We start from the raw sequence: 288,358 nt of genomic DNA, 5'->3' as shown, positions 1-288,358 counted from the left end.
GGAAATAGCAACTGACTCCAGTACTCTTGCCTGGAGAATTTCATGGACAGAGGAGCTGGGCAGGCTACAGTCCCTGGGATCACAAAGAGTAGGACACAACTAAGTGACTAACTTTCATTTTAAGGAGGGAACAGTAACTACCTCAGGTCAATTGTATAGTTTTAGTGTAAAAGCTTGATTTTCTAGGAAGTTTTTATGAGCACCAAAACCAGTATCTTACATTTCAGAGGCACTTGTTTTGGGTAACTTTTTGGAAACTAACTCAGACAAAAATATGTAGCCATGAAGAATCCTATCACTGTTTAATTTGCTAATGATTTCAATGGGAAAGGTAGTTTTTCTGTTAGTTGTCTTGGTCCTTAATTTGCCTGGTTGAGTTACTCCTTCTCAGTGAGAAAACCCACATTTCTCAAAGTGGTTTCACTCCCCTAAAAATGACCTCAGAGAAAAGCAGAGTGTGTGTGAGCTATTTCCCCTGACTGGGGGTTACAGAATATATTGGTTTATTAAAGTCTTGCAAATTCTAGTGGTGCCTAAATGTGATTTGCTTTTTGTAACAGTACCTCCCAAACTTATGAAGCCATGAAACTCTGAAAAACCGGTTTCTGGTTGGCATCTGGCCAGACTGATACTTCTCAGAACACGTTTTGGAAAGTGCTGGGTTAAATATCTTGCCTTACCAAAATAAAAGAGACAGTTTTATTTTGTTTTTTTCTACATGAAGTATAACTGAAATAAACAGTCATATTTTCATCCTAGAGTCATGTGCCATTGTCTAACCACAGGTTTCTCACTCAAATTTCTAAAGCTCTGGTCTTAGACACTCTAACTATGCATCATTCCTTTTAATCCATTTTGGAGGATGCATGTTAAAAAATGTGACTGCGGATTCTAGGCACCATCTGGAACTGAGAAAGGAGATATACAACTTGGATCTCCACATACACACATTGTGCCCTGTTCCAACTTTTCCTCTTCCTCTTTATTTTAGGTTTTCTATTGAATCTGTGATTATACTGGACCTTTTGCAGAAGTAGTTGATGTCCTGATTGTAGGTCAACAAGATATAAGCTGGACTAACTCTTCCCCAACAAGCAGTAGAATTTCTGATGAGATGATTGAAGCTACACTGTATTCAACATTTAAGGTACAAAACAGATGATTAAAAACACACACACACACACAAACTCTTCTACACAGAAACTGCACAGGAGGAATTTTGAATTGAGACACACACACACAAAATCCATCAATAGCAAAAACTGCAGACCTAGAGGTACTCTCTTCATTAATGTATTCTGACACAGTAGTAACTTCTGATTACATAAAGCACAAGACCAAAAACGGAAAAGACTTTGGTTTGAGTGTCTTAAAAATACAAAAGAAACAATACAAACTCTTTCCCTTCTGAAGGAAACCTGGAGCTGACTAAGGCTTTCAGGGTAGAGTCCTAGCAGCCGTGTGACACGTCATTGTGCTGTATCACCAGCATCAAACCACGGTCAGAAAACAGCGGGTCCTTCCCTTGCAATGTGGAGGCCTATTGCCCTCTGGTTTCCTTGAATTCTTAATACTCTCCATTAATTATGACCCGAATGTTCCTCTGGCTCACTGTATCATGGATGCAGCTGGTGTCAGGTTAGGAGATAAAAGTAATAAGCCAAACCTGACCCATTTCCACACACAGGGTGATGATGTCCCTGCAAATGTTTCCTCCGAACATTTCTGGGAGTCCGAGAAGCCATCTCAGATATGCCACTCAAGTGGACTATAGGCCCCAGGGCATTCCTTCCTAATGCGCCTCTATCCCTCACCAACATGCCAGGCCTCCATCATTGCTGACAGCATCTTCAATGCTCCTGGAAAGAGGCCCTGATGCCCCTGGCACTGCCAGCTGCATCTGCCAGAGCGTGCTACACTCCCCACAGACATGGGAGACCATTCTACCCCCACACCAGGCCACACGGAGTCACTGCAAACCCTGTTACCCCTCCCTCTCACGAGCTCACGGAGACCTTCCAGCTTCTTCAGTTTTACTGCAGCCCCTCAGTCTGTGCACCCTGGACAACAGGTAAATTCAGGGAAATTTCCATCACGTAAAGGCTCTAGCACTAACACCTTCACCCACCCCTGAAGCCAAACAAACCCACAGGGAAATCAAATTGGGCACATTGATTCCCCAAACTCATCAGATAAATTCAGTTTAAATCCAGTTAAGTCTCAGTTTCCTTGAGCTTCCTCAGGCCAGACGCCCTGACTCCATATACAGTTACAAACACAATGGCTAAAGCCAAATTGCCCACTTTCCTTGGGCCTCAGGTGCCCAATAAGGGCATTCATTCCCTTGCTGCTCCACTTTAAGCCTGACCTTGGCATTTATATTAACTCTGCTTCACTGAAAATGTTTGGAGAACTATGTTATAGTGTTCTCTGCCCCAGGTAGGACCTTCTTTCAGAGATGAATTTTTCCTTTATTAGAGGGCTCTGACAGACCTGGGTCTCATCCTTAATGGGACTTAGAAAATTTGGGGGTGCATTCAGAAAAATGTTAAAGGACAATTAAATATTTAGAGCACAAAGAATAATGGAAGAAGGCAAAATGCCTTGGGTTCACTGACAGCATCCCACAAAAGAAAGACTCTGGATTTTATAATGAGAGACCTACATGTAAATTCCAGCTTTTTCTTAATAACTGTGGCCATGAGCATTTGCTTATCTTCTTTGAATGCCAGTTTCTGCACCTCAGAAATAGAAATTATGTGTACCTTATAGATTGTCTACATTGTCTAACAGTTAACAAAAACATTAGAAACATAATGGGAATGAATAAGTGTGCAAAATAGAAGTCCCATTTCTTTTCACTCACAAAGGATAGGGAAATTTGGGAACTAAAACACTTTTCATTATAGAAATAATAGAAAGAGTGCCACCCTCCCTCAAACATAAGCCTGCCACCATGCAGGAACCCTGGAACCAAAGATCTCCTAGGATTTTGAAATATAGAAATATTAAGACTGGTCACATCAGCTGTCCTCTGTCATACAGTTCCTTCTCTTTACTTTCAGTTGTTTCTGATGTGAACTCACGTTTTTCATGGATTGGAGTTATATAATGATCCTGCACTTTAACAATTATATATACAAATTTAAAACTAGCAAGCAAAGTCAATTTAAGATGAGCAAGTAAAGATTTAAATTACCAAGGATTTCTTTCTGTGTTCTGAAGTCTACCTTATTTTTACTACTATAGGATAGAGGAAGAAAGAAAAAACTTATACACATACATCTGTAGTCACACTCAGTTCAGTTCAGTCACTCAGTCGTGTCTGACTCTTTGCAAACCCGTGGACTGCAGCACGTTAGGCTTCCCTGTCCATCACCAACTCCCGGAGCCTGCTCAAACTCATGTCCATCAAGTCAGTCATGCCATCCAACCATCTCATCCTCTGTCATCCCCTTCTCCTCCTGCCTTCAATCTTTCCCAGCATCGGGGTCTTTTCCAATGAGTCAGTTCTTCATATCAGGTGCCAAAGTATTGGGGTTTCAGCTTCAGCATCAGTCCTTCCAATGAACACCCAGGACTGATCTCCTTTAGGATTGACTGGTTTGATCTCCTTGCAGTCCAAGGGACTCTCGAGAGTCTTCTCCAACACCACAGTTCAAAAGAATCAATTCTTTGGAGCTCAGTTTTCTTCATGGTCCAACTCTCACATCTATACATGACTACTGGAAAAACCACAGTCATGTTTTGACTAGACGGACCTTTGCTGGTAAAGTAATGTCTCTATTTTGTAATATGACGTCTAGGATGGTCATAACTTTTCTTCCAAGGACCAAGAGTCTTTTAATTTCATGGCTGCAGTCATCATCTGCCATGATCTTGGAGCCCCAAAAGATAAAATCTGTCACTGTTTCCATTGTTTCTCCATCTATTTGCCATGAAGTGATGGGACCAGATGCCATGATCTTAGTTTTCTGAATGTTAAGTTTTAAGCCAACTTTTTCACTCTTCTCTTTCACCAAGAGGCTCTTTAGTTCTTCTTCACTTTCTGCCATAAGGGTGGTGTCATCTGCATATCTGAGGTTACTGCTATTTCTCCCGGAAATCTTGATTCCAGCTTGTGCTTCATCCAGCCCGGCATTTCACATGATGTACTCTGCATATAAGTTAAATAAGCAGGGTGACAATATACAGCCTTGACGACTCCTTTCCTGATTTGGAACCAGTCTGTTGTTCCATGTCCAGTTCTAACTGTTGCTTCTTTACCTGCATACAGATTTCTCAAGAGGTAGATAAGGTGGCATGGTATTCCCAGTTTGTTGTGATCCACACAGTCAAAGGCTTTGGCGTAGTCAATAAAAACAGAAGTAGATGTTTTTCTGGAACTCTCTATTAACATTAACAGTCACATTAGTAGTGTTAGTAGTCATGCTAAAATAGGAAGAAAGTCCCACTGTAGTTAATCAGTATTTTTCTTGAGCTTCTGTTTAAAGTAAATAAATAGCAATGGCTTCGCTGTACCAAGAGTTTTTTAATCTGCAAGCACACTATGTATATGAAGGACCTCACAAAGGGAAAGAAAGTCACATAAAGATGAAACAGTGTACTTGTTATGCAAATTAAGCTTTTGCTTGGAATAGCTCCAGGAAGCAGTAAAAGTAGGAATATCATTGCATTATATATAAATAAAATTAATTATATCAGATGAATAATACTGGAAACTAACAAACAGTACTGAGCTGTGGTAAGAGTTGACAGGATACATCTCAGCAGTTGCCTTAAAAGGCGCCCTTCTGCTCTGGGAACAGGTTAGCTATACATCCAGTAAAGGCCTCCGGTACTTCTCCCCACTTACCCTGGGAGAATCCACTGAAGTGACATGCCAGGACAAACATAAACAGTGAATGCTCTCCTATACACGCAGCTCTGTACACTAACCACCTAAAACCAAGGATCATACAAGAGATGTCTAAGCCAGGGTGAATATGCCAGGTATAAACAAACATGACTTAAGATATAAATGGTCTTGACTCAATGGTAAGTCCTAGGTTTTCTAAAGTTTTCTCCAACATAAAGGGCCATTTCATGAGACTAATCAGTTTCAGACATAAGTTTTAAGGAAGAAGTGAGCTTTTTATTTTTTTCCCTAAAGGTCTTCAAAACTTTTACAGTTATGTTATAAATTTGAAAATTGAAAGAGTTCACAATCCATAAAATGTTCATGGCATTTCCAGAAACACTTTTTAAATTGCCACAGTATAAGCTGAATATGTATTTATGCATTTTTCAATGGATTATTCTCCCTTGTTAATTAGAATGGGGAAAGGCAATAAAATATGCAGCTGCCTATGAAGTCTTTCTGATAAAGAAGTCAGTTATAAAAGCTACTCAACCCACAAATGTCTTATGCAGGGATGACCCTAGAAATTCTTGACCTAGTAGTCTTTGATAAAAAAATTACCTATTGAAGAAGTGTAAATGAATGAAGGCTGAAATATGTCAAATTTGCCTAAATAATCAAAGGGCAGGTTTTCATTATCTTTTTCAGAGAAGAGCTTATATTAACCAAGTTACTTTGTCCTGCATTTACTTTGTGTTTTCTCAAGTCACAGGGATTTTCCTTGTAAAAATTAGATCATTTTAGAGCAATAGAGTCCTGAAGAGCTTGAAGACAAAGTCTGTACAAGACTAACAATGTTCTGTAATGATTTGAAAGAGCCTGTGCAACTTGGAAAGGAAGCTCTTAAGGAGGGCCAGCCAGCTTACAGAAGAGCTGTGGAGAACAGTGCATAGCACGTTGCAAAAGCTTGTTTGATAAACCGGAGCAAGTCAGGATCTCACCCACAGTTGTGTACCCACAGTTGTGTACCCACAGTTGTGTACATTTATGTGCAAAGTGATCTTGGGTGATACCAAGGGCACAGAGTTAACAGTGTGCATGCCTGGTCTGATTCTTTGCAACCCCACGGACTGTAGCTCATCAGGCTCCTCTCTCCACAGAATTTTCTTGGCAAGAATACCAGAGTGGGTTGACATTTCCTCCTCTAGGAGATCTTCCTGACCCAGGGATCAAAACTGTGTCTTACGTGTCTCCTGCATTGGCAGGTGGATTCTTTACCACTGAGCCACCTGGAGAGCCCTGAAAGTTACCAGATAAACCCACAATTACCATGAAACAATTGGTTTCAAATTTCCCTCTTTCCAAGATTTTCATTAGAGCCGCTGAGCTTAAAAGAAAATAAATGTTGAGTATGTTGATTTTTCTTTCTTTCTGAGTTGCTAAAAGGTAAAGAAGGGCAAGGTAAGTGAGAAAAATAATAAAGGACTTACATAATCTCTATTTGGAAAATAGGTTCTAAAAATTGAAGAGATAAATATGTCTGCAGAAAGACAAATACTCACTTTTTCCTCTAAAAATCTCAGTATTTAAGAATGTAAAAACACTCCATCCATTAGTTCATTATTTTAAAATTTAATTGACATATTGGTTATGTTAACTGTTACTAACTGAATGTGATTCAACTTCAGATCTTGCAACAAAAAAACCTGGTGAATATTTAATTCCAGTGTATTGCGAAAACTATTTTCTGCAGCTTCACTGAATCCCCTATGGTTTTACATAGCTTAGGAAAATTTGGATGAAGACCTAATAATTTTTACTCATAGTTATTTCTCTGTGCTTTTTGAGTCATCACTATTCACATACATAATAACAATTTGTAGTATTTAAGTCTTTTCCTTAAATAAGTATCTCATATTCCTTATGCATATGTCACCTTCCCAAATATATTTCAAGCTTTTAGATATCAGAGATATGTCCCAAATTACATAGATATAAGTGCCCTCTGAAGGTCAACGCCTCATACTGTGTGTGTGTGTGTGTGTACGCACGTGCGTATGCATGTGCATGTGTGTGTAGATCAGAGAAACTCATCTAAATGCACCAAAGCCATTTCCCTTTATCCAGAGGCCCAGGAACAAGATCAGCCTTCCAAGACACCCTCAGTTTTGTCTAAACCAATAGAAATGGTGAGCCCAGTAAAATAACTCCTGAGAAGCTCAGGATATGAACTTTAAACTTCCTTTTCTACTCCTAATGTGTCACTTCTGATTTCATTGATCAAACTATGATACTAACAAAAGTGCGATGAGAAGGGGCTGCTCAGACCTCCCAACAACATCATGTAGCTCACCTCCCACACTGATGTCTTGAGGAAGGGTGAGACAGGTAAGGGAAACAAGGCCACATTTTATGCCTTTCTTGTCTTCTCTCACCACCCTCACTGATTTCCATACCAAAAGGGTCATCACACACTTCTCACTAAAAGCAGAGTTCATGAATGGAGCTGGAAATATGGATTCATTTATTCAGTCATCATTTATTTATGGAGCACTACTATGTCCTAAGATCTTCATAGGTGGCTCCAGTGATAAAGAATCTGCCTGCCAATGCAGGAAACAGAAGAGGGGCTGATTCGATCCCTGGGTCAGGAAGTTCCCCTGGAGGAGGGCATGGCACCCCACTCCAGTGGATAGCATCACTGACTCAGTGGACATGAATTTGAGCAAATCCTGGGAGATAGTAAAAGACAGGGAAGCCTGGGGTGCCACAGTCTTTGGAGTCACAAAGAGTTGGATGCAACTTGGCAACTGAACAACAACTATGACCTAGGTGCTGTTCTAGGACTGACTTCAATGAAGAACAAAGCAGGCAAGCTTCCTGCTCATATAGGCCTTCCATGTGAGGGACACAGCTGAAAATAATAGGTAAGCACATAAAAAATGAACAAATAATAATGTTTACTAGTGATAAACACTCCAAGTAAAACAAAACAGGATGATGTAATAGAGATAAGGGGTATCGGGGGTGGATGCTAATTAAGGCAGGATGGTCAGTGAAGAACTCGATAAAAAATAGACATTTGGACTGACAGCAGACTATATGAAGGAGCCAGCCCCCTGAGGTTCATGAAGCAGAGAATCTGCTGCTAAAGAAAACAGGTGAATGATTGAGTCCTATGTTCACAACCAGAGATGGTCTGTGTGACTAAAGGACAGTGAGTGATGGGTAGACTAGTTCAAGAGGAAGTCAAAGAACTGACATGCCAAGGCACACAGCAAGACATGCCAGAGCATACCTCTGGAATAAATTTCATATTTTATTCTAAATGCAACAGGGATCCAGTGAAGGGTATACTACCAACGTGACCTACTCAGGTCCAGCTTTTCAAAAGATCACTCAGGCTGCTACATGGAGAATGGTTTGGACTGAGCATAGAAACTGAAACATGCTATCATAGCAGTCTTTAATTTGGCTTGAATTAAAGTGGCCATAAGAATGGAAGGGGAGTGGGTGGTTTCAGAAGTTTTGCTGATGGTGCTGAAGAATCAGAGGACAGGCTTTAAATGGCAAAAAGAATCAAGGATAGTTTGGGGGGGTTGGGTTGAACGACTAGGTGGAGAGTTGAGCCAACTACTGAAATGGAGACACAGCCAACTTGGAAGAAGTTGAGGTGAAAAGCAAGAGTTCTGTTTGCAATGTCAAGTCAGAGATGATAATTATACTTCTGAGTGAAAATTTCAGGTAGTTGGGCAAGCGAGTTCAGAGACTAACAGGCATGAGTGGTTTCAGGGGTCTGTGTTTTAGTCTTTGAAACAGTAGTTCTGGAGGGGAGAGAAATAAATGACCATGTTCCTTCCTTGAGGAGTCATCAGAGGATAGGAAAAACAGTCATGGTCACAGCTGAATGCATTACAGGTGAGGTCTTTGGTAACAGCTGTAACAGGCTGCAAGAAAACACTTTAGGAGCATTAAAAGGGAATGACTAATTCTGCCGTATGTCACCTTTGATAGCCTACTGCTAAGTGATTCTGCTCTTCCAGAAAATTTCTCTACCTTCCCACTCAGTCCCTGTGGGTCAGAATCTATAACTCTTCTAGGCCCATCATTTTTTAAAGCTTCTAAGGGAAAGTGCAATGATTTTTCCATGACTAATTCCTTAATGTTATCAACATTTTACCAAGTTAAATATTGTCTGTGAAGGTGTTGTTAGAGTGAGCTGCTTCTGTGGACTTTCAGGTTTCATATTTTAGGGGTTTCAAATGTTTTTACAGGTCATATACTAGAGCATGGCCTTAAATCAATTTTAGCATATTTCTGCATGACATTTATACTATTCTGTCTGAACTGTAAGTGTCAAGTACCATATGATTGTCGGTGCTTAAATTCTCAAAGCACCCTGTAACTTCTGATGTAACATTTTCATGTATAATTTCTTTATTGAATGGATGGTTTATAAGTATTCAGAAAAGTGAGTGGGTGGTAAAGCCAGTTACCAAATAAGTTTTATTTTAGCCCCCAAAATTTTCAAGTTCTTTTGCTTTCCTTAATGTAAACTTTTAATGTGCCTAAATATGTATTTAACTATAGCCATTATAACCTCTGAAGTCAAGAAACTAGTAAAGACTTACATTTTGAGTAGGCTAGGCTTTAGAGGAGATAATGACCAAATAACACCACACACACACACACACACACACACACACATACACACACACACACACCCACCCCCCATCCAGGACTGTGGATGGTATTTCTTTGTAAAGAGTAAGCCCAAAAGAACGTGGCTCAAAAACAAAGGAGTATGGATTCCAGTCAAATCTTTTTAGAGAAATGTGATCTTTATCAATAGAAAACCACTTACCTGAAACACTCTGCACCACTTCAAATCTCCTTGCCAGCCCCCACGTCCTGGGCTTCTCAAGCCCCGCGCCTCCTTCTCAAGAATCATTTCCCCATAGAGTATCAGACCCAGACCCAGAAAGAACCTTGGAAATCATCCAAGTTGGCCACCATGTCCACACTTCTTTTACACAGACAATACATCTGAGCCCCAAGAAGCTTGGTGATGTGTGTGTGGTCACATCAGTGGGACAAGAATTCTTCGAGATCCTAGTCATAGACCACTGAAATAAATCTGCAATCCTTCCATCAATCAATAGCTTACTTTCCTTTGTAGAGCAGATCTACAGGTAAAGAAAATAATTTCATTAAACAACAATCTATAGCTAACCTGAGATATAGATTCCTTCCCTCCAACCCTCATCAGATTTATTGAATTATTGCTTGATTATTATTTGAGATAGAGATCAAGATGGTAAAAAGAATGGTATTTGAGTCTGTATAACTCCCAGTCAAAAGCAAGTACATATAGTAATGGGTTAACATACTCAAAAATCAGGGAAACCACAAATCAAAACACAATAGATTCACAAAAACCAAAATCAAGAGAACTCAAGTATAATACTTAATTATTATTAATATTATGAAAGCATTATTTATGATTGCAAATATATCACTAAGTGGTGGCATTTGACATTGGAACAGTTTAGGGGCAGGGGACCTTTTCCAGATGGTTTCAAGCACATATTTACCTTCACTGTGTATGCTCAAGATCACAGCAGTTGAAGGAAAGCAAGGAGTATTCCTTAGCTCCCTTCACTCGCCCTGCAGAAGGAAGGACTAGCGTTAAGGTTTGTCTCTGGTCCTATTCTGCATCCCCCCATGATTGTTGTTGGCTGTTCAGGACAGTTTCCTAGTCTAGTCTGTGCTCCTCAGTGATGATGAGAGCTAGGGGGTGGGGCTGAACTTACCAGGAGCTGGCCCTATTTCCCATCCCTACGTGACTCATCACACAAAACACCAAGGATGCAGAGAATCCTGGCTGCCCCTGCCCCAGGACCAGACCTAGGCATATCCAGGAGATTCCCAGACTGTTCACCACTACACTCAGCCTCCCTCTCCCCATTTCTCTAGCACCCCTTCAGCTTTCAGTTCAGTTCAGTTGCTCAGTCGTGTCCAACTCTTTGCAACCCCATGGACTGCAGCACACCAGGCTTCCCTGTCCATCACCAACTCCCCGAGCCTACTCAACCTCATGTCCACCATGTCGGTGATACCATCCAACCATCTCATCCTCTGTCGTCTCCTTCTCCTCCTACCTTCAATCTTTCCCAGCATCAGGGTCTTTTCCAATTACTCAGTTCTTTGCATCAGGTGGCCAAAATATTGGAGTTTCAGCTTCAGCATCAGTCCTTCCAATGAATATTCAAAACTGATTTTCTTTAGGACGGACTGGTTGGATCTCCTTGCAGTCCAAGGCACTCTCAAGAGTCTTCTCCAACACCACAGTTCAAAAGCATCAATTCTTCAGTGATCAGCTTTCTTTATAGTCCAACTCTCACACCCATACATGACTACTAAAAAAGCCATAGCTTTGGCTAGATAGACCTTTGTTGGCAAAGTAATGTCTCTGCTTTTTAATATGCCTTCAGCTTAGGAAAAAGAAAATAACAATAGTAATTTTGACAATCTTGTACTCCCCCACTAAAGGTGACCCTGACCTTCTTTCTATCATCTCTTGGGGACAGCAATGCTGTCGCTCACTGGTGAGCTTGGTCCCAATACCATGCTTCTTCAGAGACTTCTCCAAGAAAATCCAATCCAAGGGAAGCCATCCCCTGGCCAGCCTTATCCTGTGGAGGGATAAGCCTCCCTGTTGCTTGGGAGTGCAGGGGTAACGTGCAGTTCTAAAAGACAAATATGGAGGACTGTTTCCTTAACCTCTACCAGAACAGGCCTCCACTCGCCACTTATTTCTGAGAGTCTGGTAGCCAGCTCACAGAACAGAGGCATCTGCTCCCATTTAAAAAAAGTTAGAGCATATTAGATTCAGCTTTGAAACAAAAAAAGAAAACTTTACATTTGGAGAAAAGCCCTTGTTTAATCACATCAAGTCTGTGTCACAAGCTGAAAAATGCCAGGAAATTCCAAGCTAAAGGCAGATACTTCATCTATAACTCATGCCGTGGGGCTTATTTTTATTCTTTCACATGCCTGCAAATAGAAGATGAAACATCTGAAAAGCTCTGAGTTGTGTGTGTGTTGTTTTTTGAGTTTCTTTTTTTTTTTTTTTTTTGGTCTTGTCAGTTCATGTCATAACCTTGGCATTACTCTTTTTTTTTTAATTTAATAAGAATATGAGATTATACTGATCCTGTTCTCCTATTTCTTGTTAGTGCTGAACAAGCACTTTTGGCACTCGCAACTCAAATTACTGCCATGTCGCTTGTGCCTAAGCATGTTTGGCTATGAACTCAAGTGTCTTGACCTGCCATCTATCTTTAAGGCCTGAGAAAGAAATTATTTTAGCATTCTTGCTCTTAGCTCATATATAAAAACCTGTGATCTATGACATGTCTGCAGCTCCAAAGTTAGCATGAAACTATGAAGAACAAAAGGAATGGAGTGGATGGGATGGGGTGGGGGTGGGAAGAAAAATCAACAAAGACCCAAAGCAGAATAGTATTAAAACTCCTGCTTTGTGTCCAGTTATGGGTTCTGGTTCTTATAAATGGGAAGAAAAATGTATGTAACTCCAAAAATATGTAAAACTCATTCACTTTTAAACGTAGAAAGTGTTCATTTTTCAATCTGAGTACTCTGAATTTCTGTGTTGCTTTCAGAGTTGTGTGGTACATTATAAAAATATGCAGCTTGCCATGGACAGTGACGTTCACCTTTTCAAGGATTTGAAAGCTTGATCACTTCAAATGTCTTAAAATAAAGGAGAAAAAAGGAAACATTAACACCACGCACAGCCTGGTGACACAATCATGATTATGATCATCAGTTATTAAAGCAGAAGAACAGAGAATGCCAAGGAACAGTGGTAGGAAAACACCGTTAACGGAAGAGAGAATGCTCTGTGATAGAGTACACTTTAAGATCAGCTCTTGATATTTAGTATTTACTGAAGACCAACCAAGTGTATGCTTTACTTACAATAAATGTAAACGATGGGGCATGCGCCCAATGAGCTTCCAATCTAGTCTCAATACGACAATTCAGGATACAGCATACAGGGTAGGGCATGTGTAGCCACCAGGCCTCAAAAATCCACATGCAAGAATTGACCATGGGAGCGCTGCAGCAACTCCTTAATGGGTGAATCCATGACTCTGGAGCAGTACAGACTTGGGTTTGAATCTCACCTTAACTCATGCTTTCAAGACTATTTACTGAGCGCCCTCTCTGCATCTGTTTCTGTGGTGGGTACTGGAAATACAGTTCCTTCCCTCGTGGATCATAGGAGAGTTGGTGACACATACATTGGCAGTCACACAAAGGTAAAACTCCCAATTATTATAACTGCTGAGGAGAACGTATAAGGTGAAGAAGAGAGCATAGAGGTCCCAGTTTAGACTGGAGAGTCAGGCAAGGCATCATGCAGACAGAAGTCACAAAATGACATCGTTCCTGCTGGATGAGCCTGCAGCAAAGAACGAGCTGAGCAAAGAACACGGTTAACAGCCAGTCCCCCAACACAAGTGCATCACTGGGAACTGAGATGACCATGTCCACAAATCAACCTGCCTGAAGCTCTGTTTCCTCACTAGCAGAGTTGAATATACTAATATAGATTTATATTAGAAAATAAGTAACAGCAAACATCTTTATAGAATTGGCAGAATATCCTAGAAAATTTACTGAGACCATATCCACTGAGGAGCACCACAGATCTAATAGGGGGAAAAAATACATGAAATATTTACAGCACCATAAGGAGGAAAAAAATCCTATAGAATAAAGGGAGGTCATGATGTCTGCAGTGAGAGATAGTTAACGGTGGGCCCCTTGAGTGTCAACACTTTTTTTTCTTAAGTTCAGCAATATAGTAGATTTATGAGGTAGTATATTCAAAAATTCATATAACTAAAAATACAAACTGACTTGTTTGTTTTGGAACATCCCATGCCTGAGAGTAAATTATGCATTCAAGCGTTAATAAATTAGATTTTTGTTTGTTTGTTTCACAGTTGACAAAATTGACTTAAGGAAATAAAAGAGATATCGACCAAGTTTGGACTGGCTTATGCGTTTTTTTAAGCTAGTTCGCTTCTTAAATCTCCAGGAGGGAAAGAAAGTTCAAGTTATTTATTAATGTGTGCCTTTTACTCTACTGATTGATAGTACATGTGGAAATAAATCCTGAGACTGATTGGAATTCAAGGATGAAAACAACAAGAATTTACCTGCATACTATCCAACCCAATAATACCACAGACTAGGGGAGGAAAGAGAATCTGCTATGAGAATCAAAGCCAGTGGAATTTTCCTCTATCATTGAAATAACTTTAAATGACACCCCATTCCCTTTCTAAATGTCACTTCTATATTATTTCCCACGGTTTAAACATAATTTTTCTTTTACATTCTCTATTGAAATATGTTTTTGGTGACTTCAAACTTCTGAAAACAATTACAGTGCTGGCCTATTCTTATCTAGATTCAATAGGAAAATGTCATTCTATCAACCACTCCATACAAAAACTAATAGCTCCTCAAAGGTGATATGTAGTTTAAGATTCATTAGAATTCACTTTTCTCTTAGAGGAAAAACAAAAGAATATTTATTTGACTTTCCCCTCCTAGGGAAAAAAAAAATCATGGCTATTAACTTCCCTTTCATTTTGTTATCTCATATATTGTTCAAACATCTCTCCTCAAAAATATGTCTTTGCAATTCATTGTGTTCTGCTTTCTTTGATGAGCTTGATAGAAAGTCAAAGAACCCAGCATGATCTCTCTGTTTGCTTATGAATTGCAGAGATCATGCACATGCCTTGCAAATCTTACAATAATATAGAAAATATTTCCTGGTATCTGTCACTAGCTATTCTTTTCATCACTCTTGGGCTTTCTTTTAATAAGCATTGGCAGATATTTTGTCCTGCATTATAACTCCTAATATTGAAGGAGGAAAAACACCACAAAACTTAAATCCCAGAAATGCACCATCTTCCTTAATCCAAATATCATCCCTAGAGTTGCTTTCACCCTTGCATTGTCTATAGCTTAACAGAAAACCACATCCTTTCTCTTAAACTGGAGTTTATATAAAGCATTTTTCCAGATGCTGACACAAATTATGCACGTGAAATAATGGTTCCCTTCTCTTCATTCTTTTCACATATCTTACTGCATCTTTGATACTTGATTGTTGGACAACTGATTTAAATTGTAGTTTAATAAAAGTATATGTTCTTTCCTGGTTTTAAAAAAATCTCCTGTTACAGATCTTTGAATTTGACCTGTGGGTTTGAATTAATCCTTCATTTCAATTCTCTCATATTCATCATGTCTAAACCTAGTTTTTCTTTTTCTCTCTCTCTCTTTTTTTAAATTGACATATACCTGATTTACAATGCTGTGTTAGTTTTAGGTATGCAGCAAAGTGATTCAATTATACATACATATATTTTTTCAGATTATTTTCCCTTATAGGGTATTACAAAATATTAACTATAGTTCCCTGTCCTTGTTTAAACTGGTTAAACCCATTTTTTTCAATTTACCTTTTGCTTATCTCCTATCTTCTAATTGCCCCAATATTCCCTTGCTTCTCTGTCTCCTATCAAAAGTTGTATGCTGGATGAGATTTCAAATCCTGTAACATATCTTCACCAATAAAGAAATGTCTGCTCATCACTGCCTACTTGGGGCCAAGCACTCTGCTAGACTCTGTTGGGTGTAAAATCATACATCGAATACACTCTTTACCCTTAAGGATCCAAAGTTTGCTTGGATACCAAGCAAAGGATAAACAATTTAGTCCTCAAGTTGCACTAACACCTGTGAAAAGAACAGAGAAAAATGAGGTAATTTCAGTTGGAACTCAGGCTTCATAGGCTGGGCCAGATTTTGATATGTAAAGAGGAAGATAATAGTGTGTGGACAAAATCATGCTCTTCTCAGTGAGGTGCAAAGCAAGAGGGTCTCAATATGCATTGTGTTTCATGTCATGTTTGTTAGGTTTGGGGAAGTCAGTTCCTGAAAATTAGGTAACCATGACGCTGCCTAGTTAGGTTTTATTGCAACAGTAGTTGGCATAGCAGGAGCTGAACAAGAGCATAGTAACACCCATGTAAACTACCCTTTTTATCAGACACCTTTTTCAGAGCGTTCCACATCTATGATCTTATTTAATTCTGCAAAGTACAAAGGAACCAGATTTCATTTTAAACATAAGAATACCAAGTCTCAGAGTAAGAAACTTACCTGGTATTGAAGCCCAGGTTAATCATCAGTTAAATCCATTACACCTGTAACCTGCCTTCACTCACTCACACTTCAGTTGTTTCTATTAAAAAAAAACTTGCTCTCCAAGCATACTATCCAAGCGCCAAGCCATTTGCCCAACTTGTTTTTCAGGAACTTGGAGGTGGCAGCGTCCTCCTGGAGCTCCATCTGTTTAAGACTGGGTAAACTTGCGAGCCCTCCATCTGCTCGTGTGTAATTGTCCACGTGGTGGAATCTTGACCTCAGAGGGCCAAAACCCCACCCTCAGCACACACCAACGCTGCCATTTTCCAAGCAAACGAACCTTGAAGGAGCCGGAGCTCAGAAGTCTCCTTGCCCATCTTTTTTTTTCTTGTCTCCAGTTACCTTTAGCCAGTCTTGCTCCCCACACCTCAGCTTTACGTCACAAGCATCCTGAGTCCCTGGCCTTTGGAGAGGTAGATGTGAGATGCTTTTTGGTTTCCTAGCTTAGCTGCCTTGAGAATGACTTCTTTATCTGCTATAAACCTCCACGTTTGCCTTGCTGTGCTTGGGGCAAAGGAACCAGGCTCGGTAAGAGTATTAGATGCAGAATGATCATGACAATGCAGGCCTTGTGATGCTGACCTCAGAGCACTTCTCACTATAGCAAATGCAGTACAAAAATTTTCCAGCTTCCAAAATCACACAGCAATGATTTTCCGTGTACATGTTCATAGTAAAGACTAAGTGTATTTAAGTTTTTATTTCAAATGTCTAGTTTATATATTATCATTTATATATCACAAGTTCTAAAGATAAATAGAAAATGTTTTGAGGAACTTCAGGTTCAGCTAATGACCAGTGACTTTAAAGGAATCCTTGTACACTGTTGGGAGGAATGTAAACTGATGTTGCCACTATAGAACATTGTATGAAGTTTCCTTAAAAAAATTAAAAATAGAGCTACCTTATGATCCTACAATCCCACTCCTAGGCATTTATCTGGAGGAAAACATAATCCATAAATATACATGCACCTCAGTGTCCACAGCAGCAAAAGCTATTTACAAAAGCCAAGGTATGGAAGCAACCTGAATGTCCATCAACAGATGGATAAAGAAGATGTGGTACTATATACAATACTACTCAGCCATAGAAAAGAATGAAATAATGCCATTTTCAGCAACATGGATGGACCTTAGAGATTATCATACTAAGTGAAGCCAGACAAAGATAAACATATGATACTGACTGTAAGTGGAATCTAAGAAAAATGATACAAATAAACTTATTTGCAAAATAGAAATTGATACACAGACACAGAAAACAAACTTATAGTTACCAAAGATGGGGGGGGGGGGGGAGGGATAGACTAAGAATTTGAAATTAAAACATACAGACTACTAAAAATAAAATAGATAACCAAGATAACCAATAAGTATCTACTGTATAGAACAGGGAACTATACTCAATATCTTCTAATAATTTATAATGGAGGAGAATGTAAAAAAAGATGATATATATATTTATATAAAACAATCACTTTGCTGTATACCTGAAATTAACACAACATTGCAAATCAACTATATTTCAATAATTTTTTTAAATTCCAAAGTGTAAAAAAAAAAAAATGATGTAATTCCACCTTAAAGTCATTTTGAATTCTTTTTCTTAAAAAAGTATTGTGGTATAGTTGACATACAATACTATTAGTTTCAAGTGTACAACATAGTGGTTTAATGCTTATGTAGATTAAGAATTGATTGCTGTAGTAAGTCCAGTAACCATGCAAGTTTGTTACAATATTCTGGTTTATATTTCCTATGCTGCACATTACATTCCTATGACTTATTTGTAACTGGAGTACCTCTGAAACCCGGTCACCGATTTGCCAGAACCACCAACTCTCACCCATCTAGTGACCACTAGTTTGTTCTCTGTACTTGAGTCTCTTTCTGCCTTATTTGTTCATTACTTTGTTTTTTAGATTCCACATATAAGTGAAATCATACTGTATTTGACTTTCTGACTTATTTAGCATAATATCCTCTAGGTCTACCCACTGTCACAAATGACAAGATTTCCTTCTTTTTCATTGTGAGTAATATTCATACATATTATAAATTTATATATATATTTATTCATGTATATAAATGCAACAGATTTCTATTTATTGATTTTATATCCTGCAACTTACTGAACTCATTTATTAGTTCTAACAGTTCTTTTGTGGAGTCTTTAAGGCTTTAGATAAAAATATATATAGTATAATGTCATCTATAAATGACAATGGTTTTACTTCTTTTCCTATTTGGATGTCTGTTAACACTTTTTGTTGTCTGATTTCTGTGGCTAGGACTCCAAATAATATGTTGAATGAAAACAGCAAGGATGGGTATACTTGCCTTGTTCCTGATCTTAGAGGAAAAGCTTTCAGCTTTTCATGGTTGAATATGTTAGCTGTGAGTTTGTCAAATATGGCCTTTATTAAGTGAGGTATACTCCCCCACTGCCATGGACTTCCTAGTGGCACAGTCATAAATAATCCACTTGCCATTGCAGGAGATACGGGTTTGATCCCTGGGTCACAAAGGTCCCCTGGAGGAGGAAATGGCAAGCCACTCTAGTATTTTTGCCTGAAAAAATTCCTTGGACAGAGGTGCCTGGCAAGCTATAGTCCACGGGGTTGCAAAGAGTTGGACATGATTGAGCAACTGGACACACACACACATGTCCCCCCATACCCACTTTGTTATCATAAATAGACACTGAATTTTATCAACTTCTCTTTCTGCATTTATCAAGATGATCATATGATTAGGCTATTTGAATTCATTATCTAGTCTTCAACTTTCTTGGTATGGCTCTCAATTAGATAACACTTTATTAAAATAGACAATACTTGTTCATTCTATTCTTTGTTTGGTTCAAATACAAACATTTCAATTACCCACATATTTGACAATCCTAAGAATTTTGATCATATAGAGAATCCTAAGTATGTTTCCTTCATTGTCTAAAGAACTCAATAAAGCATCATGGGAATGTGGGCACCCACTATTGCTTTTGCTATTGTTTATTCTTAACAAGACATATATATTGCAACCATAATGAATCATTAATTAATCCCAAACTTTGAGCCAGGAACTATGCTAATATTAGATACTGTCTTGTTTAATTCCCTCAAGACCCTATGAGACAACATCATTGCTCATATTTCACATACAAATAATTAATTTTTGTTGGTAACCAAGTATAGAAAGATCACTTACTGAGATCTGATCATTTCATCATTGAAGTACTTTTTAAAAAAGGAAAATGTAAACATAGCTGCTCTTGTCACCCCTCTCTGTTACCTTACAAAAAATACTGGTAAGTTAATACCAATCTCTAGCTGCTAATCTAGGGATGTGGTGTTATAAATAAATTACAGCAGAAAATATTTAAATGAATCTCAAAGTTGTTTTCATTAATACCAAACCTCCCCATTAACTACATTCACCTAAGGCTCCTACTAAAAGCCATGGAAGTACCATGCAGATGCCTGCCAGGTGTGTGACATTTTGCTACAGATAATATATATAACATGAGCCCAAGTTGACTTCATCCCGTTATCTATATCCTTAGCTGGGTAAATGCCTGCAGGAAAAAGTGCTGGAGCAGCACACCCACTCTTCTATGCTACCTCAGCCCTACTCTTCTCTCCCATCTTGAGACATTTACTCCCTAAGGCTATTGGCATGGTATCAAAAGAATTTACCAGTCCGTTGAATTTAATCTCAACTTCTATGCATTGGATAAATTCAATTGCCCTCAAAAAACATTTATTCATGGCTTCCCAAGATGGCAAAGTAGAAGGGCATGCACTCATCTTCTCCTGTGAGAATCCAAAATTGCAACTAACCACTAAACCACCATCGACAGGAGAATGGTGGATCCCAACAAAAAAAGATACCTCACATCCAAGGGAAAAGGAGAAGCCCCAAAAAGATGGTTGGAGGGGCAAAATCACATTTAGAATCAAACCCTATACCTGCCAGAGATGCTTAGAGGGCTCAAACAAAACCACGTGTGCACCAGAAACCAGGGACTCCACAAGAGACTGAGCCAGACCTGCCTCTGAGCAGCTGAGTGTCTCCTGCAGAGGCACGGGTCCACAGTGCCATGCCACAGGAGCAGGGATGCTGGTTGCAGCCAAACTGGGAGCCGCGGCGTGTAAGCCCCACCACAGAGTCACTGAACAGACAACCCACAAGCTGGAGAGCGATTGTACCAAGAAGTTCTCACACTGCTGCACAAGTTCTAGGGCCCACAACAGATTTCCCAACCTGGGGATCCCACAAAGGGACTGAGGACCCCCAGGGAATTTGACTTTAAAGGCCAGTGGGATGTGGTTACAGAACTTCCACACTACTGGGTAAACAGACCCTTGGAGGGCACAAACAAAACCTTGTGTTCACCAGAACTCAGGAAAAAGGAGCAGTGACATGACAAGGGACTGAGCCAGACGTGTCTGTGAGGGCCCAGGAGTCTCCAGCAGAGGCGTGGCTCAACAGTACCCGACCTTGGGGTCAGGTGCACTGAATACAACAGTCCTGGCATAAGTCCTTTTGAAGGACTGCCATCACCTACCTGAGGCCAAAATATAGGCAGGGAACACAGCTCCACCCACTAGAAAATTGGATTAAAGATTTACTGAGCATGGTCCTGCCCATCAGAGCAAGACCTAGATTCCCCCACAGCCAGTCCCTGCCATCAAGAGGCTTTTCAGAGGACAGACAGAATGGAAACCACAATCACAGAAAAACTAACCAAAATGATCACTTGGATCACAGCCTTGTCTAACTCAATGAAGCTATGAGCCAGGCCGTGCAGGGCCACCCAAGACGGACAGGTCTTAGTGGAGAGTTCTGACAAAACATAGTCCACTGGAGAGGGGAATGGCAAACCACTTCAGTATTCTTGGCTTGAGAACCTCATGAATAGTATGAAAAGACAAAAACACATGCCACTGAAAGGTGAACTCCCCAGGTCAGTGCCCAATATGCTACTGGAGAAAAGTGGAGAAATAGCTCCAGAAAGAATGAAGAGGCTGAGCCAAAGTGAAAACAATGCCCAGTTGTATATCTGACTGGTGATGGAAGTAAAATTCAATATTGTAAAGAATAATGTTGCATAGAAACCTGGAATATTAGGTCCATGAATCAAGGTAAATTGTAAGTGGTCAAACAGGAGATGGCAAGCATGAAAATCAACATTTTAGGAATCAGTGAACTAAGATGGATGGGAATGGGCAAATTTAACTCAGATGACCATTATGTCTACAACTGTGGGCAAGAATCCCTTAGAAAAAATAGAGTAACCCTTAGAGTCCAAAAGAGTCTGAAATGCAGTAGTTGGATGTACTCTCAAAAATGACAGAATGATCTCTGTTCATTTCCAAAGCAAATTATTCAATATCACAGTAACCCAAGTCTATTTCCCAACCAATAATGCCAAAGAAATTGAAGCTGAACAGTTCTATGAGGACCTACAAGACCTATAGAACTAACACCAAGAAAAGATGTCCTTTTCATCATAGGGGACTGGAATGCAAAAGTAGGAAGTCAAGAGATACCTGGAGTAACAAGCAAGTTTGGCCTTGGAGTACAAAATGAAGCAGGGCAGAGGCTAACAAAGTTTTGCCAAGAGAATGCACTGGTCATAGCAAACATCCTCTTCTGACAATACAAGAGAAGACTCTACACATGGAAATCACCAGATGGTCAACACCAAAATCAGACTGATTATATTCTTTGCAGCCAAAGATAGAGAAGCTCTATACAGTCAGCAAAAACAAGACTGGGAGCTGACTGTGGCTCAGATCATGAACTCCTTATTTCCAAATTCAGACTTAAATTGAAAAAAGTAGGGGAAACCACTAGACCATTCAGGTATGACCTGAATCAAATCCCTTACGATTATACAGTGGAAGTGAAAAATAGATTCCAGGGACTAAATCTGATAGATAGAGTGCCTGAAGAACTATGGACAGAGATTCATGACATTGTATAGGAGGTAGTGATCAAAATCATCCCCAAGAAAAAGAAATGCAAAAAGGCAAAATGGTTGTCTGAGGAGGCCTTACAAATAGCTGAGAAAAGACTCTTCTTTTGAAGAGTGAAAGGCAAAGGAGAAAAGGAAAGATACACCCATCTGATTGCAGAGTTCCAAAGAATAACAAGGAGAGATAAGAAAGCCTACCTAAGTGATCATTGATTGCAAAGGAATACAGGAAACATTAGAATGGGAAAGACTATAATCTCTTCAAGAAAATTAGAGATACCAAGGGAACATTTCATACAAAGATGGGCCCCATAAAGGACATGAATGGTATGGACCTAAGAGAAGCAGAAGATATGAAAAAAGAGGTGGCAAGAATACACTTAAGAACTATACAAAAAAGATCTTCATGGCCCAGAAAACCATGATGGTGGGATCACTCACCAAGAACCAGACATCCTGGAATGCAAAGTCAAGTGGGCCTTAGGAAGTATCAATACAAAAAAGCTAGTGGAGGTGATGGAATTCCAACTGAGCTATTTCAAAACCTAAAAGATGATGCTTGAAAGTGCTGCATTCAATATGCCAGCAAATTTGGAAAACTTAGCAGTAGCCACAAGACTGAAAGAGGATAGTTTTCATTCCAACCCCAAAGAAAGGCAATGCCAAAAATTGTTTAAACCACCACACAATTGCATTAATCTCACATGCTAGCAAAGTAATGCTCAAAATTCTCCAAGCAAGGCTTTAATAGTACATGAACTGAGAACTTCCAGATGTTCAAGCTGGACTTAGAAAAGGGAGAGGAACCAGAGATCAAATGCCACCATCCACTGGATCATTGAAAAAGCAAGATAATTCCAGAAAAACATCTACTTCTCTTTTATTGATTACACCAAAGCCTTTGATTGTGTAGATCACCACAAATTGTGGGAGATTCTGAAAGAAATGGGGCTACCAGACTGCCTCCTGAGAAATCTGTATGTAGGTCAGGAAGCAACAGTTAGAACCAGACATGGAACAACAGACTGGTTCCAAATTGAGAAAAGAGTACCTCAAGGTTGTATATTTTCACCTAGCTTATTTAACTTATATTCAGACTACATCACGTGGAATGCCAGGCTGGATGAAGCACAAGTTGGAATCAGGATTGCCGGGAGAAATTTCAATAGCTTCAGATATGTAGATGACACCACCCTTATGGCAGAAAATGAAGAGGAACTGAACAGCCTCTGGATGAAAGTGAAAGAGGAGAGTGAAAAAGCCAGCTTAAAGCTCAACATTCAGAAAACTAAGATCATGGCTTCTGGTCCCATCACTTCATGTCAAATAGACAGGGAAACAATGGAAACAGTGATGGACTTTATTTTCTTGGGATCCAGAGTCACTGCAGATGGTGACTGAAGCCATGAAATTAAAATATGCTTGCTCCTTGGAAGAAAGGCTATGACAAACCTAGACAACATCTTAAAAAGCAGAGACATTACTTTACTGACAAAAGTCTGTCTAGTCAAAGCTACAGTTTTTCCACTAGTCATGTATGGATGGGAGAGTTGGACCATAAAGAAAGCTGAGCACAGAAGAATTGATGCTTTTGAACTGTGGTGTTGGAAAAGACTTTTGAGAGTCCCTTGGACTGCAAGGAGATCCAGCCAGTCAATCCTGAAGGAAATTAGTCCTGAATATCCATTGGAAGGACTAATGCTGAAGCTGAAACTCCAATTCTTTGGCCACCTGATACAAAGAACTGACTCACTGGAAAAGACCCTGGTTCTGGGAAAGATTGAGGAGGAGAAGGGGATGACAGAGGATGAGATGGTTGGATGGCATAACTGTCTCAATGGACGAGAATTTAAGCAAGCTCCAGGAGCTGGTGATTGAATTCAATCACCTCCACTAGCTTTGTTCTTAGGGATACTTTCTAAGGCTCATTTAACTTTGTGTTCCAGGATATTTGGCTCTAGTCCAGTGATCACACCATCATGGTTATCTGGGTTATGAAGATTTTTTTGGTATGGTTCTTCTGTGTATTCTTGCCACTTCTTCTTAATATCTTCTGCTTCTGTTAGGACCATACCAATTCTGTCCTTTATTGTGCCCATCTTTGCATGAAATGTTCCCTTGGTATCTCTAATTTTCTTGAAGAGATTTCTAGTCTTTCCCATTCTACTGTTTTCCTCTATTTCTTTGCATTGATCACTGAGGAAGGCTTTCTTATCTCTCTTTGCTATTCTTTGGAACTCTGCTTTCAAATGGGTATATCTTTCCTTTTCTCCTTTGATGCTTTGAACTGTGGTGTTGGAGGAGACTCTTGAGAGTCCCTTGGACAACAAGGAGATCAAACCAGTCATCCAAAAGGAAATCAGTCCTGAATATTTTATTGAAAGGACTGATGCTGAAGCTGAAGCTCAAATACTTGGCCACTTATGCTGAAGCTGAAGCTCCAATACTTTGGTCATCTGACTTGAAGAGCCAGCTCATTGGAAAAGACTCTGATGCTGGGAAAGATTGAGGGCAGAAGGAGAAAGGGGAAACAGAGTATGAAATGGTTGGATAGCATTACTATCTCAGTGAACATGAGTTTTAACAAACTTTGGGAGATAGTGAAGGACAGGGATGCCTGGCATACTGCAGTCCATGGGATCTCAAAGAGTCGGACACAACTTAGTGACTGAACAACAACGAGGTAACTTTCACCATAAATATGCCTTGATTCTAAGTTAAACTTTTCTATTGTCCTATGTATTTTTCTTTAATTTTTAATTGGAAGATCATTTGTTTACAATGCTGTGTTAGTTTCTGCTGCATAACAACATGAATCAAGTATACATATATCACCTCCCTCTTAAGCCTCCCTCCCACTCCCATCCTATGTATTTCTCTTGGATATTTTATATGATTTCTCTTGTTTCTTTTCTCCAAATGCCCAATTCTATAAGGCTTTTATTCCCCTCACTTAGGGACTCTCTTAACCGATGGATATGAAAAACAAAAAGAGTGATGTGTTTTACTAAACACATTTAAATATACCTACATGTAAGTGATCTAAGAACTGGGAGCACTAGACTCTGATGGAAGCATTACTTACGAGAAATTCACTTTGTTTAAACCCCAAATCATAAATCATGGAACAGAGGAGGAATTTATGCTTATGCTCCACTTATTATTAACTCAACCCTCAAATAACTTGTATTTTATTTGCCCTTTTTCTAAAATATGAATCCTAAGCATGTAATTAATAGATAAATGCCCTTAAAATAGGAATATAAAAATATCTAAACAGATTTAGCTTTGTTCTTGTCAAGCTATAAGCCTGCACATTCTACTGGACAGGATATTCAATTTAAACCATTAAGATTTTCTGAACAAGTGCCTATTAATTGAACCATAGCATTATAGTTGAGTCCCTTTCCACTTCCTCTTGTTAAACCTATTGAGGATGCACTGCAGAGCTATTTGGCAGATAAGCCACGTTGGTAAAGCAGCAGGACATATTTGGCAGGTTCATACTGTAAGTTACCAGTTGTCAGACTTTTGCCATTTGGATAGATAGCATCTCTGTCTCTTTTTACTTGTTTCAAATATAAAAATATGTTTTCCTTTGACAGAATTATAATTCATAGAGGTAATTAATATCATGTTAAGTATAAATAATTAATTTAAGACATGAGTCTACAACATAGTTTGCAAAGCACATGGAATTCTTGCAGGAGAATTTTTTCAAGGTCACATCAGGTCATCTCTAACAGGAAGGTGACTTGTATGGATCTACAAATATTAGTTGTAAATGGCCATGTTCTACGCACAAGCCCATTTAACTCCCAAACATGCAAATTTTACTTTACATAAATGCAAATCATATAATATGTACCCTACAAGTATCTTTTCTTCCTTTAAATGTTAATAAATCCAAGTTGAAGTGAGTTTGAACTTCTCCATTATTAAAATGTCTTGATTGGGTATGACTGTATGCTGAGTTCCCAAGCTGATTTCTTAGGCCCTCTGCAACATACTTGGGGGAAAAAATGAAATTCTGCTCTGGGAACCTGGGCAGGAAGGGCCCTGTCTTGGGAGCTACACTTTAAAAAATTCTGCATATCACAGACAGGAAAAAACTTATATTAAAGGGAACATAAGAGACTACGTCATTCAGAAGGCAGAGCTCAGTTCAAACCCCTGAGCTACACCTGGAACCCTAAACAACTGTCTTCCTGACCGGCACCATTTAAGCGCCAGTGAAACACTTTAACCCATCATTTGGCCGATACCGTCAAAACAGAAGTCCACAGTGCTCAAATATCTGTGAGATGTGTCCTTGCCAACACTGGAGATGGATGCTGCCTCAAAGTGATTTGGGAGGCCAACACATGAAGAAAGAAGAAAAATGAATTAACCAAATCCTTACTCTCACAGAGTATGAATACAGTAAGTTTTGCATAATGATTTTCCAGTAGCACTGAAACATCCATTTTTAGGATTCTCTTTGTGTCTCAATTTGTGGTTCTGAAGGCACTCAGGGATTACCTTGGATACACAAAAGTTGCATATGGTGACTAATGAACTTTTTGCAGTATTAAACAATTCCTATCACCCTTAAATTTGTATATCTGTGGTCAAGTAACGTACCTAAGGCATGATCCTCACTATTTACAGGACTATTTAAGGACAACTAGATGAATACTGTGGAGAAGGCAATGGCACCCCACTCCAGTGTTCTTGCCTGGAGAATCCCATGGATGGAGGAGCCTGGTGGGCTGCAGTCCATGGGGTCGCTAAGAGTTGGACACAACAGAGCAACTTCACTTTCACTTTTCACTTTCACGCATTGGAGAAGGAAATGGCAACCCACTCCAGTGTTCTTGCCTGGAGAATCCCAGGGACGGGGGAGCCTGGTGGGCTGCCAACTATGGGATCCCACAGAGTCGGACACAACTGAAGTGACTTAGCAGCAGCAGCAGCAGCAGCAGATGAATACTGAATGTTAGAATATTTTAGCAAAAATATTTAACAAATTTCAATTTTTAAAGATCAGTTTTTTAAAATGTATTTTAAAAAATAAACTTTTAAATATTTTAATAATTATTACATTTGATATACAAAAATGAAAATTTGCACCTGCCTTTATGTTAGTAGATAAATTTAATATTTTGGAAAAATATACTTTCTCAAAAACATAAAAACTACTTTTAATATTTTACATTTAATTTGCATCTTGATAAAAATGTTTTCAATGGGTATAGTTTTAATGCTTTAGATCGTGACTGCCAATACACAAAAATAATGTAAAAATGTTGATAATAGCAACATAATTAGAGCAGAAATGTATTAAAATAAATAACATGTATTTATATTTTTAGCCATCAAACATACTTGGTTCATAAACAGAATACTCAAATATGTGCAATAATAATTAAATTCAATTTTCTTTGATATCTCAACTTTCAATATATAAAAAAATTATAGCTTCGCAGAAATTCTTTTGATATGAAAGTATATCTGACAGAGTATGAAGTCTGAACAAATTAAAAAGTTGAAACCTCAGTTTATACCTTTTAAATATTTAGACACATGGTATGTCTAGTATACAATTTTATTCTTGTCCTTGCCCCTCAAATGTTGGGAGAGGCCTGTTTAACAATGTAAATTTTTACCATGGATGGATATCACATTTGAATTAAGGCAGCCTGTGTAAATGAAATGCCTATCCATGTTTATTATTTCATTCAAAATATGTGTACATAGCACAGTAGCTTTAAAAAATGAATCATGAAAAAAAATCACAATACATAATGTTTGGACCAACTTAATATTTGCTTTACGGCAAACACTCATAAATGGTAGACTTAAATTGTCCCCAGTTTGGCACAAATACTATTCAGAATTAACATGAAATTAGCAGAGAATTGGAGCTTAAGAATCATTTTCACAAAATCTGTATCTAAAAGCCCATTTTCAATTAACATCAGTTCCTCTTTTAGAATCTTGTTCTTCAAGGGATCAGTTAATTGGTGAGCGAAATGTTTGCTGGCACATTCAAAGTTCATAGGAGATATTTATTTCTACATTATTATCTACCTTAATTATGCATGGCAGTCTTTTCCTCTACTGTCTTTTTCACAATTACATCTAAAGCATTACGTTAATAAGGCTGGAGACTTTAAGGTCAGATTGGAAATAAAGGGAAACATCAACAAGTTTTGTCACCACAGAGAAGCATTCTTACAAAGATATCCCAACATTTCCTTTAAGAATGATTGCATTTGCAACAACATAAGAATCCAACAGAGAATCCCAACAGATATTGGGTTGACCAAAAAAATTATTCTGCATGAACATTTCGGTCAACCCAAGAGAAATTCATATAAGTACAACAACCTGCATTGGATAACTGGGAAAAAAAAAAAAGAAAAAAAAAGCAATTCTTTTCAGAAGTTAAGGATCAATTTTGATAAAACAGAGATCTCTAAAAGCCATATTTTAATATTAAATCATGAAAATAACTACTGCTACTGCTAAGTCACTTCAGTCGTGTCCGGCTCTGTGCGACCCCACCCCTGGGATTCTCCAGGCAAGAACACTGGAGTGGGTTGCCATTTCCTTCTCCAATGCATAAAAGTGAAAAGTGAAAGTGAAGTCACTCAGTCATGTCTGACTCTTCGCGACCCCATGGACTGCAGCCTACCAGGCTCCTCCATCCATGGGATTTTCCAGGCAAGAGTACTGGAGTGGGGTTTAAAAACAAAGGGTAGATTATTTAACAATGTGGAAAAATATACACATGCAAAGGAAGTGGATAGTCAGTTATTTGAAAGTAACATTCTATGATTATTCACTCAATCAAACAAATGATTCCTTTCTTCAGAGATTTTTCAATCCTAGATCAATGTTCATGTAATATTTCTAGATTTAGCTTTGTATATCACTTAAGGTCATTAAGAAAGTAAATGTTTTTAAAGATATTCTCTTCACCTGTTACTATCCAATTTTGTTGTGGCCTCTGCTATTTCAAAACTTTCTCTGAGTATATCTGACATGGGTTACAGACTGGTTGTTTTGTTTTCTTATAACTCTTCCTTTATTCTAGTGCCCAGCGTGACTCTGTGACAGCTGGTTGCCAGAAAGCACTCTATCGTTTTACTAATAATCAGATTTTACTCTCGTTGGAAAAAATAGGAAATGATGTGGACTAAAAAGGGATTTCATCTTAAACATTTTGGGAAAAAAATAGAAAACTTCAAATGCCATTTGAGAGAGCTGGAAAAATAAAGCCATGTGTCCATCTTGGACATTTTATTAAGTGTTGCATTGTTGAATGGGGATTTCTTGGTGTGCTAGCCAACAAAGAAAGGCCTAGAAGTTCTTTATTATTATCATTATTATTTTAGAATTTTTCTTCAAATGAGACCATATAATTTCTATAAATCAAATATATTTGTTAACATTTATGCATACTTTTTGAATTTTCATGCTATAATTTAATTTTAAATTTGCTTTGAGAGTTGATAATTATTATAAAGTGGCACAATTCATTTTTATAACCATTTAAGTTTAACTCTGTGATGTATACCACATTTGCATACAAAGAAAGCTCATTAGGAATGATAAGTAAAAAGAAAAGCTTTTTTACTTCATAGTGTCAAACGTTCTTCAAATTTTCTAAATGAGATTTTTTAAATGTTAATGATCTTTTTTCTGCACATATAATATTTATCTGGGGTCTGCCATCAGAGTGTCCTTTCTATAATATGAAAGTCGCTCAGTCGTGTCCAACTTTGCAACCCCATGGACGATATACGGAATTCTCCAGGCCAGAATACTGGCGTGGGCAGCCATTCCCTTCTCCAGGGGATCTTCCCAACCCAGGGATCAAACCCAGGTCTCCTGTATTGCAGGCGGATTCTTTACCAGCTGAGCCACCAGGGAAGCCCCTTTTCTATAATAAACACTACCAAATAGCAGTATAAGAGTGGAATGATAAGAATGTGTTTTCTAGAACAAGGTAACTTACATAAATTGGCATAACACTGAGAAATTGTACTTCTTTGGAAGAATCATAATGATACTATGCTAGGATACTTTTTTATATCTGCATTCATTTATTTATATTCAAAGTCATGAGCTTTCCACATAGTTTTCTGCATAAGTGCATTGTGCTGTGTTTACAAATCAACAAAGACTATTTTTTAAATTATCGATTTGCAGACTATGTAGATTTACACTTTCATTTCTTTTCATGTCAAAGGTTCTTGGTTGTATTTTTATATTTAACATATTTAATATTGACATCATTAGCCTGCAAACTACCTAGAACTAAAGGGACATATTTACGTCGGTCGAACACCAGAGTCTCATTCATTCGAAGATACAACTATTCATGAAGAAATCATTATATTTCTGGCTTTTATCATATATTAATCTCTAAAAGTGAGTAGCACATGAGAGCCTTAAATGTCTACATTTTGCACCAATACTTATACTGATAAACTGATAGGGAAAAAACCCATGTCCAGTTTGCCTTCAGTGAAATTGCAGGGTGGAGGGACTGCTCTCCCATGCATGACTTGAAGCAGATCAAAACACTAGGGGAAATATGCTATTAAAGTGCTTGAAATATCTTCACTTAAAACAGTGTGGCTAAGTTCCCAGGGGACTGCTATTGATAAATTGCAAAGCTCGCCTGGCCTCCTTTTTCTCTTGAGCAAGCTTTGAGCTTATGCACCATCAGACCAGAAGACTGCCCACCAGGTACCTGCAGAGAACTGCCTGGTCCCTAGGAGCTCCCTACGTACTCCTGTTATGCTCTAAATGCCTAATCAAAAATTAAATACCATTCTCCCATAAAACAAGAGTGTGCAGTGACTTTAATAGCTAAAAATGTTCTCCGAATAATGACAAGAGCTATTATCTGGAAAGTTGCATTTTGAAATGCAGTCCCCAGACCAAGGAAGGGCATCAGTATCACTGAGAGCTGTTGGAAACGCAGATTCCCTGGCCCCACCTGAGATCTGTGAATCGGAAGCTGGATTTTAACAAGGTTCTGAGGTTATTCAAATGCACATTCAACTTTGAGGATCACAGATCTAGAGCAGTTCTCATAGGATTCATGCTGAATGCACTGTTTCTATTAGTAATTTATTTATAACTATAACTCAAACAATACAATAAAAATAAATTACTAGGATAATGAAAGAAATATAGACAGATAAACTATAATTCTGGCTTTTCTATTATTAGAATCAGTTGGAACCAACATGGAACAGTTAGAAGCAGACATGGGACAACAGACTAGTTCCAAATTGGGAAAGGAGTACGTAAAGACTGTATATCGTCACCTAGCTTATTTAACTTATATTCAGACTACATTATGTGAAATGCCAGGCTGGATGAAGCATAAGCTAGAATCAAGATTTCCGGGAGAAATATCAATAACCTCAGACATGCAGATGACACAAGACTTATGGCAGAAAGTGAAGAACTAAAGAGCCTCTTGATGAAAGTGAAAGAAGAGAGTGAAAAAGTTGGCTTAATGCTCAACATTCAGAAAACTAAGATCATGGCATCCGGTCCCATCACTTCATGGCTCATAGAGGGGGAAACAATGGAAACAGTGTCAGACTTTATTTTCTTGGGCTCCAAAATCACTGCAGATGGTGATTGAAGCCATGAAATTAAAAGACACTTGCTCCTTGGAAGAAAAGCTATGACCAACCCAGACAGCATATTAAAAAGCAGAGACATTACTTTGCCAACAAAGGTCCGTCTAGTCAAAGCTATGGTTTTTCCAGTAGTCACGTATGGATGTGAGAGTTGGACCATAGAGAAAGCTGAGCGCCAAAGAATTGATGCTTTTGAACTGTGGTGTTGGAGAACACTCTTGAGAGTCCCTTGGACTGCAAGGAGATCCAACCAGTCAATCCTGAATGAAATCAGTCCTGAATATTCATTGGAAGGACTGATGCCGAAGCTGAAATTTCAATATTGTGGCCACCTGATGCAAACAACTGACTCATTGGAAAAGACCCTGATGCTGGGAAACATTGAAGGCAGGAGGAGAAAGTGACAACAGAGGATAAGATGGTTCGATGATGTCACTGACTTGACGGACATGAGTTTCAGTAAGCTCCGGGAGTTGGTGATGGACAGGGAGGCATGGGTTGCAAAGAGTCACACATGACTGAGCGACTGAACTGAACTGATTATTGGAATGACAGACAATGCAACATTCTATTAAATTTCTAAGGTGTTTGGTGATAACTTTTCACAGATGTGCAATATCAAGATCATTGCCTGCTTTATTAATAATTGTTGTTTCATAAAATCTATTATAATCTATAGAAGTGCTATTCTTTTCAAGTTTCTAACTTTTATTTTTGCTTTTCAATTTAATCAGCCACTGAAAATCATGTTGCATACCTTTCTCACATGTATGCAAGTGTTAAGATCATTTGAAAAAACAATAACAGAGAGACAAGAAATTCCAGTGGTCCAATTCCCATCTTTAAACATTTGGGACCAAACTGTTTCTTATCTTTGTGCAGATGCACAAAGAATGTATTTCATAGTTTAAGCTCTCTTGGCAGAATTTCCTCCCTTTCATCCTCTCAACTCAGGGTACACTAACAGCGCTTCACAATCAGTTTCTATATTATCTCATAATAATGAGAGTGGTCTCTACTTTAATACATTAAACTTACCTAACTCGCAATTTTTACTCCATTGCTAGGGTACTCTTACACTAAAAGTCTACACTAGACTTTTTATTTTAATGGCAAGACTTCCTGTGTATTACCTACATCCTAACCCAAGCTCTTAATCTAGATAGCGACTCGGGAAGATTTTTCTGCCACAACTGACACATCATCATATCGATGTTCCTATGCAAAACCAACCCTAAACCAGATTTGTTTAAAATTTAATCTATTGTAGTTTTCTTACTTTTATACAGTTCAGAGCTAGCATTTACGGTCAATAATGAAGATTAAAAAACTCTTCCTTCAAGTTACCAACATGTTCAGATTGCACAGATACTACAGGAATTGCTCTTTTAATAATATGTCCATTTGTCAAGGGCAAATTAAAAAAAAAAATACCCTGAGAGATTTGTTTATTCTATGCTTAGGCCTTCCATAGAATTAAGCAATTCCTGAAAACATCAAACTTAGAGGTCAGTAAAAACAGATGCATAATCTTACTTTGCAGATTTTCCCAGTGTTTCTATGAAAGCATTTTTGAGTCAGCCTTCACTACTACTTCAGCAGTTGTATATGATTTCTTATTTTTATCAAAGTGCTACTTTACAAAAAGACTGAAAATCAGTAATACACAGATGTGAAATATTATACATCTGCTTCTCTAAGCTTTTGAATTTAATAGTCTGTTTTCTAGAATCCTTTTGGTTTTAAACCTATAGTTTATGATTCATATGTTATTGACTTGACTTTGAATGATTTCTTTACCTTAGCCAAACATGTTAGCTAATAAACAACTGTGATTTCAGCATTCCATAATCATCTATGGCTATAAAATGGAACTCAGCATATGACAAATCATAATTTCAAATAAAGGAAGCAGAAACTCTTTCAATCTTTATTTCTGTGGAATCTCTGCCATCATCAGTTCATGTATTTCCATAGCCATATTTAGAGAAAGGCTTCTTTTTTAACCAAAAATTATTCAATGAAGCTTATTTTTACTGTACATGAACTAGAAAAGCATATAAATAATATATTTTGTCTAGTATAATATATTATACTAGAAATGCATATAATATGCATAAATGCATATAATGCAAATAATATATTTTGTCTAGTATTTTACACTAGAAATTTAACTTGGTTAAAATATAATGATTCAAAATGACAAGTTACAAGAATAAACTCATGCTTATGTTCTCTCATATTTCTCTACCTTTTGGGGTTACAGTTGACTAACCTGAATGTTGTCATGCATTCTTATAGCACATGATTATTATGCACATCATGCCATACATTACACACCATAGAAGTTTGAGAGTAGTCAAACTGGACTGTACTCTGTTCAGCGAGACAAGTCATGACTTCAAATATTGCAAAAATATTAAATTGTAGTTGAAGCTTCTAAATGCCTACTCAATTTCTGTACATATTTCACTGCAGAGTATCAGAAATACTATTTACAGGAGAAGGGACTGGCAACCCATTCCAGTACTCTTGCCTGGGAAACCCCATGGACAGAGGAGCCTGGCAGGCTATAGTCCATGGGGTTGCAAAGAATACTGGAGTGGGTTGCCACTTCCTTCTCCAGGAGATCTTCCCAACCCAGGGTTCAAACCCAGGTCCCCTGCATTGCAGGTGGATTGTTTTTTTACCACCTGAGCCACCAGGGAAGCCAAAAAGTGTCAGACTCGACGGATCAATTAACACTTACTTACACTGGGGTGGTAGGAGTTTCCCAGGTGGTGCTAGTGGTAAAGAATCCACCTGCCAAGGCAGGAGACATGAGAGACACGGTTCAATCCCTGGGTTGGGAAGATTCCCTGGAAGAGGGCATGGCAATCCACTCTAATATTCTTGCCTAGAGAATCCCATGGACAGAGGACCCTGGTGGGCTACCGTCCATAGGGTTGCAAAGAGTTGGACACAACTGAAGTGGGTGCACACACCCACCCACCAGGTAGTGGACAACATTTTGACAAACTCTAATACAGTGTAACTTTCAATTCTGTTTAGTTTATTTCACCATGTGGATGCTGAGCACTGCTTTGTACTATATGCTATACCTATATGAGACATGCTAAAAGTTTACTTAAGAAGACAGACAAGGAAATGGATGATATTTTCATATATGCAGTTGCACAGGATTTACTTCAGAGTTCCCAAAGATGCAACTAAGTTCAAAGAGGAGATCAGGGAAATTTTGCTATACAATATAATGACTGAACTGCATACATTAAAAATGAATGGTGGCAATAAAACACAGGAAAGATTTCCACAGAGAGAGAAGTTCCTAAGGATTAGCAGGGCATAAATGTGTACTGGAGGAAACAGGTGACGAGAGTAAGGACACAATGAACACTTGAGTGCTTCTGAAGGGTGAAGAGCAAGGAGGACATGAGAGGAGGCAGAACTGGAGAAAAAGAAAATACTTTATGGAACCCAGGCCTTGGACCCATGATATCCACTAGGAGGGAAAGCAATTTGTTTCTTTTGTGTGATTTGCTTCATTTATGAACATATGGGAGTCAGGCATAAAACCATCCCATTTCATTGATGTCCAGTCTATTCTGGAACACTCAGCTATAATGCATCAACCTTTTCTTAATGGTCTTTAAACTCTTCTGATATTCCTGTCATTCCAAATTTCCCTTTATAACTATGCATAATTAGCCTTTAGTTTCTCAAGGACTGATCATCCATACTAGATGTTATTCCAGAATGTTGCTTCTCTCCCACAAACGAGGTCTTTCTCTTTGATATACTGCTATATTCATCAGATCAAGAGGATTAAAAGAACAGGCTACACTGACTTTGGACAATTTCGTTGCCTATAGGCAGAAAGGAATTTTGAAAAAATATGGTGGGAAGATGTATGTTGAAAGTGACTAGAAAAAGAAATGTTGGTTGGGGGGGTGGTTCTTTTCTATAATTTTCTTTTATACAGGCTCTTCCTCACTCCATCCCTCATTATTACAAATAATTAAAATCACCGTGTTGTTAGGTTGGATTCCTATTCTAACTTCCTTTCATGTGCACCTTAAGTAGCTGCCTTTCTGTTTTAAAACTGACTTTGCCCATGAATCCATTTACTCACTGTGAAAACAATTTGATCGCTCTGAAGTGCTATTGATTTTTTACTTTATGTCCTATTTCATTCTATCTGGGTGGGGAAACTGGATGTTACCCTTTCCAATTAATTAAGGTGTTTATCCATGAAGTTACATTATTTAAAGGTAAGAACGTAACTTTCACCACAATATATTTTTGGAAACTGTGTCACAAGACAGATGATTTCTAAATAAAATCTACTTTTACATAGAAATAAATTAAAATCATACTGTTTTTTTATTTCTTCCATTTGTTTAAATATCTCTGTTTTTACTAGCCCTAGCTACTCAGAATAAGAGAAATCAAAAATAAATTTATCTTCCACTTTGTGAATTACCTTTGGACATATAAAATTTTAGAAGCAGCCTTTACAATCATTTAACCTCCTAGGGCAATGCTCTTTACTGAATAATATTGGTGTGAATGCCTACCATAAAAAAGAAACTAGCACAGAAAAGTATAATTGAATGCTACAATAGATTCACTGTAATTTGTTGCAAATTGAAGAATAATTAATTTGTTTTCTAATTTAGAACTTGAAACAGTTGTTTGACTTGGTTTGGGATTCCTGCCATTTGAGATCACTGTTCAGGAAAGTTTTAACTACAGACTTCTTTTTCCTTATGTCAATGACAAATTGGCACTTGCCAAGAGCATTTGCCAGTGACTGAACAACAATGGTGTTTGCCATCTGCCTCTGTGGAGACTGAACTCTGTGCTGCTGCAGTTGACCTTCAACACCCCTTGAGGGAGTTCAGGGTGGAGTGAGGCACTCTGTGCTCCAGGGACTCTGGTCAAACAGGTCTTTAGATAGTTAGATATCTTTAGGAACTGATTTCATGATTCCAATCCTTCTATCTCTTCATATCTAGAAAATCACTAAGTTCCCTCATGGTGACATCAGCTTCTCCTGACTAGCTGAAAACCTTTTGTATAGTAAGCGCTTGCATTGAACTCCCCCCTCACCAAAATCTTATGTATTGACCTTCTCTGACTGCCTCGTTGGAGCCGTTTCTCAGAGCTATCTGAGGTCCATCTCCTGGGCTGCAGTCCTCATTTTGCCCCAAATAAAACTTAACTAACACCTCTCAAGTTGGGCATCTTATGTGAATATCCTTATCAAAAAAAGAGACTTCCAAAATTATTCCATAGACTTTAGAGCATTTTCAAGGTCCTAAAATAAGCAGTCAGTGTATTTAAACTTGATGCTTCTTAAAATGAAAACAAATTTCTAAAGAAAGGACAAGCCCAATACTTTCTCCCATTTTCTTCTACTAACTCAGGTAGTTTCTCCCCTCAAGTTTTTTGATATCTGCTTAATGACCATTTGAAGTAAGCACCATCATCCTTTTCATTCATCACTGCTATAGGGCTATTTTAAGATAATTACAGTTGTCACCAGCCTTAACATTTTATTATAAAAATGAAAGCTATATGAACAAGTACCCAGTAACTTTTCAAAAGAAACCTCTAAATTGCATCCAAAGACTTCTGAAGTCTGGACTAAGCGGTACTAATTTGTGAGTTTTTACTTGGGGTTGGGAATGCCAAATAGCAAATAAAAGGCATTGTCACTTGTGGTGTGAATGTTAATTGGTCAGGAAGTAATGAGAGATGCGGTGAAGTTTGAAGTTATAGGAAATGACTAAGTGTAAGTAGCAATCTGGTAAGGTGCTGAAAGTCACTGGCTTTGAATTCACTATCCTTTGCCTCCACTGTTTCTTCTACAGAACTGCTTCAGACTCTCCAGCACATGAGTAAGTCATAAAAGCCAACAATTACTTGAGTTGTTTCCAAATTGTTTCAATTCTTATGCAAGGGCTTACCATTGCTCAGGTCATTATTTAATTACGAAAACAATTCAGAATTCTTGAAAAGGATACCAAAGTTTTATATCAACATATATAATGAATAATTTGAGTTTGCATCCTCTGGGATTCTTGCATTTCTCTTACATTACAGCTATTTTGTAATTTTGACTTCTCCACTGGACTCCAGATTTTCCAAAGCAGAGCTCATGTCAAGTTATATGCGTCTCTACTCTCAGCATCCCGCCAGTGCCTACGTAAACGAGGTGCTCAGAAAACGCTTTCTTTTAAATTTCATTCTTTTCCACAGACATGATTCTTTCTATTCTATGGTTGCTTATTTCCTTCATTATTATTATCATTTTTTGTGTGTGTTATTTCCTCCTCCACCCAGAAGTTCGCATTGATAAAAGTTAAAAATAACAAAAAACCTACATACTTTGTGTTTGCAAATAATCTCATGGATGGAGTTCACATCTTTGATCTATTTCTTTCCTTTGTTCACATCTGTTGTCCATTTTAATAGAAATTCTCTCTCCGGGCTTGAATTGCAACTTTTGATTCACCACCAGGCTTTTGTCTACTGGTCCCCAGCATGGGGTAGCAGACACCAGAGATTTTCATGGGAGGAAAAGATAGAGAATAAACCTCAAGTAACCCTCCAAAGAATAAATTTAATATCTTGACCACCCTTTCCTTTGGAGTAGGGAGATATTCCTAGGGTAGGTCAAACACTCAGAACTGTGTTAAAAGACTACATGGCGCTTCATTCCTACTCAAGAATATGTAATGTTTAAAGCAGAAATTAAATGCTTGTGTTTTAAAAAAAAAAAAAGGAAAAGAAAAAATTTAAAAAAGAAAACAAACCCTCTGGATTAAAACATTATTCATGATGGATTTGCTAAATGATTCCCAAAATTAGCTATTCACACTCAAACCTGATACCAGTATCATACCAAATCTTATGTGTGGCATGTGTGTTTAAAAACATGGGTTGTGAAAGGAGAGGAATAAATAAAATCAATTAGACATTCAAGCAAAACACTTGATTTGTGATTTTATAAAGAAAATAGCCACCTAACAGCTAAAACTGTATAAAGCTGTCTTACGAAGAGAGTCTCACTGTGTACTCGCAAAAGCTATTTAGACTTGGTCTTCCCAGTTCCCAGGGTTACTATTTATTTGGAAGATTCTTGGTCAGCTGGATTTCTATCAGGTCCCTTGTGTTTTAAAAGAATACATGCTTATATAATTTTCTTTGATAATGTGTCCTTGTTATTTTATTTCCAAAACAAGAAGAAATAACCCCAGAAGCCATCATTAACCTCTGAGATTCTGTTTCTCATTCATCAGAGAATTAACTCATTTGAATTACATTCCAATCCCTTCCTTCAGTACTAAGAGGCTGTTCTAGCCATGAGTGATGGAATAGAGGAGGGAAGAAGAGATTTGTAAGTAAATAAGAGGCAGTTTCAGAGGATTATTTTTCTTTGAAAGTTTCATGTTTGGAGTTTATGTCTAGAGAAATCTAAGGGAAAAAGGACCATCAGTTGCTCTGCTCTCCCAGAATAGCCCCTTGTCTTTGGAAGATTCCCTAGTGAGATAAACAGTCCTGTGTCTCTAACACAAAGTGAGATGGAAAGGGACCTCATTACCACTCAGTGGAAGAGAAGAGACAAATCAAGTCTCCTTAGTTTCTTCTCCACTAGCTCCCTTGACCCCTTTATCCTCCTGGACAAGGACAAGTTGATCCCCTAATAGAACACACTTTGTTGACTCTAGCAGTTACTATTGCAAAACAGAATATTCTGTGTGTAAAGGTAAATTTTTCTTTCAAAAGACAATTGTGAAAAATGTGAGTAAATATAAATATTCCAGCTTCAGGTTTATGTATACAGTTGGGTAAAACATGGCATGAGTATGAACATTTTTAAGGTTCATTGTTATATGAACATATTAGTGTGATAGAACTGAAATTTTGCATAAATGAAAGTTCCTCTCACCTTGGCCACCTGTCTCACAAATGAGTGTCATCATTCATGGAACCATGAGGCACATGGATTGAGAAAAACTTATCTTCATCATCAGGAAATCAACTCAAAACAATTTTTAAAATATTCAGAATAAATCATATTAATTTAGAAGATCCACTACAAAAAGATTAAAGCATCAATTTAGATATCACTTGTCTCTTTTTTTTAACTTTCTATCAGCCTAGAAATTGCCTAAACACTCATAGTTGCACCCAGGAATTTGTGAACCTTAATATACTCAATTTAGTAATAATATCATACAGTGCATGTGTTTAGGTTTAAGTATAGCAATGATATGTTTCTTCCAGCTGGTATGCATGAATACTTCAAAGTACTAGGCTTTTGACTGATGAAGATTCCACATCTTATTGATTTGGTTCCTAGAAAACTAGGGGATTTGCTATTTTCTACAAGCCAGTGGCATTTGAAAAACACATGTGTGGAAGACTTGCAAAATTTATATACACATGCATGTGGGGGCACTTTTATTGATCTCATATGAGGAAGTAGAATCTCCAGGTTGTTTTTTTTTTCCTGTGGAATAAGTCATATTATAAGTCTTTCATTTGCTGCCTCTAATATGGTAGTTCTCTAAAATAAGTTCTGTTAGTTTTTAAAATCAGATGGAACATTTTGCTGGCTAGATAAGACAGTGTCTTCTAGGGATATATACACACAAAATTACAGCAAGATACTTCAATTTTTTTTGAAATTTTTAGAAAAACAAAGGAAACCATTTTTGAGAGATTAGAATTATTGTGTTTCTTTTCTTTTTGCAAAGGAAAAAATAAAAGCTTGCCTAAGACAGGACTGCATGGTTCTAAACGCTGGCTGCTGAAGGCCCATGGTGAGGTTTAAGCAGAGTTCAAGACCGAAATAAATGTTTAAACATAGGACAAACACAATTTCTTTCACCACTGCAAAGCTCCGTGTAGTAATCTGAATGTTGGAGTTCTTTTCTACATTTTTGGTTTCTGTTTTTATAAAAATAAAAACCCTCGCTATAACGACAGGAATAATTCCTAAAGCTACTAATGTGTATTTCAGAGTCAGCACAGATTAGTCTTATTGACACTGTTTCCTTCATTGTGTGTGTTTCCACACTCTACTCTAAATTGGCAAATTTTTTTTTAATCTCTCAACATACGGAATAGAAGTTTTATCATCAAACAATTTACTACTTGTTTTTAGAAGGCATAATTTTACGACACAAGACAGATTCTCAACTAAGAAGGTAAAGATTGCCTTTCTAGAGGTCAGGTCATTGAGTTAACCATGTCTTTTGACCTTAACTTTCCAGTCTGTGTTTTGATTCACAGTAGCTCCATAGACACACCCATTCATGTTTCCAGAGGATTAGTATCCACTTTTGTTGCAAATCATTTTGGTATCTATAGCATTAATAACAATAATAGCCAACAGTCACTGAGAGCTTATAGTGTATCAGATGTTTTTCTGTATTTTATATGCATTTCTTTATGTGTTATTTGAGTTGGGTACTCTCATCACATACATGAAGAAACTGAGGCACAAATGCTTTAGTGAAGTCACTTAAGTCGCCAAGTGAGCAGGTGGCTGAGCCAGAATTCTAATCTAGAAAGTCTAACTTCAGAGCTATAATGTTTAACTAAGACCTATGAACACGGACAGATCTACTGATCTTATCACTATCTGATCACTAGGTGCACCTGGCCTTGTTAAATGCTGGAAGAGCCCATTAATGCCACCCCTGTGCAATGGCTAATGCACAATGCTTATGGGAGGATGCTATTTATTTTTCCCATAGGTCAAATACAGAGATGGTCAAATATAGAGATCTAGGTGTCAAGGATTAGAAACATGGGTGGCTCTTTTTACACCTGGAAATGCGGCTTCAGGAAAAAAATCGACTGATAATCCCAAAACAACAGGCTCTGATAGATTAGGACTGAGCTAATACAGTAAACTAACAGCCACATGTGGTTATTTAAATTCATTTTAGTTAATGTCAAGTAAAATTAAAAATTTAGATCTCCAGACACCCTAGCCAAATCTCAAATGCTCAATAACTACACCTGACACACTGTCACTCCGATGGGGACTTCTGTTCAATAGCACTAGCTTAGCATCTAAAAGTAAGAGAAGACGGAATCTGATGCTGATGGTTAAAACAAGTGTCCAGAGATGGCTGTGCTGGGGGCAACTTTCTAAGCAAACCCCAACTGTAGCTGGCCCTGAGCTGCTTCCTCCAGTCTAACCTCACAGGTCACTGTTATCTAAGCCTGATTCTGAGAGCCACCTGATTTCACTCTGATAAATTTCCTTCCTGTTTAAGTCACCCACAGTTGTATTCTGTTAATTCCAACAAGAACCTTTCCTGATAGGAGGTCCTTTACTTAGCATTTCATAAAACTGAAAAACTCACACTTTAGGAAATGACTGATGTTGGATTGTTACATATTAATGTAATTGTCCTTGAATCTCACAGGATAATTACCTAGGGAAAAAAGCAGGTGTGAGGACAGAATAATGTAGATCTGAGAGTGGTGTGAAAGGTGAATTTTTTTCTCTCTTGGCCTAGTGATTGGGGGACCCGAGGACACTCCATCTGGTGGAGATGAACTGATCTTGCCAGGAGGAAGAAAGCCAGGGGCTACATGGGGTGTGTTTTGTGAGACTTTCACGGCCTACAGGCTCAAGGGTAACTATATCTAATGGCAAATAATTCCAAATCATTTGGAATTTCAAGAAGATAAGTCTTCTTGAAAATGACAGCCTGTGCTGTAGAGAACTACATGAAGATTTTGTTCTGTACTCAGGTTGGATGGCCAAAGGAAAAAGGGGGTTCCAAAGCAGTGATCATCAGTAACAGACAGCTGGGCCTGAACAAGTGGATACTTTATAAGGACCATCTGGGTTTGAGCCAGTAACACGGCACATTGATTAAAGGGGCAGAGTCAAGAACTGGACTGGATCTGTATGAGAGCATATGTGAAACAACACCATTGTGGGTGGGGGGCAATGAAAAATATACCCAAATTTTCTAAAAAGACTAGGACTCTTACAAAGTCCCATAGATACTCAAAGTCATCATAATTTGGGTTTTAATAGAAACATAACCTTACAAATATTCAGAGACTGAAGAGGCAAATGACATTTGGATTGTACATAGAAGACTTGATACCAGATATTCAACAGTAGAATGGACTCGTATAGAAATAAGGTACTTGTTACGGGAAAGACTCAGCTAGAGATTAGATGAGCAACTGTCAGCCAGGCTGTGAACAGATTTCTGTGCAGGTGGAATTTCAAAAGCTTCCTCTCACCCAAGACTTTTTGAACTTCCAGTTCTAACAGAATAGCCTTTACAAACTAACATGATTTCAGATTTCAAGATAGCAAGTTTTTCCTAAAAACACAGAGAAAAACAAGAATATCCATTAAAATGCTTGGAATTTAGGGGCTGGACTCTCCAGTTTAACTCACTTCATGCCTGCCTCTTTCCATCTATTTTTCTGTTTCCTTTTGCAAAAGCACAGTAAACTGTGATTTTGAGTAGTGTGAAAGCTATTAAAATGCCTTAGAAGAAAGTTAAATGATTCTTAACACTATTAGAACTTTAATCAGAATTGAGTGAATAAATCTTGAGGAATACTAACCCTATTTGCTACAAAGATTAAAACACGACTCTACAGAAAAATAATCATATAAATCATTCTGATTTCTACAGTGTTCGGCATATTTACGTTTCCAAGAACATTTCAGTCAGAGACTGAACAACTCAGGGAAATAGAATTATGGCTGAGCTTCCCAGGACACTCACATGTGCAACCAACTCTGTGGACATGCTTGGAATCTGTTCCTGGCCTGGGATCAGATATATACATAAACTTCTCATAAACTCAGACCATATTTCCAGCCTATCTGTTTCCAAGAGTAATTCTTCACAAATGCTGGAAGGCTGCTTGATGTTTTACTTATTTATTAATGACCCACATAATCTGTAATTTTTCATACTTTAGGAGATGTTAGGTCTAACTTAATCTCTGTCTATTTTACCTTTCACATTTGGTTTTTCTTTTAAGTCATCTCCCAGCATCAATTATAATGAGATATCAAATGAGCACTTAAATTTTACCAATGTTTTTTCACAAATGAATTCAACAAACATGAAAAGCCCACACACCAATAATTTGCCTTACAATGTTACCACCATGTGACATTGCTTGCACTGTTGTACATGTTACTGTTTCTAATTGTATGTGTTCTTATTTCTTGTGACTTTTGTACTTCATCTCCACAAGTAGACTATGAGCTCTTGGTGGGCAAGGTTAATATTCTGTATATGGTCGAATAATGTCTGAAACATACTAGATATGAAATAATATTTTCCAATTTTATTTTAAACTATGAATTATTTTATATAAAACATAGAAAAAGTCAATGAAAGAAAAGCATCAGTGAGTTAATGTTATTTTTAGTACTTTGCATGAATTAACTTATTTAATCTTCACAACAGCCCTTTTATATAAATAGGCATACTTGCTGTTGTTATTATTATTTCTCCTTTACTTATGAGAAGACTCAGATACACAATGTTAAATAATTGGCCCAGGGTCACAAAATAAGTAAGTGAAGTCAAATTTGAACTCAGATCACCTAGTTCCTGAGCCGAGACTCAACCACAAATATGTGCTATTTCCAAAAATGGAAAACAAGTTGAAAGATCTGGAAAACGTCAGGTTTTTTCTCTATGTTTTCTAAAACTTTTTTATCTGGAAGATCAGATAGTCAAAGGTGGCAAAGAATTTGAATAAGTTTCTTCCTCTTTAGCGTGGCCGCCAAACAAGCACCCTCCATCCGTGTATGCGTTGCAATCCGTGGGGTCACAAAGAGTTGGGCACAACTTAGCAACTGAACAACAATCTTTGCACACAAGCAGACAGCATTAAATGGAGGCGGCATTGGTGGCTCAGTGATAAAGAATCTGCCTGCAATGTAGGAGATGGAGAGACACGGGTTTGGTCCCTGTGTTGGAAAGATCTCCTAGAGAAGGAAATGGCAACCCACTCCAATATTCTTGCCTGGGAAATCCCATGGACCGAGGAGACTGGTGGGATACAGTCCATGGAGTCACAAAAGAGTCAGACATGACTGGGCCACTAAGCAACAAAAAGGCAGTGATAAAATACAGGCTATAAGCTCCCTTCACTATACCCGAGAGAACATAGTTCCACATCCCACAAAATTAAGGATAAACTCACCTCTAAACGTTTCTCCCTGGCGGTTATTCAGTTATAAACACCCTACCTCAAAATTTTAGGGTCTCCTTATGTTTCTGCCTTACCCTGAGATAAAAATGACACCATGATTATAGATCAGTCTAATTCCTCTTCCATACATATGTCTTTGAATATTTGAGACATGCTCACCCTGTCATTCATTCTTTCTGCCACACTTAAAATGACTCCTACAGAGACAATTTCTACCCTCCCAGACTCTTGTGTTCAGGGGACTGGTCCTCCCCCTCATCCTATTAAATGTGTGTTCTGAATAGCAGCTGTCAATTTCTTGCTTGACCTTACTCCATGGCCAAAGTATTTGACTAAATGTACTATAACACTTAAAAGGTAATTGGTTGCAAGTAATTAAAACTGTTTAACAGTAGCTTAAACAAACAAGGATTTGTTTTTCTGACCTAATAATAATACTGGAGGTAGGAAGTTGCTCACATTAGTTTTAATGGCTCAAAAAACTTGGGTCTATGCCTTTGTAATTCTCTTGGCATTTCCCACATGCATGTTAACTCATGGCCATCAGTTGGCTCCTGCAACTCAAATTATATACGTGTTCTAAAGTCAAGAAAAAAAAAAAAAGCAGGAGGAGGGAAGAGGACCCCAGTTAATTTCAATCATTTTTATCAAGAAAGTAAATGGATTTTCAGAAACTTATGCAGCATACTTTCCTTGAAATCTCATTGGAATGAAGTAGGTTTCAAGGATATCTTCAGTTGTAAAATACACACATGCAAACATAAAAGTTGAAGAAAAAGTAGAATAAAATTGTAATGTTTGGCTTAAACTAATCATGATAAATTGCACAGTGCTAGAGACACTACATCCCAAAACAAACTCAGGGTTCTGTTTTCAATAAGAAGTAGGCATTAGAAAGGCAGGTAAGCTCCAAGCCTGTCAAAATATCCCATCACATGCCTTAGTGATTTGTCCATAGATGAGCATATGACCCACCTAGCCAACTTTGCCTTTATACAAGATTATTGAAACTCCCTGAAGAGAGAGCTGCTTGTAGTCATAAATCAAGCCTAATAAAGAATTTCACATGAAAGAAGGAAGCTGACATAGGAAGAACTAAAGACAAGAGATAGAAAAAGAAAATCCAAATGACGCTCGTCAGTGATTCTTACAGTCATTTTTAAAGCCTATTTTATATCTACACTTGGTTATAGGATCCAATCAACTTTCTATTTTTCTCAAACTAGATCAATTTAGATTTCTATCCTTTGCAACCAAAAGCCCCTAATTAACTTATTGCTTAAAATATTTCCCTGCTTCCAGCTTCTTCTGACTTGTCCATGCAGCACTGAGTCCTTAAAGCTATTTTCTTAAACACAAATCCAGTGATGCCACCAAGTGATCACCAATCAGTGAGGCTTTCCCCATCACCTGTAAGATTAAGTTCAAATAATTTAGTATATTAAAATGTAAATTGGTACATCCACTCTGAAAAACAGTGTGGAGGTTCCTTAAAAAACTAAAAATAGAGTTGCCATATGATCCAACAATCCCACTCCTGGGCATATATCTAGAGAAAATCATAATTTGAAAAGACACATGCACACCAATGCTCATTACAGCACTATTTACAACAGCCAAACCATGGAAACAACCTAAATGTCCATGATGAATGAATGGAAAAAGAAGATGTGGTACATGTACACAATGGAATATTACTCAGCCATAAAAAAGAATAAAATAATGCCATTTACAGCAACATGGATGAACCTAGAGATTATCATACTAAGTAAAGTCAGACAGAAAAAGACAAATGCCATAGGATAACATATATATATGGGATCTAAAATATGATGCAAATGAACTTATTTACAAACAGAAACAGACTCACAGGCACAGAAAATAAATTTACAGTTAACAAAGGGAAGAGAGGATGGAGAAGGGATAAATTAGGAGTTTGGGATTAACAGATACAACTTCTATATATAAAGTAAACAACAAGGTCCTATTGTCTAGCATAGGGAATTATACTCAATATCCTATAATAAATCACACCAAAAAAGAATGTGAAAAAGCATATATATATGACTGAAAAAAAGCCATTCATAACTTGGCTCATACACAAATCCAAGCTTTGGTCATATAAAACTTTCAATACTCCTAAACCATGCCATGCAATTCCATGCCATGATCTCCTTAATACAGGATGCTCTTCCCCATGTTGTCCAACTAGATAACTCTAATTCCTCAGAACCCAACTCAGCACAACCTGCTGAGCTTCCCCTGACCCAATCACGTACACTCACACCTAAACATATATACGCACACATGTAAAATGTCACCTATGTCACTTTCTCAGCTCCAACAGTCCCTTTAACATACCTTTATCACAACATGGATCAAACATAGTATCAAATCCTAGCTCAGTATGAGTTTCACAAAGGCAGGGACTGGGAAAATTCAGTGAATATTTGTTTAATTGATATAAGGTGAAATTTTTGCACAAGTGGAGGAAATCATCTGAATTTTTCTGCTGTTTGTCTTATTTTCAATTTAATTCCTTAGTGCTTTTTTTCTTGATTTCCTATGTAGTCAATTCTCATCTTATAATAATGTTACTGACATTTTATAATTTAAAAATATACCTATGTATAACATGTCTATGTGTAATAAACCTGGCATTGTGTTTTAGCTCATTTTGGCAGGTATAAAATACTTTGATAATTTGTTTCAATAATTGGAAGCTATCCTCCCATATTTATGTATACTTTAATAATCAATTCTATATTTCTACAAAATGTTTCAATAATACATTGAACAAGACAAAAGTTAGAGTTGTGTGGGAACCTCAGTAAGATCCTTATATAAAGCCAGTATTGATCCACTGACCCATAGCCTTTGAACCTAGTTCTCTTTCCTAATGATTTTTAAAAAAAATTTTTTTAATTGAGGTATAACTGATGAGTCTAGTTCTTTATCTCACTGTGGGTTCATCGTCTAAGTAGAGTTTCATCCAAGCCACAGTTATTAACCTTGCTCTCAAGCATTCAGTAATTTTGGAATGAGATTGAAAATACATAAGTAAATACACCAATTTAAGAGATGAAAAAAGCTAGCTTCAGAACAGCCACATACTTGTGAAAGTTCATGGAACTGATAAGTGGGGGTCAGGTCAGTTTTCTGACTCTAAATCCAATGATTGTTTCATTACAAAGCAATCTCCTCAACTGAGACTCTATCAAATGTCCTACTAAAATGAAACAGTGTACCTATAATATTTTTCTTATTTACCGCTCAACAAAGCTGATTTAAATAGGAAATGGTGTTTCTTTCGTACGATTTGTTTTCAGTGAACCTGTGGAATTTCTGAGCTATCACGGCTTCTTTTTCTAGATGTTTCCCAACTGTCTGTTAATAATCTAGTTTAATCCTAAGTGTCTCTTCTGGTTATCCAAGATGCTCTAGTCAGTGTTTTCTCAACTCCTTATAATCCCAGAAACTTTTGTAAACTTTTTGCTCAAGAGCTATATAATCCAAGGAGGCTCAACATTGCTACAGAAATATCAGTGAGTGAGCTTAACACCAACCATAACTCACTTTTTAAAATCTGGGAATAGTCCCTCCTAAGTTATTGACATGGACAGTTTTAGCATTCCTACATCAAAGGGGGCTTGCAGACAAAATCTATTTGGAATAGAAGTACTACCGTTCTTGTCTTGAATTTGCATGCACAGCAAGCTCTCTGTTGTTTTGATTCAGAGTCTTATGTATTTGGTATATTTGGAGGGCTTATGGAGATTGGGGTAGGACCGGTCCTTTGCCACTGGATCCTGGCCAGTTCCTTCACATGCCCAAATTCCTCTCTCATCTAAGCGACATGCTTACTCTGTAGTCAATAAGACCAACAAATGAACAGAAGCCTGCTAATTGTCCAGACCACTCATGCCTGACTGCCAATTGGCATTTTCCCATGGAACAGTGGCACACTGCTTACTGAGCAAAGTCACTGTAGACCAACCTGAGACACTTCCATCCCCCAAGGGGAGCACAGCAGAGGGACTCAAAGACTTCGCCAACCAGAAGTCTGAAGACTTAATTTCTCCAGGGAGAAGCAGCCTGTTAGGCAAGCCAATAAATTCACAAACCAAGAAATCCAGACTATAAAATAGTTCTTTGTAAAATTCACACTCTGATGGAGGTAAACGACTATTCTTAAATCTTCTCATTTTGATTGCGGTCGGGCAAAGAGGAGGAGGAGGAAATGGAGGGGAAGATGGGGAAGAAGAGGAGGAAGAAGCTTTACAAGGCAGACTGAGAAACTTAAGTTTCCAATTGGGAAATTCCTTGGAAAATAAGTGGTATGTCCAACTCTGGTACATATTATACCTGTTGTCTGAGTTTGCCTATACGTCTATATGCCACGTAATTGATTATGCATTTTATAGACACACACACCCACACACACACACAGTTTTGGTTTAGCAAGGAAAACAACACAAATGCAGGAACTCTGTACCTCAGCTGTCACAGACAGGGCAAAAAACAATTACTGCTCAGTCTAAACCACTCTTCTATGTTTATAAGCTTAAGGGCATTTCCTTCATCTGATACTATCACGGCCAGCTCTGGGGGCAATACTTCCCTAGTATGGCTCTGTATGCCCATTCATAATGAGATCAATTCCAATTTTTTTTTAAATTTTGGATTTTTTTCCTCTTAAAAAGGAATATAGACACAAACGATGACTCTAATATGTGACAGTAAAGAACTCAGAGGGACTTCCCTTGTGGCTCAGAGGGTAAAGCTCCTGCCTTCAATGCAGGAGACCTGGGTTCAATCCCTGGGTGGGGAAGATCCCCTGGAGAAGGAAAGGGCAACCCACTCCAGTATTCTTGCCTGGAAAACCCCATGGATGGAGAAGCCTGGTGGGCTTGGAGTCACAAAGAGTCGGACACGACTAAGAACTAGGAAGGAGGAAAACTCAATTTCATGGTTTTGTCTGCTTTTGATGAAGTTAAGATGAAGTGGGGAGACTATGGTTTCATCTTCTCTATGCAGGTCTTTGGCACTTTAAATGTCTCTTGGAAGCCAGTCTCCTTCTGCCTTAAAAACAGTCTCTCAAACACCAATGTAGAAGTGCCCCTCAAAATTTTTTTTCATAATCTAAGAGTAATCCTAGATATGACTTTTAGAACCCAATTTTAAAACTCAATAATCAGCCATTTTCAAACTTTTTCAGGACTTAGAAATGATGTAATATAATTAAATTGATTGGTCCCATAAAAGTAACAGTGTATCAATCAGTATTTATGTGTTTGTAACAGGTTTATAATAATTATTTTAACTTTCTATTAGTTTTTCTTCAAATTCCAAAGTTGATATAGTAAAAGATTATTGAACTCAAGAGACATATATGTTAGGTTAAAATTTCCTGGATAGTTGCCATCAAGTATGTTATTTGCCTGTATTGAAGTAAAACTATATCCCTAATGTTAAGTCCTGTCTTCTTTCAGAGGCAGGGAGAGGGGGGTTTCTTTAATGTGGAAACTAAAGGATTAGCATCAGGACTTTCAATTCTCAAAATATCCTTTTTTGTCTACCCTGTAGGTTTACCCACAGAGTTAAACACTTGGAAAAACATTTTGCAAAGAAAAATGTGACATGATTGTTCATAGGAAATCTTAACTCCACCCAGGAAAAGATAAATGGTACTCAAGAACTACTCTTTAAGAGTGAGGTGTTTATTGAAATAAGGGAGGCTAATTGTCAAAAATGATGAGAAACAAATGTGAAAAGCCCCATGTTTGGAACTCTGGCTACATGGAGCGTTTAAACAAGCATATGCTGTATTTCAAAAGAAGAGGCATAGTTGCAGACATTGCCATTTTTTGGAAAAAATGTTCAGCATAAGAATGAAAAAAGATTTAAAAACATGGCTGCCAAAGAACAAGAAACAAGGAACATGGCTGCCAAAGTTATCTTCTCTGAAACACTGGAGCTCCATTTTATATCAGTTTGGCTTTTTTATAATATTCAGTGACATCACAGACCAGTCTTGCTGGAGACGTGCTAAAGGGGCTGATGTGTGAAAACTGCTAGAGATAGAATTCTCCATGGATATGAGCTGTTTAGCTCTACTTATCCAAGTTCTTGATCTTTCCAAGAATCTATTAATTTCCAGAGCACCCTAAAACCTGGCACTATTAACATTTTGGAAGGTTAATTCTTTGTTGAGAGAAGGACTATCTTGTACACTGTGGGATTTTAGCAGCAATCACGGCCTCTGTATTGATGCCAATAGCAGCTCCCACCCAGTTGTGAGGACCAAAAATGTCTCCAGGCATTTCCATATATTCGTGGGTAAGGGGATGGGGACTCAAAATAATTTCCCCTGACTGAGATCCACTATTTTGGAGGATAAAACATTAATTTAGGGTTCTCAGAGAAATTGTGCATTATATATTTGCAAATGTATTCAACAATGGTACAAATTCCATTAGTCCAAGAAAACAAAAACCTGGCCCCCACTAAAAAAGTCAGTAAATTCATGATTCTTCAGTTTCCTTCAGGTATTTAGTGCTATGTGTGGTACTTGCACAGATTTTGGTCCTGACTCCATCATTTGTTGCTGGTTTGACCAAGGGCTTGTTATTTGACCTCTCTAAGCCTCAGTTTTTCTCATCATAAAATGGGGATAATACCTGCCTGAGAGTTTGTTATAGTGATCAAAGAAAACCACCTATCTTAGTATTCATACTTTGAAATTCCCTCATAAATCATCATTTGTTATTATATGGCACAATTCGTATTCAGCTTCAATGAGGCAGATATATAATCCCTTTTTTATAAAACCACAAATTCAATCAGGACTGACAGATCTCATTAATGAGAACAAGTTTAATAATCATACAGTAGGACTTACAAATAATTAGAGCTCTTTCCTGCTTTCATTTTGACTTGCCTTTAGTTTCCTTCATGTTGGATGCACATGAGTCACTGTTTTCTGAGCCATCAGCCCAGTTTGTGTTTTTAGTGGGAGTGCCCAGGAAGAGAGTCAACATCAACTTCACTGCAGTTTAACAAACCACAGGGCTGTTTCAGTAAACAGGCACAATGCTGAGCTGTGTGCCTTTAGGAATCGGTGAATGCTGACCAAGAAGATCCTCTTTGGGGGCCCACCCTGTCACCATAACACAGTCCAAACAATCTCCCGAAATCATGGAGGGATTCAGATCATTCAAAGCTTCACGTTAACCAGAAAATCCACCAGCCACGAGAACATGAGGAGGGCTCTCACAGTGGGTGCGAGTGGACAATGTTTCAAGTGACAAGAAGAAACAGGCCCATCTGGGTGTCTCCTGCTCATTTCTGCAAAAGTTTCCCCAAAGACCATGCTGCTCAGGATTGTGAAAGTGGACCAATGACTACTTTGAGAAACAAAACATTTTTACAAAAGCTTCCTGGAGGGATTAGGATGTTTACAACACTTGGAGAACGGCCAAGTGGGAGTAAATTCCAGCACAGCGTGGAGAAGTGATCAAGTTTACAACCTGTGGGCTGGATCGAGGGCGAGCGTGCCAAATATCTCCCCCAGAGTGGCATTAGTGGGAAGAGACCCCACTTCGGGGGGATTTTATAAGGAGGGGAAGATGACTGCTCATCGACAATCATGTCCATTTGGGAGAATCTCAGCTTCCCCCAGCTGTGCAAGCTCAGGAAGGCCTCAGCTGAGGAAGACATGGGGTCTTCAGCTTGGGGCACCAGTGAAGCCAAAGGGGTGGCAGCTGCCCCTCTTCCCTGCTAGCCTCATTTTTCAGCGGGGCGGTGACTACTCATTTGTACTGGCAAGACCCTCCCAGGACCGAGACACAGAAGGACGACTCACGTTAGCATGGGCCAATGACAAATGTATCCATTCAATGAAAGGAAGAGTTGCATCAGTCAAAGACGACCCTCAGTCAAAGGGGAACGTGCAAGCACAAACTCTGACATCATCGCAGTGGGAATGTGGGGTGAGCATTTCTCCGAAGAAGGGGACTGCTCTTCCTGTTCTGGGCTTGCAAAGCTAGAGATGGCTACTCAGAGATTCAGTCACTTTCCACAGATAACCTTGATGTGCAGCAGTGGCAATGCTTCAAATCAAGCCCACTGGCTACTTTTGTAAATACTGTTTCATTGGACACAGGCCCATTCATTTATGTGTAATCCGTGGCTGTTTTATCCCCCTGCAATGGCAGAGTTAAATAGTTGTTGTAAAGACTGTGGGAGCCTGCAAAAACCTTTATCTACTATCTGGCTCTTTGTAGAAAAAAATGGGCTGACTCCAGCCTTAAATAATTTTCCCAGGGAATATCTAGAGTTAAAATATGGCTGAAGTAAAACCAAAATGGTTACAGGTTTGACAAACCTTTCCCCTTCCTATATTTCTATGTATTTATTCCTGTACTTACTATGAGACACTTAGTTGTTTATACCTCCTCTTTCTAAAGACTAAAACATACGAGGCAATGTATTTATGTTTTAAACTTGCCATGTAGATTTGATAATTTATAAATAAATAACTAGGCTTCCATTATGCTGATTGTTCAAGAATCACATATATTACATTTATGATTCCCAACTTCAACTGTTTTTTAAATAACCAACTAATTTCAGATTATAAACAGATAAGAAAGATCCTTTCATATATTTAAATCTCTTGCAAAGTCTCTAAAGTCTAAACAAGATTTGACAAAAGTAAATCCCTACACTCTTGCTAATTTAATTATTACTAATTAAAATAATTGTATTTTCCCCAGGCTTGCCTTAGATGCCCCTGGGACTTATCTATAACTCAAGATTTCAAAAAAGACTGGTGCTAAAGGCTCTATGAGGGACTTCCTCCTAGTCTTTATGTTCTCTCCATAATTGCTAAAGTTGCCTCATAATCGAACCAGATTGTTATTAATAGTTCATGAGAAGGCTCTTGTGGGTTTCCTAATGAGCAACATAGTCCATGCCGTATTTCCTCTGGTGTTTCCTCATAGTCTATGAGTTAATGACAAAATGATGGGAAGTAAAAAATAAAACAGGAAGAACACTCTACAATTTTTTGTCTCTAAGAATTTTCTTGATGCTACAGTTCATGTTGCTAATAATTTTTAAACAATGGTAAAATTTAACTTAAAAAAAAGGATTTATTTTATTTCAAAAACAGCCAAGCAACCAAGCAAAACCATTTACTCTGGGTCTGCTATATTCAAGCAAAGCACTGCTTTGGGCATTGGTGGCTCTAAGAATATCTGAGATAATATCACTCTTCAAAATACTGCCAATCTAGGGAAAGATAATCAGACACATCTCAATTCACACTTTGAAGACTAAGTTTTGGTGGAGGAAAAGCAAAATGCAATGGGAACACAGTATAAAGAACAATTAATTCCAAAGGAAGAAGGCGGCAGGGCACCTAGAAAATACTTCATAGAGAACATGCATTCCAATTCAGTCTTACAATTCCTCATGGGTGTGAAAGGGTCAGGTTGAGGGCTCAGGCTCACTGTACCTTGTGGAGAGAAAATATTGTGAACAAAGGCAAAGAGGTGTATGAATCTGTTTTGATCACTTACTATACTGCATTGATATTATTTATTCATGGGTCTGCTTTTCCCACCAGACTTTAAGTTCTTAGGAAGGAGCTCTATCTTCATCACCATACCACCAGAGCTTCACATGGTAGTGTTTCTTGAGTTCAGCAATGAATCAATCATGTGATGCAATTCATGACTCAACTTATTTCAGTTGCAAGTCAAAATTTCCAAATTCAAGCTTTTAAAAAACTATGAATTTTAATCCCAGCCTAAATCTTACTGGTTTACCAGGTAAACCTCTTAGATCCTCAGTTTCCTAAGCTGCAATTGGAAACTGGGGGATGGTCGGGGGCATGGCAGGGGAAAAGTAACAATATATCACAGGGATTGGGATAAAATGAGATAACACATCTCAAGCACCTACCTAACTTCATGTTGGACCCAAGAGATAATTAAATTGGCTTCATTTCTTTTCTTTTAAAATTAAAAAAAAAATAGTGCTTTCCACATGCTCTACACTAGTATAGGCATTTCTAAAACTATGTTCCAAGGACTCACTTCCCCTGTGAGTTCTTCTAGAAGTGTTTCATAGTTGAATGCACTTAGGGAATTCTCTCTAAAATTTTCCCCTCCTGGAGAGTTACAGAGCACATCAGCAAGGTTCGAAAATGTCCTACAATAAACAAGTCTGTTTAGCTTTATTTATCCCAATGCTCCTCAAGCTTATTTGACCACAGACTTTCTCCATGATACTACCACCCACCAAGACATAACTGATGAACTCAGATATAAAGAGGACATTCTGGGCTCATCTCTTTCATTCTACCACCCACCCTGTAAATATTCTTGCCCTTATTCACATCTGATTACATAAGTAATGATAGCATGATAGTTGTTTTTTGTTGTTGCTGTGGTTTTGTTTTCTGGTTCTGAATAGCTGTTTTACTAAGTTATGTGTCCTGCTCTAAGTGTAGATTAAATACTCCACCTTCCATTAATACTGAGCACTTTTTTAAATGAAAGCAAAATAATCAAGAGCCATGCTATTTAAGGTTTAACTTTTAGTTTTATCTTAAATCTGTACTGTTTGGGCTTATGTTTTTATTTTTAACACAGAGATTGTTCCAGGAACATCTCCTTAATGGCTCATACCACCCATGGCTACCTGAGCTCCTCGTTCCTGACACCAGGACTGAAAAGAACCAAACGCTGCTATCATTTGTCATTCAACACTAGCTAATATGTCCATGTGGGACTCAGCCTTCTTTCAACACAGGTTCACTTTTTACTTATCTTACTTTCACTATTAGCCATGAATCCCAGCCTGAGGGCATTTTCATATTGCAAAGAATATCATATGTAATAATGATGCCTCATCTCACATTGTGAAACCAGTAAAGTAGAAGTAACTCTTTCATAAGTTCAGGAATCTAGTTCAAAAAAAAAAAAAAAAAAATGCCAGAAAGTTTTTATAAAAAGTATTAAGAAGCACAATAGGTTAACATAAAATATACAATTTTTTAAAAATTAATGTTTACCTTTCCATTCTCCATATTAACATCCCACACCAGATTCTAAGTTCCCTGGGAGCTGAAATAATTTCCAACTTATCTTTTTACCTCCAGGGCTTAGTGTAGTGTTTTGTATATAGTACATTCTCAAATATTACTTATTTAACTGAGCTGAATTAATCTTTTTAAAGATTTAAGTTTTTTAACTTTCTTTTTAAAGAATTAAGAATTCAGTGGAAGTTGTTTCCAGGGACACCTGGGTCTCTGAAGAGTAATGAGCTCTAATTTCATTTTTGTTGTTCAGTTGCTAAGTCATGTCCGATTCTTGGTGACCCCACGAACTGCGACATGCCAGGCTTCCCTGTCCTTCGCTCTCTCCCAGACTTTGCTCAAATTCATGTCCATTGAGCCAGTGATGCCATCCAACCATCTCATCCTATGTTGCTCCCTTCTCCTCCTGCCTTCAGTCTTTCCCAGCATTAGGGTCTAATTTCATACCAACTTGCTAAGTCTCCACATGAGTATGATCTGAATAAATCAGTAGGGGAAAAAATATGGCCCAAATGTCCTGAAACTCAAACCATTCTTGATACTTAAAGACTCAAGGAAAAAGAAAATGTACATGACATTTGTTTTAGAAATTCTTTTAGTTTGATAAATAATATCTCAGTTATCCAGAATTAATAGCTGGGTGTTATCTTGCTTTTCTCACTTTCAGAAGAAAGGGGTAAGGAAAGAAGGAAAGAGAAAAGAGAGGGTGAGATAGATCAAAAGAGAAGAAGGAAGGGAGGGTGGGAAGAAGGATGGGTGGAAGGGAGGGAGGGAGGAGGGAAGATGCTGTTATCAAGCTTTGCTATTTATTTCAAAAATAATTTTGACAGTTTGTTCAACAGTGAGTCTAAATTAAATTGAATTCCTCTATATCAGTTTTTTCAACCTTCAGTATTGTACAATCAAAAGGGAGACTTTTGATCATTAACTTATCTTGACCATCAATCCATTATTGGTAAAATGCAATAGTAAATCCCAAAATATAATAATGCAAAAAAAAAAAACAAATTTCACTGAATTTTAAAAATATTTTATTTTTCTTATATTTTATTCTGCATTTACTAATATTGAACGTTTACAAGTTGCCTCAAGAAGATCAAACCAGTCAATCCTAAAGGTAATCAATCCTGAATATTCATTGGAAGGACTGATGATAAAGCTGAAGCTCCAGCACTTTGGCCACCTGCTGCGAAGAGCCGACTCAATGGAAAAGATCCTGATGCTGGGAAAGACTGACGGCAAAAGGAGAAGAAGGCAACAGAGGATGAGATGGTTGGATGGCATCACCGATTCAGTGGATATGAACTTGGGAAAACTCTGGGAGATGGTGAGGGACAGTCGGACACAACTTAGCAAATGAACAATAGCAAGTACCTCACCATACAAAGACAAGACAGATCCACCCCTGACGTTTACTCCTGGCCTGAATATGGTGAGTATTCTGACTGCGTCCTCTCAGGCACTATTCATTTGCACGTGTCTGCTCTTCTGTGTGAAAAGGGAAACTGCCACCGCTTGTCTCCAACCAATTATGGTTAAATCACCTTTGACATAGCACTCTACATAGCAAAAAACACAAAGTTCATTTATGTAGTAAGTTCACTCTTGTTAGTTTCTTCATGACTCCAATTTTATAATATCAGATAAACAATCACGAATTGTTAAAAAGCTTAGTCTTAGTCCATAAAAAGGTTTTCCTATTGTAATTCATTATTGTAAAAGAAAAGTTCTGTTGTTACAACTGGCAAAAACAATCTCAATGGCTATCTTGGGACAATTCCTGTTTTGACATGAGACTGGTCACAGGACATGAAGAATTAGATATTAACTACTTAGGTGATCTTGCAACATTGAAACAATTGTAACACAAATAGAAATCCTGAGTCTGTACAGAAATCTTTAGGTGATCCGGTGTACACTGCATATACATTTTTAATTTAGTGAAATGAAAACAGAAAATCATTTTTAAAAGTTCTCATAGAACTTACACACACTGAAAAATACATTAGAACATTCCAATTTGAAAAACACTGCTGCAACAGATTTACCGTCTTGAACATAAAATTTATTTTTTAAATAATGATCCTTAGATACTTCTGGACATTTCAATGATCAAAGAAACTCTTGACTACACAGACTTTATTTTCTAAAGTAGGAAAATGCTTTGGCTTATGTTTGAAAGTCTTTTTAAAACAATTTTTTAAATTGAAGGTGGAGTTTTTCCTTTAAGCATTGTTTAATTTGAAATTTTATTTTATCAATATGCTCCACTTACCTTTTTCTTTTTTCTACTGGAGTTTAGTTGTCAAGACTTGTAATGCAGCTTTTGAGTAGTAAAATCATCCATCCAAGACCTGATAACAAGGAAGCTCATGAAAGATGGCTTGCAACATTTTTTTCAGTTTTTTTATGCTTCTTCTAACATAGTTTTTAAAAATCACTTTGTAACTAATAGGAATTATCTGGTTCTTTTTTAGTGACTCAAAACTTTCCTTTAAAAGCCATATTGGCTTCTTTATATTGCTGACTATTTCTTTTTTCCAAGTCTGATTTTTTAGTTGGAGGTATAATCATTCTTTCAGGAAAACTACTATTTTATCTGAACACGTCATCATTCGAAATGGCTATGTCTACAAAAAAATTGAAAGTAGAGCAAAATATCAATGTTCAGTAAAAGAATTATGAAAATATTTGAAATCTGGTTTTTCTTTGCATAAAAAAGCAAGTTTGCTTTCCAGAACACCACCCAGATAGCATCAAAACACATTAACTAACCATAAGGACCTATTTCCAAGAACCAATTTCAGAGTCACTGGGTTTTCTGACTTTAGACAAGATAATGTCATTTCTTTCTACATGATTTGCTAAAATTCAAATTTAATGCAACCTGAACTATCATATTATCCATAAATACTGGAGTTATCTTGTATTATGAGATCTAGCATAATTTCTGTTTTTCTCTGATATAACCAACCTTCCATTCTGGGATGTTAATTTATATGAAAGGGTAGCTTTAGAAGTAAAAATATGAAAGTACTCTTAAGGCATGGAAAATTTGCTCATCTTAAAGAGTTTCTTGGTTTGGTGATGCTTGCTTAATTTGCTTTCTTCTTATTCCCAGAGTTAACCCAAATCATTAGTTTCTAATGTCTTAATTGCAATCATGTCCAAAATGTTAATGCATAGAAAACCAACAAAGCAACTTCAAGAAAATCATTAGAGTACTAGACTGGCTATTAATGATGATGATGATAATAATGGTATTTTATACCTCTACAATGTCTTTCATCTAAGTATCTCAGAGAACTTTACTAATAAATACTTTGATTTTACCCAAACCTGCTTTTCCAATTATATGCACTTCTGTAAAATGGCTTCAAATATTAGCACTAATCATAAACCCAGAATCCCTCAATTTTAGCATTTCAATCACCATTTCAATACACTTAGCTTATTTAAAGAATGAAAGTGAAAGTCACTCAGCCATGTCCAACTCTTTGCGACCCCATGAACTATACAGTCTATGGAATTCTCCAGGCCAGAATACTGGAGTGGGTAGCTGTTCCCTTCTCCAGGGGATCTTCCCAACCCAGGGATTGGACCAAGGTCTCCCACACTGCAGGCAGATTCTTTACCAACTGAGCCATCAGGAAAGCCCAAGAATACTGGAGTGGGTAGCCTATGCCTTCTCCAGGGGACGTCCAGACCCAGGAATCAAACCAGGGTCTCCTGCATTGCAGGTAGATTCTTTACCAGCTGAGATACGAGGGAAGCCTATTTAAAGAATATTTGTGCAATTTTTGATGTTCTAGAAACAGCTTGCTTCCTGGGAATTGATTACCAGTGTTATCAGAGTTAAATATCTATTACTGTAAGAGATACCAGAATAAATATAGATCTACGCATCTCTTTTCTAGATCAGGAATTGAAATTCTAATGACCTGGAAAATCAAATCTTTGAGAAATTGTTCTGATCTCAAAAAAACTTTGGCTTTTTTTTTTTTTTGGTCATTCTTTCAACTTGAATAGCAAAACTCTTTGTATTTTTTAAAAAATACATGCACACCCACACACCTTGGGCTTAATAGTGGTCTGACACATTGTAAGGTACCCTGAATGTGGACTCTAAGAGTGATCTTTCTTCCTCTGTACTGCGCAGTCGTTCCCGCCCAGGTAGTACTAAGGGGTGTACCTTAGAGCAAAGGGCAGCCTTGACCAGGGGGTGCATTATAATCTGTTGTGAAAGGCATCAAGCAGCTGATGGTCTCCTGTTAGAACCTATAATCAGGCTCCCCAGACTCATCTAGGAACAATTCAAAACACTTGACTTGGTTATTAGTCAATGTTTCATAAAAAGCACCACAAACCTTACTGTGTGTGTATGCTCAGTTGTGTCCAACTTGGCAACTCCATGGACTGTGGCCCACCAGGCTCTCTGTCCATGGGACCTTTCTGGCAAGAACACTGGAGTGGGTTGCCACTTCCTACTACAGGGGATCCCCAGGGATCAAACCCGCATCTCTTTTGTCTCCTGCATTGGGAGGTGGGCTTTTCATCAACTGCACCACCTGGGAAGCCCAACAGCCTGCAGGATTGCTGTTAACAGTTAAGGAAGTTCCTAGAACAATGCCAGGCCCCTCATGATTGCTTATGGCCCAGGGAAACAATCCCACTGAAAATTAAATGAAAACAAAACAAAATAGAAAACAGGGTGATATAGAAAGAAAGTTCAATTTCTGCCTTATGGCCAGATCTCTCACCCTGGTATCCATGGATCACCACCTCTCTAAAAAGATTTCAGATGATCTGTAGACAAAAATGGGGTTGAATATATACACGGTAGGGGGTTGCCAGGTGGTGCTAGTGGTAAAGAACCTGCCTGCCAGTGCAGGAGATGCAAGAGATGCTGGTTCAATCCTAAATTGGGAAGATCACCTGGAGGAGGGCATGGCAACCCACCTCAGTATTCCTGCCTGTGAACCCCATGGACAGAGGATACTCGCAGGCTACAGTCTACAGGGTCACACAGGGTCAGACACAACTGAAGCAACTTAGCACGCACACATATACACGAAATTTTTCTAGGATCTGTTCCTCTTATCAGAGACTCCAAAAAGTCCCTGACGCAGGAAAAGTTCAGAAACCATTGCCTCATAGCAATAGAATTGTTGTCAATAACAGTAACGTAACAGGAAGATTCTCTCCTTCCTTCCCTAATTATTATAGCTTCACAAAATTGCCCCCATCCACCAATTTTTTTTTTTTTTTTTTTTTTTTTTTACAAATTACAATATTTGATCATTTACTATTTGGTGCTAACAATTTCCTGATGATATTAATTGCAAAGGCAATTATACAGCTCACAAACCCAATACTACTAGTCTACCATTCCCTGGTCATTTTTTCCTAGTTGATATTTTTTCCTATTTCTTATCTTCTTCCTCTCCATCCTTCATATCTATAAATCCCCTTCCACTAACTTCTGGAAAACAGAAGTTAGAATGCTGACATGTAGATTTGTGTGGTAAGATGGAGTTGCAGAGTATCTGTGATTCCTGGTCATGAGAGTTTATTAAGTAGCTCCAAGCTTAAAAGTATTCACTGTAAGTTAGTGTATGATCCATTTCCATTTTATAGATCAGAAAATAGGGTTCTGAGTGGTCAAATGACTTTCCCAAATTTATCCAATTATTATAGGAAAGAGCCACAACTCAATCCTAGGAGAACACAACTCAAAATCCTATATCCCACCAGGAACATCTTTCCCAAAGAAACACAGCCTAGCCTTCCTTCCCTACAGCATTCCATAAAAAAAAGGTTCCAAAATCAAATATCAGTACATTTCAGTTAATATGACTTTGTATTTGGAGACATTAGAGGATCTTTTTTAAAAATTAAATAACTGTTCAAGGTTTTTATCCCAGGTGTGACCAGAAGATCTTCCATGGAACAAAAGTACTGAAATGATGCTGAACTACATTAAGTCATATCTTTGAAAGTAATTCCTCATGATGGAGAATTGAAACAAGGAATATTTTTTTTCCTTCTATTTTCCCTAACATCCTTCCCAAAACTTATATTCTGAATAAAATACCCATCAAAAGAAGTTATTTTTTTTCCTTCTTGCCTACCTGCTTCAATAAATCAAAGCTTTTAATCAACACTGCTCCTTGTCTAAAGCACTTTTTTTAGTTTCAGTCTCTTCCATCTTTTACTGGTCTTCCTGAGGCTATTTTTCTACTAAAATCAAGCTGGCTGTACTTTTGCCAGATCAATCTTTCTAAAATACACAGTAGGTGAAATTAGCCTCCTGACCTGCTATAGAATACTACTGAAGGAACTTCCCTGGTGGTCCAGCGGCTAAGACTCTGTGCTCCCAATGCAGGGAGTCTGGGTTCAATCCCTGGTCAGGGAACTAGATTCCCCATGCCACAACTAAAGATCAATGATCCTCAAGTTGCAACTCAAGTTGCAGCACAGCCAAATTAAAAAAAAAAAAGAATACTACTGAAGGTTATTATCATCTGGACTCAACTCAACTGTTTAATTTTTGCCTCTTTATGTTCTTCCACACCCAGGATACAAATATGTGATACATTTATCATCACATCCTACCCAACCTCATGTATTCATTCAACAAATAGTTGTTGAATATCTACCATGTTTCATGTACTTTGCTAAGCCCTAGGAATATCCCAAGCATGTGGCCCCTGACCTCATAGATCCCATGGCTAAGCAGAGAAGACAGACAATAAACATGATAAATGAACTCTTATAAGTATTCTTAAGGAAACAAAGTTGTTGCTGAAATACAGAAAACGGGGATGGAGCCCCTGGAAGAGAGGAAGAAATCTAGTTAAATAGGATGGTTGGGGAAGATGTAGCTGAAAATGTGACCTTTAAATAAGAGGAAGTCATCCTTGCAAAGGAGCATTCCAGATTGAGGGACCAAAAGGTATGAAGACCCTAAGGAGGGATAGAGCTTGGAAAAACAGAAAGAGGCCTCTTTGACTGAAGAACGAGAGACCAGGATGTTGGCCTCCAATGAGGCAGAGTCCACATCATACAGGTCTTTAGACCCATGGCAATAATTTGGGTTTTTACCCAATGTAATGGGAAACCAATAAAGAATTTTAAACAAAGAAGTGCTACAATGTGATCAATATTTTTAAAAATACATCAAGGAGACATCCATAACCAAAGTAAGCCTCTGTCTTCACAGGGGGATTATGATAGTAACTATACTGAAAAGCAAAAGTATTGAGATTTAGAAAAAAAATAGTTAAAACATGTGGTACAAATATATGTTTATATGAGATTTTCTGCTAACATAAGACTGGAAAATTTTAGAAGGTCCATCTTAGGACTGCAACAATCTAGAGTCTATCTAGCTTGGGTCTACGGTCTGACATGTCACGTATGGAGGCAAGGTGAGAGGAAGGGCATTCAGTCATGACTTAAACTCTTTTGGCCCAAATCAATCTACTGGAAGAGTCTTGGCCGGGGGCAGCTGGGGGGGTAGGGGAGGAGGTGAGGAGGGTAGGGGCAGAAATACAATATTGATTTCAGAATATTTAATACATTATAAAGAAAGCTTAGCCTGAATTTCAGAGTATGAAAACATGATATTCCTAAGTAAATTCCATATAGTATCAAAGTAACTAACATCTATGAAAATCTAATATGTAAGACAAGTCAGAAGAATGACCGAAATGTCAAAAAAAAGCAAGCCTACAGCATTCCTACTCATTCTGAGTGAGATTTTCAAGAGCTACTGTCAAGTCCTTTGTATGTTTACATCCTGTCTAACATTGTTGTTCAGTCACTAAGTCATGTCCAACACTTTGCCACCCCATGGACAGCAGCATGTCTGGCTTCCCTGTCCTTTACTATCTCTTAGAGTTTGCCCAAACTCATGTCCATTGAGTCAGAGATGCCATCCAACCATCTCATCCTCTGTCACCCCCTTCTTCTCTTGCCCTCAAACTTTCCCAGTATTGGGGTCTTTTCCAATGAGTCAGCTCTTTGCATCAGGTGGCAAAAGTATTATAGCTTCAGCTCAGCGTCATCCCTTCCAATGAATATTGATTTCCTTTAGAACTGACTGGTTTCATCTTCTTGCTGTCCAGGGGACTCTTGAGACTTTAACAAGAGAGTACTTTTTTTTTTTTGACAAAAATGGGGAGTAGACCCTTAGAAAAAAAGTGTGGAAATAGATTTTGAACAAACATATTTTAACTGGGCTTCACCGATAGCTCAGTGGGTAAAGAATCCCTCAATGCAGGAGATCCTGGTTCAGTTCCTGGGTTGGGAAGATCCCCTTGTAACATATGTAAATATGTTAAAATACAAGCATATTTTAAGAGCAAGCAAAAATTGAAGTAGGAAGCAGCACTGCCATGGGAAAAGCCAGGCTATGTTTCCACATCACTGAGGTCCTTTGAGATTACCATTGACTTTCCTTCAGTTAGACCTGAATTGTCCTATCACTGTGGAGAAAGCAATGGCAACCCATTCCAGTACTCTTGCCTGGAAAATCCCATGGACGGAGGAGCCTGGTGGGCTGCAGTCCATGGGGTCGTGAAGAGTCAGACACGACTGAGTGACTTCACTTTCACTTTTCACTTTCATGCATTGGAGAAGGAAATGGCAACCCACTCCAGTGTTCTTGCCTGGAGAATCCCAGGGACGGGGAGCCTGGTGGGCTGCTGACTATGGGGTCGCACAGAGTCGGACATGACTGAAGCGACTTAGCAGCAGCGGCAGCAGTCCTATCACTGAAGACAGAGAGGGTGCCTAACCCTCTCTGAGACCACTGTGTGGGCTGATGTCCACGTCACTTGCCTTCCTGCCTGAGTTCCACATGACTCTGGCTATTTATCCTCTAGACCTGTGGCTCTGAATCAATAACTTCTTTTTTTCTGTTGAAGCTGCTCTTAAAAACACATGAATAAGGTTAGAGAATGTGTATTTTTTGAGTCTCAAAACACCATTGTTCACCCTGGAGAACATTGACCCGGGATTGTGTCTATGTATGAGAGACTATGTGGAAATGGAAAAGAAAATCTGACAATACCTTACATGAGTTACAGACCCCACGAATCCAGAGCACTGGATAATAACCTGTTAACTCTGTGACAGCCAGTTCCATATAAGCCTTGTGTCACTGTCTCATAGTCCCTAGCACTGTCCCCCAGGGAGGTAAATACAATGTGGTAATTAAGCTGTGATCCTGCTGCTTTCTTCAAGATGCTAACAGAGGATGTCACCTGACTTAACTTCTTTAACCTTTCTTTTGATCAAATTCCCAGGTAGCTCCAGTAATTCCAAGACACAGCCAATTGAGTTTGAAGATACTACAAATAAGCCTCTAGAACTGCAGCAGTAATGAAAGCACTGATATCCTACCAAGCACTGCGGGCTCTTTGGAACAGCCTTTTAAGACTTTGAGTAACAGTCTGGAATCCTATGTTGCTGCTCACAGCTAGCTCTTAGTGTGAAATATCACCTACCCTATACAATTTGCTTGCAATTTAGCCCAAAGACTACTGCAGGCAGAGTCGTTAAAATGACACTCTGAGGAAACCCATTCAAAGTTTGATTCTCATTTTTATGAAACAGTGAAGAATTTTCTCTAGCCTTTAAAGAGTTATACAGATGGTCCCCAACTTTATGATGGTTCAACTTATAATTCCTTGACCTCAAAATGGTACAGAAGCAATATACCTTCAGTAGAAACTGAACTTGGAATTGTGAATTTTGATCTTTTCTTGGGCCCAGCAATATGCAGTAGATATTGTCTCCTGATGCTGATCTATGGCCATGAGCTATGTCTCCCAGTCAGTCAGTGGTCATGAGTGTAATAAAACCCATATATTCCTAAACTTTCCTAACCATACAACCACTCTGACTTTCACTTTCAGAACTGTATTCAATAAATTACATGAAAAATTCAATACTTTATTTTAATAGGCTTTTTTTGCTAGATGATTTTACCCAGCTATAGGCTAATGTAAGTGTTCTGAGCATATTTAGGGTAGGTGAGGCAAAGATTTTTAGTTAGTTAGCTGTACTAAATGCTTTTCAACTTACAATAGGTTTATTGGGATGTAACCCCATGGTAAGTCAAAAAAGATCTGGATTCCTTTCCATTTCATCATCTTTGCCTGATACTCATCGGCTCAGGGTCAGCCAACAAGTTTGAGGCATTAGCTGCCAATGCTGCTCATTAGAGGAAAAGCATCCTTCCCAGATCAACTATGCTGCTGCTCACAGAAACAAATACCAAACAACTTCAGACATTTATCTTCCTTAAGAAGCTACAGGAAGATGGGAGGTGCTGTTTTCTAAGTGGGAAAACAAACAAAACTATGGAAACACCATGGAGTCAAGAGTCAATGGGATCTGCAAAACAGATGCCTTAGTAATAAAAATAAATAAACTTGAAACATATCCTCTGTTGAAATTTGTTTACACCAGGTTTTAAGAATGTAAGACTTAATTTATCTTGTAATAATACATGGCAAAATAGAAGGCTATTTTCAAAATTCTTTATCTGAAGTCAGGTTACCTAGGTTGAATTCTGGCCTTGTCACTTATTGGTTGTTAACTTTAGGCAACTAAATCACTATATCTGAGTTTCTTCTGTAAACTGGATGTAAATATAGAAATCCCATAGGGTTGATGGGAGGTTAAATGAGATAATGTAGGTAGAAACTATAAATATGTCTGTCCCATCATAGAAAGAGACAAATAATTTTTATATGCTGTTGCTATAACTAATATTGTTTTTTATCACCAGCATCATTGGTGTCATCTTCTTGTCATCTATCTATCTATATATGAAATTATAACAAATCATAAGGAGCCATAGCCAATATGTTCCATTATATAGGTAAAAGAAACTGATGTCCTTATGATTGAAAAAAAAAGGGAGGGAAATTAAGACCTCCCAACTAAATAGAGCAGAGCCATGGCTAGAACTCTGAACTCTTTCTTTGGGAAGTTCCCTTTGGAACTTGTGCTGGGAAATGAACTCCAGCATCACTTCAGTGCTGCTTTCACTAATACTCTTGCACCATTTTCCTGAGTCACTGGTTGGAAATTACAAAACCTATTTTCTCCTCACTTTCTCCTGAAGGCATTAGGTGTTGCAGGAAAAAGTCATAGCCTGCAATTTCCTTTGTCCTGTAGATAACTACTTACTCATCTTTGAACTTACATCTTTTGGACTACAAAGCAGTTTACATACAGATTACCTCCATACTCACTCTTATTTTTCTTCCTTCTCTTACCCTCATCCCTCTATCTCATTTTCTTCCTCCTCCTCCTTCCTCTTTTCTCTCTCCTTAACTCTTTCTCTAGACACCTTCAGCTATTTTTTAAGCTATCTTCAACTTATTTTCTTTTCTTTCTACTGTAAACAAGAAAAGATGTCCCCCTTCTTGTTAAATCTTTTCTTACCATTGAGACCTTTTGTTAATAGTCCATAATTCCTCCTCCACTAACTCATATATCTTATAATCTAGCATATATGTTTGCCAAACTTATTGGGATCTCTTGTCTGAAAGCCACAAAAAAAAAAAAAAAAAGCCACTTCTTGTTGTACCTTTTTCTCAGCCCCTAACACTCTTAATCTCTCAAGCAGCATCATTATGGAACCTCATCTCTTGCTACATACTTTTCCCTTGGAATTCACTATATCTGGACCATCCTAATTGTCCTCCAAGTCATTTTTCATACTTCTCTGTCTTTAGTACTTACCTATTCTTTCTCCCTCCATATTTCATTGTCAATTAAAAAAGCCATCATTCTAAAAATATCTCTATTTAAGCCCTATTCCCTATCTGTATTAAGCATCTATAGTTTGAACTTTGTCTCTCACTAAAACTTTTTCATTTCCTCCTGATTTTTCTATTTCTTGTCCTGGTCATGAGTGGCTCTCAAGATATTTGAAGTAAAAATGGCCTGGGACTAAATTTTGGCTTTGTCATTGACTATGTCGCTTAGGAGAAGCTCCTTAACTTCTCAGAATTTTGGCACATTGTACATAAAATAAGATTTCAGATGAGGAGTTATAACCAAATAGAGTGCCAAACTCACAAAGAGGATCTTGGAAAGTCATTTCCCCTGCCCACTCCCTATTCTTACCACACTAGACCTCCCTATCCCTTCCCCACTCCAGACTTCCAGCGCTGAAATCATATGGCGAGATTTGACTCCTTCCTCAGCCACATCTCCCATATGCAGTCTATCACCAGGTCCAGCTTCTTAGAAGTTCCTTTATCCTTCCCTTCCTATGTATTTCCTTCACCATCTCCAGAGTATAGCTCTCATTCTTCATTACTGGACCATCACACCAGTCTTCTGACCAGACTCACTAACACCAATTTTCTTCCAACTTTCAGTCCACCCTGGACAATGACGCCACATTAAGCTTCTAACATTGCTGCTTAAAGTAATCATTTTCCCAAGGTAATTCAGTTAACAAGTAGAAAACAAAGATTGAGCCTACACAGACCACTCTAAATCCATATTCACAGCTATAAGCCTATACTGAGTCAGTACCAATGTTTGGGCCTGGAAGTCAAAATCCATCATGATCTGATGCAGAGTGCCTTTCTGGACTTTATTTCCACCAGACCTTTACATGAGTGTTTGATTTACTTTTACTTCCTAAAATAACCTGTCTTTATCTCTCAGGGTTATTTATGCTGTAACAAGAAACTAACTCAGGTGGCTTAAAAGGTAAAAGGATGTATTGAGTTGGACAAAAATTTCATTCAAGTTTGTCTGCAAGACGTTATGGAAAGCTCAAACAAATTTTTTGGCCAACCCAACATTATTTCATATAACAAACCTAGAAGTAGGATAGTTCTAGAAATGTTTAATATCATGGCTTAAGACCAAACCTAGGACCCATATTCCTTCCTCTTCTCACTCTGTTATGTTCAACATGACCTCAAGTGAGATTCTTTTGTGTTTGCCAGCTGGTGCCTCGGTTTCAGGAAGCATGTACAGATATAACAACATCCATTGAAACAAAGGACAGTAGCTTGACTTTGCATTGTGCTTTTGAGAGAAGAATCTCCTCTTGTATCCCTAACCATGTCCAACCTTCCCCATCAGAATTCCTTTGACATCTCACTGGCCAGAGTTATGTCACCATCCCAGGGAAATTTGTAAATAAAGCACCATGATGCCAAACAGATACAACAGCTTCCAAAGTTTCTGAGATATGATCACAGTGAAAAATACATTGTACACCCCAACTCAGCACATGGGTAAATATGTTTCATAATACATATATAACACACAAATGAAAGTTTCATAAAACGCAAATGATCCTTATTGTGTAGTACAGTTACATATTTTCTATTTTACTCTTAATATTACTCTATTCTACTAATTTAAAGAAATCTTGATTTTATAACTCATTTATAGACAGGCTACCTGCACTTTGAAAAATGCCAGCTCACACTAATGAGAATTTACCCAAGTTACATTGAAATGGGATGAACTCAGAAACATTATCAGGCCAACAGGGGAAATGACTGTATTGAAGGCAACAAATATTGGACTGGTGCCACAAAAGTACAGTTTTTGCATTGTTGAAATCTGCCATTTGACATTGGACTCTATCCTTAAATAAATGTGGTTATGTTATACATCATTTTAATGCACACTTCTCGCTTTATGTTTATTTTGCTAATGACTTATTGCTTGCTATTTTATATTTATTTTAACCTATGGAAATGATGTTAGACAAAAAGCAAATTCAAGCAATTTTCTTATTTGAGTTCAAAATGGGTCATAAAGCAGGAAAGACAACTCACAACATCAACAACACATTTGGCCCAAGAACTGCTAAGAGACATACAGTGCAGTGATGGTTCAAGAAATTTTGCAAAGGAGATGAGAGCCTTGAGAATGATGGGTGCAGTGGCTGGCCGGAAGTTAACAACAACCCATTGAGTGTATCATCGAAATTGATTATCTTATAACTACATGAGAAGTTGCCAAAGAACTCAACGGGGTCATTGGCATTTGAAGCAAATTGGAAAAGTGAAAAAGCTCTTAAGTGGGTCCCAGGTGGCCCTAGCAGTAAAGAACCCACCTGCCAATGCAGGAGACATAAGAGATGCAGATTCAACCCCGGGTCAGAAATATCCCCTGGAGGATAGCATGGCAACCCACTCCAGTATTCTTGCCTGGAGAATCCCATTGACAGAGGAGCCTGGTGGGCTACAGTCCATAGGGTCGCAGAGTTGGACACGACTGACATGACTTGGCACGCATGCACACATGAGCTGACTGCAAATCAAAAAAATCATGGATTTAAAGTGTCATCTTCTCTTATTCTGCATGACAACAAACCATTTCTCGATTGGATTGTGATGTGTGATAAAAAGTGGAGAGTATATGAATACCAGAGATGACCAGCTCAGTGGTTGGACCAAGAAGAAGCTTCAAAGCACTTTCCAAAGCCAAACTTGAACCCAAAAAAAGGTCATGGTCACTGTTTGGTGGTCTGCTGCCCATCTGATCCACTACAGCCTCCTGAATCCCCAGGGAAACCATTACATCTGAGAAGTACGCTCAGTAAACTGATGAGATACACTGGAAACTGCAATGCTTGCAGCTGGCATTGATCAACAGAAGGGGCCTAATTCTCCACAATGATGTCCGACTGCAGTTTGCGTAACCAGCACTTCAAAAGTTGAACAAAACCTAGCCCCTAGTGTTCATTAGAAGGACTGATGCTGAGCTGAAACTCCAATACTTTGGCCACCTCATGCGAAGAGCTGACTCCTTGGAAAAGACCCTGATGCTGGGAGGGATTGGGGGCAGGAGGAGAAGGGGACAACAGAGGATGAGATGGCTGGATGGCATCACCGACTCAATGGACATGAGTTTGAGTAAACTCCAGGAGTTGGTGATGGACAGGGAGGCCTGGTGTGCTGCCATTCACGGGGTCGCAAAGAGCCGGACCTGACTGAACGACTGAACTGAACTGAACTCTTTCCCATTTTGTGTGTCTTAGATTACATATTTATCATTTATTCATCCCTATGACGCCCTTCATGCAGAGTTCCAAAGAATAGCCAGGAGAGATAAGAAAGCCTTCCTCAGCGATCAATGCAAAGAAATAGAGGAAAACAATAGAATGGGAAAGACTAGAGATCTTTTCAAGAAAATTAGAGATACCAAGGGAACATTTCATGCAAAAAATGGGCTCAATAAAGGACAGAAATTGTATGAACCTAACAGAAGCAGAAGATATTCAGAAGAGGTGGCAAGAATACACAGAAGGACTATACAAAAAAGATCTTCACGACCCAGATAATCACGATGGTGTGATCACTCACCTAGAACCAGACATCCTGGCATGTGAAGTCAAGTGGGCCTTAAAAAGTATCACTATGAACAAAGCTAGTGGATGTGATGGAATTCCAGGTGAGCTATTTCAAATCCTGAAAGATGATGCTGTGAAAGTGCTGCACTCAATATGCCAGCAAATTTGGAAAACTCAGCAGTGGCCACAGGACTGGAAAAGGTCCATTTTCATTCCAATCCCAAAGAAAGGCAATCCCAAAGAATGCTCAAACTACCGCACAATTGCAGTCATCTCACATGCTAGTAGGGTAATGCTGAAAATTCTCCAAGCCAGGCTTCAGCAATCCGTGAACCGAGAACTTCCAGATGTTCAAGCTGGTTTTAGAAAAGACAGAGGAACCAGAGATCAAATTGCCAACATCCGCTGGATCATTGAAAAAGAAAGAGTTCCAGAAGAACATCTAGTTCTGCTTTATTGATGACACCAAAGCCTTCGAGTGTGTGGATCACAACGAACTGTGGAAAATTCTGAAGGAGATGGGAATACTAGACCACCTGACCTGCCTCTTGAGAAACCTGTATGCAGGTCAAGAAGCAACAGTTAGAAATGGACATGGAACAACAGACTGGTTCCAAATAGGAAAAGGAATACATCAAGGCTGTATATTGTCACCCTGCTTATTTAACTTATATGCAGAGTACATCATGAGAAACGCTGGGCTGGAAGAAGCACAAGCTGGAATCAAGATTGCCAGGAGAAATATCAATAACCTCACATATGCAGATGACACCACCCTTATGGCAGAAAGTGAAGAGGAACTAAAAAGCCTCTTAATGAAAGTGAAAGAGGAGAGTGAAAAAGTTGGCTTAAAGCTTAACATTCAGAAAACTAAGATCATGGCATCTGGTCGCATCACCTCATGGGAAATAGATGGGGAGACAGTGGAAACAGTGTTAGACTTTATATTTTTGGGCTCCAAAATCACTGCAGATGGTGACTGCAGCCAAGAAATTAAAAGACACTTACTCCTTGGAAGGAAAGTTATGACCAACCTAGTTAGCATATTAAAAAGCAGAGACATTACTCTTTCAACAAAGGTCTGTCTGCTCAAGACTATGGTTTTTCCAGTGGTCATGTATGGATGTGAGAGTTGGACTGTGAAGAAAGCTGAGCACCAAAGAATTGATGCTTTTGAACTGTGGTATTGGAGAAGACTCTTGAGAGTCCCTTGGACTGCAAGGAGATCCAACCAGTCCGTCCTAAAGGAGATCAGTCCTGGGTGTTCTTTGGAAGGACTGATGCTGAAGCTGAAACTCTAGTACTTTGGTCACCTCATGCAAAGAGTTGACTCATTGGAAAAGACCTTGATGCTGGGAGGGATTGGGGGCAGGAGGAGAAGGGGATAACAGAGGATGAGATGGTTGGATGGCATCACCGACTCGATGGACATGGGTTTGAGTTGGTAATGGACAGGGAGGCCTGACGTGCTGTGATTCATGGGGTCGCAAAGAGTCAGACACGACTGAGCGACTGAACTGAACTGAACTGAGGTATTGGAAAAATCTGAAGTGCACAAGATTTCCAACCTGTGGATTTAGGGATCCTTGGGAGATTGCAGAATTGCAAAATCAGGCATCTGAAAGCGCATCCATCCATTTATCTCTTCTTAATCAACGGATTCTAAAAGTGAAGTCATAGCATGTGGATTATAACAGTTTTTGACAGTTCTAAGAGAAGGAATGAGTAAGCATTCAATACATGTTATTGAACTGCTAATACGTAACTTGACAAGGTTAAGTGCCCTATGTGAAGCACTTAACATATTTTATTGCATAATATCTGGACTTCACATCAATCTTACAAGGTTGGCGTTATTATCCTTGTTGTTTTGAAATTAAAAAATAAAATTATATATATAATTTTCTTTATTCACTATTCATCTAAAATTCTTTTAAAAATTATGTTCTCAATGAATTTAGCATTTAGTGGAGAAAACAGGCTTCTGGGCATATGGCTGTTATGATTATATAAAGAAATAAGAAATACCCCTGGAGAGGAGAGAGGAGCAAGAACACTTAAGAGCAGAGGTTGGGAGTGGGCATGAGGCATAGAGGTGATCAGCGAAACTCCCTGGCAGCATGATGCCTGATGCCTGACACACTAGTTTTTCTGCTGTATCGTAAATTTCTCTCCCTTTCCCGAGAGAGTTCTGTTATTTTGCAATGACAAATTTATTTTTCTGCATCATAGTGACATAAGTGACAGAACTCTGAATTATGAAGCAAAAGAGTTGGGTTCTCCACTAGGTTCTCTGAATTTGCTACTTATGAGGTCCTTATGTGAAGTCTCCTAAGTATTTGGGACTAGAGTTTCTTCACTTGTGAGGTAAAGGCATGTCAGCCGGTTCATCCACAACTCTCTCCATTCCAAACTTAAGACACGACGAGACCTTCAGATAGTGTCTTCCTTTTCCACTTTTGCTGTTCTTCTATTAAGAATCATTAGCTGGAAACCACAGTTCAGAGGCATGAAATTGCAGCTGAGTGTAAAGGGAACTCAGCTTACAAGGAAAATGTTTCATTTTGTTTTATTTTTGCCAAGGTCCTTCCATCATAACTGCAGGATTTCTTCACTTAAGTGTAGCCTAGGATGGACTAGTGAAGATTTGGCAAATCAGAGTAATTATGGCAGAGGGACAAAACTTCACCAAATCCCTCAACCTAGCATTACCAGATTCACAGTTGAAGAATAATGAATTTAATCCACCATTTATTAATACCTGAAAGCTTCCTATACAGAAGCCAAGACAAACAAACCTCACATTTTCACATGAGTGTGCTTTGGTGGCAGACCAAAATCTTGATCGTAGAACCTGAATTTTCTAAGAAATCAGCTTTCTTCTTGGGTTTAGCTTTGTTGTGCTTGGGAATGCATTTAGGTGTATAGCTATGAAACCAAGAAAGAGGGAGAGGGAGGGAGAGAGAAAGAGAAGCTGTTGTGTTTTGTTCCCGAGTTTAGCATAAGTTTCCAGCTTGAAGATAGAAATCATTTCTAAGATTATATTAGAAAATAAGAGGATGGAAAGGGAAAAACTATTGAACATGATCTTATTTGTACACTTAGCTTTTCACACTGAATTGTTTTTTGGGGGGATTTCAAAAAACATAATACTAGTTTTATATTTTGATTTAAATGAAATGAAAGCATCCCATGTTTTATGAACAAACATGGTAATTAGCTCCCATTGTGTATTAACATACAAAGTAATATACTTTCGTTGTAGAAGACTCTGCTTTCATAAAATGGATGTTTTTCCTCACTGAATGTTGAAGTTGATAGCTTTTTTCTCTGCAGCTAACCATGTGATAGATTTGGCCCCATGTAACTCAGCAGAAAGGTCCATTTACTGACCATATCATGATGCTCTTCCAGATCCAGCTGTTTCTTAATAGGATACTACTACAGGTTTAAACCCTAAATATTCAATATGGCACACTTGGAAAGTCATCCAACTCCCCATGTCAAAGTTACAGACATGGTGTACACTTATCCAGAGTCAGTATATTCTGCATCTATTTTTACCAGTTACGGGAAAACACTGTCATGAAAGTCTCTGGCATTTTCCACCTGAACTTTGCTACTTTAAATGTGGCCAGCCCACCTCCACACGGCATTGTGATTGGCATATAGGAGCCCGTGGAAGATATCATCAAGCCTTAGCAACAATTGTCACCAACAACTTCCTGTTTAGTATGAGTACCACTCATGACTACCACATTTATAAAGAACTCCACGCTTTCACCATACCGGAAACAGGTGTATCTCTAAGATTTGACTTCCTCTCTACATCTTGCCTTCCCAGCTTCTGTCCTTTCTCATCACCCTGCACCCCCACAGCTTAGGGTTGCTTCTCTTTGCACAGGCTGCAAGCGGGCTCACTTTTATCTGCTTATAAAGCCAAGCATTAATTTTGTAAAACTGTTCTGCCACATATTTTAGCCTCTTCCTGTTTGAAATTAATCTGCATGTTAACAGCTTGCAAAGCCCTTGAAGCCAAGCTTTTGCACAAACTTACATCTACTGTGTTGTTAAGTCACCATATTAGTGTTATCTGCCTTGTCACCTAACCCACAAAGCAATAAGCAACTTAAACTTAGAAATTTAGGGTTCTTTCTTCCTCCACATAAAGTACCAGATTTGTATGCAAGAAAGGTGGCTTGGAGGCCTGGTAGTATGAACCATGGGATTATTAACTCCTGAGAGTTGCAAGAGTTATGTGCAAGTTTAGGATTACAATTTGCAATTGCATGCAAACTCCTCTTGCAAATCCTTTAAAATATTTGCCTTTTATACCTTCTGTCTGTTCTCTCCTGAAACTTTCAGCCCTCCAGCGTATCATTTTTACATACAGAAAGGATAGTATTTGACCTGTTGAAAGGCTAGCCATGATGTTTAGTTCACTCATCCAGAGGCTGGTACAAAGGAAAGGTCAAGCTTGCCCTTAGCTCTGCTGGGCCAGTCCCTGTCCCTGCTGCCCACTGTTCAACAACCTACCCTGACACATTCCTTAAGGAACTTGGCAGAAAAGTCTCCCTTCTTTGTCTTGCAGTCATTCATTGGAGGTAAACTGCAAATCTACTAGCTACACAGCCCTGAGCTTCACCATGAGAGTCACAGATAAATATGACGTCTGGTTCCTGTTCTTAGATGGTCACCTCTGTTCATGCCCTTCCTGCCCTCTGGGCTCACAGTCTAATTGGCAATCTGCAGAAAGAACTTTCTCTTTCTGGAACCCTCTACTGAATTAGAAAAGTAGTTGGACTTTACCATCTTATCTAGATTTGCTTTCTTTCATTCCCCTAAGCTCGCCTATGTGGAGCCAAATAGTACTGTTTAACATCCCCTGAACCCACCCTGCCTACAAAATTCATGGAAGAGCATGTCACTCTGTCACCCATCACTAGGGATATAGCCCTTCTACTTAAAAGTCTATTTTAAATATATTTTCCTTTTGCCTGGATTAAATTTTATTTTTTTGCCTTTTTTGACTCAGAGTGAGTAACAGGGAAAAAAAAAAAAAAACACAATAAACTTTAGAGTCTAAAGGATCTCATTCTGCACTTGGGGTCTACTGCTTACTAACCATACCCCATTGGAAAAGTTAAGGGTCGTCTCTGAGCCTCAGTTTCATCATCTGCAAAATGGAGAGAATAATACTGCAAAAGAGTTAAGGCTTTTTGATGAGGTAGTTTGCATAAACGGCTTAGCACAGTATCTGGCTCTTAGTGGGTACTTCTTAAATGCTAGTCAGCATCCCTTCTTGGAAACCTCCACCACTGAGCTTTGTTTTGGATCTAAGTTTGCAGGATTATTTCCTGTCTTAGACTCCAAGCTGCTTAATAACCGGCACTACAATTTATCCACATGGGATTCCCTGTAACTTTGTACAGCAGCTTTGTACCCCGCAGATGCTTAGGCACGTTAGATACATCACTGTTACTGTAAAAATACCAATAACCCTGGGTCTGTAAAGAGCAAACCTGCGCACAAAACTCAAGTTCTTTAAAGCCTCTGCTGTGCTCAGCAAGGTTCCTGAGTGTAGGAAAGTTACAGGGAGAAAGTGACAGCTATATGTGCAGGCTCATGTAATTTAGGGCCCTGTGGTGACCTCTCCCTGGGGTCACACACAAAATGAATCAGGAGAAGAGAGAACAGAGGCACAACCAGCTGCTCTCAGATCCCTAGACATTCCAACAAGGGGGAGAGACTAAGTCTTTCCTGATTAATCTTTGATGATTTATTCTTTGGACATCATTTAAAAGGAACATTTTAAAGTAAATTAATTGAACTCCCATGACCTTTTACCCTAGTTGTATCATCAAAAGAAACTAGATCTTGAATTTTTAAAAATACCATGTTTTCTGTGACTTACAAGCTACTGAGGAATCTCAGTTGGGTTTTCTTTTTCTTTTCTTTTTTTTTTTTTAATTTATAAATACAAATCCAGCTTTCTTGGCTGTAAATTGAAACATCCCAAGTTTGAAAATCCTAATTTTTGTCAATGAGTGTTGAGTGAAGGGTGTCATCAGTTCAGTTCAGTTCAGTCGCTCAGTCGTGTCTGACTCTTTGCGACCCCATGAATCGCAGCACACCAGGCCTCCCTGTCCATTACCAACTCCTGGAGTTTACTCAAACCCATGTCCATCGAGTCAGTGATGCCATCCAACCATCTCATCCTCTGTCATCCCCTTCTCCTCCTGCCCCCAATCCCTCCCAGCATCAAGGTCTTTTCCAATGAGTCAACTCTTCGCATGAGGTGGCCAAAGTACTGGAGTTTCAGCTTCAGCATCAGTCCTTCCAAAGAACACCCAGGACTGATCTCCTTTAGGATGGACTGGTTGGATCTCCTTGCAGCCCAAGGGACTCTCAAAAGTCTTCTCCAGCACCACAGTTCAAAAGCATCAATTCTTCAGCACTTGGCTTTCTTCACAGTCCAACTCTCACATCCATACATGACCACTGGAAAAACCATAGCCTTGACCAGATGGACCTTTGTTGGCAAAGTAATGTCTCTGCTTTTTAATATGCTATCTAGGTTGGTCATAACTTTACTTCCAAGGAGTAAGAGTTTTTTTAATTTCTTGGCTGCAGTCACTATCTGCAGTAATTTTGGAGCCCAAGAAAATAAAGTCTGACACTGTTTCCACTGTCTCCCCATCTATTTCCCATGAGGCGATGGGACCAGATGCCATGATCTTAGTTTTCTGAATGTTAAGCTTTAAGCCAACTTTTTCACTCTCCTCTTTCACTTTCATTAAGAGGCTTTTTAGTTCCTCTTCACTTTCTGCCATAAGGGTGGTGTCATCTGCATATGTGAGGTTATTGATATTTCTCCTGGCAATCTTGATTCCAGCTTGTGCTTCTTCCAGCCCAGCGTTTCTCATGATGTACTCTGCATATGAGTCAAATAAGCAAGTGACAATATACAGCCTTGATGTACTCCTTTTCCTATTTGGAACCACTCTGTTGTTCCATGTCCAGTTCTAACTGTTGCTTCTTGACCTGCATACAGGTTTCTCAAGAGGCAGGTCAGGTGGTCTGGTATTCCCATCTCTTGAAGAATTTTCCACAGTTTATTGTGATCCACACAGTCAAAGGCTTTGGCATAGTCAATAAAGCAGAAATAGATGTTTTTCTGGAACTCTCTTTCTTTTTCAATGATCCAGCAGATGTTGGCAATTTGATCTCTGGTTCCTCTGCCTTTTCTCAAGCCAGCTTGAACATCTGGAAGTTCACAGTTCATGTACTGCTAATGAGTCATAATCCACCAGGAGAGTCATTTAGAATGGAGTACAATAACCACAACACAAGCCAAGCACAAAGGTCTGAGAGTAAGAGAAGAAGAAAAAATAGTAGGTCTTCTTTGCTTTCTATTTTAAAAAATCCCCACTAATTCATAGGTTGTTGTCAAGAGGCAGCAACTTCACTGCCTTCAAGCCTTAATGCCTCAAAGGTGGCCACTAGTCTAAGCAGCACAGTGGCCAGGATAATAACATATGTCGATTGGACAAGCATGGGTTAAATATGGGATGATCAGCCTTTCTGGTTTACTCAGGTCTGTCCTGGTTATTGCATTGCAAGACCTATGTCCCAGGAAACCCTGGTCAGATTGGGATGGTTGGCCAATCCAAGTTTTCATAGAGACCACTGAGGATGGTGTTGTTTCCAAACCACAGTTGCTTGCTAAGCAGGGAGAAACATACGCTACATTTACACATGGCTACAGAGCTCTTCTTACCACAATGGCCTTGTGTATCCATTGATCACTAGGAATGTGATCATCAGCATTATAGCCTGAAAGTAGGTCTGAATTGAGATGCCTAATAAGTTAAAATATATACCCAATTCCAAAAAATTGGTATGCAAAAGGAATGGAAAGCATCTTAATAATTTTATATTTACATATTGAAAAGGTAATGTTCTAGATATGTTGAATTAAATAAGATATACTGTTCTTTTTTACTTTTTAATGTGGCTATTAGAAAATTTTACATAATATACATGACCCACATTGCACTTCTGCTGGACAGAAACAGACTGCTTTAAGATTTTTAACAAGGTAATGATGCATTAATGTCATGCATAGATGGGGACATAAAAAGATGCTTTGACTGTACGGGAGCTTAAACAAAAGATAAATAAATTAGAGAATATCAGGACATAAACAATGGGAGATCAAAATGTCAAATCAAGACCAGATTCATTCCCTTTAATCATTTCTGCCTTCATTTGTGCCAGGATGACCATTCCATCTTGAGACTTCAGGCCCAAGTGAGAAACGAGGTCTATCTTTCGAAAGCCTACAGACCAAAGAGGGAAAGAGAAAGGTATTTGACAAATGTTTTGAATATTATAAAAATACAAAATCATATTCTAAGTAATATGACAGACTCCAGCAAATGTTGTCTGCATTGATTTAGTTGATTTTATCATCCAAGTAATTTTAAGTTTATTCAATCTTTCCTCTAAGTTTTCACTATTGCTGGCCAGGCTCCTTGAGACTGGGAATTTGCATGAATAAACTGCCTGCAACCAAGGGTGTTTGTTTCAGTGCTCTCTTTCCACTTAATGATCAAATGTTTTTTCTCTTATTTGCTTTCACTAGAAGCAGGTTAATCCAGTGAAACCTAACGGGCTTAGGTTCAAACATTGCCAATGTTCCTTACCTAGTGAAAGCTTTTAATTTCCCTCTGCCTCATTTTCCACCAACAGCATTGAGTAAAAAGACCCTGGACGACTCTTTGAACTCTCTCTCTCACACACACACATCTTTTCCTGCAATTCAACTTATTATTGTTAATCATCTGAAAACACCGAATGCTTACAAACACTCCAGCTTACTGTAATTGTACTCCCTCGATGTAACTATTTTCAATCACTGGGAGGGTTCTGCATACTAGCAATTGGGTTCCCTCTAAACATCCTTGAGAATGTTTATTTGAAAAGATTACCTTGTTTTCCTTCAGGATTAAGTCATGGTCACTGCAGAGAGAGAGGATTTGGAAAAACGGCAAGCAGTTTCTGATGGTTCCTCAGAGACTGCCCTTGTTCAATGAATAGACTCACAGAAAAACAAAATGTATTCTAGCCCACACACGTTAGAGACATTTTTCAAACACCTAGATTACAGAAGATAGGTATTACAAATAACATATTTGTTGGAGAGAGTGAAGAAATCACAAACTTGCTTGGATAAACACTATTAAATGCATACTTAACCAGTGGATTGCGACAGTTCCCCTCTGGCACTCACTGAGAAGCTTGACTACAACGGTAAATTAGGTTGCAAAACTTCCTTGTCAGAGAATTCACCCTGTTAGGAGGACTCAACCCTGGCTTGGAATCTGCAAGGACAGAAAAATCAATGTGACAGAAAAGCAGTTGCTTGTGTCAGGCCTAACCAAGGAGAGAAAGGGCTTTAAATTAATCATGATTTAGGGTTGCTGGTAAAATGGTGCAAAGGCCCATATTCCCCTGGAGTCTCTGAAAAAGGAAAAAGAAGAGGAGCCTGGAGCACTGTGCGCATGCTTCCCACAGACACTGCCCTTCCTCTGTAAACAGGATTTAGTGTTTACCGTTGAGAGTAGCCAAGCATTGTTGATCTGTGTAAACAGACAAAATGCATCAAAATCTACAAGATTTTGGCTGAGGCAATTGTACACAGTATCTAAGTGTAGAGTGAAGATAAATGAAAATTTCATCTTCCCTTCTGGAACCTGTGATCTGACTTTAATAAACTGGGGCGATTTCAGGTTATATATTGAATTTTGATTCCTCACAAAAGCAAAAGGCTGACATGCGCCTCTTATTTGCAGGGAGGTCAAACACCACCCTCTGGAGGTGCCTGTTTTCATCCCCTGCCTACCTTAGACTGAGAGCATCTACAGGAGGGAAAGTAATTGTTGCATTGTTTATAATCTGTTGCTTTAAAGTTGTCACAAAAGACCTACTAAGGTTACTGGTAAACAGCCACCATTAGATGGCACCTGGGAGACAGTAAACCCTGCTAAGGTAGAGATGAACTCTGCCTCAGCTATCTATCTCTGTTGACCAAACGAGGTCACTTCAATTAGGAGCTTGTCTGCTTCCATTACTGATTTAGGAGTCGGGGTTTTGCATCTAGAGAGAATGACTACCTGGTCTGCTAACTTCAGACTGCCTTTCATCTTGTACCAGGTAGTGCATCTTTCTAGCTCAACAGGTACTAACCAACGCAGGTCAAATTAGGAAAAAGGCACTCCCTCCTCTAACGTACTGCTAACATAGTAGTAGTAGGCAAACCTGGGATTCAGCGACTGAGGACTAATGTCCAGGATTGAGGCATGTTCAGAGATAGAAGAGAAGTTGAACTTTAGCCCTTTTGGTGAACATCAGTCAGGCACTAGAAGCCCAGTCAGTGAGCCCAATTCATTTATTTTTACAGTTATCTCCAACTAAAAGGACCAGGACTTTATGGAACTTTAGAAAATCACTGACCTCAACTATGTCAGTTGTTTGTCATGATGATACAATTTATTCCTCAGTTCGTTGCTCTGTAAATGGAGGGATAGCTAATGAAAGTCTAACCGGATCACACCCTATTTTAAAAATGTTCCTTTTGCTTCATTTTATAGCATCATCTTTATCATGAGGCACAAGAAGTTCTACCAAGAGAATGATGTAGATTTTATTCCAGTCCACCAGGGCTCAGAGAGAAACAGAAAGCATTTGATCTATGCAAATGTGATCAGTACCTTGAAACAAACGAATACAAAGGCTAAATCAGTAGAAATCTGAAACACAAGCACCTCCAGAAAACTGAGTTGTAGGGATGAATAATATAAGTAAATATGATGACTACACATTTTTTTAACACTGAAATTTTGAAATTTATTCCAGAATAAGGAGAGGAAAGGCTCATACATCTAGGCTGCTCTACACTTTCAGTGGTCCTGAAGCTGCACAAGACACATGACCAGCTAACTAATGCATGGCTGCTTTAATAGTAGACTCTTTAAGGCATCATTATATATCAAGCAGCTTTCAAAAACAAAATCAATCTTTATGTTTTATTTTTGTAGAGAAGTACAGCCATCAGTGCAGCCATTGAAAATCAAGAGCAGTCTTCATATGTACCAAGGGAAATTACTAAGAAAACTTGCAGACTCTCCCTCTCTGGAGATCTTTATAAATAGGATAACTTTTCACCTGTTCTGTGTGCTGTTCTCTGAAAACAGGTAATAAACAGAGAAACCTTTCCAAAACCCTTGTTAGATCTTTCATTCATGATTTATTTTCCACTCATTCCATCTATGTGCTTTTTCCTCATCTTGCAGTCAACACCCTTGAGAAAGAACAATTGGAGAGGGTGAAGTAAACAGACTTTAGAGTTCCTGATAGAATAGTAACAATAGAATGAAAGTGAAAGTTAGTCTGTCAACTGTGTCAACTCTTTGTGATCCCTTGGACTGTAGCCTGCCAGGCAACTCTGTCCATGAAATTCTCCAGGCAAGAACACTGGAGTGGGTTGCCATTTCCTTCTCCAGGGGATCTTCCCACCAAGGGATTGAACCCAGATCTCCTGTATTGCAGGCAGATTGTTTACCATTTGAGTCACCAGGGAAGCCAGTAACAATAGTTAATAAATATTCAACCCTTTCTATATTCCAAGACTATTTAATATGCTTCTTGAATTTTCAAAAGGAGACAAAAAATGTTGCAGCTTTTACAATTTGAAAAGCAACAAAACTACCATGTGATTTGGCAATTTCACTCCTGGAATGTATGTGGAGAAAACCAAAAAGATAACGCACTCCAATGTTCACTGCAGCACTATTTACAATAGCCAGGACATGAAAGCAACCTAAATGTCCATTAACAGACGAATGGATAAAGAAAATGTGACATACAATGGAGTATTACTCGACCATAAAAAAGAATGAAACAATGCTATTTGCAGCAATATGGATGGACCTAGAGATTAACATACTAAGTGAAGTAAGTCAGAAAGATAAATAGCATAAAATATCACTTATATGTGGAACCAAAATGACACAAATGAACTTATCTATGAAACAGAAACAGACTCACAGATACAGAGACCAGACTTGCAGTTGCCAAGTGAGGTGAGGAAGGGAGGGAAGGATTGGAAGTTTGGGATTAGTAGAGGCAAACTATTATATATAGGATAGATAAACAACAAGGTCCCACTGTATGGCACAAGGAACTATATTCACTATCCTGTGACAAATCATAATAGGAAAGAATATGAAAAAGAATATATATATCTTAAGTCACTTTGCTATACAGCAGAAATTAATAACATTGCAAATGAACTATACTTCAATAATTTTTTTTAATGTTGCAATTTTCTTGTCTAGACCAAATTAAACCAATAGCCAGGTTTATAAAGAACTCTCCAGGTGCCAAGCGCAATGCTGAGCATTTTGTATGAATGATCTCATTCAATCTAACAACAAACCTTTGAAATAGCATTTTATTGTTCCCATTTTATAGATGAGAAGACAGAGTCTTAGAAAGATTGTCTTACATAAACTGACAGAAACAGGACATGATGAAGCTAAGATTAATGTATTAGTTTCCTATGGCAGTTGCAACAAATTATAACAAACTTGGTGGGTTAAAACAGCGCAAGTTTATTCTTTCAGAGTTCTGGAGGTCAGAATCATAAAATCAGCCTCAGTGGGTTAATGTCAAAGGGTCAGCAATGCTGGTTCCTTCTGGAGGTTCAGGGGGAAAATCCTCATCTATTTTAGGATTGATGCTGTCCTCATTCCGTTAGCTCATGGCCCTGAATCACATTATCTTTTTTCTCCGTCTTTCACATCACATTGCCTTCTCCTCTTCTTTATCAAATCAATTTCTGACTCCCTCTTAAGAGAACACTTGGGCACACATTTAGATCCTACCTAGATAATCCAGGATAATCTCCCTAGTTTAAGATCCCTAATTTAATTCCTAATTTCATGGAAAGATGAGCTCAATAAAGGATAGAAGTGGTAAGGACCTTATAGAAGCAGAAGACATTAAGAAGAGGTGGCAAGAATACACGGAAGAACTATACAAAAAAGATCTGCATTATCCAGACACTCACAATGGTGTGATCACTCACCTAGAGCCAGACATCCTGGAATGTGAAGTCAAGAGGGCCTTAGGAAGCATCACTATGAAAAAAGCTAATGGAGTTGATAGAATTCCAGTTGAGCTATTTTAAATCCTAAAAGATGACTCTGTGAAAATGCTGCACTCAACACATCAGCAAATTTGGAAAACTCAGCAGCGGCCACAGGACTGGAAAAGGTCAGTTTTCATTCCAATCCCAAAGAAAGGCAATGCCAAAGAATGCACAAACTACCACACAATTGCACTCATCTCACACGCTAGCAAAGTAATGCTCAAAATTCTCCAAGCCAGGCTTCAACAGTACACGAACTGTGAACTTCTAGATGTTCAAGTTGGTTTGAGAAAAGGCAGAGGAACCAGAGATCAAATTGCCAACATCCGCTGGATCATCGAAAAAGAAAGAGAGTTCCAGAAAAACATATATTTCTGCTTTATTGACTATGCCAAAGCCTTTGACTGTGTGGATCACCACAAATTGTGAAAAATTCTGAAAGAGATGGGAATACCAGACCACCTGACCTGCTTCTTTAGAAACCTGTATGCAGCTCAGGAAGCAACAGTTAGAACTGGACATGGAACAACAGACTGGTTCCAAAGAGGAAAAGGAGTACCTCAAGGCTGTATATTGTCACCCTGCTTATTTAGCTTTTATGCAGAGCACATCATGAGAAACGCTGGGCTGGATGAAGCACAAGCTGGAATCAAGATTGCCGGGAGAAATATCAATAACCTCAGATATGCAGATGACACCACCCTTATAGCAGAAAGCGAAGAACTAAAGAGCCTCTTGATGAAAGTGAAAGAGGAGAGTGAAAAAGTTGGCTTAAAGCTCAACATTCAGAAAATTAAGATCATGGCATCTGGTCCTGTTATTTCATAGCAAATACATGGGGAAACAGTGGAAACAGTGGCTGACTTTATTTTGGGGGGGCTAAAATTACTGCAGATGGTGATTGCAGCCATGAAATTAAAATACACTTACTCCTTGGAAGGAAAGTTATGACCAACCTAGGCAGCATATTAAAAAGCAGAGACATTACTTTGCCAACAAAGGTCCGTCTAGTCAAAGCTTTGGTTTTTCCAGTAGTTATGTATGGATGTGAGAGTTGGACTATAAAGAAAGCTGAACGCAGAAGAATTGATGGTTTTGAACTGTGGTGTTGGAGAAGACTCTTGAAAGTCCCTTGGACTGCAAGGAGATCCAACCAGTCCATCCTAAAGGAAATCAGTCCTGAATATTCATTGGAAGGACTGATGCTGAAGCTGAAACTCCACTACTCTGGCTACCTGATGTGACGATCTGACTCATTTGAAAAGACCCTGATGCTGGGAAAGACTGAAGGCAGGAAGAGAAACGGACAACAGAGGATGAGATGGTTGGATGGCATCACCAACTCAATGGACATGAGTTTGAGTAGGCTCTGGGAGCTGGTGATGGACAGGGAGGCCTGGCGTGCTGCAGTCCATGGGGTCACAAAGAGTTGGACATGACTGAGTGACTGAACTGAATTTAATTCCATCTGCAAAATCTTTTGCCACATAAGGCAACTTTCCTAGATTCCAGGGATTACAACCTACATATCTTTGGGGTCCATTATTCAGCTACCACAATTGGCATTCAAACTGCCTCCCACTTCCTTTAGCCATATAATATTTTCTTCCTAGATGAATAATTCTTAACAAACTCAATGACTAATCTTCAGCAAATGGGTGGGTATCCCTTATAAATGAAAGAGGCTAACTAAATCAAATCATTTTCATGGATATTAGCACAATATAGTGGTAAAAGTCTGACTTGTGGTTGGGAAATAGAGTTCTTATCATTAATTAGACAGGCAAGGTTGGACCAAGCACCGAATCTCCTGAAATCAGGGATAGTAGGGTGGTTTCAATGGCACCCCACTCCAGTACTCTTGCCTGGAGAGTCCCATGACGGAGGGGCCTGATGGGCTACAGTCCATGGGGTCGCAAAGAGTCGGACATGACTGAGTGACTTTACTTTCACTTTTCACTTTCATGCAGTGGAGAAGGAAAGGGCAACCCACTCCAGTGTTCTTGCCTGGAGAATCCCAGGGATGGGAGCCTGGTGGGCTGCTGTCTATGGGGTCGCAGAGTCGGACACGACTGACGTGACTCGACTGACGTGACTTAGCAGCAGCAGCAAGGAGGTTTCAGTGTGTTCAGTGCAGGTGGTGGAGGACTTCACAAATCTCTTCAAACTTCAATGGAAATGTTGAACCCAATTATCAGCGCCTGCCTTAATCTCTAGTATTTCTTCTAACTCTGACTTAACATGATTGATGACTGTATTATTATCAACTGCTCTAAAAACTATCATAAAATGTAATGACTTAAACATTTACTATCTCAAAATTTCTGTGGGTCTAGAAATCGGTGGCTCTGACTCAGAATCTCTCATAAGGTTGCACTCAAGAGGCCAGCTGGGGCCACAACCATCTGAAGACATGACTGGGGTTGGACAGTCTGGCTGCAGGCTGAATCACTCATATGATTGCTGGCAACTAAGATTCCTTACTACCTGGGGAAATCCATAGGCCACTTAAGTATCCTACAACATGGTGACTGGCTCTCCCAGAGCAAATCATCCAAGACAGAACCACAATGTGTTTTATGATGTACCCTTAGAAATGACATATTATCACTCTCTCTGTGTTCCACTGGTCACACAGATCAATAATATGGTATAGGAGGGGATTACACCAGGGCATGGAAAGCAGGAGGTGGGGCTTAGGCCACCATAGAAGTTCAATGACCTATGTGAACAGATGCTTCCACAATAGGACTTTCATGCTGGTGTCTACATATGGAAGCTCATATTTCATAATACCATGTGATGGTTGGTGGCTTTATGGCTTACAAAGGGTATTAACATCATAAATCTTACATTTTAAAGAAAATTGCTCTAATAGCAAGGTAGAGGGTAAACTTACAGGGACCCCTATTGCTTTTCATGTGCCCCAGGCTATATATAATACAAACCTCTAGCCTGACCTGATGGAGAAGGCAATGGCACCCCACTCCAGTACTCTTGCCTGGAAAATCCCATGGATGGAGGAGCCTGGTAGGCTCTGGTCCATGGGGTCGCTAAGAGTTGGACACGACTCTTAAGAGTCGTAGTGACTTCACTTTCACTTTTCACTTTTATGCATTGGAGAAGGAAACGGCAACCCACTCCAGTGTTCTTGCCTGGAGAATCCCAGGGACGGGGGAGCCTGGTGGGCTGCTGTCTGTGGGGTCGCACAGAGTCGGACATGACTGAAGTGACTTAGCAGCAGTAGCAGCCTGACCTGAAAGTCCCACATGTGTGCCCAATGTTTTCTGTCCATGTGTTATATCTCTAGCTACTATGCCATTCTCATCCTTTCTCAAATGACTCTTCACACCATGCTTTCAGTAACCTTCCCAACTCAAGTGCCATGCTCTCTATGAACTCTTCACCAAGCCCTGAAACAACACAAGTAGCTTCTTCTACTGTTTCATAGGATTTTGCTCATCTATTACAGAACTTAACATGCTTTCCTTTTAATAATTTGATTATGTTTCTCCTCCGAAATATTCTATGTATCTCTTGAAGGCAGAGGCCAAGACCTCACACCATGGCTAGGATATCACATCAATCAAAGATATTTTTTGAATTAGTGGATAGCCTTCTTTCAGTAAACCATATTTCTAAAACACAAGGAACGCCAGGGCTTCCCTGGGGGCTCAGACAGTAAGAAATCTGTCTTCAATGCAGGAAACCTGGGTTGGATCCCTGGGTTGAGAAGATCCCCTGGAGGAGAAAATGGCAACCCACTCCAGTATTCTTGCCTAAAGAATTCCATGGACAGAGGAGACTGGCGGGCTACAGTCCACAGGGCTGCAAAGAGTCAGACACAACTAAGTGACTGATACACACACTAGGGAATGCCAAGTAAATGATAAGCATTCTGTTAGGTCCTAAGCCTTACAGTAGTGAACAGTACAGAGGAAGGCTCCTCATACTGTGCTTCTGCCAATGATTATCTTTGTTCTCTCTTCTCCATAGCAGTTTCTATTTTCCTACCCTCTTCTTGCCTCTTCTCAATTTTCCTTCCCCTCAACTATTTCCTAAGCATGTCATATCACATATAGACATTCCTTAGACAGCCTGACAAATATCATGGCTAAAGAGTTGATCACTCCAGGTCCAGGTCATGGTCTCTAAGTTGTCTGCAAAGCCCCATGTACATGACTATCTGTTCCTGTTTGCTAGCTACCATTTAGGGGGAAAAATGAAGGGTAAAAGCAGCATTTCCATGCCTGGATGGTTCAGAATTTGTATCTTTTCTTGTCTTCACTGTCTCAAGTGAGTTTGAAAATAAAAAGGCAAGCCACAGACCAGAATAAAACTGGTCTGATAAAGGACCTGTATCCTACATATATAAAGAACACTTACATCTTAATAATAAAAAGACAGGTACTCTAATTTACAAATGGACAAAAATGTTAAGTCATGTCACCAAAGAAGATATATAAATGGTTGATTAAGCACATGAAAGATGTTAAACATTGTTTGTTGGAAAATGCAAATTAAAACCACAGTGACAAGCCACTCTACATCTATTAGAATCTATAATCAAAATACAGAAAATATCAAGTGGGGATATATTGTTGGTGGGGATGTAACATGTCACATGCTGGGAAAATGTTAGATAGTTTCTTAAAAAATTAAATACAAACTTACTATAGAGCAAAGTGAGTCAGTTCTTTGGAATTCATGGAAGAGAAATGAAAACATATGTCCATTCAAATACATATAAGTGAATGTTCATAGCAGCACTATTCAGAATGGCCAAAAACTGGACAAAAATGTAAGTGTCCATCAACTAGTAAATGGATTTTTTTTAATGTGGGGTGTTATTCAACAATCAAAGGATGGTACAACTGATACATGCTATAACATATATGAGTCCCCCAAAAAGAAGTCAGACACAAGAGGCATAATCACTATATAATTTACCTATGTGAAATGTCTAGAAAAAACAAATCTATGGAGAGAACGCAAGTGAGTGGTTGTCTGGAATTGGAAGTAGAAACATGTGAGCTGTCAATGGACACAGGGAACTTTTAGGAGTAATGAAATCTTCTAAAACTGAAATATGGTAATATTTATACTGTTGTATAAATTTACTAAAAATATTTAGATTATATACTTACAATAGGTGAGTGTTACAGTATGTAAATTATATTTCCTCAAAGCTGATTTTTTTTAAATTACATTACATTAGAAGGTATCTGGTCATAAGGCTTCCCTTGTGGCTCAGACGGTAAAGCGTCTGCCTACAATGCGGGAGACCTGGGTTTGATCCCTAGGTTGGGAAGATCCTCTGGAGAAGGAAATGGCAACCCACTCCAGTACTCTTGCCTGGAAAATCCCATGGACAGAGGAGCCCGGTAGGCTACATTCCATGGGGATGCAAAGAGTCGGACACGACTAAGCGACTTCTCTTCACTTCATCTGGTCATAAACTACATGGGGTCTACTTATTATAAAGATGTCCTCAGGATGTAAAAACCCTGACCTGTTTTTCGGTCTCTTTTCATTTGGTCCCAATTAAGGTAATAGAAAGCTAGTTTAGTTAGGTTCCTCTAAACGTGAACATGGCTTAAATGTGGAGACAAAAAGAAAAAGTGAGTCAGCTCTCAAATGACCCGAACTTGTTAGCCCATCTCTAAAAATGAGTTGTGAAGGCAATTTTTTCCTTGCTTATGAAAATGTTTGAGGAAAAACTATGTGCTTGGTTTAGCATAATTGACCACAATAATTATAGTGCATGTGGATTTATGTTGTATTTATAAGACTGCTGGATTTTGCAGTGGAGGTTGGGGAGAGTCAGTGTTGAAATCTAAGTCTTTAATCCACAAAAAGCCATACATTTTTTATGGTCCAAACTGGCAATTATGGGTTGTAGAAGTATTTGTGCTTGTTCAGATGTTCCATAACCAAAAATTTGAAGATGTCCATTTTTGTTATAAATCCAGTACTGAGGAAAATTGTGGCAGAATCTCAGATCTGTATCTATTTTTATAATTTGTCACATTTCTCGTAATGAAGTAGGACAAGTTCATCTTTTTAAGAAAGACCAAGTCTGCATGGAAATTATCTTGGAGGAAGGTATAATTCAGATTCTTGGAGAAAATAAGAAGTTGTGCTTCTGATTTGAACTCCATTACTAAATCATTAATGATGGTCCCAGAGCAGTTGTTAGACTAATATGAGTCACAAATTCGATTTCAAATCAATAAGAATGGGCATAAAGACTCCATGTGTTCCCACAGAGCAACAAGGTGATCTCATCTCTTAAACAGCTACTGCTTAAACTGTTGATTTTGCCATTTAGTCAAAGTCAGTAAGGCACCAAAGGTACAAACTTCCATTTATAAGATAAACAAGTATTTGGGATACAGTGTGTGTGTGCGTGTATGTGTGTGTTAAGTCGCTTCAGTAGTGTCCGACTCTTTGTGACCCTATGGACTGTAGCCTGCCAGATTCCTCTGTCCAAGGGATTCTCCAGGGAAGAATACTGGAGTGGGCTACCATGCCCTCCTCCAGGGAATCTTCCTGACCCAGATAAAACCTGCATCTCCTGCGACTGCTGCATTGCAGGCAGATTCTTTACCACTGGGCTACTGGAAAAGTTCAGGGATACAATGTACAACATGATAAATATAATTAACATAACATATATTATATATGAAACTTATTAAGAGTATATCCTAAGAATTCTCATTATAATTTTTTTTATTTCTTTAATGTTATTTCTATATGAGATGATGGATGTTTACTAAACTTATTGTGATAATCATGATGTATGTAAATCATCATGATTATACCATACATATATTTAAAGTAGGGAAAACCACTAGGTTATTCAAGTATGACCTAAATCAAATATCTTATGATTATACAGTGGAAGTGATGAATAGACTAAAGGGATTAGATCTGATAGACAGAGTTCTTCAGATAGCCTGAAGAACTTTGGACAGAGGTTCGTAAATTATACAGGAGGTGGTGAACAAAACGATCCCCAAAAGAGAAACGCAAAAAAAGGCAAAATAGTTGTCTTAAGGATGCCTAACAAATAGCTGAGAAAAGAAGAGAAACAAAAGGCAAAAGATACACCCATCGGAATGCAGAGTTCCAAAGAATAGCAAGGAGAGATAAGAAAGCTTTTCTAAGTGAACAATGCAAGCAAATAGAGGGGAAAAAATAGAATGGGAAAGACTAGAGATCTCCTCAAGAAAACTAGAGATATCAAGGGAAAATTTCATGCAAAGATGACCACAACAAAGGACAAAAATGGTATGGACCTAACAGAAGCAGAAGAGTTTAAGAAGTGGCAATAATACACAGAAGAACTATACAAAAAAGATCTTAATGACCCAGAAAACCATGATGGTGTGACCACTTACCTAGAACTAGACATCTTGGAGTGAGAAGTCAAGTGGGCCTTAGGAGGCATTACTACGAACACAGCTGGTGGAGGTGATGGAATTTCAGCTGAGCTATTTCAAATCCTAAAAGATGATGCTGTTGAAGTGCTGCACTCAATATATCAGCAAATTTGGAAAACTCGACAGTGGCCACAGGACAGGAAGATGTCAGTTTTCATTCTAATCCCAAAGAAGGTCAATGCCAAAGAATGCTCAAACTACTACACAATTGTACTCATCTCACATGCTAGCAAAGTAGTGCTCAAAATTCTCCAAGCAAGGCTTTAGGAGTACATGAACTGAGAAATTCCAGATGCTCAAACTCTATTTAGAAAAGGCAGAGGAACCAGAGATCAAATTGCCAACATCCGCTGGATCATAGAAAAAGTAAGAGAATTCCAGAAAAACATCTGCTTCTGCTTCATTGACTATGCCAGAAGGCTTTGTGTGGATCACAACAAACTGAGGGAAATTTTTAAAGAGATGGGAATCCCAGACCACCTTACATCCCTCCTGCAAAACCTATATGCAGATCAAGAATCAACAATTAGAACTGGACATGGAACAAAGGACAGGTTCCAAATTGGGAAAGGAGTACATCAAGGCTGTATATTGTCACCCTGCTTATTTAACTTCTATGCAGAGTACATCATGTGAAATTCCAGGCCGGATGAAGCACAAGTTGGAATTAAGATTGCAGGGAGACATATCAATAACCTAAAATAAGCAGATGACACCACCCTTATGGCAGAAAGTGAAGAGGAACTAAAAAGCCTCTTGATGACAGTGAAAGAGAAGAGTGAAAAAACTGGCTTTAAACTCAACACTCAAAAAGCTAAGATCATGGCATCTGGTTCCATCACCTCATGGGAAATAGATGGGGAGACAGTGGAAACAGTGTCAGACTTCATGTTTTTGGGCTCCAAAATCACTGTGGACAGTGACTGCAGCCATGAAATTAAAAAATGTTTGCTCCTTGGAGGAAAAGCTATGACAAAACTAGATAGTATATTAAAAAAGAGACATTACTTTGTGGACAAAGGTCCATATAGTCAAACCTATGGTTTTTCCAGTAGCCATGTATGGACGTGAGAGTTGGACCACAGAGAATGCTGAGCACCAAAGAATTGATGTTTCTGAACTGTGGTGTTGGAGAAAACTCTTGAGAGTCTCTTGGACTGCAAGGAGATCAAACGAGGTCAACCTAAAGGAAATCAATCCTGAATATTCATTGGAGGGACTGATGCTGAGGCTGAAGTTCCAATACTTTGACCACCTGATGTGAAGAGCCTACTCATCAGAAAAGACTCTGATGCTGGGAAAGATTGAAGGCAGGAGAAGGGAATGATAGAGGACGAGATGGTTGCACAGCATCACTGACTCAATGTAGATGAGTTTGAGCAAGCTCCAGGAGATGGTGAAGGACAGGGAAACCTGGTGGTTGTAGTCCAGTCCATGGGATTGTAACGTATTGGACATAACTGAGCGACTGAACAACAGCATACCTTAAACTTATATAGTGCTGTTTATCAACTGTATCTCAATAAAACTGGAAGAAAAAATCAATAGGACATCAAAGTCATTATTTCAATCCAGTTTAGGTTCACAGGATGATATCCATAAAAACACTTGTCTGTTGGATATTATCTAGATGTTACAGTATCAAAGTTAAATAAAATAGCTTTCAAGTTTATTATCCTACAGTTATTTTGAGGCAAGATCATTTCAATTAAGCTTATTTGATAATTGTTTATAGTAAAAGCAGACAGTCCTTGCATATGATAAACAAGTCAAATATCTTCTTTTGTTTCTGTTCCTCCAAGTAGCCAAGAACAAAAAGAAAAAAAGGAGTATTTAACCACACATCTAGAGCTTCCCAGATGGCTCACTGGTAAAGAACCTGCCTGCCAATGAAGGAGACAAAGGTTCAGTCCCTGAGTTGGGAAGATCCCCTGAAAGAGGAAATGGCAACCCACTCCAGTATTCTTTTTTTTTTTTTTTTTTTTTTTATTAGTTGGAGGCTAATTACTTCACAACATTTCAGTGGGTTTTGTCATACATTGATATGAATCAGCCATAGATTTACACGTATTCCCCATCCCGATCCCCCCTCCCACCTCCCTCTCCACCCGATTCCTCTGGGTCCTCCCAGTGCACCAGGCCCGAGCACTTGTCTCATGCATCCCACCTGGGCTGGTGATCTGTTTCACCATAGATAGCATACATGCTGTTCTTTTGAAATCCAATGGACAGAGGAGCCTGTCAGGCTACAGTCCATGGGGTCTCAGAAGAGCTGGACATGACTGAGCGACTGACAATACTTGCCATGCAACCACGCATTTGGATCACCTAGTAGCCTGTGCTGAGTATCTAATAATATGGAAGAAGGAGAGTTTTGCCTCTTAATCAGCAGTGAGAAGAGTCATGAGAGTATCAAAGCCCCTCACTTCTGGTCACTCCCTCTAATCCAGAACCACAGCTGAGCAACTAAAGCAGTCTGGCTTACATCTTGGATGGTAAAACTCTGAACCAGTAGAGAGTTTGTCAGAACCTAAGTTCAGCTTCTCTATCATCCTATCTGCCATCGAGTGATGTCAGCTCCTATTGGCACTGGGACATTCAAACCTGCACATGACCCAGAACCAGTAACTGCTCAGGCAAGAAGTGGACCAGAGGACCCTGGCTGAGCCAGGTTTTGCCTCCCAGAGTTCAGCTTATGGCACCTACTCTTCCGTCAGGTTCAAGATGTCCCACCTACATTGACCTCTGCAAGTGGCTCTTCCATTAACCTGCAGCTCATCTGCTTGAAGCCTCACTTCCCAGCCTTTTTGAATCCTTGTCACAGAATGCATTTTGGATGCTTTCTTGATGTCATCCAATCTCTGATCACTCATCTCTTCTAGTCTCTCAGAACTCCACACCCCAGTACTATTTCCTGGACTCCTCATGTTTGACGTTTGCCCAGTGAACCCATCCTCTGTGGCTGCCATTGGACCTAGCCTAGCCATGGCATAGTAAAATGGGGACCACTGTTACTACAAGGAGATGTTGAATTGTCATATTGTGCCATGGCCCTCAGGACAGCCAGTTGTAATTTGGCAACAGGAGGCTTTTAATCTAAGTTCACAAGCCCTTTTTACTTGATTGAGTAAACATTTGTTAAGGACCTACTGTCCGTTAGGTATTTTGTAAAAATTATTACCTATGCATACCTTCCCAAGTCCACAGCACTCTTCATCCTTCCCCTAAGACTTTTGTTTTCAAAATGGACACAAAGAAGAGTTAGTAATACATGAAACAGCTGACCCTGAATGTTTTACTCTCTGGAGCGTGAACTCAAACTTTTTCTGATTTATGAATCATAGTCATGATGACAACATTCTTTGAACTTATATTTTTTTTGAAACGTTAGTAAAAGGTACTTCCTACTGTCTTCACAGGGGTTTTGTGTATGTTAATACTGCTTCTTGAATACTTCAAAGGAAGTATAAGTGTACAAAGTATATGAGTGTCTCTCTCCACTATGTTTACTTCCAAAACATCAAGAATGGCACTGTCCAATAGAACTAGAATATGGGCCACAAATATTAAGTTAACAGGTATTATAAATTAGGATAGATTTTTATTTAACTGTTAAAAATCAAAATATCAACTAAGTCTATAAAATCTCCTGTGTATTTTCTTCTTATTGTATATCTCAGTTCTGATGAGCCACGTTTCAGGTGCTCTGTAGCCCACGCATGGCTAGTGCTGCCACACTGAACAACAAAGTTAGTGAAAGCTTTCAGTTAGTGAAAGCCACCAAGAATTAAGCTATAGACTCAGAATAGCTCTTTTGAATCATCACACTTTTGTAATTGATTAAACCCATCCAATTGTCATGATATTAGATATTACCTAAAGGTAAGCTATAAATCAGAAATAACACTTTTGATTTGTCAAAGCTTATAAGACTACAAAACTGATGAACCTGGTCCAATGCTTTGCTTAGATCTTGTCTAAACGTGAAAGGCTAAATGTTTACAGGTCCCAATGAAAGAATTTAAGGTGTGGCCATTAATTAGGTAATATTTTTGATACTAGATGATTTCACCTTTCGAACTGAGCTCTCTCAAATGCATCAAAATGATTTATGATGAGACTCTTCATACCAGCACCAGCAAACAAGTTAACAAGGCTATTCAAGTTAGACTCCATCCTTTGCATATCTTGTGGTATGTCTGGTGGCACTGTGCCCTTGGCAAAGGTCAAAGACACAGACATGGAGCCTGAAGGCCTGGTTTACAGTCTCGTGATAATTAACTTTGCAGACATAAAGTTCCTGACCCCGAAAAGAGAATGCTCCCTCCACTGAGAAACAGTGTCTAGTGTCTTCCTGTGTGAGAATGTTTTGTCTCAATATAAACAAACTAGAGTTGAAAAATGAGGTGCAAAAATGCCCTCTTTGGCGTAAACAACCAAACTAGCTAGGATATGATTTTCCTGGAATGTGTTGTGAATTCCAAAGGCAGGCACACACTCGTCACAGAACAGGCCGTTCCTCTGATGGTCAGAGCCTGAAGACTTAGTTGGACACACTCATGCATTAAATTCCGCAAATCCAAATCTGTGTTTACATTTTTCATAATGTTTGGATACACACTCAAATATTTTCTGAATCTTAATTAAGGAAAAAGCAAGGCATATCAAGTATTTGTTTCAAAGAGCAACTTGGTTCTTAAGCCCATTAGAACCAATGTTATTTGGTAGCTTTATTGAACATTATAATCACCTAGTATCTCTGACACCTGTCTTACTTTGCTTCTCCTTTTATAACAACAGAGATCCAACATATTGACTAACGAAAAAAGAGTTTCTCTGACTACATGAGTATCTTTGCACAATTACAGTAGAGTTGATAGTAGAGTTGATCAAGCTCCTAAACATCCGACCAGGTAGGAATACAGTCCCTACTCCTGATATTTCTATCTGGAAGGGTCTCCATCCATTTACCTTTTTATCTTCTTGCAAGGCTCGGACTCAGACGAGGCTACTGAGGTACTCACCTCAATTAAGAAATTTAAGGATGCACTCAAAAACTCAATAATTGAGAAAAATAATATTTAATGCAATATTTTTAAAAATCAAAATAAATGCAAAAAATCCAAGAGGAACAAAATATAAAAATCTTCCATAAAAACAAACTCTGCCCTCCCTTTCTTCACCCTAGCTGTGGCCCCATTCAGCTTCCCGCCTTGGGAAGAGGAGTGAGTGTTCTGTTGGTGGGATTGAGAGAAGGATCTGAGTGTGCTCTTCCTTCAAAATCTGTCAGCCTGCCCTGCTCTGCTGTGTAAGTGTTCCTCAGGTGGGCCCCAGCAAGGAGGGGCCGCAGTCAAGCAGAGTGGACAGAGGCTCTGAGGTTATTAGCAAGCCGGCCTCACTGGCAGACTAGGCATGAGGTACCCCAGCAGCAGCCTTGGTGATAAGGGTGACATTTTGCTCTCCGGCTCCAACTGCCTGACTTCTATGGGTGAGTGTCTTTCTCAATAGATTCTGAATGCAGGTGAAAAAGAGTGGTTGGTGTTGATTCCATTGACATGCACACAGAACATCAGAACTCCTATGTGTGCATTCTTCCGACCATGATAACAGTGGCCTCCTGGCAGCCAGATGGCATGCCTCAGTCTCTCCTGCTTATTTGTCTTTAAAATGATTGGGGTTGGGCCATTCAAATGTTAATTAGCTTAAGTTCACAAACTAAAAATAATCTCCAACAGTTTACGTCCTTTTGGGTTTACTTCTGCTTCATTCTGTAATTGGTACTTGAAAGAAGAATTGGGCATATTTTAGTTAGACCCTAAATGATGGTAAGTCGAGTGACCAAGAGCTTCAGAGAAAGTCTATCACCACCATTATCACAATTCATTGACTTCCAGCATACAACATGACATGAATTGCATCAGACTTTCTCTCTTCAATTAGTTTGTAGTCTGAGATAGGTCAGATCAATATATAAAGGGCAATAAAGCACATAAAAATGAAACAAGTAGCAAATGATTAGTTAAGGGCACAGAAATATCTTAACAAAGAGAGTGCATTCCATTGTTACACTACTGGTTTGAGTCATTATCACCAAAAGAAGAAATAAGTTAGAGACCTCTATAGTGGTGTTTTCAGATAAGAGGTTCATAGTACAACAACACTGTTATGTAGTAAAGAACATAAAATCTACGTGAAATCAGGATATGTTTCTGAGAATTTTGAAGCCAAAAGAGAGGTGAAAGAGTCCAGGTTTGAGTACCTTTAGACAAGAAAGAGAATGTCCTTTGGCCAGGTAAGTGGAGAATAAGAAAGAGCTATCAGAAAACACATGGAAGGCTCCAGAAATTACTAACAACAAGTCGTTCAAGGTCAGTCATCTGCTTGCACATATCTCCTCCAACCCCACACCAAGAAAAACTTCATCACCTGCCCACTAATATCTGGAATTTTTGTATCTGAGAGTAAAGGCATTATGACAATTTAGATTAAGAATCATTCATTCATAAATATATTGAGATTGCAAATGGAACTCAATCACACTAAAATGTAATCAGCCTATCAGTCATTAAACTCTTCTCATTCTAATGAGGCAAGGGCTGAAATGTTAAAATGGAAGCCTGTATGTCTTCCTTATGTTTGCATCCTCAGGACCTAGCACAGTACCAGAAATTAGCATGTGCTCAGTAAATACTTGCTGCAGGAATGAGTGAATGAATGGAGATAGAGCAAGGATGAGAGAGAGGACTAAAAGAGGGTAAAAGTACAGAGGAGCAGGAGAACAAACACACACATGCATATGTGTATGAGGGAAAATGGCCAGCTCTGGCAGGCACTATTATAGATGTTTTGTCTGTGTTTTTTGTTTTTTTTTTAATCATATAGTATATCAACCATTAAAGAATGTGTTTATACAACCGTAACAGAAATCCCAACAAACTGTAGCTTAGACATACTAATACATGAAATTCTTTTTCTCAAATAATGAGATGTATGGGAGTAGGCGGGAGCTAGTGTTGATTAAATGGTTCAACAAGGTCAAGGCTGTCACCTCTATGTATCTCTTGGCCCCAATATGACTGCCACAGCTCCCTACATAGGATATATATTCAAAGGGGAAAACCGAGGAGACACCAGGGTATTTTTCCCTTTCATCAGAAAAGCAAGCCTTCAAGAATCCTTATCAGATTTCCACTTGGAACTCCTAGGTTAGATATATTCCCTTTGTTCCCTTTTCAGCAAAGAGATTCAGGAGTGTAAAGTATTTTTCTGGATAGCTTGACATTTTGAAGGAAATTTAGGCTTTGTTATTAATGAAAAAACAGGGGGGATGGGTTTTGGTAGGCAACTATAGTAGTTTTCTATTGCTACTCTAATTACAGAATTTCTGAATTTAGCAGCTCAAAATGACATATATTTATTAGATCTCAGTTTCCATGGGTCAGGAGTTTGGGTATGGTGTAACTGGGTCCTCTGCTTAGGGTCTCACAGTGTAGGTGTCAGATGGGCTGTTTCTTTCTGAAGCTCAACATCCTCTTCCAAGCTCATGTGGTTGTTGGCCGAATTTGCTTCCTAGCTGCTCTATCACTGAGGTCCTTGGGTCCTCTAAGCTGCTCACAGTGCCCTGCCACATCATAGCAACCACTTCTTTAAAGTCAGCGGGAGAGTCTCTTTCTCTGTCTCCAATCTGCTAAAATGAAGTCTCATAACGAAACATAACCCCAGGAGTGACAATCCATCACCTTTGCCATATTCTATTGGTCATACTCATGAGGAGGGGCTCATAAAAGTGCATGGATGATAGAGGGTTGCCCTGAACTATGTCTGCCATAGGAACTGACAGTGTCATGAAGAAACCAAAAAGGGGATCACTGAAGCTTAAAAGCCCATTCAGGTCATTTCGAAAGTAAAGAGGCAGTTCTCCACAGATGTCTCACCAGGTTGTCATTTTCTAAAATATCTTCTGTATAACCCCACTTCTACAAGATAACATTTGGTGTGTTTGAGGGGGAAAGTTTGGTGTTCAAATAGGTTTAGAGAATGTTGGAATAACTAAAGTTGAACTGGGATTTTTTTAATGAAAAAAACTCTTTAGCACTTTTATTATAAATCTCATGGGAAAGACAGAGGGAGGTTGCAGCCTCTCCAAATTAATCTAATGCTGGAACATTTTTGTGCATAAAATAAGAAAAATAATAGCTAACAACAACTGAGCACATTCTGTGCTGCAAGCATTATTCTAAACACCTTCATAAGCAAATGATGCTGGAGGGGCTGCCAGAAATACTCTGTGTGTGTGTGTGTGTGTGTGTGTGCACGTGCGCACACACGCGTGCACACATTCATTTGTGTGGTTGGGGAACAAATGAGGCGATGCAATTTCTCCCTTTCCCCCACTCTTCCAAATTTCCAGTTTCCCATCAATGCCTTCAAGGTGAGTTTGAAACTTAGAGATGATAGAATATCCTGCACATATATCCTTCAGACATATGTACTATTATTTGAACAACTATTCAAAGACTCAGATCCAGATCTCTTGATTCCAAGTCTAGTACATTGCCAGTTGCAACGTAGCATTGCGTGTTAAAGAAAATAAGTGGTTGATCTTGCTAATCATACATTCCCTAACACTACCCATCTCTGAACATTTATCTGGCAGTAAATGGAACATCAGAATCTGCAGCTGTACAGTATTCTTCCCAAAGTAACCAAATTTACTTTTTCCTTTTGTTACAATCTCTGCCTTTCCTCTTGACTTCCTTTGGCTGATTATTCACTCCCTGAGATTTGCTTCTTTCAAAGAAGAATCAAGGATGTTGTTAGCTGGCAGCCAGGAAGTAGGTGTCACCATCCATCAAAGGTCAGCACAGAGCAGCAGCCGGCACCATGGGAAGGGGCCCCTTAGCAAGGAAACAAGACCAAGCATTTCTCCAAGGCCATGTGACAACCAAGAATTCCCCGGAGCTGGACAAGAGTAAATATTCCAGGAATGGCTTTGTGGTTGGTTGTACTATTCCCACAGTCTAAGGGAATTTTTAAGGAACCTGACCAAACTTTGCCCGTCTATGTAAAAACTATTAGTCTGACCCATTGCTTCTTCATTTCCACATATAATCAATGTCAAAATGAGAACATCACTAGGCAGTTAGGAGAACTGCAAATGGAATGATCTGGAACTTAACCAATTCCTGAATAAAATGTATTACCTAATAGTAGACACACATAAAACTATTCTAAGTTGTTTTTAAAAAACAAACAAGGGCAGGGGGTGGGGTGGAGAAAGTGTGTGATAATCGTTTATAATACTATTCTGCCTTTTTAAAGTATTATTATTTGTTTCAGTATCACCTTACTTGAGATCTATTTTCTGAAGTTTACTGCTTTTCCTTGGCACTGGACCGTTTGCCTTTCTTCCATTAACAAAGAAATTATGCATGAAATGGTACAAATCAAAGTCAGATATCTGGGAACCAGAATGTCTACAGGAGTCCATGTTCTGGACTCTAAGGGGTAAATAGCCACTAGTTACAGGAAAACAGAGATAGAGGGGAAGAGAAATTGAGAACTGGTTTTCTGTTTACACACAGAAAGAGGATTGTGTTTTTCACCTGTCCATTTCTACTTAAGAAAAACGCGATACAATTTCCCAAACCACTGGATTGCCCTTGTTTCCCTCCTTTCTCAAAGCAAAAAGGCTTTTTATTTAACTGGTTAATTCCTGAGCTTCTCTCATGCCTTCTTCCTCACTATAAAAGATTTTCTTTTCATCATACATGTATATATTTTGAGGACTAACCAGTATTCCAAACTTTAGTGTTACTGCTTTTTTTTACCACTCACTAATGAGAATGGTTGCTTAATAACATTCTGGATTAATGATGGCCAGAAGACAAGACTGTACTCAAGATCAGTGTAGACTCATTGCAGTTAGCATAAAGGTTAGAGATTGGGTTTGAAATGTTACTGTAAGAAGCCATGAAAGGAGCAGAAGTCACAGATTTTCTGTGAGCAATGACGCATTGTGTTTATTAACTCAAAACATACTCCACGAACATTTTGGACAACCAAACAGCAGTGAGTCCCAGAAAGGATGAACATTAATAGGAACAGAGAACATTAAAAGGAATTAAAAGAAAATATATTGTGTAATCTATTAGACCAGTGGTTAGCAAACTTTTCCTTGTAAAGAGCCAAATAATAAATACTTTAAGCTTTGTGGACCACATACAGTCTCTATAGAATATTGTCCTTTGTTTGGTTGTTCTTCTTACAACACTTTAAAATGTAAAAGCCATTTTTAATTTTTGGGCTGTACATAAACAAGACATATATCTGCTTTGGCTCACAGGCTGAAGTTCACCAACCCATGCTTTAAATAATTTATATCCAGCAATTAAAATCAATCCTTTCTTTTTAAATACAAATTTAAATCAAGAACCCTATTTGTTTTAAAATAACTCAATGACATAATGGTTCAAATGTGCTAAAACCTCTACATGGTTAAAATATAATCGAAGGTGTCAAGTCAAAGGGGCTTACTTATTTGTTGGTTTTTATTTTCCTCCTCCATCTCAAAAATATTTAAACTGGAGAAAATGAATGTAAGGTCAAATTAAAATTGTGTAGCTTCAAAAGTAGGAAATTTTTCTTCCTTAATTTATCTACTTATCTAAAATCCTTGCATATATGATAAAAGTAACGGTTGCCTAATATAGCACTAGATGGCTAATTACATATTTCCTATAAGTGCCAGGAGAGTGTTAATTCTTAGTTTGGTTATAAAAAGCGAAAAGGAAGAGGATGAGAAAAAATAAGCAATATTATAAAGCACTAAACTAGCAAGCATAAAGAATAGCAATAACAATTCAGCTAGACATGTTAGATTTTAAAAAGCACAATTGGAAGCAAAAATCTCATCTCTTTTTCATCAGAAAAAGTAATCAAAGACCATTTACTTCCTTAAGATGAGTTTTAGAAAAGCCCAACAAAACTAAGGGTAGTCCTGCATGGCAGGTGAGGCAGCAGCTGATTTTAGGAGGAGAGAGCTAACTGACTTGCTCTACAGTTTCCTCACATTACCTTAATGTCAAGGTAGAATACTTCTATATTTTGCATTATGAATTTTACATTATCCCAACCTCAAATGCCAATTTTCTTTAAAGCCTTTATGTGAATTTTGAATTCTGCCCTATAATATATCCACATCATTTTCATACTAGAGAATGGGCAATTGGTTAAATTTCTGCAATGCTACTAAAATTCCCCAGGGTCTACCTTAGCACTTCATCTGCTCCTCCTGACTCCACACATACCCTTGGAGTCATACCTTTCCCATGTTGCAGGAATCCAACAGAAAGAGGCTAGACTTCCCTGATAGTCCAGTGATTAAGAATCTGTCTGCCAATTCAGGGGACATAGGTTCCATCCTTGATCTGGAAAGATCCCACATGCCGGGAAGCAACTAAACTCATGTACCACAATTGCTGAGCCCACATGCCACAACTAATGAAGCCCGCGCCTGGAGCCTGTGCTCTGCAACGAGAGAAGCCACCGCAACGGGAAGCCAGTGCATCGCAACTAGTGAACGCCTGTGCGCAGTAATGAAGATCCAGCACAGCCATAAATAAATAAAAGCAATACACTAAAACAAAAGAAGCAGGGGCCTGAAGAATGTCCCCTGCCACAGCCTTCCTCTCTGCCAGGGACTGAGTCTCCCTAAAGGGATGCAGGGACTCCTAGTTCTGGCCTGAGGCTTCTTGATAGAAAAAAAGAGAGGGAAAAAAAACACAGATTATGGGAATAGGGCAAATACTTCATATGATTACTCATAGACTTCTAGAGTGTGCCTATGTCAAGATTTGTATATTTCAAATATGTCAAAAAAGTGTTGTTTAAAAGACATAAATTAGAAATCTCTGGGAGAAGATTATTTTTTAACACAGATTTCTATCTATTCACTTTTGCTTACAACACTAAATTACCTATGTAAGATTATACTGTAACAAATGAGGGGAAAACTACATTACCTCCATTTATAACTGAGAAAACTGAGCCTCAGAAAGGGCGTGAGTCGCTTCCCACAGTCCCAGGGCTCAGAGAGGCTGACTTGAACCAATGCTGTTTGTTTCCGCACTGACTTTACCCTGCACGGTTGATGATATTCTGACACTGAACCTTATTGAAATCTAAATATTCCTTAGCAACTTCTTACTCTTAGAGTGCCTAACGTTGAAATTAATGCTATTTCTATTTAATAATTCAGCATTGATTACTTTATAATGCCAGCTAAAATATTATACTATAAAGAAGGAAGGAAATGAATACTTCTAGCCCCTAGGTTCCTATGGATCCCTGGTGCCTGTTAGAATCTTAGAGGATCGCTCCATTAGCTTGTATTTAATAGCAAATCATCTGGGCTTCATAGCCCCTGAGCCATCTCACCAGCCACCCTCTGTGCTTCCATTTGTTAGTGCTCACCTGCTCCCTCTCATGAATATGCAAACACACAGTGGTTTCAGCTCATTCCCAAAGCCTTGTCTTGACATGAAGCCATCTTTTCTCTCAGCGTGCTTCTTCGAGTGTCCATTATCTAAACTCTGAAATGTCCCGTAGCAACCTTGACACCTCTGAGAAATAGAAATGTTTCAAAGCCCTGACAATAGAAACAGAAAGAATAATTCCCCAGTAAAAAGACAATGCAAGCTTGAATCCCCACAACCTGCTATTTCAATCCTCATCTCACCGTGAGATCTTGCTCTGGTATTGTCCATCACACTCACAAATACTGAGGAGGAGCAAGACTCTGTTGGACTCGGTGGTAGAAAATGTTTGGTTCACATGTTTTATGCTGTCCTAATCATTTTATTATATTTAATTCAGGTTGTCTTTGTTAGAGAGGCCCTCAACCAGTGCAGCAGTCATTTTTCTCTTGCTGCGTAAGCATTATGAAATTAAAGTGTTATCCCATTGTGATCTTCCAGCTTTCCTAACAAAAGATTCACACTGCAACTACCAGGATGTGGCAAAAAAGCAATCTGAGCTTACTGCTTCTTCATGGTATGGATATGGGACTTTTCCTGTCAAAAGTTCTGGGTGCTGGGGAGAGGGACTTGGGTCAGGGGTAAACTTCTGACTATAGCATGCACCAGTTCTGGTGTCTATATACAAGGCACGCAGGCAAACTTTGAACAAGAGGTTGTGTGATTTTTAAGTTTTGAGAAAGATATACCTACTGATCCTTTTTAGAACTATGAAAAACTCTGGCATTGGGTGAGCTTTTTCAATCTTGGGAGTGCCTATTCTTGTCTAATTATGAAAAAACAATATTAAAGTATGTAATTCTTCAGTTTCAAAGCACAGTACACACACAGCTTGCAATTTGTTTATTACTGAAAAGTGATAGCTTAAAATTAAGGGAATTATCTACATAATAGAAACAGAAAATCCATAATCAAAATTTTCTATATTTATCAAAAGACAGGCATTGGGTGAGCTGCCTCCAGTTCTACATTCACATTGTATCAGATGAGGAGAAATTTCCATTCCAACTCGATACATAACCACCATCCTAATGCTATCCCTTTAATACAACCCTTTAGCTTCACACCTTTAATTTTTTTTTTTTTTTTTTTTACCTTGAGCCTTATAAAGTCTTACTTTTGAAAGCCACACTAGATAAATGGCAAAACTGTCAATACAGAGAGGCAGCCCAGACATGTGTATAACAGCCAGGGGATCCAAAAAGAAGAGTTTTTAAAATCAAGATTCAAGTAATTTACTTTCTACTAGAAAATTACACTTGTTATAAAACAGAGACATCAAGGTAGTGTTGTGACGATTAACAAGATCACATTGGTTAAGTGCTCGAAACCCCCTGGAGATGGAGCCCATCATTTTATCTCCTGGGTGGATGATTAAAACAAACCAAAAAAAAAAAGAAAAATCCAGTTTTCTTTAATGCACAATGCATAGAGTAACTGCCAGCAGACCTTATTAAACTTCTTTCTTTAATCCCTTTAGTAACTAATGTTATTAGAGGAGAGAGTGTTGTGAACCCAGGTTAAAAGTGAAGTAAAGGCAGACAACTAAGAAGGCAAATAAGAAATTAATTCTTATAATTTTTACCCAACACATTAATTAAAGCCAATTACACTACATTCATCTGTTAGTCTATATGATATAACAGGATAAGCAAAAAGTTTAGGATGAGACCAAACTGGACTCAAGTTCTGGTTCTTTCTACTGGATACATATCTCTTCTTAAACTTCAATTTCTACATCTAAAAATATGCAATGACAAGTTTTCCTCTAATAATTAGTGTAAGTAATTCAGACTTACACTCCTATTAAGAACAAGCAAAATAGTTAAAATATTTATAATCATAATAAAAAAGATAACAAGATACTGAGGAATTACTAGACCAAAATCTGAAAGACAAAATTCCAGAGAGGTAAGACCAAAGCACAAAGCTACTATTGCTCTGAAGTCATTTGCTGATCTAGAAAAAATAAAACAGCAGCAAAACTGAGCTGAGCTTTTGGCAGCCTTAAAGATTAGAGAGTGAAAAGGTAAAGCCCAGAGGGTACTGAAGCTGGAGACTCAGATAAATCACTCCCAGTTTAACCTGGAACTCCAAACCGTCAGGCTGACTTCCCCAAACTCCGAAGTCACCCAGTCTGCCCACAGATCTGCAGTTCTCTGGTTATCCCAGGCTATCCCAGGCCTTGGACTGGGATTGGGAGTTTTTCTAAGGCTCCTGGGAGCACCACGTGTCTGAGTCAGTATTGACTCAATACACGTTCATCCATAATGCAAACTTTTGTACCACCTTTCATATATGTGTGCTAGTTCACCTATAGCAGATCTGCTAATACAAGGATAACACCAGTTTTTCAGGTTTATGAATGGAATTTGATGAAACTGTTGATATCCAGGATTCAGCATGATGCTGAGATAGCCTTATATATTCATCTTACTGCCCTTTCCATGACCTTCATTCCTTTCTCTCAGTTTCACATCTTTTCTTCTTACCTTTGCCCCCTTTTCCCTTGAACACTTAGGTTTCACCTTTTCTCTCTGGCCCATATCACCAAATAGCCTTCCCATTTACTGCCTCAAGTCAAGTCACATGGGAGACAGGGCAAAGAAACAGGTATGTGAGGCCATAACAACATCAAGGCTACTTGAGCACAAGTGTTCCAAAATTTTTTGTAAACGAGTACATCAAATGAGTTTGTTATTTTTGTGATATTTGTGAATCTATCTATTGTAATATCTCCACTGCTAAGTGTTGAGCGAATGATAGGTGATCAACATTAGCCAGATGCTGGAGACAGTAGCAAAGTATAAGAATGATTCCTGCCTTTCAAGGGGTGCACTTGAACTGTAGCTGAAGAAAGTATACATGACAGATGTCAGTTAATTACAGAAGCAGTGAGAGCTCAGACAAGAATCTGTGAGGAAAGTAGGACTTCAACTGGGGTTTAAGGGTAAAGGGCACTGAAAATGCCAAGGAAGGAATAGAGATGATGTGGTCTAGGAGAGGAGGAATCTAATGCAGACGACAAAGGGGAGGCAGTGCTGGCTGGGAGGTAACAGCAAGTACATGAACTGAGCGCCCACTGTGTGCTGTGTACTATTCCACACACCTTACAGGTATCACTCCACTGTAGGGGTCTCAAGAAGCCCTATCAAGGGGGCATTATCATAGCTTTTCAGATAATAAATTGAGGCTTAAGTGGCCATACCACAGAGCCTGTAATTAAGTGGTGACACTGGAATTTGAAACTGGGTCAGGAGGACAGCGCAACCTGTGCTTACTGACTGCCCTAGAACACATTTCATTAGCACGGTTTATGGAAGGCCTGGCAAGAAGGCAAATATGGCTTATAGGCAATAGACAAATGGGAGCCAACTGTAATGGGTTGTTGAGGAAGGAAGTAAAGGCTAAGAGCAGCTTCTAGAGCAATTTCTCCAATCTTAATATGTGAGAACAAACAAAATCTGGTTATGACCAAACAGAAGGTTGTGGGGTTTGATGTGCTCTGGTCTTGGACCAAGTAGGTGGCTCTGAGAACAGAAAGCAATGGATAAATCTAAAACCAGTTTAAAGAAAGAAGAGGAGGGTGTGTTGACACTGGCTGGACAGATGAAAGAGAAAGAAAAGTTAAAAAAAAAAAAAAAAGATCTCAGGAGTTTCCTGGTGGTGCAGAGGATAAGAATCTGCCTGCCAATTCAGGAGACATGGGTTCAATCCCTGGTCTGGGATTGAACAACTAAGCCCCAGAGCAACTAAGCCTGTGTTCCCTGCAACAAGAGATAGTCCAAACAACGGAGACCCAGTGCAGTCAAAAAAACTTCAGAGAAAAATGGCAAAACAAAAAAAAAGTAACATTGACAAACAGAATAGATAAGGGAAGCAACCTCTATGAAGAGAAAGGGAATTTTGGTTTCAAAGTGTTCCATGTAGGGCCATGGCAGGACTTCTGAGGGTGAGTTTAATATGACCCCTAAGGAGCCCTTGGATAAGAGACCACAGGAAGATGCCTGTGCAGCAGGACAGCATATGAAGCACCAGGGTGTCAGTAAGATAACTGTTATTACTGTGTAAAGACTCAGAAGTTTCTTATAGGAAAGATGCAGCAAAAGTACAAAATGATACATAATGAGAGAGTTCCCCCAGATGCCATTTGTGTACCTTTCTCTTCATTCCAGGCTTTCCTCTCAGTTCCCACTAACTGCTAGGCATGTGTGTCGTAATACTGCCTCCACTGAATTCCTGCCCATGTTTGTTTGTTTAGATGTGTCTGTGCCTTTCATCCTGCCCTACTCTTGTGCTGTGTCAAATAATAAGGACAGTAATGACCGGAATCTGTCCATTTTGGCCTGCACAGCACTGATTGCTGTGATATTCCTCTGTACCATGTTATTTCATGAGATAAAACCCAATTACACTGAAGATTAAATTCTTAAAGTCAGCCTTTCTAATGAAACTGACCTCACGAATCTTGCATGACCTTTGTTACTTTACTTTGGGTAAGGGCTGGACTACTAGCTTAGCAAAATCTTCAAACTAAAGGAACTTGATGGTCTTCAAAATAGATGGGTTTCCCTGGTGGCTCAGACAGTAAAGAATCCACTTGCAATGTGGGAGACCTTGGTTTGATCCCTGCATTGGGAAGATCCCCTGGAGGAGGGCATGGCAACCCACTCCAGTATTCTTGCCTGGAAAATCCCCACGGACAGAGGAGCCTGGCAGGCTACAGTCCCTGGGGGTCTCAGAGAGTCGGACACAACTGAGCAACTGAGCTCGCACACACACACACACACACACACACACACACACGACAATATGTAATTTTATTTTTCACTCATGTTATAGTTCAAAAGAAGCAGTTAAGATCTGCTGGGGTGGCACTGACATCATCAACTTATAGCTTCCATTCTAGAGACTAAGGTGGCTATGACAGTCCCCTTGGAAAGGGAAGAGAATAGATGGCAATGGACTTCCTTTTTTAAAGAACTGACACATTTTAAAGAATGTGCACACATCATTTCTGCTCACACCTCACTCCTCTGGACTTAGTCGTATGACACAGGGCTGGTTCAAAGGAGGCTGGAAAATACAGCTTTCTAGTTGGGTGTACCAGCCAACTAGTTGGTACCTTGTACCAGCCTTTTAAAATGGGAGGAGATGAGTGAGTTCAGGGCCCTAACACTGGAAAGAAAAAAGGGAGAATGGATCTGTGGGAAGCATCATCAGACTCTAGCACATCTGGGTTCAGATCCCCACTCCTATGATGCTCATTGCTAAGTTTTAAAGTAGCAAATCCATTTTGTAGGGCAGTTTGAAAATTTAACACATTGCTATTAAAAGAGCAGAATGTGACAAACCATTAGCAAGACTCATTAAGAAACAAAGAGAGAAAAACCAAATTAACAAAATTAGAAATGAAAATGGAGAGATCACAACAGACAACACTGAAATACAAAGGATCATAAGAGACTACTACCAGCAGCTCTATGCCAATAAAATGGACAACTTGGATGAAATGGACAAATTCTTAGAAAAGTATAACTTTCCAAAACTGAACCAGGAAGAAATAGAAGATCTTAACAGACCCATCACAAGCAAGGAAATCGAAACTGTCATCAAAAATCTTCCAGCAAACAAAAGCCCAGGACCAGATGGCTTCACAGCTGAATTCTACCAAAAATTTAGAGAAGAGCTAACACCTATCTTACTCAAACTCTTCCAGAAAATTGCAGAAGAAGGTAAGCTTCCAAACTCATTCTATGAGGCCACCATCACCCTAATTCCAAAACCAGACAAAGATGCCACAAAAAAAGAAAACTACAGGCCAATATCACTGATGAACATAGATGCAAAAATCCTTAACAAAATTCTAGCAAACAGAATCCAACAACATATTAAAAAAATCATACACCATGACCAAGTGGGCTTTATCCCAGGAATGCAAGGATTCTTTAATATCCACAAATCAATCAATGTAATACACCACATTAACAAATTGAAAGATAAAAACCATATGATTATCTCAATAGATGCAGAGAAAGCCTTTGACAAAATTCAACATGCATTTATGATTAAAACTCTCCAAAAAGCAGGAATAGAAGGAACATACCTCAACATAATAAAAGCTATATATGACAAACCCACAGCAAGCATCACCCTCAATGGTGAAAAATTGAAGGCATTTCCCCTGAAATCAGGAACAAGACAAGGGTGCCCACTCTCACCACTACTATTCAACATAGTGTTGGAAGTGCTGGCCACAGCAATCAGAGCAGAAAAAGAAGTAAAAGGAATCCAGATAGGAAAAGAAGAAGTAAAACTCTCACTGTTTGCAGATGACATGATCCTCTACATAGAAAACCCTAAAGATTCTACCAGAAAATTACTAGAGCTAATCAATGAATATAGTAAAGTTGCAGGATATAAAATTAACACACAGAAATCCCTTGCATTCCTATATACTAACAATGAAAAAACAGACAGAGAAATTAAGGAAACAATACCATTCACCATTGCAACAAAAAGAATAAAATACTTAGGAGTATATCTACCTAAAGAAACAAAGGACCTATACATAGAAAACTATAAAACACTGATGAAAGAAATCAAAGAGGACACAAACAGATGGAGAAACATACCGTGTTCATGGATTGGAAGAATTAATATTGTCAAAATGGCTATTCTACCCAAAGCAGTCTATAGATTCAATGCAATCCCTATCAAGCTACCAACGGTATTTTTCACAGAACTAGACCAAAGAATTTCACAATTTGTATGGAAATACAAAAAACCTCGAATAGCCAAAGTAATCTTGAGAAAGAAGAATGGAACTGGAGGAATCAACCTGCCTGACTTCAGACTCTACTACAAAGCCACATCATACTGGCACCATACTGGTGCCACATCAAGACAGTATGGTACTGGCACAAAGACAGAAATATAGATCAATGGAACAGAATAGAAAGCCCAGAGATAAATCCACGAACCTATGGACACCTTATCTTTGACAAAGGAGGCAAGGATATACAATGGAAAAAAGACAACCTCTTTAACAAGTGGTGCTGGGAAAACTGGTCAACCACTTGTAAAAGAATGAAACTAGAACACTTTCTAACACCATACACAAAAATAAACTCAAAATGGATTAAAGATCTAAATGTAAGACCAGAAACTATAAAACTCCTAGAGGAGAACATAGGCAAAACACTCTCCGACATAAATCAAAGCAAGATCCTCTATGACCCACCTCCCAGAATATTGGAAATAAAAGCAAAACTAAACAAATGGGACCTAATGAAACTTAAAAGCTTTTGCACTACAAAGGAAACTATAAGTAAGGTGAAAAGACAGCCCTCAGATTGGGAGAAAATAATAGCAAATGAAGAAACAGACAAAGGATTAATCTCAAAAATATACAAGCAACTCCTGCAGCTCAATTCCAGAAAAATAAATGACCCAATCAAAAAATGGGCCAAAGAACTAAACAGACACTTCTCCAAAGAAGACATACAGATGGCTAACAAACACATGAAAAGATGCTCAACATCACTCATTATTAGAGAAATGCAAATCAAAACCACAATGAGGTACCATTACACGCCAGCCAGGATGGCTGCTATCCAAAAGTCTACAAGCAATAAATGCTGGAGAGGGTGTGGAGAAAAGGGAACCCTCTTACACTGTTGGTGGGAATGCAAACTAGTACAGCCGCTATGGAAAACAGTGTGGAGATTCCTTAAAAAACTGGACATAGAACTGCCATATGACCCAGCAATCCCACTTCTGGGCATACACACTGAGGAAACCAGATCTGAAAGAGACACGTGCACCCCAATGTTCATCGCAGCACTGTTTATAATAGCCAGGACATGGAAGCAACCTAGATGCCCATCAGCAGATGAATGGATAAGGAAGCTGTGGTACATATACACCATGGAATATTACTCAGCCATTAAAAAGAATTCATTTGAACCAGTCCTAATGAGATGGATGAAGCTGGAGCCCATTATACAGAGTGAAGTAAGCCAGAAAGATAAAGAACATTACAGCATACTGACACATGTATATGGAATTTAGAAAGGTGATAACGATAACCCTATATGCAGAACAGAAAAAGAGACACAGAAATACAGAACAGACTTTTGAACTTTGTGGGAGAATGTGAGGGTGGGATATTTCAAAAGAACAGCATGTATACTATCTATGGTGAAACAGATCACCAGCCCAGGAGGGATGCACGAGACAAGTGCTCCGGCCTGGTGCACTGGGAAGACCCGGAGGAATCGGGTGGAGAGGGAGGTGGGAGGGGGGATCGGGATTGGGAGTACATGTAAATCCATGGCTGATTCATATCAATGTATGACAAAACCCACTGGAAAAAAATAATAATAATAATTAAAAAAAAAAAAAAAAAGAGCAGAATGGAGAGTTCCTTTGGTTGTAATTAGGAAGCAAAGGGCTAGAATGAGCCTCTGGGTTTTCTCTGACTCCTCCTCTGCTCTGTGGGAGACCTTTTATTCTAGGAAATAAAATTTGGAAACTTCTCTCACAGTGTGTGTGTGCGCTTAGTCACTCAGTCATATCAGACTTTCTGTGACCCCATGGACTGTAGCCCGCCAGGCTCCTCTGTCCACAGGGATTCTCCAGGCACAAATCCTGGAGTGGGTTGCCATGCCCTCCTCCAGGGGGTCTTCCAAACCCAGGGATCAAACCCAGGTCTCCCATATTCTCTACCATCTGAGCCAAGCCTCTTCAGCAGTTAAGTACAACCAATGAACATCAATCTCTCCAATTTAAATAATGAAAAGTCCTCTTCTGATCCTGATTTACATCAATTTTGTCAGCTGAGTGAACACCCATGGAAGTGAACGCTCAGCCATTTCCCAGGATGTCCTGAGAGCACTTCTAAACTTGCAGAAGACACTGCCAAACATGAATTAACTATCACATTGATGCAAAGAGTAAAAGGGGAGGATATTTCTGTAATTCTTCCCCACAAATCTAATCTTGACAAATGAGGCAATATTATGTCTCATCGACTAATAAACTGTCCAGATTGGAGTTGCATGTAAGGGTAGAAATAAGCTAAAATTATGCCTAATACTCCTGGAAACAATTTTTCATCTTCATTTCAAGAGTCGAGGACAGAGAGAAGCAATGGAAAAGTCAACACAACTAAAGCAAAACAAAAAAATAAGTTTTCTCACTACAGATGACCTAGAGAAAAACGTCTTCATTTTTTTCTTCAGTTCTGTTGACTTTTCTATTAGGAATTGTTTGATGTCTCCATTTTCTACCTCAGCAACAAGGATGGACCTAGAGATTTTCATACTGAGTCAGCCAGACAGAGAAAGACAAATATTATATAATATTGCTTACATGTGGAGTCTAAAAAAAAAAGATACAAAAAGTGAACTTATTCACAAAACAGAAATAGACTCACAGACATAGGAAAAACCTTATGGTTACCAAATGAGAAAGGGTGATGAGTGAAGGGATAAATTGGTGGGGGAGGGTGGTGCGGAGCATGGGTAGGGAACTAAGAAGTTTTCATTCTAGCCACTAATTCCAGGGGCTCTATTACTGAAATCCAAGAAAACATGGCAAACACTCTGGCCATATAAGGCTGTGTTTGGCTATTTCAAGTTCTTTGAGCCAAAACCAGGCCATGAACTTTCTGATTTTTAATGTGTGTGCTCTTATCACTTGGAGCTTATAGTGTACTTTAGATATGTTATAAAATAGAATAAATCATTTGATTATAGACAGTTTTTAAAAATATGTAACTGATTTTTTTAGAACAGTGCCATAGTTTCTCATCTATTCACCCACTTCCTAATAAAAATTCCCAGTGAAAGAATCCCTTTCTTGAAATAAATATGTTTAAGGTACAAATCATTTGTGTTTCAGGTTTCTGAATGTAGGAATATGTTGTATTCAGCTGCTTGTTAGGACTCCAGGAACGAGTTTAAAATGGGTCATACTGATGCTTGTTAAGGCAAGTTCTTTAGAGATCAATCTCATTGTGTGAATGAACAAAATATATACACTTTATCACAGTTTGATATTGTCATGGCCCAAGAGCATTTGTTTATAGGTTATTAGCAGTGTTTACAGAATTCAAACAGAAAGCCCAAAATACTGATGTGCTTTATATTTGCAAGAATATTTCTCTGTATTTTACAGAGGTCTCCTATCTACAGGCAAATAATTTTCAAGCTATACTAACATTTTTATTATATCCTAGTGATTACTTTGCTATTAAATTTATAGGAGACTAAAAAATATTATAGAATACTAATATTTAAGAGCCCTATTATAATGAAACACATATTAGGATATATCTACCATTTAAGTTTTGTTTCAGTTTCAATTATTTTATTGCATAGGACCTCATGCCAAAACTTACCTAAGAAAATATTAGGATTGCAGATATTGCTTTACAGGATTTCTATTAAACAATATTTAGATGAACAACATACTATTTTGCAGGTTTTAGTCCCTGGAGAGTCATGAATAACTGCTTGTATTCAGGAGAGAGAATCCATGGAAACAGTCCTGACTACAAGAATGCAGCGTGTTATTTTTCCGACAATTCACATTCTAGGTGCCTGATCAAACCAGCAATTAAACTATCTGAGCAGTACAGAGATAAAATCAGATTAAAATCAAATTATGGCACCCGGTCAAATACTTCCCAAAATAAAAACAAAAAGAGAGTCGATAATCCCCTTTTAAAGATGCCAGATGCAGCCACTCACAAGATAAACAGTATTTAACAAGTCCTAGCCCATAGAGGCAGGGAGTGTTCTCATACACCCTATGGGCTTACAGTAAACTTCCCTTAAACTGTGTCTTTCTTGCTGTCTTCAGTCTTCAAGGGTGTGTATGCCTCTGAGCACGCACACATGTAGTAAAGGTCTGTTTTGAAATTGACCCCTGCCCGATAGCATAGCCTGTAATTACAGTAGAATCCTCTTAACTTGGAGAGGTCAGGGCAATGTCTTTCATGTTCACCTCAAATTCTCAGTGACAGGCTCAAAGAAGATGCTCAATAAGTACTTTTGAATGAATTAGTGAATGAATAAACCAGTGCCAAGATTTTCACCCCCACACTCTTTAAAAACTACTTTTATCAGGGTCACCAATCACCCCACATGGCTAAATCCAGCTTCCATTCTTGGTCCTCATCTTTTTGACTCATCAGCTGATGTGACAAGGTCTGAGGCTTTCATCATCATTACTCACTCTTTTTCCTATCTCTTTTTCTGCTTTCTCTTTTTCTCCTTGAGCTCTGAATGTTAGAGAGCCTCAGGACCCCAGTGGTGATCTTCCTTTTCTGTCGTCTTCATCTCTCGGCTTTAAATAACATCACTAACTTCCAAATTAACATCTGCAGCTTAGATCTCGTTCCTGAATTCCATACTATCCAGTCACTTACTGACAACTCCATTAGGACAGCATCTCAAACTTCACAGACCCAAACCTGAACTCCTATCCACCCACCACGTCTGCCCCAAACACGCTCCACTTGTATTCCTCGCCTTATCAGCTGATGGCCTTTCCCTCCTCTTTGTGCTGTCACCCACGTTTCCTACTGCCACCTCAACTGGAGGTGCAACCAGAAGCAGAGCAATAAATGGTGCTCTCTGCCTCCTACATTCATTTTACCACCGTGCTTTCCATTGGCAGTTCCTCTGTGGAAACCAGCTGGCAAGGGAGTCGAGGAAAATAGTTTGTGAGCTTCCAGACACATGGCACTGAGGAATGTTTAGAAGACTGAGTGTGGAGCTGAGCATCTGTGGATGTTTTCTGCCACAGCCTCCCAGCTAGTCTCCCTGCTTCCACACTTACCCCCAGCCTATTCTCCACTCTATACCTACAGGCTTTTTTTTTTTTTTTTTTTTTAATGCAAAGTACACCATGTCACTACTCCAAAAGAATCAAACAGAATAGGGTATGATAGGATAATAAAAACTTAAAAATAAAGTAAAATAAACTTCACTTGCTCTCCATTTCAGAGAGTAAAAGACAAAGTGTTCGTAGATAACTGCAAATGAAATGTAACTCACCTCTGTGATCTTTCTGACTTTAGTTTTCCATTGTTAGCTCTGGCAGCTACCCTGGCTTCCTTTCCATTCCTGGACCACAGGTACACTCCATTTTTGTCTTGGCACTGATTATCCTGAAAACCTGAAACACCCTTTGTCCCCAGGTGGCCACCTGCCCAACTCCCTTACCACTAAGTCTTTACTAGGCTGTAACTTCTGTCATGAGTTTTATTTTAAATTGCAATCCTCACACCCTCGGGGTTTCTGGTGCCCTCTACCCTGTTTTTTTCTTGTTGATGGTGCTTTTAACGTAACTCTTATCATCTTCTAACCCACAGGACAATTCACATGTTTAGTTTTTTATGCTTTCTTCATTAATTATCGCTCCCAGCACAAAAAGTTAAATTCCACAAAAGCAAGAATCTTTGTTTGATGACATTTCACTGGCCTAGACCAGTATTTAAACAGTTATGAAAAGCACTTTCCCTCACACTTAATGTAATGCATGTCAGGGCAGGGCTATTGATAACCAGGCAATTGGTCTGTGTGAATGATAAGCAGGACAACCATGGCTAACTAATCCTTTATATCTTTTCTAATAAAAAGCTCTTAAAAATGAAAAATAAAGAATGAGTATTACAGTGAAATGGTAGAAGAGCTGCAAAGCGACAGAACTCTCTCATGTGCAGGTTAACAGAAACCCAACCAAATCAGCTTAAGCCATAAGTCGATTTATCAACACCTAAGTGAAAACTCCAGGAGTAGAGTACGGGACCCAAGTGCTCTGGCTGAGCCACCGGGGATTGGTCTCACTTTCTCCACGTGATTTTTTCTTCCCTGTTGGCTTCATTCTCAGGCAGGGTGTCCCCAACTGCTGCCAATCTGACCACCAGCAGCATAGCTCAACTCTTGCCCACAAGGAGCACAGAGGAGACAGTAGCTCTTTCTCAGTGGTACCAACAAGTTCCCTGACTGATGCTCACAGGCCTGGATAAGTCCCACCCTCCTAGAACTAAACACTCAATCTCCAAGTGTTCTGGTTTGGGTCGTATGCCCTCCCCGACCCCATCCCTCAGGCCAGGGGCGGGGGTGAACCCACTCAAACCAGAAGAGAGTGAAGAAAGCGTTTTCACAATGACTAGTCAAGGGCTCTTACCAAAAGAAGGAAGAAGAGGCATTAGGCTGGCATTAAAACTGGTGTCTACTGTATTAGGAAATACCTGAGGTCTGAGGGAAGGTAACAGCATGTCTAGAGTAAAGTGATAGGGAAAAAGGCTGGAAAATCAGGTTGAAGTCTCAGTATAAAGAATTTTTTTTTTTTCCTAATGAGAAAAGCACTGAAGTCTCAGGAGACTTGAGTTCTACTCCCAAATCTTTCCAGAACTATCTATGTGACCTTGCCAAGTAACTCACTATCTATATAAGGGTGCCCTCAACTGTGAAATGACAAATTGCACTAAAATAATCTCCATATTTCTCAACAACTCTGTCAGCTGACAGTTCCAACAGGGAAAACTAGATGTTGCAGCCAGTCAATGTCCACATACCATAGACGTCCCTATCATTATATGAGGGAAGTAAGAAGTATCTGCTCCCTTCTCTCTTGCTGTGGGCTAAGGACCCCATTTAGCACCATTACCTAGTACAGAGGAGGTCTGACAGATGTTCAATCTAATTCCAGGAAGCGAGAACTAGGTTTTGTCAGTGACTCCCAAACCTGACTATGCTCCAGCATTACCTGGGGAGCTCATCAAAAATATTAATTCCTGGGCACACCCCTAAGGTATTCAATTGGATTCTTTAAATTGTATTTTTAGAATTTCCTTTGTTTTTACCTCTTCCTACTTTCCAGTCATGGATGTGGCAATTTTCTTCTGATCAATATTATTTAATGTTAAAAAAATAATTTTGTATATTTGCACACCAAGAGAGATCTTAGTTTGGGAATGTGTACCCAAAAAAATAGAGTCTACATTGCTTAACACTAAAATATAGGAGAAAAAGAAACACCCCATTCACTTGCATATTTGAGTGTTTTATGCATTTGACAAGAATTGTGGTTTTCATAATATATACAAGACACATCCTCTTTATTCTGCCAGTTTCAGAGAACTAGTCATAACTTTGCAATTTTCACATAACATCCAAGTCACAATAAGAATAAAAGCATCCTTCACATTTCTTCAGTCACTGACTTTTTTCAATTCATCTCCAGAACTTTTAAAAATGTGATGATGGTAAGTAAGCAATATCAATCATATCTATTACATCTGCTCTTTTGTGATGAATTTTTGAATAGATCATAATGTATAACAATACATTATATTTGATCGAGTTCTTACATTTATGAATCAATCAGCTTTAATCTTAATATTTCTCAAAATATTTTTCTTTGGTTTGTTTAGCCAGTGTTTTAATTTTTAAAAGTCTATCCACTCAGATATGAGCACATCAACCACACAAAAAGCCTGCGTCTTGAGGAAATGACATCTCAGTGCTGATACATTTACCTTAAATAGTTCGTTCACACAAACAAGAAGGTCAGCATGACAGTATGTTCTCTGGGTTTGTCGGGAAATAGTTCATTCCAGCATGATGCAGGTTCCTGGGACTCTAGGAAGGGAGTTCTGAGAAAGCTTAAGTGACATGTAAATACAATATTTCCTGTTCACAAACATAAGAAAATAAACAGGCACACAAATACAAACACATACACAATACATTTAGGATCCATATGTGAAGTGCCCTGAGAAGTGTTCAAGCAAATGCCTCAGGTTCAATGGGAAAAATCCAAATATCAAAATAAATTCTGATGTTGCTACAAGAAAAAACCTTGAAGAAATATACTTCTCCTTTTCATGGGAGGATCAAGGTTGTATTCCTTGCCAAGGTTATTTGGAGATGGAAAGAATTTCTCTTTGAAGTCATTAACTTGCTCATTCATTAATCTATGAAATATTTATTTAGCCTCTATTATGAGGAAGATCCCCTGGAGGAGGACATGGCAACCCACTCCAGCATTCTTGCCTGGAGAATTCCATGGACAAAGGAGCCTGGCGGGCTACAGTCCATGGGGTCGCAAAGAGTCAGACATGACTGAAGCGACTGAGCATGCACGCATGTCTAGACAGAGCACTAGGGAGATTTTTAGTATCTTCCTCATAAACCAAGACTGACATTATCATCATTTTTTGAGTAGATTTCCTGAGACCATGAAGTTGCCACAGCCCTCCACATTAGAGGAAGGCGCAAGGGTCCCTCAAAGCCCCTCCTGACCAAATACTTCTCCTATCGGGACCCACAGTAGATGAGGACCTCTTACTTATGTTCATAGAGCACCTCCTCTGTGCCTGGCACTGCCCTCATTCTAATTGTGGGAACAGAAAAGCAAATAAGACTCAGACCCTACCTGCAAGAACTCGCACCCTAGTGGCGGAGATGTAAGACGTCCTATGTGTGTAGCAGAAACATCAACAGTTGCTAAGGCACCCAGAAGGGCAGCTGGCTCCATCCCTCATGGCATCAGGGGCACTGAAGGGACATGAAGAGGAGGGAAAAAAGACCACGTGTGCATAGCTGAGGGGGATGCTGGTACCACTGCAAAAACAAGCATGATCTGTTTGTGGGGAGAAGCTCTGCACAGCTTGAGACAAAGTGAACATGAGAAGGGGGACTAGAGAGGGAAGAAATGTGAAGACAGGAGAAGAGGGTAAGAAACAAGGCTGGACCAGATAAGGAGAGGTTTTGCTTGCTCTGGGAAGGCTTTCTTGCATGTCACTTGAAGTCTATCGTAGTACAGTCAGATTGCATTTAGAAACATCCCTCCTGTGTTAACCTGGGAGTGAACTAAGGTGAGGAAATCTGACGTTAGCAGGAAGGATTCAGACTACCCTAGAGAGACTTGATATAAGCCAGCAAAAGGGGAGAGCTCTAAGGAATAAAGAGGGGGCTAATTTGAGGTAACCAATCGGAGGTGGAGGATACCTGCAGGGAGCGGGGAAGCCTGGGTGACAGGCAGGTTTCCAGACCCCACAGGTCTGGCCCAGGTCAGACTGTCTTTTCCTTTACTCCCCCTCACTCACTACCTTATAGGCACATGGACTTTTTTTGCTATTTCTTGAACATGCCAAGCCTGTTCCTGATCTGGAGCCTCTGCAGCTGGCATCCCTCCTGTTTAGAATGCTCTTCCCCAGTCTTCACAAGGTAACTCCTTCTTGCCATCCTGGTCTTACCGAAAAGGCATCGCCTCAAACAGTCCTTCCTGTCCATGGACCTAGATAAGGTTCAAGCTTCACCTCTATCATATTATCTGGTTTACTTTATTTTCTTCCTTTAATCTACATTTACAATTTTTTATTGAAGTATAGTTGTTTCCCAGTGTTGCATTATTTTTTTTGCTCTACAGCATAGTGAGTCAGCCATATGTACATATTTATCCCCTCTTTTTTGGATTTCCTTCCCATTGAGGTCTCCGCCAAGCATTAAGTAAGGTTCCCTGTGCTGTACAGGAGGTTTGCATTAGCTATCTGCTTTATACACATTATCAACAGCGTGTGTATGTCAGTCCTAATCTCCCAACTCACCCCACCTTTCCATCCCCTTTGTTGTCACTCTCTGTAAAACATTTTTACTATCTGAAGTTACTGTGTCTATTAAATTGCTCCATTTTTGTCTGTCTCCCTTTATTAGAGTTCACCCTCTGAGGAGCAGACATGCCTTTCTTGTTTACAACTCTGCCTCCTGGAGCTGGTGCAGAGTAAGGCTCAGTTTTTAAAACTGACTCATAAATGCTGAGCCTCCCACAATACTTGAGGAGGCACATGCAAATGACTTGCTGGAGAGCAAGGGGGAAGAGAACATCAAGAGAAACAGCAGTTTTGAGGATGCAACAGCCTGTTAGAATCTTCTCATGGATGACCTGGGTCAGAGGTGGGGTTAGCGGGAAACAATGAGCCAATCTGCCGAAGGTCATGGGAACAAAGCAGAAGCACATTTTCGGTAACTGTTTTGAAATTTACCTGACCCAGCTCACAGTCCCTGGATGGAGAACCACCAACTCAGGAAGCATGAACCTACGTCACGCATTTCGTCACTCAGTTACACCATGTCTGGTGTGGTAATTTGACTCTTCAATGCACACGTGAGTACCTTGTCATGAGAGTCACCGTGTTGTGGTGAAAAGTACAGTGACCACAGGATCAGAAGGCCCAGATCCTGCTTCCTTAACAAACTCTGTGACCTTGGAGAAGACCCACACAAGACCAGGCCCACTGATTAGTCTGTTCTCTGGCTTCCAAACCTGTTAGGACACAAAACCTTCCACCATTCCTTTGGGCTAGGATTTTAAAACGCTACTGTTTTGATTTAGTAACTTGACCTTGGCTGCTCTCAGTCTTAACCCACACTTGGTTATTTCCACAATGCCCCACTTTTATTTATAACCTTATTTTCTTTCCTAGGCCAGATTTGCTTTGAGGTCTTGTTCATGTCTGGATCCCATCTTCCAATTCAACTCCTCATCACTACCTACTACCAACTTCGTCCCACTAGTATTATGCATATGGAAAAAAGTCAACAGTGTTTGTCAAAAATTTTTGGAAAACAAAGTAGTGATACATATGAAGTACTTCAAACTCTCTCTGACCTAATTATTTTTGTAGAACCTTAGACTTAATAAATAATTCCAAATGCAAACAAAAACATATTTGCAAAGATGTTCAATCCAGTGCTGCACTGACTGCAAAACAAAACAGAACAAAAAACAATGATAAATAATCAAGAGAAGAAAGCTGAATAATTTATGAAATATCCAATGGTGGAAGCATCATATGTATGATGTATGTAACAGAAGAATATTAAACATCCTTGAAAATGATGTTTTAATGGACAGAAAAGTGAAACATATTAAAACATCAAGTATTAAAAAAAAGAAACCTATGCTTTATGATTCTGGTTGCGCAATGTTATAGCCATAATACACATGGAGAGACAGAGATAACAATGATCTAAGTATAACAAAATGTTACTCAGGATACTCTTGGAATATTATGCATGATTACTTTCTTTCCAAATCCTTTTTTTGTGTGTTTTCAGTTTTCTATAATGTATACATATTACTGTTTAATAATCAGAAGAAAAAACTTAAAATGTTGCTAATGAATTAACGAATTTTTTAAAATTATTGTACTAATTCATTTAACTATAAAGTGAGACTAATAATGCTAATCTCCTTTCCATATTCTCATATATGCAGCATAATGGAAACACACTTTCCCATATTCTCATACACAAAGCATAATGGAAACACTATCATACTTTGTATTCAAATTGTTAATATTGGTACCTCAGATGGTAAAGAATCTGCCAGCAATCCAGGAGACTCAGGTTTGATCCCTGAGCAGGAAGATCCTCTGAAGAAGGGGATGGCAACCCACCCCAATATTCTTGCCTGGGAAATCCCGCGGGCTCATTTTGGTTTTCCCTGGTGGCTCAGATGGTAATGAATCTGCCTGCAATATGGGAGACCCAGGTTGGATCCCTGGGTCAGGAAGATCCCCTGGAGAAGAAAATGGCAGCCCACTAAAGCATTCTTGCCTGGAGAATCCTATGCACAGAGGAGTCTGGTGGACTACAGTCCTTGGGGTCGCAAAGAGTCAGACAGGACTGAGCAACTAATGCCATGTTAGTAAACTTTTAAAGAAAAATGGCAAGGTCTATATTTCTTTCAAATTAATGATTTTCAGGGCACATAGTTAGATGTGGCCAAAAAATAGTTGTTAAATTACAGCTTGTGAAGATTAATTAATTTCTAAACTCTGAAATTCACAGTAATGCAAATCAGTGCTCATCCACAAACATCACAAAAGAAAAAAAAAAAAAAAAGAGCTAGATTTGTTCAGAGCATTCAATTTCCAACTGTTTACTGAGAACTACAGCAGAGACAGGGATCATTAGCCTTTTTTGACAGTCTGAGGAGACTGAGATTTAGAGAAGTAACTTCACTAAGATCGCTGTAGTAGATTAGATTCAGACTATTTTCTGCTACTTCCAATGAGTCTATTATACAATCCTACCCCCAGTGAGTCAGGCTCGGCCCTGTGCCTTGTTTAAGCCAGTGAGTAGAAATCTCACATTGTCTATCATGGGCTCTCTTTTTTCACCTCTCCCATGAGGCCAACAATGCTCTCAAGATATGGGCTTCTTCTTCATTTGGGGTTTGAAATAAAGAAACTATAGAGCAGAGGCATGGCCACCCAATAAAACATGCAACACACGTGAGTAATAATGTTTGCTGCCATGAGCTGCTGGGGGATCTGGACACAGCACACAGTATTGTAACCTGCACTGATGCTGACTGAGGGTCACTAGCAACTGGTGAGGACAAAATTCAGATCCAGATCTGCTGACTCCAAAGTCCATGTTCTTTTCACTACTTCATACTGTCTTCTCTTAAGTTTTTAATTATTTTGATGAAATTTATTTTTATGCTGAGAAAAAATTTTATAGTAAAACAATAGTCTTGGTGGTGGATCAGAAGTGAAAGTTGCTCATTCATGTCTAACTCTTCTGTGACCACATGGACTGTAGCCCACCAGGCTCCTCTGGTCCATGGAATTCTCCAGGCAAGACCACTTGAGTGGGTAGCCATTCTCTTCTCCAGGGAGGTCTTCCTGACCCAGGGATAGAACCCAGGTCTCCTGTATTGCAGGCAGGTTCTTTACCATCTGAGCCACCAGGGAAGTCCCTAGTGTTTACAGCTGTTTTTCAGGTATAAAATCGCAATAGTCCTTTGTGTTCCCATAACTTCCATATCTTCTATTATGCAACAAATAATTTTACACATTTAATCTTAACACCCTGGAAATTGTTACTCACGCCTGCAGATTGATGCTGAACAAAGAATTTATGTATTGGGTTAGCTTTTATCACCTGGCTGTCCAAAGAGAAAACCCACATTTGGGTAAAATCCCTGCCCCTTTGCTTTGGGAAGATTGATTGAGTTAATGGGTACTTGTCACTTCTTATTTGGAACTTCGACTTCCCTGGTTGCTCAGACAGTAAAACATCTGTCTACAATGCGGGAGACCCGGGTTCAATCCCTGGTTCAGGAAGACCTCCTGGAGAAGGAAATGGCAACCCAGTCCAGTATTCTTGCCTGGAAAATCCCATGGACGGAGGAACCTGGTTATAGTCCATGGGGTCGCAAAAAGTCGGATGCGACTGAGGGACTTCACTTTCACTTTGTCACTTCTTATTTGGAAACAAACCATTCTTACAGATGAGGAAACAGGCTTTTTTAAGGTTTCTGCTTTTAACTTGGCCAGGTGCTATAGGCCACTCTGTGGGTGGAAATCTCTCAGTCCTAGTGTTGAAGGTGACTCAGAGACCATCAGGAAGCCTTTCCAAAAGAAATGGCCTGTTCTACTCAGTAGGATCAGCTCCTATTGAGCACAGTCATTTGCTGTCATGGAGATTCAATCATTCAACAGGTACTGCTGGACTGGCTATAGGATTTTACAAAATTTATGGCAAGCTTACCTGTACTGTTTTGAAAGTCTGGAATTTGAAAGTCAGGTTCTAACTTATTACAGACTTTAGCAATAAAATTGATGCTCAAACCCATCAAACTCATGAAGCACTGATTTTGGGGCCCAAGAGCACTCACATGAAAACAAATACACACATACCATCTTCTTTGGAATGTAACCTTAGACTCACCAGTTTCAAAGAAAGTTGAAGCCACAGTAATTTTAATACTCAATGTCTCTGACTCATCTATTACTCTTTCATATAGAATTTTTAGTCCTTTTTAAAATAACATCCCTGCCCCAAAGATGCATTCTGAATCAAGCCTGACTTGTACATAACTTGGACAACTTTTCCCAGCCTTATATAGGACGAGCATCCCCTGGGTCCACCATTATTTCTATTACTTCTAGAGGACACTGTCTTGCTAAAGGGACTTCTGATGTATTGAAATCATATGGCCCTTAAGGTATAGAAACATAACTGTGCTCACATTCTCTCTAAGCTAGAGATCTGAATCCATATGCCACCCTCGGCTACCTTTATTTCCATCCGCCCACTCTTCCCAGCAGTGATGCACAAGCTCTCTCCTCCCTCAACCAAAATACCAAAACCAAAAGGCAGATTAAACTGTTTCCTCAACATCTCTACCACTTCTTTAGGTTTTCCTCCATGAGGATCCAGCACAAACTGCCATTATAATCTCTCTTTTCTTTATAATATCTTGAGTTTTTCTAAATTTGTATTTATAGTACTTTAAAGTATAATTTATATATTGAACAATAAAACACCTTAGTTGCACAGAAGTGCATTATACTTCATTGTAACCTGATTAAAATAGTATTTCACAACCCTGGAAAATTTCTTCAGTCCCTTCACCATCCATAACATCCCACATCTGCAGATAATCACCATACTGATTTGTATCACCATAAATGAGTTTGACCTATTCTTGAATTTTATGTAAACAGAATCATCCATTTGCTTTTTATATCAGGATTCTTTTGCTCAAATAATTCCTTAGTAGTTTATTCCTTTTCATTGCTGAGTAGTAGTCACATTATATATAAATATACATATATATATATCAATATGCCACAGATGGTTTATTCACTATTATAGTAATGGTCATTTAGGTTGTTTCCACCGAGGGGGCCATTATGAACAAAGCCACCATTCATATGTTTATGAAGGTCTTTCTCTTAATAAAGAAAAAGAAGGGTGTTTCTTTATTAGAAAGTGCCAGTTTTCACAAAGACAGAAATATAGATCAAGTGAACAGAATAGAAAGCCCAGAGATAAATCCACGAACCTATGGACACCTTATCTTCAACAAAGGAGGCAAGGATATACAATGGAAAAAAGACAACCTCTTTAACAAGTGGTGCTGGGAAAACTGGTCAACCACTTGTAAAAGAATGAAACTAGAACACTTTCTAACACCACACACAAAAATAAACTCCAAATGGATTAAAGATCTAAATGTAAGACCAGAAACTATAAAACTCCTAGAGGAGAACATAGGCAAAACACTCTCCGACATAAATCACAGCAGGATCCTCTATGACCCACCTCCCAGAATATTGGAAATAAAAGCAAAAATAAACAAATGGGACCTAATGAAACTTAAAAGCTTTTGCACAACAAAGGAAACTATAAGCAAGGTGAAAATACAGCCTTCAGATTGGGAGAAAATAATAGCAAACGAAGCAACAAAGGATTAATCTCAAAAATATACAAGCAACTCCTGCAGCTCAATTTCAGAAAAATAAATGACCCAATCAAAAAATGGGCCAAAGAACTAAACAGATATTTCTCCAAAGAAGACATACAGATGGCTAACAAACACATGAAAAGATGCTCAACATCACTCATTATCAGAGAAATGCAAATCAAAACCACAATGAGGTACCATTACACGCCAGTCAGGATGGCTGCTATCTAAAAGTCTACAAGCAATAAATGCTGGAGAGGGTGTGGAGAAAAGGGAACCCTCTTACACTGTGGGTGGGAATGCAAACTAGTACAGCCGCTATGGAGAACAGTATGGAGATTTCTTAAAAAACTGGAAATAGAACTGCCATACGACCCAGCAATACCACTTCTGGGCATACACACCGAGGAAACCAGATCTGAAAGAGACACGTGCACCCCAATGTTCATCGCAGCACTGTTTATAATAGCCAGGACATGGAAGCAACCTAGATGCCCATCAGCAGACGAATGGATAAGGAAGCTGTGGTACATATACACCATGGAATATTACTCAGTCATTAAAAAGAATTCATTTGAATCAGTTCTAATGAGATGGATGAAACTGGAGCCCATTATACAGAGTGAAGTAAGCCAGAAAGATAAACACCAATACAGTATACTAACGCATATATATGGAATTTAAAAAGATGGTAACGGTAACTCTATATGCAAAACAGAAAAAGAGACACAGATGTACAGAAGACTTTTGGACTCTGTGGGAGAAGGCGAGGGTGTGATGTTTCGAGAGAACAGCACTGAAACATGTATATTATCTAGGGTGAAACAGATCACCAGCCCAGGTTGGATGCATGAGACAAGTGCTCGGGCCTGGTGCACTGGGAAGACCCAGAGGGATCGGGTAGAGAGGGAGGTGGGAGGGGGGATCGGGATGGGGAATACATGTAAATCCATGGCTGATTCATATCAATGTATGACAAAAACCACTACAATATTGTAAAGTAATTAGCCTCCAACTAATAAAAATCAATGAAAAAAAATAAATAAATAGATATTAAATTAAAATTTTACACACACACACACAAAAAAGAAAGTGCCAGTTTTACAAAGTGGTATACCACTTTATGTTCCCACTAGTAATGATGAGAAATCCAGGTGCTCATATACAAAAGGATATGTAGTGATGTTTCATTGTCTTGCATAGTCTTTCCTGAAAGACTGTGAGCAAATCCAATCTAGTCTATGGCAAACATAACACAGTCCCTGTGTTCAAATTAAACAATGATGATTCCTATAAGCTTAAAGATTTCTAAACACTAGAAGCTCAATATACATTTTAATATTTTGAAGTTGGGAAAAAAACATCACAATAAAAGCCTGGAATCTTTCATCCAAATAAAATTTCTCTCTATAGGTTACTACTGCTGTGCATGCCTTCAGGAGAAGTTATTAATCTTGTCTTGATGTATCTGTTGCCTGATTGATCATTTTCAGAATTCCTCACCCTTGAATGGTATTTTGTGATTTCATATATCCATTGGCATTCACATCGCAGCCTAAGTTAAGGAGTTAGAGATACTATCATCCTGCATGGAACTCCATAGTCGGTGATGGGTGCTGAGCAAAAATAGTTACCATGATTATGAGTTTTCCCAAAGGAGATGCCTAGATGTGAAGTTCACTGTTCTGCCTGAACTATGTTCCAGATCAGCACAAAAGTCACAATGAAAGATATTTCCCACCTGGAGATGCAATCACTGAGCTCTGTATTCCACAGTGCATCTCAAATATGCAGCAATGTTTACCAGTGAATCTGCAGCTGCCGCGTGCTGTTTACTTGTGGGCTAGTTATTTCATAACCAGCTCAGCTAGGGCCCAAATCAACAGTTACAAAGTGAAGGAACACAAGGAGATGATAATTTCTTAAGAATTTGTTTTTATAACAGACACCCTCCATACACACCTTCTTCTTTGGAATTCTTCATATGCAAGGAAGTACATTCTAGGTTTCCTTTTACTCTTTTGTATCTTGGTGGCATTAATACGTGCAGTGTATGACTGCCCAATATTTTCTAGGATTATTTCCTTGGATATATTCCATTGTAACAGTAATATATTTTTAAATAAATTATTCAGAAGAAGAGGACTAGATACATGTAAGGTAATTATTAGTTAAGTTTAAAATGAACTAAAATGATGGCTCAGCAGGTAAAGAATCCACCTGCAATGCAGGACACGTGGGTTCGATCCCTGGGTTGGGAAGATCCCCTGGAGGAGGGCATAGCAACCAACTCCAGTATTCTTGCCTAGAGAATCCTCATGGATAGAGGAGCCTGATTGGCTACAGTCTACGGGGTCGCAAAGAGCTGGACTCGACTAAGTGACTGAACACACACAAAATTAACTAACTTTGTCTAATTTTGCTTTTCACTAATTTGATTTACGTATCTGTAGACGCGTGTTTGTATATGTGTATGTTTGTACACATGTGAAAGCTTCGTAATTAATGAAGTCAGGAGCCTTCAACCTGCCAAATGCTGCAGGCCAAGCCCCACCATCTTTGTCCTTGCACAATCTAAATGAACACAAAATGTTCGTTCTCTTCTTTGCAATCTTGAACTCTGGGAAAAAAACATCTGATAAAAACTGGGAATTGGTGGGGGGCTGGGTTCTGTAATGTCTTGCAGTCAAAAGACACTTGCCCAGGGAACTCTTGGTGGCCTGAGGTGTGGCTGTAACTGCTGCTGCTGCTTTTTGTTATTTTTCCTTAACTCACTTGCTTTCCAACACTCCTTCTGGTTATTTCAAACCATGGAAATTCATTAAGCCTTTTGAGGGAATTGCCTATCGACTCCCCCAAGAGTATTCTTTTGATAACATGGTACTTTGTCCACTCATGCAGAGTTGCATGATCTTCAACAGCATCAGTTTCCTACTCTTAAAAACAAAACTCACAACACTTTGTCTTAGGATAGTTGTGAAAGCGAACAGATTAGTGAATATGAAAGTCTTCTATTAACTTTAAGGCATGGCAAAATATTGCCAGCTATTCTTTAAAAGCAGAAAAACCAAAATGCCTGCCTAGAACAGGGTATCAACTAAACATCTGCATTTGAAGGTAGGAATAAAATGTGTGATACTTTTCTCTATGTGTTTTATATTTCATGTCAATGAGAAACATAAGATAATGTCCAAAAGAGAGGGTGCTGACAGAAGGTATGCCAAGACGATGTCTGACAGAAGAGGGTGACATTAACACTAATGCTAAGAATAAGAGTAAAGGAAGGGCAGCTAGGAAAGCTAAAAAAAAGGAGTGGTACAAAAGTGATAACACAAACAAATGAAACGTAATTACATTCAGAAAATTTAGCTAAGGCTGATAGAGTATATGATAACTAGTTCTACTAAAATATACATTAAAGCAAGGTTTAGAGATCATAAAATCAAAGAACCATGTCAGTTCTCTTTACAGGTATATCTGATGTTCCCAAAATTTGTCCCTACCTAATGCTCAGCCCTTGTGCTATGGAATCATCTTGAAGCTTTGACCCAAGAGTTGTTCAGTGATTGTGCTTCGGACTGTTCTGTGCTATGGTTGTTTATTGTCTACATCCAGGCTGAGGATCATCTGTGCTCTAGATTATATTGGCCCCAGTTCAGTCCCCTTACAAACATTCTGGGGGGCATCCTACTTTCTTTATACTCCGGTAGCTCAGTGGAATTACCCCTGGATGCAGGAGACCTCAGTCCTGATCTTCAGAATTTATTACTGCTAGTCAGAGCTTGACCCACTGAAGTGAACTGAGAGGTGACTCTGATTAAAGTTCTCTGATTTCTGTATGTGGTGGGGCTTTGTCTACTGCAGATGTCCTTCAACCTCCATGTGACAAAGCCCAATTCACAAAAATGCCTATCTCCTCAATAGATCCACTTAAAAATGCCCCTCGGATTTAAGAAAAGATTTGCTACAGGATTTCTTTAAATAACTCTTTTGCTGCATTTGAGTAAGATATTATCTACTAATTTTCAGGAATACATCTATCACAGATAAAATGTGATATTTCTGTATAAGAATATCCTTAAAAGCCTAAAGGTCTGCCTAGATAGCATAATAAAAAATGATGAATACTACTAGTCTTGTTCACAAAGTAGAAAATGCCCTCATTCCCCACATCCACCCAAGTCCTTCTATGGTTCTGCCCAAGCAGGAGTCCTTTGCTTAGACTTGACACCTAGGTATCTAGAATCACTACATTTTTTTTAAGGATAAACCCCCTTTCTTTTAGATAAAAAAAAATGAAAGAAAGTAGACTCCAAGAGGGAGTCCTAAGGTTGAAATTTTATTTCAAAAATAGAGGGAAAAAAAGAGTAGAAGCAAGTCATCCTCAATCATCTATGTTAATAAGGGGCAAAACTAGATTACTTAATCCAAAAATCTTCATTTTAGACAACACATTCAGTTTTTAAAATTCATTTATTCATGATAAACACTGCTTTTATTTTTTTCATTAATACCCTCTCTTTGCTAAGTGAAAGTGAAAGTTACTCATCTGTATCCGACTCTTTGTGACCCCAGGGACTGTAGTCCATGGAATTCTCCAGGCCAGAATACTGGAGTGGAGAGCCTTTCCCGTCTCCAGGGAATCTTCCTAACCCAGGGATCGAATCCAGGTCTCTTGCATTGCAGATGGATTCTTTACCAGCTGAGCCACAAGGGAAGCAATCTCCATCTGATTTAAAAAAAAAAAAAAAAAACCAGCAGCATTCTATAGACATGAAGAAGTTAGATCATTCCTCTTCAACTAATTTGTTTACTTACCCAACTCACCCCCAAGCCATGTGCTAACCAGAAAGACTACATATTTCATTAGTGAGTATCTCTGGTTGCCAAAACTGGATCAACCAGATTCTGCTCTAGAAATAGGTCCTAGTTTCTGAATTTCTGTTCACAGTGAAGCACTGTAGGGTCAGGTGGTATAGCAAAGGTACTGAAGGCTTGGGTGAGTTTCTGGCTTCTTCCTCTTTCAATATTCTTCAAACATGTACAAGACTCTTCCATAATCTTTTTTTTTCCAATCTCCTTTGGTCCCATTTCTGTCTTCTGGTATACCCTTCCATTTTTTTACCCCTTCTCCAAATATCTCAAAAGCACAACCTACACTCCCATTTGCTTGAGAACTCAGCAAAATCTAACATCTGCTTCATGACTAGACTGAAATTGTTCTCATTGCTTCCCTAAGTTCCCAAGCAACTTCTGAGTTCCCACATCCAAGGGCTGTTTTTCAGTCTTTACCTGTGGAAGGCAACTTTGTTTTAATTATGTTGGTCATCTCCTGCTTCTTAAAAGTCTACCCCCTTGGTCTCTGAGCCAACTTCCTTATCTTCCTTATTTCTGTGAGTCTTCCTTTTGCCTATTTTCCCTGCACAAGCATTCAATATTGCTCAGATCCTGAGCTTTACTGCACTTTTCTCCATCTACAATGTTTTCTTCCTACTGTGGTTTCACCCACACCTGTGTTTTAACAACCATATGTCTACTAATGGCTTCCAAGTTCAAACTCTTGGTTCTGATCTCCCAGTAGAGATATATGATGAACTATAGGTTGGATAAATCCAAAGAATAAACAACAAATTTCAAATTCAATATGCCCAAAACAGTTCATCAGATTTCCCTTAATTTTGTGCCTGTTCTATGTTCTCTAGTGTATGATACTGCTGTTCAAACAAATATTTAAACTAGAAACCTAGGTATCATTCTTGACTTTGCCATCTACCTTCATTTTCACGTGTAATCAGTGAAATCACAAAACTTTGATGATTTTACCTCAAAATACTTTAAAAATCTTTTGTATTACCCCAACTACTACTTTATTCCTAGGTCTCTTGTCTCTGCTTAAACACTTTGCATTACCGGAACTCCGTATTAGTTCAACTACTACTTTAAAACTAGGTCTCTTGTTTCTGCTTAAACACAGTGGCAACCTCCTCTCTCACCTCATTTACATTTGTTTTGTTTTCTCTAGCCCTAGAGTTATGTCTAAAATATCTGTCTTTTTAATGGAGCCCTAGCTCCTCAGAATGAAGTCCAACTTTCTTGACATGGAACACGGCCCCTTGCCCACCTCTATGCCCCCATTTCCTGCCACGTAATCTCATACCTTTAATTTTTCACCTTTCAATCTCACACTCCACATTTGAGAAAGCTTGAAATGACTGTTGTTTCCCATACAGCACTGAATTCTTTGCCCTCATACTTTGCTCAGACTCTCTCCATTCCTATCTCTTCTTATTAACCCCTCACCTCTGCCTCCCTGCCTAGCTTCTACTCAGCCTTTGACAATGAGCTAAATATAATTTCCCAAAGCTTTCCTGACAGCAGCACGCCCCTCCATACCCCAGGTGGAGTTGAATCTCTCTCCTCCAAGATCTCATAATATCTTGCATAGCTCTCCCACATACTATACTCATCCTCAGTCTTTAACACAGTGCCTGACAAAAACTGGCTCTCATGAATATTTATTGAATGAATGGGTGTGAAAGAAGAGGTTGACTTCCTGCTGACTGTGCTTTTAGCATTGTATCAGACTAAGAGGTGATGTCACTTCTTTCCAGGGTAGAGGAGACTAAGCAGGGGAGTGTGACAAATGATTTTATCACCATTTCCTCTTAACAATTCAGCCTCATGATTGTGCTGGAAGTGTAAAAGACTTGCAGATTATCAGACACATTTAGATCTAAATGTAGCCATCCAATTACATTCCTAAATAATAATTTTAAAATAGGTCTCATTGTTCAAAAATGGATAATGTTTCCTCCGATTGAGGACACAAATCAAAGTTTGTCTACAGTTTTTACGTCTTCAAATTCCACATTTTTCACTGGAGACACCAACAAGCAGGACCAAGTTCACCTGTGTGTCTGGTTTCTATCCAGACCCTGGTACGGGGCTGGCAATTGATGTGAATGGTTAGGAAGTTCGTCACCAAAGAGAAGGAAAATGTAAACGCATGAGAACCACCCTTCCAATAATCAAGAGATAACACAGTGCATTTTTACACTATTTTAGCATTTTCAACTAGGAAAAAAAAAAAAGGAACAGTGCTTCCTGTAGCTCACAAGTCAGTGCCTGCGCTTTGTCTCACAGGAAGCATCTGGGTGCTGCCGGTCAGAGGAGATGAAGGTCACAATGGGCAGGTTTCACAGGGAGTGATTAAGTGTGCGGAAACTGCAAGTTTCAGGGAATAGGATGTGAATGCTTTTTAAGATGAGCAAAGAGGCACAGACAACAGAACTATCTGGAGAGACCTACAAAAACAGCAACAAAAACAAAACAAAACAACATACAAAAAAGAGGCTTTGAGAGGTACAAACGAAATAAGACAATTACTACCTAGAATGTATAAATGATAGAAAGGGAAAAATTGAAAAATGGGGTCTTAACTAAAAAGAAAAAAAACAGTGACAAAAGAAATGCAGCAGCATCTGTAGATGTTGTTGATTAGTCACTCAGTTGTATCCAACTCTTTGCGACCCCACGGATTGTAGCCTGGCAGGCTCCTCTGGACTTGGGGTTTCACAGGCAAGAATACTGGAGTGGGTTGTCCCTTCTTTCTCCAGTGGATCTTCCTGACCCAGGAGTCAAGCCTGTGTCTCCTGCATTGCAGGTGGATTCTTCATCACTGTGACTTCCCTGGTGGCTCAGATGGTAAACAATTGGCCTGCAATGCAGGAGACCCAGGTTCAGTCTCTGGGTTGGGAAGATCCTGTGGAGAAGGATATGGCAACCCATTCCTGTATTCTTGCCTGAAGAATTCCATCAACAGAGGAGAATGGAGGGATACAGTCTATTGGGTAACAAAGAATCAGACATGACTGACTGACTTTCACTTTCTCTTCAGTTCAGTTCAGTTCAGTCGCTCAGTCATGTCCAACTCTTTGGGACCCCATGGACTGAAGCACACCAGGCTTCTCTGTCTATCACTGATTCCCAGAGCTTGCTTTAACTCATGTCCAATGAGTTGGTGATGTTATCCAAACATCCCATCCTCTGTCGTCCCCTTCTCCTCCCACCGTCAATCTTTCCCAGCATCAGGTCTTTTCCAATGAGTCAGTTCTAAATATCAGGTAGCCAAAGTAATGGAGTTTCAGCTTCAGCATCAGTCCTTCCAATGAATATTCAGGACTGATTTCCTTTAGGATGCATTCCTTGGATCTCCTTAAAGTCCAGGGGACTCTCAAGAGTCTTCTCCAAGACCACAGTTCAAAAGCATTGATTCTTTGGCGCTCAGCTTTCTTCATAGTCCAATTCTCACATCCATACATGAATACCGGAAAAACCATAGCTTTGACTAGACAGCCCTTTGTTGGCAAAGTAATGAATCTACTTTTTAATATGCTGTCTAGGCTGGTCATAGCTTTTCTTCCAAGGGGCAAGCATCTCTTAAATTTATCTCTGCAATCACCATCTGCAGTGAATTTGGAGCGCCAAAAAATAGTTTCTCACTTTTTTCACTGTTTCCCCTCCTATTTGCCATGAAGTGATGGGACCACATAGCATGATCTTAGTTTTCTGAATGTTGAGTTTTAAGCCAACTTTTTCACTCTCCTCTTTCACTTTCATCAAGAGGCTCTTTAGTTCTTCTTCTCTTTCTGCCATAAGGGTGGTGTCATCTGCATATATGACGTTATTGATATTTCTCCCGGCAATCTTGATTCCAGCTGTGCTTCATCCAGCCCAGCATTTCACATGATGTATCCTGCATATAAGTTAAATAAGCAGAGTGACAATATGCAAACTTGACATATCCCTTTCCCGATTTGGAACCAGTCTGTTGTTCCACGTCTAGTTCTAACTGTTGCTTCCTGACCTGCATACAGATTTCTCAGGAGGCAGGTAAGGTTGTCTGGTATTCCCATCTCATGAAGAATTTTCCTGTTTGTTGTGATGCACACAGTCAAAGGCTTTGGCGTAGTCAATAAAGCAGAAGTAGGGGCTTTTCTGGACCTTTCTTGCTTTTTTGAAGATCCAACAGATGGCAATTTGATCTCTGGTTCCTCTGCCTTTTCTAAATCCAGCTTGAACATCTGGAAGTTCATGGTTCATGTACTGTTGAAGCCTGGCTTGCAGAATTTTGAGCACTACTTTGCTAGCGTGTGCAAAGAGTACAATTGTGTGGTAGTTTGAACATTCTTTGGCATTGCCTTTCTTTGGAATTGGATGAAATCTGACCTTTTCCAGTCCTGTGGCCACTGCTGTTTTCCAAATTTGCTGGAGTATTGAATGCCACACTTTCACAGCATCATCTTTTAGGATTTGAAATAGCCCAACTGGTATTCCATCACCTCCACTAGCTTTGTTCATAGGGATGCTTCCGAAGGCCCATTTGACTTTGCATTCCAGGATGTCTGGCTCTAAGTGAGTGATCACACCATCGTGATTATCTGGGTCATGAAGATCTTTTTTACATAGTTCTTCTGTGTATTCTTGCCACCTCTTCTTATTTCTTCTGCTTCTGTCCATAGCATTTCTGTCCTTTATTGTGCCCATCTTTGCATGAAATGTTCCCTTGGTATCTCTAATTTTCTTGAAGAGATCTCTAGGTTTTCTCATTCTATTATTTTATTCTATTTCTTTGCACTGATCACTGAGGAAGACTTTCTTATCTCTCCTGGCTATTCTTTGGAACTCTGCATTCAAATAGGTTTATCTTTCCTTTTCTCCTTTGTCTTTAGTTTCTCTTCTTTTTGCAGCTATTTGTAAGGCCTCCTCAGACAACTGTTTTACCTTTTTGCATTTCTTTTTCTTGCGGATGGTCTTGATCACTGCCTCCTGTATAATGTCATGAACCTCGGTCCATAGTTCTTCAGGCACTCTGTCTATCAGATCTAATCCCTTGAATCTATTTGTCACTTCTACTGTATACTCATTAGGGATTTGATTTAGGTCATACCTGAATCGTCTAGTGGTTTTCCCTACTTTCTTCAATTTAAGTCTGAATTTGGCAATAAGGAGCTCATGATCTGAGCTATAGTCACTTCCCAGTCTTGTTTTTGCTGACTGTATAGAGCTTCTCCATCTTTGGCTGCAAAGAATATAATCAGTCTGATTTGGGTGTTGACCATCTGGTGATGTCCATGTGTTGCGTGTACAGGAGTCTCCAGTGGAGGCATGCGTCAGTGGTGGCCTGTTTCAGGGCTGGGGGCACTGAGTACCGCAGTGTCTGCCCAGGACCTTTTGAAGGAGGTCACCATTTTCTTCATTACCTCCACCACAGTTTGCCCTCAGATCAAACAACTGGGAGGGAACACAGCCCCCACCCATCTACAGAAAATTGGATTAAAGATTTACTGAGCATGCCCCCACCCCCATCAGAACAAGACCCAGTTTCCCCCTTAGTCAGTCTCTCCCATCAGGAAGCTTCCATGAGCCTCTTATTCTTACCCATCAGAGGGCAGACAAAATGAAAACCACAGTCACAGAAAACTAACCAAACTGACCACAGCCTTGTCTAACTCAATGAAACTATCAGCCATGCCACGTAGGGCCACCCAAGATGTATGGGTCATGTTGGAGAGTTCTGACAAGACGTGGTCCACCGGAGAAGGGAATGGCAAACCACTTCAGTATTCTTGCCTTAAGAACCACATGAACAGCATGAAAAGGCAAAAAGATAGGACACTGAAAGATGAACTCCCCAGGTCGGTAGGTGCCAAATATGCTACAGGAGATCAGTGGAGAAATAACTCCAGAAAGAATGAAGAGAAGGAGCCAAAGCAAACACAACACCCAGTTGTGGATGTGACTCTGGATGGAAGTAAAGTCCGATACTGTAATGAACAATATTGCACAGGAACCTGGAATGTGAGGTCCATGAATCAACACAAATTGGAACTGGTGAAACAGGAGCCATATGGCAAGAGTGAACACTGACATTTTAGGAATCAGTGAACTAAAACTGACTGGAATGGGTGAATTTAACTCAGATCAACATTGTATCTACTACTGTGATCAAGAATCCCTTAGAAGAAATGGAATAGCCCTCATAGTCAACAAAAGAATCTGAAATGCAGTACTTGGATGCAATCTCAAAAATGACAGGATGATCTCTGTTCCTTTCCAAGGCAAACCATTCAGTATCACAGGAATCCAAGTCTATGCTCCTAAAGAAGCTGAAGTTGAACATTGCTATGAACACCTACAAGACCTTCTACAACTAACACCCAAAAAAAGATGTCCTTTTTGTTATAGAGGACTGGAATGCAAAAGTAGGAAGTCAAGAGATACCTGGAGTAACAGGCAAATTTTGCCTTGAAGTACAAAATGAAGCAGGGCAAAGGCTAAAAGAGTTTTGCCAAGAGACATACAACAAACACCCTCTTCCAACAACACAAGAGAAGACTCTACACATGGACATCACCAGATGGTCACTTTCTTTACCACTATACTATGAGAAATGACCAAATCTAAATTCCTTTGCAGGGAAATGGTGGGGAACAAGGACACTTGAAGGAGGAAGAGTATTTTTTTTTAAATCAGAAAGTTTCCCAGCTTCATAAATAAGAAAGTATTTAATTCTTTACCTGAATAGTGTTCATTTGTTAAATCTTATGTTAAATATCACTAATTTTCATTTAGTTTTGAAAGTAAAGAATTTGGTTGCCTTAAATATTTGATTCTAGGTAAAATGAAACACTTAAGACTGTTCCACTTATCCTGGTTTTTCTAATTCACAAAATTAGCATTTGGAGATGTATATTCTCTTATCCAGTCGATATCTCCCATTCAATGTATCCTCGGAATCCTTTCTGATCTTTGCCTAAGATCAAGTGCAAAGTACCTTAGTGAAACTCAACCTCCAAACTCTCCAGGCTCCTATGTTCCTTCAGCTACCAGAAGGATTCAAGCTTATTCTATATTTCCCAGGCCCTTTCTCCAATAGCTCAGCCACTATGAACACTGTAACAGTTTCTGAAGACTCAGGATTTCAAATGGAATAAAGTTCATACAAGAGAGTTTATTTTTGTCCCTCTGGTAAAATTAAGTAATAGAAAAGTGCATGCACATATTATTTTATATTAAAAATGTGTTTGATCTGAGTTCAATTGTATAGTATTGATTAATATTTTATAGTAACAAATACATAGGAATCATTAATACAAAAGCTGTCACTTCAGACTATTTGGACAAATCTTTAAAGTTTAGGTTTAACAAATCATTTTATATACCAGAAGCTCAAGCTCCACAAAGAACAGCATATAATCCAGTGTTTTGGACCTAGCAGTAAAAAACAACATGTACTCAGAAGTCAAATTTATTACTATGTTGTAGAATCCTAAATTCTTCTACATGTTAAGCAAAAATTGAGTAATTTTTTTTTCATTTCTCAACTATAAACATGCTTGTAAATGTTATAAATAAGACATCTTATTGATGCCTAAAATTAATTCAATTATAAAACTTTATTCCAGGCTGTTCTCCCTCAACTATAGCAAAGCAGAAGTATAAGAAGAAAAGGTATCAGCATGTTATATTTTACTTGGCTTCAGCATTTCTTTGTTGTTTGGGGTTGGTCACAGGTAGTAATTCCATTAATTTTCATGTAGGACATTCCTATTATTCCAATGAGAAGGCATTCTGTTAATATTCCTCCACAGCAGTTGAGGTAAAAATTAATATGCCAGGAAAAATAAAATGTCCCCTGTCATACAGGAAAGTAGGATCTGGAGAAATCTACTAAGCAGAGGTGTAGAAAATTACAGCCTAATCCTCTGCATTTTTCACTATCCTTTTGGTTGGGACAGAATGTGGTTTATTGGTGTGTTTGATATTGTACATGAATTACTTATTAACAGTGGTTACAAATTACCCACAAATTACCACAAAAAAAAATTTAGTATCTCAGGAATACCAGAAAGTCAGGGCTCTGAGAGTGGTTAGTTAACGGGTTTTGAATCAGCAGGGGTGGGGGGCGGTCTCAGAAGATTGCAGCCAAGCTAGGATGACCAACTATCTCAGCTTGCCTGTGACCCAGGAGTTTTCCTGGATACAGAATTTTAGTGCTAACGTAGGAAAGCCCCTGGAAAACCTAGACAGCTGTCCCCCCACACACACACACACAAAATCATGTCATTTGGGGCTGCAGTCTCTAAAGACTTGTCTGTGGCTGGAAGATCCATGTCCTTCACGCATGTGACTGTTGGCCACTCATTGCTGCGTATACCTCTCCATGGGACAAGTTCAGGGCGCGGCTTCCCTCAGAGAGAGGGATTCCACACTGTCTTTTATGGCCTAGTCCCTACATCATACAACCTCACATCTGCCTTCATCTTTTCATTAGAAGCAAGACATTTAAGTTCAGCTCACATCTGAGAGTAGGTGATTACAGAAGGGTATGCATACCAGGAGAAAAGGACCATTAGGTCTGTCTTAGAGACTGAAAACACCACAGGTAGGTGTCCAGGTAAAATCCTTTCATGTTTTCATTCAACAAACATTTATTAGGGAGTAGACATCACATTTTTTCCCAACCCAGCAATTTTATTTCTAGGATGGTGTCCAGCATATATCCCCACACATACAAAACACAACATATCCACAAGGTCATCTATTGTAGTTTTATCTGTAATAACAAAGAAATTAAAATACCTTTATTATACACATCCATATAAAGGAATATTATGCCAGCAAACAAACAAAAAAGAGAATGAATAAGTCTTCTTTACACTATTATTGGATGATCACCAAGCCTTATAGTTCATAGGAAAAAAAAAAAAAAGATAAAAATCAGGATAAAGAACTATCTGCACTTTTTTTTTCAATTTTGTATTGGGGTATAGCCAATCAACAATGCTGTGATAGTTTCAGGTGACCAGTGAAGGGACTCAGCCATACATATACATATATCCATTCTCCCCCAAACTCCTCTCCCATCCCAGGTTGCTGCATAACATTGAGCAGAGTTCTCTGTGCCATATAGTAGGTCCTTCCTGGGACCAAACACCATGTTAAGCACTCTTGCTTGAGTTTACACCAGGAGAATATTGCCAGCAGAGCAGTCCCCAAGGCAATGGGCCCTCTAACAAGTCATTCCCCCAGGAGTTTACACAGGAGAAACTAGATTGAAAAGAATTTCAAGGTTAACCTGGAAAGGGAAAAGTAAGTATAAAAGGTGAAGTAAGGTAAAGTGACTATGATATCTTATAGCTTCTCCAGAAATTTGATGGCCCAAACTCTCAGTACAATACAATGGGATATACAGGCTCAGATGCCAGAAAGGCTGGGTTCAAATTCCATCCTTACCATCTGCTAACTGCATGACTCTGGCCCAGTCACAGCTCTCAAATGGTGATAAATAACAGCACCCAACTCGTGAAGTTGTTGTGAAGGCAAACGAAGTGAACTGTAGAGTATCCAGAATAGTGTTTGGCACACAACGGACAATTGTGAGCCTTTATTGCCAATTGTCACTATTCTAGAAGCCCATGTCCCTCACTTCTATACCACTGTGCTTCTAGTTCTGTCTTCTTTACAGACCCTTTCTCCTCTAACTCAATTTTGACTGCCATTCCTCTTCCCCTCCCTGTGTTTCTCAGCTTCCTTGCTTCAAACCACATTTTCCCTACACATTCTCCGTGGGAAATGTCACAGTCACACACAGTTTAAACCACCAACTGCATGCCAAAGGCTTTCAAAATCCATTTGCCCGTTCATGCTCCTCTCCTGTCAGCTTTAAACATCAGTTAGATGCCTAAGCCGTAGGAACACAATAGATCTAAAGCTGACATTACTACATTTCCTGTTCCACATCTCACCCCTCTGGCTCCCTTTCTTGGTAACAGGTGTCACTATCTTCCTACTTGCCCAAGCCAGAGTTCCACCCAAGAGTCACCCTTACCTATTCCTTCAGCCATACTCAGCATTCAGTCAGTCACCTCATCTTCACAGTTCAGTTCAGTTGCTCAGTCGTGTCCAACTCTTTGTGACGCCATGGACTGCAGCACTCCAGGCTTCCCTGTCTATCACCAACTCCCAGAGCGTGCTCTAACTCATGCCCATTGATGATGCCACTGGTGATGCCATTCAACCATCTCATCCTCTGTCATCCCCTTCTCCTCCCACCTCCAATCTTTCCCAGCATCAGGTCTTTTCAAATGAGTCAGTTCTTCGCATTAGGTGGCCAAAGAATTGGAGTTTCAGCTTCAGCATCAGTCCTTCCAATGAATATTCAGGACTTTTTTCCTTTAGGATGGACTCCTTGGATCTCCTTAAAGTCCAAGGGACTCTCAAGAGTCTTCTCCAACACCACAGTTCAGAAACAACAATTCTTCAGCACTCAGCTTTCTTTATAATGCAACTCTCACATCTGTAAGTGATTACTGGAAAAATCATAGCTTTGACTAGACAGACCTTTGTTGGCAAAGTAATGTCTCCGCTTTTTAATATGCTGTCTAGGTTGGTCATAACTTTTCTTCCAAGGAGGCAGCATCTTTTAATTTCATGACTGCGGTCACCATTTGCAGTGATTTTGGAGCCCCCCAAAATAAAGTCTCTCACTGTTTCCACTATTTCCCCTTCTATTTGCCATGAAGTGATGGGACCACATGCCATGATCATAGTTTTCTGAATGTTGAGCTTTAAGCCAACTTTTCACTCTCCTCTTTCACTTTCATCAAGAGGGTCTTTAGTTCTTCTTCACTTTCTGCCATAAGGGTGGTGTCATCTGCATATCTGAGGTTATTGATATTTCTCCTGGAAATCTTGATTCCAGCTTTGCCTTATCCAGCCCAGCACTTCACATGATATATTCTGTATATAAGTTAAACAAGCAGAGTGACAATATACAAACTTGACATACCCCTTTTCCGATTTGAAACCAGTCTGTTGTTCCACATTCAGTTCTAATTGTTGCTTCTTGACCTGCAGAGAGATTTCTCAGGAGGCAAGTAAGGTGGTCTGGTATTCCCATCTTGTGAAGAATTTTCCTCAGCTTGTTGTGATCCACACAGTCCAAGGCTTTGTCATAGTCAATAAAGCAGAAATAGATGTTTTTCTGGAACTCTCTCGCTTTTTCGATGATCCAACAGATGTTGGCAATTTGATCGCTGATTCCTCTGCCTTTTCTAAATCCAGCTTGAACATCTAGAAGTTCACGGTTCACAAACTGTTGAAGCCTGGCTTGAAGGACTGTGAGCACTACTTTGCTAGCCTGTGTGATAAGTACAATTGTGTGGTAGTTTGAATATTCTTTGGCATTGCCTTCCTTTGGGATTGGAATGAAAACTGATGTTTTCCAGTCCTGTGGCCACTGCTGAGTTTTCCAAATTTGCTTTCATATTGAATGCAGCACTTTCACCACATCATCTTTTAGGATTTTAAATAGCTCAACTGGAATTCCATCAACTCCATTAGCTTTTTTCGTAGTGATGCTTCCTAAGGCCCATTTGACTTTGCATTCCAGGATGTCTGGCTCTAGGTGAGTGATCACACCATCATGGTTATCTGGGTCATGAAGATCTATTTTTGTATAGTTCTTCTGTGTATTCTTGCCACCTCTCCTTAATATCTTCCTCTTCTTTTATAGGGTCCAGGGCGCTGAGTATGGCACCAAGTGTGGCACTGTATGCACAGGACCTTTTGAAGGTCCCCATTATCTTCACTACCTCCACCACAGTTTACCCTCACATCAAATAACCGGGAGGGAACACAGCCCTGCCCATCAACAGAAAATCAGTTTAAACATTTACTGAGCATGACCCTGCCCCTCAGAACAAGACCCAGTTTCCCCCTTAGTCAGTCTCTCCCATCAGGAAGCTTCCATAAGCCTCTTATCTTTATCCATCAGAAGGCAGACAGAATGAAAACCAAATCACAGAAAACTAACCAAACTGATCACATGGACCACAGCCTTGTCTAACTCATGAAACTATGAGCCATGCCATGTAGGGCCACCCAAGATGTACAGGTCATGGTGGAGAGTTCTGACAAAATGTGGTCCACTGGAGAAAGGAATGGCAAACCACTTCAGTATTCTTGTCCTAAGAACCCCACAAACAGCATGAAAAGGCAAAAAGATAGGACACTGAAAGATGAACTCCCTAGGTCGGCAGGTGCCCAGTATGCTACAGGAGATCAGTGGAGAAATAACTCCAGAAAGAATGAAGGGAAGGAGTCAAAGCAAAAACAACACCCAGTTGTGGATGTGACTGGTGATGGAAGTAAAGTCCGATGCTGTATCTAGCAATACTGCACAGGAACCTGGAATGTTAGGTCCATGAATCAAGGCAAATTGGAAGTGGTCAAACAGGAGATGGCAAGAGTGAACATAGACATTCTAGGAATCAGTGAACTAAAATGGACTTGAATGGACAAAATTAACTCAGATGGCCATTATATCTACTGCTGTGGGCAAGAATCCCTTAGAAGAAAGGAAGTAGCCATCACAGTCAATAAGAGTCCAAAATGCAGTACTTGGGTGCAATCTCAAAAACGACAGAATGATCTTTGTTCGTTTCCAAGGCAAACCATTCAATATTACAGGAGTCCAAGTCTATGCCCCAACCAGTAATGCTGAAGAAGCTGAAGTTGAATGGTTCTATGAAGACCTACAAGACCTTCAGAACTACCACCTCATCTTACCCCTTATAAACCTTTTCAACCTATCTCTGTCCTACTGTTTCCATCTCATGCCTCAACAAGACCTTCCCAGTCCTAGAGGAGTTGGCATAGTATGGGCAAAGGACATGGGCTCCAAGTCCCAGCTTTGTCTCTTCGTGTTTGTATGACTCCTCTAAGCCTCAGTGTGCTCTCTATTAAAAACAAAACAACAAAAACAAAACCCCTTGCCACTGCCCAAGGGACATTGGGAACCCCCTATTCAAGGCTCCCACAGTAGCCTCTATCAGGGTGCTGGTATCTGACTGTCCCCACTCTGCTGCAAACCCCTTGATGGTAGAGGTTTGCCTCTGTGGTGGTATCTACTCAATAAGGTGTGAAGCTGGCCAGAGAGTCTCAGAAATATTTGTGGAATAAACTGCATTGCAAAGTATGCATACTAATTCAATTCAGTTGTGTCCAACTCTTTGCAACATTATGGACTGTAACCCACCAGGCTCCTCTCTGTTCATGGGGTTCTCCAGGCAAGAATGCTGGAGTGGGTTGTCATGCCCTCCTCCAGGGGATATTCCTGATCCAGGGATCAAACACGCATCTCTTAGGTCTCCTGAATTGGCAGGCAGGTTCTTTACCACTACCAGCACTTAATAGGCCTTAAATTTTTCCAGCACCCAGAGTTAGAATCATCACTGCTCCCTTGCAATGGCATCCCTGAGCCCAGGGTATGGATGTCCACCATACCACCCACGTTTGACCGCCACGAATGACTGACTGCCTACTGATCATTTTACATAAAACTGCATTCTTACCATACAGCAGCACGTACACATTACATGAAGTATATTTTCCTCTTTTTAAAATTAACTAATCAAATCCATGATAAAAACCACTTTAATTTGATAAGAAAAATACCTTTTATATAAAATTTGTCTTCAAAGATAGGGAATTGGGGAGTAAATAGTATTCATTACATTTTGTTTTCCTTTTAAAAAATGTAATAATACCTTATGTAATTTTCTCCCCACTTCAGGCCTGACAGCTAAGATAATGATCTGAATCAACTTTGGAAAAGAAATAATTATTTTTGCTGGTATAAGCCCTTGAAGTATAATTGGGTTTCATGCTGGGGAAAAAAAAAGTATGAGTTGTTATCAAGCCTTCTCAGTTCTCAAACTACAAATATAAATTCTGAGGCCTGCTTTGCAGCACTGTCAGAGAAGGCAATTCAGGTGTGCAATATCATCAATAGGTAGAAATACCCCCACTGTGGCTGAATATCACAACTCTAATATCTTGTCTTCAGAACCCACAGCTCTGCTAAAGCTTCCCAAACCCTGGATACACCTCAACATTCTGAAATATTCTGTGAGTCTGGCTGAATTAGTCTATACTTAAGAAAATGTTTTTGTTAAGTTCAGGATGTTTTTATGTTTGTGATTCAGAGCAGTTGACATCTGACATCTCACAGCTAAACAGCAACAATTCTTTATACAAGGACAACCTGCCATTTGTCACAGATTCCATAACAGTAGAGATCTCTACACAATTTCATCTTTGGTGTACTTTGGATATTAGTCCCATAATCACAGATCTGGGAAATGACCTTATCAGTCACATGGTAAATATTCCTGGAAAGGACAAGTCTATCAGTGTTCACATTAACCTGTGTAATTAAAGTCAGTGTGAAGTATAATTAGACTAGAATTGAAAAGAATTGAAATGAAACTAAGTTTTTAAAGCTCTTTACCCAAAGAGAGCAAACATATGTAATATTTAACTTTAGAGCCTGAGGAAGATTTCTAAGAATTTTTCTTTTTTAAGAGAATTTCATTTTTTCTTCAGAAAGACGTGTTATTATTTCTCACGATTTTGATAGTCCCTTATTTCTAAACTTTAAACTTTATCCTTTGTCCTTTTGAAAATTAAAAAGATATCAGGATACCACTGACATATAAAAGAAGCATCTCCTTTTATAATTTTGTTAAAAGACACACAAGCACAAGTTTTTTTCCTTATTCCTCTCTTGCCCCCCAATTTATAATGCACATGTGTGCATGCTCAGTCACTGAGTTGCATCCAGCTTTTTTGTGACCCCATGGACTGTGGCCTGCCAGGCTCCTCTGTCCATAGCATTTCCATTCATAGGCAAGAATACTGGAGTGGGTTGCCATTTCCTCCTCCAAGGGATCTTCCCAAGCCAGGGATCAAAACTACATCTGCATTGGCAGGCATGTTCTTTACCACTGAGCCACCTGGGAAGCCCCCTAATAGTGTACAGTGCGAACCAATTACTGATTATTGCAATGATGATTATCAGAATTAGCAAAACACTGTTAAAATTTTAATAAAATTTGTTGTCCTTTTTATTATCCAAAAATCACTTAAATTTGTAAAAATTGTTTAGAAAATGTAATTAAAACATGAAGAAGAAAACATAGGACATGACTTCACTTCCCTAAAAATCACTTTAATATTTGGAGATGGTTCTTATTTCTATCTCTAACTTTTAAACATTTAAAGAAAATATACTATGCTTATATTTTTATAACTATCTAAAATAGTTCATGTTGCTATCTTGCTTAGTGAGATTATTACAAAGAAGAAAGCAGTAACGAAAAAGAATTATTGATACTCTATGATGCCGCATGCAGAGCACTTACAAAAGTGCTCAATAAAAATGAATGAATGAATGATTGCCTGATTTATGAATAATTATTTTTGTGGAATATTGAATGGTTGTTTTAACATAGTGCTTTTGCCAAAAATGATGAGTATTCACTGGCATTTTTAAAACCCTTTGCTAAGCTTCCCAGTAACCTGAGAAGATAGAATTTGTCCTCCATCTCCACCATTTTAATGGTCTCTGAGAGATGAAGAACTTGCTCAAGCCAGGATTCAAACTCATACTTGACTGAATTTAAAAACTATACAGCTCTTTCCACCATAACACTGTGCCTTTTAAATATTGCTAACATAATAGTGAAGCATTGTTGAAAGGACAGCCCAACCACCTACAATAAAGGGAATCACACGAGGACCAGCTTCTTAGAACTGTGTGGTGCACGTACAATTACTGTCTTCCCTGGTGTTAGAGTACAGCTGTTGCCATCCATTTGTGCGGTGACTGCTTCATATTCCATTGTGAGGGTCACTGAAATCACAGACAGCCACTCAGAAGAAAATGAGTGGATTTTCTTTTTCTTTTTGAGAAAGCTTTTTACATTAATCCACTTAATCCCATGGCTGATTTGCCATTGAAATCTGAAGCAGAGCTTCTTTAACTGGGAATTCCTAACATTGAGAAAAAATTTAAATTAACCAATAAGATCTTTTTATTGCCCCTTCCTTACTTTTCAAAAAAAAAAAAAATAAAAGTATGTGAGTGTGTGTGTGGTTGGGAGGGCAGGGCTGGGGAAGTGGGAGGCAAGGAACAGATGGATCCTTTCAGCAAAATGAATATTATTTTATCTCTGAGGAAAACTACAACATATTCCATAAAAACAAAGAAAATGTGAAAATTTATTTGCTTAGTAATAGCAAAAAATAACTTATTTTTTTAAGTGGGATTTTGGATAATGTTATTATACATTTATCAAAACCTATAGAATGTACAATACCAAGAGTGAACCCTAACGTAAACTATGGATGATAATGATGTGTCAGTGTAGGTTCATTGATAGTAACAAACATCCCACTCTGGTGGGAAATGTTAATGGTGGGGGAAGCTGTGCATGTTGGAGACAATAATTTTATGAGAACTCTGTACTTTGCACTCCATTTCCTGTGAACTTAAAATTGCTCTAAAAATAGTTATTAATATTTTTTGAAGTCAATAGGCATGACACAAATAAATGTACTCTGTAGGTTTCCAAAGAAGTAAAAGATATTTTTCTCATTCCAGTGGGATAAATAGAAATGTATATATAAGTATATATAAACGTGCATATATAATTGGCCTTGCAGCAGTTTAATTATTTGTAAAGGATGTGATCCTATAGTCATAGAATTGTGCCTTAGTTCTCCCCAATCCTGAATAATGACATCACAACCTCACATTATTGGGCTCAGCCCAACATAGCATCAACATGACCTGAAAACTTGAAAGAAACACAAATTCTTAGGTACTACTCAGACCCACTAGATCTGAAACTCTTGTGGTAGAGCCTAGCAATCTTTTTTTTTTTTTTTAAAACAAACCTCCCAGGTAATTCTGATGCATGCCAAAGTTCGAGGATCGTTGGTTTAGAGCTCAACATTACTGCATTCCCTGGCCAGATCATTCTTATCCTCAGAAGTAAACAGGACTACAGAAATCCAGTGTTTTCTTTTCACAAACACAGGACCCAGTTTCAGAGATCAAGAGTTTAATCATCTGTAAAAATGGGAAAACACTTCACAAGATTCCTATGATAATTAGTGAGTACATATAAAATACTTAGAACAAAGCCTGGCACGTATGTGTCCCCATATATTAGATTATTGTCATCACCACTACCATTATATGGTAGCATTATTCATGAAACACTTCATGAGACTAACTCAAAAACTATGATTCAACTATGATTCAACAACTGAACTTTGATTCTGTTATCTGCTCTTAAATTCCTTATTGAGAGGAAGTGTTTGTACACCTTTCACTGACAGTACGCCTGTGGATCTGTGGCAGGCTCCACACAGGTTCCTTACTGCCTGGCACCACAGGCCACTAGCATCCTCTCCTTAGGGTCCAGTATGAGAGTGATGACAAACCAGTCTTCCTGGACAAGATGTTCAGAGCAGGTGAATAATGTCAGAGCTCTTAAACAGGCACTCAATTACTGGAGAAGGGGGAGATGGATGCCAAACAGCTAAGGGAAGTGTGATAAAGACACATTTAAAAAATAATGGGGTAGGAGGTGGGAGAGAGGGTTGAGAGGGTGGGGACATAGGTATACCTATGGCTGATTCATGTTGATGTATGGCAGAAACCAGCACAAAATTGTAAAGCAATTATCCTTCAATTAAAAATAAATTAAAATATATAAATAAATAAAATTTATATCTGGGGGGGAAAAACACATTAAAAAAATAATCTATGTAGATAAATAAAATTAAGCCACGTAGCCTAACTGTGGAGGCTCAAACAAGATATTTTCTACAGCTGGAGGGGTAATGCTGAAATGAAGGAGGGAGGACCAGGAATATCAGAATGAATTGCAAGGATCAAACACAGGCCCATCACATGGGTGCATGGCCTCATCAAGATGGTTCTGCCAAGGCATTAAGAACTCAACAAGGAAAGAGTAAGAAAGAGTCCAACCTAGAACAATCACAACGGCCACTGCTGTAACCTGGACTCTTAAGATCCAGATCAGACCAATATAAACTTCTATGACCCAGTGTGCTCCTAAGATCTCTGCACCTTTCCAGTGGATTTATATTCTTATGGTACTCATCAAATTAATATATCTTATGGATTAATAATAATAGCTAACACACTTACCAAACCAAACTCTGTTCTCTGAGCTTTACAGATACCTTGTTTAATATTCACAACAACCTTAGGGGAACTATTACTATTATCAGAGGAAACTGAAGCACAAAGATAATAACTTCCTGAAATTAAGCTGGTAAGTATTGTTGTTAAGATCCAAGCCCAGGCAGTTAGGTTCCTGAGCCCAAGTTCTCGTCCATTAAGTTTTGCTGACCTAATACTGTCCTGTCTTTCAGGTGTCAGACAGTAGGAATGTACTCTTTATTTGATTTACAAAAAAATAAGAAAGAGAGAGATAGAGAAAGAAAAGGAAAAAATGATCACACAAAGTCTTTATGTAGCAGACTTTATTAAAGGTTTAGGAAGTGGACGGAACAAGTCTGCCTCACAGCCATTAAAGCAAAATTGAATTGTAAACACCAGTGTACCTAAAAGGCCTTTTTTTTCTGTTTCACTTTCCAGACTGAACCTTCCGAAAGAACCTAGGGCCTCTTTTTCACACTCTATTGGGCCACTTAACCTTGTTTATAAAGAAAGAAAAAACCCAAACAGCTTGTGCCCTAAGAATAATCCTGTCACTTGCCACCAGGGTGATTATTTTTATTTACCTTTGTTGCCCTAGCATTCAGAAACCAGAAAAAACCAAAAGCCAGTTTTAAGTAAATACCCTTGAAAGGGCTAAGAAGCTGGAACTACACTGACAGTAGTCTCTAACACAGGAGAAGGCAGTGGCACCCCACTCCAGTGCTCTTGCCTGGAAAATCCCATGGACGGAGGAGCCTGGTGGGCTGCAGTCCATGGGGTCGTTAAGAGTCAGACACGACTGAGCAACTTCACTTGCACTTTTCACTTTCATGCATTGGAGAAGGAAATGGCAACCCACTCCAGTGTTCTTGCCTGGAGAATCCCAGGGACAGGGGAGCCTGGTAGGCTGCCATCTATGGGGTTGCACAGAGTCAGACACAACTGATACGACTTAGCAGTAGGAGCAGCAGTCTCTAACACACATCTGGCTTCACCAGAATGTAATGTCAAAGGGACTGTTGTTCATGGTTCTTTTTAGGTCACACACACATGTCAAGGGACAACTCTGTTAACAGCAGCAATATCTTCAAACACTGAGGCCACATGGGCCTGAGGACACCCTAGAATGAGCTTCAGAGGGATCCCTCCTAGAGCATCCAGCAGTGCAAGCACACGGTGTCTTGCTAAGGTATTAAGTTCAGCAGGAGCAATTTGAGTATGCCAGTCAAACATCATAGGTGTGTGACCTTGCCAATTGCACAGAGCACTTGCTACCCTCAGAACGACCCTGCAACTTGATTTAATTCCCTGACATTGCTGTCTTGGAATTCTTAATAATTCCTGAATAAGGAGCCCTGTATTTTCATCTAATACTGAGACCGGCCCACTGTATTGCCAGCACTGGCCCAGGTGGCTGCTTGGCATCTTCCACCTGCTAAGTCAGCAAAATACCTTCTAAAGGAATAGAAAGTGAGTTTAAAACTGTCAGAAGATGTTAAGCCAAACAGCATCTCAGCTTGATCACACACCAGCTAGAATTCAACTTTGAATGGCATCAGGTATTATTAATACCTTGGAGCTGTGCTTCTTCAAGTACAGCCCAGATGCTGTAAGCCCATCTGCAAACTGTTACCAACCCTCAAAGAACTGAACACAGAAAATGAAAGTAAACAATAGAAATGTTTTTAACAATTTGACATTTTGTGGCAACAATATCCAAATACATGACCACTTTTCTAGTCATTTGCATTGGACTTTATAAAAATAGAGTCCATGACAGATTGGGGCAGGGTGGGGGGGTACCCTGTTCCCTTTCCACAGATATACTGAAAAATCCTGCCCAAGAGTCAGAATGTCTTTTCCAACCAAGACTAAGAAACAGGTCAAGAACACCAAGAAGAGAGAGACCACCACCATATCTGAAATGTCAGATGGAGATGCTGCCCTTAGGAATTCTGGTCTCTGGGACATCCTACAGAGATTTACAAAACATCTAAAATATTTTAGAAACTGACTCTTGTACAACAGCTGCCATCAAAAAAAATACTTCTTGGAAAGTCTTCTTGATGTTATTAAATGTAAAGTATATTCTTTAGACTCAAATGTAGGGCAACATTACTTTCCTATTCCTACCATTTTCAGATCCAGAATTAGAATGTTACCAGGCGGTATGCTTTAGGCTGGACCTGGCCTTTCCATGCCACAAGGAAGACCTTGGGCTGAACTTGGGGAATTGTTTACTGCCCTAGTGTGCTAATGCTAATTAAAGATTGTATATGAAAACATGCTAACACAATTTATCTTCTCTGGAACTCAATTTTCTAGGCAGTATTCACTTCCTCTTGGGAGGAATATGACTCAGTTAGCTTACATTCCATGTAGATGGGGATCTAGGTGTTGGCCTCTGCTCAAACTAGGCTGCCTTCACTTCCTCTCCCGAGCTTTGTAAGGCACACTTTTCTACGAAGCACATTATAAGAGGCTAAGCAGTGACTAACGCTCATCAAATTGTTGTTGTTACCAACCAGGGTTTTGGCAAGACGCCATCTGCTCACACCGAGATTTGCTGGATGAAATAGCCCCACAAAAAAATATTCTTGTGTCTACTAAGAGGTGGTTTATTGGGTTTTTTTGTTCATAACTTTACACCCTCAGGAGAAATTCCCGTCTGTCCTTATTACCAGCAATAGTTAAGGTTTTTTTCTGTCCAATTAGTCTCTTTTTATGTCAAAGACTCTCTAAGTTATATAATTGATCAAGCAGTGTTTTCTTCTTGGCTGCTAGGATGCCAATTAGTATCAGATTCATGGTCCTTTTGTAGGTACTATGTAGGCTTTTATGGAACGTGTTTTTATACTTGGTTTGTTCTTAGCTCTGTATTATATTTCGCTCTAGTTTGCTTTCTCTTTTCTGAACTACTTATAATTTATATCTCACTGTGAAATACTTCAGTGGCTGTTGGAAGAAAATATCAGGAAAAGAGAGACTGGAGAAAAAAGAGATGGGGCACAGATTAGGGTAGTAGAGAGAAGATGAAGAAGGAAAAAAGGGAGGGAGGAATTGAGGGGGAAAAGGGAAGTTCAAGACAAGGAAAGGGGGGTGCATATTCTTATACTGATAAACTGAAGACTCTCACAGGATGCAAACAGTGAAAGGGTTGTAGAAAAGGAAGTGCAGATTACTATGGACTTGAATTATGTAGAAATAATATAATTGCAAAAATTTGAGTAATGCCCTCCTGCTGTGTTGTTCATGATCTATCACTACCAGAGTACATCCGAGTTCAAATGTAACAAGATACGAAATAAAGCTTTTCCTATTGTTTCAAAAGTTCAGCTTCAAATCTAATGACCAAAGTTGACTATTATCCCCTTCTGCATCTACAAAAGATGTTCTAGAAACATCCCCAAACAACTTAACTAAGAGGTGGTCAAACTGGTTTCTTTCACTATCAAGTACACACATGCACGCATGCACATACACAGAAAGAAAAAGGGCCCTGAGGGAAACTCTCTTAGAGATTGAAATTACCTTCTCTAAGAAGCACCGGGTGCCTCAGCCTCCAACTAGGTATTGCTCAGCTGCAGAATCTTGGCTGCTTATCCTTGGGAGAGGGCTGGAGAAAACCTGACATGTTGACAAGTGTCTCCAGAACTTTGGGGCTATACATGAAGAGAGATACCAATGGCTGCCTCTCCTTAGAGAAGATTGAGGATGGGAGGCTGTCTGGAGGAAACTAGAACAGAGGGCGAGGAGCAAGGGCAACCGTGGGGGTAACCTACACTTCCTCTAGGCCAAGAGAAAGTTGCAGAAGGTAGCCAGGCTCCAGGCATCTTCAAAGGATCCCAGAAGAGAGGGCAGGCCATAGGGTGGAGGACACCACAGGGTGTACCTCTGAAACAGGAGAGGAGGAAGCTTCAGAGGACTGGACCAGAAGAAGCCTCACCTGTGGGAGAATTGCAGAGTGGACATCCGCAGACGGGCCTCCCCAAAGAAGTCACCAGTTCATCAGCAGAAAAGCAAGCACTGGGTATCTGCCATAAAGAGGACTGATAGCTGGATTAGTGCACAAGAATCATTGGGCGGGGGGAGGCGGGTCGCTTCTTTTCCCTCTGATGCCTGGGAAAGCAGAGGCCACGCCTGAGTTAGGCCTTAGTTAGACAGAAGTGATACCCCTCTGAACTGAGTGCCAGCTTAAATTTTTAAAGTAATCTTGTTTGTAGCTGGGGGAAAAAAAGACAGTCTAACACCTAAAAGCAACTACAAAAGCAATGGGGTCTCTGGTTCCTGGGAAGGGAACTCTCAGACATAGAAGGAGAAAAAACGGTTTCCTCATTTATACCCTGTCAGGTCCCACCGATTTAATAAATCATTTACATAACTTTAAGAATTCTGATTCAAAAGACAAAACACTTGAAACATTACAAAAAAGACAGGAAATCTACTTATAATATAAAGTACTAACATTCTCCTCGGAACACTTATGTGTTAACTAAAAATTAAATTGATATTATCTCACACCTTATTTTTTTCTCTTTCTTAGGTAAATGGATGAGTTCCTCTCTTCCTTCTCCTTTCCCAGATTCCTGCCTTTTTAATTTACTGCTTCTAATAGTTTAATTAAAGGGAAAAAAAGGACAAATAACAAAGGCAGGAGTTTGAAAATTTCAGGAAATTAGTACGGTTCCTAAATTCATAGGGTATAGCAGTTGTAATAACTTAGTTATGGACACATTTTCATACAACAGTGAATTCATTTGATTTTGTATGAGGCACTATAGCCTGTGCCTTGCTTAGAGGACTTATTCTCTGAGAACAGAAGGTTTATAAGCTATATATGCATACTGACTTACTCAGACTATATCACTTTCGACAATGCAACATCATAAGCCCTCACCAAGCTCCTTGCTCAAAGCAGCTTCATATTCTTGCTGCAATCAGCAGTGCCAAATGTTTTGCCATTTGGATAAGAAATTCTCCACTAAGAAATCCTAAATCATTTGCAAATTGTTTTCATAACTATACCCTAAATTGGGCCTTCAAATTTTTTCCTCTCCATAAAATTGAGTTTTCAAAATGAGTATAGTTTATTTTCTTTCCTAATGACTACTTCCAAAATCTCTGCATACAGGCTATTTTAGCTCAGTTGAAACAGGTGGCTGGAGCCAGAAAAAGTGGGGCCTATGTCTCCAGCCTGTTTAAACCTGTTTCCTTCCTGGCAACAGCTGCCCTTCTGAATCCTCTCCATTAATAATACAATTAACCAGTGACTGCTTTCAGATAAATGCACGGAAAATCTAGAATACACAATTAAAATTGGACAAAAACCAGAGAGTACTGTAAATCATTTTTTTTGGACTGTATGTGATTCTAATTGGTAAAGACCTTCAAATTTACAAATTTGTTCCAGAAATACATAAATGAATAAATAAATCAGTGATTTCATACAAATTTTCTGATACTTTTCTAGTTACATGTGCTGTGTCAGAAATCATTACAAAACGTAGCACCTTAAAATAACTGCTTTATTGAGGGTAGTATTTTGTGGATCAGTGATGTAGGAAGGGCGTGTCTGGAAAGTTCTCAGTTGAGGTCTCTCAGGAGGTGACGGTGAGGTGTGAGCTGGGACGAGGTCAACAAAAGGCTCTACAGGGCTGGCCATCCAACATGTCTTCCTCACAGGGCTGGCAACTGAAGCTGGCTGCTGCTGGGCATTGAGCCGGGGCCAACCAGAGTACCAGCACATAGCCTCTCCTACATGACAGTCTCAGGGTTGGATTACATGGCAGCTACTTCCGCTGGAGTGAGTTTCCCAAGAAAAACTGGAAGAAGCTGTAAGACTTTTTTCTGAACAAACTTCAGAAGCTCCTCAGTGTTACTCCATCACAATCAATAGTTTGCATGCATGCTCAGTAGTGTCCAACTCTTAGCTTCTCCATGGACTCTGGCCCTCCAGGCAAGAATACTAGAGTGGGTAGCCATTTCCTTCTCCAGAGGATCTTCACAACCCAGGGATAGAACTGGGGTATCCTGCATTGGCAGGTGGATTCTTTACCATTGGGAAGCCCTAATTTGTTGCTTACAAGCTAGTTACTATGGATAGCCCAGATTCCACAGCAGAGGACATGGATCCCACATCTCCATGGGAGGAATGTCAAAAAATTTGAGGACATGTCTAAAACTTCCACATTCAATTCATCTATTACAATGAAATTATCTATCTCTTTGTATACTAACTAACTTCTGAAATTCCATTCCCCTTTAAAATTTTTGACCGACATGTAAAGCACTTGAAAATACATACAAGATTTAGTTATTTAGTTTAAATCCAACATTTTTGATTTAGATTATGTTTGGTGGGGGGCGGGGGAGGGGTGCTGTCCACAGTTTGACTATTTTCACCTGGATGGCATAGATGAAATTTAAAGATTTTTAAATGGTTTTGATGCCATTTCACTGAGATTGAGCTGTCTCTACGAATAATTTAACTAATGAATTTGGTTCTAAGGTATGGCTTGATTAGTATTTTGACACATCCATTCAAACAAATTTTCCAAAGAGAGTTCCATTCTGTTAACTATAACATAATGAATCATCAGGCTCCTGACAATGCAGAAGTCAATTAAATGCTTCTGTATCTCTTTTGCAATACATAAATCATTATTCTTTTTCCATAGCTCTGAAGTTATCTTGCCTTGCATTATCTTTTTCCCAGGGAGAGCAGAGGAACTTGACTAACTCTTAGATTAGAAGTTCCACTGGAAAGATCATGAATTCATCTAAGAGTTTGGGTGTTTCAAAAACTCACTTTCCACCCAGAAAAATAGCATACCCCATTTTCCTGTCCCATTTGGCCTGTATATGGACCACCAGGGAAGTCCCTAAAACACTTTTTAAACTTTTCATTTTGAAATAAATTTAGACTTACATAAAAGTTGCAAAAGTAGGACAGCCTTCCCTAATGTTAGCATCTTACAAGACTGTAGTATAATTTTCAAAACTAAGAAATGAATATTGGTACAAAACATTCAACCCAACTACGGATATGAATCAGATTTACCAGTAATTTTACAGTAATGTCCATTTTTGTGTGTTCCAGGATCCAGTCTAGGATCCCACATTGTATTTAGCGGTCGTGTCTCCTCAGCCTCCTCTGATCTGTGACAGTTCCCATTCTTTCCTTGTCTTTCATGACCTTAACGCTTTTAGAGAGTACCGACCTGTTGATCTGTAGCATGTTCCTCAATCTGGGAGCATTTAAGGTTTTTCATTTTTGCCAGAATACCACTGAAACGTGTTCTTTGCTAGTAAAGTCCTTTTGCCACCTTTAAGAAACTTTTCATCAGTGTGGCAGAACTCTTTTCTACTCACTAGATGGGATGCTGACCAATCCATACCTTGTTCAACAAAGCCAATTAGATCTTTAAAATTCACTCAGTTGGATTTTATTAAACACCACTCAAAGTGTGACTTGGAGAAGGAAATGGCAACCCACTCCAGTCCTCTTGCCTGGAAAATTCCATGGATGGAGAAGCCTGGTAAGCTACAGCCCATGAGGTCACAAAGAGTCGGACATGACTGAGCGACTTCACTTTCTTTCTTTCTGTAGTTCCTTTTGGAGAAGGAAATGGCAACCCACTCCAGTGTTCTTGCCTGGAGAATCCCGTGGACAGAAGGGGCTACAGTCTATGGGATTGAAAAGAGTCAGACATGACTAAGCAACTAACACACACACACACAAAGTGTGACTTACAAACCAACAACATTGACATCTTCTGGGTGCTTATTACCAATGCAGAATCTCAGGCCCCATGATGAACCTTACTGAATCAGAATAAGAAACAGTGTTTTAGTCCATTGAGTCATAACTTTAATGTGTAAGAGGATTTCATCAAAATGCAGATTTCGATTAGTAGATACAAAGTGGACCAGAGATTCAAAACTGCTAATAAGCTCACTGATGTTGCTTATGCTGCTGGGTCTCTGGTCTATACTTTGAATATCAAAAATCTAGTCCAGTCATCCCTAAAATGTTGTTGTAGAATAGTATTATCAGTATCACCTGGGAAATTTTTAAATATGCAAATTCTTGGGCTCTATTTCAGAACTACTGGATCAGAAATTCTGTATTACTCAGCATCTGTGTTTTAGCCAGTCACTTTAGTGATTTTTGACACATACTAAATTTGAGAACCACTGGTCTAATCTGTTCTCAAAGTTGGCTATACATTTAAATCATCTGGAAAGCATTAAAGAAAAAACACTGACGCCTAGTTCCCTCAGTCATAGATTCTTGAACACAGAATATGTTCACTTCTCTTTTTTTAAAGTGTCCGTGGGCCACTTACTAACACAGATTATATAAAGTAAGTCTCGATAAATTTAAAGGGATTCAAATCATACAAAATCTGTTTTATGCCCACAGTATAGTTAACTGAGAAACCACTAAGAGCAAAAATATCTGGAAAATCCCCAAATATTTGGAAATCAAATATACATCTAAATAACCCATGATACAAAGGAAATATCAAAAGGGAAAATATTTTGAAATGAAAACTTTCTCTTTTTTGTAGATAATGCATCTACAAAAAAATAACAGTTAATATCATGTTTAAATGGTAAAAGACAGAAAGCTTTTCCTCTGAGTTCAGGAATAAGACAAGGATGTCTACTCTCATTATTTCTACTTAACATTGTCATGAAGATTCTTGCTAGTGCAATAAGATAAGAAAAAGAGACAAAGACATCAATATTGGGAGAATATGGAAAGAAGTAAAACTACCTTTATTCAAAGAGAACACAATTTCTATATAGAAAATCCTATGGAATCTACCAAAAAAACGAATAGAACTAACATAAATCCTAATTTGATCTATATGTTCAACATAATGCCATCAAAATAGGCTCCCTCCCCCCACCCCTGGTAAAATTTGACAAGTTGACTCTAAAATTTAAGTGAAAATTCAAAAGACCCAGAATAGTCAAAAATCTTTGAAAAAAGAATAAAGATAGAGGAATTATACTACCAGATTTAGTCTTAGGATAGCAATCAAAACAGTGTGGAGTTGACATAAAAATAGGCAAATAGATCAGTGTAACAGAATAGAGTCAGAAATATATGCACACATATATAGTCAGTTTGTTTTCAATAAAGATGCCAAGATAATTCAACTGGGGAAAGGATAATTTTCTCAGCAAATGGCTTTGGCACAATTAGATGTCCATATGGAAAAATAAATAAAACTTGACCCTTTTCTCACAATTAATTAAAAATGAATTATAGACCTAAATATAAAAGCTAAAACTATGCAACTACTAGAATATCAAGGAAAATCTTAATGACCTTGAATCTGGCAAAAGCACAAACCACAAAAGGAAAAGTCAATAAAATGGACTTCATAAAAATTAAAAACTTTGTTCTTCAAAATATACTGTTAAAAAATTGAAAAGGCAAGTCCTCAGAGTGGACTCTTATCTATAACACATTTAAAAATCCTTACTACTCAATAATAAAAGGAAAAATTACCTAGTTTTTTAAAAGTTGAAATAATATATATATATATATATATAATTAGCAAATAAGCACATGAAAATATGTTCAACATCATTAGTCACTGTGCTGTTAGTCACTCAGTCATGTCCGACTCTTTGTGACACCACAGACTGTAGCCCACCAGGCTCCACTGTCCATGGGATTCTCCAGGCAAGAATACTGGAGTGGATTGCCATTTCTTTCTCCAGGGATCTTTCTGACGCAGGGATCAAACCTGGGTCTCCTGCATTGCAGGCATCTTCTTTACTGTCTGAGCCCCCAGGGACCATCACTAGGGAAGCACAAATTAAAACCACAATGGGACATCACTATTAATCAATTAGAAATGACTAAAAATATAAAAGGAGTGACCATATCAACTGTCATCAAGGATGTGAAGGAACTAGAAATCTTATACTGCTAGTAAAAATACAAAATGATACAGCCATTTTGAAAAGTAGTTTGTCAGATTCTTAAAAAACATCTGCTATCATATGACCCAATCAATTTATTCTTAGACATTTATACAAGAAAAATGAAAGCCTACTCCTACACAAAGAATTGTACATGAATGTTCACAGGAGCTTTGTTATAAGAGCTACAACTCAGATGCCCATCAATAAATGAATTGATAACCAAATTATGGTTTTTCCACACAATGGAATACTAATTAGCAACTAAAAAAAGAAAAGCCATTGAAACATACAATTTCTCTCTGTTAAATAATAAAAAACCAGACCTTACAGAGTATGTACTATATGATTCTATTTCTACAGAATTACAGAAAATGCAGACTATAGTGATAGAAAGCAGACTGGCAGTTGCCTGGGAATGGCAGGGAAGGGGCAGGAGGAGGAAGAGTTTACACAGGTATATGAGGAAGCATAGGATTATATTCATTATCTTGATTGTAGTGATGGTTTCACAGGTGAACATATATGGCAAAGCTCATTGTTAAAGATAACCAAAAAGGGTGTTTTTTTTTTTTTAAAAAAAAAAGATAAGAAAACAAAATTACACATCCAAGTACCTCATGAACATAGATTAAACAACAACCAGATCTCAAGTTCCTTCACCCAGAAATTTGAGTTTAATCAGTATATGATATGAGCTAGATTCAAGATTTTAAGTTCCCTACATAATTTTGATACGCAGCAAAATATAAGAAGCACAGTTCTATTCATGATCCTAAACTGCAACCCCCGCCATGAAAAACTCTCACTTAAATGAATGTCCATAGTTGCCAGGGAACCATGTTGGAAAAATATGACTGGACAATATAAATCCATCATCACTTCCAGAAAACAACCTGAAATATCTAATATTTCTGGCTAATCAGTAGTATCATCTTAGTAAAGTAAAGGGTAACTTCATTTTAAAAATAAACAAAAGACAGAAGTGGGATGCTAAGAGTTCAGTGCAAGGTGCTAACAACTGAAAAACATGTAACCACAGCTGCAGCATGTAAGGAATAAATAACAGTAAAGGAAGTTTTCTGAAATGCCCTGATGAACAGGGTAAGGTGAAAGGTACAAGATAAGCTTAAGGAAAAAATGAGTAAGTTCTGGATAAGGGGTCAGGAAAGAAACGAAGTCAACACTTGAATCATCACTCTTAAAAGCACTCTCTGTCAATAGAAGCTTATATTTACTTTCTTTTCTTTGGTGCCTTCAATATTTTTTCTATTGTATAGTATTTAATATTGTTTTAGTTTTTAACCCACTGTTTTATTGTTCTTTTCTTCAAAAAGATACCTGAAATTCTTTTCTTCTTATCGTGAGGCAAATAGTTGCACAATTTTATGTTTTGGTTTACTGGTTTATTAATTTTAAGGATTTAGGGTTTCTTTTTGAACTCCTTTTACTGTAAGAATGTTTACATTCCTTTTCACCAACTACTGTTTATTGAAGGATGTGGGGAAATTCGTTCACTGTGCTCAATTCTCAGCTGTTTTCTTTCAGCCACTCTGATAAAGCCCAACAGAATTCCTTTAGGAACAAGAAAAGAGACAGAAACTGTTGATTTCAGTCATCTGTCTCTCTCTAATACTGACTAACTTTTGTCCTGAATTCCACTGAAACACTTTGTAGATAATGATAAATCTGTATGATCCTACCTGAATACTTGCCAACATGCTGTTTTTCAACGACAAGAACCCAAGAGGGAAGCAAGAATACTTCCAGATAATCTTTGACCTTAGATCAATGTGCAAAAATTAAACGTGCTAAAATCCCTAAATTTTGTCCAGGTCTTCCTCTACTTACAAAGAGGTTAGGTTCTGATAAACTTATCACAAGCTGAAAATATCATAAATCAAAAATGCATTTAATCCATCTAATTAGCCCAACATCATTGCTTAGCCTAGCCTACCTTAAACATGCTCAGAACACCTACTAATGTTAAGTGTTTAGCCTATAGCTGGGCACAAATAATCTAACACAAAGCCTATTTTATGATAAAGTGTTAGATATCTCATGCAATTTGTTTAATACTGTACTGAAAGTAAAAAAACAGAATGACTATATGGGTACAGAATGGTTGTAAGTGTGTGGGTTGCTCACCCTCGTGATTATGGGGCTGACTGGCAGCAGCAGCTCACTGCTATTGCCCAGTATTGTAAGAATATCGACTGCATATCATTAAACCAGGAAAAGATCAAAATTTCAAAATTTGAAGTATAATTTCTACTGAATGCAAATCCCATTTACACCATTGTAAAATCAGACCATAGTAAGTCAGGGACCATTTGTATAAGGAAAAATTTAACATTCTTTATTTATTAGAAATGGCAAAACTGCAGTTTTCTCTTTAAAATCTTTCTAGCTGGGATATTATCGAATGGTAAAAGATGCAGAATTCTTTTCCAAAGGAAATGAAATAAGAGAGCTCAGGTCTATATTATAATAATAATAGAAATATAATCTATATTATTTCATATGGAAATATGTCAGGTAACATTACAAATTAAGACATGGATCAAAAATGACCCCTAAATATTTGTACCGTTAGGTGATACCAAACAAATGGACCCTGGTTCTACATAGCCACATTAATCAGAAGAGAAAGTAGAACTTCCAGGCATTCTCTGTGAATGTGAGGGGTGAAGCCTTAATGAACTGGGCTATAGGACTGATGCTGACTTGAAGCTCCAATACTTTGGCCAAAGAGCCAACTCACTGGAAAAGCCCCTGATGCTGGGAAAGATTGAGGGCAGGAGGAGAAGGGGATGACAGAGGATGAGATGTTTGGATGGCATCACTGATTCAGTGGACATGAGTTTGAGCAAACTCTGGGAGATACTGAAGGACAGTGAAGCCTGGTGTGCTGCAGTCCATGGGGTTGCAGACAGTCAAACATGACTGAGCAACTGAACAATAACAACAAATAGGCGATGAAATATATTAGGGTTTCTGGAGAGAATCTAAAAGAGAGAATGAAAAGTCTTTACCACATGCAATCTTGAGCACATTTTGATAAATGTGAGTCATGATAAGAACATGAGGGGAAAAAACTTCACAAAGACATATGTATCATTACTGACAAGTATAAGGACAACTCAAATACAGAGAATTGCAAAGTATATTTGTGTAGTAGACACAGTCATGACCAAGGTCCCATTAAGATAGGATGACCTTATAATTTAATATCTAAACAGGACAATTTTGAGAGTAAGAAGACACAATTAATAATTGCTCTAGAGTTAACAGGAAAAAAGCAAGACTATCTTGGGTGAACCATGATATATAATTCCTTACAGAGAGCAGAGGTCAGTGAGATTAGAGGGAAGGGGGCCATGGAAAGACCAGAACTGCTTGAGAGGATACATAAATTTGATGTGACAGTTTACTGGAAGTTACTATAAGAAAAGAAAATGATATTTTTTGTGTGAATGCAGCTGTTCAAATGAAGATAGACTAAAGACAAGAAAATTAGCAAACAGGTTGCTAAAGGCAGCAAGCTGGAGGCTCTGTAACTACAGAATGAAAAGAAGTCAAGAGTGGACTTTGGAAATAAGTGAGGGAAAGAAACACAAGACGGATGGTAAACTGATGTAGGCCAGTCAAGCAAACAACAGTGATATGACCGACAATGTAGGGATGGGAAAAGAGTTCAAAAAAGAAACCTGGAGAAATGTCAATATGAAGATGCTCAGAAAGCACATTCCAAAATATGTACACATATTTTTGCAGAATATAAGATGGGGAAATAGCAGAGTCCAGAAAAATGTGAACGAAAGGAGAAATAAGTGAGAGGATGGTGAAAAGTGCACATACGCTTAGAAATCAAGAGGACCCACGATGAGTAGGCGGCCAGTAGTGTTAGAACAACATCAAGGCTGAAAAGAAAGAGAAAGATAGTAGATTTTGCTTGAGGGACCTCACCAAGAGGTTTTGTTGAGCAATTGAAGCCAGAGATTAATTTTTGTTAACGTGGTTATAAAAAAAAAAGATGAGAGCTATTACAAGTTCTTTGACAAATACCTGCAATTCTTTCCGTGCAATATAAGGAACTGACTGGAAATAAAATCAGAAAATAGGAATTTTACACAATTTTGGAAAAATGCATAATGGCTGCTGTGTTGTTACATTTATTTATTGTTGCATTCAACATGCAGAACTCATTATTTTACTTCTTTGATACTCTCACTTCTGGTTCTTTCGGGCTCTCTTGGTTTACTGATGTACAACTGCACTCAGTTTTTAACTTCAAACTCCTGTTAGTCAGCTTCAGTTCAATCAAATCCCATCCAAGCTAACTAAAATATTTTAAACCTTTACTCCTTAGAATGTACTCATCTTTCACTGTGATATAAATTGAGGAAGTATTGAGTATGATAGTAGTCTCAAACAGAGCTAGGGAAAAATGAAAATAATCCTTTGGGCAAGTTCTTCAAATGACCTAGAATCTTTAGATCTCTCAGTCACCTGTGAAATAAGGTGGGGAAAAAATTCCTCTTTTCCCAAATAGTTGAAGTTTTGTAGACTTATTTTCTAATTAAATCTAATTTTTTGAAAATTAGGCCTGCTGTCTGAAATTTCTATACTCACAGTGTTATCTGATGAGATACCTATAATATGTAGAATGTACTGTTTTTCTTTTGGCTCTTAAATATAAATTGGGTTGTATTCTCATAAATTGCCTTCTAGATTAATTGGCTGTGAATAAAGAATTCTAATAACTTTTTTTTTTGCTTAATTCTCATCTTTTCCCATAAATTTGCCCTTATTCAGAACCCTAGTTGCCTTCAACTTTTGTATAAATTAGAAAAACACCTTTTCCCCAACACTTTCCTTCTCCCTGTTGGAACAGTGTCATAGTCAGTGTGAAAATCTGTAACACCTTTGATTTGAATGGTGCCCCTAAAGTTGTGTAGTGCACAGCCTGCACAACTGTCCACAGCAGCCTTGGGAAGCAGCCTTGATGTCTGTCCCCCTCTACTCCAGTGCACAGTCACCTAGATGAGGTAAGGCATGGACCTGAAGCCCAGAGGAATGAGGCAATTCTTCCATAAAACCTCCTAACACTCAGTGATAAAACCAAAGGCAGAGATCTAACTTCCTGGCACTTCTGACTAGGATAACCTGAATCCCTCTCAGTAATCCTGCCAGAGCTGCCAACCTCCCACTCAGCAGTGATGCCCCAGCACGCCTGGGAGGGATGACATCAACGCTACCTCTGCTAAGGTACCTACATATCTTACAGACTTTAAGACTCTCCAAAGGAATAGCCTATATGAGCGTTTCGTTAACTATAAAGTGCTATGACCCCATAAGTTGTTATAACCTTAAAACATGAAGATGTTGACCTTAAAACATAAAAGGTAAAAATAATAATAATAATAAAACTTACAATTAGTGGGAGGAGAGGCTGGGTTGGCCTTACCCTGGGGCTTTTTCCAGGAAGCTCTGGTGCCAGTGCCTCCCTCTCTCTGGTCCTGTTGTTGCAACAGGCATACATCATCTCCCCAAAGAACCTGGCTGCCGGCTAACCAGGTGAGACGCATCCTAGCCAAACACAAACCCGGCTCCGCACAGTCACTCTGTCATAAGAATAATTTTATGCAGCGCCTTTCATCTAAGGATTTCTAAATAGATTTTAGTCAGTAAGTAAGTCTTTCAGCATCTAGTCAGCCTCCTAAATTTTAGAAAAGCTGCAGAGTTTCAAAGCTAAAAGTCAATGCCTCAATGGAAATGAACTAATCACTAAAGTTCATTCCTTTCCTTAGGTGTATGTGATAATCTCATTTTAACTTTCTTTTTTTTTTTCCCTTTGTTAAATCAACATCCATGAACCAGACTGGAAACTGAGTCTTGACAAAATGTACAAAGTGTTGAAGACCTGGGCTAACACTCCAGCTTTCTAGCCACCCAGACCTGTGGCCAAGTTCAGCCACCTCACCTTCCTGGGTCTCACTGTGTACATTTAAAGAACTTGAGACCACTGGGGCTAATGGTGGGAGTATATTTAGGGACACAGATGTGAATTAATTGTGAATGAAAGGAAGATTACATAGCAAACAGCTGCACGAAAATTCAAATGCATGTTCTCCACATTAGTTTTTCATCTTCTCTTCTGTATCTGGTCTTTGTTCCCAAACCTGTCACCCTGTTGATTGATTGGACATGAACAGTAATGAGACAGTAATCAATTGGTTCCAACCAACAAAGACGTAATCAGATTGTTGTTTTGAATATCAAACACTTTGCAGAGTTTTCAGATAACCGATCAACCTGCTTTGATTACTACTAACATACTTGAGCCTCTTTAGATTCTAGTAGTAGTACCTATTTTTCTCTCAAGCCTTCTTCTGGCTTGATTAAATGTTCCTAACACTTAGAAGTGCAACATACTCAAGCAAACTGTCATAAGATATCTTACAGCCTCTTGCCTGCTGAATCTTCACACATGTCCTTCATACTTGGCTTCCCTTTGAAGTTAGCAGACAATACAGTTTGATTAGATTTAGTTAAGCTTCTCCCCAGCTCTCATCCCATGTCACTTTCAAAAGCCTCACATTAGATTTGTCCTGAAGAGGTAGAGGAATGAAGAAGAAAAAAAAGACTGAGAAATGATATGCTTGATATGTATCCCTTCTTTCCAGGGACATGCTGCTGCTATTAAAACATTGATTTAATGGAATTACTTTATATCCTAAGACCCCAAGCAGAAGAAGACTGAAGGAATTCTTCAGATATTCAGTTCTTTTCAACCTCTTCTTTAGAAACCATAAGAGATAATCAATGCTATTCTGAGGGTCCTCCTCCTATAAAATAAAAATTAAAATCCAAGAAAGTTTCAAAGCAGTACTTTGATTTTTGCTTTAACTTTTGGGGCTGGCTATGCCAGAGGACCATTTCATGACTTGAGGCTAATACTTAATCCTCATGGACCCCTCAACTTCCTTAACTGAAGCTCAGGAGTTGGGACTGAATGACCTTTGAGATTTCCCTTTCACCAACAACCCAGACACTCTAGAGGCCCTAGGTGGAGATGGGGAGGGTTGAAAATTGAAGGCTCTGGGGTTGACCTCTTGGCTCTGCCACTCTCCTGCTCTAATTTCTGTAATTTCTTCATTATTCTCTGCCCAAATATGGCCTCTTCTCTATCAAACTGCTCGGATGCAAGTGTGGTAAATTCTTCCCCAAATGGGTCTTCTCCCCTCCAGTAACCAGATCCTCTCCAAAAACCTCACCACATTTCCTCTTCATTAAGCTGAACATCTCATGGCTGCACCACATACAATCTACCAGGGATGGGAAAATATTTATCAATACTGCTTATCAAATAGCCTACACAGAGTTGGACAGAATCTATTCCTAAATTCAGGGTACTGTCAATAACCTGTATATCACAATGGAAAGTTCAAGTTGGAAATTCAATCAGTAAGACATAAGAAATTAGATTTTGTTTTTTTACTCACAATGAAGATAATCATTTACATTTATCCATGTCTTCATTAAAGGAGGACCCTTTTTTATTTCCTGATTTTTTTTCTGCTTTGTTCCTTGTGGTGAAAAAACCGTCAAGTGACTCTCTCGATTATTGCCCTGTGTAATTTACACCTGTATTTACACCCATGTGTAATCCTTCCCCTTGAGTGTAGATCAGATCTTTAATTTGTGCCTTACCAACAGAATACAGCAACGGTGACATGGTGTACAGGACTGTTGCTGTTTGTTGTCTTAGTCTCTAAGTCATGTCCGACTCTTTTGCAACCCCGTGGACTGTAGCCCACCTGGCTCCTCTGTCCATGGGATTTCCCAGGCAAGAATACTGGATCAGGTTGCCATTTCCATCTCCAGGGGATCTTCCTGACCCAGGGATCAAACCTGTGTCTTCTGCATTGCCAGGCAGATTCTTTACCGCTGAGCCACCAGGGAAGCCCGTACAGGTTTACATACATACATACATGATTACATCATCATACATACATGATTACACTACATAAAGTTGTAATGTCCTTCCCACTAGGAGACTCTCCCTTCATTCCTGGCTTAAGGAAGCGAGCAACCATGTTTGGAAAGTCCACAAGGCAAAAAGCTGGGCATTACCGCCAACCAAGAATGAAGGCCTTCCATCTGACAGCCCAGGACTGAAATGCTGCCAGTAATCCTCTGAGCATAGCACTGGCTCCTTCCTCAACCAAGCCTCAGACAAAACCCCCAATCCCAGTCAACAGTGATTGCAGCATTTGTGAGATAACTTAAGCAGAGGTATCAGTTAAGCTGTGCCTCAAATCTGGATCTCCAGGAAACTGTGAGATAAAAATGCACATGTCTTAACCCACCAGGTTTGTGCTAATATTATTACGCAGCAATGAACAAGTAATACAATCCTCAACTATCTTCTTGAGTCAAACCTGTTTCCTCTCTCCTGTCTTAGTCAGATTAGGCTGCTATAACAAAATACTATAGACTAGCTTTATTATATATATAGCTTTATTGACTATGCCAAAGCATTTGACTGTGTGGATCACAACAAACTGTGGAAAATTCTTAAAGAGATGGGAATACCAGACCACCTTATCTGCCTCCTGAGAAATCTGTATGCAGGTCAGGAAGCAACAGTTAGAACTGGACATGAAACAACAGACTGGTTCTAAATCAGGAAAGGAGTACATCAAGGCTGTATATTGTCACCCTGCTTATTTAACTTACATACAGAGTACCTCATGAGAAATGCTGGACTGGATGAAGCACAAGCTGGAATCAAGATTGCTGGGAGAAATATCACTAACCTCAGATATACAGATGACACCACCCTTATGGCAGAAAGCGTAGAACTAAAGAGCTTCTTGATGAAAGTGAAAGAGGAGAGTGGAAAAAGTTAAAAACGAAGATCATGGCATCTGGTCCCATCACTTCATGGTAAATAGATGGGGAAACAATGGAAACAATGAGAGATTTTATTTTTGAGGGCCCCAAAATCACTGCAGATGGCGACTGCAGCCACGAAATTAAAAGACGCTTGCTCCTTGGAAGAAAAGCTATGACCAACCTAGATAGCATATTAAAAAGCAAAGACATTACTTTGCCAACAAAGGTCCATCTAGTCAAAGCTTTGGTTTTTCCAGCAGTCATGTATGGATGTGAGAGTTAGACTATAAAGAAAGCTGAGTGCCGAAGAATTGATGCTTTTGAACTGTGGTGTTGGAGAAGACTCTTGAGAGTCCCTTGGACTGCAAGGAGATCCAACCAGTGATTCCTAAAGGAAATCAGTCCTGAATATTCATTGGAAAGGCTGATGTTAAGCTTAAACTTCAATACTTTGCCCACCTGATGTGCAGAACTGACTCATTGGAAAAGACCCTGATGCTGGGAAAGATTGAAAGGGGGAGAAGAAGGAGATGACAGAGGATGAGATGGTTGGATGGCATCACTGACTCAATGGACGTAAGTTTGAGTAAGCTCCGGGAGTGGGTGATGGACAGGGAGGCCTGGCATGCTGCAGTCCATGGGGTCACAAAGAGTCGGACATGACTGAGCAACTGAACTGAACTGAAATGATAGACTAGATGGCTTAAACAATAGACACATTCCCCACAGTTCTGGAGGCCGGAAAGTTCAAGATCAAGGTGTAGCCACATTTAGTTCTTGGTAAGGGCGCTCTTCCTGGCCTGCAGACAGCCGCAATCTTGCTGTATCCTACATGGTGGAGAGACGAACTCCGGTGTCTCCTCCTCTTACAAGATCACACTACCACCATGTCCTGCCATCACCCCCTCATCTAAACCTGATCACCTCCCAAATGCCCAGCTCCTAACCATCACATTACGGGGTAGGGTTTCAACATATGAACTTGAGGGGAATATAATCATTCATGCATGTGTTCGTGCATTCTACAACAACTCTTTTTTTTTTTCCTTCCATACTTTAGTCATTCTATTACCACTTCCTGAGACATTCTGCATTTTTCAAAAACAAACACAATTGGCTCTTACTTTTCTGGACTCTCAAGGAACCAAGTTATAACATCAGCACTTTTTAAGAGTTAGTTATTTTTAAATGCCACCATAGGTATAATGCAGCTTCCCTGGTGGCTCAGCCAGTAAAGAATCTGCCTGCAATCAGGAGACCAGAGCTCAATTCCTGGGTTGGGAAGATACCCTGGAGAAGTGAATACCCACTCCAGGATTCTTGCTGGAGAATTCCCTGGAGAGAGGAGCTAGATGGGCTACAGTCCACAGGGTCACAAAGAGTCTGACATGATTGAGTGACTAACACTTTCATAGATATAATGGCTGTGCCTGCATTCTCAGTCATGTCCAACACTTTGCGACCCTATGGACTGTAGCCCACTAGGCTCCTCTGTCCATGGGATTTTCCAGGCAAGGATACCGGAGTGGATCGCCATTTCCTTCTCCAGGGGATCTTCTAGACCCAGGGATCAAATACGCATTTCCTGTGTCTCCTGCATTGCAGGAGGAATTTTTTTTACCATCAGGGAAGCCCCATAGGTATAATGGTCTTTGCTTTTTGAAACCTAAATAAATAATAGAGCACCTTGCATATAACAGAAACTCAAAATGGTTATCTTTATGTTAATAGAAAATACTGTTCCAATTTGTATTGATGAAAAAATACAGTGATACATACTTTTAATGAAAACATTAACTACTGCTAGAAGTTAAGTGTTAATAGCCCATTAAACCAAATATATGTTTTAGGGACAGTCTACAACTTGAAATTGGGTTTTATACTCCATTCATCAAGGGTGTAAATATTCTTGTGGAAAGAATTCTTAACAAATGGGTGAATAAAAAAAATAAAAACTTTATAAATAACATGTTTGTTTTGCTTATTATATTTTCTTTTTGGAAATAATTATTTGTTTCCAGAATGGTACTTATTATAGATTCAAAAAGTTAAAATATACACTTAAATCTTTAAATTTCTGTTTTTAGAAATTGTCTTTAGAAAAAAGATAATTACTTGCTTTAAAGATGGAGTATATTTTAAATAATTCATTCATAAATACAAAAGACTCTTTAATATCTTAGTCTATTAAAACTAACCCTCATTAAATTACTCACAGTAGTGAAAAAGAATGGATGCTAAAATGCTGAAGTTTAAAATAACCGCAGGCACTGATGTTGTTTTCAGGGTTCACAGTGAGCTCAGATGGGTCCAATTTGGCCTCTCTGACCAGGGCTCTTGAACTACATGTGGGACTCACTGGTCTGTGGGAGGTAGAGTGACTCACTCAAGGATGCTCTTTTTCATACAAATACATTACAGCACTGCTCTGAGACTCAGACCACATTGCCCTCGGGCAAATCAGAAGAGTAGGAGCTTTGTCTGTATCTGTGGACTAAGAAAATATACAATGTTCATTCTAAAGAGCAGTTGAAACCAGATAAGGCCAAGGAGGGAAGAACTTTGAGTTCAATATGAAAAGAATTGTAGATAACCATTCATTTTTACTTTATGGAAAACCAAAATGAATTTGTCCTGGAAGATAAAAAGATTGACAATGTTCTGATGAGGAAAAAAAGGGAGTTTTCAATTTTAGTGTTTGACCCTATTGTTTCCCAGCATTATTTCTCTTTGCATTTTATCAGACATACATAGTGAGACATAATAGAGTAGAGAGAATAGTCATGTGGGCGTGTATGTGTATGTATTTATATATATTATTAATGCATATGTGTGCACAGGCATACATACATACTTAAAGAGAGTGAGGGAGAAAGGGAGAGAGTAAGAAGGGGAATGTAAAATGACCTTTGTACATCACCAATTTAATATATCTTTCCACCAATGTTTTCAGGGCTGAAACCCACTCACTCCCTCCTACCCATTTTTATACATATATGCATGCATGCTAAATTGCTTCAATCATGTCCCTGTCCAACTCTTTGCGACCTCCTGGACTGTAGCTCACCAGGCTCCTCTGTCCATGAGATTCTCCACGCAAGAATACTGGAGTGGGTTATGTCCTCCTCCAGGGAATCTTCCTGATCCAGGGATCGAACCTGAGTCTCTTACATTTCCTGCATTGGCAGGTGGGTTCTTGACCACTAGCACCACCTGGGAAGTCCATATACATATACATATATATATATATATATATACATATTATATATACATATACATATATGTATATACATATACATATATATTTTTTTTTATAGAAAGCATAGAAATGTATTACAAAGCTTGGCTATATTATTAATAAAATATTAAAAGTAATTGGGGGAAAATATTTGTAACCTTAAGGCTTATATACCCCTGTAACAATATGTAATGTCTTTTTTGAATTTGAAACAAAAGTGGAAACTCTAACAGTTAAGGAAAAAAAGTCTAAAACAAAGGACATATACTTTTATAGTAAATATGACAAATGCTCTTCACCTTGTAGTTATTAGCTCAGCTCTAGTGTCACAGATCATTAGGTAGCAAATGCCATTAGTACTTGAAGAAATCTGAGTGGTGATGCAGAGTAACCTGTGGCTATTAAGAAAATGAATGGAGACTGGAACATATTATTGGTTCTTCTTAGGTGATATAATTTTAGAAGACCTGAAATGTTATGTCATCGACCATGAGGAATAACAAAACAAATAATTACACAAATACTTAATTTTCCTCAACTAAGTGTATTTACTTGTCAGGAGTATAAAAATAAGTATTGAAAGAAAACTGACTGATGGAATGCTAATTCTTTATAATCAAATTGTCATGTGAATGGTTGCAACCCAGATTACAAAGAAATCTTTCAAGATGGTCATGAATTAAATAATACCATATGATTGTTTGGTTTCTTTAATTCTTAATGGCCATGAGATGTCCTTTCTGAAATCACTCATACCCACCAGAAGTTGACTTAGACCATTCAGCTGTTAAAATATCTTGCAAATTTTCCTTTGCTGATGAAGTTGGGAGAATTTTGCCGTGACTATTAGTTCCCTAGTCATTTACCTTTATTAACTGCACTTTAACTTCCATTAAATTATCGGGCATAAAATGGAGCAGAGCTCCAACCTATTCTGAATTCTACCGTGAAGGGCTGAGGAGAAAGAGAAGTGATAGGTGAGAGGTTCTTAAAATGCACCTAAGCAGGCTTTCCTAGAACATTTGCCTTGGGGTCTGGAAGCTAAGTCAATGCTTCTCTCTGCAGCTGGTCAAGTGGCAGCGGGTAGAATCCCAGAGTATTCAGTTTCAGCTTCGGAAGCATTAACAATGGGAGCCCCTTCAGATGAGAACAAATGATTTGCAAATAAGCTATCACATTCTCCACTGTGGATAAGAATCTAAGTCAAAAACAATGATATGCTCTTTTTTTACTTTGCCATTATCATAAGTATAAAGAAGTTTCGAAGAAGCTTGCTTCAAGGTTAGGGCTGTCAGGCAAACATTGGAGGCTGCAGAGCTTATATACTTGGGTTCTCAAGTCTCTCTCCATTGTCTCCTCTGAAATTCTTTTCCTACCACTCCATCCTCCAAACCAACCCCACACATAAATACACTCTAAATCTGCCCTCTGGATTTTTATTCATATTTTCTATGTCAACAGCTGATTGCAATTTACCACAATCAAAGCCAGACACTTAAGTGTTATCAATCCAATGGTGCGGTATCAACAAGCTGGCAGAGCAAAGACTAGGTCTTAAAACCTGAGGAACACTTTTATGTTTCATTTTGTTGACTGGGTGGACTGCGTAACACCAAGTCAGTTCTGGGAAAGCCCAGAGTCCAGTCTTCATTACCAAGAAGAGTAGAAAAGGAAAATCCTTTCAAGGAAATAATTGAAGTCAAGTTGTTTTTACATCAACTGATGTTCCAAGTGATTTTGAGATGACATGGTAGAGTGGCAAGTGTACAGAATTTGAAGACCACATCCAAGTCTAAGGCAGAGACCACAAAAGTTCTGATGTTAAAAGAGCTGAGAGCAGACTAAATGCTCTTACTTCTGGAGATATGCCTAGAAATACAAATAAATGATCTTAGTTTTCTTTTGCCATACTAGCTTTGCCCCTCACTAGCAAATGTTCTCTTAAAAGTCACTGGTGGTCAGGATGGCGGCTATCCAAAAGTCTACAAGCAATAAATGCTGGAGAGGGTGTGGAGAAGAGGGAACCCTCTTACACTGTTGGTGGGAATGCAAACTAGTACAGCCGCTATGGAGAACAGTGTGGAGATTTCTTAAAAAACTGGAAATAGAACTGCCATATGACCCAGCAATCCAACTTCTGGGCATACACACCAAGGAAACCAGATCTGAAAGAGACACGTGCACCCCAATGTTCATCGCAGCACAGTTTATAATAGCCAGGACATGGAAGCAACCTAGATGCCCATCAGCAGACAAATGGATAAGGAAGCTGTGGTACATATACACCATGGAATATTATTCAGCCATTAAAAAGAATTCATTTGAATCAGTTCTAATGAGATGGATGAAACTGGAGTCCATTATACAGAGTGAAGTTAGCCAGAAAGATAAAGACCATTACAGTATACTAACACATATATATGGAATTTAGAAAGATGGTAATGATAACCCTATATGCAAAACAGAAAGAGAGACACAGATGTACAGAACAGACTTTTGGACTCTGTGGGAGAAGGCGAGGGTGTGATGTTTCGAGAGAACAGCATCGAAACATGTATATTATCTAGGGTGAAACAGATCACCAGCCCAGGTTGGATGCATGAGACAAGTGCTCTGGCCTGGTGCACTGGGAAGACCCAGAGGGCTTGGGTAGAGAGGGAGGTGGGAGGGGGGATCGGGATGGGGAATACATGTAAATCCATGGCTAATTCATGTATGACAAAAACCACTATAATATTGTAAAGTAATTAGCCTCCAACTAATAAAAATAAATGAAAAAAAAAGTCACTGGTGTTTAATTTTAGCAAAGTAATTCAAATATATGGTTTTGAAAAGTCAAGTAGTTTCAGAAAACACAGTGAAAACTAGTATCCACCACTGCACACCTCCACACTAGTCTTACTTCCCAACACAAATATTTGCAAAAATGTCTTAGCTATTTTTTTCTGACTACTATCCCCATACTTCTAATTAATATGGTTATATATCAATCATCTACTGACTTCCAATTACGGCAGATATTTTTTCTTCCTTACACTAAACCTCTCCCTTACACTAATAATCATTCCCATTCCCCCCATCTTCCTAGTATATGTTTACAACAGTTTTTGGTTAAATTCCTGAATGGGTTACTTTATTATAACTGTAATTATTGTTTGTTGCTGAGCCAAGTAGTAGAATATGATTATATTTCCATTTCTGTAGTATTTTTACTATTTCTAAAAGTGTATAGTTGTTTCAATTTTTCATTGACTTAGACTTCTATACACAAAACCTATATCTAATTTGTCTCAAAAGTGTAAACCTAACACATAAAACATAACACTATTCTTCATATGATCAAAAGCATCGGATAGTCTCACCATGGCATACCTTTTCCTGGAAATCTCTCCCTCTGAGACCTCTTTCACTCTTTCTCCATTCTGGACTGTGCTCTTCTAGACCCACTGCATAGCTATAGAGCTATCATCCTAGAACTTGCCTCACCTGTCTCCTGTCAATGGCTTCCTCATCTATCATCTATCCCTTTCTATCACCCGGTAGTTTCCCTCTCTTCCTTTTCTCTTCTGTGGCTTTTTTCTCTTGTGATTTTATGACTCTCTTTAGTGTTATGTTAGATTTCTTTCTCATTTTTTGTGTGTCTATGCTCTATGGTTACGTTCTCTAAGATTAGCAAATGAACCTTCTTCATACATCATACAGTCACGTCTCAAGCTGTAGCCTTCGCTACACTGAGACCCAGGCTGAGTAAGTCTACTCCTGAGTCCCTCAAAGGAAGTATCCCAGATCTCCACAGGCCTCCAGACCCCCTGGATGTCAGCCCCACTGGTTTCTAAAGCCAGATATTTTGAAGACCTCAATTCTTCATTCATGCCCCAAGGGTCGGGGTACCCAGTGTGAGGTAGGCACCCCTCATGCTCAGGGGTAGGGTTTGGAGACAGACTACCTCTTATTGTGCTGGGAGCTGTTCAGCTAGTCCACAATTCTCTTTCAGCAAAAATTATTTCACAATACCTACAGATTTGGTATGTCCATGGAAGGAAGGGAGTTCAGGGTCTTCCTATACTGCCATATTGGACCCTCTTCTGATTAAATGTTGGATTTAAGAGGAAAAAATTAGTATCTCAGGAGTGCTTAACTAAGGAGGGAAAAGGAAATAATGTAATTTTGCCAGTCATAGTTGTTATGCTGGAAACTGTTACAAAGTTTCCAGCTCTCCTGAAAAGAAATAACCTATCCTTCTTGCCTTACTTCAAGCACAACTTTTAAAATTATATTTCTCTGGTTACAAAAATAGGATATGTTTATGTTTATTGTGGAAATTTGGAAATGTGGAATTATAGGAAGGCTCAAAGGAGAAAATGAAAATCAACTACAACAATACTACTGAAAGAAATAATTCCTGCTATGATTTTGATTTATATCTCTTCTGTTTGTGTATAATATACATCTTTGTTGTTAATAAAGGTGTGGTGTTTTTATCAATACATAACTAATATTTTCATGCCATTAAAATACTTTAAGCCATAGTATCCAATCACAGCTTCATCATAATTCACTTAATCTCTTGTTGACATTCAGGTGGTTTCCAATTTTTCACTTTCATAATAATGCTGCAATGAATAGTATATCCTGGGACATAAATCATTTTACATACCATAGTAATATCTTTGACATAAATATCTAGAAATGAAATTGATAGAACTTAGGTAATTAATATTTTTTAAACTTCTAGTACATTCAACCATGTTACCCTCCAAGAAGACTTCATCAATTTTACACCACCAACAACAAAGTGTTAAAAATTTGTCTAACAATATCACAATAGTGCAAGTTATTTTGCATCTATCCCTTTGATGAACTGCCAACATCCGTTGGATCACAGAAAAAGCAAGGGAGTTCCAGAAAAACATCTACTTCTGCTTTGTTGACTATGCCAAAGTCTTTGACTGTGTGGATCACAACAAACTGTGAAAAATTCTTAGAGAGATGGTAATACCAAACCACCTTACCTGCCTTCTGAGAAATCATGTATGCAGGTCAAGAAGAAACAGTTAGAACCAGACATGGAACAACAGACTGGTTCTAAATCAGGAAAGGAGTACATCAAGGCTGTATATTGTCACCCTGTTCATTTAACTTATATGCAGAGTACATCACGTGAAATGCTGGGCTGGATGAAGCTCAAACTGGAATCAAGATTGCTGGGAGAAAATATCAATAACCTCAGATATACAGATGACACCACCCTGATGGCAGAAAGCGTAGAAGAACTAAAGAGCCTCGTGATGAAAGTGAAAGAGGAAAGTGAAAAAGCTGGCTTAAAATTTAACATTCAGAAAACTATGATCATGGCATGTGGTCCCATCACTTCATGGCAAATAGAAGGGGAAACAGTGGAAACAGTGAGATACTTTATTTTGGGGGGACTCCAAAATCACTGCAAATGGTGACCACAGTCATGAAATTAAAAGATGCTTGCTCCTTGGAAGAAAAGTTATGACCAACCTAGACAGCATATTAAAAAGCAGAGATGTTACAAGGTCTGTCTAGTCAAAGCTATGGTTTTTTCAGTAGTCATGTATGGATGTGAGAGTTGGACCATAAAAACAGCTGAGTGCCGAAGAATTGATTCTTTTGAACTGTGTGTTGGACAAGACTCTTGAGAGTCCCTTTCTTTCTCCAGGGGATCTTCCCGACCCAGGAATAGAGTTGGACATGACTTAGCAACTAAATCACTCTCTTGGACTGCAAGGAGATCAAACCAGTCAATCTCTGGAATTACGCAAGCTCTGGAAGTTGGTGATGGACAGGGAAGCCTGGTGTGCTGCAGTCCATGGGGTATAAAGAGTCAGACATGACTGAGCAACTAAACTGAACTGAACTGTAAATTATTTCTTATCTAACCTTTGATGAATTGAAATGTATCCTCTGCATTATTTTCATACATGATGCATTTCTGCAAAACAACAGGAAATTTAATTGTGCAAAAGTTGAATAATAAAGTAACATATCATTATGGATTCTAAAGAAGGCAAAAAATATAAAATTCCTAATGGTCTTTTGCTTTTTCAGACACTGGTATGCTGTGGATTTCTCCTATTTTAGAATCAAAGATGATGTTAGTTTTCTAATACAAGATGCTAACTCTCAAAGTAGTCAAACTTAATTTAAAAAAAAGTCTGATGACCACCAAGCAGGCAATACTGATTTTTTTCCTTTTATCTATAAATGTGATAGAAATGTATCAGTGTAACTCTAAGATTTAAATTTTTTTTGTATTGCCAGAATATGATTGCCTTCTTTTCTTAATAAATTGCCAAATATCAGTTGTGAAACTTTTGGTATCTATTTCTAAATGAGATTTTTGTAGATTTCTATGCCATTTGGGGGAAGATCATCATAAGCATTGAAAGTAATTTGGAAGATTTTACATTTTCTTTCTCTGATTTAAACAATTTTATATATTGTGTGAATCATCTGTTCTCTAAAAGTTTATAGAATTTCATACATGAAAGCACTCAAGCCATGTTTTTCTGGAGGTAATCAATAATTTCTAGAGTTTCTATGTCTTCTTAAATGAATGTAATTAAATTTTTCTGGAAATTATTCATTTAACTAAACTTTTAAATTTATAAGTACAGACTTATTATAATTACAATATCCTTTATATCTATAGTTTATATTCATTTTTGGAATCTTGTTTTGCTTTTCCCTTGATTATATTAGCTAACTTTGTTATTGTCGTTGTTATTGTTTGTTTTGCTTTGTTTAAAAACAGCTTTTTAATCATTTATCTACTGCCATCTGTTTTCTGGAAAATTCTAAGTCATTAACTCTTCATATTTTTACCACATTCTCTTTCTTTTTTTAGATTCCAAGTACACATATGTCAGATATTTTCCCCATATTTCATTGGTCTCTGACGCTTGTTTATGTATTTTCCATCTTTTTGTTTCTTGACACTTAGGTCTGGATACCTGGATGCTTTCTTCTTACCAATTTGCTAATTCATTAAATCTGTTTTAATGAAACCTATATATCCACTTCTTACTTGCAATTACTAAAATTTTTTCAGTTCTCAAATATGCTTTAAACTTATCTATGCTTTTACAAGTTCTCAGCTAAAGTTCTCCATCCTTTTTTTTTAATAAATGTATCACAAATATTTTAAAACCAATGCCTGATAATTCCTATACCTGGATCTCTTGTGGGTCTGATTTTATTGTTTGTTTTAATTTTTCTCTCTTAGCTTTGGTCAACATGACCAGAAATTTCTTAATGTAATGCTGGTCATTGTATATGAAAAATAATTTGAAACTCTGGACAATGGTGTCTTTCTCCAGGAGGGATTTACTTTTGTTTCTGACAGAAAATTAAGGCAAAGGACTATCACTTTAATATAATTGATTAAAGTTGATTGAAATGACTCAAAGTGAAAGTCACTCAGTCATGTCTGACTCTTTGCTACCCCATGGACTATACAGTCCATGGAATTCTCTAGGCCAGAATACTGGAGTGGGGAGGGAGCCTTTCCCTTCTCCAGAGGATCTTCCCATTTAACCCAGGTCTCCCGCATTGCAGGTGGATTCTTCACCAATTGAGCTATCAGGGAAGACCCGAAATGATTCAAAACTGGGACTTCCTTTTCCCTGTGAGAGTTAGCCCATACTCCTAGGGTATAACTGTTTGGGAGCTCAATTGAAAGCCTTGGGTATTTATAAGCAACTCTTCTTTGTTGTTGCTGTTCAGTCACTAAGTCGTGTCTGACTCTTTGCGACCCCATGGACTATAGCACATTAGGATTCTCTGTACTTCACTATCTCCTGGAGTTTGCTCAAACTCATGTCCAGTGAGTCAGTGATGCCATCCAACCATCTCATCCTCTGTCGTCCCCTTCTCCTCCTGCCTTCAATATTTCCCAGCATCAGGGTGTTTTCCTATGAGTCAGCTCTTCACATCAGTTGGCCAAAGTACTGGAGTTTCAGCTTTAGTCCTTCCAATGAATATTCAAGGTTGATTTCCTTTAGGACTGACTGGCTTGATCTCTTTGATGTCCAAGGGACTCAAGTTGGCTCTCAAGTTTAGTTTGGGTCACCCCATTTAGGTCACTCCTTTAGGACTGACTGGTTTGATCTCCTTGATGTCCAAGGGACTCAAGTTGGCTCTCAATTTTAGTTTGGGTCACCCCATAAGACTACCCTAAAATCTGCTGAGCCTCTAAGCCTCTCAAATATTACTTTCTGCAAAACTTCTAGCCTCTCAGCCTTCACCTATGCTTCTAACTGGCAAATGCCTTAAATTGAAAAGTGGCACCAAAAAAAAAAAGTGGGGTTCATCTCTTAGGGCTCTCTTCTCTCTAGAATTCTGGCACTCAAGTCCTTGCTATCTTGGTTGCTCCTCAATGCCGTCCAACAGATTTTGTTGTTCTTCTAAACTTATTTCCATTTTCTCAGTGTGTGTGTGTGTGTGTGTGTGTGTGTGTGTGTGTGCGCGCACGCACGCGCACACACACGCATACTCAGTCACTCACTCCAGCTCTTTGCGACTCCATGGACTGTAGTCCGCCGGGCTCCTCTGTCCATGGCAATTTCTTAGTGTGTTGAACTGGTTTAAAAGTAAACAGTCTTCTATGATCACAAAAGGAAGAATTTCATTGTTTTCACAGTAATTAATTTCTGCTTTTCTGTTTATTGATTTCTTTAATTTCTATTTTTGGTTTGTTTTATTAAAGTTCTTCTTACTGAGTTGAATATTTGTTAACTTTTTCTTCTTTATTCCTTTGAACAATGTAAAATGTAAACTCATTTTCAACATTTTAAGTAAATCTCCATGAGTGGTAACCAGCAAGATCACAGAACCTGATGTAGTATCCCAAAATTTATCTAGTAAATACTTGATGATTTTCTACTTGGTATTAATTATTCACTTCCCATTTTTTTAAATAGGCCTCAAATTTGGCCCTATTCTCCTTCCAGCTAAATTACTTTGAGGGAAGCCGATCCTACACTTATCTCCAATGTTAGGTCCTCAGTTCAGTTCAGTTAAGTCGCTCAGTCATGTCCGACTCTTTGTGACCCCATGAATCGCAGCACGCCAGGCCTCCCTGCCCATCACCAACTCCTGGAGTTTACCCAAACTCATGTCCATTGAGTCAGTGATGCCATCCAACCATCTCATCCTCTGACATCCCCTTCTCCTCCCACCTTCAGTCTTTCCCAGAATCAGGGTCTTTTCCAATAAGTCAGCTCTTCGCATCAGGTGGCCAAAGTACTGGAGTTTCAGCTTCAACATCAGTCCTTCCAATGAACACTCAGGACTGATCTCCTTTAGGATGGACTGGTTGGATCTCCTTGCAGTCCAAGGGAATCTCAAGAGTCTTCTCCAACACCACAGTTTAAAAGCATCAATTTTCTGCACTCAGGTTTCTTTATAGTCCAACTCTCACATCCATACATGACTACTGGAAAAACCATGGCCTTGACTAGATGGACCTTTGTTGGCAAAGCATTGTCTCTGCTTTTTAATATGCTGTCTAGGTCGGTCATAACTTTCCTTCCAAGGAGTAAGCATCTTTTAATTTCATGGCTGCAATCACCATCTACAGTGATTTTGGAGCCCAAAACAACAAAGTCTGACACTGTTTCCACTGTTTCCCCATCTATTTGCCATGAAGTGATGGGACCAGATGCCATGATCTTAGTTTTCTGAATGTTGAGCTTTAAGCCAACTTTTTTACCCTCCTCATTCACTTTCGTCGAGAGGCTCTTTAGTTCTTCCTCACTTTCTGCCATCAGGGTGGTGTCATCTGCATCTCTGAGGTTATTGATATTTCTCCCAACAATCCTGATTCCAGCTTGTGCTTTATCCAGCCCAGTGTTTCTCATGATGTACTTTGCATATAAGTTAATTAAGCAGGGTGACAACATACAGCCTTGAGGTACTCCTTTTCCTATCTGGAACCAGTCTGTTGTTCCATGTCCAGTTCTAACTGTTGCTTCCTGACCTGCACACAGATTTCTCAACTTTAGGTCCTGGGTTAGTTTAAATCAAAAGACATATCTTATTCTCCTGGCCACAATAATTGGTTCAGTTGTACACATATGCTCTAATCAAATTCATTGTGTCATTTCAATATTTTGCTTGGAATTTTAAGATAAGAATACTCTTTCCTTCCTTTTTATGAGTGAGAAAAATCAAACCCTATTTTCTCTTGGTATTCATCTTGCACCCATAAGAGAAGCCTTTCAGGGAATAACATGATACATGCATGGTGTTGGACAGAGCTGGAACCGTCACTGAGCAATTGACCTGGAACCCTGATTAAACCATGCTGGAAGCCCACCTTCCAGCTGGACTTTTAAGTTATGGAGCCAATAAATTCCCTTTATTGTTTAAGCCAGTTTGAATTTGATTGATTTTTCTTTCCCTCAAAGCCAAATGCATTCTACCTAACACCCTTTGTACGTAACAAACACTTTGCAATGATGGTGATATTAAAGAAAAGGAAAACACACAAAGGAAAAAAAAACTAGATTTATAGTTTTAAGACCACATTCAGTTGCCCATTAAATAAAAATATAAGCCACTCATTTTTAGCCTCTAGAATCTTATTTGTTTTGTTCCTCACTATATCCCAAGTACCTAGTCTAGTCCCTACCAGTTTTCAATAAATATTCAATAAGTACCTTATTAAATAAGTGAGCAGTTATGAATATGAACTATGTTTTCTAAAGCTATTCCCATAGACTCAAATAGTGGAAGAAAAACATTTTCTCAGAGTGTAATTGAGAAATGTCTCAACCCCATGCCTAGGAAAGACTCTTAGCACTCAATGGTCTCATTCAAACAAAATGCTTTGTTCCTAAGATTGCCCACATTCAAAGGTAAGGTGCATAAACAATGGACATAAATCCAAAATACTTATAATAATAAATTTCATGACATATGTTTTTATAGAGTATCAATTAATAAGAATAGCACCAATGTGCAAACCATATATAACCAAGCCATAGGACTTTTGGTTCTCTCATTTGTAAAATATGTTAAATGAATGATTCTAAGATAACTCCTACTCTAAAAATAGTATGAGTTTATGATGCTAAAGCTGCTCTTTCATCACTAGAGGGATCAAATCCATTCACACCTCTTGCCTCTTCTGATGGCCTCTGTGGCACTTCCACTAGCTCGATAATTGTACTCAGACTGCAAAAACTTAATGGATTGGGATTTGCATGTCCAAAGACCAGGAGCATTTCAGAAGGGGCTCTAAGCCCAGCTGATTAAAGACAGCATGAATCAGTCCTCCTCCTCACCCAAAGATCTCTTTAGTGAGGACTGGGGATGGCAACCACGATGGGCAACATTAGTCCTATCAGATCTACTCCAAGTTAAAGCAATGAGTCAAATAAAGGTAGGAGTTGGGATTGGGGTAAAGGAGGGAAGTGACTGTAGACTAAGAGGCAAACATATTCAATGTTGTTATATTTTGCCAGTAGAGGAGGATTTGAGTCTCTGCCAGGCTGGTAACAGCAAATGTTTGGCCCTCAAAGTGTTTCCCACCCTGACATCTGCCATGGAAGAAGAGACAGCAGTCAGCAAGGGGCTGGGGGACTTGGAGTCTAACGCTTTGGACAGAGGAGTGGCAAGGGTCCTGGGTGGCAACACAGGTGGCAGCCTTGTAAGTGGCAACTTATATGCCAGATGGGCGAGTGTCACATGCTGCCCTCTGGCATACACAAAACCCATTTTAGGGAATTAAGGAAGCCCTGCACTTCTCAAACGGACATATGATGCCAAGGTACAAAATTCTACTCTGCGGACACTGATGAATAAAACCAAATAAAGAGCTTTTTCTTAGAGAAGAACTGTAAATAAATGAAATGATCAATTATAATTTGCTAATAAGGAAGACAACAACTTCCACTGTAACCTGAAGAAAGAGAAAACTGCTAAAATGAGTCCATTCTACAAGAAGCTACACCCAGCTTCCCTTTACAATCCACCTCCTTTCAAGGCATTAATTTTCTCCCATCTTTAACCTGTCTGCTCATCTCAGTTCTAAGCTTTCTCCACAAGTATATTCACCACTGTGGGTAGCTACCCACATTCTTGTAGGCATGGTAATGGATCATTTCAAAAGGGAAATTGCTTCTTTAAAGCTACAAGTCACTTTTAAAGCCAAGACAGTTGAAAAGATGTCATTGTAAATTAATACAACAAACAGAATCTGGAAAAAAATTCTTCCCAAATGTATTTGGCCATGAAGAAGGAAGTGGGTCAGAAAATTGTGACCCCTGCATACTTAGCCTAACATACATCCTCATTCCAGACAACTAATTGTGAGCTATTGAAAATGGAAGCCTAAAGAGAATATCATAAAAAGACATTCTCATAGCTTCTTCTCTGAAGATTCTATAAATAGACTGGAAATAATCTCCAGGGGACTTTTTGCAACAGCTTGTGGACTGGTAGCAGTAATTAACAGAATCCAAATAAAATGCAATCTCCCACTTAAACACTTTCACAATTTCTTATTTTTCTTTAAAATTGTGATTATTTCTTGCTAGCGTCCTTGGCTCAAAAGGTATATTTAAATTGCCCTACTTCTGCTCCCTGTATATCGAGTGGGAAAAAAATACAGTCTAGTGAGCCAGAAAGGAAAACATTTCTATAAGCATATAATCTTACTTTAAAACTGGCGAAGCAAATAGAAGTAACTAAAAATATTATATCTTTGATTTCCATATTCATTACCTCCATGAAATTATATGTAGTACTTTCAGTAACTGGCTCTTTATTTCTAACGAACTGTATGTAAAAAAGTTCAAGCATAAATCCTAAAAAGGGGGAATTTTACTTAGCTCTTAGAAAGAGTAATCTTTCTTGAGGAACTCTGACATACTGAAAGAAAAAAACAAGCAAGTTACAGAATTTTATTTTATGAGATTATAAAGAAGAAAGTCACAATTTTAAGGATAGTTTATCAATATTTCCCAAAGAAAGATATGAATTATCTTATATTTCATAAATTCACTAATGGCATGACACTATACATTTTAGGCGGGTGATGGGACCACCCTTTGTTGCAGAAAATTTTTGCCTAGTAATGGTTCATAAATGCTCTAAATTTCTAATTTTTTTTGTGCTTTTGAGTAGCAAGATGATCCTGAAAATTATTCCAATCATAATCAATAAATGAGGTTACTGAATAAATGAGATTCATAATAAAATAAGACACAGAAATCAATTAGGTTTCCAAGCTACTAGTGAATATGTGTATAAAGTACAAATTCCATAGGCTCCTTTAAAGCACTTTTTTTTGTTTCACTCTGAGATCTTAAAAAATACATATGTAATTTTAGAATCTTTGTGCATGTGAATGTGTGTGTTCAAAATCAACACTGAAATTAATAATGGGATTTTATCTAGACACAGATACACTAATAGGTATCTATCTGCATTAGTTTACAGGGCAAGGTACCACAAGTTGGGTGGCTTATACAACAGAAATTTATTATCTCACAGTTGAGGCTGGAAGGCCAATATTAAGGTGCTGGCAGTGTTGATTCCTTTAAGGGTAGGCAAGAAGAATCTGGTCCATGTCCCTTGCCTAACTTCTGGTGGTGTGTAAACAATCTCTGGAACTCCTTGGCTCATAGAAATATTACCCCAATCTAGATCTATGCCCTCTTCACGTGGCATTTTTCCTGTGTGCACATCTGTGTTAAAATTTCCCCTTTTTATAAAGACATCAGTCACACTGGATTAGGGCCCACCATAAAGACTATTTTGAATACCTTTGTAAAGACCCTGTCTCCACATAGCATCACATTCTGAGGTGAGTCAGGTTAGGATACCAACATATCTTTTGGGGGAGATACAACTGAACCAATAGCATATCCCCTAAAAGAACAATTACACTGATAGAGTAAAAGACACAAAAGCAAGCAAGACCATTTAACCAAACTAGATGTCTGTTTCTGCTATTGTTGTTTTTTTTTTAATTAAACAAAAACTAATTCTCTACAATTGGCAAGAAATTGCCTGCCAATGCAGGAGACATAGGAGACATGGGTTCAGTCCCTGGATCGAGAGGATCCCCTTGAAAAAGAAAAGGCAACCCACTCCAGTATTTTTGCCTGGAAAATTCCACAGACAGAGGAGCCTGGCGAGCTACAGTCTATGGGGTCACAAAGAGTCAGACACAACTGAGCACATATACACAATTCTCTATAATACCAGAAAACATGGACATTTTAATTCTGTCCTCAGATTGAGCTAGTTCCTAGTATTTTGCAGGCAAACTACCCACTGGTTAATTTTTTAAATTCAATTTTCCTAAAGTTGTATACAGATACTGGAAAAAACTAAAACTGGCATACCACTGGAATGACTCAGCTATAATCACAGGTCACATAGGCACAGCATTTTGTTCTTGTGATGAATATCAAGCAGGCACCACAAAGAAAATCCTTAAGATTAATTATTTCAATGAAGTATGTGTTGGGTTGGCCAAAAAGTTCGTTTAGGTTTTTCCATAAGATGTAACAGATAAACCCAAATGAACTTTTTGGCCAACTCAATAGATCCCTTGAAACAGTAGAAATATTTTTCAAGTTTTATGTTCAGTGAACTCTTTGGAGAAGGCAATGGCACCCCACTTCAGTACTCTTGTCTGAAAAATCCCATGGACAGAGGAGCCAGCAGGCTGCAGTCCATGGGGTCACGAAGAGTCAGACACGACTGAGTGACTTCACTTTCACTTTTCACTTTCACTCATTGGAGAAGGAAATGGCAACCCACTCCAGTGTTCTTGCCTGGAGAATCCCAGGGACGGCGGAGCCTGGTGGGCTGCCGTCTATGGGGTCGCACAGAGTCGGACACGACTGAAGTGACGCAGCAGCAGCAGCAGCAACTCTTCTTTGAAATAACAGAAATAGAAAATATTACATCCAAAGGGGACTTCAAATTTGTCTAGTTCAATTACAGACCTGAAAACTGTGTGACAGAGTGAGTGACTGATCTAAGGTAATCTCACAAGTTAGAGTAGAGCCAAGAACACAACTCAAGACTTGACTTTCCTTCCAGGTTAATGATGTTCTGTCTCACCATGGCATCACCTCTGTCTGCAATCATCTCTTATACTCAGCATTAGGCTCTCAGGGGCTACCTGGAGCCTAGAAAAAAAAGGTGAGAATCTGTCATAAATCTCATGAGCTATTTCTCCACAGGCCAGAACTATAATCACCCTCAAGGACTAACACAAAAACTGTGTTGTTGTAGAGATTTAAAGTGCAGTATGTAATTTTGTTATTGTAGCTGTCTACTTTTACCTTTAAAGCTTTAGTTCTCCCTAGATTATGGTTATAATGGCTGGATTTTCAAATGTAAAAATCAGGATACATGTCCTACTAGGAAATGTGTTTATTTCAATACATCTGTACATAATGATTACTCATTTAGTATTATTGCAAAACGACCCTTTTATGAAAGTTTCAAATTGATTTGAATACTTATGTACATATGAATATCAGATCATTGACATTCATAGTGACAATAGAATCACAGGATGGAAATTTTTAAATCAGGATTGCCCTAGACTGGTGTTGGGCTGGGAATAAAGGGCTCTTAGAACACCATGGTTATGGCAAACAAAAGAAGATTAGACAAGTTTGAATGGGTAGGGAAGTGAGAGTGAATGTAATGAGGGCCCTACAAAACAATGGTTTCTTCAGAAGCAACAGATGACAAAACTACCTAGGTGAATAGTATGAAGTCATTTTTGTTTAAGGTTAAATATACCCTCTGACCAGTGCCCAAAGTAGGGCACAGCAAGTGAGTCACCAAGGGCGTAACATTTAAGGAAATACTCTTAACTTACTTTCATGTTAGCCTGAGTGCCTTCTTAAATATTACATCCTAGATGCTTCCCTCTCTTCATTCTAGTCCAGACCCGTCTCTCCTTATCCCTCGGTGGTTCCTGAGAGATCATCATGTTACAATCGTTTATAAAAATTAACATGCATAATTATAATTCTGAATCATTGGAACACTAAATTACCTCAATAATTCCATCAAATAAGATAGGAAAATACACTTATAAGTTTTAAATAATTTAAATTTTAAGTTTCAGCAAACAGAGCATTAAGCTTATGTTATCAGCAATATATAGTCAACCAGAACGCCTCAGCTCTGATTCGGCCAGGTGACTCCTCAATGACTTCATAGGGCTGTGGAACATGAGATGGAGACATGTCTTTCCCCTGGGGTGGAAGCCGTCTGTGATACCCAGAGTCAGCGCCAACAGCAGTGCTGTACTTCTTGCACCTGCTACCTTCCTCCCCTCTCTTATTGGTCCAGAGCAATCACCTGACACAGACCCAAGCTGGGCCCATCAAAATTCACCTTCAGAGAATCTGAAATTTAGAGTCAAAGGCTGGAGGTCACCAAAATATAGGCATACTTATCATTAAAGCAATTTCCACATTCCTGCAGCCTGGCTGCTGACCCTCCCTTTGTAGTCTTGGCTGTTCACCATTTTACAGTCCATATGATGGCTCAGCACCTTTCCAGTAAGTCCTCCACTGGGCTGAAGTTTGCTGTTAATTTGTAATTCATCCTTCCTAATACCCAAAACCTGATGTGAAGAGCTGACTCATTTGAAAAGACCCTGATGCTGGGAAAGATTGAGGGCAGGAGAAGGGGACGACAGAGGATGAGATGGTTGGATGGCATCACCGACTCAATGGACATGGGTTTGGGTGGACTCCGGGAGTTCGTGATAGACAGGGAGGCCTGGCGTGCTGAAGTTCATGGGGTTGCAAAGAGTCAGATACGACTGAGCGACTGAACTGAACTGAACTGAACTGAATACCCAAAGCAGAAATAGATAGACTCTCCTCAAGGTGGGAATTGTGCTGGGTGCTAGAGTACTGAGGAGAAACATAATATAATTTCCACTTTCACAAATCTCACAGAGAATCAGTGGTAAATGTGGCACTGAAATTGAAAGTGTTAGCCACTCAGTCCTATCCAACCCTTTGCAATCCCATGGACTGTAGTCCTCAATACTCCTCTGTCCATGGGATTTCCCAGGCAAGAATACTGTAGTGGGTAGTCATTCCCTTCTCTAGAAGATCTTTCTGACCCAGGGATCAAACCCACGTCTTCTGCACTGCAGGCAGATTCTTTATCATCTGAGTCACCAGGGAAGCCCCTAAATGTGGTATTACTCCCACTTATTTGATAATTCCATAATTTATTTATGAGTCCATTTCTTTTTTCCAATGAGGAATTGCCTTGGGGTTGTTTGAGGTTAGAACTCTAAGACACAAAGCTATGTGGTCTTATGTATTATATATAGCCCTTATAGAATATAATCTTTTCATAAAATGTTTCATTTAAGATACCATTTGATCCTAATAAATTTTAAATATTAAAGATATTTTGGAGAAAAAAAAATACCTTTTAAAGAAAAAACTTAAGAGAAAAAATACCGTAACCATAAGGTTCCCATAACAAGGAAGGAAAGGATATTAAAAGTACAATAACTAATATTAAGTGGAATTTTTTTCACACTTTGAAAAATACCTTTTGTTTTAAACATGCAGTATCTCAGCAGCTGGAAAGCTGTGTTACGTGTTTAATTAGACGGCCCACACATGTGTTTACCGTACATCACACTGTGGTCTATGACCAGATCCCCGGGGTGTACGGTCAGTCTTTTGCCTCATTGAACTCCACACTGGAGGTCATGGGAAAGGGGTTCCTTATTTGAGTTTTCTCCTTCTCAGTTCCACATTTCCTCCACCAACTACCGGCAGATAAACAAAGCCCTGTTCAAAAGGTGACGGACTCCACTGACCTAATCCACTCCGAAATGCCAGCCTGGTCCACGCGCCCCCCTGGACTAAACCAGCCTCCTCCAGCTCACCGGGACTTCCCCTAAGGAATGGTGCAGCCTGCCTCCCTCAGGCCAGGTTCCGTTCGTCTGATTGATTTGCCTTTTTGCTCTCTTCCTCCCCTGGGAAAAGAGATTCTCAGCACAGACTGGGGCAAAGAGAACCGTGAGGCTGAGATGCTGATTCTTCCTCAATGAGCTGAAGTTCTCCAGATGGCAGCAAGCGTTCGTCATGCAAATTCTTGGCAGCAGGGAGCCTGTCAAGTGGCTACTGCTGCTCATTGTTACCACCACTCCCCCACCCCCTCCACACAAACGCAGAAGAAATACCATCTGTCTACTGTGGGGCTGAGGGGTACTTTCCAAGTCCCGGAGTGGGTGCCGCTTAGCAGCCCTGTGCTGTACGCACAGCCCGACGGGAGTTGCCTCAAGATGGCGTCCAGTCTCGAGGACCCCTCAGCCAGGGAGGCCCGGCCCAGCTGGCAGTCCCCCTCCGCCCTGGCTTGGCCCCTGCCTGGCTCCACGGCGGGGCAGTTTGCTAGCAGATTTCTCATAAGATATTTATGTAACAAAAATAGCAAAACTGGTTCTGTTTATCCCCTCATATTCTGGGAACAAGATAAACTGAGTTAACGACTTGTCTCAGTCAATCACTAGTGGGACACACCATAGCAGAAAGCGCGCTCCGGAAGTGAAAGGCACAGGAAATGTAAGAAAGGCGCCTCGAGCATCAAAATGATTTGTTTGCTTTCCCTTCTCTCTTACAAACATCGTCTGATTAATAATCATCTCTCCTTAGAAGTAAGTTTTGTGTAAAAATGAAAGCTGTCTCTCAAAAGATTCTAAACTCTAGAGAAAGCTTAATACTTTGCCCATCCTTGAGTCCTGGGATAACCGCTATCATTTATTAACTTTATTTTTGTGGTAGGATTTTTTTGGTCATATATATACGAATGCAAATAACAGCATAATAAAAAATGCCATATCATCTCTGCATCCCTAATGTTGTCTTTTTAATCCCCGTACTACAGGAGTAAATTGTTCATATACCTAAATTCAGGTGACACTATCTTCCTTTATCTGTGCAAAACTCCTCTTTTACTATTTTTTTAAACTTTTAATTTCCCATAGACATTTGCAAAATATATGTACTCCCCACCTTTCTAATCTACCTTCTGTATATTTCCTGTATTTGCAACCTTCAAAAATATGCTCTTTGTGTACTTTTTTTTTTCATTTATTTTTATTAGTTGGAGGCTAATTACTTTACAATATTGTAGTGGTTTTTGTCATACATTGACATGAATCAGCCATGGATTTACATGTATTCCCCATCCCGATCCCCCCTCCCACCTCCCTCTCCATCCGATTCCTCTGGGTCTTCCCAGTGCACCAGGCCGGAGCATTTGTCTCATGTATCCAGCCTGGGCTGGTGATCTGTTTCACTTTTTAAAAATTATATGTGTATATTTTACTGAACTATAAATTGTCTCATTCCTGACATTTTTACCAATATTATGCTTTTAGATCTATCCCTGTTGTTAATCTTCTTCACAAGGAATGTCAATTTCCCATAAAGAGCCCCATTCTGCCTTGTTTTTCACTCTGCCTTTGAGAGGTAGAGTGACTTTTCCATTGGTATATTAGAGAATGGCTGACTGGCATGCTCTGCTCTCTTCTGCCTATTTTCTCACAGGTCCTGGCTGCCTGCAGGGGGTCCACTTTATCTTCTGCTCAGAGGTGGAGACTCTGCCTACTCTGGTTTTCAGGTAACGGTTCCCTTTTCTCTCACACTAAACTATATTTTCCAATGCTGCACCATCCAACAATAAGAGTAATATTTAGATTTCTATGGAGTCTTGCTTTTATTACTCCATTTATTCAGAATCCAAGAAAGGAAGAGGATCATTCCTTATTGGGGATCTCCTGAGAGACCCCAATAGCCTTCGTAAACCTAATTTTTATGGTTTGCATCTTCACATGATACCTACATATTCTTCTGGTGATAGGCACATACCTCCCTCTCTTTTGCTAACATAGCTAACACTGTAAGAAACAGATTTTCCTATGAATATGAGGAGAGTTTCTATGAGAGGTTCACCAGGAGTGGGATTGCTGAGTCATAGTTACATGAATGTTTAATTTCACTAAATACTGGTGAATTACTGCCCAAGGTGACTAAATCATTTCACTCCACTAGCAATTCATGTTATGAGAACTTGATGTTATGAGGCTTTCGAGTCTTTGTCTATCTGATAATAACTCTTTTTTGTTTAAATTAGTAAGTGTATGTTATTTATTAACTATTCAATCCCTATCCCATGTTTTCCTGAACTCTTATTCATATATTTCATTCATGTGTTATTGGGTTTACAAATTCTCCTCCTTAATTGCAGGAAACCAAAATACACATTGTGTATATACTTTGTTTTCACATTATAAATATCTTCTTCTAATCCATTCCTGCCCATTAATTAATTTTGCTTATGGAATCCTCTGTTAAAAAGAATGTTTAGATATTCTCACTTGTGCTCTGGGATATTGCTGGGGTTTCCCTAAATGAGACCACAGAGTTAAATTCCTGTATTTTCTTCCATAAAAGCTTTGAATTTTTGCCATTCAAATTTAGGCCTTTGATTCACTTGAAGTGGATTCTCTTTCTTTTCTTTGTGCAATATGAAGCATAAATTACAAATTTATTTTTCTTCATGTCTTGACCTAATTTTTCTATTGCTTATATTAAAGAATCCATCTTTTCCTTGCTAATTTACAGTGTCACCTCAATCATATTTTTCTCCTCTTTCTGCACTTTATTCCATTCCACTATCTACCTATACGTTCCCACATTTTTAAAAGTTTTTTTTTTTAGTACAACATTTTTTAAATGATAGTTTTGTAATATGCCTGAAGTTCTGCTTAGACAAGTCCTTCTTTGGCTTCTTTTAAAAAAATTACTATAAATATGCATGGACCTTCATTTTTGTACACATATTTTAGAATCAATTTTTAAAGTTACTCAAAAATTCTCTTGGGATTTTGACTGGATAAGATATAATTTATACATTAAATTCTGAAAAATTGAAATATATGTGATATTAAGTATATCTTTACATTTATTCAAGTCTTCTTTTTGTCCTCTTATTATGTTAACAATATATTGAACCTCTTAAATTTTCTGGTACATAGTATAAGTCTATTTTTGTCTCTACCCTTGTAGTACTTATTTGTTCTTTCTTTTCCTCATTTCATTGGCTAAAAGCGCCCACAGTGTTATGGCAGCAGGGTTGAATGTGACCATTCTCGTCTTCCCCTCAGCCATAAATAAACTGGGCCTGGAACTCCTCCATTAGGGCTGATATTTGTTGTAGGCTCTTTGTCACACACATGACAAAATGTATGTCATATCTAATCTTTCTCACGAATTGGAATGGTTCGAATTATTTGATGATGCTTAAAATCATAAAATCTTACAGTTTCAGGTATAATAGAACATTACAAAATGGTGAATCTCAAAATGTTAGCAATCAAGAATGTCAAAAACTTTCCATTATCTTATTGAAACCCACTTTTTCAGATATAAATCCAACAATCATTTTAACGGTATTTTCGAATTATTTGATGATGCTTAAAATCATAAAATCTTACACTTTCAAGTATAATAGAACATTACAAAATGGTGAATCTCAAAATATTAGCAATCAAGAATGTCAAAAACTTTCCATTATCTTATTGAAACCCACTTTTTCAGATATAAATCCAACAATCATTTTAACGGTTTTTCTATCCATTACTTTCATTTGCTTCTCACTTAAAAAAATACGTTTCAAAACGCAAAAAAGCATTTGCTCTGCTATAACCCTACACTAAAGGAGCTAATATACTCCACCTTAGCAAGTTCACGGAACCTGTAATCCTGGTTTCATGCTCTGAGCAGCAGTCTTGGACCTACTTATAAGACCGGCATTCCTGTGTTTGTTCTACTACCTTAAAACTTCTCAAAACACGGGACGTTGTACAAATCTCTGTTCCTTAGTTCCTTTCTCTTATTACTTTTTCTTCCAATTAGCAAACCATCTTCTCTTACATTTAGGTCTTTACTTCTATGAATTAAAAACCTTACAATTATGATTAAATATGTGCCAAGTGCCTTTATTTCTGTCTTCAAAATTTCACTTCCTTTGATAAGACAAAAGTAGCATTTCCTACTACCATCAAAGATTTTCCAAATGGGAGAATGAAAGGATAGCATAAAAGACAGTACTATGAACATATAATAATGCCAATGATCAAATGTATCAAGTAAAAAGATTGCCATTGTTGTATTTCCTCTGTCAGTTGGCATGTAAACTTAATAAATGCAAGTTCAACTCAATTCAAGTCTCAGTGACAGTGAGGACATAGTTTATGCTAGGAAACACATAGTCCAATGGTTCTTAAATGTTAGCATACATCAAAGTCAACTGAAGGCTAATTAAAACACAAGTTTCTTAGCCCCACCCCAGAGTACAGGATTTAGGGAGGAGCTATAGTAAGCATTTTTAAATTCCCAAGTGACACAGTTCTGCTGGTCCAGGGATTCACTTTAACAAGATTTGACACAGTTACTTTCATTTAATATTTATCTTCTAACAGGCAATGTAGTTTTTTATCCCCAAAGTTGCTTTTTGTGTCTTGAGCCAATAATCATGACATCTTTAGCAAATTTCAGTATCTCAATGCATTATGTGGAAGTATATAATGTTATTGCTAGTCATCCATTTTTGAGCCTATAAAACTGAAATTTCATAATGATTTAACCTAATATTAAGCTTTGCCAAGAGAAGCTTTTGAAATATTTACTTTTATTCAAACAAAAAGCCTCCTGATTATAGCTTTCACATAGTTACCCACAGTCCATTTCTCAGACTGAAGAGTCTGGTTAGCTTCCCCAGGTTCAAGTTACATCTTGCTTAGTTCTGTAGAGAAGGATAATAGAGGGAAAATGTTCTTTGCTTCAAATAATAGTGTATGATTAAAAAATTCTTAAAAACCAAAATAATGTATCTTGCTGGAGTAGACCATAGCCTTTATGGTTAATTTTCTGTGTTTCGAAAATAACTCCTTCTCATTTCAAAGTACAAAAAAAAAAAGTATCTTTTATATGTCAGATAATTTGTATCACACAATAGTTTTATGGGTTAAATATCAACAACACATAAATAGAAATATTAGAAGTTTAAAAGCGATAGCTAACAATGCATATCCATTTGTCGTTGGATTTAACTCAAAATACCAAAAAGAAATTAATTTAAAAATACAATTATGCAGTTTTGAATACTTTTCTAAACTTTCTCAAGTTTTCAATTCTTTCTCTAATCAAATTAATGGTTTGTGTTGTGCTCAGGAGCACAGCAGGATCTTCTTTCTAATCCATTAAGAGGACCTCTCTCGTTATTTTCAAGACTCTGGGAATGAAGTTCTTATTTATGGGAGGGCTTGGTTTCATATGTAAAAAATCAGTTTGTGAGTTTCAAATGAAACTAATTTCTAAAGACTGGCTTAGACATTCAGCTCAGACTGTCACACATCATAAATTGCACTGATCATCTTAATAACTTTTGGCTAGTCAGACTAAACAAGTCTTTGTCATACCTGGTTTTGCTGCCACTGTAGGTAAAGCCAATGCTTCTATATCATCACTTTTAAGTTGACAGGAAACTGGGAAATCAGACTCTCAATGAGGAAGTTTTGTAATCATCCAAAACATGTTCTGCCATGTTGACTTCCTTTAAAAGGTCATTAACCAAAAAAAAAAAAAAATCTTGGCAATCAAATTATCATTTTTGTCCTTGTCAAAAACATTAAAAATGGGATTTTTTATCATTCATAACCATACTTTTTTATTCTCTATTCATCATGTAGGAAATTTTATTCCATTCCATCTTCTTTTTCATTTTCTTCCTCTTCTTTTCTAGTACAAACTAGCTTTGTTTTGTTTTGCTTTAATTTTTACAGTTGAACTTTGCACAGTTTGGTTGTGATATTTGGCTTCTTCTATGGGGTCGCAAAGAGTCGGACATGAGCTATTAAGCATAGCACCTTAGCAATTTACTCTATGATTCCAGTATTTTATTATGTGTGATTTAGAGAGGGGGAGGCTTACTTTGATTTACACACAGTATAAAGAACATGAACTTTTAAAACAGATAAATGTGAATTCTGATCCTTATTGTGCCACTTATTAGCTATGTGACCTTAGGCAAATCACTTACCTCTTGACACTTCAGATTCTCCCTTTTAAAATAAGCATATTAAAACCTACTCTATATGAGAAAAGTCAATATAGTTACTGAAAGTCAGTTCAGATGCACAAATTCTAGAAGGCAAAAGTATAAATATATTACCCAAAAGCATTACACTTGAAGAGAAGTTAAAAATATCAGACAAACCTGCATGGTATATGAAACTGATTTGAATTTTTAGAAATCACTTCATCCTATATATATATATATGTATATCCTATATATATCATTTGCCTGTCAAGTTTGGGATCTGGCATCTGGATTTAGCCCAGAATTTAGAGCAATTCACAGGATGAGTCTCTAAGGCAATATAACTGCCAGGCACTCTGCTAGGCCCTTTGTACACAGCCACAAAATGTTACTTTGGGACGTTGTCAACTTGGCCTCTTTTTTTCTAAGGCCTATGTTCTATTATTAATACAACATCATGCCGTGAAAATAAAGCCCAGCTGTTACTCCAGGCTGAGCAGACCTTTATGGTATATCATCAGACCTATGATGTGATATCCTATAAAACAACCCATGATTTTATATGCCACTAAGAATGATTAAATGGGCCTTCTCAGATGACTTAGCAGTGAAGAATCTGCCTGCCAATGCAGGAGATGGGAGTTTGATCCCTGGGGTGGGAAGATAACCTGGAGAAGAAAATGGCAACCCACTCCAGTATTCTTGCCTGGGAAATACCGTGGACAGAGGAGCTTAGCAGGCTACAGTCCATGGGGTCACAAAAGAATAGGACACAACTTGGTAACTAATACAACAAAGAATGACTGAAAAATTGCAAATTAAATTATTACCCTTCTTTTCTTCTCTTTTAATTTTATTCATACTAAACAAGCCCATTTAAATTTATGCTGGATCATACATTACTCGTGTGCATCTATAAGAAGGAAAACATCAGCAAAATAGATACGTTAAGGCATTTGAAAAGCTTTTGCATAGTTCAACTCTCTTACCATGTTTTGTATAGGAATTGTTAACACCTCTGTTTTCCCCACAGTGACATCATCTGTGTGATTGAGAGCCGTGATGATGCAGAATTTCTTACAAGAAAGCTCTATCATTGTGTTCAGAATTTTTTTTCAAGCCCCTGACACTAATTCTGCTAGTTCTTTTGCAGGTGTGCAAATAATAACATCCACAATAGGAGTGCCACCTAGCCAACAGCAATTGAAAAACATCCAATGTCAGTGATAAAAATATATAAAAATACGAAAAAAGGTACATCTTAGAATCAGTGAGCTACAGTACTTACTGAATAAGCTATATACTCATTAGGTAGAAATATTTACTACTTCATAAAAATTTATATGAATTTGGAGTATGAGAAAATAGTTTTCTACTGTGTTGTGTTTTGTCCATTTTTTCTTTTTTTCCCATTTTTTCCTCTAGAATTATTGTTTTGTCCCTCTCTTAAGTTCTATGAAATGGAAACCTGACCACAGAGACCAAGCCAAATAGGAATTTATTTTTCTCACATAACATGCTAGTCTCAAGGTGGAAGGGCTAGAGTAAGTGGCACCACAATGCCATCAGAGACCCGTCCTGCTGTCTTTCTCTCTGCCCTGGTTCAAATGTTGTCACATCCTCATGGTTGCAAGATGACCGATGCATTATGGCCATATTCCTGGGAGGAAACAGGGGAAAACAAAGGCTAAAAGACATCATAGAAGTTTCAGTCGTTTTCCATCAGATTTCTTCTTATGTCTCACTGGTAAACAGTGATTATATGTTTTCAAAAGGAGAGAAATGTTTTTTAACTGGGAACATGGATAGAAGAGAAAGATGGCCATTGGTAGGAAACTAGATCTACCTGTTACTTTTCTGACCTGAAAATTTTTAAAGTATGACGTAGTATGATCATCACATGCCCATGGAGGCCTACACTTTTTATTTTATTTAGTCTGAGAAATTGGGTAGAATTTGACTGGGAATTAAACTAGTGTTTACCAAACACTCGTGTGTTGTATACCCTTCTCTTCATAAAAAGCACTAGCAATAGAGTAACCATAAATGAAAGACATCAAAATGCTTAAGAAGAATTAAAGTAACATAATACTACAGTAGCTTCCTAATCCAGAACAATGTTTTACCCATAACAAGCTGTTAATGAATGTGTATGGAATAAATTAGAATTCTTATTACTTTTTAATAGATACATTTTGGGTTTATTTTTTTCTACCTCAGATGGGAAGGGAGGAACCAATGACAGTGCTATAGTAATAACCCCTTACATATACATTTAGCCCCAAATACTCTGTCACATTCTAATTTCAACTTTTAAAATATGAAATTATAAAAGGTATTTATTTAAATATTAATCATAAGGTGGTACAGTAATTTCTCCAGCAAAGCAAACAGCATGTCCACTGATGTTACAGTTCAAACTTGCATGAAAGTTTTACTCTGAAATATTTGTGGTTTGTCCCCCATCAGTCTCACTGTCAGTTTTTCTCAGCATTCTGCTCTGCTTACCAGTTCTCTTGACTCTCTCACCCACCTATGTACTTGGACTTTACTACAGTTCCAGAAAATCATCACCTCAATATCATGATTTCTTGTTATTCCTTATACCAATAAGGATAAAATACTGCAAGTTTTCCCTCTGTAACTATAGGCTGCCTGGCTTTCCTTATCTCTTCTCTCCAATTTTCTTCTCTCCAATTATCTCAGTTTTCTTGATCCTGTTTGCACAAAGTACATTCAGAAAATGCTCTTTGCTATGAGCCTTGTACCTTTCTCTGGGAAGATACCATTTCTGAAACCATAGAGTTCTACACAGTTTTAATCAGCAATTATTACATAATCTATTCCACTGATAGCTATTTTGTATCCATTTTTAGATTTCTTACAAACAGTTGCCAGTCATAGTATTCTAACCCTCAAGTCTATCAATTTCTATTTTACAATTACCGTTCAGATTTGATAGATCTTAACCATAGCACATTCCCATAGTTTTTGTTTGTTTTTGTTATTTAACCCCCTTGAGGTCCTTGATGTTCACGCTAATGTACATTATCTGCATTAGATGCTAGGCTACTGGGAATAGCAGACTATGTTTAAATAGTCCTCATATCCCCATAACCCCACAGAGTATTTCATGTAGAAATGTACAATAAATGTGTGTTGAGTGAATGAATAATTCTTATCCCCAGATTTTCTATAATTCTCCCTTTCTATTTAAAAAAAAAAAAAAAAAACCTGAACAAACAAAACATTATAAGTGATGTGCCCATTTAACTAGCCTCTTGACATGAGGCTATCACTAGCCTCAAGCCAAACCTGAGGAATACTCTCTTAATTGTTCATGTGTTCAGACTTCCAACGTAAATACACACATTACACTTGAAAAACACCCAGGCTGGTGCACCTAGACTCTCTTTCCCCCTTGGCGAACACTGAGCTGTTCTCCTGTTTGCAGTGTTGTTTCATTCTCTGAACTGTGAAGTCGCTCAGTCGTGTCTGACTCTCTGCAACCCCATGGACTGTAGCCCACCAGGCTCCTCAGTCCATGGAATTTTCCAGGCAAGAACACTGGAGTGGGTTGCCATTTCCTTCTGCAGGGGATCTTCCCAACCCAGGGATTGAACCCAAGTCTCCCGCATTGTAGGCAGACGCTTTACCGTCTGAGCCACCGGGGAAGCCCCTGGTGGTTGTTTCATTAGGTCGTGAAAAAGCCCCCATCAGAAGGTTGGTACACCCTATGAGTAGAATCACACTCAACTATGGTTTTAAAAACAAGTTGGCAACAAAAAGATTAATAATAATAATTTGTTCAATACTACTCTGTTTTCTAAAATTTGGTTTGCTTACTTTTCTACTTCATATGTTTTTATTCCTCAATTTTCTTTTGTATCTTCTGATCATTGCAGTGTACTCAATACTTTCTACTGGCCCTTTAAAATTTGTTTCCTCAACAAACATTTATCAAAACCACCTCTATGGAAAATGCCCCCCTCCCTGCCAATCATGCTATTCATGCCCCTCCAGCTCCTGTTCTCCCCAAATTGGTCTATCTCTTGTACTGAGGCTAAACATTTTTGTCCCTACGTGACTGTCCTGTTGGAGCTGGTATTCACTGAAGGGGGAAGGTGGTCCTTTTGTTAATTATATGGAAATTACATAGATCATAAGATGGAAAATTATGACTTCAAAGGCAGAATGTATACCGTGGATAAGCTGGATTCCCTTCACTTCTGCAGCCACAATATCTTGACTCTAGAATCTAGATATCCTTGAACTATTATAGGGTGGTAGGAGAAAGATGGCCATTGCCATATTGAAGTCGGAATGAGAATTCGGCAAAGCAGTTAGTATACATTTGGACTGGTGACTGGAGAGCAAGAATAACCAGTCACTAACTTACTTCCTGAGTAAGCTATATACTCTGTTGCTATCCACTACATTCTGTTAAGGCTACTAATCACTCTGCATGGTATTAAGGGACAGGCTCATGTCCACTCACTTCAGAATGAGCTGAGGAGAGCGCATCACTCCCTGATGCCAACAAGGAAACGGCAATTGTTACTGATGAGATATCAAAGGAGGTGGCCAACTCATGGTCCTTCCTCCACCAGGATTTGTCTGCCAAAATTGCAATCTGATAGTCTGCAATTAGAAAGCGAGCCAAGAGAGTTCCTATAGAGCATTCTGTGTGCTGCTCATTTTGCTGTCATACAAGGATAAAAAAATGAACAACTCTGACCAGAAAGAGTTTAGATTCTAGGAGGGCATGCAGCCCATGAAATAAGCAATTATAATAGTGTCATACATGACATGATAATACTACGTACAAAGTAAGTGTCTGTCTTCCTTTGATACCTTCAAAATTATAGTAATTTTTTGTCTCTCCTTTTTAAGGCTCTCCACTTTGCTTTTTTTTTTTTTTTGTTCTACAACCACCACAGAATTTAAACCTTTAAATATTGCCTCTTTTTATAGTATAGTAAACCTGTGTTTACCATATGAAATATACTACGGTTTGCTGGGGAGTCCTTAAAAGCCATAGAATTAAATGGTTAATTTCCTTAAAACTTAAATTCTACTAAAATTTATGGCAATGGCTTAAATTTAATATTAACATAATCACTGGAATATGAAGTAGAATGCAAAATTAATGGTCAATATTTTTTAAGTCACTGAATTCAAAAACCCTCTTTGCTTAAAGCAAGGGGCATTAATTCTATCCTGAAACCCTCAGGAGTAATGGACATTTAATGAAATCTTTTTAGAAGTTCTGATTAAAAACTCTAAGCAAATACTAGCCAACAAGCCACCATCCTTTTTCTTAAAACTATAAATTGTACCAACACACCAAAGAACATACAGTGCAATACCACTGACATTCTCATGCATCCCATCCTGTCCCTACACCACCATCCTGAAATTGTCTTCATTCTGTTTTTGGGTCAACATTTTTATGACATATACACGTATCCCTTAGCAATATATTGCTTTTGTTTTTTTTTTTTTTAAGACAAAACCATTTTTTTTAAATAAAAGGTATTCACATTGGAGGACTTCCCTGGTGGTACAGAGGACAGGAATTTGCCTGCCAGTGCAGGGGACACAGGTTTGGTTGCTGGTTCAGGAAGATTCCACATGCCATGGAGCAACTAACCATATGCACCACAACTGCTGAGCCCAAGAGCTGCAATTACTGAAGCCCTGCACCTGGAGCCTGTGCTCTGCAATAAGAGACGCCACCACAATGAGAAGGCCATGCACCGCAACAAAGATCAGACCCAGCTCTTGGCAACCAGAGAAAGTCTGCACTCAGCAACGAAGACCCAACACAAGCAAAAAAGTAAACAAAAATTCATTAATTAAAAAATTAAAAAATATAAAAGATGCTCACTTTATATTTATCCTGTTGAAATATGTTTTTTCCACTCACACTGATACTTATTGTTTATTTTGTATATATACATATATAGTAGATATGATTAATTGACTTTCACAGCTGTATAATTGACATGGCATGAAAAAGATAAAAAATATTTATCTAGTCTCATGTCAATGAACATTTAGGTTGCTTCCAAACATTTACTTTCACATGCATTGCTCTGCTGGGAACATTATCGTACACATTTCCTGGTGCACATGGGTAAAAATTACTCTATTTATCTAGGAGTAATTTTCTAGGTCATAGGATATGCATATTTTTAACTCTACAAAATAGTGCCAAGTAATTTTCCAAACTATTTATACTATTTCCTGTCCAAAATACATGAGTGCTTATTGCTTCATATCCTTTACAACATTCATTGTCGAACTTTTTAATTTTTGCCAATCTTAACAGTTGAAATGGTATTTGATTCAGAGTTCAATGGGCACGTCCTCAGTGTCGTATAAGGTTGAGTCTTTTTCCATTTGTCTGTTGGCCTGAGTTTCCTCTTCCCTGAAATGACTCTTTGGCTATTTTCCCCCCATATTTCTATTGAGTTATTTATATTTTTCTTATTGATTTTCAGGAGTTTGAGGGTATATAACCCATTCTGGCTAAATATGCTGCATAGACAATCAGTCTGTACTTGGCTTTTCATGTTGTTTATGTTTCTAATGAAAGTAGTTCTTAATCACAGCATATTCTAGTTATCAACCTTTTTATTGTGGTTTGCACTTTGATGTTCTTACCTAAAAAATCCTTCCCTATTTCTAAGTAGGAGTAGAGGTAAACAATCATTCCTCTTTTGAGGAACAAACATCATAACAAATGGATAGAAGCTTTATTGTCTGATTTTCATTTAAGAGACTAGCCTGGATACACAATACTTCCCCCCCCCCCAAAAAAAAAAAAAAAGTTAAACCCTCAAAGATTAACAGATTGCTTCTTTGCTGTGGTAAATTACGAAAATGATCACAAATTCCTCCCTTTCTTGCATGTACTCTTCTTTGCAATGTGATATTGCTGCCTCTGCCATCATAAGATGATGTCTATTTTTCTACTCCTTGCATCTTGGAATTGCCATATGATTTGCCTTGGTCAATGAGACTTCAGCAAATATATACAACCAGAAGTTGAAAACTGCTTATTCTATGAACCTTGCCCTCTTCTTGCTTTATACACTTGAGGTACCTATAAAAAGAATCCTGGGCCAGCTTATCTGGGGGTGAGAGACCAAATGAATCAGAAATAAATCATCTTGGTGAGACCACCCTAGATCATACAGCCCCCATTAACCCTAGCAGAACAAACCCATAGGATCATGAGGAATAATAAATGTTTGTTGTTACAGCTTAGTTTGGGAAGGTTTATTGTGCAGCAAAATCTAACTGATACAACAGTACACAAGACTCACTTCCATGTTTATGGGGCCATAGACTGCTACTGCCAAGATTCATCCTCTCCTTCCAGTAGTAGAAGTTTCCTGTTTATGTGACTACATGGCCAGCTATGGACTACATTTTCCAGCCATCTTGTAGCTATCTAAGGCTAGGAGATCAGATTTAGGCCAATAGAATGTGAGTAGTAATGAAAAGTACAACCTCACAGTTGTCTCCTTTATAGTATTGTTTGCATTGGACTCTCTCCTTTCTTCTCTAATTTTTGGACTGAATGTAGGTATATCACAGTTTAACTAAACAACAACAAAAAAAAAGAATCACATCAAGGGTTATTTTTTACTCACCCTAAACTACTCACATGCTTTTGAAACATTCTGTGAAAACATATCAATGCTTCTATCACAGTAAAGCTATTCTATGTTGGACTATTTTGTTATAGCAACTTAGTCTTACTTGAACTAACATACTTACCAAAAGTCAGTTGTGCTTATCTTCAAACTTATTATGACAAATGTATCTGTTATTGTAAATTATATGATTTTTCAAAATATTATTTCACCCAACAAAATAGGAATGTAAAACAGAAAGAAGTTATTATCTCTGTAAAAACTAACTTGAATACTTTGGAACAATTTGATAAGGATGAGTCACTAAAAATCAGATGTGAATGAGATAGCTGGAATGTTGGGGACAAAGTCATCAAAATCTAAAGGATTCTTCCTTCAAGGTGCTTTATAAATGTTTTTAAATGCTCCTTTTATTAAAAAAAAAAAAAGTTGAACATTATAGAAGTGATATTGTGTGTGAGATTTATAGAAAAATAATTCTGAGTTCCATCAGAAGACATATGTTTAAAGAAAAGCCTGACGCAAGATTATAATCAAGCAAAAAAAGTAAATTATCATACTTTGGGGTAGTATAGAAAGTCTAAAGAATCTTTTTTAAAATTTCCTGTTTTAGCTGTTGTTTTCATTTGTTTTAATGAACCAAGGACTTCCCCGGTGACTCAGCAGTAAAACAATCTGTCTGCAATGAAAGACTCACAGGGGACGGGAGTTCCATCCCTGGGCTGGGAAGATCCCATGGAGGAGGAAATGGCAACCCACTCCAGTATTCTCGCCTGGAGAATCCCAGAGGAGCCTGGTGGGTTACAGTTCACAAGATTGTAAAGAGTCGGACACAATTGAGTGACTAAGCTCTACACTGTAAGAAGGCCTCTAACTGTATAATCCCTTCACGCTTGAGTCGATCGTGCTTGGATGAAGTGAGGTAGGACCAGGGTTGGGACAAAAATAGAAGTGGTGAGGATGACAGCAACCTGGACAAAGGATGCTCCTGCCAAAGGGGAGCTACTACTTGATTCCATCCAATTGTTGTCATGTGGAATCTGATCAGAATTGTCAGGTCTTTCCATTTTAGGGGAAGCTAGAAATTGGAGTGTATGTGTGTGAGTGTGTGTGTGTGAGAAATCTGTGAGTTTTAAATGTCAGCAACTATGATAGAGACTGCTAGCTATCATCAGAGGACGTTCTCCTCTTCAGCTAGACTACATTTCCCAAGACCCTCTGCTTTGTGCTGGGGTCACAAGACTGGGTTCCAGTCAATGGCAAGTATGCAGAAATGATTGCTGCCTTTTCTTTCCAGGCCTGGAGTATAAAACGTCCTCAGAAACTTTCCCCTTCCACTGCATGAGATGCTGATAACCAGAGCAGGAGCACACGTCACATATTAAAAATGATAGAGTCACTGTCATCCAGGTTCCCTGAAGACAACATGAAGAGAGTCCTCCCTCCTCCTCCCAACCTGGAACAAAGGAACATCCATTCTGGATGGAGTGAGAAATAAACTTCACTTGTGGTTGAGCCACAGCATTTGACACTAACCAGTATAACTACTAACTTCATTTAAAAATATTATTGAAGTATAAATTTATAACACTGAGTTAGTTTCAGGTGTATAGCAAAGGGAAAAAGAAAATGTATATTTGTATATTCTTTTTCAGATTCTTTTCCCTTATAGGTTATTACAAAATATTGAGTATAGTTCCCTGTGCTATACAATAGTTCCCTGGTTAGCTATCTATTTTACATATAGTAGTGTGTATATGTTAATCCCAAACTCCTAATTTACCCCATCCTTCCCCTTTTACAACATTGTAAATCAAATATGCTTCAATTTTTTAAAAAGGTATAGAGTTCAGTATTCACTTCTCTGAGCTCCTATCTTGGAAGCTGCCTTTAAGGATCTTCTTACTTTTATCTCTCCTTTCAGAAAATGTAGGGAGTTGGTACTGTTTTTCTTCCTTCTGAGTCTCTCTCCTTGCATATTCTGTTTTTAAGAAGATGAAAGACTAATATTTCTTTCTTTCTTCTTTGTCATTTTCTCTTCCTCCATTATATCACTTTCTCTTTTACTCTGCCCTAATCTTCAGCTATTCCTTTCAGCTTTTTTTTCGTTTCTCTCTTTTGGAAGCTCTCTTGAGTAAATGTGGATATGTACCTGTGTATCCAAACTCATTATTCCAGTATTCCCACAGTTTTGATGTTCTCAACCTCTCCATTTTTTTCAATTGAGCTTTTTATGACCGATTACCTGGTCTCACAGTCTTCAACTCTAACAAATATTTTTTAATTAAATGGACCTGGAAGAGAAAGTGTTCTTATCATGATGGGATTGGCAGCATAGCAAGCAGCGTTGGGAAAAAATGAAGTGGCAATAATTGCACACTGGAAGTTACATGAGGGCCCACCTCTCTTCCCATTGGCTAATTCTGAATCCAGAGCCTTCCCTCACAGCTACACACCACAGGTGACAATCCTAAGGCACAAGAGAAATGTCTTTTGCAAAATCTCACCACTCAGCAGCACAGAATCCCAGGTTTTATATGTCATAGTGTAAGACTTGTTCCAATAAATCAAACATTCTTTCTGAATTTCCAACTGCCTTCCTATGTTTAGGCATCCACATCTTAAAAAAACTTCACAACATATCTAATTAGAATGTTCCACAGAACCTGCTCTTTTGAAATACCCTCGTTTGGGATAGATGTTCCTTACAAAACAAATACATTGATGTTCTAACATAAGATTTGGGTGCTCTAGCTATAACAGGTCCAAATTCCTGAATATTTTAAAATATCTCATGTTTTTCATTTTTTAGAAACAATATCCATATATTTGACAGTATTTTTCATTTCCATTCCAAAGTTTTAGTTGTTATATAGATAATCTTCAGTGTTTTCGTTTGGAAAAACTCTATTTATCTGAGTAATTAATGTATACATGATAGCTGACTTTTTTTTTTTTTTTTTAACAGTACTATGTTGAGATTCATGAAACAGAAACTGGGATTACAAAATCCTCCCATCACCTATTCTTAGCTCCCTGGGTAGATACAAACAGTTTCGTCCCCCAAGAAATATTTTCAAAGTACTAGTCATCTTTTTTTTTTTTTTTTAAACTCAGCATAAAATAGTATATATCACCTCCTTCTCCAATAGGGTAGGGCAAAAGGTAGAAGAGAATAAGGTAAATAAGATAAATCCATGAAGTTACTAAATTAATGAAGCAAAGAAGCTCATGAAAGAATAGTTTAAAATTAAAATTTGGCTAAAATACTATCCTTCACATTTCTCCAATTCTAAAGTGATGTACTTGTATCAAAGTAGAATGGAACTGTAGCTATTCTCTAGATAGGTTAAGGACCACTTTCACCTATAATGATCCACACAATGATAGCCTCTTTTTGGTTTCGCTGAAATTATTCAGGCAGCTGCCTCAATTTTTTCTTTCACTTTCCACATATAGGAACATTTCAAAGTAAAAGGAAAACCCATAGCTGGAATTTTAAATGCACAGTTTCACATTTTATTCAAAACATGAAACTTGTCAGCCTGGAGACGTCATCTCAAGAGGGAGATCATTCAACAATGACCAAAACCAAATCTATTCATAGGATCCTGCTAAAAGAATGAGATAGTCAAATTTTACTGTTTACAATGCTCTGTTTTTATCCAACTTACCAAGACAGGCAAAGAAAAATAACTATTTGAGTAGGTCAAGGACTGTGGATGGCAGTATATTATAGTTTATTTCATTTAATTCTGATTTTAGAAAAGTCTCTGTATAGCAGATATATTTCTATCTATTTTGCAGACAAATCCAGTCAAGAATTTTTACAATATAAGAAATTTGCCCGACAACATAAAGAACTAAACTGTTCTCTTGATATCAAACCCAAAAATCTATCTACTGCAGAGACATAAATGAGAAAATTTACCAATCAGGAAATTGGAAAGTAGCACTTTTTGGTGGTTTCTTTTTTTCAATGTAAAGCCTCTAAAAACTAGGTCAGTCAGTCAGTCAGTTCAGTCGCTCAGTCGTGTCCGACTCTTTGCAACCCCATGAATCACAGCACGCCAGGCCTCCCTGTCCATCACAGACTCCCAGAATTTACTCAAACTCATGCCCATCGAGTTGGTAATGCCATCCAGCCATCTCATCCTCTCTGTCCCCTTCTCCTCCTGCCCCCAATCCCTCCCAGCATCAGGGTCTTTTCCAATGAGTCAACTCTTCACATGAGGTGGCCAAAGTACTGGAGTTTCAGCTTCAGCATCAGTCCTTCCAATGAACACCCAGGACTTATCTCCTTCAGGATGGACTGGTTGGATCTCCTTGTGGTCCAAGGGACTCTCAAGAGTCTTCTCCAATACCACAGTTCAAAATCATCAATTCTTCGGCGCTCAGCTTTCTTCACAGTCCAACTCTCACATCCACACATGACCATTGGAGAAACCATAGCCTTGACCAGACGGACCTTTCTTGGCAAAGTAATGTCTCTGCTTTTTAATATGCTATCTAGGTTGGTCATGACTTTCCTTCCAAGGAGTAAGCGTCTTTTAATTTCATGGTTGCAGTCACCATCTGCAGTGATTTTGGAGCCCAAGAAAATAAAGTCTGACACTGTTTCCACTGTCTCCCCATCTATTTCCCATGAGGTGATGCGACCAGATGCCATGATCTTAGTTTTCTGAATGTTGAGGTTTAAGCCAACTTTTTCACTCTCCTCTTTCACTTTCATCAAGAGGCTTTTTAGTTCCTCTTCACTTTCTGCTGTTCTCTAAATCAGTAATAGTAATATCAAAAACATTTGGAAACTTTCTCAAGTTCTGTCCCTCAATAAATATAATAAATTAGAAGTCTTAATTACTTCTGAAAGTTAATTGACTTAGCGAACCAAAGGGAAATTAAGGAAAAAAATAGGAAAAAATAATAAAATCATTTTTGAGAATCCTTTTACTTCACAAAATCAGTTAAATCCAACAAATTGCTTTTGTTTTTCCCATTTTGTGTTAGGCCTAATCCTTACATTGAAATGTATTACATATAGTTTTCTAAATAGTTAAATGAAGCACATATGCTTAGTTTCTTGGTTGTATCAGACTCTTTGCAACCCCATGGACTGTAACTCACAGGCTCCCCTGTTCATGAGATTCTCCAGGCAAGAATACTGGAATGGATTGCCATTCCCTTCTCCAGGGAAATCTTCCTGACCTAGGGATCAAACCCACATCTCTTGTGTCTCCTTCATTGGCAGATGGGTTCTTTACCACTAGTGCCACCTAGGAACCATAGGTACATACAAAGTAAACTCCAACTTAAATGGAGTAAGATCCCAAAGGGGTTCTGACATTTACATCTAGGAATTCGTTTCTCACCAAGGGTTCGTCTTAGGATTCTACTAATCAGGAAACAGATCAGGACGACTTGGAAAGCATTACCCAGTTACACCAATTCAATTTTATCCTAGGCTTACAGAATTCAATTCCTCTAGGATGTGTTTTGAACATAAATGCATTGTGAAATTTTTCAGTATACTGTATGATTTAATGCCCATCTTAGTTAAGAACTACTGAGCAATGTATCAACCTGAATTTGCTAGAGAAGTCAGTATCTTCCATGACGCTGGTCCACATGCCCCTCTTTTTCATCATGTGTGTGTGTGTGTGTGTGTTTACACTGCTTCTATATCAGCCCCTCATCTGCCTTAGCCACTTCTGCATGTGATTGCATCAGCATTGCAATGACTCCTGCATGCATAGTAGAAGGGAGGAGTTGGAAGCCTGCTATAGGTTAGGCTTTCAGCTAGGGCTCCACAATCAGGGGCTCAGAGTCTGTGGGTTCTCTGTGTTGCCCCTATTTGTCAAGGTTCACTCAGTGCTGCATTCTAATGCGCTGTAGTTTTGATGAGTTTTTTCCTCCCTTCATCTTCCCAGTCCTCATTCATACCTCTCCTATACTGACCATTATGATGATCAAGAGGGTTTCCAATATGCAATGGATATTTCTGTTATTAAAAAAAACTAAAATCATTGTCATGGGCAGCTGAACTTTAAAATTCAATTGGTTCTTTCTAACAATGCCATATTAGGCAAGATGTTCTGAGAGATTATAATGGAAATTTTGCTACAGTCTTGGGGAACAATCATGGTCTATCACACTTTAAAATGTTTACATCTCTGTAGCTCTGTTTTATGGAACACAGCTGTAGGTTTCTGGATTTGCATTTATTTGTGTTTGAGATTTAGAAGTGGGAGTTTGTTAGGCAATACTGTCTTAGCCCAGGTGATGCAAGTGGTAAAGAAGCTGCCTGCCAATGCAGGAGGAAACAGTAAGAGACACAGGTTTGATCCCTGGATTGGGAAGACCCCTGAGGAGGGCATGGCAACCCACTCCAGTATTCTTGCCTGGAGAATCCCATGGACAGAGGAACCTGGCAGGCTATGGTCCATAGGGTTGAAAAGAGTTGGACACAACTACAGCCACTTAGCATAGGCATGCACTGCCTTAGCCTAGCAATTGTGGATCAGTCCACCTACAAACAGAGGAAAATCTCCACATTTAGAATTTTTCTATGAAAGCATACTAACCCTATCCTCCAGATTTAAATTGACCATGGGGGTTCCTTGGCAGCCCAAAGGGTAAAGAATCTGCCTGCAATGTGAGAGACCTGGGTTTGATCCCTGGGTTGGGAAGATCCCTTGGAGACGGGAATGGCTACCAACTTCATCACTCTCACCTGGGGAAGTCTATGGGCAGAGGCGCCCGGTGGGTTACAGTCCATGGGATGGCAAAGAGTCGGACACAACTGAGTGACTGCTGCTGCTGCTAAGTCACTTCAGTCGTATCCAACTCTGTGCGACCCCATAGCCGTCAGCCCACCAGGCTCCCCCGTCTCTGGGATTCTCCAGGCAAGAACACTGGAGTGGGTTGCCATTTCCTTCTCCAATGAGTGAAAGTGAAAAGTGAAAGTGAAGTCGCTCAGTCGTGTCCGACTCTTAGTGATCCCATGAACTGCAGCCTACCAGGCTCCTCCATCCACGGGATTTTCCAGGCAAGAGTACCGGAGTGGGGTGCCATTGCCTTCTCCGAATTGAGTGACTAACACACTGTTAATCAACCTAGAGGCGACATCTGCATTCTACGTTCTTTTCAGGTGAAACACTAGATACTCTGCTACTTAATCCTTGTGAAGAATTTATTTACAAATTATAGTAGTAACACTTATGGGAGATTTTCTGAAGGACATGCAATCCCACCCTTATACATACGTTTTTCTCCTTGGATCAAGACAGACCTTGAGCGCTACATGTTTGCACTCCACTGTTCACTCCTTTGTAAGATTTCTAATACTGAGTTGCACTTCAAATTGTGCCATCAGCTACTTACTTGGCTTTCTCCGTCAGTGACAAAAGTCAGCAATTCTCTTGGAATAGCTACAGTAATAGCACAAACCCACTCCTTGCAGGAAGAGCAGAAGCACAGTAGAGTCAGGCCCCAGGGAAACCCACTGTCATTCAGAAACCACCACAGTCCCCAGGATGGGCTCTCCAGCCCCAGTTCAGCAGCAGGAGCTTATTGATGACACCATTTCTGTCCACATGAAATCACCACCCCATCCCTTGCTCTGTGTCCCTTTCACTTTTTGCCTATTTATTGTCTCAGCTGCCTCTTGGCCTTTGCAACCTAACTTTTCTCTCTGTGCCCTTTGGGTCCTGCTCACACTTCCAAATAATTGCCTCCCTCTGTGTGTCTCTTAACATCAAACACTCCAAAAGAAAACATCCAATTGTTTCCTCTCAACTTCAATCACCCTTTCTGAGCAAACCTTTTTTGTCAGATGGTCTTGTAAGGCCACTGGCCAGTCTGTAAACATTAGTTCCTCTTGAGTCAGGTGCCCCTTCCTTCCCCAGGCCAATTAGCTGTGGCCATGATGTTTGTAATTGGGAGGTTTGTGAGTGAGTGTGTGTGTGTGTGTGTGTGTGTTAGAAGGGAGGCTACATAGTACAGAGAACAGTTATTTGTGGTCAAGCCAACTATGGCTACTTTCCTTTTTTTAGAGGAGCTCTGTGGTCATTGGAAGCACTCTGAATCTCAGTCTGTCTTGTTTTGAGCTGAGGAAGAGTACCCTAAAATACTTATAAGAGCCATGATATTGCATTTATTTCAGCATGGTATTGAGAATGCATCTTCACAGATCTGGTAGGGAAATTTCTCTCATATCTCAATACAAGTAAAAGTTTGTCTTATCATTTGTTTTTGCTGGCTCTGCTCTTATGAACACCATGAATTTTGTAAACAATATTCTTTCGACTGGCTGCTAAAAAATTCAAGGTTAAATTTGTGGATCACTTCTGGCAACAATACAGGGTTTTCGGGTCTGTTTCTAGAGCACACTCTATTCTTTGATCTCATTTTCTTTCCCTGTCATTTTATTTCACCTATTCATCCTCTTTTATCTTTTCTCATATATAACTAAGCCATCTCAAATCTTAATTTCAGAAGAGATGAGATATAAAAATGCTGTGATTATCTGTTAACATAATTATCCATTTTGCTAAACTATGAATTTTTCAAGAAGAGCAAAAATATTGTCATCTATGTACAAATAGAATTAAGTCCAATTCTGGTCTGCAATAGACAGTAAAAGTTTATTGAATGATTAAAGATAATACTAATGAACCTATTTGCAGAGCAGCAATGGGGACAGAGACATAGAGAACAGACTTTGGACACAGCTGGGGTGGACAGGGAGTGGAAGGAGAGGGTGGAATGTATGGAGAGAATAACACAGAAACATCATCCTATGTAAAACAGATAGCCAATGGGAATTTGCTGGATGACTCAGGGAACTCAAACTGGGGCTTGGTAACAACCGAGAGGGGTGGGATGGGGGCTTGGTAACAACCTAGAGAGGTGGGAAGGGGCTTGGTAACAACCTAGAGAGGTGGGATGGGGGCTTGGTAACAACCTAGAGGGGTGGGAAGGGGGCTTGGTAACAACCTAGAGGGGTGGGAAGGGGGCTTGGTAACAACCTAGAGGGGTGGGAAGGGGGCTTGGTAACAACCTAGAGGGGTGGGATGGGGGCTTGGTAACAACCTAGAGAGGTGGGAAGGGGCTTGGTAACAACCTAGAGAGGTGGGATGGGGGCTTGGTAACAACCTAGAGAGGTGGGATGGGGGCTTGGTAACAACCTAGAGAGGTGGGAAGGGGGCTTGGTAACAACCTAGAGAGGTGGGAAGGGGCTTGGTAACAACCTAGAGAGGTGGGAAGGGGCTTGGTAACAACCTAGAGAGGTGGGAAGGGGCTTGGTAACAACCTAGAGAGGTGGGATGGGGGCTTGGTAACAACCTAGAGAGGTGGGATGGGGGCTTGGTAACAACCTAGAGAGGTGGGAAGGGGCTTGGTAACAACCTAGAGAGGTGGGAAGGGGCTTGGTAACAACCTAGAGAGGTGGGAAGGGGCTTGGTAACAACCTAGAGAGGTGGGATGGGGGCTTGGTAACAACCTAGAGAAGTGGGAAGGGGCTTGGTAACAACCTAGAGGGGTGGGAAGGGGGCTTGGTAACAACCTAGAGGGGTGGGAAGGGGCTTGGTAACAACCTAGAGGGGTGGGAAGGGGCTTGGTAACAACCTAGAGGGGTGGGAAGGGGGCTTGGTAACAACCTAGAGGGGTGGGATGGGGGCTTGGTAACAACCTAGAGGGGTGGGAAGGGGCTTGGTAACAACCTAGAGAGGTGGGAAGGGGCTTGGTAACAACCTAGAGGGGTGGGATGGGGGCTTGGTAACAACCTAGAGAGGTGGGAAGGGGCTTGGTAACAACCTAGAGGGGTGGGATGGGGGCTTGGTAACAATCTAGAGGGGTGGGAAGGGGCTTGGTAACAACCTAGAGGGGTGGGAAGGGGCTTGGTAACAACCTAGAGGGGTGGGAAGGGGGCTTGGTAACAACCTAGAGGGGTGGGAAGGGGCTTGGTAACAACCTAGAGGGGTGGGAAGGGGCTTGGTAACAACCTAGAGAGGTGGGAAGGGGCTTGGTAACAACCTAGAGGGGTGGGATGGGGGCTTGGTAACAACCTAGAGAGGTGGGATGGGGGCTTGGTAACAACCTAGAGAGGTGGGATGGGGGCTTGGTAACAACCTAGAGGGGTGGGATGGGGCCTTGGTAACAACCTAGAGAGGTGGGAAGGGGGCTTGGTAACAACCTAGAGAGGTGGGAAGGGGCTTGGTAACAACCTAGAGAGGTGGGATGGGGCCTTGGTAACAACCTAGAGAGGTGGGATGGGGCCTTGGTAACAACCTAGAGAGGTGGGAAGGGGGCTTGGTAACAACCTAGAGAGGTGAGAAGGGGCTTGGTAACAACCTAGAGAGGTGGGATGGGGGCTTGGTAACAACCTAGAGAGGTGGGATGGGGGCTTGGTAACAACCTAGAGAGGTGGGATGGGGGCTTGGTAACAACCTAGAGAGGTGGGATGGGGAGGATGGTGGGAGGGATGTTCAATTGGGAGGGAACATAGGTAAACCTATGACAAATTCATGTTGATGTTTGGTAGAAACCAACACAATACTGTAAAGCAATTATCCTTCAATTAAAAATAAATGAATTTTTTTAAAGTTTGTCAAACTTAATGATTTTTGCCAAACTACTGGATAGTGATAAGTTTCACACTGCAGATATTTATTGAGCAAAATGTGCATCTGGAAATAAGATTTTAAGAAAACTGCCGTATTTTTGATACAATCTTGGTAACAATATCATCAGATCTCAAATTCTGATTCATCAGAGCTACAATATCTCTTTTCTTTTCATCAAACAACACTACTATAGACACTAATTGCATGAAAGCAAGATTGATATAAGTTCATAAGTTTATAAGAAAAAAAAAACATGAATTACAAGGAAGACCAAAGCCAATACTTTAAAAGCAAATTGCAAATTCTTCTAGTAATCATTTTGGCATTACTATTCATCATTGTGACCTGACTCTGAATGAAGTTGTATTTTGGTATTAGTGTCCTTTGAAATATGTAATTCCATAAGCATTCCATTGTGATGAAAGTTCTTGTGTCCATCGGAACAGAGAAAACACTGTATCACAAGTTACTCATGACAAGTTTCTGGCAACTACTTAAAGGGGACAAATAAAAGGAACAATATAATTCAATCAAGAACTGGGTAATACACAGGAGAGAAAAACAGGGCTGGACAGAAAATTAGTAGTCAGCATTATTCCTGAATGCAGCAGTTTACAATGCTTTAGAACTAACCAGAAGGAATGCATTGTGCTAACTTGATACAACAGCTAATTGATATGTGGGGCTACTTAAGTCAAAGCAAAAATTTAGCTGTAAGAGGCATTAGGAAATCTGCCATGGGGGTGTCACGTCATGGTCATGTTTCTGGGAGGAAAAAACAGCAAGTTGGGATTTCTTTTTTTTTTTTTTTCAGTGGGTTTTGTCATACATTGACATGAATCAGCAATAGATTTTTTTTTTTTTTTTTTTATTAGTTGGAGGCTAATTACTTCACAACATTTCAGTGGGTTTTGTCATACATTGATACACGTATTCCCCATCCCGATCCCCCCTCCCACCTCCCTCTCCACCGGATTCCTCTGGGTCTTCCCAGTGCACCAGGCCCGAGCACTTGTCTCATGCATCCCACCTGGGCTGGTGACCTGTTTCACTATAGATAATATACAAGCTGTTCTTTCGCAACATCCCACCCTCACCTTCTCCCACAGAGTTCAAAAATCTGTTCTGTACTTCTGTGTCTCTTTTTCTGTTTTGCATAAAGGGTTGTCGTTACCATCTTTCTAAATTCCATATATATGTGTTAGTATGTTTTCTTATCATTGGTCCCAGAAGCCCAGGAATGCCAGCGTGGTGGGCGGCTCCTGTGTGCTGCTTCAGCACTTTCAGCACGTCATTGGGGATAACTCGGCCCCATGTTCAAAGGCTGCCTGGAGAGCAGAACAAGGCTTTCCCATCGCATTCCCCCAGCGGCCCAACTCTAAATGCTTTCTTAGACTCAGAGATAAAAAGCCCTTGACCTTTTTACCTAAAACTGAAGTGCATGATCACACGAACTGATAGTCTACGCACAGCCCAGGTCCCTCCTGGAAGCAAATCCTCTTGGTTTCAGATTCTTATTCACAACCTTTCAAAAGGGAAGCATCATTGAGGCTGCAATTTGGACTCATAAAATTCTGCATTAATTATATACTGACTCTGCACTACTAAAACAAAGCTCTTTGACGAGTGGCCATCAGATACCTTTCAGCGGAGGGAGTCTCGGCTGTTATTCTTACAGAGCCCATGAAAGAGCACTGATCCTCTCTCGCAGTGGCTTTTGTTTCCAGCCCTTCTTTTTCAATGGTTGTCATGGAATCAACTTATTAACATATGAAAAGCCATACACAACACTTTTCCCTTTACCCCCGCCTCCTCCACCACCAAAGCCTGTTGCTAAAGCCTTAGTTCTTAATATTCATGTAAAGGAGGGTGGAGTGTGAGAACAGAAATAAAATTGTGGGTGAAAAAACAAAGATGTTTTCAACTTGCATCCTCTGGAGCAAAAATGGTTGATTTTCTTAGTTTGAATTTTCTCAATTTCTGTCTTTTTACGGAATCTTTCCCAGATTATGGTTACTACCATCTCCTGTCCTGTTAACAGCCAATTTATTCACCAGAATTGCTTTTAATTACCTCATGAGTCAGAGGATAGATACGCAAGCTTCACAAGTACTATGTCAACAGCTTCTGTTTATCTTAGGGTTAATTTTGATGAGCAATTCTCATTTGTTTTTAAAATAATTTTTTAATTTCTTTAAAATATTCACCTTAGTCCAGAAGTGACATAATTTTTTTTTTTTTTTAAGTGATCTTATTATCTGGACCGCAGCTCATGAAAAAAGGATAGGATCCTGTTTGGTTTGGGGAGTTGTTCTAGAGCATAGCAGTAAACTACCCCTTGTCTGCCCCTGTGTATATAGTCCAAGTGATAGACTGTTTTTCCATGTAAAAATAAACCTTGCCAACTCCCCCCAAATGCACTTATGTAACTGACTTGGAAAGGCTCTGCGAATACTAACAGAAAGACAGGAGACTTTTTAAACAAAACAGCAAAAATTTCTGAAGCACATTCTACTCTGTATACTACAGACATACAGAGTAAACCCCAGTACTACCTGTAAAATATTCTTGCATAACATACATTTACCACTTATCTGGCTTCCAAGCAATATCTCAACCTAGTCCCCATCTCAATAACTTTCATTGAACATAATGATGATGATGATGAGAGCTAACAAACAACTAGAACCATCTGCTAAGTTGTAAAAGCTTTATATGATTGACTTATTTAATACTCATAAAAATCATCTGAGCAAAAGTTGATCACTTCTACAATCCAGGGACATACTATGCTCAACTGAAAAAGTTCTTTTAGGGAAAGAAGTTTGATAAAGTATGCTTTGTCTAAAATTGACCAAGTTGGTTTGGGTAACTTCCTTGGATATTCCACAGGTAATGTTTAATTGTCAGTGGCAAACAACCAATTCAAATGAATAAGTAAGAAAGTAAACAACGAGGATATTTATTGACTCTTGTAACTAGGAAATCCAAGCAAGGCACTGACTTTAAGCATGATTAAATCTTGGGGTCAATAAATGTCCACTATATGTCTGAACTTTTCTCTCCATCCTCCCTCTCTCCCTTCATCTCTTGGCCCCACTTCCCTTGAAAGAGCTGCCTTATGCTCTGTTACAGTCAAGACTCCCTCTAAGCAGTTCAAGAAAATTGCTGAAGGAACTTCACATCCACTTTCTGTTCAGTAACCCCAGTGGAAAGTGGTGTCTCCTTTCTCTTTTGGTTCCCATGTGACAAAACCAGGGAAAGGGTCTGTCTGGTTCATGTGCCCAAATTTTAACTACAACTTTCCAGCTAGGGGAATATTTGGCCAGTATTGTTACTGACTACTCCTAAGGCTAGAGGTACAATATCTGTTATGCAATAAGAGAGATAAGAAAGCTTCTTGAGAATAGATAAAATCAATAGTCACCTATATTCTACACAGGCCTTTACCCCTCTGTGTTTAAAATGAAATATAACTCAAGTTAAGTAAGGATTTCTAATAATAAGCTTCCTTAGTTGTTCAGTCGTGTCCAACTCTTTGTGACCCCTATGGACTATAGCCCACCAGGCTCCTCTGTCCATGGGATTCTCCAGGAAAGAATACTGGAGTGGGTTGCCATTTTCTTCTCCAGAGGATCTTCCCAACCCAGGGGCTGAACCTGGGGCTCCTGCATGGCAGATGGATTCCTTACCATCTGAGCCACCAAGGAAGTGCCATCTGAACTAATGAAGGTAGTAGAGGTGTGTTTATTACCAGAAGAGTGTGTAACATCAAAATTTCCTTCAATGGAAATTTATGTAGCAGTGTGAAGTCCTGAACAAGTTGGAATGGACCAGTGACAAGGAGACATGGTGGAGGCCCAATTTCATTGAGATGAAGCACTTAAAAAATCATTCAAGATATACTTACTTAGCTCCTACCATGTAGCCCACACTATGTTTCACATACAGGGGAAGGAAAAATGAGAAACATCCAGAGTATCAGAAGATAGAAGCAACATATAATTACCTAACATACAGCCTGGAGGGTAAACTGAAGGTAAACAGAAACCAGGACAATCTATAGGAAAGTGATAAGGCAATGAGTTAGCCTGTGTCTAAATAAAGGAAGGCTTGAGCTCAGAATTCTCCACTCCTGCTGCCCTTTGACATCTCTGAATCCTGGGATCGCTGATCAACCCCCAATAGCAGAGGTGAGATGCAGGATTTGGCTTAAGTGGGATTGGGATAAGGAATTTGTAAAATACCCTGCTTATCTCCTGCCTGCTTGTTACCATTCCACAGGACTTAGGACAGATGTCAGGACTGCTTTGTAGCCTCCTGTTCTTGTAGTTTTCACCTATTAAGTATCTGAGAGAAGATGGTGGGAAGAGAGCTCATTTCCTACTTTATGGCATCTCATCACCCTCTCAGTCCCCTCACAAGCAGGCGTGAATGGAAATCATAGATGTGAAAACATAAAGCATCTCCTCATAGTGAGCCTGTAAACCATTCTGTCATGCACGAAAAGGCCTGTGCAGACATGAATAGTCGCCATTCTTTGGATAATATTTGGAGAGTTGTCAAGGCCCTAAGGAAATTTTGAAGACCTGAAGGAAATTTTGAAATTTTGATTCACTTCAATCACTTGTCCATTGTTGGTGGGTTTTTTTTTTTTTTTGGGGGGGGGGGGGGGATGATGTTTTTGTTGTTGTTGTTGTTTTATATGATTTTCTGTATCATTTAATTTTGTCTATGAGTAGAATTTTTTTTTCTTCCTGACCACAATCACTAGCCCACCAGGAAATTTCCTATTGTTACTTTGTTTGCTTTTCCTTCCCTCTATATATGGAAACAAATGGGCAACTTGTCTGTTGATAATTAGGCATCACTACAATTACTTTAAAAACCACAACACTGATATTGAAAATTTTACCCAAAATACCTCATTCAGTGAATCTAAATATATTTCTATACCCAGTGGATTATGTTTCAGTGAAGATAATTATTAGAAATTCATATTTCTTTTAGTAAATTAAAAAGCTTCATTAAACAGCTTTAATTTCCCATTTCCCCATACAAACACCCTCCTTTCCAATCAAGTATTCCTTCTTCAAAAATCAGTTTTGAGTACACATCTGTGAGGAACTTTCCCATATTGAATCCCTTCTATCTTGATCAATCCATCACTTTAACTTCTATAGAGATTTACAAGAATTGGTAGATAGCCAATCAATCCACAAATAATTACTGGGCATCTATAACATACTTAGTAACATGTGGAGAAATTGAAAAAAGCTATAAGACATGATCCTGTCCTCCAAGAAGCTTATAGTCTTGTTGAAGAGAAAAGATTTATACATGGAAATATTTTAAAACAATATTTGATTTATTTTCTCAAATAAATGTTCATTTTATATATCATAAAGGGAACTCTCCAAATTGTACAAAATTCCATTCCCCATTACCTGAATCTGCCTTGCTGAGGACAGAGACTTGCAATGAATTACTTTGTCACAAAGATAGGCCTTGACCTGGGCTTTGAATAGAAGCCTCCCCTGCTGAGTAGAGAAAGAAATTGTATTTCAAGTGGGGAAGTTTTGTCTCTGGGATGCTTTAAATGCAGACTTTCCCAGAAACAGAAGTAGACTAGATGGCCATGAAAGATCCTGTTCTGTTTTGTGAATTTAAGTAAACAAGATGTAAGTATCAGATACTTAAACAAGTCACATTGGAGCTACAACCTTAAAACTGTGGATCCCGTACTTGTAAGACTTGAGTGTGACCAGTTGTTAAGGGTAAGCACAGCTCTGAGTATATGTCAGAATTCACACATAAACTTCAGTATTAAAAAGCAGACTACTCAGGTCAGAAATAAACGTCATTTAAATAGAGGCTCTAAACTGTTGTTTCCCTTCTTGTGTTTGTCTAGATTTAAACTAGGTACTCCATTTTGTAGGTAGTATTTTATATTAAGCTAGTAATACATCTTCCTTCAAGTGTCCTGGCTTAGGCCAACATTATAGACTAAAGAACTCAGTTTGTGCTAACTAGAAAAGCTGTCTGCTGCAATTGATAGAACTCAAGACTTGGAGTCAGAAGACCTGAGTCTGGGTCACAGATCTCTACCCTCCTGATAAATGTACACAGTAACATCCATTCTTAGGGGTTTCTGGGAGGAGAATTAGAGGAATCTGTCAGACCAACCAGTATTCTACAGTTGGCGTCTGTCTAGATGGATTGCTGCAATGCCTATTAAATGTTAAATATTTTGAGTGTCATCTGGCATGGCGAAGACAGTTAAGAGCTCTGCCTACCTCTAGCAGAACCTAGGCAGACCAGTCTTACTCACTGCTCCAAGCAGAGAACTGACTGTAGGCTACAGCACAGGGGCCCTGTTATTCTGGAAATGAACGTCTCCTGAGCCATGAAGGTTTTGAGTTTTTAGGGGTAAGGTAAACACAAAGATGACTGCTTTGGGGTTTCAGAAGCAATTTCATTAGGCCGGACTGCTTGGTTCTCAATTTTGTCTGCTCATAGAGTCACCTAGGAGCTTTTTAAAAATACTTGGACCTACAGCAAAGGAAACCATTGACAAAACAAAAAGACAACCAACCTATTGAATGGGAGAAAATATTTGTAAATGATATGACTGTTAATATCCAACATATAAAAATAGGTAAAATAACATTTAAAAAATAACCCAGTTAAAAAGTGGGAAGAAGAACAGAACAGATATTTTTCCAAAGAAGACATGCAGATGGCCAACAGGCCATGAAAAGATGCTCAACATCACTGTTCATTAGGGAAATGTAAATCAAAACCACAAGGAGATATCACACCTGTCAGAGTAACTGTCATCAAAAAGAATGCAAATAACAAATGTTAGGTAGGACGTAGAGAAAAAGGAACCCTTGAACACTGTAGATGGGAACATAAATTGGTACAAAACAGTGTGGAGATTTCTTTAAAAACTAAAAATAGAATTACCATATGACCCATCAATTCCACTCTTGGATACATAGCTGAAAAAAACAAAAACACTAATTTGAAGAGACATGCACCCCAACATTCATAGTAGCATTACTCACAAGAGCCAAGACATGGAAGCAATCTAAGTATCCATCAGTAGATATATCTATCTCAATCAATACATATATATATAAATCAATTCAATTGTGTGTATACATATACACAATTGAATACTACTTAGCCATAAAAAAGAATGAAATTTTTCCATTTGCAGCAATATAGATGGACTTGGGGAGCACTTTGCTAAGTAAAATAAGTCAGAGAAAGACAAATACTGTATGATATCACATATGTGGAATCTAAAAAACACAAAAAACTAGCGAATATAAAAAAAGAAGCAGACTCAGACATAGAGAATAAACTAGTAGTTATCAGTGGGGAGAGGGGAGAAAGGAGGAACAATATAAAAGCAGAGGATTAAGGGATTAAGAAGTACAATCACAACAAATTATGGAAAATTCTTAAAGAGATGGGCATACCAGACCACCTGATCTGCCAGTATGCAGTGTCAAGAAGCAACAGTTAGAACTGGACATAGAAAAACAGACTGGTTCCAAATCAGGAAAGGAGAATGTCAAGGCTGTATATTGTCACCCTGCTTATTTAACTTTTAGGCAGAGTACATCATGAGAAATGCCAGGCTGGATGAAGCACAAGCTGGAATCAAGATTGCCGGGAGAAATATCAATAACCTCAGATACGCATATGACACCACCCTTATGGCAGAAAGCAAAGAAGAACAAAAGAGCCTCTTGATGAAAGTGAAAGAGGAGAGTGAAAAAGTTGGCTTAAACCTCAACATTCAGAAAACTAAGATTATGACATCCAGTCCCATCACTTCATGGCAAATAGGTGGGGAAACAGTGAAAACAGTAGCTGACTTTATTTTTGGGGGCTCCAAATCACTGCAGATGGTGACTGCAGCCATAAAATTAAAAGACACTTGTTCCTTGGAAGAAAAACTATGACCAACTTAGACAGCATATTAAAAAGCAGAGACATTACTTTGCCAACGAAGGTCTGCCTAGTCAAAGCTATGGTTTTTCCAGTAGTCATGTATGGGTGTGAGAGTTGGACTATAAAGAAAGCCGAGTGCCGAAGAATTGATGCTTTTGAACTATGGTGTGGAGAAGACTCTTGAGAGTCCCTTGGACTGCAAGAAGATCCAACCAGTCCATCCTAAAGGAAATCAGTTCTGAATATTCATTGGAAGGACTGATGCTGGAGCTGAAACTCCATTACTTTGGCCACCTGATGGGAAGAACTGACTCCTTTGAAAAGATTCTGATGCTGGGAAAGATTGAAGGCAAGAGGAGAAGGAGACAACAGAGAATGAGATGGCTGGATGGTATCACCAACTCTATGGATATGAGTTTGAGGAAGCTCTAGGAGTTGGTGATGGACAGGGAAGCCTGGTGTGCTGCAGTCTATGGGGTTGCAAAGAGTCGGACATGACTGAGTGACTGAACTGAACTGACTGAAGAAGTACAAACTATTCTGTATAAAATGTTACAAGTAATACAGCAAATATTTTTATAACTATAAATGGAGTATAACTACACTTCAATTTTTAGAAAAAGATTAAAAAATAAATACATGTGCCTGGACTCCACCCTAAACCAAATTAAATCAGAATCTTTATGTGTGGGGTCATAGAAATCTTCCTCGAGTGATATCACTATGCAATCCATAAAAGAGGACCATCACAGGTATACATTCATTACAATCCAGTTTATGAAGCTAAGAGCACATTATTTTGATGAATCTCCATCTGCTATACTGTAGTGGTCATGGTAGCAAGAATTCACTTTCTAAAGGAAACATCCTCCTATAAAGGATCAATGTTATATGCACGATCCATAAATCCAAGCGAGAGGGCTAACTCTTCTGTACCCTGCATCTTACAATTGTGTCCAACCTCATCTTTTAACAGCAGCTCTCTTAATGGGATGAAGAGTCCATGGGGTCAAAAAGATATTCCCCCCAATCCCGACACATACCCTCAATCATACTTCAGTTTCCCAGGACCCTGGAATTCCCTTTCCAACCAGCCAGAGTCAATATCCAGGAACTGTATGAGGCCTCTTTCCTGGGACTGTGCGCCTGAGTGCAAAGTGGGCACATCTCTAGGCCAAGGAATGGCCCTGGGGGTACTGATGGTGGGAGTGTAGGTGGGACTTGGAAACATGAGGTAGAGGGTCCAGCAGGAGTTTGTGAGGCCACACACATTGCAATGTGGAGCCAGAATGTGAAGAGAAGGGTGTGGACCTGGGACCAAGGACAGTGTGCTGGGCACTAAGAGGCCAGCTCTCCCTGACCACTGTGATCCAGAATGAAACTCCAAGGAGTCAGAGAAATTCAAGTTTGAACCCAGCCACTAGATGATCAATAAAAACATGTTTATCACAGAAGGAGAGTAGAATGTATTTTACATTTTATCGAAATAGTTTTCAAGCTTGAACCATAACTTTTAAGTATTTCAGCATATGGCTTGTGCATCTCCAACTGGATGCTTACACTGGGTCCACATGTGTTAGAGGCAAGCCTGGAGAACATGTCTTTGCCCTGCTTCCCTATGGCATGTTTTCTTATTTGAAATCAGCAGCCATGGAAGCTTTCCAAGACTGTTCAAATGCAATGAGAATGTGGTCCATCAAAAATGCTGTCTGGTTTTATTGCACACAAGAGGTTGTTAGCTCTGGCAGCCTAACCAGATTCGTCTCTGTTCTCATTGTCCCTTCAGGCTCCCCAGCCAAATCCTAATGGGGTAATGAGTTTGCGCCTCTGAGATTTGAGAGAGAGGCCGAGGGAAGCATAATCAAGCAAATCACCAAGTGTTGAGCTAAAAGACAGAAGGCCTCTGCTTCTTGGACTTCATTTCCAATTCACTTCATTTGGGTTTGTTTTTTTGTTTTGGTTTGGTTGTTGGCAGTAGGGGAAAAAAAAAAGGAATGGTCTCAGCTTTTACTCTTAGAAAACCTGAAGCATGATAACTACCCTGGTTCACAGGCACTCTGTAAGGAAGATCACAAAGAACAGGGACTGTTTATAGCTTACATATGAAAATGCATAAGAAATCATCCTTCCCCCTCCCCCCATTTGTTAATCTGGCAGGATTTCCTAGGGCTTTAGAAAGGAAATGTGACTGTGTTTTAAGAGAAGCTACAATAGGAAAGTTGGGGGAATTGGGCAGAGAAGGCCAAGGGCAGAATTCAATTCACACTTTATAAATCTGGCACCCGTGTGTGCGAACTGCTTCATGAACTGGCCTGTGCTGGGCAAGGAAGAAACCTGAAGAAAACCAAGAGTTATTCTCAAGCAGTCAGTGCTGCCAGTGAATTCACCATGAACCAGCAGGGGTAGGAAACTCTGGAATCCAGGAAAATTCTACAGAGACCACTGACAGAGACTCTGCAGTTGCCAAAGCAGCTCATGGATATTGCACACCAAAGGGGTGGTTTGGCCCTAGAAGGAAATAGAAGTCCCTGAGCCTGGGCCTCTGTGGAACATGGCACAGGCCCCAGGACAGTGGGGCTCCTCTGGGGCTACGGTGGCCCCGTGATGCTGCTGATATTTTGGTGAGAGCAGGCAGGCAGGCAGGGAGGAGGCAGTGTGGGAAGTAGCCCTCACAGACGCTAGCATAAAAGAGCCTGTTTACTTGGTGATTAGCAGAGTGAAATACAAGGCTCAGGTTTCATCTGCTGAGGGAAGAATGGTTATTTTCCCCTCTGTGTGGCCTCGGTCAGGCACTGGGAATGTGCTGCGCTAATCAGCTTCCTCTCAAGAAGGTGGGATTTCAGCTGCAGGTGGGGTTATCTCCCTGGTGCCATGATGTGTGAGGGCTGGGGGCTTGTCTGGGCTTCTGAGTTTATGTAACGAGTAAGGGGCTGAGTCACAGAGGAGTTACCTGTCAACCAGGCTCCCCTCAGGGTCTGTGTTTACCATATCTGTGTCACTGCAGGAAGGTCACCAACACTGCCTCGCAATGCCACTGGGGTGGGATGGACTACCAAAGAGCTTCTTGGGGCACAGGGAAGGAATAATCAGTCCTCTCTTTTTGCCACACGTGGACCTACCCACATCCATTGCACCCCAATCGCACGTACAGTGGAAAGGTTACTCTCTGTGCCTCGAAGCCTGGAATCACTGGACTACTGAATTCTTCCACCATTTCCCCCAGAGAAGTCTGAACCAAGAAGCAGTTCATATAGTGGAAAGGATACAAACTGCAAACACAAAGAGCCCTTGGTTTGACTGCTTGTCTTCTACTGTCTAACTGTGTGACCTTGGATAAATTATTTAAGCCTCCCACATCTCAATTTCCTAACATGTAAAATAGAGATGATAATAATAGCTACATCATAGAATGATTAGGCTGATTAAATTAAATAACTCCTTATAGGCACTCAGTATGAGGAAGCTGTTATTAACAGGAAATGTGCTTTTCAGAGGAGCCAGTCCCTTCTACCCTCCCTCCCCTTCATAAAGCTTGGACCTCAGCAGGAGCATCATGGCAATTCCGGCTCGGAGCTACAATGCTGACTTCTGCTCTCCAAATGGTAACTCTAGATGCTCCCACTGCAAATATTACCGTTTGGACAGAACTTTCAGAGAAAATGATTCCAGAAAACAATCTAAGGGGCTCCTTCCCTTCTCCTCCATGCTATCCCACCCACCTCCACATGTGACAGACAATGTGTTAGAAAGCTGAGCTGAGGAAATAAAGTCTGGGGAAAGGATGAGGGATGTGGTTCCTCTGGGAAGTAGTGATGGGTAAAGGCAGTTGAGGGCCATGACCTTGAAAAGACATTAGAGGTTGTCTAGGGAGATCCAACCAGTCCATCCTAAAGGAGATCAGTCCTGGGTGTTCATTGGAAGGACTGATGCTGAAACTGAAACTCCAATACTTTGGCCACCTCCCACGAAGAGTTGACTCATTGGAAAAGACCCTGATGCTGGGAGGGTTTGGAGGCAGGAGGAGAAGGGGACGACAGAGGATGAGATAGCTGGATGGCATCACCGACTTGATGGACATGAGTTTGAGTAAACTCCGGGAGTTTGTGATGGACAGGGAGGCCTGGCGTGCTGCGATTCATGGGGTTGCAGAGTCGGACACAACTGAGCGACTGAACTGAACTGAGGGAGATCCTACACGGCATGGCTCATAGTTTCATTGAGTTAGACAAGGCTGTCGTCCATGTCATCAGTTTGGTTGGTTTTCTGTGACTGTGGTTTTCATTCTGTCTGCCCTCAGATGGATAAGGATAAGAGGCTTATGGAAGCTTCCTGATGGGAGAGACTGACTGAGAGGGAAACTGGGTCTTGTTCTGATGGGCGGGGCCATGCTCAGTAAATCTTTAATCCAATTTTCTGTTGATGGGCAGGGCTGTGTTCCCTCTCTGTTGTTTGACCTGAGACCAAACTATGGTGGAGGTAATGAAGATACCGGCGACCTCCTGCACACACTGCTGCACTCAGTGCTCCTGACCCTGCTGCAGGCCACCCCAGATCCACGTCTCCACTGGAGACCCCTGGGTACTCACAGGCAAGTCTGGGTCAGTCTCTTGTGGGGTCACTGCTCCTTTCTCCTGGGTCCTAGTGCACACAAGGTTCTGTTTGTGCCCTCCAAGAATCTGTTTCCCCAGTCCTGTGTAAATTCTGGTGGCTCTATGGTGGGATTAATGGTGACCTCCTCCAAGAGGGCTTATGCCACACCTAGGTCTGTTGCACCCAGAGCCCCCGCCCCTGCAGCAGGCCACTGCTGATCCGTCCCTCTGCAAGAGACACTCAAACACAGTTCTGGCTCAGTATCTGTGGGGTCTCTGGGTCCTGGTGCACACAAGGTTTTTTGAGCCCTCTGAGCATCTCTGGTGGGTAGGGGGTTTGATTTTAAACACAATTTCACCCCTCCTACCATCTTGCTGGGGGCTCTCCTTTGCCCTCGGATGTGGACTGTCTCTTTTGGTGGGATCCAACATTCTCGTGTTGACAGTTGTTCAGCAGTGAGTTGTAATTTTGGAGTTCTCACGGGAGAAGAAAAACGCATGTCCTTCTACTCCACTATCTTAAATGAATATATGGTTCCAAGTCGGGAAAGGAGTATGTCAAGGCTATATATTGTCACCCTGCTTATTTAACTTATATGCAGAGTACATCATGAGAAATGCCAGGCTGGGTGAAGCACAAGCTGAAATCAAGATTGCCGGGAGAAATATCAATAACCTCAGATACGCATATGACACCACCCTTATGGCAGAAAGCAAAGAAGAACAAAAGAGCCTCTTGATGAAAGTGAAAGAGGAGAGTGAAAAAGTTGGCTTAAACCTCAACATTCAGAAAACTAAGATTATGACATCCAGTCCCATCACTTCATTGCAAACAGATGGGGAAACTGAGAGACTTCATTTTTTGGGCTCCAAAATCACTGCGGATGGTAACTGCAGCCATGAAATTAAAAGACGCTTACTTCTTGGAAGAAAAGCTATGACCAACTTAGACAGCATATTAAAAAGCAGAGACATTACTGTGCCAACAAAGGTCCATCTAGTCAAGGCTATGGTTTTTCCAGTAGTCATGTATGGGTGTGAGAGTTGGACTATAAAGAAAGCTGAGCACCAAAGAATTGATGATTTTGAACTGCGGTATTGGAGAAGACTCTTGAGAGTCCCTTGGACTGCAAGAAGATCCAACCAGTCCATCCTAAAGGAAATTAGTCCTGAATATTCATTGGAAGGACTGATGCTGAAGCTGAAACTCCAAAACTTTGGCCACCTGATGCAAAGAACTGACTGACTGGAAGAGACCCTGATGCTGGGAAAGACTGAAGGCAGGAGGAGAAGGGGACAACAGAGGATGAGATGGCTGGATGGCATCACCAACTCGATGGACATGAGTTGTAAGCTCCAGGTGATGGACAGGGAAGCCTGGTGTGCTGCAGTCCATGGGATTGCAAAGAGTTGGACATGACTGAGTGACTGAACTGAACTGAACTTAGGGAGATCCTTCATTTTGTTACCAAATTGGTTGATCTGTATCCAGGCTGGGGACCTAGCCTGGGCTGAGATGTGCACTGATCCCATTCTTGTTGCCTTTGAAAGGAAAAAAGAAAAGGAAATGTTCCTTACTAGGGTAAAACTCTTGTAGTTGAGTATCTTGGAGAAACTGCATGGTGGTTTTCAACTGAAGATCACAGACAGCTGAATTCTGACATTAAAAATTGTTCAGCACAGTGCTTATTATGGGAACGCTTTATTATCTAAGTATTAAACACTTCACCATGCCATCAACAAATTGAAGCTTTGAAAAAGTGCAGAAGAAAGACTTTCCTGGTGGTCCAGAGGCTAAAACTCCAGGCTCCCAAAGCAGGGGGCCTGAGTTCAATCCCTGGTCAGGGGACTAAGTTCCCACATGCTGCAACTAAAGATCACTCTTGTCAAAACTACAACCCAGAGCAGCCAAATAAATAAAAACAGATTAAAAAAAAAAAACAGAAAAACCACAGATGAAAGGAGGAAAAAAACACAGAAAAAGAAAAGCTTTACTTAATTGTTTTTAGCAGAATGTTCTTATTGAGCAGTGAAAGGTAGTAACTGGTAAGAACCAGGTTTGTATACATCATTTAATAAAAGACAATTTGTTTCTCTGCATTCTCACTATGATGAGTATTGGGCTAATATTTTTAAAATATCAATTTGGTATTAAATTGCACATTATCCCAAGTTGCCATCATGTCCAGCCCCTCGTGGTATTATCTCAAAAACAATTTTTGTTTTTTTAGAATAAATAACTGAAGATCTATTGAAGTTGTTCATGGTCTAAATAAAGCAGAACCAGCATTCTAGAGACAGTCAAATGGATATTTCCCCTGGGAAGTACCTACTGATGAAAAACAATAGGTTGAAGAGCTGAATGCATTCCAGTTTTCCTGTGGTCTTAATTACTAAATCTGTTTGATTATGTGGTTAATCAAATTGACTGTGAATTAGCTTAAATGGCTAGGAGAGGGAAAAGCACATTGATCCTGTTTTCTAGATGGTAGTTTATGTCAAATAAACACCGGCCTTTCCTAAATATCTCTAGGGAATGAGGCTTAGTATTGTTTTTTGATTAATTTTTCCAATGATTAAATGCCTTAAAATCCAAATATTATTTTGCAGACCTAACCCAAACTTTCTTGGTGTAAACAAAATGATCTTTGTTCAAGATTATTTTTGAAGTATGGATGTCCTTCTCTCAGATTCATTTTACACTCTGGAAAAATTGCCCATCTCATTCAGAATAAAATTCAAACTCCTTAATGTTGCCTAAAAGACCCATTCATAATCTATCTAATCACCCTTTTCACCTCTCTGACCACATCTCCTCCCACTCTCTTCTGCACCCTCCATCTGCTTCTTACAGGCACACTGACTGCAGAACATTAAAAACACTAGACTCCTGTCCCATGGCCCTTGCATCTGCTGTTTATTCTGTCTAGAGCCACTGTTCCCAGATATCTACCTAGCATATTCCCTCACATCATTCAGTTTTCAGCTAAATGTCCCTTGACTAAAGAGCCTTTCCCTGATAGCTCTATGTAAAACAGCCACTCAACAACTTAACAATTGCATAAATATCTCCATATACCCTGGACTTTTCAACATCTTCTCCTCAAATATACATATATATATACATATATACATATATATTTATATATTGTATGTCTTCACTATTGATGATAAAGTTTATGAGATCAGGGTCCTTGTTTTTATTCACTAGTATATCCCCTCCACCTTTTATGGAGTATTGAATATCTCTATGTGACAGACCCTTGAGACATGTACCAAAATGAAAAGTGCAAAATTAAAAGATGTAGGAGCAGTCTTTCCAGCATGAGAAGGGTAGGATGTCAAGAGATTATGAATTTTGTGAGCCTTTCTATCCCTTTTGTTCTCCAATAAAGCAAAGATAACAGCATAAACAAGTTTCTTCCAAAGTCCTTTCAATTTTTTTTTTTTTGAATATGCAATCGTCCTATTGTGATTGCTTTCACAATTCTTAATGGTCTTATCTTTACAGACTAGTTTCTCTCATTCATAAAACATTTTTAACAGATTGAATTTTCTCTTAAACAAAAGGTTAATTTTATGGTTGTAAAAAGGCATGACATGTTTGGGGAATTAATTGTTCCTGACTCTTGCATATAACTTGAAGTCATGAGTTTCAGCAAGACTAACTACAGACAAACTCAAGCAATTTTAGGGGCTCAAATGTGGCTAGGTTCAGGAAAAATACTAGGAGATATCTATCCGACGGGGCTTCCCTGGTGGCTCAGTGGTAAAGAACCCTCCTGCCAATGCAGATGTAAGAGACATGGGTTTGATATTTGGGTCAGGAAGATACCCTGGAGTAGGAAATGACAACATGCTCCAGTATTCTTGCCTAAGAAATCCCTGGATAGAGGAGCCTGGCAAGCTGCAGTCCATGGGGTCACAAAAGAGTCTAACATGACTGAGCAACTGAACAATACCAACAATTTATTTGATACCTATCTGTGTGTTTGGGTCGAATGCCCACTCTGAATGAAAGCTCCATGCGGAGGGCAGCACACTAATCTTATTCATTCATGCAGTAGCCACCTAGTACCTCTACCTCGCAGAGGGCCAGGGAGTAGTGAACTATTAGTGAACAGTTGATTCTGTGTCAGCCTCAGTGTATTCAGTGCTCTGTCTTCTCCTGGCCTTCTTGGATATTTTGTTTTAGGCATGTTTGTGTCTTTGCTTCATACTCCTATAGAAAGATACTGTCTTTCTAGATAAAAGTTGAAATACTATCTTCCCAAGGAGCCCTTTGATTGTGAGCACCCCTGGATCATCATACTTCTCAGTATTTTTACTTCTCTTCCCACCAAAGGAAACACCTGCAGACTTTGAAACAGACAATGAAGCTAACTACTTTATTTATCCATACAAAGCATTTGGGCTTAGTTGGAGATTTTGGCCACTATTTGGGACAGTTCCTATGTTGTCAAACATGTTTAGCCATCCCCAAAGGGAGCCTTATTACACTGCTTCCTACACAGCAAGGAGAGAGAGAGGAGGGGTGGTGAGTTATGTATGGGAAATAGGAGAAAGGCCTTTTTCTTACCTCTGGGGATTGTCAATGGTTGATATGGAAGATTACACTGGAACAAAGATTGCATTGCTGGTTTGTGTAGTTTCTGCTCTACTTGTACTACATTATTATAGACTAGTTCTATTGTCTTGGTGGACAATAGAGGGTTTTATTTCAACATTATGTACAGAATGTCTGTATGGCCTCTTTCTTCTCTCCCCCAGATGCAGGAAGATATTTAGTATCAGATTTCTGAAGGAGCCATGTCAAAATGAGGAGGTATAAACATTTCCTTTTTTTTCTTCTTGCCCCATGTCAGCTTTCAAAGTCCAATGATTCTGTCATTTGGGATAAAGTCATAGCACAGTAGAATACAACCTTAATTGGCAACTCTGTACAAATAAAAATGAACAATAAAATGAAACCTTAAAAGGATGAGTTCTATTTCAAACAGTGAAGGATAGGTCTTTAAGTAGTTTAAGAAAAAGATAGGTTAAGCATAAATACTCAGAAAATTCCACTTTTGGGTAAAATCTCTCCTTTTCCTTCTCTCTCCCTGTTCCTACTTCATCATATACATATGCAAAATCAGAAGTTTTATATACCCAGATAGATACACAAATATACAATGTATAACCAGTGCATTTCCACAGTTGGTTCAATTAAATCATTGCTTCCTAGTGTAATTTACTAGGATGTATATTCATAATGCTTTCAAAATTTGCATTCAACTACAGTTTATGTTCTATCTGATTTCATGATTGTCTCCTCCCATTGATGAGTCAAGGATAATTCCTACATATCCTAGTCCTATGTAGGCAGCTAGTCGACTGGAACCTACTCAATGCAATGTCAAGTATTAACAAGCCTTTTTTTTTTTTTTTTGTAAATTTGACTAAGAAGATAAAAATTATTCCAGAGGATTCAAGACAACAATCCAATGTCATTGTCCTAAACATCCTAAATTATCCATGCCAGCTTTAGCAATTAAGGACGGTTCCCTGTTAGAAAACAAATCCCAGTCCTCCATATATACTTAACCTTAATTATCCCCCATTAGACATTTCATCAAAAAATTTGACCTGCTCAAATTATTTCACTATTAACTAACTGCCACTTAAAGCTATCCTAATCTGTCTCTTGCTAAAGAAAATTGGTTTAGTGGGAATATTGCCTTTGTGTCTTCCTGTATACTTAAAATTTCTGTGCTGTAGCTTCTCCATCTTCAAACAGAAATGCTTCGTCAGAGGGATGGGGGAAGGTTGAACAGGTAATGTCCATAATGCGCCCATGCTCTCGAAGAGTGTAGGGAGTGGAAGGTTGCAAAAGGAAGCATATTGGACTTAAGATGATAATCATTATCTATCATTTGATTAACGTTTTTTAAATCACTGACTGAATTTGTTTCATAAGTAAATCATGGACAAAATAAGTTGCACATTTTTTGAAGTCTTAGCAGAAACATAACTGATTTTATTGGTTTACTAATCAACACAAACTCAATTCCCCAGGGAAATAAAATAACACTCCCACATTCCACATCTTCTCTTCCTTTTATTCATATTGCTACTACCACCTTCCAACTCTTATCACATCACACCTTGAGTGTTGCAGTTTCCCAACTGACCTTCTTCCCTCCTGTGGTTCATCCTGAAAACTGCCCTTAATCATTTTCTTAAAGCACAGAGAAGTCACCAAGCTCCTACTTAAAATCTCACTCTCTCTTCACTGCCTAGAATTTAGACCAAACCACTTAGGCTTAATATCTGGCTCCCAACTATTCTTCCAGTTTCCAGTTCTATTACTCAAGGTTGAGCTCTACATGCAACTTTTTAAAGATTCTTTTCTGATCACAGAATGCCCTTCTAGTGCCCATACTATTACTTATGCTGTGGCTTCTTAGCCAAGCATGGTTTTCTAATCTTTACCAAAAGGAAGTCTACATACTTTAGCTTCAAATATTATTTCCATTACAGCCAGAATATCTTCTATATCACATTTCTAGAGCATACAGTCTTCATCATGTATTCATATAGCCTGTCATCGCTGCCAGGAATACTACCTGTGTAATATTAACCCTCCCACCAGACTGCAACCTAGAGGAAGGCAGAAGTCATATCTTGCATAGTACAATATCTGGAACAATGTCATGTTGAAAGAGAATGATGTTACTGAGTGGATGCTCTCTGAGTGACTGAATTAATAATATAGATAAAAACATAGCTTTAAGGAAAAAAAGAAAGACCATGATTTTTTTTAAAAGAATGAAAAACCATTCTGTCAATAAGATAACTAACACAGACTGTGAACACATCATGCTATGAGCCATTTCTTATGAAAATTCCCAGGGGAAGATGATACCAGGACCAAATCCTCATATGTATCCTACTTGCATTAGGAATAAAATATTCTCAACCTAATACCATAGTTTTTGCCAGTCAGGGCAAATGAATCTTTACCATTGATGGATGCTCCAGTATTTCAGAAACAGACTGGTCATTTGCATCATTAAATGATGCTTGTAGTTAAAGCATAAATGAACCCATGGTCAATTCACAATGATGATTCAGTCTACAAGACAGTGCATGTCTAGATAATGAATTCCATTAACACTGTGCAGAAATTCTTAGCTAGATGTCTGAAAGCATTTGCAAAGATAATGTTTTCACTAGTTCTTAAATACCTTGGGGCAAGGGAAACCATAAAACCTAATGAATCAGTGACTGAAGGGTGGAAGGGAAATAATATCACAGACATCAGAAGGATTTTGAATGATCTAGTGAAATACTCTACCCTATATTTTTCTAAAATTGTTCTATGGGAAACAATTCACCAGAATGTATTTATATATGACTTTTCCCCTCACACAATAAAAAGTAATTACCACGCAATTAGATTGCTAGCTGCATGCCAATTTAATTAAGGAAGTGACTTAAATATGGCGTGCATACATTGTTCTTTTATATCAAAAATCCTGGCATCACATTACACTAATCTCAAATGTTTCCTGTCTTCCAAGTATGAAATGATAAACACCTTCTGGATCTATGTTTGCTTTCTCATAAATGCTGTTTTCAGAAACATATAACATGGAACAACAGATTGGTTCCAAATAGGAAAAGAAGTACGTCAAGGCTGTGTATTGTCACCCTGCTTATTTAACTTATATGCAGAGTACATCTTGAAAAACACTGGGCTGGAGGAAGCACAAGCTGGAATCAAGATTGCCGGGAGAAATATCAATAACCTCAGATGTGCAGATGACACCACCCTTATGGCAGAAAGTGAAGAAGAACTAAAGAGCCTCTTGATGAAAGTGAAAGAGAGTGAAAAAACTGGCTTAAACCTCAACATTCAGAAAACTAAGTACATGGCATCTGGTCCCATCACTTCATGGCAAATAGATGGGGAAACAATGGAAACAGTGGCTGACTTTATTTTTCTGGGCTCTAAAGTCACTGCAGATAGTGACTGCAGCCATGAAATTAAAAGAAGCTTACTTCTTGGAAGGAAAGTTATGACCAACCTAGACATCATATTAAAAAGCAGAGACATTACTTTGTCAACAAAGGTCCATTTAGTCAAGGCTATGGTTTTTCCAGTGGTCATGTATGGATGTGAGAGTTGGACTATAAAGGCTGAGCACTGAAGAATTGATGATTTTGAACTGTGGTGTTGGAGAAGACTCTTGAGGGTCCCTTGGACTGCAAGGAGATCCAACCAGTCCATTCTAAAGGAGATCAGTCTTGGGTGTTCACTGGAAGGACTGATGTTGAAGCTGAAACTCCAATACTTTCGCCACCTGATGCGAAGAGCTGCCTCATTTGAAAACACCCTGATTCCGGGAAAGACTGAGGGCAGGAGGACAAGGGGACGATGGAGGATGAGATGGTTGGATGGCATCATTGACTCAATGGACATGGGTTTGGGTGGACTCCGGGAGTTGGTGATGGACAGGGAGGCCTGGCGTGCTGCGGTTCATGGGGTCACAAACAGTTGGACATGCCTGAGTGACTGAACTGAACTGATAACATGGCTTCATAGCCCAAGAAATGAAAGTATTTGATAGGAGAAAGCTGTTTTCTACCTAAATGTTTCAGATCATTTACACTGGGGAGTCCTGCTGATCACCTGTCTATTGGCTTCACTGACTTTGATGACTTAGATGTAAAAGTAAACGAGAAGCTGTCTGAGAAGTATGATTTTAAGGATGAATGCCAAAATTCCACCAAGGAAGTTTTCTGTCTTTCAAGTCTTTCCTCCTTTTACAATTTCAACTAACCCTCCCCTCCGAAAAGCAAACTTTTAAAGCTCTTATCAATTATTTGCAGATGGGTGCTAGTGGAGAATCTGAGAACGTAAGGCTTTGGAAAAGGAACAGGAGAGATGAGCAAGAACCCTGAAGGTGGGGAAGGTTAAATGGATGCGTGTAATTGTGGAGAGTAGGGCATATAGATGGAGAAGGCAATGGCACCCACTCCAGTACTCTTGCCTGGAAAATCCCATGGACGGAGGAGCCTGCTAGGCTGCAGTCCATGGGGTCGCTAAGAGTCAAACACGACTGAGCGACTTCACTTTCACTTTTCACTTTCATGCATTGGAGAAGGAAATGGCAACCCAATCCACTGTTCTTGCCTGGAGAATCCCAGGGACTGGGGAGCCTGGTGGGCTGCCATCTATGGGGTCACACAGAGTCGAACACGACTGAAGAGACTTAGCAGCAGCAGCAGCAGCAGCAGGGCATATAGAGGATTACCTTATAGAGAGCAAGACACTAATCTGAACCTTCTCACTTCTCAGTGGAGGTTATAGTCACTCCTGGATACAAGATCATGACCAAATGTATCATGTGAAAGTGGTGGAACTTCTGCGAAGAGGTGGTGACCTTAGGCCTTAAAGATAACCCTCTTCCCGATAAAATCATAGTTGTAGACAGGAAGTCTTCCATAGTGGCTTAGTGGTAAAGAATCCACCTGCAATGCAGGAAATGCAGGTTTGATCCCAGGGTCAGAAAGATCTTCTGGAGAATGAAATGGCAGCCCACTCCAGTATTCTTTGCCTGGCAAATCCCAAAGACAGAGGAGCCTGGTTGGCTACAGTTCATGGGGTCACAAAGAGTCGGACATGACTTAGCAACTAATCAACAACAACAAAAGACAGCAAACTAAACTGTAGAAATACACTGAAGGAAGCAACTGAAAAATTACTGGGAAGACCATGTAATTTATCATTCAAATGAGGATACAAAAAGGCCACCATTTCTAATTATATCAAGATGACAGGCAAGCTATAACATATGATTATCCTACTTACAATTCCATTTTTGCCCATGAGTGACTATTAATATCTTTCTGGTATTTTGGATAACTAATTTTCATCTTTAATTGTCCTTGAAAGCTGAATGATTGATTCCACAGCCACTATTGTCCTCAAACAGCATTTGCTTTCTAACTTCTGATCTAGTTTGCAACAATGTATTAGATGTTCAGTTAACTTAACAAACCCTTGGATGACAGGGGACCTTGGGATAAAGAGTGGCATGATTGCAAAGGTTAGATGCTTTTCTAACAAGAAGTCAATTCTTTCACAAAGGATGGAGACTGCTCCTGGAGGACTCTGAGACAGTAGGGATCTGGAAAGTAGACTGACCTCTTCCAAGAGAAAAAGAAACCTTTTTAAGCATTGAAGGAAAATTCTGACTAAGAGAGAATGAGGAAAAGTTCTTAGCATCTTTGTTATGAAGGGGGTGAATGGCTCATTTATTTTACAAAGATACTCTATAGTTTTATTCCATGTCTCCATAAATGGTATTGGATTGATTCTCCAATGCCAAGCTATGGCTATCCTTCCCCTTCCCCTCTTTCAAAGTCAAGACTTTGTATGACTATCATCCTCAAGTTAAAACCTACACGGCTCATGGATAGGATCAGTCACTGGGAATAGACTCTGCATCATATGAAACAACTCTTTGGCCTGTTTTGATTTTATTTTCTCCGCATAGGGAACAACCAAGATCACTGAGAAAGTTCTGAGGTTTAATCTTCTGAGCTAATTTTAACAATAACCAAAAAAGTAGTGCTGAGAATGGTGCATGGATTTCAATATAAAGACCTGAAAATGCTTTCAATTTTGTGCTACGGTTTTTGTCAATTAAAAAAAAAAAAAAGCAGAGGTTGTATTTCAATGCAATCACATGCACAAACCAGGCCATGATTTTCCTAAATTGCACTTACTAAATGGAATTTACCAAAGCACAGACCCATTTTTTCCCCCCTGTGGGGCATACTATTTTAGTTCTCCAATGAAACTCAGTTCTGTGCAGTTCAAGATTGAGCTAAAGCTATAATAAATCCACATTTAATACTTCCATTTATTTATCAGGAGATTTAAAATTATAGGTTTCTATATACTCTATTTTAATAGACCAGGATATATATGGCCATGGAAGTTGATCCCTTAGCTTTTTCACCTACTTATTCTCTGTTTATCAATTCACTTTGGTTGGAGACATATTTATTACAATGCTATTGGCTGAGTAAAACATAAAATGGATAGATTTGCCGACAGTTCAGAACATGGAAAAGACTAACAACAACTTTCTCACATTCTCCATCTCTCCCACCACCGTCAAAGAATGTCAGCTTTGGTTGGGTTTTCTAAGTGTGTTTTTCAGAAACTCCGAGTAAACTTAATTTTGAAATCTTTAAAATGCCAGCAGCAAGTGTCACCCTGTGCACTGGGCTCTAGCAGAGCAGCCTGGGTTGTCATGGTGAAATGGGTCAGCGCTGTTTGCCAGGCAACCCAGTGAAATTGCAAGCAGGCTGCTGGCCTGGTGGTGGCCACGCAGGCCAAAGCAGCCCCTGATCTATAGCTGAATCTAGGTCACCAGGATTCTTTGATGTTGCAGCTGTAGATGTGGGACCTCCATCTCCAGCAGGGTTCACAGAGCTCTCCTGCACGCCGGGCCTACCCTGTGGCTGTAATCATTGCCATTCTGCCGGGTCCCCTCCTTCTGCTGGCCATGTGTTATGCTCCACATTTAATTGAAAGTTCTTAGCCATGGGAGCCAGAAAACATTCTCCGTGCATGTGTGCGTGTGCGTGAGAGAGAAAGAGAGACAGAGACAGAGATCTTCCTCTGGAGCCTGCGTGCTGAAATTGCCCCTATTTAAATGCATATTTCTGCAGAGTGAGCTAAATATTAATATCACATTTCTCTCTTAATGTAAACACCAGCAGCAAGATTTGGCAGCTCATAAAAAGAGGAAGAACTTGGGCTTTTCTCCATACACAGCATGCGCTTTTTTTCCCCTGGGTACCGTTTAAGTTAACACCATGTCTACAGCGGGTCTGAAATAGCAGGAATTCAGTGAGACTGGAGGGGAGCTGAGAGAGCAGAGGCCTCAGCGTCTCTGCACCCTTGACTGTTCATCAGAGCGCCTGTTGCTAGGAAAACTCTAAATTGTTCTTCCATGTTGGAGCTGTAAATTATACATTTGTGCCCATTTATTTGACATTCCCTTTGAAATATTCATTACCCTTTCTGTTCTATTTAAAAGCAATGATCTGCCTTTTGAATACAGACAAGCAATCTTCCCCAGCATTTATATTTTAATGATTGCTTTTTTCTTTAGATGAGTTTCCCATTTTTGATACTTTTTTAAATTGAAGAGCAAGCATTTTTTAAATTGTTTGTCCAAACATAAACTAGGATTTCCAAATTTTCATGCTAACTGCCAAATGCACCCACCTACACATACATACATGCACACCCACACACACCTAGTATGTCACCTGCTCCTACCTAACTGGCAGGTATAAAAATCTTAAAACAAAGAACATTTTCTCAGTTGAACTAAGGAGAACGTAAATAGTATATATGCAAGGCAGAAAGATTTATAGTTATCCATCTCTTTTTTTAAAAATAAGTAAATAAATAAATGAATAGCAAAAGGAGATATGATATGAAGCCCCAAATATCAAGCCGCTGGAAAAGAAGGAGGCAATACCTGATGGGATGGAGGCCATGTAGAAGGACTAACCTTGACAAGAAAACATAACACCATGAAAGCAGAGAAGTAGGAACGGTAACAGTGAGGCACTGAATTTTGTCCCCGCCCCCTCCAAATTTGTATGCTGAAGCCTTAACCCCTAGTACCTCAGAATGTGGCTGCCTTTGGAGAAAGGGCCTTTAATAAGGCAATTAAGGTTAAATGAGGTCATATGAGTGGACCCTAATCCAATCGGACAAGTGACCTTATAAGAAGAGGGAGAGCCACTAGGTTTGCGTAGAGAGAAAAGACCATGCGAGGACACAGTGAGAAGGTGACCGTCTACATGCCAAGGGAAGGGCCTTAGGAGAAAGTAAACCTACCAATATCTTGATCCTGAGCTTCTAGAGTCTAAAACTGTAAGAAAATTAATTTCTGTGGTTTAAGTCACCTAGTCTATGTTATCTTGTCATGGCAGCCCTAGCTTTCTCATGGTTACAAATGCAAGTAAGTTTGGAAGGTGATGGACAGAAGCCAAGCAAAATTCTGCTTTACTCTGGCATCCAAGTAATGAAAACAGCTCTCATTTTCATCAGGCTTTGTATCGGGCAGCGTGCTAAGTGCTTCCATGCCCTGTTTCCCTGAATCCTCACTGTAACACCGGGAGATAAACACTATCACTGCCATTACTTCACAGATGAGAAGGTATGTGTGTGTGTACACCCATGCTTATAGGAGGTGAATAAACTAAAGATATTAAGAACCTCAAAGACAGTCACTGGTGGCCATTAAGACGTAGGCAGTCTCCCTCCAACCCTGTGCTTAACCATCACACAGTAGGCACGTCTCCAACCACATGTACCTCCTCAGGTTCTTCAAGCAGAGAACATATACTCCCCATCCCCTCTCATTCCCTATCAGGAGATACATATTCCCTGTTTTCTTCCAATTCAAAGCCCAAGTGAGATTCCAGCTACCCATAGAATCCCCCTCATGCTCTTAACTCCCTCTATTATCCTGGAGCATAATAGTCTATGTATCCTAAAGCACAACCTATATACTGCTGGGAATTATCTGCCTAGGATATGTCTTGTGCCCATATCTAGAGAAAAGGCTTTTGGAGGTTAGTGGCTATATCATGGACTTCCTACCCAGCATTTACTACCAGTCTAGTACATTGAGAAACTTACAAAACATTATTTGACTGCAACTTCCAAAGATAAATTTCAGTACACACACTGTAAATAAACTGAAATCTATGCAAACACCTCAATAATAATCTAGAATGTGTGATTCCAGCTGTGTTAAAGAGTTTGGACTGCCTTGACCCTTTGAGACTCTACATGAATGTGGTGCCCAGGGATGGTGATACAAAGAAAAGTAGGGAGCAAACCAAGTGGCCTTCTGCTGAGTTCTAAACTGTCTTGCATCCCCTATTCAAGTATCCCCGTGCTACCCTTGCACACTCATTTCCAACACTCAGTTTCTCAATTATACAATTTGCTCTGTAGACAAGGCAAAGTTTTAACATCAGACCCTTAACCATGGGAGAACCTTGAGCAAGTTGATCTCTTTGAACCTCAGTATCTTATTTGCAAAGGGACGATAGTAATGCTTATTTATTCAATGTATGTTAAGGCCCTGTTCTGTCACGTCTTCCTGTACCAAATTTAAAAACAACAACAGCAACAAGCAGTTGTCACTAGTAATTAAATTTCTCTGCCTAGACATTAAAAAAGGGTTCCATTTTTAAAGATTTGATATTTGACATTCCGCTAAAACCTTGCTGTTTACAAAGGGCTTTTGTGAGCCTTAATATTTGATCCTGGATAAAAGTTCTACAAAGCATCAAAGCAAGAAAATGTACCATCTTAATTTTAGAGAAGAAAATAAAAATCACTATAAGTCCCCTATAGAACTAGTTTTGTCAGTGTTTAGTTGCTAAACCATGTCTGACTCTTCGGGACCTCAAGGACTGTAGCCTGCCAGGCTCCTCTGTCCATGGGATTTTCCAGGCAAGAATACTGGAGTAAGCTGCCATTTCCTTCTCCAGGGGATCTTCCCAACGCAGGGACTGAAACCGTGCCTTCTGCAAATTCAATACCCCTGAGCCACTTGGGAAGCCCATATAGAAATTGTTGGTCAACTCAAAACAATAAATAAATAAACTTAATCAACTAGAAAGTCACATGCTTAGACTTAAGCCCAGAGAATCAGGATCTCTCTGGGGAAGAACCATGACTCCCCAGGTGGGCTCTGTGCAAGGTGACTGTTGTAAAAGAACACAGTGGAGCACACTTCATACCCGTTTTCTGGACAATCACAACAACTCTCGCTCCTTTTTCCTCCAGTCATCCTCAAGTTTTGTTCCCTTCTAGGGACATTATCAAGACCTGGAGCTGACTGTGGATCAGATCATGAACTCCTTATTGCCAAATTCAGACTTAAACTGAAGAGAGTAGGGATAACCACTAGACCATTCAGGTATGACCTAAATCAAATCCCTTATGAATATACAGTGGAAGTGAGAAATAGATTTAAGGGACTAGATCTGATAGACAGAGGGCCTGATGAACTATGGACGGAGGTTCGTGACATTGTACAGGAGACAGGGATCAAGACCATCCCCATGGAAAAGAAATGCAAAAAGGCAAAATGGTTGTCTGAGGAGGCCTTACAAATAGCTGTGCAAAGAAGAGAAGCAAAAAGCAAATGAGAAAAGGAAAGATATTCTCATTTGAATGCAGAGTTCCAAAGAACAGCAAGGAGAGATAAGAAAGCCTTCCTCAGCGATCAGTGCAAAGAAATAGAGGAAAACAACAGAATGGGAAAGACTAGAGATCTCTTCAAGAAAATCAGAGATACCAAGGGAACATTTCATGCAAAAATGGGCTCAATAAAGGACAGAAATGGTAAGGACCTAACAGAAGCAGAAGATATTAAGAAGAGGTGGCAAGAATACACAGAAGAACTATACAAAAAAGATCTTCATGACCCAGATAATCACAATGGTGTGATCACTCACCTAGAGCCAGACATCCTGGAATGTGAAGCCAAGTGGGCCTTAGAAAGCATCACTACGAACAAAGCTAGTGGATGTGATGGAATTCCAGGTGAGCTATTTCAAGTCCTGAAGGATGATGCTGTGAAAGTGCTGCACTCAATATGCCAGCAAATTCGGAAAACTCAGCAGTGGCCACAGGACTGGAAAAGGTCCATTTTCATTCAAATCCCTAAGAAAGGCAATCCCAAAGAATGCTCAAACTACCGCACAATTGCACTCATCTCACACGCTAGTAGGGTAATGCTCAAAATTCTCCAAGCCAGGCTTCAGCAATACGTGAACCGAGAACTTCCAGATGTTCAAGCTAGTTTTAGAAAAGGCAGAGGAACCAGAGATCAAATTGCCAACATCCGCTGCATCATCGAAAAAGCAAGAGAGATCCAGAAAAACATCTATTTCTGCTTTATTGGCTACGCCAGAGCCTTCGACTGTGTGGATCACAATAAACTGTGGAAAATTCTTCAAGAGATGGGAATACCAGACCACCTGACCTGCCTCTTGAGAAACCTGTATGCAGGTCAGGAAGCAACAGTTAGAACTGGACATGGAACAACAGACTGGTTCCAAATAGGAAAAGGAGTACCTCAAAGCTGCTTATTTAACTTATATGCAGAGTACATTATGAGAAATGCTGGGCTGGAAGAAGCACAAGCTGGAATCAAGATTGCCGGGAGAAATATCAATAACCTCAGATATGCAGATGACACCACCCTTTTGGCAGAGAGTGAAGAGGAACTAAAAAGCCTCTTGATGAAAGTGAAAGAGGAGAGTGAAAAAGTTGGCTTAAAGCTTAACATTCAGAAAACTAAGATCATGGCATCTGGTCCCATCACCTCATGGGAAATAGATGGGGAGACAGTGGAAACAGTGTCAGACTTTGTTGTTTTGGGCTCCAAAATCACTGCAGATGGTGACTGCAGCCATGAAATTAAAAGACGCTTACTCCTTGGAAGGAAAGTCATGACCAACCTAGATAGCATATTAAAAAGCAGAGACCTTACTTTGCCAGCAAAGGTCCATCTGGTCAAGGCTATGGTTTTTCCAGTGGTCATGTATGGATGTGAGAGTTGGACTGTGAAGAAAGCTGAGTGCCGAAGAATTGATGATTTTGAACTTTGGTATTGGAGAAGACTCTTGAGAGTCCCTTGGACTGCAAGGAGATCCAACCAGTCCATCCTGAAGGAGATAAGTCCTGGGTGTTCATTGGAAGGACTGATGCTGAAGCTGAAACTCCAGTACTTTGGCCACCTCATGTGAAGAGTTGACTCGTTGGAAAAGACCCTGATGCTGGGACATATTGAGGGCAGGAGGAGAAGGGGACAGAGAGGATGCGATGGCTGGATGGCATCACCGACTCGATGGGCATGAGTTTGAGTAAACTCCGGGAGTTTGTGATGGACAGGTAGGCCTGGCGTGCTGCGATTCATGGGGTCGCAAAGAGTTGGACACGACTGAGCGACTGAACTGACTGACTGAACTGAGGGACATTATCAGTATAAAGGAGAAAGCTATCTCCTTCCCATTTCCAGTATATAGGAACACAGTGACAACTATCCAACTATCTTCCATCTAAGAGAGGCCTGGTGAAAGACTGGGAAGGACTGTGTGCATTGCACAGCTTGTTTAAATTATTTTACCTCATGGTATCTCAGTTTTTTTGCCATAAAATTGAGTAAATTTAACCATGTTTTTGTGAGAAATAATTCGTGAAAAATCTAGTGACATGGTTTGTTAAGTTTGCAAACATATTCATCTCAAAATAATAAAGCTAGAAATGACCTTCTAAAAACTAAATCGATATTGTAAAGCAATTATCCTCCAATTAAAAATAAATTTTAAAAAACTAAATTGAGAAAAAAAATGAGGGAAAATAAGATTTTAAAAGAATACCATGTACAGTGGGATCAAATGACATAAAACAGAAATAAAAATTTAACAAAAGCTCTTCATGATCTTTATGCAGAAAGCAATAAGTATTGCCAGGGACATTTTTAAAAAGTTAAATAATGGAAATATATACCATGATCATGGATTGAAAAACTCAGTATTGTCTTACCAAATTTATCAATGTGTAATAATCCCAACCAAAATCCCCAGAAGGTCTTTTTTTTTTTTTTTTAAGAAAATGACAAGCTGATTCTAAACATGTGCATGGAAATGCAAAGGATCTAAAGAAAAAAAAACTTTTTGTAAAAGACAAACAGAATCTAAGAACTTACACTACTTAATTTTAAGACTCAGTATGAAGCTACAGCAATTAAGATGATGAAACAACATTGAGAGTTCAGAAATAAACCCAAAAAAGTTTGATGGCCTTATGGTTAGGCAAAGGTATTTTAGTTAGGCCAGAAATAGCACTAAAAATAAAATAAAATCAATTTAATTGGATTTAATTAGAATTAAATCCTCCTGTTCGCCTTAAAACATCAAGAAAGCAAAGAGGCAGATTGAGGAAAAAAATATTTAAGACAAATAATGCTATTTATCATAAAGGTCAATAAACTTCAGTATACATGAATATCCAATATTCAGTATATATGAATATCCAATATTCATATATATTCACAAAAATATATATGAATATCCAATAAGCACATGAAAAGATGTTCAACCTTAATCATTGGGCAATGTAAATGAAAACCACTATGTGATATTATTTCATATCCACTAGAGTGGCTAAAATCAAAGACTGGCAAGATGAAATATTGCCAAAAATGGGGAGCAAAAGGAATTCTCATACATTGCTGGTAAGAGTGTTAAAATGATGCAACTACCTCGAAGAACAGTTTGGAAGTTTCTTACAAGGTTAAAAATACACTTACTATTTGACCCAGCAATTCCACTCTTGAATATCTACTCAAGAGAAATGAAAACATATATGCACACAAAAGCCTTGTACACAAGTGTTGTCCACAGCAGTCCAAACCAGAAGTCAGCCTGATGTCCACAGCAAGTGGATAAATTGTGGTACAGCCATACAATGGAGTATCCAACTCAATAAGGATGAATGACTGTTACACATCACTGCAGAACGAATCACACAGACAGTATGCTAAGTGAAAGGAGATGGCACAAAGTCATGGTGCATGGTTACAGTCTATGAAATTATAGAACAACCAAAATAAATAGATAATAATAAAAATCAAATCAGTGGTTTTCTAAAGTGAGGAAGGGGAGACTTGAGCAGGAAGGTAAAGGGGAACTTTCTGAAGAAGTGGAGGTGTTCTATACTTGGATCAGGATACAGTTGCACAGTGTCATCAACCTGTGTATTTAAAATATGTGAGCTTTATTTCATGTAAATTATACTTCCCAAAAATTGAATTTTAACAACAGAATTTGGTCAAACTTTCTTAAATATTATTTTTGTCTCGCTTCATAAAAATATATGAAAATCTTTCTCCTCTGGAACAGACATTGGTCTATACTAAGGGCTATAGAAATGACTGGACTCCCCCCATCAAATCTAACACAACTCTCTTCAGACCTGTGGTTCCAATATTCTTAAAAACAGTGAATGATGAAAGAGGGTCCCATTGCTGAAACTAACAAAATGAGACAATAGCTGAACCTACAAACAAAAGAAGTTCAAAAAAATCTTATTGTCAGACACTACAAACATACCCAAGAAGAGAGCATAGGATAATAAATCTTTATTACCACTTACCTAGTGTCAACGGTCATCCCTATATGGCCAATGCTCTTTATCTACATACTCCCCTTCCCCAGCCTCCCCTTGAACTATTTTAAAGCAAATCTTGGGCCTATTATCATTCTATCTGAAAATACAAGAAGTTCTAAGTGTGATTCACTTGCTTATGCTGTATTCTCTGCCTGAAATGCTTGCCCCTTCCTCCTGAATATGGCTGACCCTTCTCATCTGTCAGATGAGACCTTCTCAGAAAGGCCTTCCCTGACCTCCCTATCAAAATAGCTCACCTTCTACTTTGGCCCCATTTCTTTTTGTGATGGTAATTTTTCACAACCTGTGATTATTAGTTACTGTTTTTTGTCTGTCTTCTCAACTATATGCTCAATGCAACAGCACCAGTACAATGCTTGGAAGATGATTAATGAACAGTATGTTCGCATTAATTGATTGTCTGAGCAGATAGTCAGCTAAAGTCTTCAGAGGTCAATAATATTTCTTCAATATGTGGTAACGCCCTGGACAACCCACCAAACATGAGTTGGCACTGTTCGATTAGAATTTCCCAAAGCAGTCTCCAAAGGTATAAAATATGTGTCAAGTAGAACTAGTGGGTATGTTTTTATAAAAATCATGGAATGTTATAAGTGAAAACTGTTTGAGAAATAATCTACATTCATAGATTTTTTGGCTTTTAGAATGAAAAGATAACATTTCATTGAACATGGTTAAACTTCTTTCAGTTAACAGACAAAAAAAATTACCTAATATTTCAGAATTTGTGATTTACAAAGGCCACAATCTGAGATTTTTGTCTAGAAATACAATCCATTCGAGTGAGAATTTAATTCCATGAAATATTAGAAAAAAATACTCAATTTTGTACTATCTATACATCAAATACTCAGAATCCATTTATTCAACAAATATTTTTGCCAATCTATTACGTACCAGAAACTATTCTGGGTAGTCGGGGCTATATCAGTGAAAATAATAACAAAGCTTATATTTTAGCCTATGTGTCAATACTGTAAAAGTACATTCTCATGAATTTACTATAGTATGGTTATAAAGTAATACAGAACAAAATGCTTTCTATGATGTTCTCGGTAAAGGCAGAATTGACCATTTCCTTGTGAAATATTTAACACCAAAATCTCAGTTTCATTACTTAGCTTCTCCATTTTCTAAACTCAAAGGAATTACCCCTGCCAGAGAACCAGATTGTGATTAGCTCTAACTCCAGTTTAAAAAGAGAACGTTTTTTCCCCAGGAGTTCCCCTCTTATTGACTCACTGATGTGCAATCTGATTGCAGGATCTCTTCTTCAACAATACCAAAACTTTCATCACAACACTGGATGGGAGAAGAGATGTAGTAAGATGTGTACCCTTGAATCCAGAAGTGCTCAACATATTTAATTACACCTTAGAGTTTCAGGTGACCCAAGGTTGGGCATTCAACCAAGTCTAATTCATATAGAAAGGCATCCTCCATTTCATTTTCTCCAAGAAATTATGTCAAATATTTTGTCCATTTTCCTCATCATTCATTTACTCTTGTTAGAGTACCAGTTTCAAGGTGTGATTTTGGAAGTATGGGCACCACACTGATACTTCCTCCTGTGTTGGTCCTGGAGTCAAGGACAATCTTAAAGTGTAAGGGCAGCAGTAAGAGAGGTGGGACTGGTCAGCAAGAAGGAAGGTCTAAGTCCCAGTAGTGGAGCAGAGGCAAGAGTCTCCCCTCTAATCTCAGGATGATAGCTCTCATCTCTGTCTCTTCAGTGTCCTCTCCCACCACCACCACATGTAAGAGAGCATTCCTACTTCTCTGATAAAATGATCCTCCTTCTCTGAATATTGACTTGGTTTTCTCTCGGCATTTCTAGGAATTCTAGCCAGACTTGAGCTTTACCTGGAAACCACCAGCCTATAAGGTATCTAACTTGGATGACAAGGATATAATCACAGGAAAGTCAATCCAACAAAAGTGGATTTTTTGAAACAATAGGATATTGACTCTACATTACTTTTCCCCTTCTAGAAAGGAAAATAACAAGGATTGCATTTTTAAAATTGTAAAATAATGTAAATTTCTAATTTTAACAGCTCAGATCTCAGTTGCCAAGTAACAAAACCCACAAGTTCTCTGTATTTTCCATGAGCTCTCAAAGTGTATGTTTCTGGCATACTTCAGGGCAAAGAGGAATTTGTTGCTAAATATATTGCATGTTCTTCCTACAAGATATTTGGGAATTTCTCAGAACAACCTAGGGGGTTGAAGGGGTGACTGAAAAGCCACTGCTGGCTTTTACTCCCTGAGCTGTTGATTCTATTACTAATGAGAGACAAAGACTAATTGTTCCTCCCCCTGATGAATGTTGCTTTCAGAAGCCAGAGGCACTTCTGAAAAAATAGAGCATTAACCCTGGTGAGTTCAGAAAGGGACATGGAGGAGAATAAATCTAGGAGCCTATCTTCCTTGCAGGTAGTTTTCTAACAATTCAAAACCTGTAAAAATTTTTGTCAGCTCAAACATTAGATGCCTGGCCCTGTGTCTTGTCTTTTTGTTCCACACACATGGTGAAAATTAATGTCTCCCTCTTCCAAATTCTTACAGACCTTATTTTCTATATAAGACCCTAGTACTCATCATATGTTGCCTCCACTACTGATGTTATGATACAGCTGTTGCATCCCTGATAAGGTCACAAGATTCAGGAAGCAGATATAACTCGTACTTCTTGTGTATCATCCACTGCCCTAGGAAATCTGTCCTGTATGTAGGCTCTAAATATATGTTAAGGGAATAAACATTCCACATATGACTGAGTTAAGGGAATACAAGTAATATCTACTGACAGTATTTCCCACATTCCCCATTTCCTTCCCTGAATCCCAAGCAACCACTCACTCTCTCTCCCCACTTTCCCTCTTATAGATATTAAAGCAGAAATATTTTTTCATTTTCATTAGCCCCAGTTCCTAACATTTCTTGACCTTTCCTGATTTCTTATATTAAAATGTATTGAGAACTGGGCCTGTGTTTAGGTTCATCTTGGTTTTCCTTAGAGTCATGATTCTCTAGAATCAGCACTCCTTGGCTTTCTTTTCTATCTCTGTATCCTCTGTGGGTTCCTGCCTGGGGTTTATCTCTCAGTTGCGGGTGCTCCTCGGCATTGTGCCTATTTGCTACCCTTAGAAGTCACTCCAGGTAACACTTTCTATTACCAGCTACAAGCTGGTGACTGCCACTCTATCTGCAGACCAGCTCTCTCCTCTGAGCACTGGACCCATGTAATCAAGTGCGCTATTGGACATCTTCACAGGGCACTGCAAACCCTGCATGACCAAACCACATTCCTCAGCTTCCCTCTTCAAACCTGCTCTTCCTCCTGTTTCTGAGCTCTGAAAATGGCAACAGCATCAAGCCAGTTACCTAAACCAGACCCTGTGCCCTCGCTAACCACCAGTCATCACAGCTGTTATGTTTACTTCCTCCATATACCTCTACCTTCTGGTCCTTGGGCTTCCCTCACAGCTCAGTTGGTAAAGAATCTGCAATGCAGAAGACCTGGGTTTGATTCCTGGTTTGGGAAGATCCCCTGGAGAAGGAAACAGCAAACCACTTCAGTATTCTTGCCTACAGAATCCCATGGACAGAGGAGCCTAGCAGGCTACTGTCCATGGTGTTACAAGAGCCAGACACGACTTAGCATCTAAACAACCATCTGGTCCTTAGGCTCAGTCAGGCAACAGCATCACTCATATCACATTGTGTTCAGTGGTGTCCAACTCTTTGTGACCCTTTGGACCATAGTCCACCAGGCTTCTCTGTCCATGGGATTTTTCAGGCAAGAATACTGGAGTGGATTGCCATTTTCCTCCTCCAGGGGATCTTCCCAACCCAGGGATCAAACGCACATCTTCTGTGTTTCCTGCATTGCAGGTGGATTCTTTATCTGCCGAGCCATCATGGAAGCCCATCAATCACTCTACTGAAGTCCTGTTCTAACTGGTCTCTCCACAGATGTGTGGTTTTAAGTCCTCCAGGTCATTTAAAGCTGAAACCAGAGTGATCTTTCTAAAATATAAATTTGATCATGCCACCCTGTGCCTAAAAATCTTACAATAAATCTCATTCTCATAGATACAGCAAAATTCCTTAGTTTGGCTTACAAATGCCTATGCTATCTCATGCCTGCCATGCTAGCCCCAGTTCTAACCTTTCTATTTCACCTAAAGATCTTCACTACCTCAAATGCTCCCTCTCATTTTCAAGTCTTGGCTTGTTCTCATTCCTCAGCCTGTCACACTGTTTTCTAAGCCTAGCCCCCAGTTTTTCCCCAACTCCTGTTTATCCTTAGTTTTATCTCCTCCTTGTCCAAGAAGCTTTCCCAGTCCCTCAGTACAGGTTATGTGCCCCTCCTTGGTATTCCGAGTCTATGTGCTCTCCCTTTATCTCATTTATCATATGGTGGTGTTCTTGGCTATTTTTTGTTCTGAATTTCACATTAGCCACTCCCAGGAGGGCAGGGATTTCATTTTGTCTGAAGCACCTGGCCCAATGCCTAGCACATAGTTAGCACTCAAATAGTATTTGCTGATGAGTGTCTTGCATAATAACTCACATGAAATCACTTCCTCAAAGCGAAGGAGATACTCTGATGAGAAAATTCTTTCTCATCTTGTATTTCAAGCCAGAAATGGGTTTTCCCTTTTCCCACCCTTACTGGTGGTTTCAGTTATCAAGAAGAGGCAACTTCCTTATGAAATGAAGTAGAGGTAGGAACTATACAGAGGAGCTGGGTATGAATGGTTGTGGGGTCCAGTGAGAGCAGATTCCCGTTCATCATGAGGTCTACCTGGAGCATGAGCCTAGAATCCTCTAATTTGATACTCTGAAGCTGCTGTTCTGTTTGACTTTTTGACTGATCTGAGATGCAGTCAACAGTAAGAACATTCCAGACTTCTAGTATACTCTGAAAGGCTATAGATCAGTTTTTCTATGCACATTAAATATATAATAATAATGGTCACTCATATCTCAGACTTGTTTGATTCTATATCAAAAGGAACCTGTTTCTTATTTGACTTTCAGACTACCTGGCACTCCTGTTAATTTCAAAGGGACTCTGGGTTTGACTCCTCTCCAAGTAGACACTGAGCAACCTAAGAAAAGTTGAAATATATTCAATGATTTAGTGATTAGTAACCACATATTGAAGTTAAAGACCGAGGTGTAAACAAATCTACATCTTGCCCTGAGGGGGTTAGGGAGAATGTTTTTAAGCAGGTGATTAAAACAAAGTCAATAAACAAACAAGCTAACTACTAAAGGTCTTGGCTGGCAGGGACTATAGAATATGTTGATTCCTTTCCAAAGGGAAAAAAAGGCCTGAATTAGATAATAACTCCAACAAGAGGCATTTAAAGGCCACTTTAAGCAGAATGTCCTTGTCAGGAACATGGGGCCTAATTACTGTGCTGGGGACACTCGTTAGTCATAACTTTTCTTCCAAGGAGCAAGCTTGACCAACCCAGACAGCATAGTAAAAGCAGAGACATTACTTTGCCAACAAAGGTCTGTCTGGTCAAGGCTATGGTTTTTCCAGTGGTCATGTATGAATGTGAGAGTTGGACTGTGAAGAAAGCTGAGTGCTGAAGAATTGATACTTTTGAATTGTGGTATTGGAGAAGACTCTTGAGAGTCCCTTGGACTACAAGGAGATCCAACCAGTCCATCCTAAAGGAAATCAGTCCTGAATATTCATTGGAAGGACTGATGCTGAAGCTGAAACTCCATTACTTTGACCACCTAATGCAAAGAACTGAGTCATTTGAAAAGACCGTGATGCTTGGAAAGATTGAAGACAGGAGGAGAAGGGGACGACAGAGGATGAGATGGTTGGATGGCATCGCCGACTGGATGGCAATAAGTTTAAGTAAGCTCCGGGAGTTGGTAATGGACAAGGAAGCCTGGCGTTCTGCAGTCCATGGGGTTGCAGAGTCAGACACGACTGAGCGAATGAACTGAACTGAACTGAACTTGAAACACTAGTTAATTTGTAAGAAGGAAAAACAAAATAAATGAATAAACAATTCTTTTGTCTATTTCTGGATGCAATATCCTAAACAAGAGCAAGTGGATTCGCTGGCCTCCTTGGCAAAGGGTTAAAATCCAGTTTCCATGTTTCTGAGGTGCTATTAGAAGCAACCTGGAAATCTCCTTCATATGCCCAATTACACTGCAAAATGTCAAGCCTGTGAATTTAGAAACTTACTATCAACATTTTGCTGCAAGTAGATTTTAATTGATATTAAATCACCATGAAATGCCTATAGAAATGCACTGCCTGCCAAAGGCTTTCCGACTACAGAAAGGTAAGCACAATCAAATAATTAGGTATGATTTTCCATTTCTTTACAAATGTTACTAAATACTTAATTCAGCACCACCTGGGTTCTCTTTTCATTATTAGATTACTTATATTCATTTTGTTTAGCTTTGTGTTTTTTTAAGCCTTTTAAAAGAATATAATATTAACAATCAGCTTCATTTGTTAACGCTTGTTAATTATAGTACTCAATTTCTTAGCATTAACTATTAAACTGAAATCCTGGTCTGTGACAATACTGAGAAAATTCAGGACTTAAAACACTTCTAAGAAAGAAGATGGATAACTCAGATTTGATCACGAATCTATCAATATATATTTGAAGGACATATACAAATTAAAAAATTATTTAAAATATTCTACAAAGTTGTGGTCATAAAATAGACATATAAGTTGCTTCCCTGTATCCCTAGGTTTCCTCCCTTGGCACAAAGGAGTATTATTACACTTTCCCACCTCCTTGAAATTATATAGATGTTGCCACGTGGCTTCCTTTGGCCAATGAGTGTTGCTTTCAGGCAGAAGCATGTAATTGTTGGCATGAAACCCTCTAGCATTCTCGGGCCCTGCCTTGGCTAGCACATAAGCAGAGGTTAATGTGACAACGTGACACTGAACCATCACACGGAAGGGAACTCCCTGTCAGGTCACCTGTTCATGCAGCAGGCTTGGCACAAACAAGAAAGAAACTTCTGTCGCTCCAAGATTTGGGGTAGTTCACCACAGCCTTTCTAACCAACACAGAGACCTCAAGCCCCATCATAGCAAGCTCCCTTGATTCCCTAAGCATGTCCTTACATACTGTCCATTCTTTCCTTAAATCCACTACTCAATTTAGTATCATACCTATTTTTTAGTAGAACTGATAAGAAAATATTGGTAACTGGCACCTGAAAAAGCAGTTACCATATGTATGTAGCAGGCAAAAAACCACACATATTAATATACTGGATTAAATGTCTACTGGAATTTTCTTTCCTTTCCTAAGAGAAATGTGTGTTAGTTTCCTATTGTTGCTATGACAATCACAGTGATCTAACACAAAGTTATTCTTTAACAGTTCTGGAGAACACAACTCTACATCAAAGTCTTATCAGGGTCATGTTCCTTTGAAAATTTCAGAAGGTATCTATTTCCATATCTTCTTTAGCTTCGAGTGGCTGCCAGCATTCCTTGGCTTGAGGCCCCATCTTCAAAGAGCATCGCTCCAACCTTCTTTTCCATCATCACATTTCCTACTATTCACTCTGACCTCCCACCCTTTCTTATAAGGACCCATGTGGGATGTCCCTGGCAGTCCAGTGGTTAATATTCTGCACTTTCATTGCAAGAGTGAAAGGTTATTGCTGAACCACAAAAGATACCGGGATTCTTGGCCTCCGGAGAAGAATTCAATCTGGGGCCAGAGAGGAGGCTTGATCACTCAGACCTCTTGTGTAATAGAGTTTTATTAAAGCATAAAAGGGATAGAGAAAGCTTCTGACATAGACATCAGAAGGGGGCAGAAGGAGTACCCCCTTTGCTAGTGTTAGCAATGGAGTTATATACCTTTTAATTCATCACTACAATGAATCAAAAGAATGTCTGGAGGTTGTAAAGATCTTACTAGACCCACTCCCATAATATATACATTTTAAGATAACAGGATTAGCCAGAAGGTTTTCAGGAAGGAGAAACTGTCCTCAAGCAGGATACATTATTGTTATATAATCCTTAGTACAGAGTTTAAACTGAGTTGTTCACTGTGTAATAATCAGTTCCAGGCTTAAAGATAAAAATATTTTATGCAACTAAGACTAAGGAAAGTAGAGGAAAAAAAAAAAGTTTGTCCTTTCCTCCTCCTTGAGAATTCCAGACCCCTCTCTCCTTGGGGACCCCCAGACTTCTTATCAACCTGCCTAGGAATTGAGTCTCTCAGGAGGAACAGGTTCAATCCCTGGCCAGAGAACTAAATCCCATATGCTGCATGTGCAACTGAAGGGAGAAAAACAAAACAATAAGCACCCTTGTGATTGCATTGGATCTAAGAGGATAATCCACAGTAAATGTCCCATCTCAAGATGTTTAACTTACACATATCTGCAGAGACACTTTTGACATATCAAGTAACGTTCACACCAAGTGTTTATCATCTAGTAACATCTTGCTTCCTCACCACCCCATACCCCATCTCACCCCTTCTTAAACAGAAGCCCTTGCTAAATAAACAAATGTTTAGTTCAAATGTACCCTGTATCACATCTCCTTTTTCAAGAGCCCAAACAATATGGTTAGTAGAGCTACACACACAAACACACACACAGAGAAAAAGATCCTTCACAAGAGCAAGAATAGAAGAGAAAGTAGCTTGATTGAGGCTTATCAAAATTAATTGGGAAAGAAGTAAAATATCTTCTTATACTGGCACTCAGTACTAGGTCCTTATGGGAAAAAAGTAAAACTTCAAATCTATTTATGTAAACACTTGTATTGTCCATACCAATATCAACAGTTGATATATATGCATGAATTCAAATCACTAAAAACTAATCAGAACATAACCACTGTCTCCTTGCAATTTGCATATCATTTTTCCCTCATTCCTCCCATGTGAGATGATTTGCTATAGAGTTGGCTACTTTATTTTTCTCAGTTCAGGGTCTGAGCAGGATAACTCCTGTTCTGTTCTCTTGGTACTATCATATTTATCAATTCATATGGGCCTGAGGTAAGAAAATAGAGTAAAAGAGCCCCCTTTAAATGTGTGATCTTCCAAATCTGCCAAGTCCCCCAACTCCATGGTAAAACTCTGTGGCAATTATTTTAACCACTTGCCCCTACTGACACAGCACCTACAATGCCATGGATTGACGGCCTTCTCCTTTATGGTCTGTTCAACTTGCTGTTAATCTAGTAACTGACCTATAGTTTTTATCATTTCCCCAGAAGAACCATTCTGTGGAAATTTCCAAGAGTGAGTATGGAATCATTGGAGCAATTACCTATGAGGCTCCTAAGTAGCAAATGAGTGGCTATTGAATCTAATATCTGGATTGCAAATAAGTCTCAACAACAACAAAGAAAGTTTTAGTTTGAATGCAGGTTCTGAAGCAGAAGGTAAAAATGTGAAAGACTCAAGTGTTTTTTTTTTAAGAGGTTACTATACAGAGAAAACAGAAAGTACATTTTTGCCACTGACAATAAGTGCTAGACAGGGGTCAGCAGCCACATAGCAGACTAAGAAATGATGGCCCTAGGGCTGTGATTGGACCTAGGACCAGCTGAGACACAATAGTGACTCCCACAGTATTTCTTGATACCCAGACTAACTCCCTACATGTATAGGATTTCGCCCCTTGAGTTTCAGATCTGCTTTTAACTCCTTTACATGCTTGTCAGTTCTAGGTTTTCAGCTTCTTTTATTTCTAGCTTGGCTTCCCTTTCCTCATCCATACAATAATGTCCGAAGAATGAAATGAAATAACATATACAAAATACTTAGCATGCTACCAATACAGCAGATCACCAAAAAATGCTATTTGATTGATTCATTCATTCATTCAGTGTATTCAGGGCTCAATATGAACAAGACTGTCTATGCAGTGTGCATGATATCATGTCCAAAAAGTCCTAGTGCTTGCCCTCAATGATTTCATGCTATTGAGTTTTTTGAAGCTAGGATTTATGGAACTCTAATGGCAACCCATTCCAGTATTCTTGCCTGGAAAATCCCATGGACGGAGAAGCCTGGTAGGCTACAGTCCATGGGGTCGCAAAGAGTCTGACACGACTGAGCGACTTCACTTCAGGGTACATATAGATATGCAAATTCAGAAGTTCTGTGAACTCTAGTAATATTAGCAGAATTACTCCATGTGGAGAAGTGCTTATGAGCAATTTTCTAGAAATAGAAGGCTCATCCTTTCATCAGATACTCAGATACTTAAATGATCTGTGTAATGGTAATTCTTGGTGTTTGCCTGTGCAGCATCACTTCTGCTAATAACAAAATTCATTCCTTCCCTTTGGAGAAGACCACTTTGCCATATGATTTAGATGGGGCTAACCACCCCACCTGGCTCCATGGTGGGCCTGTGACCCAAGCCAGGCCAGTCAAAATTTAAGAAGCACGCATTTTCCATCAGAGCTACAAATCTTGTTGAGCATAAGCTACAAGTGGGTGATGATCATCTTTGCCAACAAGTTGGGAAACCTGTCTAACATGGAACCCAACAAGAAAGTTAGGTGATAATCTGGAGAAAGAATTACAACTTTTGTTGGAAGACATAATTTCACCCAAAGATGAAGCCAAATCCAGCTTAAGAGTTTTTTTAGTTACTTGTGGAATAAATTTCAGTTTTTATGTAAACCTGTTAGAATAGTCTTTCCTTTTCAGTTGGAATCAATTTAATTAATTTAGCTTAAATACTTCCCACAAACAAGTAAATAAACAAACACATTAGTTTATTGCTTCCAGATGCTAAGCTCTCCAATCCATGGTTATTGATTCAGCTTCATTCTATTATTCTTGGAGCCCATTACTTTATCCTTCCCCAAATCCAAACTCAGTGCCCTCACCAGCCCATGGCTTATAATGCTCTCTCATTTTATTTCATCACCTTCACATCCACTTCTTTCCATATTGTGTGTGGGACATGATAGCAGAAATTATCTTTCCACTCAGAGTGGACCTGAGCCACTTGCAAAATCACAAAAGCCAACCAGTAAGTCTCCTCCATACTTTTCACCCTCATCTTGAGCAGGTCAAAGTGAGTTTACACCTTTTGTCCTAATCAACATAGTAGTACTCAATACTTAAGAGTATTCAATAGATATTTGTTAAATAAGTGAAATTTTAAAATACTGGAACTTTTCTCTATCACTCTTAAAAGGAAAAGAAAACTACCAAAAATGGAGTTTGAATCAGTGACCTCCCTGGGGATCAGTCCCCAGGGCAAGAGAACGTTGGCTCCATCTTTACTTGATACACTATTGGTCGAAAAAGACAGGGTACAAGAAATCAGGAAAGTGGGTAGGCCCTGCAATAAATTTTAGGAAATATCTAGATTTCTATGACACAAATTTTTTAAGCCTGTCCTAAGGAAACATAATACATGAATAGTACATGAATAAAAAATGAAAGTTAATGAAAGTGAAATCAGTTATTATGCAGAAAAGATGGGATTAAAGTCCTATTTTCTCTTCTTGAAAAATTCCTTTATGATGTGAACAGTTAATGTTAAGTATTTTCAAAGCATTAACACAGATCTGTACTTTTTTAAAAAAAAAAAAAGATACTGCAGATAGTTCACCTGTGTTGCAACATATCCTCAAGTTGAAAAATCTCCTGGTGACAAATCTAGAAAGTAGGGTCCTGGCACACACACACACACAAACACAGACACACATACTTGGGATAAAAGGATGAATCCATTTGATAAAATTGATTATTTTTTATCATAATAAGTGCAAACTATTTGCACTAGAGAAAAAAAAAAAAACTAAAAAATGACCAGAGAATATTTTTTCATTATAAGACCCAAATATATTTTTGAAACAGTGTTAAAAAAAAATAAATAAATAAACATACGCACCTATGTGCCAGCTCCTCCATCCGGGCAGGGAGGAGCCAGACCAGGCTACTAGGACAGAAGAGACTTCTTAGGAAATCCCTGAGAGCTATAAAGGAAGTGAGGAAACAGAAAATGCAAAGCCCCAGTAACCCCTCAGAACCACAGAAGCCTCTAAATTTCCATCGGGGGTTTCAAGAGTGAGACCTGGTGAAAGCGGAAAGCTGGAAGCACTGGGAGGCACAGTGTCAGAACTGGTGACAGTGAAGTCATCAGGGGCCACTGTGACCAGACCCTTCTCTCCCCCTGTACTCAAGCTACACAGGACACCCGGGGTAGGTCCTTCTCTGTGTCCAGTCAGCCACCAGGCTGGGGGCTTGCCTGCACAATGTGAAGGAGAAGTGTAAAACTCGAGAGGAGGGGAAATGCCTCTTTTGGAAGGGACTTTCCCTTGCGAGTAAGGTTTCAGATCATGTTCTGCAACAATCTCCTGACTTGTGACAGGGTTTCAGGGAAATGAGACAACGCTGATGCAAATTATGAAGAAAAAAAAAAATCACGGGTGTCTTGAGAAAACGAGCTGAACCATGCTGAACCTGACAAGGCAGAACTCTAAATAAGAGTGTGGAGAATAGCAAATGCTGCTTTGAAAGGAAGCAGCAGAGAGGAAGGGCAAATGCCTCTTAGTCGTAACAATAACCAGGGCTTCCAATTATTGAGCACCTACTGTGTGCCAGGAGCTCTTCGTGCATTATCTCTTATCCTTACAGCAGGTACTATGAACTATCCCCTTCTCATCTGTAAAGATGAGAAAATACACTCAGAAAAATTAAGGAAGACATTAACCAACACACCCAGTTCCAGGGCCAGGACTCACATTGAGACCCATCTGATACCAATTTCTGTGCTTCATGCTTCTGCCTCAACCCCTGTCCCTAATTCACAAGACTCACTATGCAAGTCACAGACTTCTTTAGACCTAAATTCTCTTATGACAGGTATAAGTAAGCCTAACATCAGATAAGGCAGTAGCCTCAAATTAGCTGATTTCAGCCCTGATCTGTCTCTGCCACTGACCAGTTCTATGGCAATAGAAAACTCATATAATTTCTCTGGGGCTCAGTTTTCTCATCTATAAAATGGAATTGTGGTGGGGGCCTTGCTGCTTTCAACTTTTATGAAGTATACCTAGTCCTCATGTACCAAAATAAGGAAGGAACTTACAAAATGATTTTTCTTTTCTTAAAAAATAAAGAATGTAATGGGATTATCATATTCTGTTCTCAATGGATAAAATACATTTAAGAGTCCCAAGCTACATAAACAAGAGTGCTTTTAAATATTTTTTAGAAGGACTTGCAAATGGAGACAAAGTAACCCTGTCAACCTCATGTTAATAGAAAGTTTAAATTAAAAAAAATTTTTTTTAAGCAAATCAACATTCCTTATCCCTCTCCCAGAATATATCATCACTGTGAGAAAATGATTACTTGCCAAGAGGGGCTATGAATCATTATACTGTTGTCCTCGGCCTCTGATCAAGCAAGAACTACAGGAGGAAAGCCTGAGAAGCTGGGGTGTGAACGCTGACTTGCTGAGAGTTTCACTCACAGCACCGTCAGTCAATGAAAATGACAGGCAAGCAAGCTGCAGGACTGTCGAGTCACAACACTGCAATGCTTCACGGCCGAGTCCAGGGCAGAATGACATGGGCCCCTGCTTTTCTGAGTCACTCTTTGGGTCAGAGTCTTTACAGCTCTCAAGAGTCGCTGATCAACCAATGCAAATAATGCCACCCCTGGGCTTGTCTTGACAGGCTTGTTCACTGATGCTTGTATAAGAGACATCGTCCTCATCTGGAACCATCAGCAAACATTACAATGAAAGGGTTAAGTTGCTCAACATCAGTGTTCATATTCTAGAATAGAAATACATGCAAGATAGACACCACAAATATACTTTCTTTCCTCTGTGGTTTCAGCATGTATTATGCAGTAATTTCTCCTTTTTTTCTAGTAAACTAGGGCATATCTATAGTAAAAATTTTTTGTATTATATTTTCCTATGTGGTTTTTCATGTCTTTCAAAATTGTTTGGTTTGAGATAGGACCTATTTTGTGATCAAAGGCATAGAAAGTTAAAATTACACACTGCATATATAAAATCCTAGGAGCTTATGGAAGGCAATAGAACAACTGATCTCTCAACTAACTCCAAGGACTATTCTCTACTTTGATGCCTTAAAGGCAGTGAAAATGTAGCTGTGATCATGTAGAAGAGAAGATGTTTAAAATTCTCCCAGGCCTGGAAGGGAATGACAGATATGGTCTTACATAGGTGGTTTTTTTATTAAGGAATTAGAGTGAAGTTGGACTAATGAATAAAACCAGGGTTAACTCTGGTTAACTTAACATCAGCTGTAGATTTAACATCTGTCTTCCTTCAATTGATATTACAGAAACAGCAGATCTTTGGACCTGAGACACTAAGAGAATGGAAGTCTCTTTCTAAAGTTTTTATGGCAAGAATTTGATATGTCTTCAAGTAAATGCCACCGAACTTCAGGCCCATGAACGATTGTGCATAAAAGTTTTATGCACCAAAGTAGACAGTTCAGAAAACCCTAAAGTGTGATGTCCCCTGCACTGCACTCACCTTGTTGGAGGAAGCTGGACATGCCTGTCAGACCCAGCACATCTCAAATTCACTGAAGACCTCATGTCCCCCCCTCCTTTGTTTTTCACACGACAGCTATTAATCCTGCACAACTAGTGCCTCATGACCAATCCTTAGTGAAATGCTGGTGAGGAAGACATGGAACTAGAAAGGGGGAAGTTACATGGAAAGGGCTTCCCAGAAGCCTCCTGAATAGTGATGTCCAAAAGGTAACATCTTCATGTGAACAAAGATAAATAATGGATGCTGTGCAGGTGGACAAAGCAAACTGACCAGGAAGGAAAGAAAGACTTAAATTATACAGCATACATACACTCAACTCTGTGAGGTAGGAAATATTACATTTACCAGTAGGCACAATAAGCCACTCATCCAAGACCACACACCAAGTAACTAACAGCACTGAGAGTCTGGCAGGCACCAGTAGCCAGACAGCCACTCAGAGAACAGCTCTAGAGGCCGCGGGTCACCTAGACTCTGATAGCAGCAGAGCACATGGGCAGTGCAGTGACGCAGCCCTGCACTGATTTAAAAGCAGATATGCAGGTCTCTGGGGCCGACCAGGTCGTTCACTGGGTAAAGAACCTGCCTGCAACGCGGGAGATGCAGGAGACGAGGGTTCAGTCCTTGGGTGGGGAAGCGCCCCTGGAGGAGGGCATGGCAACCCACTCCAGTATCTTGCCTGGAGAATCCCAGGGACCAAAGAGCCTGGCGGGCTACAGTCCATAGGGTTGCACAGAGTCAGACACGACTGAGCGACTGAGGACACATGCCCATGCAGGCCTTCAAAACCAGAGTGTGCTCTTTCCTCTACAGCTGGACAGGCTGAGGCAGCGGGAGAAGAACTACTGTTTCTTCCCTTCCCTGCAACTTGTGTCCCTTGATGGTCAAACGTCTGAAGAAACAGGCAGGAATTATATCTAGAACCTATATCCTCTGTGACAAATCAAAGCAGGAAGTCTCTTCTCTTACAGGGGGTCCTCTTTTATGCTGTCTAAAGAAAGACCAGCTCTAATTCTCCTTCCCCAGAGAGAACAGATCACAGGTAATCTTCATGAACACCCATGCTCTGCACTGATTCCATCCGTCTGGCTTCCTCAAATCTTCCCTTGTGAGTCCTTTCAAGTGTATCTGGTAGGGATGTCTGACTGTCAAGATACTAAAGGATTATGCAAAACATAAGTGTCCTGACCTGAAAAATAAATGTTTTCCTTCAAGAGCTGCCTTCAACTTTATCTAAGCTAATACTGACTCTCAATGCAGCTGTACCCAGCTTCTACTTCTAGAGGTGGCTGGAATTCAGAAAAAAATTTTGGATTCTGAGTGAAGCAGGACTACTTCATTTTCCTGGGTAGATGCTTATATGGAGCGTTCAGGTTAATTACAGTACATGGACTGGAGGGGGTTGGGTATTAAAGGCAAGGTGCTCTTGTTTTATTTAATCCCTCCTTCTTAGTAGTTAAAAAAAAAAAAGAACATACCCCAACATATCTATGTTATTTATGAGTTACATAACTGTACTACCAACTAATAGATTATGACCAATACAAAACATTCACAAAAAACAGAATTCTTTAAAATACTATATTTAAAGATTGATCTATTTATCTATCTATTTATATTATTTCCTCTCTGTACCTCAATAAATCAAGGGGAATGTGCACCTTGTTTTGGGACCACTTACAGTTTGCCCATCTTGAGAGAATTCATCTATTACATGAGCTCAGAAAGGTTTTAAGTCTCCAAATAATCTTGTTAAAATCCTAAACAGCCTGTTAATATCAAGATGGATCTTAAGGCAACTGAACTAAACACTCAGAAGAAATCACCAAGTAAAAGAGTTGAAGCCACTGGTTGGCTGACTTGCAATGAGTTACTTCTATTTCCCCAAATGTTTTTGGATCACTGCCCATTGGATTTTGAGGGAACAATTAACTATCCTCTCCTCGGTAATGTCACTCTTCCTCAAGTGTATTTAATCTTGCAGAGCTGTTTCTCTAGAAGAGAACAAGGTTATGTGAAGGGGAAAGATCATCTCTCCCTCCAGGGTAGTTATGCAATGCAGGGTCAAGGGCTGTGTCTTCGAAATTCAAATTGATGTCTAGGGAGTCCTGGGGGAAGAGACGGGACTGAATAGACTCAAGCCTTCTAAATTGGGCATGGGGATTATTTGAGTCTTCAGATTCAGAGTGCCATTGGAAGCACAAACAAAATATCTGACACAACCAGTTTGTGTTTTTTTTTTTTAAAGTAAACGTGGGGATTGTGTCTGGGGTATTGGATGAGTACAAGAAAGCACTAAACCTTCAAACTCACTCTCCATGGAGAGGCACAAAATTCCCCTGCTTAGGAGGAGAGCACTGGTAGTTAGCTTCACTTCTCATTGAAAAGTTTATGTGTTTGTTTTTTTAAAGACTCCTGGGCAGGGAAACCCACTAAACCACTATTAACATCTTAATGTGACCTTCAGGAAGAGGCCCTGTGGACTAATAAAAGTGCTAAGAGGATCTGAAATGTTACTGATGGGAGACGTGGTGGAGGGAGAGGATGAAAGGGGGAAAATTGTTTGGAAGGCCTACTGATCTGGACCTTGGATGTTGGAGGCAAGTGGTGAATAAGATCTCTGAAGGGGGAACGACCTCATTTAGAATTTTGTTTGGAAATCATTCTAATGACAGCCACCCCAAATTCTGGCTCTTTGTTCCACAATCCCTTAAATGAGGAAGTGAGTCCAACATTTTTGTAAGCCTCAGAGTGAACAAGAAGTTATGGAAATTCCTGGTGGGCTTATGCTAGACTCTAACACTCAGGCAAGGAAAAACAGGGAGATTCCATTGATGAGTCACATCAAGGGGATAGGGGAAACTACAAAAGGTTTTTTTCAGACAAAATGAGTCTTCAAGAAATTTGGGAGAATCCATTGAAGTTAACAAACTTGAGGGATGTGGGTGTATGTCCCACGCAACCTAAGAATACTAAGTGATAAGCCACCAGAAATAAAAGTTTATGTGAGAACACTCGGTTTGAAAAGAAAAAAGCAACAGTGCTGGCACTGGGGCTGGCGGGAGCACTGGTGGAGGATCTAGGGACAAGGTCTCCTGGGAGCAAGAGAGACTCAACCATAGCTGGAGGTGTTTGGCGAGAGGCGAATCAAGTCCAAAGTCTGAGAGGAAGTGACAAGTGAGCCTAAGGACAAGGCCAGAACCTGTAATGCCTAACTACTAATGCAGTCAGCCAGCATGGCCATGACCTTGCTAAAAAGTGCTTTGACTCTAGAGGCTGGAGGAGACAGAGATAAATTGGATCAGGAAGAAGCACATTGATGGGAGATGACCGATATATGGATGAGAATTTCTTGTATAGCTTTTTCTTATTGAACACATCTGCTGTAAAAGCTCTGGCATCAAACTTTGCATGATACAAAAATCTTAAAAACTCTAAAGCGACTATTAAAAGTGTGATGTCAGATCTAGTGTGGCCATAAACAATGCTGAATACCATAGACAATAATTTAGAAAGTTCTGATCACATCTTGACAACAAAACATTAGAATCTATGTGAAGCCAAAGCATCTGAATGAACAGAGAGAAATACAAGCAATAATTTTTCCTGGAAAAGCCAAACATCTGGATATTTTGGAAGGCTAAACATATGTTTCATAAACCCGCAGTGTATAAAGTTAAAACATTCTATGATCTTCTACTTGGATCTAAGTATTTTCCATAGTTTTATGTAAACATGGCAAAATAGTTCAATAACTAATAACTGCATATAATCATGATAATTAATATGTAACAGTGGTTGAGCTTCAGAATTACTGTATGATGTATTTTAAAATCAAAGTGCCTGTATTTTAAACATAATGAGTCTTTCCCAAATAATTTGCTCAGTCACAGAAGGGCGGAGTCCTTTGGGATCTTCCACTACACTTAGCAGTTTCCAGAATCCCAGTTCATCCTACATCTGGCCATTTACATCCTCCGAATTGGATTTAAAAAAAAAAAAAACTTTTAAATTAGCCCTCATGTCTATTACACCTTTTTCTCTTACAGCATCCTGTTTTATTACGGCGGAAGTTTCTGCTTACTTGTCAACTCCCCAAACATGCTGGAATTCTTTCATTGCTTACGTGAGGTAGCCAGTTTCTGACTGTCTCTGTAACACAGCAAATGCTCAATTAATACTTAATAAACTAAACCAAAGCTAAAACTGAAATTAAATTAAGAATTCTGCTGGAGTTCAGAGAGCATGTGAGATGGTTTGCTTCTTAACTAATAGTTCATTAGTCTCCAAATTTGAACAAAGGAGTTACCCTTGCACCTTTGATTTCATTGGGTTTTTCAATATTCACATCAACTTAGATGCAGTTTTACTACTTAAAATGTGAGAGATTGAGCTTGTTCATTACAGATTTCCTTTCTGCTTTCCCTTTTGCTGATTCCTTGCCAGCTTTTCTACACTTCCTCCTCTCCCCCTACTTTGTCATTGCCTCTGGTCAAACCTATCTACTCATTTGTTAGATTTAAGATAAAAGAGGCATGGGAAGAAAAAACAAACCTGAACCTTAGGCATAGACCTGATTCTCACATAATTTCCCAAATTATTATAACAGCTTAGAGCTATTTTTCACTTTTCCCTTTTAGTGCACTGAACTTCTGGACAGGCAGCTACTAACTCTCAAGGTTTGGGTTTGTCTCTCAAATATTCAAAATGGATCATTAAGCCTATAATTTAACATTCACTTGTAGTTGGGACTCTGCGCCTTTTCAGAACCAGTGAGAAACAGTGAAAGACAAATGTTGGCACTCATTTTCATAACATAATCCAGGTCCATTTCCTGGGTGGGGTGGGGGTGGGGGAATGTGTCCATGGTTTGAGCCTACTGTGCAGAGAGAGGGAACACTGACCCTCATCTCCCTGTAGAAACAGGCTGGGGAAGGCACTTCAGGCTAGTGCTTGAACCCAGGTACAAGTGCTGTCTTTAAATGCCTCCAATTCCTAAATGGAGAGCAGGCTCAGGGACAAAGCCATTCAGTGTCAACCTTTACACTTGCTTTCTTTTTTTTTTTTTTTTAGTGTTTTCTGTTTTTATTGGGGGTGGGGGGAATACAGGGGTAGGCAGAGAAAAGGGAGAACAGGTGACCCTTTCACTTTTTGTTTTTTCTCCAACAGGAAGTACTGTCACTCTGAGGGCAGGTTCACCTGAAGGGACACATCTTAAAAGAGTTTGTAACAGCATCCAGGCCTGTCCTGCTGAATTTCAAAACGAGAAAGCCTTTTTTCCTTTTGATAATATGCACTGGAATCAGGTGTGAGGGGTCTGGCCACATTTCTATCTGAGAGCATGAGGCCCTGAAGGGGCCACCGGAGGGGAAGGGAGCCCCGTCAGTGGGGACAGTAGCCAGGCGCTCACAGCGGGAGGGGGACAAGGGCAGGTGAGCACGCAGAGAGCTCTGTCCAGTGGCAGCCCTGCAAGAAAGGGCTTCACAGTAAAGATCCAGGGGATGAAAGAGAAGAAAAGGCAAAAACACACGCCAGTGAGAAGTAAGGTCTGAGGGTGGAGGCAAGGAGGGGAGTGCTGGACACCACTGATTAAACGTTGAAACCCTGCACCTTTTGCCAGAGGCTGTTGTTCCCATGCTTCCTTAAAGCAGCGAAGAGCAACGAGTGACTACAGCGGTTCCTAAGGCCCTTCTTTCCGTGTTCCACACTAGCCAGAGCCTAAAGTCCCAGCCCGAGTAGCCATCACCACCTGGGGCGACACTGCAGGTGGACTCTGTGGGCCGTGCCATCTCCCTGCCTCCCATCCTTCAAGCCAAGTCTCCCCCAGACCTGCCAGCAACAGCAGGTTGATGGCAGCTTAGTTCTCTCAAGAGCATAGGCAAAACTTCACATTTCCCCTCACCTTTCCTTGGAGTTTAGGATGATTTCCTTCTAGTACTTATTTTAAAAGCAAACAGAGACTTAGCATAAATGCCCCCACATTTGGACAGCAATAGCTCTGCACACGTTAAAAGGCTAGGCAGGCTGTTTTGGCAGCATTGCCAGCCCTGCAGTCGCCCACCTCCCCTTGGGCCCTGCTCTGGCCTCTGGAAAGACCAGAGACCCCACTGCCCTGCTCAAGCCTCTCTGGCCCCACAGCCTGGGCCTGTAGCTGGGAGGGGAGAAAGGGAGAGAAGCAAGCCCTCCTGCCTCCTCCCAGAGCTCGGGCCACAGCGACAGACCCGACCACACCCGTCATCTCTAGTGACAATGGTCCAGCCGCCTGTCGCCACAGAGGACAGCAGGGTTTCCAGTGCCGAGCTGCGGGAGAGGTGGATGGACAGGAGGACCCAGAGAGACAAGGCAGCTCGGAGAAGAGGGAGCATGAGAAAACATCAGGCCCTGTGGGTGCAGCCAGCACTGATGGGGGGGTGGGGGGTGGTGGTGGTGCTGTCAGCTCGCACCGCCCCGGTCAAGACGGGAACACACCACTGCCTTTTATTTCCATGATTCACCTCACGTTCCCAGCAGTGTCCCCACCAGCTTTAGGGAGAGTCTGAGACAGAAGTTCTGTGTCATTCTTAGGCTAAAAACATCATCATCGTCAATGGACTGACCATAAGCTCCCTGTGGTCATCAGCCCAGAGGCTGGAAGCCATTGAAATGCCAGTCCACCTGCCCACTCCCCGCCCCCTCAAGTCACCGCTTCCCGAGCTCAGGAGCAGTGTCTGAAACCACTTCTTTCTGCAAGTAACCAGCAGAGAGAGAGCAGGAGAGGCGTGCTCCCAAGCATCACCCCTACCAGTACCGCAGTGACCTACCACACTGAACAGGGGAGGTGACAGGAAACTACTGCAACAGGAGGAGGTCAGGGAGAGGGTGGCAAAGGACAGATAAAAGTCCAGCTATACAAAGCTTGTGTTTTTGTTTTCTTTTCCTTTCTCTTTTGTAAAAACCTGTAGCTGCTTTTTACTTGCTTTCATGTAGTTTAAATTACTTTTTTGAGCTTGTAAGTTTTGAATAATTTTTTTTTTTTTTTTTTTACTAATTTCACCAGCACAGGAATAGAGATGGAGAGAAAAGGCTTCTACCTCCTCCCCCACCCCAAACCATTAATCCAGTGTTAATTCTGATATGTTCTCCTATAAAAGTGCACATCTCATTCTATGATTTTTCAGGACACACCAGATCAAAGTGTCATACACACCAAAGTCAAATGATATACAAATGATTTGTCTGTTTTTTTTCTCTGCTGCTGCTGCTAAGTCACTTTAGTCATGTCCGACTCTGTGCAACCCCATAGACGGCAGCCCACCAGGCTCCCCCATCCCTGGGATTCTCCAGGCAAGAACACTGGAGTGGGTTGCCATTTCCTTCTCACTTTTTTCTCTAGCACAGTCTAAACTAGCTCCTGAGTACAGTGTACACTAATGATGAAACTTTCACACGGTATTTCCTTCTCCTTACACCCAACCAGTATCTAGATAGCTTCAAGTAACTATTAAAAAACACCATTTCAACTACAAGTAGGGATATAGTTATCAAAATCTTGCTTCTAATATCAGTGTATTATATAGACTTCAAAGTTTATAGATTTATCTTAAGAATATAAGACCTCACATGCACTAATCTCATATTATCTCTCATGAAAATATTTTATTTTTGAGAAATCAAAGGCCAGCCATGAGAATAAGTCTTAGAAAAAAAATAACATACAATAAAAAACAAAAGTAGGTGGCACTAGGAAAACTCAGTATGTTTGTTTTATTGAATAAACACTAGGTATCTGTTGCTATTAATAGCTTAGGTTAACTGGGAGATCGCCTAGATCTTAGGGCAGCCGAACTTGACTGCTCAAAAAGGGTGAGTTTGTTGTTTAATTAATTCATTCCACTCCCTGCCGTGCTGTGCTAAGGCGTTTAAGTCGTGTTTGTGACATTACGAGCCGTACCCCACCAGGCTCCTCTGTCGATCGGATTCTCCAGGCAGTAATACTGAAGTGGGTTGCCATACTCTCCTCCAGGGGATCTTTCTGACTCAGGGATCAAACCCATGTCTTCTGTAGCTCCCCCATTGTAGGCGGTTTCTTTATTATTGTGCCACCAGGGAAGCCCATTCAACTCCCTACTGTATGTCAGATATCATGTTTCGGGGATCTGACATTATACAGGTAATCACTGCAATATGCTAAGTGCCGTAAATGGGCAAATTGCCTGGGAAGCACATCACCAAAGAAGAAGTGTCACATTGTGAAATAGCTAGGAAAGATTTCACCAAGAGGAATATACACTCTGAATGCTTGACAAGCAGTATCCCAGTTCTCCTTCCTTGAGCAAACTTCGCCTTGTGCCTTGCCTAATTAGTGAGCCACACCACCTCTGCAACTTCCCTGGAAATGCAGCTCTGCTGGGGCAACAGGGCTGTGGTAGCAGGCACCAGGGTGCTACCATATTCAATGGGCTCATGGCTTTTTTTTTTTTTTTAAAGAGAGGACCTTAGTACTCCCGCCTTCCACATCATCAGACTCTGTATTCTCAACACTTCAAAAAACAACTGGTCTAGTAAGAACCAATGTTTTGGGAGGTGGGAAATGTATTCATACAGTCTTAAGAAATCCTCAGTGAGCAGTTTAGTTATATTTTTAATGTTTTCAAATTTTCAGGAAATTTAACTTTGAGATTTTTCTAAAACTATGTTTATAGTGTTTCAATGGGTCCTTGAGGGGAACAAGAGCTGAATGACATATAGAGCCAATGAAAAGAAGACCCCAAAACCTAAACACACAGCACTATTAAAATATTATCTACTATATATACATATATAGTATATATATATATACACACACATATATACACACACATATCATGCAAAAATCTCCTAAATGAGACCAGATCTCCAGATTGGGATCAGTAACTCAAATGGCATTGTTTCTCCACACTGCTGTTTATTAACTTCTGTATTTCAACAAATCTTTTAAATACCTAGCTCAGTTATGTATGTCTGTACTTTCAGACTGCAGGGATGATTCCTTTTATTAAACTTTCTTCCCAAATCCCTCAGCTTTTTAACTCACTGGGGAATCTACATTTGCTAATGTCACTCAACACCCAAGCCTACACTAGACTTGATCGAGCCTACGATCGTGTTTACGATCAAGTCTTTGACCTCACCTATGCTACTGGTATCACATTGCTGAAACGGAATTTTGTTGTTTTAAATTTATTTCATTCAGTTTGCTTTTTAGAACTCTGTTCTTCATTTTCCTTCTCATTGATTTTCTCCTTTTTATCTTTTTTTCTCTGCTCCACTTCCCTCTTAACAGTTTCTAGATTTAAGCATACCAGTGTGGATAGAAAGTTAAGGGTGTGTCTACACAGGCAAAATAGGGAGCTAAGGCAAATATGTTGAGAAGATTCAGAGAGAAAGAAAGAATATCCTCCTGATCCCTGATGCAGGGACTTTTTACGAATTGAGTTTCTCCAGACTGATACAAACTGATAATTTCTAAACCTTCCAGTCCACCATCAAAAAGCATACACACACACACACACACACACACACACACATAGTATTTAACTAGCATGGTTCAATGTCTTTATATACTAAGTGTGAGAAGAGGGTGCCAGGGCAAGTGTAAATCACAGAAATACAAGAGAAGGAAAGAAACAAATTGAGAAACTAGATCTGGGCCAAGGGCTTGACATTCTCATTTTATATTTAAAACAAAGAGAATAGTAGATATTATCTCTGAGAGATAAAATACTAAAGACTCAGAAAAGTTAATTATCTTCCCAATGTTTTCACAGTTAATAAATGAAAGAACCGGAATTTGAAAGTAGCTAGGCTAAAGCATATAGTAGTTTATGCTTTTTTACTTGCTGAATCATGCCTTCACCCTGATGATGCTTGAAATTTACAGGGAGAGGCAAGATTTATATTCACAGAAAGGGGTGGGCGGGGTTGGGGGGGGGTGGTTCAGTACTGAGTTAAAAAAAATTACAAAATGAGATTCAATAGAAAGCAACAAGGAAGGTGGTGAAGAACCACCATGAATGATCATGGACAAAAAGTAGAGAGGAAAAACTGGTGTTGGAAGTTCGCTTTGATAGATACCCTGTTGAGCTCATGATTGCCTTTCCCAAGCTGGTGTGAAATCAGGATTCATTGGAAGACTGCTCCATGCTTTAACTTTGTGTCTGAATGTAAATTCATCTGTAAATTCATCCTGAGATTCATATGTACTAATGTTATTTTTCATCCCCTAATGGGCTTCCTTGGTGGCTCAAATGGTAAAGAATCTGCCTACAATGCAGGAGACTGGGGTTTGATTCCTGGGTCGGGAAGAGAGCCTGAAGAAGGGAATAGCAACTGCCTCTAGTATCCTGGCTTGGAGATTCCCGTGGACAGAGGAGCCTGGCAGGCTACAGTGCATGGGGTCACAAAGAGTTGGAACAACTGAGTGATTTAACACTTTTCACAAGTTTCTACTCACCTAGCTTTATCAAATTCCTTCTCCAAAAGGGCAGCCAGGCTAGTGGTCCTTGAGAAATAACAAGTAGAATTTACAATTATTTTGATAATATCTGAGCAAATAGCCATGAATTCTATACTTCACATCATACTAAGGGCTGTAGTGTTCACAGTAAGAAAGGGTCAAACCAAATATTTGCACCTGGGGCCTCACCTGTTAGAACAGCAGTGAAGAGTCCAAAGTATGGGACCAAGGCATCCACCTTGAGCCATCAGTGAACTTTGCAAGTGTTTCCCTGAAAGTTCCTGGGAGGTACCTCTCTCTGGCAGACTGCCGGCTGCTTTGAAATAGGGCTATCAGCTTTCCTTGCTCGCTTATCAAAAATAGGTCCATTACTGGGCCCGATAAAATTGTTTGAGTACTCATTTGGAATCTTTAGCAGTTATTCCTGCTTTGAACCAGAAAGAAATTCATTTAAAGTTACAGCCTGATGAAAAGAAGAAAAAGAATTGGGGAACTTTATCCACACCCTCAACACCTTTTTTTGTCGCCTTCCTCGGGTTTGAGCTGGAGTTCCTGGTGTGTGGCCTTGACAGGGGAAACACCCATCCGTTCTACTGGGAACCCCAACACATCTTCCTTTTTATTCTTCAGGTAACTGCAAGTCAAAGTTTTAGAGGAAGTTGATTTCATTTTGGTTTTGGTATTAAATAGATCAAAATGAATTCAGGCCATTAGGTAATAGAACAGAAATAAAAATATGGTCTCCTCTATCATCACAAGCCTGGAATCCTTACTGTTTCAAAGAATCAGTTTTAATTCAAATTTAGCATAAACAATTTGTATACTTCTTACAGTAAAGAATATGAGTTCCACATACAGCTAACAAATGAGTTCCACATATAGTGAAGTGTCATGTCATCCTGGAATAGGGAGTAGGTATCAGAACTTCCTGGAGATTTTTCGTGTAATATTAAAAGGAAGAAGTTTTGTATAGATAGCACATGATTTGGACTTTCAGAGTTTTCTGGACACCCCTGCCTGCTGTAAATATTTTACCCCACTGATCGAATAGAAATATGTCTGTATATCTCTCTGCATCCAGTGTGCATACTTTCTCTCACAGGATAACTCTATCCTGATTATTATATTATGTAACAAAGCATGGGAGTAAAACACATTTTAAATATTTCTGTTTACACTGTCCATTACATCTTAGCAATTATAGACTAAATATAATTGGAGCCCAGTTTTGAGAACAGAAGAGCAAAATATTATTTACTTTTTGATTAACAAATATGTCAACATTTGTGGTTGGAAACCTAATTTGTCAATTATTTTGTTCTTCCATAAGCATGTTCCAGAATAATAGTTAAAAGCTGAAATACATCCCATTCCTTGGATGCTTGTTTCACGGTGTTTTAAAAGAAATAAGATATCTTTTGTAGTCCTCAAAAGTATCTACACAACCCACTTCCACTGGTCTAATAGCTTTAATTTGAAAGACTCTGGGTGGAGGCTCAGCAGTTGAACCAAAAAGGCCAGAAAATGTCTACTGAATACAAGGCACAGAAGAAAGAGTACAATCACCATATGCCATTACCGGAACGCCTAAATTGCCTTTTTCTGGCTCCTCAAGCACAACAAAGGCAACCCCAGAGCCTTTTACAGGAGGCTGCACAGTCCTGCCTCCGTCTAAGCTCCAGGGAACACCACAGACCCTGGAGAATATGCACGTATGTGGAAACTTTTCCCATAGAATTGCAGTGGGTATATGTGGTGGTGCAAGTCCCTTTATGACTCAGTGTAATGGCTGGGTTTGTTTACCGTTTTCTTTCTTTTAAGTGCCTCAGTGGCTGTGAAACATTGTGGTGAGGATAGTTCGTTCTGGTTTTGGTTTTTAACCCATGCACTGTTAGAAATGCTGCTACCAAAAGGAGGGAGAAACTATGGTGCTGAGGGGAAAGCCCCAGGAAAGACTATGAGAAGTCTTACCCGTGACCCTGCCTCTCTGCCCTGAGAGGGAATCTTCCCAATAATAAATGTGTGTCAGAGACTAAGTTCTTTACTTAATCTTAGTTCCTTCCAAGATCAGAAAAGACGGGTGGGGGAAGCTTAGGGACTGCAGCTGCTTCAGCGCACGTCCACAGCCACCCCAGGCTCTGCACCATGCAACCGGGAAGGCCTGGGGGAACAATAAAAATCGAGGTGTGTCAGGCCAGCCAGCTGACTGTGAGCTGTGCTTTGTAATATTCACAGCTCCTTGTTTTCATTCTCAAAATATGCACCTCCTGGAACCTCTTCTCTCTTGGTCAGATGTGTGTGATGTGATTTACATTTTGGAATTTGGGAGAGGCATGTGCTTACAAGCATTCTGATCCAGGAATCAGGTTTCTATTATGCACATGATCCATATTGCCATAATACTTTTTTCATTTTTATTTTGAAATCATTTTAAAGCAACTTATTTTCTATCAAGCCCTAAGCCCAAAATGTCTGTATGGAGGATAACGGTGTGATGGTTACCAAAATGTCCTAGAACCTAATTCAGAAGCTCCTTTTGCCTGTGATTGAGAGCCCTTGGCCTTGGCGCCCAGGAAAAGCTATTGTGTGAATAACAGAGAGGCAGGGAAACATTCTCTCAGAGTCTGCTCTTTTGACAGTCACCTCCTCCTACAGTGGAGACATGTGGGATACCAAGCTTCTCTAAGAGTTAGGACAGGTTTCATGGAGACATCACTAGTATATCTGATGGAATTATTTATATCTTCTACTTCTTCATGAGGCTGTGTTTGTATTCACTGAAGCTTAATTCTCCAGTGGATGTAAGGAGTAAGCATCATGTTTCTGGATGTCAGCAAAACCTAGTTAGTCTAGTTTTAAACCTTCTATCACTAACTAGTTGAATTGGTAACTTAGTTAACCTTTTTGGTCCTTGGTTTGGGAAACCTGGGCTGGATTAAGAAAAGTCTAACAGTGTTGGATTTGGGTTTGCTTTTTTTTCTGTAGGATTTTGAGAGTCTTCGTTATGCAAATGAATATCATAAACTCCAAGAGTATATAGTGTATCCCAAGCTGGTAGAACTATTGAATACTTTTTCCTCAAAAAAACTATCCTCACATCCTTGAATCTATTATAAGTGTTCTATAGAATATATTTTTAAACGCTCTAGAGCTGAAAGTATATCCTTCCTGCTCTAAAGTTCTACGAATCTATACAGACATTACAGAATGACACACACTTAATGGATATATAAAAAGAGGTCATCATTGATCCTATTGTATCAATAAAGGTGTTATGTTGCAGATAAAAGTATTCACTATAGCTAGTTTAAGAGAAAGAGATTTATTATAATCGTTCTTATACCATCCATGAGAGGACCAAAGAACCAGTCTTGAATGTTACCAAGGAAAGCAGGAAAAGTTGCCCAGAAAAAACACTCAACTACATTTTTGCTAGTTGTTTAGCAAAAACAAACAAACAAACCCTTCTCTGCGGCTGCGGCCTACCACTTGGCACACACAGCACTAGGAAACAGAAACAAACTCTCCCTGGGAGCAGCATCCATGCCCCTGTGCTTCATGCAGAGTACAATCTTTCTGCCTCACCTTGGCTACTTCTATCTATAAACGGCACACTGAGGTAAGCAGAATTCTGAGATGGTCCCCAAGATTCTTGCTCCTGATGTACACGCCCTGTACAAGACCCTATTGAGTGTGAGCAGGACTTGTGAATACAGTGGGCTATCATTTCCATGATTGTGTTCTATTACGGGAAAAAAAAAAGGGATTTTGTAAATGTAATTAAGGTCTCCAGTCAGTTGACTGTGAGTTAAACAAAAGGCGGTACTATCCTAGGTGAAAGTGAGAGTGTTAGTTGCTCAGTCATGTCCAACTCTCTGCAACCCCATGGACTGTAGTCCGCTAGGCTCCTCTGTCCGTGGGATTCTCCAGGCAAGAATATTGGAGGGGGTTGCCATTCTCTTCTCCAGGGGATCTTCCTAACCCAGGGATAGATCCCAGGTCTCTCGCATTCTAGGCAGATTCTTTGCCATCTGAGCCACCAGGGAAGCCCTACCCTGGGTGGGCCTGACCTAATAAGTGAACCCTTAAATGAAATCAGAAATTCAAAGTCAGAGACACTGTCCTATTCACCTTGAAGAGCAAACTGCCATGCTATGGAGAGAGCCACATGGAAAGAATGCAGGAAGCCTCTGGGAACCCTGAATGACCCCTGATTGATGGCCTGGAAGAAAACAAGGATCTCTTAAAGCTATAAGCAGTTGAATTCTGCATTCTGCTAACAACCAGTAGACTTGGACGAGACCTCTGAAAGTGAAGCCCTCACTGATATCTTGATTTCAACCTTATGAAACTCTGAGCAGAGGCTTCAGCTATCCCATGCCCATACTTCTGAACTGAAAAAACTATAAGCCAACATATGATGCTATTTTAAGCCACTCAATCTGTATGATTTGTTCAATAGCAATAGAAAATTAACACTTGCATTTGCATGACTAAGCCCAGGTCGCCCCCTCAAAGTTTAACTCCAAGGGTTTTTGAGGGATATTATTTTTAGCTTTCTACCCTCTAAACGTTAGTAAAAGAAAGTCAAAAGTGGCTGATGTTGACATCAAATGGATCAATCTCTAACTCAGCCATGCAATTCTTTGGGCAATTCTTTTCCAAAACGCCTCTCATGGGTCATACAAGTTAAAGTCTCTTAGTTTTTTTTTGTTTTGCTTTAAGTTGGCAATGACCAATCTATAGTATGACTATTCAAAAAAGAGTAATCAACATTTTTGCCTGCAAGTTCGCTATAGGAATTAACTAATTATCTCAGTTCACATGCAAATATTCTTGTGAATTCCTCTATCAAAAAAAAGAGTTTTTTCATAGAATAGACAACTCTTTTAGGAGATCAATGGTATTACAGGATTGCTTAAATCGAGATTTTTAAAGTAGGATTGTTTAAAATAGAGATTTTCCCAAACCTTTATACAGGTACGGGTGTATATGTATTTTTGTATATGTATATATTGTATATATATACACAATATATGTATATTGGGTTGAGCTAAAAGATCCTGTAAGATCTTACAGGAAATCTGAATGAATTTTTTGGCCAACCCAATAATATATTTATAGGGATATACATTGACAATATATGTCAAAGGCCTGGCCACTGAATCTCACCAACAGCAAATATGCTGATGACAGTGGAGTTTTTTGTTTGTTTGGTGAGAATCTAACAAGCTATCAACAAAAGAGAGCTAGTAAGAGAAAGAATTTTTATTTTTCTAGGAGAGAAGTGTTAGGTTAAGTTTTATTTTTTGATACTGTACTGCTACTTCTATCTGGGAGTATAAGAGGATGGGGACCACTTGAGACTCCTGGAAAGTCAGACAGTTTTCTGATAAAGCTGAATTTGTTTTCCATCCCTACACATTATACATTCAAATAACCAAGGTCTAGCTTATGATCTTTCCCACGTTGAAATGGTTCTGTTTCTATTTGTTACATCAAGTAAATTTTAACCATCTTTTCTTTGCCTTATTAATATTACCCCCCAACTTCCTCTCACTTCAGAACCACCCATGGTGAGAAAGGGTAAACAATGAGAATGACAAGAAATAGTAATCTCCAAAAACAAAACAGAAAGCCCCATTTGCTTTACCTCATGTCGTAATTTCCCAGACATGTTCCTCTTGGCCAACTTTAAGCCAAGCATTTTCTCCCTTGGAGGCTGAGCAACTTCTTACAAAACCACTCTGTGGGTTTTCCCAGGTGCCTGTTATTTCCTGAGCAGAACGTAATAACAGCCCCTTAATTTTTACAGTGCTGAAAGTCTGCAAAGTACCTTCAGAAAGTCCTGTCTCAACTCATTTGATCTTCACAACAGCTCAATAGGGGTCAGGGCAAGTATCACAATTTCCAGTTTATAAGTAACAAACTTCCATTTCTAGAACTACAGCACTTGCCTAACTATGGTAAATCATGACACAGAGAATAGAACCCATGTCTTTTGAATGTAAGGCAGGCAATCTTTCCCCAGGACACCTGTCCTTAAAAGGATGGAAATATATAGTTGGCAGGCAGTGGCTTCCTACTGTTCTCTTGCACCCAAATCCTCTGCCACACTTGTAAAACGCACAAGTGACCATGGCTAACATAATCAAGTACAAGTTCCCAAGCATAAATCTGGATCCTGCCTACCTCATAAACCTTCCCCTTTATCCTCCAGGAACACCCCATTTCTTATAATCTGTTCCTCATACTTTCTTACTTCTGCCTAGACTTGCCTCTGACCACCTTTTCTGTCTGAGTAAGTGGTATTTGTTCTTGGAGACTCTGCTCAGACTTTGCCCGGGCTGGTCAAGATAGTTCTCGTCTATGTTCAGTCTAGTCCTCTATTTATCACATTATTAAAATGTATGCTAATTTGTGCATAACTCTCTCTAGGGTATGAGTCCTTTGAGGTGTATTATTTATCCTGGGTCCTCTGTATTTAACACAGTGCTGGGAATTTCATCATGGAAATGTTCATGGAATCAGGATTTTTTTTTTTTTTAATGGCTGGTTTTACTGGGCAGGCAATAAAAACAAACAAAAGTGAGCCTCCAGAGGTGTCGCGTCCCTATCTGTACTTGAGAGAGGGTCTAGGAACGGAAGGAATCTCCATGAGTCAGGCAGGAGATGGGAGTGGAGAGCTGGAGGAATAATGCCAATAACCTTTAGAAAGTTCTGCTGAGGATCCTGGGAGCTCAGGTCCCACTTTTGAGTACTTTAGTGGCTGTAGAGGTACCTCTTTCAACTCTCCCTTCCAGAGGATCTGCTGTAGGGAACACAGCTGATGGACACCTATAAGCTGTCACATTTTTAGATCCAGGGCAACACTCAAGTTAGGTCCCACTTCCCATTGACTGCCCCCAGACGATGACAGAGCATGGTAGCAACAGTAGGCGCAGGCCACTTCTGCTGACACAGGACTCCTCTAATGGGACCCTTAAGCTCAGGGATCCCACAGGCCTGGCTGAGGCTTTCTCAGAACTACACTGTGGCCTGAGGCTCCTTCCAACCCAAGACTCCCTTCCTCTCCTTTCACAGACCTGCATCAGGTTCTCAAGGCTCTTCTTGGCCTACTTGCGCTCCTTCTCTTTTTCCCTTCGCAATGTTTTCCCCCCAGATCTCTTGCTTGACACCTGCTTTTCAGAAGACCCAAACTGACAGAGGTACTTAAAGATTTAGGTCAAAAAGTCAAATTTTAAGAATGCTTCTCTAAATCTATAGGCCATGCCCCAAACTGAACAATGCCCTAACAAAGCTATGTAGTAGTTTAGAATCAGATCTTGAAATATCACAAGATGGGACAAATGGAGTCTCACTGGCAAAATGAAGGGTGAAAGTAGCCCAGGTTGGCCTGTAATGGAAGATGTCAGGATGCTGTTGACTCCTGGAGCCACAGGAATGTGGGCAAATCACTGAGGGATAAGAGGAGCTAAAGCGCATGGACTAGGCTCCGAAAGTCAAGTAGCACAGCTGTCTCCAGCACTAGGGCTTCCCTGGTGGCTCAGTGATAAAGAATCCGCCTGCCAGTGCAGGACATGTAGGTTCAATCCCTGGGTCAGGAAGATCCCCTGGAGTAGGAAATGGCAACCAACTCCAGTATTCTTGCCTGGGAAGTTCCATGGACAGAGGAGCCTGGTGGGCTATAGTCCATGGGGTCGTAAAGAGTCAGACACAACTTAGTGACTAAACAACAACAAAACTAGCCATCTGAAGAGAGCCACAGAGAAGAGGAGCTTGCAAGAATTGACTTTTGTATCAACTCCTATAATGGGGTGACACTTCAATCTCTTTTTAGTTTGGACAGGGAATTTTAAATCACTTTATACTTTTGTTGTGATGTGGATACTCATGACCAGAAAGACATGAAAATCATGTCAATTTTGATCAGAAAAGTACTTTATTGTAGGAGGAAGTTATTCAGATGTTAAGTAGCAAGTACTCAACCCTTAAAAACTCCTTCAAATAAAGACCCCAAGCACTCTGAGAACACAGCCACTAATCTCTTAAAAATACAGCACCCCGTCACCCAAACATGCTATGCTGGGTTTTAGTCTTCTGAGCTACAATTAAACTAAACTATCAGCCTGTCCTTGATCACATAGGCAAGTACAAGAAGTAAGCAGGTCTACACATCAATGCTTCAATAACTCAGTCTGACTGGTTTTCTTATCCTCTTTATCTTTCTGAGCCTAGTATTAATATGATCTACGGCTTTTGCCTCTCTTCAAAAGTAAGTTTTAAAGAAAAGGTGACTGAACTTTTCCAACACATGCAAAGAAAACTAAGATTTATGTCAGGCACGATGAAATCTTAGGTGATTGGAGCTTCTTGGCATTAGTGCAGTATATTTTAACTTTATTGAACTCATTGAAAACCATAAAGAACATAAATTATGATCCTTCCCACACCTACCTTAAAGGTTCTTATACAACCTCCTAAGAAAAGTTGGCCCCCAATCTCTGAAAAACCTGGAGGCCAACATTTTCTAGGACAATTTTTTCTATTGTTTAACATTACAGAAATAAGACCTTTCTTTTCATTTTACAAATTTATACAATGTTTTTTCAAACCACAAATATCCTAAGATTCTGATATGCTCTACCCGATCTCTGAATATTGAGATAGGATTCCCCAACATCAATTGAGAATTATTGGTCTGGTCTAACACCTTTACTTTGTAGATAAGAAAAATTAAGGACATGAATGATTGGCCTAGGTTTGCAAAATTAATAAAAACTAAAATTTGATAATATGTTAACTTACCTTAATTTGAAAAGTATAGCCCAACATGTTTGAGAATAGTGAACATAATAATCAAAGAATAGTTCCTTCCCCAAAATGGTAATTTAAAAAGTTATGTTTCCTCTGCTATTATTTTGTTCCATTAAGTTTCTATGATCCCTCTCCTATACAGTCTCTCATGGTAAGCACAGTAAACAGCAGAGCACAATTCCTGCCCTCAAGGGACTCATAGTCTGATGGGTATAAGGAAATAGATTTGAAGTTAGTTTATAAAGTAGGTTGAATGACAAGAGAACAGATTAACAGGTAGGAAAGCTTCCTGGAGAAACTTCCCTAGTGGCAATCCTGCCACTACAAGATGGCTCTTGAGAACAGAGCCTCTTAACTAATTCATCTTACTAACCCTACAACACCTACTAACATATACGGTTTGTGAAAGCCAAGTGTTAATCACTCAGTCGTATCCAGCTCTTTATGATACCATAGACTGTAGCCCACCAGGCCCCTCTGTCCATGGAATTCTCCAGGGAAGAATACTGGAGTAGGTAGCCATTCCTTTCTCCAGGGAATCTTCCCGAGTCAGGGATCAAACCCAGAAGAATACTGGAGTAGGTAGCCATCCCTTTCTCCAGGGAATCTTCCCGAGTCAGGGATCAAACCCAGAAGAATACTGGAGTAGGTAGCCATCCCTTTCTCCAGGGAATCTTCCCGAGTCAGGGATCAAACCCAGATCAAAATCTGCATTGCTGGCAGATTTTTTTTTTTTACTGCCTGAGCCACCAGGGAAGACTTGGTGGCTGGTTTACTGGCCCCGAACAAATGTTGCTTGCATTTTTGCACAACAGTTTTCTAGCATAATTCTATAGCCAAATACTTTTTAGAACTTTGCAAACAACTACATGATTAAACACATTGCTATTTTTTTCAATTTTCTTTAAACTTACTAAACCATATTGTACAAACAATAAAAGTTTAAAAATCCCACTTTAATGTCTTTCTATCCAAAAGAGAATTTTTTCCCTTCACCACCTCCTTTGTTTCACTTATGAGAACTTGGATCCTTGACTTGTTTGTATAAGTGAAAACAAAAACAGAACCCTGTTTGTGTCAATTTTACAATTAAAAAATTATAAAAAAATAAACTCACTAATTTAAAATATTGTGGTCAGATAGATGGCCTGGATTCTTTCACTCATAACACGGGGCAAAACTCAAAAGGTCTTAGGGACATGCTGTTACAAGGTCTATAATTTGGTCACCCTCCACTGCCTCTTTGCCTCCAACTTTCCTTTCTCCTCCCTTTCCCACTGGCTTCAGAGCTGGCCTGGACAGGCAGGGTGACAACATCGCCTTTTTCTCAGAATCACAAGAACTGTGCCACCCACAGTCCAATGGCTGGAGGCCAGGGCACTGCCAGCAACACAGACATGAGTCAGGCTGCAGCGTGCAAAAATTCCTGCTCAAGGTTCTTTCCTGACAGTCCAGTTGGAATTGCCATCATCAACAGCATAGCAGTGAGAAGTATGTGATGCAAAAGAAATACATGGCATGGCAAGTCAGAAAACTTGACTCCCCATCTTGTTTCTATGTGTGATCATTTCTCATCATCTGTTCTGCCTACCTCACAATTATAAGAGTCAGAATGAGACAATGCAAATTAATAGTCAAATTTCTATTAAAGGAAAAAAGACATTCTCAAATGTATTTGGTCAGAGTATAAGACTGTGGAGAGCAATTTGGCAGTAATTATCAGACTTAAAAATGCCCAGAACTATGGCTGATGATTCCTCTTCCGGAAATTTAGCTTCCCGGAAATAGTTCAGAAAGCATAGAAAGATATATGTAAAAGGATATTTACACATGTGTTGATTTTAACAACAAAATGTTAGAAACAATCAACTGTCCAATAGAAACTGATTTTAAAAATTAGAATATACCTACCTAATAGAGTACTATACAGCTGTTTAAAATAAGTTATAAAATAAAAAACATAACTACTGGTACATGTTGGTATGTAAAATATAATTAGTTAAGTGTATAAGCAAGTAGAAATTTTGTGTATATGAGCCACACACATTCACATGGGGAGAAGGATAGTATGAAACTAAACTGAGCTAGAGCTTAACTCGGAGTAATACGTCAATATTTTCTTTTTCTTCTATCTGTGTGTCCATGTTTTTTCATTTTTCTATAATGTGTACATATTTCTATTATAATAAGGAAAAACACTTTTATGTTTAGAAAGAAAAAACAGCATATGAAAACATGCTATGATTTTTTTTTTTACTAATATAAGGCATTATGTTCTGGCAGCTTCTATAGACTCTCCTCTTATGGTATATCCAGGGATAAGAACACTATAGTTAACATATGAATTACAAAATGGCCTAGGCTTTGTCATCTCAATAATATATATGTCACTGTAAATTTACAATTTAAAAAGTTTCTCCCTTTTGCATGGCAAGAAACTGCAAAGCATTTAAAATACTGACATATTTTATAAATTTTCACTAAAAATGAGCATTCCTTTTAGTAAATTTGAGGTTAACGAAGATCTCCAGGTAGAAGGTGATGGTAATACTGTAAAAAGCAAAGAAAAACTGATCCATTCAACTTTGTATAACAAGTTTGACAGCCTTTGCCCACTAAGTATATAGCATATGATGCTCTAAAATAGTTACCTCATTTGCAAATAGGAAACTCCAGTACTATTGCTGGTTCCAGCAAAAGATTTCTGAAGAAACTCAGACATGTATAACTTGTCTATGCTTGAATGAATTTGTTTATGAAATGAACATCATGTTGGCAAAGCCTTTAAATGAAGCTTAGCTTTTGGATATAAAAATACTATAAACCTCCTAAAAATGAAGTAGGAGGAGAATTTGGAAAAGGAAGAAAAGAAATTCTGATGGTTCATTAAAGAATATGTCATAGCCATTTCTCAATGAGATGCTACAAAATTTCTTTAAAGATTTAATTCCAGGGCTTTAACTCCATAAAACTTCTCTGCTGCCACCAAAATGTGAACGATTTGCTTTCATCTCTGACATATAAACACCACTATTTTTTTGTTTTTCATATGGGCCAAGTCTTTTAAAATCTTAGCTCACTTTAATACCACTTTTCTAAATAATAATTTGTAAATTATAATTGACATCAATACTGTATTCATTTTATATCTGTAACAGATATATTACATATGTAACAGAGATTAAACATTTTCATACATTGTGAAATGATCACCACAATAAGTCTAGTCACCAAAGTTATTACAATATTATTGACTATAGTCCTTCTGATATACATTACAGCCCAGTTACTTATCTTATGATTGAAAATTTGTACCTCTTAACCCCTTTCACCTGTTTTGCCTGTCCCTTCCACCCACCTGCCTTCTGGCAACCACTTCCTTGTTCCCTGTATCTATGAGTCTGTTTCTGTTTTGCTTTTAGATTTCACATACAAGTGAAACCATATGGTATTTGTCTTTTGCTGTCTGAACACATTATTTCAGAGTATATTATCCTCTAGGTCCATTAATGGTGATGCAACTAGCAAGATTTCATTCTTTTTATGGCTGAGTAATACTTCATTATAGATAGATAGGTAGATGAATGGATAAAGATGATGTGATATCAATCTATCTTTGGATACATGGTTTGTTTCCCTATATTGGTTATTGTAAATAGTGTTGCAGTGAATATGGGGGTGGATATACCTTTAAAATTAGTGCTTTTCTTTTCATTTTCTTCAGACAAATAACCAGAAGTGGCAATGCTGGATCACATAGTATAGTTTTTAATTTTGGGGAAAACCTCTGTACTGTTTTCCATAGTGGCTGCACCAATTTACATTTCTACCAACAGTACATGTGGGTTCCCTTTTCTCCACATCCTCACCAACTTTGCTATTTTTTTGTCTTTGATAAGAGCCATTCTATCAGATCTGATGTAGTATCTCACTGTAGCTTTGATTTATATTTCCCTAATCGTTAGTGATGTCGAACAACTTTTCATGGATCAGTCATCTGGATAGCTTCTTTGGAAAAGTATCTATTTAGGTCCTCTGCCCATTTTTTAATCGGATTGTTTTTGCTTTGCTACTGAGTTGTGTGAGTTCTTTATGTATTTTGGATTTCAGATATTTTAATGTGCAACTATCCAAATTATAAATATTCATTTTTCAAAACAGGTCAAAGACTGAATTTTATTTTCTTGAATTATCAGTTCATATAAACCTATGGAAACACAATGGATTAAAAGAAATCTGTGTCTTTACCAATTATATCACATTTGGCTGCTTTTCAAATAAAATAATCATGTAGAATTGACTACAAGACATTCTATTATATCAGATCTGAGTCTACTGAAATAGTAAATTATCCACTTTTAGACAGTATATTCATATTTTGAACACTAGGGCAGTATTTGTCAAATTTTTCCCAATTCCCATCACATATCATGAATTTACAAGGGATAATGTTTGGCAGTCATATTTCTTTTCCTTTTTCTATACTCTTCAGTGTATTATCTGCACTTTCATATCCCTAATCAAGTAAGAATTTATGCCTGCAATGCACCTTTCAGAATGAATGGTATTACAGAAAATACAATATAATTAAGTCATCAAAAAATACTATCAGTATAAGGTTGAGACATAGACACAAAAATCTCTCAAAACAAGTAAACATAGAGAAGCTCCATATAATGTTAAAGACAATATAGATAACTCACATTCAAAAGGAAGCTGAAATAGCCAAGACATGGAAGCAACCTAAATGTCCATTGACAGAGGAAGGGATAAAGATGTGGTACATATATACAATGGAATACTATTCAACCACTAAGAAGAATGAAATAATGCCATCTGCAGCAACATGGATGAACCTAGAGACTGTCACACTGAGTGAAGTAAGTCAGACAGGGAAGAAAAATATCATATGACATCCCTTACTGAAGATCTAACAAGAAAAAATATAAATGAACTTATCTATAAAACAGAAACAGACTCACAGACTTAGAGAATAAACATATGGTTGCCAGGGCAGGGGAGGGGGGAAGAATGAGGGGAAGGCATAATTAGGGAGTTTGGGATGGACATGTACCTACTGCTATGTTTTAAATAGATAACCAACAAGGTCCTACGGTACAAGACAGGAAACTCTGCTCAATGTTATGTGGCAGCCTGGATGGGAGGGGATTTTAGGGGAGAAGGGATACATGTATACATATGGCTGACTCCCTTTCCTATCCACCTGAAACTATCACAATATTGTTAATTGGTTGTTTGCCAATATAAAATAAAGTTAAGGAAAATTAAAGGGAAGTTGAGTACTCCAGTGTCCAAATTAAATTAGAATTGCATGTGAAATGTACATTTCCTAGAAGATAATCAGTGCTCAGTAAATGTCAGGGCATTTTTCCCCCTTGCTTTCCCTCAGTTGAAAGTTCTGCAAATAAAGAGAAAGCCAAGCCTTAAAAGATGGGTAAGATTTGAATAGGCAAAAAAGAGTTGAATAGGTATTAATACAGGATATTGCTATGACAAAAGGTACAGAGGCAGGGTGACATATTCTGGTTGAATAAACTGATCCCTTCAGTTGAAATAGAGGTGTTAATAGAGGAATGGGATATATGCGTGGGAGTCGTGTGATCTTTGATGTTTGGACTTGGAAGTAGCCATCTGTATATCCTTACTCTCCACTGAGTATCTATCAAATACACACTGAATCTAGAAGCAGTGCTGCAAGTCATCAGAACCTTCATTCCCCGGCAACTCTTTTATTGCCCAGCAGCCCTCTCCAGTCTTCACTGCTATAATTACCCTGCATAGATCCCATGTTTTGAACATTCTGACTACTTCTCTCTTATCAATACTCTAGAATTCCCATGCCCCTTTGTCTTTCTAGAGCATCTACTTGGCAAAACTCCATCCCTAGGTGAACTCAACTATTTACTCTTTGCATGCAACTTAACAAGTTTGGTCCAGCGTTGCATGGTGCCAGTGAGAAGTAACAATTGGGCAATTTGTGATCATATATCTGCAATCACTACTCTTGCTGGGCTCTCCAAAGTGGCTGTCAGGGAACCTACCAGGACTCCTTAGCCATGAACATTTCCCACACTGCTTTAAGCTTGCTCCTTTCCCCTCAAATCTCTGCTAGCTACACTTTACCTTGCACTTTCATCCCATAACCTTTACCTCTACTTGCCTGAGAAATAGTAGTCATCATAAGGGATCTTCTCAACTTCTATCTAATCTATCAATCTACTTTTGTTTTCAACTCTCCATTTCTCTTCTTCTACTGGAAAAATAGCACTAGCCATCCTTTTATATGGGCTTCCCACTAGTGGTAAAGAACCTGCCTGCCAGTGCAAGAGATGTAAGAGACAGGATTCAGTCCCTGGATTGGGAAGATCTCCTGGAGAAAGGCATGGCAACCCACTCCAGGATTCTTGCCTAGAGAATCCCATGGACACAGAAGACTGATGGGCTACGGTCCATAGGGTCACAAAGAGTTGGACATGTCTGAAGGGACTTAGCATGCACACATCCTTTTATACAATGCTTAACCCACAACAATTACTATAATATTCATCCCAATGGTCTCTGGGACACTGATCTGTAATTAATCACTCTCATATATTAAATCTTCTCATCAGTATTTAAACAAGCTCAAATACTATGGTAGAGAAAGGGAGAATCTTCCTCTTTCCAACATGTCTTTAATCCAATGCCTTATTGCACTTCTACCCTTCACAGTCAAATTTCTGAAAAACGTGACAATATGTACTTTGTTCTCTCACTTCCCACTTGCCCCTTAATCACTGCAATCCAGTTTTCTCTGCCATGAATTGCTCTACCAGAATTGCTTTGAGCAAGATACCAAAGTCTATGTACGAATAAATTCAGTGGGTACTTTCAGTTGTTTTCTCACTTGCCTTTCCTTCAGCATTTGACACCACAGTTCACTTTTTAAAATAGTCTTCTTTTAATAAACCCTCCAAGAATTCTGATGCTATAGTTTAAGAATCCCTGTGTACACCCTGTTTAGGACTGGGGATTTCTTTCTGAGAGCCAAGTGTTTTAAGTAAAAAGATAACATAATCAGAAGAGAATTAAAAATATATACATATATAAGTAAATATATGACACAATATAAAAAAAATAGTCTTGTGGCTGCCTTTTACAGCTTCTCATATCGGTGGTTTACTACAGATCTTTCTGATTCTTCCTTTACAGTCTCTTTTACAAGTTTCTGTTCTTGCTCCTTTTTCTTAGAGAGTAAATATCAGTCTTTTTCACTATGCACATTTTCTCTGGGCTATCTTATTTACTCCCAAGATTCTAAGTCCCTCTAAATCTTTCATCTCAGCCTCTTCTGTGAACTGCAGACCTATTATCTCCAACTACTTCCTGGTTGTCTCCAAGTGGATATTCACACACAGCCCAAATGCAACATAGGCTCCAAACTGAAGTTATCTCCTTCACTCCCCAAGTACATTTTCCTCTGCAGGTTTGCTGTCTCAGTAAGGCCGTAATCACCCTGCCAAATGCTCAAGTCTGAATTCAAGTTCAAGTCTTTCTTTCCCTTCACCCTCACACAAAAACACACCCTCACAAACTACGAAAAGTTGCACAGAGTCTGATGCTGATTACTACAACCATCCTATCACCCAGTTCATTTGATCTTATCAACCGTTTCAGCGACCACAACTGTTCAAAGTCATGTAATCTTCATGAGTAATTAGTGTAGGTAAAATGATCACCTGTGGGGAGGTTTAAAGTTCCGGTTTTCTTTCTATAGACGATTAGAGGAAAAAAAAAAGTCTAGCAAAGGTTTTGCAGTTTCTTCCTATTTTTTTAATGATAGTATTGGTACTATGATACCCCCCATTTGCTCATAATTTTTTACTGATGTACATCATTAATGTTTGACTATGCCGACAAAACTGGGAGAAACATGTTTTCTTTCTGCAAATAAAATATTTCTACAGCCTAGAAAAATACAGGTGATTGCTATTTGGTTGGATGGGTCCATCAAC

General features: G+C 39.1%; 1 long non-coding RNA gene across 1 annotated transcript; it reads right to left on the bottom strand.

Annotated features, from left to right (window-relative positions):
* Positions 1–57,242: 57,242 nt before the first annotated feature.
* Positions 57,243–258,636, bottom strand: LOC133048118 (uncharacterized). Its single transcript, XR_009690957.1, has 4 exons — positions 258,398–258,636; positions 58,422–58,500; positions 57,521–57,705; positions 57,243–57,378 (listed from the first exon to the last, which is right to left on the bottom strand). It is a non-coding gene; the product is annotated as an uncharacterized LOC133048118 (long non-coding RNA).
* Positions 258,637–288,358: the final 29,722 nt, after the last annotated feature.

This window comes from Dama dama, chromosome 28 (genome assembly GCF_033118175.1).
Source record: "Dama dama isolate Ldn47 chromosome 28, ASM3311817v1, whole genome shotgun sequence".
NCBI lineage: Eukaryota > Metazoa > Chordata > Mammalia > Artiodactyla > Cervidae > Dama > Dama dama.
This window is presented reverse-complemented; position numbering and strand designations above follow the sequence as displayed.